The following is a 268,231-nucleotide window of genomic DNA, read 5'->3' on the forward strand; positions in this document are numbered from 1 at the left end:
TTTTAAAGGACATTTTGAACCATGTTGAACCTACGTTCTTCAGTTGCCTTCTTAGACCTAAGGTTTGTGATACACAACCTGCTCATGAGTCCCAGGGAATCATGCACCTTGTGGCTACCCAATATGACCCATTTGTGTGAAAATGAAAAGTAAGGATATAAGTTTCCTGATCTATAATACCCCAAATAAACTATAGTAAAAGTGGAAATTTTCTAAACTATTGTTACAATAAGCTGGGGCCATACCTGAGATTAAAACCTGCCTTGTGAACATCAGTGTAATCTTACTTCTATGAGAATAAACTGGGAATTAATTAAAGTCAGAAGTTTTACGTGAGTGGAAAGGAAAGCTTGTGCAAGAACATGCTCAGAGTACACAGGTTCATTATTAAAACACCAGCAAACAACCTGTGAAGAAGGTAATTTGGTCTCAAATTAGGCTTCATTTCTTTTTCAATAACCATTTTCAGGCTGCTTTCACCAGGACAGGAACCCAAAAGCAAGTCAAAAGCTTTTTTCTGTTAAAAAAATTGAGGTGCAACCCCAAATCACAAATTTAGCCAGAATTCAACCTCTTTGATCCCACTTGGTTCAACTTTCCTACTTGCAGGAATAAGTCCTCACTCCCAGGCTCCAGTAGGAATGACCTGTTCCTTGGCAGGGTAAGCTGTTATGTTTCCATCACAATACATAAGCTCTGCTTCAAGAGGGTGAGCAGGCAAGGGGCCAAAAGCCAAATACCTCTGCTTCTCAGGCATTTCTGAGCCAAGATATTATTTTTACTTTTCAAAAGCATGAGTGGTCAGAAAGCACTGCTTGGAAATTGAAACCATCCTCCATGCACCTCTGCTTCTCTCAAATGAAGCTTGAAAAGCATTGTGGATTACGTGACTCATGCAGCACGGGGACTGTGTTTTCCCCACCAAGGACAGTCTCAGTTTATATTTCTCATTTGCACCTCAATGTTTTTCCTGTCTTTATCACTGAAGTGAAGAGATGAGCCTGTGGATCCCTGCAAAGAGTCATAATCCGTGTCGGCGAGGAGCTCACCGGAAAGTACATCTTCATCTTCATCGCCCTGGGACATCTGGTCATGATCCATCTTCCCTCCCGTAGGGTCCTGTGCAACCACACTGGAAACTGTGAGGCAGTATTTGGAGTTTGTTGAACAGCCACAGTGTATCTTCCCGTGCAGCACACCGTGCCACACTTTGATTTGTCTGACAGTTATATAGCTATCCAGGGCTTGCTTTAATCTCAGTAGCAGCCTAAAGTATTTTTCAAGCTGTAGCATTTCTGTTTTATGACTGTCCAAATGCTGCAACGTTCTGTTGGTATTACTATAAAAATCCAGGGGAAAATAAACTTCAGCTGAATTAATTCCAGGCAGATTGTGATTCTCCAGGGGTTCACTCCAGCCCTAGCACTGACTCGATCACGTTTGTCCCCTTCTGCCTGCAGCCCCTGGGTTACAGCCCAGTGCCAAGTGCTCAGGGTGATGTCTGTCTGGGTGTTACACCAGTGGGTGTTTTGCCTGAGGAGGAATGCATCTCACTCTGCTTTTCAAACTCTCCAGTTAAACTTAGTTAAGTTAGTTAAAACTTACTGGGAGTTCATCATGCTCAGGAAAGATGCCAGTTGAACCAAGTCTGCACTACACTGCTGATTGCAACAACCACCTCAAGTTCTAATTTAGACAGTAGTGGGAAAATGTTATAGAGAATTAATAGTAACTGCTGGCAAGGGTTTGTTTTTTAGAATGAATTAGAAGTGGTCAATTGTGGTCATTGTGATCAATGGGACAGAATCTAGTTGGAGGTCAGTGACCAGTGGAGTCCCTCAGGGGTCAGTACTGGGACCAGTGCTGTTCAATGTTTTCATCAACTACCTGGATGAGGGAACAGAGTGTGCCCTCAGCAAGTTTGCTGATGACACGAAGCTGGGAGGAGTGGCTGCCACACCAGAAGGCTGTGCTGCCATTCAGTGTGACCTGGACAGGCTGGAGAGTTGGGTGGGGAGAAACTTGATGAAATCCAACAAGGGCAAGTGTAGAGTCTTGCATCTGGGGAAGAACAACCCCATGGACCCCCCAGGTTGGGGGCTGAGCTGCTGGAGAGCAGGGTAGGAGAAAGGGCCCTGGGGGTCCTGGTGGGCAGGAGGATGACCATGACCAGCAATGTGCCCTGGAGGCCAAGAAGGCCAATGGCCTCCTGGGGTGGGTTAGAAAGGGGGTGGTTAGTAGGTCAAGAGAGGTTCTCCTCCCCTTCTATTCTGCCTTGGTGAGGCCACATCTGGAATATTGTGTCCAGTTCTGGGCACCTCAGTTCCAGAAGGACAGGGAACTGTCAGCAGTTTTTCATCCTATGAGGGGCTTTTGGATTGTTCTTTTTGACTGCTTTTCTGATTAAACTTTTTTTTTAAGCAAACATAACACTGTGATTCAACAGGTACAAGAAGAGCTAATTATATCTGATGGCTTTGGTACGATGGATGAATGTTTAAACAGGAAAAATCATGACCTGACAACTCTTACCAACACCGTGGTTAGTTGGTGTCAATCACTAAACCGTGCTGCATTTCAAACTGATCTGTGCATTTCATAGTGATCTGTGTTTAATATTTTGAAAAGCAGTAACAAAGCTCAAGGCTGGGCAGGATATGAATGATGGGAACAACTGAGGACGTAAATAGCTTGTCCTTGTTTTCTGCTAGATGCTAAACAAACCAGGATGGTCTTTATATGCAGTAAGATTGTAAGTCAATGATCTTAAGCATGGCTTCCCATAGTCAATTATGTTATTTTTCTGATGCAAGTACAGAGTCCTTATGAAGAGGGTAATTATCCATCTACCATTTCCATCACTCAGCTCCCTGCACAGCTGGTAGGGCACCCAGCCACTCTCAGTCCTGGGTCACAACAATTCCCTGCCAGTGACTTAGACACTCAAAGGTGACCCAGCTTACCATGAGCTAAACACAAGCTCCTGTTAGAAATGCACAAGACATGCTTTTCTACATCTTAGCATCACAGCTTCTCCGTCAGAATTTGAGTTCCTACCTACCTCACCTTTTATCTCTCCACCAAAGAATGGCAGAAAAGTTTTTTTAAAAAAAAAGCAAAATAGACATACAAAAAAACCCATATAGACACAATGTTATGTGTTCCCAAAAAAAGCCTCTGTAATATCTACATCATGTCATTAAACAATTTTTTCATTGATCACAAGTATCCAGTTGGAAAATACATGCTTTGAGGGCACACAACACCACCACAGGACACCACCTTCTGAATTCTGAATAATTCCACACGTTTTGGGGAACTCTTACATTTTTCCAACAGCTAAAAGCTTGTTTTGATTTTAAATAAAAAATTATGGACAATTAATTTTCAAGGCCAACCCTTGTCCTTAAAATTCACCATCATGCGTGGCTATACCTTCCTTTAAGGTCACTTTATGGAATTAGAAAGATGTTCTGGTTGGTCAGGGTTCACTAACAGAAAATACCAGTTGAAATGGAGAGCAGTCTGCTCAGAAAATATCAAAGCACTATTCATTTCGCTCTAAATTACCAGCAAATCTGTGAAGACACAGCCAGTTGCTGGTGTAAGAGGGAAGCCCTCCTTCCCATCACCCACTTTCCCTGGCACAACTGCCAAGGATGTGCCCTTTGGGATGACGTTGCAGAGCAGCAGCTGCCCTCTGCCATTTCTGACGGGCTGTTGTGGGCTCTGTCCTCTCTCCACTCTTCCCCCTGTCCCTCCACGCTTACATGCAAGGCAGGAAGTTGATGTTGATACACATGATGTAAGTTTACTCGTTATCTAGACACATCTGTGAATATATTTTCTACTTTTAAGCCTCACTTAGCAGAAAGAGAGTTAAGTTACGCAGCAAAAGAAGCAAATGCTGCAGAGGATGAGAGACTGTGGCTGCTACAAGACCTGGTGTCCACCAGGTTATCAGAGATACCATCTGATAAATCACTGCAGTTAGCCTGGACTAACACAGGAGTTGGAATGAAGGTCAATCCCTCTTTTCCCTCACCTTTGAAGCTTTGATGTAGCTTTGCAAACAGCATATTAACCATCTTTCATGGGAGCACAGACTGCTGGGGCTGATGTCAAATCCTGACTCACCACGGGCACATCACCTGCCTTCCTGCAGCTCACAACAGCTGTGGTCTGGGGACATGATGCCAACAGATGGCACTGAAGAAGAACTACGTGATCATGGGACTGTTAGTACACAGTTTATATAGCACTAAACCACACTTTGTGCAATGCTGTGTCAGGTCTCAAGGCTCCAGGCACTGCACAAGAAGATAGATGCAAAATATCTTGACAAGCGGGTAGCATCAACATTGCCAGAGCCCTTACAACAAACTTTAGATGTTCACAAGAGCCAGCAGCTGCTTTCAAAGACCTTTCAGCTGCTTTCAAAGACCTTTCAGCCTTACACGCTGCCGCTAACGAAATAATCTGAGGTCAAACCAATATTTCTGTAGAACAAATCTGTTTATCTCCATACTTAGAGATAATACAACTATTTATCTTCCTTCAAACCATTTTAAACACAGTATTTTTACCAATTGGAGAGCTTTGTCGCAATGTTAAACAGTCACTTCCTGGAGTATCCTGCAACTTTCAGCACAGTTTGCCTCTGATTAGGGCTGAATAAATCATGAGAGCTGGTCTGGTTCCTTTCCGCAGCAGCACAAGCCCGGTTCCCGTCTGCCTCGAGACAGAATTTCTGCACATCTTGTACTGTTATTACCAAAGATGCCAAGTCCACAGACCTGCTTTGAATTTCAGTTTCTCCACTGCTGCCTTACAAAGGTTTCCACTGGAATGTCCCTCAGATTCCCAGGCTTTGATGATGTTTCAATAGCACAATGAAAGGCAGGTCTTCACCACAACAAAAGACAAAATACCCTGTTTGAATACATGGAATTCTTTGGCCCCACAGAACATGTGTCATTTGGGATGGTTTTTTTTCCACAGATTTAGATCTTTCTTGGCTTGGGTTACTGTTGCAGATCAGTGTTAGTATTTGCTCTCATGTGTGGGATCACTACTTGAACGGAGCTAAAAATTGCAGACTTAGTTACACAACTGAGATATAAACTTGGTAAACACAAAGCAGTAAACTCATGAGCAGCTACTACGACTGTTTGCCATCATTACTCACCCACACCACAGAACACACATCACATTTTCCAAAACCACTTCACTTCTTTTTTCAAGTGGGTGTGAGGTATTTGTAACGCAGCTCCCGTGAACACCCCTCGAGTATGAAATTAGAATTTTGAAAATACATACAGAATAAATGCAACCAGACTTCCTGTGAAAGCAGTTGTTTCAAACTGAGTAAAGCTGTTCCATGCAAGTAGGCAAATATTTTTTACATATGAATACTGTATAGAAAGTGTAGGTACACACACACATCCCTTCACACGGGTTGTTTTAGCCCACCCATGCAGAAATTATTCTGATGACAAAGTCACAGAGTGGGAGAAGTTTTCTCTAAAATGATTACAATCAATGGGAACAGCCACATTCAACAAAAGCATTATAATTTTCTTTCAGATCTCCTAGACTTCATAAGAAGATCTACCACCTATCAAAACTACCTAAGAGAGCTCCCTTTATGGGACCCTCTGAAGGTCTTCGCCATCCAAAATCTCCTCACCCACTCAACACCTCCAGCAGGGAGCCTGGCTCCTGCATCAGTCTGTGCCTTAGGAAGGAGGAAGTCCTCTGCACAGCTGGGGTGGCTTCCCTGGATTTTCATCAACAAAGCTCTGAGCTGGACCCTTCCTTAACAGTGTGACTGTCAGTCTCCTTTGGGAGGACACCCTGGCCCAGGGGACTTCTCACAGCAAGGCTAAAAAAAAATCTTATCAAAGAGTGGGAATGAAGTGTACAGATTGAAACGGAAAGTACCACTAGAAGACTCACCTCCTGGGTTCACCCTTGGTTCAGGGAGCAGGATAATGTGGCTAGGGATCTACCAACAGCATGGCACAGGCACAACTGGTACTGCAAACATTCTGGAGAGGGAGATTAGCATCTACTCCTTCCACCCAGGCTGTCCAAGGGCTTTTCACCCACTCTGTGCTGCAGCTGAGGTCCATTACCCAGACAAGATTTCTACTACCTAGCAGACCATCCCTCCATAAAGCAACATCAGCAGACTCCCTGAACAAGCTGAGCAGAGTCCCTGGGTATCACAACACACTGGCCAGCAGTTACTGATTCCAGCAGGAAGGACAGTGGGCAGACCTGTGGCACAGCCAAGGGCATGGGACCACCTGCACACTGAGCAGTTCAACAGCCACCAAGCCCTTGGTCTACCTGGGGAGTCCCCAGGTGATGTCCAGAGGGTCCATTACATGGCTGCCAAAAATAGATGGTTCAGCATCAAGACGTGAGCAGTGGTAGATACTAATCTACAGAGACAGAGCAGTATACAAGAACTGGAATGAGAACCACCAGTGACTGCAAGAGAAGAAGGGGTTGGACTATTTACCAATGTCAACTTGCATAAATATCTACGTACGTTTGATTGCTCAACCTGCTGCGTGTAGGGCTCATGTTTGAAACACCAGCTTGCACATTCCACAAAGGGTTTTGGGGTTTTTTTTCTGCCTTCTAGGCTGTCAGAAAGGATTTGGATGAGGTCAGTCTCTGAACACAGAACATTAAGTCTTAACTCAAGGAAGGACACAACAACTACATCTTCTGCTGTACAGCACGTTGCCATATTGTGCTGCTCAGTCTCATTTGTTTTATTATTAACAATTACCAGCTATAGCCAGGGAGACCTGGGGAACTAGTTTTCTGACACAGTCATTAGTCACAGTTCAATAGACATTGTGATATAGTAGGACTTGGGGTCCTGTAAAGTAAAGGGCAGCTATCAAACAGTTGAAAAACCATAGACTAAGCACAAGCAGCACTGTGGCTGCCAAAGGGGGAAGAAACCTCATGAAATCTGGAATGTGTTTCTACTTACTGTCCATCCTAGTAAAATAAAATGATCTCTCATTTGAGCATATGGTTCTGCTTAGACAAGAAACTGTATATATTGGTCTAAATCCAGAATAGCCTTTCTGACATATTACTCTGTATTAGAAAATCACTACAACCTGCATGCTCTGTAGCAATTCCTAATGCTAAGTGCAACAAATCTACAATGATCCTCCTTCTCCCCCTCTCCTCCCTAACTTTCTGTCCTGGACCCATTTCTTTCTTCTTTTCTGAACTTTATATCATTTTCTACAAGGTTAGTCACAAATGTCTTGCCCCTTTTTTTTTCCATGTTGCTTGCACCTTGCCAAGCACCTCTTCAGGAAGAGATTAGGACTTTTCCCTAGGAAAAAACATTCAGTGGGATCCTGGGGTTCCCACTTTGGTAACCTACCAGCTTCAGCTTTCAAAGGGCAAATGCCTCCTGGACAATCTGCACACACACATTGCACAGCATTTGTGCATTCTAACAGATCGTTGAGCTTTTACTCAGGCACAGTCAGAGGGACAGAGGAACCTCCAGACCTTTGAGGCTGCTCAGGTGACAGTGGAGATGGAGTCCTGGGTCTCCAGTGATCCTATCCTGCTCCCAAAGGAAGGCAATGGTGGCTGAAGGATTCCCAGTTCAGGCTCACATCCATGCAGCTGCCTGGATGGGGGTGAAAAGCCTGTTGCACAGCAACATCCACGTCCTCCTGGGAGTTCTCATCAAGTGTCAAGACACAGAAAAAGAAGTAAATTTATCTGAGAAAGAAGGAGGCTTTGCAGATCTTGGTCAATGAATGGGACCTCTCTGAAGAGAAGTGGGTTGATGTTTTTCTAACTGCATTTTCCAGTTGAGAATGTATTTTAGACATGATCCACATTTTCCAGGGGAACATGCTGATTTTCAGAAAGTGGCATTAGAAAGAAATATTGAACTAAAACATTTCAGTGAAATCAAAACATTTGAATGGGGAGCGTTCACTCCATAAGAATGGATATGGATGGGAAAGGAGACTGTGCCAGAAAACCATTCAGCCAACTGGGCCTGGGTTGGATCCAGATATGTCAAAGCTGGATTCATTACTGCTAGGCTCTTCTTCAGCCTACAGACCCACACAGCCATGGTGAGGACAGAGCAGTTCCAAGGCACCTGAGTCAAAGATGAAATGAGAGCCTGATCCCCCCAGCATGCCTGAGGTGTATCACAGAATCATGGAATAGTTTGGGTTGGAAGGAACCTTCAAGATCATCAAGTTCCAACCCCTCTGCATGGGCAGGGACACCTCCCACCAGCCCAGGTTCCTCCAAGCCCCATCCAACCTGCTCTTCAACACTGCCAGGGATGGGGCAGCCACAGCTTCCCTGGGCAATCTGTTCCAGTGTCTCATCACCCTCACAGGAATGAGTTTCTTCCTGATGTCTAACCTAAAACTCTTCTTTCCCAGTTTAAATCTATTACCTTTGTTATATCAGTCCTGCTATAAAGTTTCTCCCTAGCTTTCCTGTAGCCCCTTCAGGTACTGGAAGGTGCTTCTCAGAGCCTTTTCCTCTCCAGGCTCAACAACCCCAACTCTCTTAGCAGCACTTATCTGTGCAGCACAACCACTGCCTTACTGGGATGAGCTTGGAGAGAACTGGGACCACCATGGCACAAAGCAGAGCAGAGAGCTGTACACCAATCAGTATGGTGTGAAAACCTCACCTACAGCAAAGTGATGAAGACCCACAGAGAAGTTGTCAGCAGCAAGGGGCTGCAGCAGCACAGCCCACCACTCTGCTAGTGAGTTCCTGCTTCCACTAGTTGAGACTGCATTGAAAAGCAGTCTTAACTAAGCTTCTCAGCCAGGCAAGTTAATACACACACTGAGCAACAGGCAAACACAACTGTACATTTTTATTTTTATTTTTTTAAACACAGTTCTTCAGCAAACCTTGAAGAGAACAGCAAAGACCCTCCCACTACTCATAAGGAAATTATTCCTTCGGGACTACGTTAATTTCTGTGGACTATAAAGTTATTTCCTGACATTCAACCTAGCTGCTAGTTCCTATGTAATTTCCCAGCCATGAATTTCAGGCAGGTTGTCTGAAGAAATGAACGATATCATCCTCACCAGAAAGCTGTCCATTTTAAGACACAGAGAACAGAGAAGGGGTGACCTGTTTCAGTGAAGAAGATACCTTCATGCCATGAAGCAAGCATCCCTTCTGAACACTAGAGAACTCAGTCTGTGCAGAATCTTTCTGCATATAAAAGGCCCCTGTGGACCTTAGCCAAGATAAGGATTTGTGCCAGGGTGGAGGGAACCTCACTTACTTGTATAATCATTCTACAGCAGCTTCAATTACTTGACAAGGCTTACACATGGGCTGAGGTTAGAGCAAGTAGCTTCATAACCTCTTGAATGGGATGAAAAAAAAGTATATTATGTAAAGAAGATACCTTCGTCTAACTAGTGCTGAAATAGAAACCTTCTTACAGGGAGAACTGCCCCTCAGCTGCAGTGATGCACCCAGCTGGGATCAGGTACCTGCATCACCTCAGCTTCTGACTGAGAGGTCAGAACCTTTCTCCCTCTGAGCTAAGCATCTCTCTAAGGGATTAAAGAAGTATTTGTGTGGACAGTCCCATGACAATGAGGCTGATAAAACAGTGTAATTGCAGACATAAATATAGGGACATAAAAAATTATTGTCATACATGAAGACAACCAAAATCTTTCAGAGGAGTAGGTTGCATCTCACATGAGGGGCAGGAAGAGTTTCCTTAGAAGAAGCCCTCCCCCCCCCCCAGAGACACACACACACACAAAAAATCCACCCACAAACTTGACCCATGACCTCAAACCAGCTTTTCTCTGGCACTTCTGTGCTCAAACCAACAAGAGACCATTCCATTCTACTTATCAAAAGGTCTTTCTAGAAATGCTGGGATACAGATCTGTGCGGACAGTGAAGAGAGGCAGAGAAAAGATAAGGTGACTTGCCTGGCAGCAGGTCAACAAGAGAGCAAGAAAAAAGTCTTGTCTGCAACATACCCACCCATTCCTCACTGCTCATGAGACCCAGGACACCAGTAACCCCAAATAAAACCCCAGCTGACCTGCACTGTACTGAGCCTATAAGGCTGGCTTTGCATCTGTAACTTAAATTCATTTTGTCTTTCTGCTTCCTAGGCAAACCCTACTATAAAGATGAAGACAATATGCAAACTATGGGTGGAGTAAGTATGTAGCCAAATTAGCACAAATTCTTTCAATATGAGACAAAAAACATATGTGAGAGCATACTGCATGAATTCGAAGCACAGAGATCTTCATTTCTATGCCAAAATGCTAGAAAGTAAATTTTTACCATATTTTAGAATTTCCTGTTACATAACAAGAAACTTAAGCCGTGTGGGAAGCTCCAGGATGCCACCCCAACCAGCAGGCACCTCAGTCCTTATCCCTTGGCTTTATGTAAGGAAAGACAAATGCCAAGAAACAAGATTTAAAAGCAAGAAGATCCTAAATCGTTGGAAATCACCAGGCCTGGTCCTACAAATCAGGGTCTGATGTAGCATCTCTCATCTCCAGCAACCAGACACAATGAAGAGCAGGAGAGGGGTTAATTCACAGGTCTGGAACAGAAACACTGATGCATGAAGAGCATCGAGAGAAATTCAGTCTAGAGTTCCAGTCTAGTTCAGACACTACTGAAAGCCCTTGCCAGTAAAAGTCTCACTACTCACCAGAATGCATCAAGACTATGTTTCATATATGATTTTTCTTTTTTAAATTAAGCAATGTGTCTGGCATTAAAAAAAAATACATAAAATAAAAAAAACCTCCACAAAAAACCAACCCACAAACCACAAGTTACTCTTGTTTGAAGCAAATAAAAACCAAAACAAAACAGGAGAAAAATCACTTTGAAATGAATTCATATTCAACATTTCTAAATTATTTTGCTTTTAGCAAAATGCTACTTTTTGCATTCACATGGCTCAAAAATATAAACACAAAATGCTATCTGCTAACCAGCTACCTGCCCAGCAAGAACTATTCACTGAAACTATCTGTGAGCACCAAAAGCCGTTCAGAATCTCTTCACTGTTCCAATCATAGAAAAGAGGTAAAAATGCAATTAAAAAAAAATAATAATAATCTGTCAGCTGAATTATTCAGACTTTATTAACAAGAATACTGCACTGGACTAAGCTCTGAACTGATCTCAGAGTGATGCTGCATAGCCAGCCTAAACAATACGACTGAAATTGTGTTTATTCCCTTTCGCCGTTGCCCCCTCTCCCAGCTGGGCTCTGGACACTGCAGCAGGAGGAGAAAGACACCCACAGTTCTGGCTTACACAGCTCTTCTTTGGGAAACTTTCACAAATGCATAAATCAGAGAGCACTTACAGCTGAGCAAATAAGCTAGAGTCAAGGGGGGGTCCAAAAACATTAACTTCTGTAACCTGCAAAGACAAGCTCATGCTTGATGATGCACATGAGAGCATCATGACTGCTGAGCACGTGTCTCAGCAACCACCACAGAGCAGAAAACTAGAAAGAGACTTCATAAATATACATATTGTGTTAACTCCTTTGATTTTTATTATTCCTGTTATTTCCATAGTATTTTCACCTCTCCAGTGCCTGTTTTTCAATCAAGTCTATCACAGCCAAAGGAAGCGTTTCCTTATCCAGCCCAGTGATTGCAGAAACAGCATTTACATCTTTGCCCATCCTCACAGCCTGCACCAAGCTGGGACATCTCACCCACAGCATGGTCAGTTCTTTGCCTTTCAGGCTGTTTCCTTCTGAGTTTAGCAACATGCCCTGTGGGCTGCACAGCAGCAGCTGGGCTAAAGCTGCATCCCTCAACCCTCCAGGGCAGCCTCTCTCAAACTATATGAGAAGTTACTGCAGGTGGAATTTGGTTTCTGTTTTTCTAAGACCACCTCTTCAGCTGATGGGAAAGTCTGGGTGCTGTTGGATGTGCAATAAGCCTTCCAGACTTGACTCCAGCAGTGATTTCATGCTGGTTTTTTTTTACTGCTCTTGAAGCTGTCCAACGGTTCCTTCTGGATAGGGATAATCAAGCACAATCTAGGCATTTTTTTACCCTCAATACAGGCTTTCAAAAATCATGACAGCTTTCTGTGGGGTGGGTTGTGAGAATGAATGACTTCTACAGAAGTTAAAAGCTTAATTAAAAAAAAAACAAACAACTGTTATCCTGTCCCCTCAGAAGCAATTCCACCAGGTACAATCACCTCTCTCCCAGTTGCCTCTACCTGCTGCTGAGGGCCAGGGCACTGCTCCACAAGCAGATGGTGGAAGTGCTGCCCCACCACCCACCAAAGAAGCTTTAACTCAAGCAGCAGCACCAAGGAATGGCCAAAGCAAAAGCTCCCACAAAGAGACAGAAACTTTGCACCATCCTGCTGTGCCTGCAATGCAAACATCCAGGCTGACCAAAGAAGGAGTCAAGAGGGTGAATGAGTCAAAGCAGTTGGCCAAGTAAAGACCACATGCATTTCCCAGCTGGACATGCCCTTGGAGTTGAGTAGTATCACACAGTCACTGGCAAAGAACCTGCTGAATACCCATGAGAAGAAAGCTACACATTGAAAAATTATCCAAAGTTGTGTTTCATTTCACCTTTCCATTTAAATCAGTTTGAAAGAGCCTCTGAAGTAGAAATGACATAACTGTAACACTCTTCCTACACATTTGGACATTCATGGTACGTACCAATCCCACTAAACTCCCACCAATTTCTACACCACTTGAACGTGGCAAGCAAGAGGTAGCAAAAGCAGCTCTCCCAGTGAGCCAGCTGGGCTCTGTGAGACAAGAGTGGGAATGAGGTGACACACAGGCATTTTAAACAGTAATTTATTCTCATCTCTTTTTTTACAGATTCAAACAACTTTGTTTCCTCTTCCCTACCAGCACCCTCCTCCTGCTCTAACTGCACTAACAACAGGACCTCTCACACTCAGTGACATGGACAGAGGAGCAACTGTTCTCAACTTAGATATAGTTCTGAAGCTTGTTGATCTAGATAAAACCTTGCATGCCTCAAGTTAGTTTTTTTTTCCACTGCTACTCTGATTAAATCCATTGCCTTCATTTATTTATGCATTCTCTTTATTCATGTTTATCAACAGGTCTTGAGGATCCCAGGGGAAAGAAACACATAACATTCTTCCTTATTTCTGCTAACATGAGGTCAGTGACATTATTGATATATTCATGTGTTTTTCTGTTTGAATGTCACTTTAAGAGTCTCAAACACAGGCTCAGTACTGAAACAGTTGGTTTGCAAGTACTGTAGAAGACATCCACGATGTGGTCATTCAGTGTCTGTCACTGGGAATTTTGAACACAGCAGCTTTTCCATTGTGTCCTTTGCAAGGCTGATTTTGCAAAGCCTAGTTTAGGGTCAAAACCAGAACTGTTTGTATACATAAGTCATGTGACAAACTGGAGCCCAGACCTAACAGTTAAACTCCTTTACAGGATTTCACACTCGGAGGTCTCTGCCTTTGTGATTTCATTCTTCCCACATGACAGCCAAGAGACAATCCATGCCACAGAATTTCTCTCTGCTTGCTATATATCCAGCTTCATTAATAGGTTTTTGTATGGCAGGAAATCTACTGTTTGCTGAGAGCCAAGAATACAATATCTGTTCAATTCCCTTTATGTGCTAAAGGAGTCATTAATTACACTGAAGGCAGCTGTTACATCTGTTCAGCACAAGCTAGTTTTTAACAAACTATGCTCCCTCAAATGCAAGTATCACCTCATACATCAGAGCAACCAGCAGCACTCCCAACACATCTCTAGCCACAGGAGCACTTCCTATGCCGGAGCCACTTGCTTATCATAACATCTTGTTTTCTCTTCTTACACAGTTTCTACAGCATTTTTCCAAAAATTTTCCTTTTTTTTAAATCCCCAGTCACGGGGTTTCTCCACCTTTCATAAAAAGACCAGAAAATCTGCACCAACAAAACTACATGGAACTTAAAATGAAGAAGCCTGTGTACTCTCATGATTAGATTCATTAATTTGCTTCATCTTAAGGAGACACTGAAGTTTTCTTTCTTATCCCAGTCAAATTCTTAAAATACTTTGAAGAAACAGGGTCTGTGAGCTCAGCTAAAAGCTGGTATAAAACCTTTGTCATAAAATATCCTAGGTGTCCCTAAGGAGAGAAGCAAACACTTTCCATGTTCCAAGATGTTCAAGATCCCGGTCGGCCGCAAAGAGTGAGCAGACAGAAAGCCTGTAGTTCAGTGGCGAAGAATGTGTTTCTCAGCCACAGGAAGCCCAGCCAGGACACATCAGTCCTTATTTAAATCATCTCCCTCCAAATTATTTCTAACCAAAGGATTAAAAAAAAAAAAAAAAAAGTCAATGAATCCACACACAAAAATAATGTTTAAATCAACCACGGTCCAAACAAAGGAACCGACTGACACGGAGAAAGGAAGAGCTGGCCAAAACCACAGCTTCAAAACTGTACTGAACTTTCTTGAGGGTTCACAAGGATCTGAGTAATACCTCCCAGCAGTGCTGTCCTGAGTCACAAGCCTCCTGCCCAGCTACCTTTGCAGCAGACACTGACACAAAGCCCAGCACAGATTCCTCCACCAGGATGGGTGACGTTTGTTGCACCAGATGCTGCTTCAAACACCCTGTGCCCTGGAGTTCATGATGGTTCATTATAAGAACCCACAACACAGTCACTGTGCAGCAAAGTGAGGTTGCAAAGTATTTCACTGTGTCTTTGTGGGACTGGTACAAGCACATCTAACTGTGGCTTCATTTCTCTAGAAAGTGGGATTAACCTGAGACTACTCCTGCTCTTTAAAGCCCAGGAAAATGTGTTTAGCTCTGCCAGTAGACTGATGTTAGACTGCTACTTAGTAACTGATGGTGAATTTATTCCAGATTTACCACCGTGTTCCAAAGGGTGTAAAAAACCAACAACAAACCAGGATCTGTTTCCATCACCATTCATTTACCTATAATGATATTTGCCCAGGCATTGTTTCTCCTATGATTTAAAGCAGGCTTGAGCTCAGAATCATTTTTCTTCTCCCTTCTAGACTAAAAGCCATAATGACAGTATTTAAATGATGCCATTTAAAAGCCTGGAAGCTCAAGAACATGTTTCTGAGTAAAATGAAGGATGTCCCTTCTTGCTACTGTCTAACTACAAGAAGCAAGACAATGTGCCAAGTACCAGCACATGCAACATAGACCACCACAGCTTTCAGCATCTGAGTAGACAGATGACGACCACCATTCCCTAATTTTTCAAGGGTAATTTTTTCTGTAATTTATCAACACCTCTTGCATCTGAGGATACCAGTTTGGAACTTCTCTGAGCAGTAACTGTGCAGCTGAGAGCATGAGCTTGGCCAAAAGTAGAGCTAAAGAACAAAGTTGATTGGTGAAGATGAATAAATACTGGCACATCTGATCCTTTCTGTCTCATGAAGGGATGGGAGTTTTTAAAACTCCTAGGCAGACCTGGAAGGCCTCATGTATTCTCCTACTCAGCAAAACCACCCCAGCCCAAGAGAACTCCAACTTAAAGCTGGGCTACCTGCTACCTACATACCCCATCTTTCCTTGAAACAAACAAAACCTTTAGGGAGAGAACTTAAAAGATAAACATCCTGTCATATAAATACCATACTATATGCATTATATTAACCTGTTTCTCAATCAACATTACTATATAGTTATAGCACACAGTATTTAATCATACACATTACCTTGTAGTAGTTAAATTTTATTACATATTGATATAATTACTAGTAATAACAATAGCCATAATAGGTAATCAAACACAGGCACTTTACAATTCCCTGTAAGAGTTGCACCACTTAAAGGTACAGCATTAAATGGAACTAAATCCCTGGGGGGGGTTTGAGCAAAAAGCCAGCATCCCAGGAGCAGTCCCTCAGGTTCACCTAATGTCCTTATTCACCAGAGCACTTTTTAGCTTAATGGCCTGAACTGCTTGCTCTCCATTTTGCCCTTCAGATCCTCCATTTGTAAAGCAGCTTTGCTCTTCTAAATCCCTCTGACAACCCCATACCCCGCTACTCCCTGCACGCTTTAGAGTTCTATTTCCACTCATAGTTAACTTTAACAACTTATCACTCATCCACATCGGTTTTAAAGTTTTATGTTTAGTTTTATGTAAAGATATATTCACTCCCCCCGAGTCAACTCCAGCACCTCTTTAAAGTTTAGCCAATTTTCCTTCATAGCCCATTTTGTAATAAACAGTGCCAGTCTATTTCACTTAATATGTTCCTCATTTTATCTGACTGGAACCTTTTGAAGCTTAATTCACCTGGTTTTATATCAAACCTCCTACCATAGCTGAAACTTGAAACACCAGTCCTTCTCTACCTTGCATAGGTTACACATCATCCTTCCAATGAAGGAAATGCAAACAATATCCTCTGTATCTTTCCTGTTGCTTCCAAGATCACAGTCCTAGCAAATCTTGACATGCAAAATAAAGGTAATAAGCAACATACTAGGAAGTTATACAGAAATGCAATTCAAACTGTGTAAAGATGACAACCTCATCAAGCCACCGCTTTGTAGTCTTATAGTCTACCACAAATCTTGTCCCATAAAAAACTGTCCTTGCAACATATTTTCTAAATACCACAGCAACTTCACTTTAAACAATGACATTCCCAGACAGCAACACACCATCAGCAGTGAATTCTGCTTTTATTTCCACCACTATAGTTTCTACAAGGTTTAGGCAAGATTTGTTGAGCATCAATCCTCTCCTGGACCACAGCCCCTGTCGTGCCCTTCTGTCCCACCCCCTGTGCTGCAGAGAGAAGTCATAGAATCCCAGACTGGTTTGGGTTAGAAGAGACCTTAAAAACCATCTAGTTTCAACCTCCCTGCATGGGCAGGAACACCTCCCACTACATCACATTGCTCAGAGCTGCATCCAACCTCATCTTAAACACTTCCAGGGATGGTGTAGCCACAACTTCCTTGAGCAACCTGTGCCAGTGTCTCACCACCTTCACAATGAATAATTTCTTCCTAATATCTAACCTAAACTTCCCCTCTTTCAGCTTGAAACTGTTCACCCTCATGCTATCCCTTCATGCCCTTGTAAAAAGTCCCTGCCCAGCTTTCCTGTAGCCCCTTCAGGCACTGGAAGTTGATGGGGCACAGAAGAGCAGAGTAGCTGAGGTGTGAGGACCACAGCCCCAGGAGCATGGCACATCTCAGCAGAGGATGCCAGATGTTTATGCAGGGGAGTCACTGGGCTGCACATGAGCAGGTGGGGTTTTTGGTGCACCCAGCAGGGATACTGAAGTCTGTTTCCTTCAGTAGGGAAAAGAACTTGTCTCAGGAAAGCACACAAAGGGAAATTCAAAGATGTTTCAGTTTTCCTTCCTCTGGGCAGGAGAGGGAGATAAAACCTACTTTGCAAGAGGAGCAGCAAGAATGGGGGCTCTGCATCATCTGCTACAGATATAGAGAACCATGGGGTTATTTATTATGCTTTGGGTTCAGTTGTGCTTCACTTCTGAGATGTGTATGAGCTCATACACTCTGCTGTCAGCAGGAAAGATCTTTCTGCTTATGCAAAACATTCTTTCTTCTTGGCATAACAATCTGCAAGGGAGACAGGGTGGAGAGAGCAGCAAGGAAACGGGATATCAGCTTTTTACAAGACTCCACTACCAGCCTTGCCTTGGATAATGCACTTAAATACACACAGAGCAAAATCCTGCAGTATGAGCAAAGCTTTAATGCACACGTTTGACCTGAAATCCCCAGCAGCCCAACCAAACATCTCATTCTCTTTAACCTGTGTACATGACTGCTCTGGTGGGTTGAGATCTTCACTTTTCACTGTCACCGTGGCTGCAAGCTCTCTCCCTGTGGGCACCCATCTGCTCCAAAAGGGTGACACTGCTGCCCAGGGGGACCACGGATGGCTTCTCCAGTGGCTGTGCCCATGCCAGCAGACTGGCTGGCATTTACTCATCCTGATTATTGCACCTAAGGGATGCACCAACTGCCAAAACACTTTCATAATAGGACTGAACACGTAAACCAGCTCAGTATCTAAGCAGCCAGAAGAGTTTAGTAAATAAATTGCCTAGACTTACCAACCAAGAGTTCTCCAACTTGTAAAATGAAATCACTAGTAAGGTTGGGACTTGGGAATAAAAACCATCAAATCCTGCAGTGCCTGCTTTTAAGACCAGCATGTTCTGGATCTATCTGTAATAAGGGGAAAAGGTTTGCTCCCATATGAGGACATGGGATCCAGCTCTCCTGTCCATAGTGCAGGTGTGACCCTGCCTGGGCCTGCAACCAGTAATACAAGACTGGAAAGGAGGGTGTCAGCTGGGAGTGGGAGGTATTGGAGGGGGCTGTGGAGTGACAGGTTGATGGCACAAGCCAGCTCACTGTTCCCTGACCACATGCCCTGAGTGTGTGCTTCAGTTCCACAGCCTCACAAATGACCAACTGAGCAGTTTAATCCAGGTGAAGATTTACATCATCTTTTTTGCATACTTGCCCAAAAAAACTTGAGGGCCATTAACATGTGACTCAAAGATAGTTAGAGAATATTAGACGGTCACTTAATCATTCCAAGTAAGTGTTATTCTTAATTGTTTCAGGGAAGCTAGCCCAGACTGAGAGCCAAAATACTGACTGCCTATAAACCCAGAAGAGCTGGAGAGGAGCATCTTACACTTTCCAGCAGCATCCACTTCATACATTCTAAGGATGGGCAATGAAACTGTCACAGTCAGGCCCTTTAGCTGGTGGATGGGAGGTGTCAAGTGGGACTGTTGTAACAGTACCATTCACCAGGGCATACAGGAATTTTCTTCCCCTCCACTATGAAAATTTTCCTTTTTTTTGTTGTTGTTGTTTTTAATATAAAATTATCTCCTGGAAAGATCACATCGTTGTAAGTCAGTGTCAACATAATCTGTCTGCTAAACCCAGCCCAGAGAAGAGAACAGGAACATGAGCTATCCCAGCTTCAAACCTGGAGAAGAGCAGCTACAATGGTATTAGAAGCTCATATTTCTGTACACAAGTTTTGACATATCAGTTTTTATTTTACCAAAGCTTGATGAGCAATGAGAATAGGTTGCCCTGTACAAAGCAAAAGTTCATCACTTGCCTCCTTGCAATGCAATTAAATCCCAACACAGCATTAAAAGGAGCTCAGTTATACAACTATTGCTATTAGATCCATAATCTGTAATGCAATAGACAGGATGGATTCTTTATAAAGAGTTATAATGATAGCTCACTTAGAACGACCACATTCCATGTCAGCCTGAAACCCTGGCCAAGGATTGCTCTTTTATAGCACCATGGAGAATCAGAGAGGGAACGCACAGCTCCTTAAGAGGATTCAGAAATGATCAGGCGTGTGTCAAAATCACTAATCCTTCAGTGGTCTCCCAGTGCACCTGCTTTCTCAGCACGTGTTGAGGCTGAACTGCACTTCACCAGCTCTTCTCAGGGACGTGGGGAAGGAAGATCCTACTTAAAGTCAGCAACCAACATTTCCAGTAAAAACCAGCATTGTCTTGGATGCAGGTCAAGTGGAGAAAGAAAGATGCAGGGCATGGGGTAGGGGGAACAGGCTACCAGGGAACAGGTAAGAAAAGGAGGAGAGCTGAATCATGACATGTTGATGAAAACTTGAGAAAAACACAAAATAGGATGGAGACTTGGGGGAAAAAAACCCCAAAACTCCCAAATGTGTAATGTATAGTACCTGGCCATGATATTTTTACAGTCATCTCACCAAGACTGGGATTCTCCATTCCCTAGTTTTCTGATTGATCTTCCATCAGTGGAAAGAAAATGTTTTCAAGGACTGATTTGCCTCAGGAGTTTTCTGTACTACATCTGATCATCATTTCTCCCTTCCACCTACAAGTGTGGGCAAAGGGGACTAGACAAGATGTAGACATCTGATGTTTGGGAAAATAAATCCTATTTTTAGTATCTGCTTTACAAGACCAATAATATTTAAGACATGTGAACCCTATGGAGAGGCACTTTAAGAGGAACCAAGCCCTCAGTCAGCAAATGTACCTGCACACCTTGAAGCCAATCCTATTTAATGTTCCAGTTAGGAGCAATAAATATTTGTGTATCATTTTCTTCTGGAAAACATTTAAAGGCTTCAAGAAAAGTCAGCAAAATGCTGTATTTACTCCCCTAACAACTTCTGAGACAGCAAGACACTTATATTGGCAACATGGAGAGGAGAACACTGGTTCACTGTCCCCTCTGCCTTCAGGCATGAGTGCTCTAATTGCCAGTAATACAAACTGGAAAAGGAATTTTCTGGTTTTCCCCTGTGGAAAACCTTCCCCTAGGCAATATAAAAGCCCAAAATGGATTTGGGAATGGAAAAAGCAACCTTAGCCCTAAAATTATAGTTTGTGAAGGAAGCAAATAAAAATCTTATGGTAAGTTTCTGTAAGATAAACCCCTACCCATGCTTCAAATACACAGAGAGAAAAGGACCTCAGCCCACTGTTTGTGTGATAACCAAGGGAGTCATTCCAGTCTGGTAGATAAGGTTTCTCTAAAATAGCCTTTAAAAGATGGCTGTGACACACACCTTGCATGGCCCATCTGGCTGCCTGAAGCAGCTCAGCACCTACTGCAGTCACCTTCTGGGTGAGCCTGGGCAGGGCTCCCAGCCCAAGGAGAGGTGTGATGTCCATTAGAAGCCACTCAGCTTTCTGACACAATAGGATTTGGCACTGATGTGTGAGGATATGTTGTAAAATCCTGCATGAATCACATTATGATGCAAAGAGGGACTCATTAAATTAGGAATAGGATCTCTCACAGGAGCCAATAAGCATCAGGCAGAGCTGTGGAAAGAGTTCATTACATTAGAATATAAAAAGGTGGGCTGTGACATTGCAATTTGTTAGAAAAGCCAGAAGGCATCACATGAAAAGGGCCTATCATCAGGTTACAAGGTGCAGAAAAAGCCAATATAAATTGTGTTATGATTTTAATAGGGCAGTCATTGAGTTACAACATGTAATTGAAGCCAGTAGGTCTTACATAAGGCTGTGAAGCAGGATTTGTTATCTTCCTTATGACATGACCAACCACGAGACACTGCACGATGATAGGAAATGGGGCTTCTTGACACCAAAGGAGAAGAGGATTTTTCACCCTTATGTTATGTCACACAATAGAAGCCAACAGAAAATTGAATTATGATGTGTGGAAAGGGACACTTCCTAACCATATGCAACAGCTACGAAATAAAAATTCCTCCTAAGTGGGACAGGATGGATGTAAAATTAGCAGCACTACAAAATCAGGCGTAGTAGTACAATAAGGAGGGGGATTCACTTGGGCTGTTTGCTTGTCTGAAGCCAACATGCACGACAGTGTGAGGCAGTGTTCAAGCCACAGTGATGTTTATTTTGAGGACAAGTTACTATAGGAGCTTCTGAAGATGTTTTTTTGTAAAAACAAAGCGTATTTTCCAGAGCAAATGGAAAAGAAACACTACATTACCCAGCAGAGGAAATCCTAGAGCAGGTGTAAATGCTGGCAGACTCATTATTTTATCAGTGATATTCCAACTGCATCTGATGATACTGCTAATTTGACAGTACTCCCTGTCCTTACACCTACACCGTCCCCGGGAACCTGGGGCAGGGAGCAGGCAGGTGCCAGATGTGCTCCTTGACATGCCATCCATTAGAGACACAACTTGTACTCCCCTTTACTGGCTCAGATTCCACAGTCCTTGCAAGCACTTGCACTGCTGAAGACTCATGGATTACCTCTCACCCTGACATCTAGTTTTAGTGACCCTGATGGTAAGGAGCAAGAGCAGCAGGTTGGGTGGAAACTTGTGATATTTTGTTGACAAATAACAACTCTAATGTTGCAGACAGCAACACAGCAGTGAGAAGCAGACTGGGATGGTCACACTGTGCCCATCCCATCATAGTATAAGCTGGTACAGAGCTACAATATCCAGTTTTCCCCTCCACTCTTCCCAACCTTGACCTCAAGCCTGTCAGCATCACCAGTGGTCATCATCTGCCCTCCCAGCAAAGGTCTAACTCCATTCGGATTTCTTCCCCCTGAAAAATCTTCTTCCCTGTGGATCCACTTGTAGTCTTAAACGTGGACCAGGCAGGAACCCACAAAACTGGCATGGACCAAGCCTACACCCAATGGTAGCACCTAAACTCTACGAGAGTCCTAGAGGAGGACGTAAACTGCCAAGCAAATTCCTAAGTGATGTGGATTACTAGCTGGCACGAGGACTGAAGCTGTCACACCGAAAACTGAAAGTCTAGGAAGAGATTTTGGACAGAAGGAACAGGTCTCTCCCCAGCACAGTGCAGGGGGGTCTGGCAATGCAGCAGCTGGTTTCTCTTCTCCCCTCTCCAAAGGTCCTGTATTTGTTCCCCAGCTTGCAAGCCCTGATAGCTGGGGCTCCACCACGCCCAGGAGGACAACTCTGGTATCTACTGCAGCGAGTGGAGCATGTAGCAATCTAACAACTATTTAAATCAATTAGCCAGCTACATTTCCATTCAGACATCTAGCAATGTCAGGCACTTTCGAAGAGTCTGCTTCTTCTCATGGTCTTTCTCCCCCAGCATATTTTTAATTACAGCCGATGCTAATTTTAACGAGTTGTCTGCCTTCAGTTCCGCATGACTATAATGTTCTCCAGCTGATTAAAAAATAAAAAAGAATCAGAAGGTTTTAACTTTTCAAGCTGCCTTTTCAACAAAAACAGCCGACTGTTAGATGGCTTGGCAGCCTGCCATGCTCTGCAAGCTGCACCTCACTGCATTCCAGGCAGCCCTGATCCCTCTGCATCCCAGGATGGAGCCATGCACCAATTGCAGAAAACCCTCTGGTGCGTGTTAACCCCTCCTCTGCTGGGCTACACCAACACAAACACACCTCAGCTTCAGGGAGCTGAATTTTTCACCTGCTTTTTCTTACTCAGATTCATTAAGCTTGGCAATATTTTCAAGCTATAGGAAACACTAATAGATTGTAAAGCCAACGAGGAAAACTTCTGCCCATCTAGCTAACAGCTCACACAACACAGCAGAAAGGATTTCACATATGATCCCCATGTCAGGCCAAATCTTTTTGGTTCAGGTAAGATATTTTTTGGAAAAAAAAAAAATCAGTCTTGATTTGAATCATCTGACTTATTGAGAAATGGCTGAGCAACTTGTCAGCAAGTTATCTGCAGTTCTAATCAAACACAGAAATTAAATGGGGTAACTCCATCTCTTCCAAGAGGAGAGGAAGGTGCTTACCTCAGAATTAATTCTGCATAGAAAAGACAGGTTTGAGAAGAGTAAAGAGCCTTCTACATGCAGGTGTGCTCGTAGGTGAGGTTAGGGGCTGACACGAGGGGTTACTTGCAGCCTCCCACCATGCCTGTGCCACAGAGGTGTTAAATACAAGGTGTTTCAGTGCTGAGTACACCCCTGCAATATTCCCTGAGCATTTGGCTTCTGGCCTGAGACCTTCACCTGAAGGTCACATTGCAATTCAAGAGCACTCAGGAATCAAACTGTGCAACCCTGACTCTCTGTTGTTATCACCTGGCCAGAACTGCCTATTTCTAAGATCATTAGTGTGTGCAATCTTCTCCCAGCATGGCATGGTAGCTCTCCCACTGATGGAAACTCACTGCCTCCTTTGCTTTGTTGTTCTGTTTTTTTTTTCTTTTAATTGCATCAATTATGTATTTAAGGAAACACGAAAGGGAAAATTGTGTTAACTTCCTTAACACAAAACTCAAGGTATACAAGGTTCATTTTTCACTACAAAAAGAACATGTTCTCCTGACCTCTTTGAATCTATACACCTGCTCTAAATCTGTATTTTGTCTTTGCTTGTGCTGTCCACCTGAACCTTTTTTTTTCCCCACAACATAAAGTAAAATTTAATTTTTCAGAGGCAAATTACATTTTCAAACTTTGCAGGCCTGCAGGACTTTTATAGCTCGTTTCAACAGTTCTGAAAAACCTCTGGTTTTGAAAAATACCCATGTTTTTTTGCAACAAAACCAATAGAAAGTCAACTATTACTGCACACAGAAATAAAAATGTACATACAAGAACACTAACCCAACAGAACATACGAAGTTGTGATTGAATGGAGCTGTTGGCTGAAAGGAACATCTTCAGATTTAACTATGCCCTTGCTAATTAAGAATTCAGCCAATTCTATATTGAGTAGAACCTTGAAAATATGTCTTTCCCAAAAAAGACATCTTTTTGGCCCTCAAACGTAGATCATCTACCTTCACCCTGCACTAGCAATACAGAATAACAATCAGATGATTTTGACTATTGTATTACAATGAATAGTGTCACTTTCTCTGACCTACAGCATAATCTCTCTTGGACCCATTTTGTTTTGCATTTAAATATGAGTTGATATTTTATTTCTCTCCAGGCACACTGCAATTTTGTAGCAAAGTTAGTGTTTTCATTCCTTCTTGCAAGCTGAAGGCTAGTTCACACTGTCATGAAACTGTGCAGCTCACCATGCACACTCTGTCAATGTGCTGATATTCTAAGAAAGTCCTTAAGTCATAAGAAGCAGGAAATGGGAAAAACAAAGTTTTCAACCATGTCACAGCTATTTTAGAGTGGAGAAGAAATATGCAACTGAAGAGGCTTAATCATTATTTTCTTATTTTGTAGCACACAAGTCAATTATATTTATTCCAGTGATGCTTTGGATGCAGTTATGAACCTTAGTTGGCCATGGCATCCTGGTGGACTTGGCAGTGCTGCTTTTGATGATTTTAAAGGTCCTTCCCAACCAAAATGATTCGATGTTCTTCATAAACCAAGGCCTTCTTTTGAAAGCAGGAGCCCTGGTGCCACCGTAATGGTGGTTCTACAGAGCTACATCATCCTTACAAAGGGAAGAGAGCAAAGGAGCCTGGATCAAAGCCTGCTCAACTGGCAGTGCCACTGAATGTGTTCAGAGTTGGAACAGTCCCTGTGCCTGCAGCCTCATGTGCCTGCATATAAAGGCAGTACAGCCACTAAAGTGTCCTTTCCGTGCCATCATTGTCACAGACACCACAAGAGGAAGCATCTCCCATTACAAAATCATGAATGATTTATATGCTTGTCATTATTCATGGCTACAAAACATTATAATGCTCTAAATAAGTAAAAACATTTTTGCAGCTGCTGCAAGTGTTTCGTTCCTAGCTGTAAGCTTGGCTCAAAGCACAGGGATCTCTGCCTAAGTGCCAAATTCACAGTGAAATAATTAGCACGTTGAAAAAAATATATATTTACCTAATTCAGTATGTTTTAGCCAAGGTTTTAACATGACCAGTACTGATAGCTAACCACAAATACAAATGTTTCCCAGGCTGCTCCCTTCCAGACAGGTAACTCTATCCCTCATCCCAAAGGTGTGGAAGAGCAAGGATGAAGTGTTACAGAATTGGAATGACGTTCCACATTACAGATGTGTAAAACAGCTGGGCAAATGATGTCATTAAAACTACTTTGCCACCTCTGCTACTTGCTCTTGTTATTAAAAGCAGACATTAACTTTCTTTACCTAATCGCACTGTGTAAACCTGTTGTGTCAAATCCTCAAGTTCTTTCTGTTCCTAATTAGCAAAGACAGCCCCCAGCTGCTTCCCATAAACTTCTCCAACTGGCTTTGAACTTGCCGTGCTGCAACACAGATGTGTTTTGCTTCTGAAATGCACATTTTTATCCAGATAACAAAGTCTTCTTCTGAAGAACCCACACGTGCTCTACTCCAAAACAAAGGCCGGTGCACCGTGCATGGACCACAACAGAAAATGAAATGGAAAGAGAGTCATAAAGCTTTTTGTCCATCTTTCTATCACAAACAAAGGCAACACTTTAAGTTAAGTCTGCAGACTAGCTCCACTTCTCATACTTCAGTCAACCAAACACCTACAGAGCTCCTTGGAACACCAAAGGCAGTTCCAAATTCCAAATTGGGGCCTACAAGAAAGCTGGGGAGGGACTGTTTACAAGGGTGTGTAGTTAAAGAACAAAGTGTAATGGTCTTAAACTAGAGCAGGGTAGATTTAGACTGGGTATCTGGAAGAAGACCTTTAGAATGAGGGTGGTGAAACACTGGAGCAGGTTGCCCAGAGAGGTGGTGGAGGCTCCATCCCTGAAGACATTCAAGGTCAGGCTTGATGGGGCTCTGAGCAACCTGATCTAGTTAAAAAGGTCCCTGCTCACTGCAGGGGGGCTGGACTAGAGGACCTTTAAAGGTCCCTTCCAACTCCACACATTCTATGATTCTATGAAATTCTCCTAAAATCAGTAAGAATATTTCAGTGGCTTTCAATGGTGCCAAAATACAGCTTCTATTAATAAAGAGGAAACACAGTATGTGCTTCAGAAAACAGGAGCTTTAAATATCAATGTTGTTCTTGGTTCTGACAGTGTCAGCTTTCCAGTGCATCAAACCTCACCACACCAAGCTTCCATGGCTTCTGTACTAATTGCAGATAGAGCTTTCAGATGATCTCAAGGTGGTTCAGCTCTGCTCTCGCTGACATCCCTGCTCATAGACCTTTAACAAGAGCAGAGGCTGTGCTGAGAATCGAGTCCCATCCCACAGACAGGTTTATTTGTCCTTGTTTAATGTTGTTCTGATAGTAGTCCAAGATACCTGTATTACTGATCATGATTACTTGTTTACCTAATGTACCCTCAGTAACAGCCTGTGTGATCATCCTAACAGGCTAACATCCTAACAGGATCCCTGCTCTGGCCTGTATCTATATCCCAAGTCTTTTCTTTCTAAGAACAGCATAGCACTCCTGGATTGTTGCTCAAGAGGAAGAAATTTGGCTACACATTAGTAAACGTGGATAAAAGTAGGCTGTTTGATAATCAATAGGTTTTAAGTAACTCCAGCTAAGAACATTACAGCTGTTCTACTCCAGTGTGCAGCAGGATACCAGGCCTCACAGTGTCTCTTTATAATTTGACTGGAAGTAGCCCCAAAAAACACACTATTAAGAAAAAAATGTAAAAGTCTTATTACCCTGCATCAGGACTGCTAAACAATAACCCAATAGAGATGACAATGGGAAACATAAATAGGTATATTCACATTGCCCAGAGGAGCTGTGGCTGCCCCATCCCTGGAAGTGTTCAAGGGCAGGTTGGATGGGGCTTGGAGCAGCCTGGTCTGGTGGGAGGTGTCCCTGGCTGTGGCAGATGATCTTCAAGGTCCTTTCCAACCCAGATTGTTCTGTGATTCTACACTATTCACTCTGCTTTAATATGACAGTGAGACCTTCAAAAATTCTTCTGGGTATGAGAGCTCATGGCTTCCTACAATGCATTCTCCCAGCACAGGCTTGCAGCTCCTGCTGACAAACCTCCACCTAAGCTGGAAGACAACACCTGCACCACCAAGATGTAAACAAGATGCCCTTTTTCTCCCCAGGCAGGGGCATGCAGCAAGGGACGCTCCATAATGAACGTGGAGCACTGACATAGCCCATTAATAAACATGGACTTGTGAGGGTTATCAGGCCAGCAGAACCAACCACTCCTCCCATGTGTTTTATAAGGATGCTGTGTCATAGACATCAGAAAACTCTAGTTAAGCATTTAACTCAGACAGATCTTGAAGAAACACTGAGGTATGCAGCACACAGTGAGTGATTGCAGCATCAGACCCTGTTTCAAGCTATCACTAGTCAAACATTGCAGAGGTGCAGCAGAAGACAACTTGACTGGCCTGAATTTGGCCTCAGCCTAGATTTTCACTTGCTGGGATCCTTTGGAGTTCAGGAGCATCACTCTGCACTTACCCTGATGTAACTGATATCACACATTGTGAACTCAGTGCATATTAACTGCTACAAACACTTTCTTCTTTTGATAGAACAGCTACTCAGAATTCCAGCACATACTCAGAATTATCTTCTCCATTTCACCTTTTTCCAGTGCCTTTATATCTATCTCCCAGCAGATTCATTAAGAAATGCAGGTGCATTCCTTTTTTCTTTTCACTAAAAAAACCCAAACAAAAGGTAATTAAGTTATATCATTATTCTTACACTCTTCTTTCTTTTGGAAAAGTTTCACATGTGCAGCTCATTCCCCTAAAAGGCTGTTGCAAACAAATGTTCTTTTTCCTATCATGCTCAAACTGAAAACAGAAATACAGCTAAAATAGTGTGAATGGTCCTTTTGTAAGACGACTTCTTTCAGAGGGGAGCTTTTTTTTAATCCCTCAGTCTGTCAAGCAACTCTGCTGGCTCTTTTCAGGAATATGATTTTTTAACACACCAACTGTGAGGCTGGCTGGACAGCAGGATCCTTTGGTTATGAGGAAGTAAGTTATCAAGGTTGGTAGATGGGAGCTGCTGATAAGCAACCAAATACAGGAACCTCCTCCTCAGTGAGAGCACAGCTCAGGAGGCTGCACTCCTACATTGAATAAGCAGTGAAAGTCTACTGGTCTGGTTTGGATAACCTCTGAAACATTCAGATGCTTTTCCAAATCCCCTTGGCTTGGAAACCAGGCTGGCAAACTATCCCTAGCAGTCTGAATTTTTTATTTTTTTTTTTTCCTTTGGCACTTTTTCCAATGCTTCCTGGTTTTGGCTGGGATGGCAAGACCACAAGAATGGTCTTCCTCGCCCATTCCAGAAGTTTCACTTCCAGTCCCACCTCAAGCTAGGGCGTGCCGAAGCATGCGGAAAAGGCAAAACCTGAAACACTGCTTGATGGCAGAGTGGTCTGGAATTCCTCACTGGATACACTGCAGAGAACAGCTCGCCTGCCTCTCACAACAAACTACTCTGCAACCATCAAAAACCAACAGCATTATACAGCTATACAGCTTAATGTTCTCATTAGTAAGGTTCTGAGACCTGGTACATCAACAGAAATTAGCTGGGTTTTGTTTGGTTGGGGGCTTCATCCTTTTTTTCCTCTCTTCCCTTCAGTAAAAGTCCCACTATAATACTCAAGACACAGAGATGTTCTGCAGGAGTTCGGTAGTATTTACACCCAGAACCTACAGAATTGAACACAGTCAATAACAAACCTGGGACGGGACCAAGCTCCCTTTAATGAGCTTCATTTAGGGATCAACTCCAGACATCCAAGTTTTTAATATTGCATCCAACACTGCAAACACTGCAAGCAGGGTCCCATTTACAAACAGAGCAAACCTAGCAGCTGTTACATACAGGTGCTCCCAGCATGAGTGCCTCACAAGTTAATCTCTATGAAAGCAAATCAGTGCAGAGCACCTGGAAGCACCAAAGGCAGCTCTTTGCCATGCACAGGAGCACCCCAAGCAGGTGGCACAGCCAGTCCCTGGGTTTCCTGTACCAGACACTGCAGATTGACTGGTGCTACAACACACCAAGGCAGAATGACATCTGAGCACTTCACTGAAAGGAGGGGGGAACAAAAAATCCCAATATATTTCTCCATTCAAATTAGCTTGTGCTCCCCATACTGTTCTGCTGTTTCAAAATCTGGATTCAAAAGCTCTTCACCATGGAACATAAATGTGTCAGAGCACTTTATATGTCCCTTCTTTGCATGTTTTTATTTTTATTTTTTCAGGCAGTAGAGATCATCGTCTGCTGTTCACTAAGTCTGGCTATCTAATGTGTTATCATATTTACATTTATTCTTTGAGTGCCAGAGCAAATGCATTCCTCCCACTAACAACAAAAAAACCCAAACCCAGACCATGTGTTTCCTCTTCTTACTGCCTTCAGTAGCAGAAGAGAACTTGTTAAAGAAGAACTGTCATCATTAGGGACTGCTATTACAGAAGTGATAAGGAGTTCTTCAAATTCCTTCTCCATATTTTTCAAATCTGGGGAATCTGGCAAGGCCCAGAAACTGTTCTCAACACTTCACAGGTTTCCTAACTGACTCCAACAGTTGTCTTTTATCTTTCTGAACAGAACCTGAAGTTTCTGTAAAGTCATAATTCATAAAGTGATAATAAAAATTATATAATCTGATAAATGAATAAAGCAGCCTGGGCAAATGAGCAGTACTTAGAGTCCCATTGATCTCAGGGTAGCTGGAGACTGAACATTTGACATCACATTTACAAATACTTTATTTCTCCTTACTGTTTAGCTTTGAATATAACACTAAAAGATCAAGCAGGAAGAAAACGCACATTGTTACAGAAGCACGGGACAGCAATTTAACAAGCCCTTCAACATGTGCCTTTAACTTTGAACATGTGTTTCAAAGCCACTGATGTCTTTGGGACTGAAGTACATGCTTAAGAGCTTTGCAGAGCAGGGAATAGTTACAGGATTACACATCCATTTAGAGTTGATGTATGTGCTTCAGTGCTTTCCAGCACAGACAGTAGATAAAGAGTCAGATAACTCAAACAATCAAAGCGCTTAAGTTTTGTGTTCAGAAATATTTTCCATAGTACCTGGCATTACAGAGAGGATGTAGGTCTTAATCTGTTCTCATTTCTCATCTGTTGCTTCTTGGACCTACAGCTTTTGAAAGAGACCGACAAATTAAGACAATTCCTGTCTAATTAACATTAAGGCTTTCAGCCTTATCTGAGGCTTTTCACTGCTGTTAGCACACCAAAGACATTCCACTAGCTAAATAAGCTGTGTTCCCAGCCACTGCTGTGTCCTCTGAACATTCATTTTAGACTTTGAAAAGCAGAAAAAAATAAGACAACACTTTCAGAGCCAGGCTGAGCTTCTGTGAGAACACTGGTCATGCCATGGCAGAGTAGGGATGGTTTGTTGGCTTAGCTGTGAGTTGTTAGGGCTCTTTTGTGTTTCTTTGGGTGTTTATGTTTTTTCATTTTCTAGAAAGCAAAGCAGGACAACGTAAAAGACTTTGGTAGACACTCAGTGGGCTCTAAAAGCAGGAGTGGACCCGTTCTACTCAGGTAACTCAGCAAGTAAAAGACTATCTGTGACCAAAGCTGTGGGCAGAGGACTAGCTCTCTCTTCATTTCCCTCTGGCAACAGTCATTACCTCAAAACAGCCATCCCTCTCTGTTGGAGCAGTTCAGAGAATTTACTGTCCCAATTACCTCCCTGCATGAAGCTGCTTTACAAAGCAACTAGCCAAGGAAAAAGAGGAAACCTCACTCAGTCACAGGAAGTCATTGCTGAGATGTCCCAGGCACATTATGTTGGAACTATGAACAGGGATGAGTGTCCCTTGACCGTTGCCATTGTAAATGGAGCTAAATCAGGTGAATGCACCAAGCTAAGGAAGCCATTTCATGAACAACCTTAGGATCTCGTGGGGCTCACCATGGACTTGTGTTTTAGAGATACTGTGGGATTGCAGATGCAAGGGTGTGAAGGCTGCACTGCAGAACCACAGAATCCTTCTAGTTGGAAAAATCCTTTAAGAGCATCCAGTCCAACCATTAATCCAACTCTCACAACCACTAACCTAAGTCTACCAGATCCAGTGCTTAAACCATGTTCCTCAGCACCACATCTATGTCTTTTGAATGCCTCCAGGGCCAGTGAACGAACCACCTCCCTCGGCAGCCTGTTCAGTGTTTAATTACCTTCTCAGTGAAAAAGTTTCTCCTAATATCCCATCTAAAACTCCCCTGGTGCAACCTGAGAACATTTCCTCTTGTCCTGAACCCAGGTTTCCCCTGGCACACTGTGAATACCCCAGCTCTGCAAGTCCACAGCATGGAGAGACAGTTTCTAATTAAAAGGGACAGGTATTTGCATACCAAGAAGCCTCCAATTCTCACATGGCTAGCAGAGATCTAGAGCAATTCTAACTTGCTTCAGAAGCTGGACTAGTCCCAAGATCAAGCAATCAAAAACAGCTCTAAGTAACATTTGTTTCACATCCCTGGTCTTGACTCAAACACAGCTTGACCACAGCAGAAACCCCAGACCATAGACTTCTTCCTAAACAGCATCTGCTCAAGATCCCGGGGAGGGAATAGCTTTTTTGGCATTTTCTATGAAATTCTGAGTTTCTGATAAATGAGAAAGAAGTAGTGAGCATGATAAGGAGGACACGCATGTTTCAAAGGGAAAGCATAGACTCCAGTCCTGCCATGGAAAAGGGCAGCCCTGGGCAATGGTGAAAGCCTTAGAATCACTGAATCACAGAATAAGAGCATCATCAAGATTATCAAGTCCAACCATCAACCCAACACCACCATGCCCACTAAACCATGTCCCAAGTGCCACCTTTGCATGTTTTTTGCATGCCTCCAGGGATGGTGACTCCACTACTTCCCTGGACAGCCTCTTCCAATACTTGACTGCTCTTTGAGTAAATAAATTGTTCCTAATATGCAATCTAAACCTCCCTTGCTGCAACTTGAGGGCATTTCCTCTCATCCTATCACTGGCTACCTGGGAGAAGAGACCAAGCCCTGTTAGGACTGCAGTATCTGCCCAGTAACTGTATGAAGTCACAGCATAAATCATCACAAGACCTTCCCAGGCCTGGTTAATGTTCTCATTAACATACTTCAGATCCAGCAGTTCCTGGTGGGGTGGGCAGTGTCCTGCTACTCAATAACAGCTCACCTTGCAGTCATGGGCACTCATGTGTGTTTGTTTATTGCAGAGAAACAGCACTAGGTACTAGATCATCTCCCCTTGCCTGGACAAATCTGTTCTGGAAAAGCCTGTTTTACTACTAATGATAATATAAATGGGGGGAAAAAGCATTTTCTGCCCAACTGAGAAACACAGCTTATGCTACTAAGATGAACAACACAGCTTCTCTTTCAACACTTGTTATCTAGCCAGTGCTACTCTTCATTCCCCTTTTCATCATGAAATAATATCCTCTGACACAGAGTAGGGACAGACAGAATGAAGTCCTCACACATAGAGCTGCCCTTTTACTGCACTCACAGACAAGTGTTAGAAGAAAACATTTGCACAGAGCCTCAGCTGGCTCTTACAAACAACAATGAATCAATCTGCCTCTCAGTTTCTCCACAGTATTTTATTGGCAGGAACATTTAAGGAGTTTAAAAAGCAGGAACACTGCAGGGTGGCCCTAGGAAGAGAATTCTGCATTTCCAATAGTGTTTGTGTCATAAATTTGATTATGTGCTCATTAACAAACCAGACTCATTCCATCAGTTACGCATTTTGAATAACTAAAATAAAGCAATGCCTAAGAACTGATAATCTAAAAAATTATTACACAAGTCTGTGAGAGTTATGTGGAACAACTAAACCTTCCTGATGGATACAGCAGAAAAATAACAACAAGAACAAAAAATAATAAATTGGTTTTCACTTGAAGAACAACAAATATTGCACTGAAAAGCCTAACAGCAAAATTTTCAAAAGCACCTTCATGACACTGGAAACAATCCTCTGATTTTTCAAGTGAAATTAGACTTTCCACATCTACGTTAACTGAAAAATAAGATATTTTTAAGCAATTTTAAAGTTATTTAATGTGCCCTGAAGCCTCTTTAAAAAGTCACAATAAAACAAAAGTTAAAATGTATCAAATGCTTTTCACAGTATAAAAATTATCATTAAATGCAAAGCAACACGATCTGGATTTGTTTGTCTTCACTGCCAGTTGAGAAGGGGTAGCCCCCAAAAAGTGAGCTGGACTGCAAACCTGGAGCCTGTGCTGCCCCACTGGGTCACAACAGAACAGCCCCCAGCTATGTGCTAGACAACCTGGCCAGAGCAGCATGACCTGGCACAGCTCAGCATTTGGTTGAGTCATATCCTGAAAAAAAGTTAAGAGATTTCATCTTTCTATTGATAATACATAAAAATGTTTTAAAAGACTAATTTCCTCTTGTTATGTCTCTGCTCAGATTTCTGCCTGTTGCTGCCAGCTTTGGTCACCCTGCATTAAAAGAGAAATTGTAGAAAGAAAAACAGAAGTTGTTGGAGGGTCTGACATGTATTAAAGTTACTTTAGTTAATTCATGGAGCAGTAGAATATGATAGATTTGCTTAAGTAACAAAGGGGAAATGTAATCTAAAGGAGAGTCAAAGCTGTTCCATTTGGAAGTGCCATAAACCTCAGAAGGTGGATTTAATACAGCAAATATTGGGAGAAGATTCCTAGCAGAGACACAAAATTACAAGTGTTGACAAGCAAGGTCAGCAAAGGGTAAATGTTGTGCAGGAAACTACCTAAGGCTTCAAAAACAAACTACCCACTGTGGTTTGTTATTGTTAGTGCAGGGATAGTAACAATTTGTCAGCAATATTGAGAAAGTCAGTTTACAAAGACAGTCCCGAGTTTTCAAAGAGTACTTAGGAGTGTTGGTTTTGTTGATGCTGTGCTCTGAGTGGCTTTGGTCATCCAGGTAGGGAAAAAGAATAGAGTTAAATGTGCAAGAAATACTGAGTGTTTTTTTGTTTTGTTTTGTTTTATTTTTTTCAAAGAGTGAACTCAGCCACCAATGTGATCTAGCATTTATTATTGAAACTGTGGTAAACTGAAATATCTCAAGTTGAGACCTCACTAAACAACACTAATGACCACCAAATTTATAATAAAAATATGTAAGAAACATACAAGGTGAAGGGATTTATAAGAAACAGAATGAGAGCTAAGCATGGTTCCCTGGTTATATTCATTCCACACTAGCAATAAGTGAAGAGCAGGACCAAAAGGGAAGAAGCACACCTCTGGGTATACCCTGAACATCCACCCTCCCCCTGCAGCTCCCACCTGTCAGCAGCACCTCCCTGCACCTCACACACACCACTTCCTGCTCCTAACACTTGTGCAAATTAGCAAAAATAAGCTAGCAGGACAGTGATGTACCTGCATTTCTCATCTGTGTACACTGAAGCACAGCACAGATTGCAGGGCTTGACAACATGGGCTGGGTGCTGTCCAAAGCAAAGAGCCAGAAGCCACCAGACCTCTGTCAGTGGAAAAGAGGCACAAAGGAATTTGAATCCTGATGCCTGCTCAAACCAGACATGTCACGCAGTATCTTTTATTAATTGCTATGGAGATACACAAGGAGCAAACTGAGACATCCCCATGGTTGAGGAAGACTCAACATCCCAAAGAGCAGCCTGTCCTAAGACCCAGCTGAAGCTGAAACACTCATGAGCTGGAGCTCATCACCCACAGGGTAAGTACACTACTGACCAAGCCAATGCCTGGGCCAGGAGTGTGCCACTGGATAGACAGCAGTAAAACTCTCCTGTGCTGAGCCTGTCACTGCTATTCGAGAAGGCAGAACCTCCCAAGAACTCATCTCCGATTACTGATTCATTTTAGACAACTAAAATTGCCGTTTCCGTTCTCCTCTCTCCTGCTAACAAGAACCCACAACCAACACACACCAAATGGCTCTTTACCTTTTCTCTTTCTGTGCTTTTCCTTGGCACATGAAGAATCACAAGCCACTTTCCCATCAGCTGCTCTGTACCTACAAATCCTACCTAGTGGAAGCAAGTGGGTGCACACCTGGTGCCGTGGTCTGGCATGGGGTCTCTCACCTTCATAAAACTCTCTGGTGCTCTCAAGTGCAGGGGCTGCTGCTGGTCTTCTGCTTATTGCACTTCACTACAGAACAATATTCACCTACTACTGAGGCTCACACATGCCCCCTTTTAGCCACCTGCTCTCCCCAAAATAGGAAGACTGAGAAAAGTACATTGCTTCTTAGACAGTTTTACTCCCATAGCCACTTCTCCCACATTATTTCTCCACACTAATTTAAAGCAGACAAGCTAAAAAATGCACTTAGAGATTGTAAAAAAACCAACAAAAACCAAACAAACAAAAAAACCAAAACAAAAACAAACCACCAATAAAAACCAAACCAGTTACCCTCTTGAGCAAACGGCCCTGCAGGATCAAATTCTCCTGCTACCTGCTTCTAAGTAGAGGCAAGCTGGAAGGTGACCTGTCCCCATCTTACAATTCCCACAAGGAGAAACAAAACCAGGTCTTGTGACACAGGCACGTTGCAGTAAGACTACCAAACAAGCTCCTGAGGAGGAGAAAAAAAACAAAACAGCACAGGTTTTTTTCTATCCAAGCTTTTGCACTAATGATTTCCAGTGAAGGGTATTTTCTGACCCTACTGAACTGCATAGTCATGAGCAGTCACCTTGCAATGTATTTACTATGAGAAAAGAACTGTTGAGCAGCAACCTCAGCTCTTAACTGCAAATTATATATCTGGATACTCACTGGTAAGAAAATAATGTAATTAATACTCCCCTTCATTTCAAGATTATGTGTTCAAGGACTCTGGCAAGGGCTACCTCTGTACTTAAATACAATGTGGATCTGCGTTTTACTCTGCATCTTTTTTCCAAAGCTCCCAATGTCCCTCTAATTGTATAACCTTTCACTAAGTAGAAATGGTATGAAACACTAATTCCAGAAGATCCATAAGTAATGGGTGTAACTTCTTCATATGCAGATGTAGCTTCTACCACACACTCAATTAGCTTTGACTAATAACAAAACAAGTACATTTTACCCTTTGCAAAACACACACCAAGTATGTTCTAGATCCTGAGCAATTAGGAGCAGACACACAGCTCTGAGCTATTACCTCCACATCATGTTTATGCTTTTTATTTTCATCAGTAGTCACTACATTTGTCAAGGTTTCGCAGCAGTAACGCAATATTTCATAAACCTCTGGCAGGCTCCTTAAAGGCTCTGGGTCTTTTACATGAGATAATGTAAGCTTTCTTTCTACTTGCTTGGAGCAGGTCGTTTTGGGAAGCAACCCAAACTCACTTCAAAATATTTCCTCCCTGTGCCAGAAGTTGCTTTTGAAGTCCTGTGCCCAAGCCACAGGCACTGGGCTGCCAGGATGCTCCAGAGCAGGACCCAGCAGCCCATAACAGGAAGCGTGTCAGCACTATCTGCTCAAAAGGAGGGTGGAGAAGAGACAAGGGAGGGGTGCAGACACTCCGTGAGTGGAAAATCAGCTCACATGTCCTAGGTCAGATCACGGATGGGTCAAATGACATCCGTACAAGTCTCAAGATCAAACAAGGCTTTCTTCTTTCAGACTTTTGGCCCCCGCAGGAGCGAGCATGTTGTAATATCATGTTTTTTAAAGTGCAATACACAGGAAATCACATTTGAAGGGGCTGGCATGTATGGTATTTTTGCTAAGTTCACTTTCCCCTTTTGCTTTTCATCTGTTTTCTACATTTTTTCCAGCACGCTTTTCCTTCTGATTTACTGTTTTATTATTCTATTTTTAAAATCAGAAATACTTCAGCTTAAGAGTTTTTAATGTAACGCATATGAAAATTAGCAATGGACAAACCTCAAGCTCTTTAGAGGTCTGATCTGGCTAGGAGAAGCACCCAGAAGTTCAGAGGCTTATCCAAAGCTAATCTGAAAATTTCCAAACCTCTTTGGTCTAGACAGAGGCACAGAAACCCACTGGCTCAGGACTCCCACCACTGACTGGGCTTGCCTCTCACTTGGCTGCTTCCTCACAGAACATCCAGGAGCAATTTTTAATAAGTCCTTGCTGAAAAGCATGCAAGATATATTATATACCCTTTTCTCTAGGCAAAAACTGGGCTCTTGGGATACTATTCCACAAAAAACCCACCAAAACAAAACAACAACCAACAAACAGATGCTTGAGTCCCATTAGAAACAGTGAGACTTAAAGCATATGCCCAAGGGTTTTGCTTGGCAGAAATGCTTTGCCAAATTTAAGCTCCACAGTATGATTAAAATTCATCCACCCCCTCATCTGCCATCATCATGCTTTGAAGGAAACATTGAATGCCTTAACACTCATCTGCACATGCAGTATCTATTCCAAACACACAGGAATGAACTTCCTAGCAGCATATGCCACACAGGTCAGAGGGGCAGACACCAACAGGGAACTTTTCGATGACAACTTCCTACCAACCTTACCCTGCAAACCATGATGTCACCTAGAACTCATGCCATCCCAGGTTTTGAGGAATTGGACCCCTTCATTCTACAAAAAACCACCATGTCTCATCCTGAAATCTGATCTACCTGATACAATCACACTGACAAGGCTCCTTCTGCAATTTTTGGTGTTTCCTGATATTTTCTAAGAACATGCAAAGTACTGAATACTGACAGGTTTCTCAATGTGACAGTTCTGCTTTTCCAGCTTCAGCCAGCAGGACTGAACTCAAGGCAGTGCAAATGATGATTTTATCGAAGTTGATCAAGATGAAGAAGCTGATCCAAGCTCCTTGTCAGTCTCAGCATGTTGAAAGGAAAGAAGACTGAAAAAACCTCCATTAAGCTGATACATGACAGCAAAGCAGAAAGAAGAAAGGACACAGACTGATACTACAGAACAATGGCCTTTAATGGAGACACTGATTGTTGTGCAGATGAACAAAACAGAAGTGAAAGGCAATTGCAGGGAGAGGTCTAAGAAGATTATTTCTCTAGATGACTACAATGCCCCCCATCAATAAAAGAGACAATACCTACAAACACAAGGAAGGCACCAACTTGAACGTTTTTTTCAAGGGCCCTGGGATCCTGGGGCAAACTGAGGACTGGAGAGAACACCTTGGCAGTAGAGAACAGACACAGTAGGGAGGTCCCACAGAGAAACCAAGAAGTGGTAGGATCTCTGCTCAGGTTGAAAATGCTGTTCGTAGTAGAAGTTTTATAGTGAGACCTTCTCTTGGTGAGGGCTTCATATGCAACAGGCACATACTCAGCAAATGACATAACTCATAGCTCAAATTCCAACATGATTATGAGGTTTTACTTAAATATTCTCTGCTAGGCAACACAACTGCTTCAAAACCCACTGAGTTGATGCCAATCGATAAATCAATACACCTCAGTGAGCTCAACAGCTGACGATTTTTTAAAATAAGGAATCATTATGCCTCAAACAACACACAATTAACCTAGAGAATTTAATCCAGCAGGCAGTCCCGTGGCTGAATTCTAAAATGGGAGTGGAGTATTTTTATGGGTATTAGCAACATTCCTGGTTGCACTTTAAAACTCTAAGACCTTTTACTACCTGGATTCAGACTAGTTGGACTAGGGAAGAGGAAAGGCTGAAATGAACGTGGTTTTTCTGAGGGATTTCCGTTTGAGGGATTCCATTTATCAAAGGGATTTACTCAAGCTTTCCTGGGAAAAGAACCCAACCTCTAAAAGTATTTTGGTTGCATTTAGGGAACTTTACCTTAAGAATTTGACACGCAATGCATTTTAAAAAAATGAGATACTTAGGCAGATTCAGATGTTTTGTCCACAGGAAGACAAGCAGATGCCGGACATGGGAAAACGGACTCCAATTTCATATTGCTGCTGTTTTACTCTGATTATTTTCAAACAAACCACCAAAGTCCACTATTCTTCATATTTTCTGTTTCCTTATAAACCTTATTTTTTTTTTTTTTGGCCATGACCTGTTATAAAACCTAATCAGTATATCAGTTTTCCAAGACAGCTTCAGTACCAACACCAAGTCATGTTGTGAGTTCTATGACACTGCTGGTTTGTTCCCTCTCCCAGGAGCTATGAACTGCCTGTACAGGTCTAATTGTACACTGTGGTATAACAAGGTGAGGTTTAGAAACCGCAAAGTTTTCCAGTCTCTCCATCTGCAGGTGGTGCCTGATGCCATGCACAGAATAACAAGTGTGCTGCACAGTTCCCAGGATCGTGTTGTGATTCATCCATACTCAGAAGTTCTGGGAGAGAAGCACACAAGGCTTCCTAGAAGCCAAGTGGAATCACTATTTACTGAGGGCTTCTTTTTCCCCCCCCCCAAAAAAATATATATTTTAAACGTTTTTCATTTTTCCAAGTATCAATTCAGCTTTCTCCCTCCTTTTAGTAAAGCTTTTCCTCTGAAGTGGGTAACAACACATCTGACCCTAGAATTCCAAACAAAATTAATTATATACCTGATGACATGAGCTTCCCAGAACAATAATTGGAAGAGCATTTAGCCTTCTTAAAAAGAGGTGATCTGGATGTCTAGGTACATCTCAGAGCACGTAGGGTAAGCAGTCCCATGAGACCTGCCCGCCATGCAGCAAAGCCCCTGCTTGATCACACCCTTTCTTTTTTCACAGCTCACTATTCTGAAATCCCAACCTTGTCCATGAGGGAGTTTCTGCTGGGAATGGAAGCCTCCGAAGGCTGGTGGGTTGGAACAGACCAAGCCCCAGCAAGAGCCCCAGCCCTGTCCCACCAGCTCTGGGGAGAGCTGACACTCAGGCAGGGTGTCTGCCTAGAGCCAGCTCTGCTAGTACATCCCAGCCCCACAGGGGAGGGTGAGAACCACCCAGTTCCCACATCTTCTTCTTGAAAAGACACACAGTCCCTGTCTAGGACAATCAAGAAAAAGCAGCTTCCCTTGTGCTTGGACAACTCCTCTTCCAAGCTTTAGTAGTGAAACCGTGAGTCCAAATGCTGTGAAAAATGAGGATGAAACATCCTCCAGTAATTCTCAGGCAAACTGCAGAGATATAATAAAACCACTGATAAAGCCATTGATAAAACACTCCTCCTCTCTTTCAGCTGTTTTATTTCACCTACATCCTCTTCTGAGATTGCATTATTAGAAGTAAATGCAAGACTTCTCAAGCATTAGGAAGCATAGACCAGGGATGTGGTAAACTAAAGGAGAATGCTCTGTATCTGCTTCTCAAGCTCATCACAATAAACAGTTACTGATTTTTGTCCAGCATGTCCATTCTCTAACAAAGGAAACAATATTTGCATATCTTGCTTCCAGATCAGCAAATCCTTGTCTTGCTCCCTGTGCCCATGGTGTTGCACATACAGCTTTGGAGTCTTTTTGCTGTTGTGGGGCAGGAGGTTTGTGGGGGGTTTGGGGTTTTTTGGCAGGAGATGCCTTCTGTCTAGCCCCAGCTTGCAACATTGGTTATTACGAAGAATTTCTACACTGAAAGAGTGGTCAGGCACTGGCACAGGCTGCCCAGGGAGGTGGTTGAGTCACCATCCCTGGAGGTAGTCTCTAATATAAAGAAAAAAAGCCAAAGCTGCACTACTGAGATGAGGGCAACAGTGCTGTGACCTCCGGCTGTGTACAAGGCAGCGTGTTGCTTCACCCCAGCAGCAGCTCAAACAGCAGGATGAACACAGGTCATGTTTTGCTTGCTTGCCTCCACTTTGCTCCAGGAACACAGGAAGCTTCCCTGGCCCTCTGTACCTGCCAGGCCCTCCCAGTGCCTGTCACTGAGCTGCAGTGTCAAACATGGCAAACAGAGCACAGAGCATCAGTCCGCTGTTTAGTTTAGCTCAGCCTTAAAGCCTGACAGTCTCTCCTTCTAGCTCTTCCCTCACAGAATTTCATAAAATCTTTAAGGTTGGAAAAGACATCTGAAGTCACCAAGTCCAACCATCAACACAACACCACTATGACCACTAAACCATGTCCTGAATTCCCATGTCTACACATTTCTTGAGCACCTCCAGGGATGGTAACTCCACCACTTCCCTAGGCAGCCTGTTCCAATGCTTGAACACTCTTATCCCCATTGTGAAGTCATTGGTTTGTTCCCACAGTTCCCAATCACAGACGAAATTAAAAATCAATCAGAAGTCCCAACTTGCCATTCCTTAAAGGCTACAACAAGTTAACTGCCACGACTGCACTGCTCATGGCTCTACCTCCCCAGGAAGCCCACCCCAGAGCTACTGCTCAAGCTGGATTCCTGCTGAAACCATCCTAACTGGCATCAAATGGAAAAACTGCTCATTTTACACAGGGCTGGTAGGAGATTATGTGGATTTGGCATAAGGGCCAAACATTTCACAAAGAATTCAGATACACTCAAATGTGTGGCACATCTTCAAGCTCATTACCATCCAAGAAAGGCCACCCAGCCCTGGGGGGACTGCAAAGAAAAACAGGATAATCCAGCTAAAAGTACAGGATTGTCTCAAAGAAATATTCAACTTCATTTAAGTGTCAGGTATCTAACAGACTATTATTTTTCACTTAATATTCCATGAAAAATACCCCCCCTTTCCAACAAGCTCCAGTAGCCTATCTTTTAACACCGTGGGGGCCTGCAGTATGTTGTTATTCCACTAGATGCCTCTGTGTGTTACACAGAATTACTGGTAGGAAGATGTTCTTGACAGAGATGATTAATCTGAGACTGCTGCATGGAAACCCATCTACAGGACTTTAGTAAACATTTGTGTTGTTTATTAGCATAAGAAAATCACAAGTCCACATTTCAAGCTCCTATTCCCACCAGTGAGAGCTCTCCTGCAGCTGACACACCCTTAATCCTCCAGGAATATGAGGTAAAGCCTCAAGAAGAGGAGGTAAACTTGGCCACCCAGTGCCTCGAGGGTCTTTTAACTCATTTTCAGAAAGTTCAGTAGCTGGAGGGGGCTTCTTTCATTTCTCCATGGAATCTCCAGCTTTACACTGTACAGCTTTTCTACCTGCCAATACCTTGGTGAGGATAACCCTTAGCTTATCCTGACAGTTTATATATAAGAGAAGCATCATCATGTAGATATTATATTAATTAGTACTGGGCCTCTTAGCTCTTAACCCAAAGGGCATTATGCGTTGTTTAAATATAATTTGATTTTAATACAGAAAAACTTATCCCACAATCTATACCATGCTGTTACACTAGATTCAATTGCCTGAAGTGGATCCATGTGCCAGGGGAACATGATCCATGAGATTATCTTCAAGTAAGAGTGTCTCAATTAAAAAAGCATAATCACTAAGCACCTCAGTGAAGCTGTGCTGTTTCTGCTGTCTTCCGTGGGACTAATCCAATGCAGTTCCTGGAAAACCAGGACACACGTTCTGTAAATAATAGTCTATACTTACAAGCCTCCCAGTAGCTTTCTGTCTGAAGTAACAAATAACAAAGTCTCTGTTAACATGGAAGCAAAGTCTTGGGACCAGACTTCTGCAACAGTGAACCTGCTTCTTAGCTCAACTTCTAACAGCAGTTACATCAAAGTGTGGAAACACTGTCCATACAAACTGCCTCTAAATTGACAAATCCCAGAAAAGAGCTGAACACCAGGCTATGAGGTGTTTTGAAGAATTAGAAGCCCAAATTAAGTATGGTGGGCTTAGAGTTAAGGGACAGGTATTCAAATAATTTCAAGGCGCTGTGTGCTGAGGCCTTTGAGAACACACAGGCAAATTCATGGCAGTGAGAGCTGTAAGTCCCAGGAGAGCTGGATGCTGACAAAACAGAATCACCTGGTTTTTTGCTGATCCCTAGGGCTGTACCTTTCAGATCAGAACTGCAGTTTCCGTGCACAGTTCTACGGCTTGTGCCTTTTCCTTGCCTTGTGCAGCATTACATGTAATTTCTCCCATATCTACTGCAAAAACATTAAAACTGACAGAAAAACCACTTGCCTAAAGAAAACCAATGAGATTAGATAAATTAACACCACAGGGGATGTACACAACCCTAACAGGTACAAAATACCCTCATACACTCTGTCCATTGTCTTTAATAGCTAAACTGATACCTGTATTGATTTACCCCAGCTGGAAAAAAAAAAAACACAGTAATCTACATCTGGTACAAGTATGTTCCACCAAATATTAATGAGGAAGAGTTTTTCCTCTGACTGGTGTGCACAATGAAAGTGTAATTATAAGCCAGGAAACAGGGTACATCCAAGAGAACATATGTTCAGCTTGTGAGGAATCGTCTGTGACACTAATCCCTGAATACAGCCATCGGACTATTGACTAATTATTGTAACATAATAGAAAATGAAACCAGGAGAACCTATCTGCTAAAGTGAAATCATGGGCTTTTCACATAATCTTGCAATTTGCTACTTTCTCATATTCTCCCCACTTACTTGCCAAGACAAATCTCTTAACATCAACAGAACCTGAGTAGTGTAGCATCGATCTGGTGTGCTCTTCCTAAACATAAAATTTGTTGAATCTGTTGGGGGTTTTTATATATACTAACTCTTGAGAACTACGAAGCAGATTATTTCCAAACTGGAACTCATTAGTGCACATCTGAAGTCTAATCCAGCTCCCCAGAAAGGTGCAGGCTGTGTGGTTGTTCTCCATGAAGACAGAAACATAGCACCGTGTCATGTATTAAAAAAAACCCTGAATCACACGGACACAAAATATGAGGTTTGAGGAATTATTTTCGAAACAGACTTTAATCCATCCATCTCTGTCCTATCCTGGTATTTTAAATTCAGCTCCTCTCTGATTTACTCTGTCTCAAAAACTTTGTAGCAGATCATCAGCTCTCTACCTTTTCTGGCCCAGCTGTTTGTTCCATGCAACGTTATTCCAGTGACCTCAGTCAATTCATCATCATCTCCAGCCTCACACCACAGCTACCCTCTTTGCTATTTTTCACAACCCCCTCAAATTACTCCAGGAATCTTTAAGAAATGCAAATGACAGTACATTTGGAGGAATCCTGAAGGTAGTCTCCCCACCAGATGAAACATCTGTAATTATCATCAAAACTCATGCGGATATTCATAACAATACAGAGGAAAAACAACTCTCCTGCCTGCAAAATCAACATCCCCAGTTTGATGTATCTTTCTGCACTGGTGCCACTACCAACAGGCTTAATGTTTCCTAGCAAATAATTCTGCTTGACCAGAGAGTTCAGTAAGCAATATGACTCCTGAAACCTGTGAATTCTATTAATTTTATTTCGGAATATGAATTTATTTTCTGAATTTCTAACAAAAAACCCCACCAAAACAAACAAACAAGCAAGCAAGCAAGCAGGCAGTCGGACCTGAGTCAAACGGTGACAAACCCCAAACCCCTAACAAAAACCAGAGGCAGACTATTTCTGTAACTATGTTATTGCAGTTGAGAGGTTCTAATTTCCTTAGGCATAGTAACTATTTCACAGTAGGTCAAATATTTCCTTGAGAATAAATGATCCATGCCATGCCTCAAACATGGCAAACACCACTTCTGAGCAGGTCAGGTACTGTGTGAAAAAAAGTGTCCCCAGTGTCTTTCCACCCCTGATTTGCAATACAGTGTTGGGCAGAGTTAAACAGCTCTGAGCGTGGAGCCCAGAATTTAATTTGAACTCTAATGAAAATCTGGGACAGTTTCTGATGCTCACCCAGTCTGAAAACCAGGCCAGCCAGTGAGCTACACGTGAACTATAACTTAATGGATGCCTGCAGGAAAATCAATGCATCAAAATGAATACAAAACCCACACTCTCTATAAATAATGGTCTACACTTATGACAAGCCTCCCAGTAGCTTTCTGTCTGAAGTAGCAAATAAAAAAGTCACTATTAACATGGAAGCAAAGAGAATAATTGAAGGAAATTTTTATATGTGAGTTTATTTTCTTTCAGCTGAAAGAAGAAGGTCAGTTAAACCCTGAGAGATGTTCCTGACAGACTTCCAAACAAATGCAAGGGTAACAAAGATAAACATATTTCCTGTGAAAACTGGGCAACTCACATCATCCACGTGCAAAGAAATCTGGGTTTGCTTTTGTTAGCATCCTCTTCTGAAATGTGATCCAGAGAGGCAGTGATGACAAAAGGTGTGAGTGACACAACATGTCAACACAACGTCAGTCTACACCGAGCCATGGAATAATCACCCTGCTCCTCCCATCAGAGAAACCTGATCAAGGTTTTCTCAGTATAACGAAGTATAATTTTTCAAGCATGTTGATTGAAAAATACTGGGTTTCTTCTGTTACCTCAGAACTACAGCAGTGTTTCTCATACTGCAAAAAGCCACCCCTCATGGCTTGGTACCGTATGGTGTTAGAGGAAGGAATCCAAACCTGCCTGCAGCCTTAGGACCAGTTCATGGTTAGCACTTACAGCTGGAACAATCCCAAAGGACTTCCCCAGCATACTCATAACAGTTAATTTTTCTAGATTTAGGCTCAAGTCTAAAGTCTTGTCTGGATATGAACACTGCACACCCCATAACTTGAAGCGCTTGGATCCCAGGCTTGGGCTTCAGCCAGGTCCTGTTCATGGGCCACCACTACTCTAAGCTCAGCACATATGAGTCCACGTGCTGAGTGTACATTACACTGGACACTCTCTACCCCATACCTCACCCTGCTGTGACACCACCTTTGAGTTACTCCTCAGAGGTAGGCACACCTCAACAACAACTTTTGGACAGGGTTTCTTCCTGTGATTGCCTTCCATAAATACCTCAAAGCACATCAAGCGTTTTGTCCAAGTCCCAGACTGTCGGGTTTAAAACAAAACCACCACCAGCCCCACCAAAACCTGCAACTCAAGACTCAGTCACCCACCATGTAGAAGGCCAGCTGCCCTTGTTCCTAGAAAGCAAAGGCTTTTGTCCCTAAGAACCTCCATTTTGGAGATAACCTCTTCATTTTCCTCTTGCTATGACTGAGGACACACTCTGGGCTCTCTTTGCTTCCATGGGCTCCACTCTGCACACAAGACAAAGCTCTATCAATGCTGACCTTTCCTTGGAGGAAAGGCACATTTTTTTGGAAATGCCCATTTTGGAAAGGCCCATTCTGGGGGGAAAATCCACGTTTTTCCAGCTTTACTGTTTTCATAGAGATACAGTTAACTAAGGTATCTGAATTCTAAACTGATCCATGAAACAAGGGCAAGTAGATATGTCCATGGCCTATGTGGAAACCAAATTTATTGCCTCCACAAATGATGAAGCCACATGCAGAAGCTCAGTAATGGAAAAAGATGATAAGAGGGTGTTTTTCACTGCAGAAAACTGTAAAAATACCTACCTTCTTCAATACTGAGGAAAAGAATAATACTAGAAGAGTTGTTTTATATAATATCTCTACCATGTAGTTAGATTTATAGATTCATTTATTTAATTTTTAAGTGGGCATTAGTAGCATGCTTCCTGGGGAGAGGCTTACCAACTCTTTCCCACTTCATCAAGCACCAGATAGTTTCTGCTATGTCTGTACAGAGAAGTTTAATCCCATCCCCACAGGGACTGAAAGCACCTTCCCAGCTGGGTAATTGCCAGAACCAATGGGAACTAGATTTCCTGTCCCACAAATTAGTAAGATGACAAAGCAGTTTCTATGCTGAGCATTGGTACATAAAAATGAGTTAAAAAAAAAAAACACAGACAAACTACTTTGCTAAATAATAATCAGGAGACAACTTATTTCAGATCATAAGAATAATTTCTCAGGAATAATTTCAAATTGCTTGAAATTATATTTATTCTAAAAATTTCAAAACTACAATTTTTTTAAGAAGCCTTCTAAAATAATTTTGAAATTATCAAATTGTTCAATTGTGGAAGTATCTGTAGCACTTCTGAAGTCTTTCTGGAACCAACTTTAAATTAAATGAAGTGTTTTGTCAAAAGCTTTGCTCTCATAACCTGGATTTTTTTTTTATTTTTATTAAACACCAAATATTTTCTTAAAAGTTTCTAGCTCAAACAATAAGACACCTAAAAATATAGATAGTAAGATAACTGACACAGGCCAAAAGCTGACACCTCAGATCTCACCCATGTGGGGAGCAATTTGACCAACAGAAGAGGAAGTGACTATCTTCCCCATGCCATAGCAAGCTCCATAGCCAGCAGAGCTTCAAGCAGCACCTACTGACTCCCCCAGGGGTGTTTTGGCTGGATGGCCACAGCAGTGGAAGATGCTTATGGTCCCCACCACCCATCCTGCACCTGTTGACAGTACAATCAGTAAAAATAACAAAGCAAACTGACTCAGTATTTACAGGCAAGAAAGGGAAGGCATTAGAGCCCTTCTCAGCTGGGGATATTTTTATTTTCCCTCTGCATCTCCCCTGAGAAGCCTCATCTGCTGCAGAGGCCAAAGGGGCAGTTTGCCCAGAGCCCTCTGCACCTGAATCTTTAGGAAATGGGGATGAAGTTCAACCCAAAGCAAATCTCTCTCTACCCCTGTGACTGAGAATTCAAACACATACCTTCCAGTTCTGACATCTCTCCCTGGGCTTTAAGGCTAATATAACAAAGTTTATGTTGCTGTGGTTTTTCAGGTTGCCATAGAAACCTTTAAAAAAAGTCACTCTGACCTCTTTACAGAAAGGACCTGATCCAGAGCCCCTAGAAATCCGTGGGAAGGCTGCCACAGTATGCCCTTGGCTTTCAACCAGGCTTATTTTCTAAGAATGTGGTGTAGGAACTAAACCCCACCAGAAAGGGCTGGGAAGCCCACACGGAAGCACCCGTTGGCTCAGCAGAAGAGAGAACAAGCCCTGGTGCTCTCCCTCCTTTGCTCCATCCTCTCTGATGCTGTAGCAAAGCAGACATTTTGCATTGAATTCTACTTTTCTTTTTAAAACTACAAAGCATACCAGAGCACTGGTGAAGCACATCCGTTTATATTTGAACTAAAGCATACTGGCTCTCTCCTGTATTTTTTGGGGTGGAAAGGGAAACTCAGTGGGTCATAGCAGGGTAATCTCTTTTTAATGTAGTGTTCTGTGCAAAATCCACACAAAGCCAGCCAAAGGAAGACAGATACTAATGATATTATCTTGCCCACATAAAAAAAATAAAACATCTACAGTAATATTCATCTGCCTTGATGGCTTTCTCAACACTGAAATATTCCAAATTACCAGGTCTGTTAAAAGGGACAGAAAGAGTACTGCTAGAAATAAAATGCATTTTCCAATCCTGGTGTGTGTTTGTCTTAGATATTTATAGGGTCTACACTACCTTGGTACCAGGAGTTGGTACATTTTTAACATAATTTCTCCATGTGGTAAGAAAACATTTGTCCCCCTTTTGCAGATGGGGAATTTAAAGAAAGAGCAACTCATCTAGCAATGGCAACCAGAAGTACTTAATTAACATCAGGTTTCAAAACATCAAAAATTGCCTTCAGTCACGAGTTTCAGAAAAACAATAACTGGACTTTCTGCACTTGTCCTTTGTTTGCTGAACCCTCAGATGCCTCTTGGCTTCTGTTCTCAGGCATCTTTGGGGGATAAAACTGAATTTTAAGCCAAACAAGGGCCCATAGGCATGTGATTTCTCTATACAGGCTCTTCAAAGAACAGAAGAAAACTGTGAAACTCATGGAGGTCAACAAGGACCTGTCTTCTTTCCAGCAGAGCCCTGGAAAACCAGGCTGATTATTGCTTCAGCAGAAAATAAGGACAAAAAAATCTTCAACCTTATGCCAACAGCAGCAAATCCCCTGGTGTCACTAGGGACCATCTCACTGCTCGTAAAATGGTGTTTCCATAATCAGAATGCAAGATCAGTCAACATGGCAACATGCCTTCAAGTCACAAAACAGTGAAGTATCAATATAAAGTCAAAGTCCTAAAGTACTGTGGTAAGGATGGTTTTGAGTCCAAGTTGCTTTGCCTAGCAATTTGGCCAGAAACCCATCGAGTTCTTTGCCATCAACCTAAAATAAAGTCTACTAATGCTCTAAAGTTTGGAATTTTTTTCTTTGTGAGGATAAATCCTAGTTTTTTCCCCCTTGCTCCATCACTATTTGGAATTTTTCAGTGTATTTGTCAACACCCAGAAGACTCCCCCTCACTCTGTACTATAATACAGAGCTGGATTGCAAGTATCTCAAGAATTCATTCCTCCTGAACTTGAAGCAGCCACCAAGGTGGACTTGGAGAGGAGATCCTCCCTCTGGGTGGAACAAGCAAGCCCTGGGGTGGCATATTTCCTCATGTCAGCTGGTGAGACTGCAGCAGGGATTTTCCTCTGTCTCTTGGATGACAAAACATGTATTTACATATGTAAGGACATGATTGCACTTGCACGTATGGTTTGTTGTTTCTTTAAACAACATTGTTTTCCACTGTGATATAAAACACCTACAAAAACATCAGAGCTGTTACACAGAAACCACTTGAGCTTCCATGCACTCACACAACAGCTCTGATGACCAGAAGAAGCGATTCAACTCCTGCATCACCTACATGACTGCCAGCCCCAAGTGTTCAGAGTATGTTTAGGACTTTATCTCATTGCTTTTTTTGCTTTCTAGACTCTACTGCTATTCTCATATCACATTTCTCTGCAGCAAATGACAGGAGATACTTTTTGTCTTAATGGAAGTTAAAGATTCCAACCAAATTCCTTGCTTTAGAAGCAGTGACATGGAGTGACATGAAGGATACCTAGAAGGGGGCCTACACGAAAGCTGGGGAAGAGCTTTTCACCAGAGAGCAGAATGATAGGACAAGAAGTAATGGTTTTAAACTGAAAGAGGGGAGATTTAGGTTTGACATCAGGAAGAAATTCTTCAGCATGAGGGTAGGAAGATGCTGGAATAGGTTGCCTGGGGAGGCTCTGGAAGCTCCCTCCCTGAAGGTGATCAAGGCCAGGTTGGATGAACAGCCTGGTCTAGCAGGAGGTGTCCCTGCTCATAGCAGGGAAGTTGGAACCTGATGACCTTTAAGGTCCTCTCCAACCTTAACCATTCTATGATTCTATGATTTGCAGGAGAGAGCTGCCACCACTGAGGCACATACCTTAATGCAGTAAGTTGCAGTAATCCCTTGTCACCATATCTAAGAGAGATAATGTCACAAAAGGCAGCCCTTTGCTATACCACTGCACCTTGAAAATAGGGGGGGAGAGGTTTGGAGCTGCCTATACAAAATTATTGAGGGGATGAATATGGACACAGAGAAGGGAGGGAAGGATGAGAACAGAGGATTTTTGTAGATCTTCCCACCCCAAAGATCCAGCAAATCAGCATTAACTCCCCTAGAAATGCTCCCTCTGCTATGACTGTTAGGGCTGGCATCTCCCATCCCACTGCACACGTGCTCAGCCTTACACATTCAGCACCAGAGTCTGAGCCCACAGGCCCTTTGGATGCCAATTTTATATCTGCAATCTTGTTCTTTCATGCCATGGATTTTATGGTATCATCTTTATGCCTTTAATACTGCTGACTCTCTCTAGGGGCAACTGGCAGGACTTATTAAATCATCTACTACAGACTTTGCCAAAACAAAGAATACTGGCCAGCAGTTCATGCTCTCCAGCTTTGTATGTTCCCAGGAACCACACTTTGAATTCTGCTTTTAGCTATCACAGTCCCTGTTCTAGCTGAATCTAAACTAGAGAGCAGCTTTAGTTCTGCTTTACAACTGAAGCCATGAGATTACATTTCTAAACAGGACACTAAGGCTGCCATGCAATCACCAAGCCCAGATGAGGCCAAATTCACATCACTTGAACCACACAGGAATATTTTCCTTGATGTTATGGTGGGTTTGATTGAACGACTGGAAAGATAACACTTCAGATGGCTCGGAATGAACCTGAGTTTCAAGAACTGTTGAACAGCTGAAATTTCAGGCTGGATCACAAACAGCAACTCAAGCTTTTCATCTATCGCTCATCATTTCTCAAAGTATGTTGTAGAGAGAAACCTTTCACTAAGAAGGTCTACAGCATTTACCAAGAGGAGGAACTTCATTTTACTGAGCAATAGCCAGCATTTTCTAAGCATATGGTATCCAAATGCCCATTTGGAAACAGCATGCACTCTCCTGGGGCAGACACACACATACACCTCATAAAAACAGATTTACAAGTCAAAATCAGCTATGGTTTGGAATGCAGGTCCTTTTCCGTGGATACTGCAGAGCATGAGGTGCTCCCCAGATGTGCCTGTTGTAATAAAATGCACACTTGCAGGAACAGCCACCAGCTAATTCATTATGGCTTCCCACTTAAGTGATCATATTATAAGAGCATAAAATCATTACGGCTCATTCCAGGGGAATGCAACTGGGCACTGCATGCTGTTAACTATTTATTCCACCTAATTAGCACTGCTATGGCAATCCTGGGGCATGCACACATGGTTCACAGGGACTATGGTCAAATGGAAACAGTTGTTAACACACCTCACAGTGGCACTGAAACACAAAGCAAGTGTGGACTCCTACTGTAACCTTTGAACTCCCCATTGAATTAATGAATGGGACAGAAATGTCCTTTATTTGGGCACACTCAGAGCTGGAAGACCTATTATTTGAGAAATATTAGCTATTCATCCTTCCCTATGTATCACGTTTGCAAATTATTCTTCACAAACTTGCAAACTTTTCTTCACAAAGTGAAATTAATTTGTTATTATTTTTTCTTTACAAAGGCTTTTCTTCGTCCCCCACTGTCGACTTGGTCAGACTTGTTTCAGTCTGCAGGTCAGTCCTTATGTTCTACCTTCAGGTGGAAAATGTTCACAACTGGTGACTGCTCCAGTCACTGGTTTCGCCTCTAACACCCTGAGGAAAACAATGAGTTACCACCAACTTTTTTGTAAGCACAAGATACTTGCACCAAGAGCAGCCACCCCTGAAATACTAGCACAAAGCAAACACACTCGTATAAATTACTTCCATTGGTCAAGGAGGAAGAGACAAGAATTGTCAAAACATGAGTGAGTTGTAGGAGATTTGCTCAGTTTTTCTGCTCTTTTACTAACTCTGCCCTTAACTTAGATGGGGATATTTTTGGAAAGTCTTATAAAATCCATTCAGCTCTTTCTGAGGGAGATGAATGTGGAAAAAAAAAAAAAACCCTACCTCACAGCTGTCAACTTTGTTTTTCAGATATTTTTTTTTTTTTTGGTGCTTGGCTTTGATTTAAAACTCCAGACTTGGCAAGGCAAATGGTGGCCCTGACTGAAAAAGGAGAGCTGTGTTCTGAAATGACCACCTTATGGATGTTTAAACCTGACTAGTAAGCCTGACACAATATTGATGAGAAGTGCTCTGAACCCCAGCAGGTGCAAAGGCAGGAGTCAAATAGGTTGTACTAGCATTTGTACATTTGAACTTGGAGTCATTCAAAGCAACATGAGCAATGAGATAAAATAAAGGTCCATTTAAAAAAAAAAAATAAATCTACTGAAAACTGCTATCCCTGCTAAGTCCCACAACTAAGTATCACACAAAACAGCATCTCCTTGAAAAGGCACACAGTATTTTGTTCAACTTTTTATCTCTACTAAAATTATTTACATGCCAACAAAGTTAAGTAATACACTAAACCAACTGGGAATACATTTTCCCCAGTACAATGAAGCAGCACCTGTAAACCTATGGCTGCAAGAGCTGGGTATTATTGGTTTTCACTTTGTTTTTTTCCAGCTTAAATAGGTTTGTGTGCTGCTACTACCATGGCATTGTGTGTTGAATATCACCATCAAGCTATCATCACAGATGGCTTTCTCAAAAAGTACAATCTTTGGTCAAGGACAACTGCTTAACTCCAGAATTCAGATGATGAACTCTGGCATCCTGAGATTGTTTTTCTGAGACAAACCCAGTTTAATTCATGAACTTACGCTGGGGGAAAGTAAATTAAAGCAGCACTTTGGTAAAACAGAGGGCTTTCAGTGACCTCCATTCAGTAGCCAAGAATTAGCAAGGAAAACACCATTTCCCATTTTTTAATTGATGCTTATGCCAAAATGCCTCAGGTATGTAGAATCCTAAACAAAAGTCTTTGGGGAATTTCAGCCTCAGGAAACACACTCTCCTGGGCAAAATGTGGTTTCCTGGAGTCAGTAGTTCTATTGCAGAACACTGGATGTTAACTTTGTTAATAAGAAAACATTTTTCAAATGAAAAATTACTTGTTAAACCACTTTTATGTCACTTTTTCAGTAACACATGAAAGTAAACAAACCTAAGATGTTAAGTAAAATAAAAAACCCACTACACCTGCAGAGTTTTACCAGCTCACATTACAAAGTCCTCTCTGAAGTGGTTGGTGAACTATTTCCATTACAAACAGCAAGTGTTCTTGAAAGTAATTCAAAGAGTCAAATTAGGCAGATTACATCAGAGTATATTTCCCTGCAGCATAAGGACTTTTGAAACACCTGCCTGACATATTTCAACCACTGCAGAGAAACATGGCACTGACTGGCTTCAGGAACTGCTAGAGCCTTGAAAGAAAGGTAATTTTACATTTAATTCTACAAAACAACGTTTAATTAGCAAAACCATTTTATTTGCTATTTTTACTTCTGTTTTTAAACACAAAACAACAATAATGTGCAGCAACTTGAGGTCAAAAGCTGCACTAGCTAAAATTACAGTAACTTTTGTACACTTCACATTAAACACTAAATGCCTTCAATTAGTCCCAGCATTTTACTGGAGACTTTGTTGTCTGGAACACTTTTTAGCTAATTAGATGTATATAAGCCACAAAACCCAAGTGACAAGTTCAAGAAAGAAGTAATGGGAACGTTGGACAAGCCAGCATCAAAGAGGTACAATTTCACATTAGCCTTGGGAAAGAAGAGTGAGAGGGTTTATAAATGGATCCATTGTTGGAGCCACCCTGCCCCAGACACATGGCATCACAGGGCACTTAGCATCTCAGCAGCTCAGAGACTGCTGCAATTGCCTTTTCACTTAACTTCAGTTCTTGGAAAAATGTTGGAACAAATCATTACACAAACATTTGAAGCAAGAGACAGAGATGACTGATAGCCAACATGGGTTTCACAAGAGCAAATCACAGCAAAGCAGCTTATTTCCTTCAAGAGCAGACAGGTTACGTAGAGTGGGGAAAGCAGCAGATGTAGCTCATGCCCTAAATCATCCAAAGCAGTAGGCAGGGTGACAAGGACAGAAGCAGGAGTATCTTGATGTAATAATGTTTAGATGCTGCCTTTCAGGACATTTCTTCATCTCAATGTATGTTCAAAGCTGGGTGGAAAAAAAGAAAAATCAAAGTGGCCAAGTTGGTGTTGCTGTTCCCTGCACTAAGCCAGGCTCTGCTGAGTTCTGTCCCAGCTGCAGTTTATTTAGTATTTTCCTTAATAACTGAAATGATGGAATAGGTAGGATGCTGCTCAAACACACAGCTAATGTTAGGCCAGGCAGAGCTGCAAAGGGAGTTGAGAGGATTACTGTGCAAAATGGAGAGACGAATTGTACAGGTGGTTTGGGAAAGAAAAAAAAAGGGGGCTGGGGGGCTTCCACTCAATATGGACAAATGCAAGATTTAACCTGAGTTAAAAATAATCAGTTGCACAAATCAGAAGATGGGAATTCCTTGTGTCTGATACCAAACATACAAATATGGGAGTTATAATCAAAGAATTTGAACACCAGGCAGCAACACCACAGTGCAGAAAAAAATAATAAATACAAAAGAAAAGTAGTGAGAGAGAGGAACTGAATTAAGCATCAGATGGAACTCAGCTCAGATACTGTACCCTGTTTTGAAATCTCCTCCTTAAAAATACGTATCTGCAGGACTACCCAAGCGAACAAATGAACAGGCACATCAGAAACAATGTCAGAAGAAACACCAGGAAAACTGAAAGTTGTTCAGAACATAAAAAGACTGAGAGACACGGGTTCAGTCTTCAAGCACTTCTGGGATAAAATGAAGTAGCATGCAGACTGTGGAAATACAGCAGAATCACAGCAGTCAGAGCCACAATATTTGTCTGAGGTATGGTAAAGGCAGTTTCATTAAGACATATTGCTGGCTCCTAAATGAGGGTGGCACTTCCAGTGCAGTTTTCCTTAAATTGACAAGGCAAGGCTACTGAGAATCACAAAGATGGAAACATTAGAAAACGCCTTCCAGCTGCAAAGACAGTTATGCACCAGATTGGACTGTATTGCAATGCAAGGGATTCCCATCAGCAGAAAAGCCAAAGCTCTAAGCAGAGGTGATGCACCCACTTGCTCTGGAAGCCTGTCTTGCTCCCCCAGCCTCATCACCAGACTCATCATCATCATTCCCCACACTCTGCAGAGGAAGAGGTAACCACAGCATGGGACCTCCTCCCTGTCTGAGGGGGGCAAGAGGAGTTACCATTGTTGAAAACACTCCAGGATCTAAGTAAGCTGCTGCTTGGATCTAGATGAAGTAATGGGAGCAGCAGTTTCAACAAGGAGCACCTCCAAGTAAACATGAAAGGAAGGACCTTTTGCATCATTTCATGTTAAATGTCTGCTTTAAGTTAAGAACATGACATCTCAAGTGGAGCTGAGAAGTATTTCCTAGCAGAGATTTCTCACTCTTACAAAATAGCCCTTTTTAGTCTGCATTTTTATCATGCTATGATCCCCTCAGCCTTTTTTGTTTAAATATATTTTTTTAATCCTTTTCTAAATCTAAAGTTCAACATCAGTTTTCCAGTTTAAGCTCCTTTATAATGGACAAAATATCCTTATGTCAACATTGTGAGCCAGTGTAATCTATTTCTAGGATTCTTTTAAAAGCCTGTGATTCAACAGAAGTTAAGGCTATTCCTCATGGTAGCAGCCCCAGGGCTCTGTCAGCATGACTGTATCCTCAATCTATCAAGTCCAGGTACTAGTTCTGCTTTTTTAGAAGCTAATTTTCAACCACCACTGCAATGTGATGGCCTCTGAAGAGCACAGCTGCCATTTTGCACCCCTCTGACACAGTTAAAGTAATTAGTTAAGCCTGATACAGTCCATTAGCAGTGCTGCTGAATCTTCCCAGGGAACAGCAGAAGCAAAGCTAGTAGGGAGAGATAAGCATCTTTTATTATGACCTTATACATCATTATTGATGTCTCCCTGGAACTGACCTGCATTCAGAGAAGAGTCTCAATTGCTTCAGCTTCAGTTCTACCAGTGATGGAATATGTTACAGGAACACAGGCAGATTTTTGGTTGCAGAACTACACCAGACCTCAGTTACAGTCAGGAGTAACCAACAGGGATGGGGATGAAAGGGGAGAAAACAAAGCTGAGATGGGAAAAAGAGTGAACATAAGCATGTGATGGGGCTTCAGAGGCTCCAGTGAGGTTTTTCAGCTCACTGTGGCCACACCACAGTTGCACAGGTGAAGATGAGCAGAACAAGGATCAAAGCACCAGTGTTCACCACCCATCTGCAGGCCTGATAATTTCATGCAAATAGAACATAGTCCTGAGCACCCTGATGCTCCCTCATCTTTTTCCCACTCATGTCAGCTCATAGACAATTACTAATATGTTTTCAGTGTCCCAGGTATCTTCTCTACCTGCTAGCATCCTCTTTTGTCATTAAGCAGCAGCTCAGGGAGCAGCCTGTGCTCCAGCCATGCTAACTGGCTGTGTCCCTAGGCTAGCTCTGGGGAGATCATTTAAAGTCGTGCAAAGATAGAGCAGCATTTCCACTTAATCTCAAAGTCCCTTGGAGGCTGATTCCTGAAAGACACATTTCCTAAGCAGGGGTTAGGGCTGAAACACACTTCCAGGGAACAGCTCAAAGCAGGGGCAACACAAGGAAAAGAAATCATTCCAGCCAGCATGAGAAGTAGAAACAACAGCTAAGCTGCTTTGTGACAGCAAGAGGGTTCATTCCTCCTTGTTTGAGGAGTCTGGAGCCAACAGGACAAACCTGCACTATTGTACATGCAATAATGGTGGCTGATATCTCACCTCTGCTCTCCATTTGATCTGCATCTAGAAGAACAATCTGTTTATGAAGCACTTTCCCTATTACAATTCCTCTTTCCTTCCCATTTCATTAAGTCCAAGCTTTGGGATTTTCCTTTGACTTCTTTCTCTGGAGGAGAAAGAGACTTAGGGAACAGCAAGCCAAATTTTGGCTAGTAGAAGTAATCAGAGATCCAACTAAAATTAACTTTCTGGATGGTTTCAGTATCTGGGGACACACAGGGCAGTGCAGAAGACAACTCCAAACAGCTAAAGATCAAACCTGCTACTGAAATAGATTTGAGAGATATCAGGGTGTATTCCAACAACTCAGATCAAAATGCCCTGCAACCTCTAACTCAGCCTGGCAGCAAACTGTGGAGGAGGAGAGCATTACCATCCTTCATCTCTGAAAACTGAAGTAAAACTTATAATGAAGTAAGAGTTAGTCAGGTCCCTTATGAAAGATGGGCCTGTTGAAATCAGGCCTCAAGCAGTTTGCCCAAGGATAAACAATAAATCAGTGCAATTAAATTATTTACAGTTTTCACAGCGAGCTAAAAGTTCTCTGGCTATCCAAATATCTTCATGTAGGTATTATTTTATAAACTTTCCTTTTCTGAAGGAAACGTGAACTTACATACACAAAAACATGAAGGCTACAGACCCAAGCACTCAAAACTTAGGAAATGCCAGAATTAAGTTTGCATGGGCAAAAGAAAATATTTTTCTCTTAATTTCATTCCCAGAAATGGTGAAACCATTTTTTGTTGAAGTTTTCCAAACAATTCATCTGAGGCAGGCATTCAGCATGGAAAGTTTCAGCCCAAACAGTTAAAATTTGGCAAAGCTATATGCCACTGAAAACAGGGTCTTATAATGGGAAATGTGAGGCAAGCTTAATTACAGGCAGCACTTCGAATGTATTTAGGACTAAAATTTCATACTGCCTTTGCTAGGTCTGTTTTTCTAGGAATACTGCACAAAAGTATTTGAACCTCCTTATATACATTCAGATTTCAGACTGTGTTTGTAAGTTTGGGGTCTTAAACAAACTTGACCAAAACTACAACATAGTTATTTCCATTAACCATCAGACAATGAAATAATCACTTTAGAAAATAAAATTAAAATCTCATTTGTATGATATGAGGTAGAAGCAAGCACAGGCTGTCCGAGGATTTCAACAGTCACAAAAGTTTCAAGCTTTAACATGGGATATTTTTTTTTAAGTTTGCATATTTCCATCAACTCTAGAGCTGGTCAAATTGTGATGCTTTTTTGTGAGAAGCTGGCTACAAGATAAAAATCAAATAATGCAATCTTTTCAGCAGATCTGCTCAATAATTAGTACCTGGAATTTCAAAAGGAAAGGAAATCAATTCAAAGGAGCTGGCTGGCATCACTGCAGTGCTCAATTCTCCATGTCCCAGCTTTCTCCACAGGCTTCTGCAGCACCTATTCTTGATAGAATCTACAGACTGCAACATTAGAAAGTAGCACGTACCCTGTATCAAAGAATTCTCAAGGTCCAAACACACAGCTGGGATTACAAAGAAACACTGAGGACAGCACCAGACCATATAATACTTCTTGGTTTGGGAGTGGTTTATGGGAAGGCAGCATCATTACTATATGCAATTAGCTTCCTGGCTAATGCTGAACTGCTCACCACAGTTATGGAGTTAGAGTTATACAGATTTTTTTTTTTTTGGTGGATATAAGTAGAAATTCAGCAGGGCCTTCAATCTGAAGAAGGTGGTATGCTTACCACCTCATTTCTACTGACTACCAACTCAAAGATGGATTTACAGGAACTCCAAAATGGAATATGGTTGTGAAGGAACTGAAGAAACGTTATGCAATAGTACTGAAAGTAAATTCTGGTTTATTCAATGCCTAAAAAGAGTGAAAATGTAAACATCAAGTTCTGTTTTGTTCTACAGGAAAAATGCATTTATCAAGAAGGAGAAGCAGCTTTTGGTCATAGCCTTGCCTGAGGTGCAGATCTGCTTCCAGTTCTCTCCCTGACTACAAGCTTTCTGTTTAACTTTAGCTGATTTGTTTACCACTTCCAGGCCTCAGCTTCCTATTTTTAAAGTGTAAATACCACCCTCTCCCATTCTCCTGCTCTTTTCCAGTTAGATTGCAGGTTCTTCCAGGCACGCACTGCTTCACCTTGTGCAGTGCATATACCACCCGTGAAACAGATCCTGGGGGAATATCAAAACACTACTACAATAGGAATAAATCCTAGTTGTCCATGCTGTCAGTTGATTAAATTCATTATTTCCAGCAAATTTTACACCCCTGTTAATTTTAATTAAACATATTTTATTTGGTCCTTCTTCAATTTGCCTCTTTTGAAGCACACCTCCCAAAACTCCATCTAATATTCTACTCAGCTGAACATACAGTGACTTCTTTATACACTTCAATAATACAGTGACATAAAGGAAGCCTGTGAGGCAAGGCATCTATGGTAGGAAAAATAAAGGTGACCTGTACAGTCCTTCTCCAACTTTCCTAAAGACTTCATCTTTGTAATTTATTAATCACGGAGGTTTGTTCCACGGTGACCTTGCCAATTAGGCTACATTGCAACGAACATCTTTAAGAGCTCCTGGTGACACAATGGCTTCTTGATTGAGTGTATTTGCACAAAATTTCCTACATCAATCTCACAGCACTGATGGAGGTGATGTAAGAAAGCTGGGAAACAACCACCAACTGTAAAAAAGCTAAGGTTGCCCTCAGCAGCTGAGCACTGCAGTGACTTTTTTCAAACCTGATGCTGAGGTTTTAAGCTTTGTGTGCCATGTCATCCATCATGAAAACAAGTGTGGAAGACCTGGATGATCTTTCAGGTCCCTTCCAATCCAAAGCATTCTGTGATTCTTTCTACTGTTGCAGTTTGCATATTTATGTACAAGATCAGCACAGATAGATCTTTCCTTGGTTGAGGCATATACCCATTTGCCCTGTCTCCTAAAAATCTGCACTATTAATGCAGTTCATATTGCTCTTACTGAAGAACCCCAGCACATTTTTTGCTCAAGGCACTCCTCTGAAAATTCAAATGGTGATAATTTCTTTCTACCTCTCTCCCAGGGAAAGTTTCTAAAGGAATGAGACTCGACCCAGATTTGACATGCCTGTGTCTGAGGAAGCTGCAAACTAAGCAAGAGAGCTTCCACAGCTTGGCCACAGAACACTGTTTCACTAGAGAAATCATGCTGGTTTAGGGTACTTTCACCAACTGCCTTAGAAATGAATTAGCAGGACTTCTATATTGAAACCATACAAACCCAGCCTGACAAGAATGCCTTCATCCTCAAAACTAGACTTGTGAAGCAGTTTTACTTCTATTTTCCCTGTGCTCCCTGGGAGTTCAGGTTCAGTTTGAGGTCTCACATATTAAAGAATTGGAAGATACTTTTTTTGTCCAGGGATACAGGCTATTTAGTATCATTGTGAGCAGATCAGGACAGCATTAAGCTACCTTACCCCATAGACCTAGTCCTGCTTTGCAGTGCTAATACTCTGTTCTGCAGTTCTGCTCCTGTCAAGAGCTGTAAGACTCAGGAAGAATGAAGGATGGCAGGAAAGATGTTGGAGCAGTTTTAGACAAGCAAAACCTATAGCATTGAATTTTGTCCAGATGTTCAGAGGGCTCTAATAGTGTTCAACTCAAATAAAACATTTTTTAAAAATACTTATCCTAGGTGTATAAAAGCACACAGATTTCCTCATACTTCTCCTTTATCATATACATTGTGAAGAAACAATGTCTTTACTCAAGCCGATACATCAGATCTCTTTCCATGTAGTGTTTTAGTGAAAATAAAGAGATTTTCTTACAGCCACATTTTAACTTAAGACACAACATCACTGAAAAGGAAAGGGTTTGTGGAACAACAGAATGACAGGCTGTGAACTGTATTGTCATCCTGAACTACCAAAAAATGCACAAGCATAGCATCTAGCATAAACCAGACTAATGTCTGGAAGATCAAGTCCTAGAAAAACTTTCAAAGCTGCATTTTTCCATAAGAAACACCTAGGCTGGCTGCCAGGACTGTGAAGCATTCGAGGTTCTGCAGCACTGGCCTTTTGAGGGACAAGAAGTCTGCATTCGTGTTACAGAGGTGCAGCCTTCACCAAACTAGAGGCTTGTGCTGCAGCATGACTTCAGGGCAACTCTGTAAATGGTGAGCAACTGGGGAAGGCTAACCTAAAACTCACATCTGCCAGCAATTATGCTCACTCACTGAAGCACAAAAGAATTCTGCTTATTTGTGTTAAGCTGTAAATGCAACATGGCATTGGCTTCCAACTCCAGAGATAAGTCTGTCATTGCCCAGGCTGAACACTGCACATGATCAAACCAGAGAGGTGTGTCAGTAATCATGTTCTTATTACCAAACTTTAATCTGGTTGCATATAAATCAGCAGTGTTTGTTATCCCTTAAGATTTATTAGTGCAGTAAAAAATATCCACTCTCAAACATGCCTTCTCATAACTTCATTTTTACACACATAACACCTGGGAGTTCTCCCAAGTCTAACAGGCAGAGTCCCCAGGTTCAAAGCCAGCAACTGCTAAAGGACAAAGAGAGAATGTTAATTACGTAAGAAAATAAATACATCCTATCAGGTACATCCAATGTGCTGCTATCAATCAGCTTTAATGGGACAACATTTCACAGCAGACTTCCTTGTAACTCTGAAGAAAGCTGGGGTAGCTGCCACATTAATCTATACTGGAGGCTACAGAAATGTGTGTTATTAATTTGCAAAATGTATTAATAATGTGTTATTGGTCATGAAGAATACACTGATCAGCTGTCAAGTACTGACCCAACCTGCTTTGTGGCCTTCATGGTCAGGTCCTGTACCCCCTGAGTTACTCTTCTCAAGTTCTAGCTCATGAAGACTAGAGTGACCTCAAGAAAGCTGCTACTCACGACTTGAGCTGTCACACCAGCTGTGATAGGTATTTGGTCTCTGCTCTCAGAAGTCAAAAGAGGCTTCCAGAGTCAGGGTCATTCCTGAGGCTGTGAAAGATGGGCAGTGTGGCTGTGTGAATGAAACCTGACCTCCACACCAGCCAGAGCAGCAGTGCTGGCCAGAAATACCAGCCAGGATGCCACAGCCAAAGAGCTGGTGGTTAGAGAAGCAGCTTTTAAATGGTTTTGAGAGACATGGAAAATGCCACAATTAGGGGACTACAGATTCCTTACGCAAATATTTTTCAGATGTACTCCCACACCAGGAGGCATTTGATTTTAGGCTTGTTTTCTTAGGGAAATAAGGCTTAAGCAACCACAAAGACTGTTTGCTCCACCCAGCAACCTGTGCCATTCATTACTACATCTCTGTCAAATGTATTTGAAACTGGTTGTCCTGCAAAAATAATGAAAACACAGGGCCAGATAGGAGAGAGAGACTATTTCATGACTGATAGGGACAAACTTGCCCTGCAGCCTTTATTACACACCATTTGCAGTTCACTCTTGCATACCAGAGATCCCAGCTGTTGGAAATCCTTAAATCTGGTTTCAGCAACTCACTACAGGTGGAACAACTTGCATTAACAACAAGGGCAAGAGAGGCAGCCCCACCTTTTGCACTGTCCTCCCCCTTATCAAAAAGCAGCCATGCAGCATGGCCTTCTGCTTTGTAGCAACCAACTGCTGCAAACTGTAGATGGTAACACTCAAAGCAAGGGCAGAAGTCAGCATTGAAATACGACCTTTAAGTCAGGATTACATTTTTGTACCCAAACAAGGCAGCTTGATCCCATCATTACCGACATTCTTTTGCTAATGACCTTCACTGGGGAAAACAATTTGCCATACAACCCGCGGGGAAGCAGGTAACAGAGGGAGGGTACCTTCCTACTTCCCCTTCCATGCAGCAGAAAAGGAAGGATTGAACCACAGAGCAAGGCTCCGAGTTGGTACCTGACATTACAGGGAATGAGGAGCCCATGTGCTACTGCAGAGGTGTATGCTCCTGGCATGCTCAGACCAGAGTAAAGCATGACACAGGCTAGGATGTTACATCACAAAGGTGTCAGATTCACAGAGGGAATGAAGGCAACAAAGCAGAAATAGGCAGCAAGATGGGGAAAAGAAACATTAGATCAGAAAATAGTTTAGAAAACAGGGTGTTTTTCACAGCCCAGAAGCCACTTGGGCTAAATAAAGAAGGTTAAAAAAAAATAATACAAAATTGGGTGTTGAAAGTGGCTGGAGCACCTGAAGGCCAGACAGGACACTGTGTCACATGTACAGCAGGCACAGACTTTTGTGAGCACACAAACATCAGGAAGCAGGCTAAATACAAAGGAGTGCTGTGAGGCCAAGGATCCATTAGCAGCCGGACAAGAAAATAGCACCTGGGATAAGATAAAACAGGCAAGGGCTTCTGAGAGGAAGCAGAAAGGTATGTGCCATTTCTGTATTATACAGAATGTGTATTGGGTCTATCCAGGCAGATGTTACTACCCTTAGGTTGGGTAACGATGCTAAATTTGCACACAATAATACTAATCTGCTATTAATAAGTACAAGATAACACAGCTTTACAACCTACACCACATACAGAGAACAGCAACTTTTGGTGTTCCACACACTTAAGCAAATGTAATCAGAAAGAATTTCAGCTCAAGACCTCGTTGAGAAAATTATATGCATATAAAAATGTACAGCCCCAAATTTATTAGGACTACACACAGCACATGTTTTTTCTTTTCGTTAAGAGGGATGAGTTTGTATGTTTACAAAGATCTGAGTTGCCAGCTTTGTGCTCCAGGGACACAACTAAAAACAATCAAGCCCTGAATGTGTTCACTTGTGTCATGTCTCTCTCCTACCCAATTTGTCATCTCTCTTCCTCAATTACTTTTCTAAGTACTTCTTCCCTAAAAACCCAACATCATAAATATTGTCAGTGAAAAATAAAAGGCATCAGCAACTCTGAACTTTCATACAGGCTTGAAAACAGCAAAGTATTTTGATTGCTTTTAAGTTTATTCATTTAGATGGTGCTTCTCCTCCAGCAGGAACCATATTCATGGGGAGAGTTCATACCTTCACTTCCTCATTTAATGTCCCACAAAAACTGTTTATGGCCTTACACAGCTTTCTGCTACATTTTTCTCTTACACCAAGCACTACAGGAGATCCTTGGTGTTTCTTTCTGCCAGAAAACACTATTTTGACATATCCCAAGACTCGTGACACGTAACAGCATTACGAATCAGTTGTTTTTCTACTACTGCATGTCAACCTCCTGTTATTACTGTCATGCTATGTCATGAATTTTCTTCATTGTTGAATTACTTCCCCAGGCACTTTATTGGTCTTCAGCTAAAAACACCACCACTGAAGTCTGCTCTCCCATGAACACTGGTTTCTCACTCTAATCAGACTAGACAGGCAAATCATTTTACCATTATGCAGTGACACCAGTTCCTGATCTGACAGTTCCTCACTGCACTGAACCATTGTTTCAAAAGCACAGGGAGATATGCTAATTTGCTTTCAGAAACCCAGACCTAGGTAAGAAGCCATTCTGAAGGACTATGGCAATGGTGACAACCCAAGAGCCAGAAGAGCAAAACATGAGCAAGTAAACTGACCAGAATCTTTAATAATTATTTCCATGTGTAGTAAAATAAGAAGAATTAGAGCTCATTAGCACCTGAACATTTTTTTCTCCAAAATCAAGAGATAAAATTGAGGAGGAGGTGGTGTTAGGAAAACACAAGCAGCAAGCAAATGTCTAGAGGAGAAAAACTCTATCTTGTGTCTTTTTCACTAAAAAAAAAAAAGTAGACAAGCTGCACACACACACACCTTTTTGGTTTTTTTGTGGGTTTTGTTTGTTTGTTTGTTTTAAATAAACATCATATTAAACTGTCCTCTGACCTGATCAGTTTTCCAGCTGTGACCTTCAAATCCTGGCAACAGCCATAGAAACTACTCATCACCCCCTCCAGCACCCTGTCTCACAAGGATGACTACCTAGAGAGCCACTGCTGGGACATGGAAATGACAGTCCCTATGCAAGATGGGCCTTTGGAACTGTGTTGCCCAGAAATGAGGCCCCACAGGCTAACATATGAAGAACCAAGGATCTGGGAAAAAAAACCTAATCAAAGCCCAAAACACATGGAAGCACCTCTCCACCTGCTAAAAGACCACTTACTCCCACCTGAGAACAAAATTCAGCCCATATGTCATTGCAAGATCTGGCTTAAGTCAGTAGCCTGACCATAACCAGAGTGATCCATGTGATCTTTTCTAAACTCTAATCAACATTTCCTCCCACCTAAGCAAGGCATTTTTCCTCTATACTCAAACACCCTTGTCTCAGCACTTCACTTGGTTCTCCAGCATATGAGGGGGGAGAAACATCTGAGTCATTTGTTCCAAGCAACCAGACAGTGCAAGAAAGTACCCAGAGAAGCCATCACAGCACACAGCAAGTCATGCTCTGTAATGAACTTCCTACCAAAAACCACAGAAAATGTTCTTGTGGTACAGGACATGAGCAGACTACTAGCAAGCCAGCTTTTTGGAGGACTCCATTCCCTGACTGACAGTTGATAATACAAACAAATATCAAAATCTGTCCCCTCATAACTTTCCCAGTGCTGAAGATGTGTCTACATACTGCAGATACACACAAAGGCATTCAGTATTGTTTATAAATGAGATCTTACCTTTTTAGTGCTTGAATGTATCCCTTGGAGGTAATTTTAGCAATTCTGCTGGCACCTGTTTACACTGTCAAAAGAAAAAAAAAAAAAAGAGTAGTGTCAGGAAGGAAAAGAGTAAATTGAAAGACAAAGTTGCTTGTTCACAAGTAAAAATGATTCCTAAATTATTATCTATATTCTCCAAAGCAAACTAACTATCCCTATAAAAGTCTCCCATGAATTAAGTAAAACTTAACCCTGTAGAACTGCACAGTGCACTGTGGTACCACCAAGCCTACAAGCACTGGGGACAAGCAACTTCCTCCACATCCAGGGCAAGTGCCACCTACCCCGAGCAGGGAGGCTGGCATGGGGCAGAGGCTGGACTTGGGGAGATTCAGGTGCAAGGTACCTTTGTACTGCAATGTGTGTTAATGCCAAGCCTGAGGCTGGATGTGCAACAACTTCTCCCATGCAACAACAGGACCCTAATTCAAGTCTTACAATATCCCATCATTCATTAATAACTCTAAACCAATTTTAAAACAACAACAATGAAGAAAAACAACAACAACAACAAACACTGAAGGAAGACCTTCTGACACAGCCTCAAGTCCAGGTTACTCAGTCCTCCACTCAGAGGATCCTTTAAACAGCTTCAGTCTCTGAAGGAACAGAGGAGACCCTGCCGAGCTCAGCAGTCAGCTGGTGATCTGACACTGAAATGCAGCTCTTGGCCAAGTTCTTGGCTTGCATCCTCTGCATAATTTCAAGGTGTATGGGGGAAAGTGACTTGCCTTAATCTCTCTGGGACTGTGAAAGGGTGCCCACCCCTGGGAAGTGCAAGGAAGAGAAAGCTGACACATGCTGACTCAGGTAATAGTCCTGTTGCTTATGCTGAATCTCACATTGATACCTCTTACTCTAGCTGGCTCAACACACACTCTTGCACATGTGGAGCAATCCTTAAGGATCCATTATTCTGCTGCTCCAAAAAGCACCTGAACTCACAACATAAGCGTTTTTCCAGACCTCAGAAAAAACCTTTTTAAGTTCATCTACTGTGTACAAGCCAACCTTGAAACACTAAACCACAGGTGAAGCTTAAAAAAACAAAAACCAAAACAAAACAACCAAACAATTCAAAACCACAAGCAAGCAAAAAACTCCTCACAAACTTTGATGTCATGTGGCTTATTTTAATTCTGAAAAACAGCCTAATTAATCTACTTTAGAAATCAGTTCAGACCAATTCTCCTTAATGCCTAGTCCCAGGCAGTGTTATCAGAAGTGTTATTTTTGTGCCTCATTAGAATTTTTTCCACAGATTGTAAACAATGCCTACAAGTGCCTATGAATTCTATAGAAAAAAATGGATCCAAAAGAATGGGAAATATTATAAATTGTAATTTAATATCTTCCCATAGCAGTAAGTTCCAGGAGGAATGTGCAGTTTGTGGTGCTGCGTTTCACAAACCAGATGCAATTACATCTGAAACAAAAATACTGGGAGACAGTGCAATCTAATTCTGTTACATTGTTCCCCTTTAAACAAAATAGTATCAGATACAGTGTAACCTTGCTCTGTTACAGTGTTTGTTTTAGCAGCAATAACACCGGATACTATGTAATCTAGTCCTGTTGTGTTGTTTCCTTTCTAACAACCATAACATTGGGATAAAATGTAACCTAGTCCTGTTGCAGGGTTTCCTTTTTAAGGCCAACATTGAGCACTAATGTCTCCCTATTCCCTTCACTCCAGACCCCTCCTGTCTGCAACCACAGCCAAACAGCAACACCAGGCAACTGACCCAGAGCCCCTCAGGTTTCCACTCCTCACACCGCTGGCCTGGCGGAACTAGCAGAGCGGCCAGAGGTGAACGCTGGGTGGAAAAAGCTGAAGCAGCGGCCTGAAGCGAAGCCCTGAGAGCACGGGCTGAGGGAGCCAGCCCGTGGCACCGGGCGAGGGGCTGCGGGAGGTCACAGAGCACCTGCCTCACCCGCAGGGGCGGCGCAGCCCTTACCAGACTGGGGTGCCCAGGAGGGGTCCTCAAGAGGTGTCTTCAAGAGGTGTCTCCAAGAGGGATCCTCAAGAGGTGTTCCCAGGAGGAATCTCCAAGAGGTGTTCCCGGGAGGGGTCCCCAGGAAGGGTCTCCAAGAGGTGTTCCCAAGAGGCATCCTCAGGAGGAATCTCCAAGAGGTGTTCCCTGGAGGGGTCCCCAGGAGGTGTTCCCGAGAGGGGTCTCCAGGAGGGGTCCCCAAGAGGAATCTCCAAGAGGGGTCCCCAGGAAGGGTCCCTAAGAGGTGTTCCCAAGAGGTGTTCCCAAGAGGGGGTCTCCAGGAGGTGTTTTCACAAGGGGTTCCCAAGAAGGGTCCCTAAGAGGGGTCCCCAGGAGGGGTTCCCAGGAGGTGTCTCCAAGAGGTGTTCCCAGGAGGGGTCCCTAAGAGATGTTCCCAGGAGGGGTCCCCAGGAGGTGTCCCCAAGAGGGGCCCCAGCAGGCATCCCCAGGAGGGGTCCCCAAGAGGTGTCCCCAGGAGGGCTCCCCGGCCCCGCCGCCCCCACGGCCGCGCTGCCCACGCGGGCGGCACGCGCAGCTTCCAGAAGGTTCCCGCAGCCTCCCGCTGTGCCCGCCCCGCCGGAAGGCACCATCCGCTGCGGGGCGGGGGGGGGAGCAGGGAAGGGACGGGTAGGGAAGGACGGAGGAGATGGCTCTACAGAAACGCCCTCTCCAAAGCGCTCCCGCTGGCGTTCACTCCGAAATCCCGAGGGCTCGAGCAGCGCAGTCGCTGAGCGCAGCGGCTTCGGCGGGAGCAGCCACCCCGTGCCCCGCGGCCCCTTCCCGAGCCGTGGTTCGTCCCGTCCCCTCAGCCGGCGCGGAACGCGTTGCCCGGGGGGGGTTTCACCCGCCTGCTCCTCGCTTCGAGCTGATCGTGGGGCAGATGCGGCTCGGAGCCAAGCGAAGGGGCGAGAGGAGGAGAAGGTTCCCCTGAGGAGGAGAAGGCTCCCCTCAGGAGGAGGCTGGCTCCCCTCAGGAGGAGGCTGGCTCCCCTCAGGAGGAGAAGGTTCCCCTCAGGAGGAGGAGGTTCCCCCTCAGAAGGAGGAGGTTCCCCTCAGGAGGAGGAGGTTCCCCTCAGGAGGAGGCTGGCTCCCCTCAGGAGGAGAAGGTTCCCCTCAGGAGGAGAAGGTTCCCCTCAGGAGGAGGTTCCCCTCAGAGCGAGGACAGGCTGCGCGGACGCTGCTTGACGCGGTAAAGCAACCGAAATCGCGCCCTGCCCCTCACAGAAACCGTGCCCCGGTGCGTGATGAAGGGTGATAGAAACGGCCTGAAGTGCTCCCGTCTGGGGCTGTCCTGGTTGCTCCCCAGGCAGGGGGAGCCGGGGGGTGACAGCGGTGTCTGCACCTGCTCTGCTGGCAGGTGATGGCTGCTGGCTGCTCCCACCTGCCCGGCTGCCCAGGTGCGGAAAAAAACACAACAGGCGTTTTGCAAAACCGATTTGTATCCTGCCCTTTGACGTTTCAACTTCCCTCCTGGTTTGTTTCCCCTCTAGTTTGATAGCCTGCTAGCAGCACTCCCAGGAGCTCTCGCTGGAACAAAGTAAAGATCTTGGTTTGGCACGAGGCGCTGCTGGATGGCACAGGACTGTTAGCTGACCCCAGAATTCACAGCTGCGTAATTATCCTCAATCTTCCGCCAACATTTTGCCTTCGTACTTCTGTTCTCCTTAAGCCTTTGTCCCTGAACAGGTAAGGCTACCCCTTTTTTTTCCTGCAGCCCCTCCTGGCTTTGCTGCTGAGAGGAACGTCCAGCAGAATGACCTGTTGTTCAAAGAGCAGCAAAGATATTTTGTCATCCATAAGATAGGTTTCTTTTCCTCTTGTCCCCCTCTCCTATCTCTCAACTCCTTCGGGTTCCCCAGGGGAAGGACAGAGCATTGCCTGCTCTCCTCAGCACCCATCTATTTTGCTAGAAGTGGGAAAGGAATCCAACACAAACAGGGTTTTTCTCCCAGACAAGCAAGAACAGGGTGGCAACTGACATGCTTCACCTTCCAGCCCTAGCAGATCTATGATCAAACTGTAAAAACTGGCAAAACTGGAAGGAGTTAGTATCATAGAAGATCTTACAGTCAGAGGAGTTTTGGATGAGTTACTCAGAGGGATAAGTACCAGGACCCTCACCAAAAGATAAGTTCATCTCTGTTGTACAATGCCATTGCTGCTGTGAACGGAGAGTAATTTTCAGTGGGCAGTACCTGAAACTTGAAGTACATCTGGTTTACCCTGGTGTAATGTGAGACTGAACCTTGAATTTTTATGAACACAGAGAAACAGCTGCTGAAGTCAAAACTCACAATAATCCCCCTCAGTATTTTGCCCCAAAAGGAGTATATCACCATCTCCTCTGATGAAATGCTATTTAGTCTGCTTCTCAACACACACAGTGCAATAGCACATTCAGCCACATATGTAACATTAGATTTCACAAAAGTATAAAACTTGCAAGTATTTCAGACATTCACATCACTCCCATCTGAAACAGCTGGTGGCCCTTCAAAGCACCTGCAGTTTATTTGTCATCAAGATAACCTAGGGAGTCCAAAACAACAAATCAGGGTAGCATTGTAGCATAAAATCAATGAGAAGAGAAATAGACCTCACCCACAAAAAAGTACTTTGCTGCCAGTCTTAACATTCACAGTCACAGTTGTACTTTTTAGGCTGTCAGTGAGCCCTGCAGACAGGTCCCAGGCTGTCAGAGGCCAGGAGGAGACAGCCTCAGCAGCACAAGCTAATAGGATAACCTTTTCTGAAGCTATGAAGAAGCTGAGAGGATGATACAAACTTGAACGTATCCTCCTTAGTGCTATGATATTAACTACTGCCAGTGATGTCATTGTCTCTTGGCTCAATAAAAAAAGTACATTTTCTGGATCAGAGTCTGGGCCTAAAGAGCAAAAAAATGTGTTTGAAAGGAGGAAGTGCAGAGGTCTTGATTTGCAGCCTGCCTCATACTTTCAGGTCCTACATGCTGAAAGCTGTTACTTTCCTTGTATGGTCCAATGCTGGCAATCCTTAATTACACTGAGCAACACTTCATTACTTGAATTAAACCACGGGGTTCAGCAAGTCTGTTTGTGTGAAGTGCTGTTCAGACTGAGAGTGGCAGTTTGGCTTCAGTGCTAATTGCTTCTCCTATATCTTCATCTAACATGAGAGCTCCTAAATGCTTTTCCAAGGAAGCCAGAAAGAACACTGAGTGTCTGTTCCTTTTTTCATTTAAGAGAAATGCATCGCTGCCCTTTATGGTCATTATCAAATTTTCTATTGAAGCCTTGAGAGTGGCACAGTCATTCTTACTGTTTAATGTATTTTGGGATACTTTCAGTTCTGTCTAAGGTATTATCTTGCAGTGTCTGGTTTCTTCTGGCCTCTCCTTCCATGATACATGGACATGATTCTGTGATACATACTGTGCAGCAGAGCCAGTCACAGAATCTTTTACTGAATACTTGTTTTGAGGAGCTGGATTTTCAAGTGTTGGAATAAAAAAAGAAAAAAAGGAAAAAAAAAAAAAAAAAGCAGCTCCAGAGGGCAAATTTACTAGGTCAGAGCTCCAAGAAGTGTTACATAGACCTCCTGACACAATAACAGTTTTAGGCAGTTGGGAACAGGCTTAATTTGAGCAATTGAGTTTGACATGGCTGTGACTGAACATGACTGAACTCCACTTTAGAACCCCTAGAACAAGAAGATAAGTCAAATCTACCACTTGAGAATTATTTCTTTCATATCTGTTCTTGGCAATACTGTGAACTCCTGGTTAATGGTGTGGCAGCTGCAAAATGTCCCAGTCACACCTGCAATTTGGGAAAACAAGCAGAAGTTTAATTTATTACCCAAATAACCTGAGACTGGGAGATGTTGCTCCCTTTGTCTGCATGTTCCTGCCATCAGGAATTCTCTTACAGCATGATGTAAGAACTGGCACTTCTGGAGGTGGTTACTAGTGCAAGGGTAGCTGTGCTACATGATAGTTCAGGATGGGAAATGAGACAAATTGCTTTCAACCAGCACAGCAAGCTCCAGCAGGACTGCAAAGGGACATGGTTCAAGGCACCCAAGAGGAGCTGGGTATCACACTCTTATTGAAAGACCACAAGTATTTAAGTAATGAACTCCTCCTTTGCACTTTGGAGGAGCAGAAAGGAACACAAATCGTGCTTAAATGAACACCAGCCTGCTTTCAAAGTCATCGAGGGGAGCTCTAAATCCTGGCCAGTCACTTGAAAATATTCACAGCAGCAGACAAAAGCCCTTAAAGTCTTGTCTTCACAGTCAGAGAGAAAAGCTTTACTCAGAGGGCATTCTTGATGGACAGTTACCCAGCCCAGTTCCAGCTCTGTGTGAAGCTGTCTCCTGCAAGACTCACTAAAGTGTTTCAGCAGTCATGAGACCAGGCTGCAGGAAGTGAAACCTTGTCATCACCTTGGTGACTCACCTTACAGTTTCAATTGGACAAATTACTCCTCACATCTCCTTTGCAGAAAAATAAACCACTGTGTTGAGTTGTTAGAGTAGAATGGCTGCCACGTTCCAGCCTGGGCAAATGGATTATAGCAGTGAGTCATCATATTGAATGTACAGGCACGATAGCTAAGATTTGCAAGGAACCCTAAGCCTTATTTCTTTCACTGGAGTTAAATATCTAAACCATTTACATACTGCTAAAACCCCTCAGCAGTGTACCTATGATAGTGGTAGCTGTGTGTTATCTGCTGCAGGAACTTCAGTTTTACAAGAAATTGATAGCTGAGTAATAACGCCAACGTAGTTAGGGAGAAGGGAAGAATCATTACAGATGCAAGATGTTGAATTGGTCTCAAAACAAACAATGACAATGTTCAGGCCAAATGTGAATAAATACAAGTTTCATTCTTTTAATTTCAGTGTCATTAAAAACTGCTTCCTCAAAGTCTCTGACCCATAAAACAATCTGGGACAGAGACAACTTCTGATGCTGATAGTTTTGTTTGTTGACAAACCAGAAACTTAAGGGGGAGAAAAGGGAGAGGGAAGTAATTATTTTGAACCATAGCCACACAAGTTTTCTTCTTATTTTCAACTGAGATATTTGTATAAATAAATACCTTCATATGAATATTTATACAAATATCCTAGAGTATGTAACCTAAGCAGCGGTAGAGCTGAGATGCAAATTGTCTTTCGTGATGAAGACCAGATTATGTGCTATTGTATTTTTAATATCTTCTGCCTTACCTTCAGCATTCTCAATTATTTATTGAGTTATGGTCTCTAAGCAGTGTAATGAGCAAGGACCTGAACACATTACATCAAAAGATACTGACATGATAACGAAAGGAAATATGCAGATGAGAAAAGTGAGCAGCTGGCAAAATAAATAAGGAAATTAACTCTCAGTGTAGAAAAAACCTCTCATTTTGGCATCAGAATTGAAAATCACAACATGTCAGACACACCAAGAGAAACCTTTATAATACAGGTGGCAGTGTCTCGCTTACTGGTCATCTCCTTGCCAAAGTCACCATTTGTCCATATAAAACATGAACATTACAAAATGGACATAAAATTAATTACCATTAATTACCAGCAGAACACACCCCTCTCTGCTGCAGCCCTGGTGACTAGGTAAGGTAACAGGAACACAATTTAGGAATATTTTTTGGTTTTAATCCAGTAGTAAGTAGTAAGTTTGGGAGTAAGATCCCAAACCCACACAGACTACCTAATTAATTGGTAAGAAGGTGTTGTTACCGTATCCGCATTTGAGATTGTAACACACTGATGTTAAAACTCAAGAAGATTTCAGTTTATCTAATACCAAAAGATACTCTGTGGGACATTGCAAGTATTTTATTTATTTACTTATTTCTTCTTTTTGCAAGGAAACTAGAGATTTAATTGTATTTCATCAGGGCAAGATCTGTCCTCACCCTCTGAAGGTGCATGGATTCACTGCATCACAGATCTCCAAAATCCTGGAAGTTCACAAACAGCTCCATCACCAGTCTATTTAGTTATGAATTGTCTTCACTTACACCAAAAATCTATCCTGAATTGGATGAGGACTGTACCCTCTTCTCAAGGAGCATTGGTCTCCTCTTCATCTCCTCCAGAACCCTGAGTGAAACAAGATGTTTGAATTACCTTCTGTAGCCCTACTGCAGTGGTTTTAGAAGCAGAACAGTCAACTGATTCGGTGTGGAAAGAAGGGCACAATCAGATTCATCACTAGCTTCATTGCATGCAACCCTGAACCTTGGGGCACACCTTTATTGCCCAGTGTAAAGGGCTATCACTCTATATGTGAAAGGAGGGCAGGCAGATTTATTAAAAAACAAATTACAGCTTGAGTGAGCAGGCTTTTACTCTGCTGCATCAGAAAAGCAGACTTCAAGTTCCTTCGTATAATATTCTATATGAGCTGATGGACATCTGGTAGATACAGAGAAAGGAGAAGAATGGGTCTGTTTTATCATTGTGATACTGAAATACTTTTTCCATACAATTTCCATACAGTAAAAACTGTATGGATAATTAACTGGTTTAATTGACTTCTCATTCTAAGCAAGGAAATGTGATTTAAAGATGATAAGAACACTGCAAGCCAGCAAGCCTGAGAGCCTCCTGCTGAGACTAAACTTCAGCTAAGGAAACTACTCACCAGAAGAAAGCTGAACCCATTCCATCATGCTCTGTCAATGGCACCATTCCATTCCTTAAGCTCCAAAAAGGAAATCTACCCTCAGTGCTGGAGGATGGCACAGAGTGTCTGCAGCAGCTGAAAGCACGGTGACCTTATCAGTAGATAAACTGCTGATTATATTAAAATCAACCTCCTCCCAGACTTTCTTTGTGCCCACATCAGGGACTAACAAGATACAATCCCATGCTATTTGTTTAATATTAAAGGATTTTAATTTTACAGCTCTACCTGCCCAAACGCATACTTTGAGATTTTTTTTAAATTGAGGGGGGCACATGTGGAAACTTAACACCACACTGGGATGAGAAGCAAATACAAAACAACCAAAAACCAAGGCAGATGTTAAGTTGAATGGAAAAGAGTCTGCTTGAGTTTATATGACTTGTTTCCTTTTCCAGTTGACCATATCTCTCTAGGGCTGCCTTTCCAAATCTGAATCTGGAAGGGGCATCTTGCATACAAACAAAAGCAGAAAGAACGTGGGAAAGTGACTGATATAAAAAATCTGGATGAAACATTCAACCCATGGACCAAGCCTGAAAGGTGAACAAAGGACGATGTCCATTTGAAGAGAACAAACAGAAATGAAAAGGTGGGACATAGAAGCATGAAGGAGGTGTAGGAGGAAGCAGGAAGGACTAAGTGTGGTTGAGTGGGACTTGAAAGAAGCAGAAATAAGGGGCTGGATCCTCAGCCTGTTTAAATTGGCATTGCTGCTTTGACTCAACAGAGCAGTACAATTTACACCAGCTGACAATCTGGCCAGATAGCTGCAAGTTTGAGGATAGACCATATTCATCATAAGGCTGTAAACCTTCCCCACCCTAGGAAAACAAGAAGCGTAATCTGGTTCCTGAGCTTGCTGGAGCCAAGTGGAAAGGTGCCAAACACCTGAATATCCCATATGTGAGGCTCTTTATTTGGGGGAGGAAAAAAAAAAAGACAATAAAAACAATTTTACTGCCAAATAAAAGTGTCCCTGATGCTTTCCTATAGAGAAACAATGACATCCAGTGGTGAGTTACATTAATCACAGGGACTTTACATTAACCCCACCTCAAGAAATCTCAGCTCATAGCTGCCCCAGGGAAAGGATAAGTTGTTGTACTTGACACCAATGTGCAGTGCTATTCCAGCCCCTGGAGACTTTAAAACTGTCCTTGTTCCTTTCTTCTCTGATAAGCCAAGTGCCTCTGCTTTTTTCTGTCAGCTGCAATTTTGAAGTCTGTTCTGGGTCCTCAAAGGCTGATAGGGCTAGTGAGAGAAACATCTCCAGGTGTTAGCAGTACTCATGAGAACAATTGCTCACGAGCAACTGAAGGCTTCTCAGCAGGGTAGGCAAAATAGAGTTTGCAGTGCCAGTAGTGCCTGGCACTGTCCTCTTCATGCCAGTGGTGACTACCTGTGCCCTGCCTCACCAGGGTCACAGACTGACAAGCAGCTCCAGGCTGGAAGATAAGAACAAAGTGCCAGGCTGTAGGCATCACAAACCTGCTGGTTCTCACCACTTTGCTTTGCCCACCACCCCAGTGGAGACATATGACCTCTGGTTTATTGTTTTTATGCTGATTCAGCTTGTTTCCCACCGCTGCCTCTGGGATTAACTCCTCAGACCCACTCCATTCACTTTGATTTGTTTTCAGCTCCTTTTTATATTTGTACTACATATTGCAATCTATGTTTTACATTTAAAAAAAAATCACATTAAGTTGATCCCTTCCTGTGATTTAAGTGCATCATTCTTTCTAAAGAGAACAGGACCTGGACTTGGAAAATCCACAGGTAATGCACTCAGCAGCAAGGTACTCTATCCAGAAATGTTCTTGGAGTAAACTGTCACACCACCACTAATATGAAGAGCTGCTCTCCAGAGCTGGCACCATTTCATCCCTAAGTTTGTCCAGAATACAACCCTCCTAACCTTTATTTCTTTTCCACTATGCAGGCACTCCACAGATGGAAGTTTCTACCACCACAAGGTACCCTAAAGAGGAGGTGGCACAGCTATGCCTGTTTTTTCATTACTGGGAGGCACAGTGGAAGATGACTGGAATTTTTTATAAGTTCTTGGGATGAAAACATCTACCTGGCAGACTTTTTAAAAGCAGCTGGATACTGGATTCCTAACAGGATTTTGTCATGCAGGTACTTTCAAAAATTCCATTAGATACTTAGTGTTATAGTTGAGTGCCTAAACAATTCCAAGACTGCCCCAACTGTTCTGATCAAAACTACACAAAAACCTGTGGTAGATCAGCAGCTGAGGAAAAGCTTAAAGTCCATCACCAGGACTGAAGCCCTGTTGGGTGAACTGCTTTAAAAGCACACAGTCAGGACTGATTCTCCACTCTTAATTCATTTATAACCTTCACAGGCAAAACAGAGGAGACAGGGAGGTGTATAGAGGAGAGACAACTTTGCTTTAGGAGCACACAGCAAAGTCTAAAAGTCAGTGCCATTTCTGCTAAATCATGCTGTTTGTACCAATTGCTTGTCTTCAGCTTTTGGGGATCAGGTCTTCTAAATAGTCTCATTATATGGTCAATGCTAAAATATTTTCCCTGTTTCATTTTTGCTAACTGACCTGTCGCTCTCATATTAGGGAGCAATGTTAATTTGAGGAGTGGATTAGTTTTCATGGTATGTTTCTTAAACACCTCACTCACATACTCTCCAACCCTTTCTTCTTCCAAGCCAAACAATTCTCACTTTTGCACTCTATCCTCAGACATAAACCCCACCCAGCCTTCTAACCATCTCATGACATGCTTTTGGTGGACTTCCAAACCAAAGAGGTTTCCAAACTGAACCTCCAAAATGTTTGAGGTTTCCCCATCTCTGTATAGTATTTTCCAAGAGCACACTCCCATTGATTCTGGAGGCAGCCTTGAATCAAAACTAACCATAATGCAGTCAGGACCAAGTCTGGCTACTTTTTAATGAGGAAATATGCTCTTGGGAAGTATCATGCAGTGATGGGCAAACCTCAAACACATTGGAGGTTCTGCTCATAAACCTCTTTGATGTCAAAGTCTCACCCCTATGGCAAAAAGAATTGATGTTCATACATGCACAGAAGTATGCCAGCCATGCCATGAGAGAGCTGTTCTCATGGTGGGCAGGCAGTGCAGTCCTCACTGCATGCTGCTGACTGGAGCAGTCCTAAGCTTTAGCAAGAACACTTCATTACCAATAATGAAAGAAAAAATAACCTGGGAACATGCAAGTCAAGTCAACAATCACCCCTCCCCACCCCATAAACTCCCACTGCAGCCCCATCTAGTAGAGCCAGTTCTAAGGTTGCTCTTAGATCTGCAGCTGCAGAGAGCCCTGGCCAAGCCAGGTTCAGATGCTAATGGAACTTTAACTGCTTATTGTTCCACAGTGACAGAGAAATCCTGCTCTGCTGGGATGCACCACCCTTTTTTATTATTATTATTATTATTAATCTAAACTAAAATACTTGAATCTGGAAGAACAAATTTTACTTTTGGTCACAGTTCTTAACATGTCATTACAATCATAGCTTCAAGGCTGGCTTTTTATTTCAAGCTGCAGAGCCTTATGCTTTCTACATCAAAGACCTGTCGTGTTAGGTAGGAGGTAACCACTGCTAGAGAAACAAAACTCTGAAACCAAGGTAGAGCCAGAACACAAACAAGGCACCAAGTCCTCTGGGGGTGTGTGCCTGCCCATCTGTCTGCATTTTCTCAAAATCCTGCATGTGAGGTCAGAGGTGGTTTTCATTCACGCAGAGAACTTTTTCATTGTGCTGCTAGGAATTAGGGAACAGTCAGCCTTTTTGGAGATAGCAAAAATATTAAACTTCAGGACTTAGTCTTCTGCAAGTTGCTAACTTGTTTGTTACACCACTCCACAGGACACCAGTCTCTGCTGACTGGTTTCCCCCAGGCTCCTTGTGCCCTGTCTTTCCATCCCTGCCCGCAAACAGATATAAGTAATAGACTCAACTACCTGAGAGGTTCAGTGCATCATCAAGCACTATTAAAAGGCTAAGTAAAGAAGAAACTGCCTCTTGTTTCTTACAAAGTCCAAGAGAACAAGGCATTGCTGTTCATAGTTACAGACTCTGCACTGTGCAGCAGCCACATTAGAAGACAGTTGTGGCAGGTCAAAATAGGGTTATGTATCTGTAGCCTCCAGAAAGAAGGGGCGTTAGTCCTAAACCTGTTAGAATGATTCCAAGCAAGTGTGAGCTCCTGCTATTATTGTGATGTCTAACTGAGTAGTATCTTATTTCTAATTTTAACATTCAGGAGGAACTTTTTGTTTGGGCTGGCTCGGCCAAAGAGCCATTGGCAGTTGCCTATGGCTCAAATGCTAATATGTCAGGAATTCGGGCTGGCATCCTGAGTCTCCCGGCACACTGATGAGGATGTGTTGTTCCTCAGTGAACTCTCACTTCCCGTCTGCTTCACTGTCGGCCTGTAGAAAAGCCACCAAACAGCAGACTAGCAGGTCATGTGGCTCAGTTCCCATCCACTGTAGGCTCTTGAAAACTTTCAACTGTATATCTCTGGCTCCTACTCAGGTGAAACAGAGGTCACAACCAACCAGAAAACTTCTCAAGTGTTCACATTTTTATTTTTTGACTGATACCCAGTTTAATGCAGAAAGCTGCACAAATAGGCTGGAGAAAATAAAACATGAACCAAAGTGAACCTTTCACTGTGAGGTCTGAAAAGATTCCATTAACTTTTTGTTATCAATAATATGTAGCTTTAGATTGTCTTTTCATCTCTGATATCTAGCCAGAGGGGGTGCAGTGCCAAAACAGAAGAAAGACTGTGCTCACATTTGTAACTGTACATTACAGTTTCACCTTGGTTAACTAAATGCAATAACCATAACTCAGTGTCAGCAGTAGCCCTGAGGGTGTATCTCGTAGGTGCCCAAGACTGGAAGGACTGGTAAAGAAAGGAGGTTGTACCCTCAGTTTAAAACTTCTTAGTAACTAGCAAGCTTTCCTGTTATCTACCCCAATTAAAATGTTTAAAACCCCAAAGCACATTAGTGAGATGAGTTTGGATCAGATGAGAAAGTTCGGAGATGAGAAAGACTGACCTCATTTTTCCTTTCTTAGGCTTTTTTTTCCCATTCCTGCCCAAAGTTACTCAAGCTGTTTAGTCTGGTATTTCCTAGAACTTTCATCTATTTATTTTACATAAAATGAAAGGATGGGGTACCTAGTATGAGTCCTCTCTTGCTAGTCAACATAAAATTTGATTTCCTCTCACCGTTCAGATCCCATCTCATGTATCCCACTGTGTGGTTCCTCTTCCCACTGAGGGTTTTCATGTATTTGAACTCCATCACCCTTCCTGATGCCATCACTTAAACTCTCAATACTCGCTTTCTTTTTAATTATTTCCCCAAAACTTTTTTGTGTCCCTCACCTGATTATATACATGGCTACTTAATCCCCATCAACTCGCTCACATCTTCCATGCAATTGGAACACACACAACTGAACACAATATCCCAAAACCCAGTGCCATCTCAGAAAAAAAGTATAATTATCTATTTAATGGCTGATTTGCTGTCTCCTTATAACTCACAGCTCCAATAATACTGCTTCCCAAATCTGTCTGATCAAGTACTTGCAGTTTCCTTAAGACGTATTAGTTACATTTTTCTAAACTGAATCATGTTTGGTTTCTTCTTATTATAGTACTAATCTCTTGAGGCTTCTTTTGTACAAGTGGATGGAAAGAGTTTTTTCCCCTTATTATTGCACAAGAGGGTTTTATGGCTTTGGATGTGTCACAGTAAAATGGTTTTGGTAGCAGGAAACCTAATTCCTGTTGTTATTAAACTATAACACACTTCAAGACAACTTAGTCATTGTGGAATAACACTGTCTTGTGAGTACCACATACACCTTGCAAGTGCTGAAGTAAGAGGAAGTGGGCTAGAGATAAACAAAGAGGGAGGACTTACAGGCTGAGTGAGAAATTAAATTCAGCTACTCTTAATGAGATTGTTTTTTTTTAAAAAAAAAAAAGAAGCACTAATCACTAACAGATGAATTTTTATGTTACTCAGGATTTTGCAGTGACCCCTCTTTTCACATAATTGAAGAACAGTAAAAAGCATGGTGGGAAAAACTTGGTTCTTAATTGCATCTGTATTTTTTATTTTAAAAAATATAATCCAAACTTTGGCTCAGCTGGGGGGCAGTGAACCTCCTACAGCAACTGTCAGGGTACTTGGTCTATAAAGAGGCTGCTCTCCTCTTGACTTATGTACAGTCAGTGTATTTCACTTGTAAAGAAGGGCACTGAAGGATATACAGCCAGTCACGGACCATTTTGGAAAGGTACTTCACATTCAAAGCTGGCCTTTCTTCCCAGCCACTCAGTCTTCCTGCCATTTCAAAGAACTGCTTGCCAAACAAAAGCTCATTGTAGTGGGACTGGAGCACTTCTTTTTGGGAGGGCAGGGCAGCTCTCATGCATGCATGCCAGTTGTCTCAGGCTGCATAGTTGTCTGGGGGTTAAAACTGTGCTTATCTGAAGACAGACAGAGAGATCTAATCGATCTCACTAGGCTGGCTCTGACCACCTTGTAATACTGCTAGGTTTCTGTAGTGGCTGGTCTACTATACATCTACCTTCTTTGACCTAGAGAGTCTGAACTTCAGGTTTGGTTAGAATGTAAACTGGTCAGCAAGAAGACAGCCTGACAATACTGAAGGGTGAGGTCCCCACAAGGTGTTTTCAGGACTAGAAGGTTATGCTGCTAGAGTTTGTTACAGATCCAGTACCATCTGACAAAGATGAAAGATCTACCAGAATGAAAATTCACATGTTAAGAAGCATTTTGGTGGTGGGTTAGCCTAGACACATGACATCTGTTTCATTTAAGAGCCCTGGTCATATCCTTGACTCGTGTAAAACTAACACAACTCCGCTGCAGAAGCTGACAATGTACTACTTTATATCACTTAGCAAGTTTATATTTATGAATTTACACAATCCTGTGGCAGCGGCATGTATTGATGCACCAGCTGGATGCATTTATGCACAGAGCCTAGTTTAAAAAGGCACCTTCCAGAAAATCACTCTTGAGGGTTACATCCCTTTAAAAGAATAATGACGTGTGACAGCAGATGCAATTCAGCTGAGAGAACATCACACTCCAGTGTCATTCTGCTTCCTTGCCTTGCACTTTGGGAATGTTCCACCATTTATACTGCTCTGGGAAAAGACTAACTTGGGAGCCAGCTGAAGCAGACAGGAGCTGGCATACTGAGGGGGAGCTCAGTGGCACACTGACACCAGCACTGCCTGCTACCACTGTCAGCCTGGCAAAATGTAGGCCAGTCCCCACCACCCGGACAGCTGAGAGGTGTGGAAGTGGCAGCTGAAGAGCAGGGATGAGAAGCAAGTAGAAGTAATAGTGGGAGGAACTAAATGATTCCGGAGAAGTTAAGTGGATCAGGAGCAAACACTGAAATCAACAGACAGATGGAGGAAACAAAGAAGAGAGAGACAAAAATCCTCACTTAACAATTTAGAGCAACAAGTCCTAGGGGAACTCTCTGAGTCTGCATCCCTTGGAAACAAAGCCATCAATAATGCACTCCTGGAAAAGCATTCCCACTCCAAGTCTTGAACAGTATGGATCCAGGAAATATTAAATCCATCTGCTGTGGAGAAATTGTTTTATCAACAACGAAAAACCCATTTGATTTATTCTCTAGACACTGGGCCCAGACTCAGTCACTAAGCTGTGCTATCTAATGTGGTTAGACAACTTCTAGGGAACTAACCTCTTGTTGCTATTACTCACAGTATTTGCTTTTCCCCTATTGCTTTACTCATCTGATTCCTCCCTTCTTATTATGACTCTGGTTGAGTTGATAGGTCATAATTTATCCTACAAGCTGAGGCTTTCATGCCTTTGTCGGTAACTTGAGCCAGGGAAGTGAGTTATTCTTGCCTTTGCCTTGTTTCTCCATCTCATTCCTTCCCTGTCTGGGAGTTTACCTAGACCTAGAACATACAAATGCTACAGTACTAGCCATCAGGAGAGAGGGCAATTATCTTTCCCTCCAGTTTTAGTTACAGTGTGACTTTGTGAGTGTCTTTGGGTTAGTTTATTGCTGGATACCAGGTATTTAACCGAAACTTACAGTGATACAGCCCCTTTAGTCCAGAAGTGCTTTCCAAACCATAATTATCCACCTAAGTTATCTTAATTAACATTAAAACAGAGGCATCACTCAAGAGGTGCAGGCACACAGTATGCACTTTCCCTGCAAAGCTGTTCTGCAGTGAGCTTTTTCTGAACTAGATAATCTTTAAGGTTCCTTCCAATCCAAACCATTCTATGATGATTCTATGATGCTTTGACAACAAGATCAAGAATGAGGGGAGACAGGATCCTGCACTGCCAAAAATGGTTGCCTCCTTATTATGTGTTTTCACATCCATACCAAAATGCTGGTTATCAAACTGCACGAAGATGTGCAGACCACTTACAGGTAGACAAAAGGCAAAATATTCACATGGGGTGAAAATATCCCTCCCATCCCATCTCAGAAGTACCTTGCATTCTTCATCTTCAAAAAAACAGCTTCCCCAGATAGAGAAGGAAAGCTCAGCTGAGCGTTTTCTTATTAGTATTTAGGACATTCTCTGCATCTTCCACCATCAAGAGTTCAGTATGTTTGTTATCTGTGGCAGTTTCGGTCAGATCTGGCTGATTCTTGGCTGGGTAACATCAAAAGTGCAAGGTTAGGATTCAGTCAGGTGACAGGTATCATCTGGTGGCCACTTGAGACACGTTACATTTCTTCCCAGGAAGGGTTAAAAAGTTGAGCTCACCTGCCAGGTTTTCACCAGACAAACAAAACAAAGCCAAAACATCCTTCCCCTGCAGCAGGGAGAAGCGGATGAGAGAACTTGAATTATCCCCAGCAACGCAGACAAAGGCAGAGCTGGCCCATTAAAAGACACTTTACCTGCTTCGAAAATGCCCTCATGATCTTCTGAGCTGGAGCAACGATTCCTAATGTGCTGTTTGACAGCTGCCATGGCCTTGCCAAGGGTGGTTCCTGCTCAGTGGTGAGTGAAGTGATTATGGTATCTGCAGTCAGCTAGGCACTGCAGCATGGAAACCTGGGAGATAAAAGGCACCATATAAATATACAGTATTATTACTGCTATTACTATTATTTCACTGGCCTTTTGCCTCCCTTTCTGGTTGAGGAAGAGAATGTGAGTATTCCTGAATGTCCCCAACCCTGCATTTAGTCAAGCCTCCTCTTTAGCACTGTAGACCTTCAGATACAATTTTTTCCCATCATCTCAGTTCACAGAGCCACAGACCATGTTTCTTTACTTGGTATTAACTTCAAAGTATTTTTTTTTCCTTTAAAATACAAGTCAATGTTATTTGTTAAATGACTGTTTTGAACTTCGATCCAATATTTTTAGTTTAAAAAAAAAAGAAAAAGAAAAAAGTTTTGTTTTGTTTTTTAACTGGAAGGAATCCAAACTATCCACAGCTTTTATAACCCAACTTCCTTATGAGTCAGGACATTTATTGCCAGAAAAATATTATTTTAACTTTATTAGTGCAATATAGTAGTGACAGCTAGTGGCTTTCATCAGCGTCATGATGAGCGAGGGAGAGGCACAACTGGCAGGACCTGTGGGAACAGATCCAGCTCAGGGTTTTATTATGCCATTGTTCAGAGTCAGTGGAAGTTGAATGAGCTCTTCTGTAGAGTTTATCAACATCAGAAAATTCTAAAAATACAATGAAAATAAACTCTAAGATAGGAAACTCTAATAGCATAATTTTATAGAACCATAGAATCGTGGAATCATAGGGGTTGGAAAGGACCTCTGAAGATCAAGTCCAACCCCCCTGCTGCATACCCATGTGTGGTTTCTATAGCACACATTTATAACAAGTTAGATAGAATCTGTGACTTCCTTCATCCCAGCTGAAACCTCTTCTTGCTTGCACTAGACAGCTCCTTCACCTCGAGCTAAAAAAGCAATATTCTCAAATTTCTAAATCATTGTTTACCCCGAGGCAGTTTACAGACCATGTAGCCTGAATGCCATGGACACAGCCCAGCTCCTTTGGAAAGAAGCAGTTGTTGTGCCACAGCTTCCATAAAGCAAGATTGTGTCTTCAGCATATATATTTTTTTTTTCATCAAAGCTGAAGCTCCTTCTTAGACTTTCAGGCTGGACACATTTACATGCAGACTTGATTTTACACTCAGGAACACCATAAAGCTCAAAATTTCACCTTTTCATGAAAGGATTGAGGCAGTGCACTCACCAGACTGGCAGAAGCAGGGAACACTTACAGGGCTCCTGAAGGAAGACTGACACAAGAGTTTGCTAGAAATGTAACACTTCTAGTGCTGGCATGAAAGTTTATCATCAGCTTTGTAGCTGGAAATATTTTTTATTAGCTGTGGAACAGCAATAATGCTACAACCAACTGGTGGGTTCTCTTTCTTCCTTTTGAACTTGCCTGCATAGTTCATTTGGGCACAAAAAGTCAATTACACTTGTCTGACAATCCTCAACTGGCTATGAAGCTTCAGGCTCTTAAACATTACTGTGCTTTCAAATTCTTTGCAGCTTCAGGCTACTAATTACTGTGCTTTCAAATTCTACTTTAGATTTTATCCTTTTTTCTGTCCCTTTGGCTCAAACCCTCTTTATTACTTGGTGAAACTTTCCACGTAAAAAGAGTCATTTAATAAAAACAGGCGATAACTGAGATAAAGCTCCTAATAATTGTTTTTAAGTATGGATGCTCTGGTACATAATGTAAAGAAGATGAAACGTTGGAAAACTCATCTTGTATAAGCATATTATGCTGTGTTGCCTGGCTTGGAGGAACTGCAGGATGGTTCTATAACTGACAGAGATCTTACATGAGCTTTGCTGAGAACGCCTGCATTAAGCAACTGCTGGATTATGGCTCTGCAGGTGTGTGCCTGGGAGCATGTGCGTGTGTGTGTATAAGTGTGTGCATGTGTTTTATGATGACAGGATTTACTTTTCCATGTGTGGCAGTGACAGCACTCCAGAGGAAGTCATAGCCAGGAAGTATCTAATGTAATACTTGCAGTGCGTGGCAGGGTTGTTGCTCTGCTCTCCCTCCTCGGGATTATTAGGGGGTTTGTAACATTAAATATAATAACTGTCTTTGAAGTTTAGGCTTAAGAACTGAGACAGTTTTTCCATGTTGGCAGTTAAGTTGCAGCCTTCTTCCATGGATGGCAGGCCAAGGAAACTAACAGTCAGCTCCACATCTGCCTGAGGCACCTCACAGCATCAACCTACTGCTTCTACCCTGGATGAAGCTTCCATCTCAGCCTTCTCTTGCTGCTTGGCCCCATCTCTTGTCATGCTTCTACAGCAAGGAAAAGGTCAGGTCTAGAGGTGTTGCCCAGGGTTCTTGGGGCAATGCAGCCCTGGTCCCAGGGCTGTGGCCAACATTGTCTCCAGGATCTGGGCTGCTGCTGCCCACAAGGCAGCATTCCCCACATGTTGGAAAGCCATGAGTCAGAGCAGCAGCCTGAGGGAGACTTCAAATACTCCAGCAGGTCTGGCAGAAATATTTATACACCTGCATTTTCAAATATGCTCTACTTTCTCACTTTATAAATACATGGGATCCAGTTGAACACTTGGCCTAGCAGAGCCAAGCATGCCCCTTTTTATTTGATGAACCAGCTGTTTTTCTGGCCTGTTCATATAAACATATTTGTGTGTGTTGATTTTGCAGTTCATTTGGAAAAAGAAACAGATGACAGGTCATGTGTGCATTTTTGTTATGTATAGAAGTGCCACATAGAAAATTCCCTTCAGTCCATTTACTTGTTTACTTTGCATGAAGGGAAGCAGCACATAGAACACTTGGAGAAGGCACAGGAGGTGGACTGCTAGTGCCTTTTTAACCAGACATGCAAAATCAGTACATACAGGTGAGATGTTGCAGTGGGTCTGTTTACAGATCACCATGGGCTGCACTATCATGTGATATGAGTCCACACATGAGACAAATGTAGCCTGGACAGCGAGCTCCTGCTCACACATTCATTGCTTTGGTTTTGGCTTCCACACCCACGTTTCTATGTGTGAACTGGCACTGACATTCAAGATTCAGACCAGGATTTTCAAAGCATCTGAGGCAGCCCCTCGTGGCACTAAAGTGTGACACCAGTTGGACACTTTGTAGGTTGCTTCAATCATCTCCTTCCACATAGAGAGATGAGTCAAAAACCTACCCACTTACCTCTGGCATTGTGTGTAGGTGGAGAGCAGGCACAGGGTTGTGCTCCTCCCTGCATGGAGGTGTGTCAGGAGCTAATGCAACACAATAATCTCAACCAGCTCATAAAATTATAACGGGATGTCAAGGAATTTATTGCCAAGTCTGAAAAAGAAAAACATTTCAATATCCTCTTACGGCCTCTCCCCAGCCCTATAACCTGCTGAGAACTAGGCTTTAAAATGCTGCACTAGCCAATCCCTCTGAACTTTGACTTCTATTTGGAGGCATTGTTTTTTATTCAGCTATAAATAAGCTGGATTATGGGCTTTTTCAAGGGGAACGTGCATCTGGAACATTACATGGAAAACCTCAGGTTAATGCTCTGACAGTTTGTCCAGGCAGTAAAAGGTAATTGCATGTAACAGCACAAAAGTTGTGCAATCCCCAATATAAGGAGCTTTGCTTCACTCAAATCACTGGAAATAGACAAGGGATAGGATACACATCCTGGAGGTGCCAGATTTCTTCTTTCCAGTTTTATTATTTATACTTATCTTAAGATCCATTTATCATTTTCTATTTTGCTCCATTTCTGGTTGTCTTTGGGGCCAAACCAGAGAAACTAAAGCACTATAAAATGATTCATCCTGGTAAACATTCACATCTCACCAGCTGCTTGAAATAGTTACAGTATATTTTCACAACACTCTGCCCCTTCCATTTCATCAGCACTATCACTGAACTCCTTATTTTGGGCAGCAAATGAAATTTTCAAGATCTTATTTTTGTGTGTGTTTTTAATCATATGATTTCACAGCCAAACCAAAAGGGAGAAGACAAGTTACCAGATAAAGCCCATTTCCCAAAAGAAAGGCTTCTGTTCTTCATGGTATCAGATGTAACAACTGCAATGGATGTGCACAAGCCAACATGGAGCAGGACTCACCCAAAAGATGACAGTAAGCTCTGAAGTTTTATTTAATTTCAAAGAAAATGTAATATTTTCTGCTTCCTTTGGAATTTTACATGACTTTGCAGTTCCCTGTAGAATTTGGAAAGCTGCTTTATTTGAAAGTTCCCAAGGGAGTGTGCTACAGGGACAGGACATTTGTGTAATGTCCCTGCACTCAGCTGCTCTTCAGAAGTGAGTGAAGAGCTTTCCTGGGAAGAGGGGAGGTGTGCCAGGTCTGCCTAAACACTAGCCATTCCTTTTAAGTGTGATAAGCAAATAGGGACCCCCTCCACTCATTTTGTCAGCAAGACAACCCCAGTTGGACTGGCCTCAAAACTAAGTGAGGAGAACAACCTACTTAATGTAACAGCTGAGCCAGGTGGCTGAATATATGGGAGAGAAATCCTTTCCAAGTTGCGTGCCAAGCTCATGTTCTCTGCAGTGGGGCCCCATTTTGTGCTGGGGAAGAGTCAGGACTCTGAATCGCAGTGTCATGGGATGCTTTGGGCAGAGAATTGACTGCTGTTGGCTGGAGGTGCTGAGAGACAGTGCTGATATTGCTCTAGCTCTGAAAATAGATCTGCACCTGCTGTTAGCATCAACTTTGCCATCAAAATCCTGTCCAAGTGTGTAAATAACTTCTGAATACGAGAGGCTTGGAAAATAGACTCCACTCTTCCTCCCTATCAAGGAAGTAACCCAGACAAGTAGTCCAAATCTTTCTGACCCCTCAAAAGTCAAGACAGAGCATCATACATGTGAGAAAGAAGTGTAAAACAAACCCCCACACAATCAACAACTGTGCAATGAAAGCATACAACAAACCAACCCGGACTGAAAATATGGTCAAAGGTTGAGGTAGGAATTGACTAGAACTTACCTGAAGAACTATCAGCACCATTAAATGAAAACCTGAGCGTGCCAGGTTGTCTGCACCTTTTCTGACTCTCTCTGCCTTGCATGTGGGTTCTGGGCTTGGCAAAGCACTGACTGTCTCTCTCTCCTGTTTTGTACCTGCTGCCTCTGCTGCCTGGAATCACAGTTGAATGTGGGTCTTATTCTGTGAATGAAAGTATAAGAAGGTAATAGAAAACATCACAAGTCAACATTTCAAAAGCAACTGATAACTTTAAACATTTTTATTCTGGGGTATGACATGAGCTGTTTGAAATTCTATACCTTGGTTGCAAATTCATTCAACAATTCCTCTAAATTAATCTTTGACTACTGAAATTTCCAAAATCTTATTATAGTTTTCCAAACCTTTGTCTATGTGTTTAAAATTAGGACAAAACAGTCCCTGTCGATTCCAGGAGGCAGGGAATCTTTATCCCTAGGCAAAGTTGGAGCATAAGATTGTGTGCTTCTCTGAGATATACATTTGAAAGAGGTTCTTTTTGAAGATGCTTACAAACTATTTATAAGCAATAGGCTCTGAGATGCTGCTAAGAAGGAGCTAGGTAATGAACAGATATGCACATAAGTAATAAAAAACAATTATCCAGGGAACATACACCCAAAGAGAGCAGCAGCAGCTTCAGCTGTATGTGTCTGCTGGTTTTACCCATCTGTGTGCCTGAGGTCACTGCACCACATGCTTGAAATCACTAGTTTTCATACTGTATGCACAAGTAATATTTCAGTCCCAACTAGTGCCCACATTTTTCTGTCTGTCAAGCCACTTTGCTTATTCCAAACTCAGCCAAAGCAGAGCAGGCACCAGCCCGTGTGTGGCTGGGACAAGCAGAGGGCCTGAGCTGAGCAGAGTTCTCATTCTGTTAGCCCTCACATCCACTTCCTCACCAATGTCATCCTGCTCCCACTAGGGAATTTATTATTGGGAATCAGGCTGGATTTGTGCTGAACTCTCCCCTAAACATGGAGAATTAAAGCCACAGGTTTGGCACAGGTGACCTGGAACTATTCTCAAAATAAGCTAAAACAAAACTTACCTTAGTGCTGCGCCCCTCCTTTACCTTGAACTCTGAGGCCCCTGTTGTTCACACAAATACTGGTGCTCCTCTCACACCACAGCAGTGGCTGAGCAAAAAAGGACACATAACCAGTCCATGAAGTTCCTGTACAAAAATATATTTCTTTTCCTCAAAGAGAAATATCATCTGGATGTCTGTTCTCTCACTGCAGTAACCGAGAAGGCCCATGGCCCAGCATATTTGGATTGTGTCACATGGGACAAGTTAAAAGCTCAGCAATGGGCTCAGGAATGGCCAAAATGCCATAGAGGTAGTGGAAGAAGTAAAAGTCTCGCCAGCCCTCACATGAATGTGTGTTGGCTCTAGCATTCATGCTGGAAGTCTTTATGTGGCAACTTGAATTTCCTCATTTCACTCCTCTTGTTTCAGTTATCCGGCCATGGAGTGAAAAAGCAAAACAAAACAAGAGCACCTAAGGTGCATGATTAATCACTCCCTCTGCAGCACTCCCAGTAAATAGCCAAGGGGTAGTCACGGCAAATAATTCACCAGCACTCTGCAGGCTGAAATACATTTGGATGGAGAGCTCAGGCAGTTCTGACCAGCAGACTCTCAGAAATGGGTATTTGCAGGAAATTTATCAACAGAACAAAAATATGGTATTTGTTACTGGCATCTTTGACAGTTCTACTTTTTGTCTAATAAGGCAAAACATGGAGAGGATGAAGCAGAAGGTACAAAAACAAACCACAACAGGCTCACCAGAAACCAGCTGGGTACAAAGGTCCCAATACCACCTGGAAGGACACTTGACTTTTTTTGCCATGCAGGATTCAGACCTCCCAGCAACCACAAGTAGGGGCACAGTTTTCAAAAGCTTTGCTTAAACTCAGCTGCAAACATAGTGCAGATTTTCAAAAGCATGTGATACCAGACATGCAGAGCCCTTCTGAAAACCCAGCCACCCAACTCGGTCCCTAACTGAGGGCTGAACTCTGTTGGAACTAACCATTCAATGCTAATAACCTGGCATCAGGCTTGCTATTGTCTCACAGTGGTCATCAGATGCTGGAGAAAAATGAAACCTTGAGGGCCAAAGATCTTATCCAAGATCACCAGTAGAAATGTGTTGTGCTGCAAACTTGTTTTCTAAATGGGCTTCCCTCCCTCTGTACCCCAAGTGGCACATGGCCTGAAACACAGATGGATCAGCACCAGCACATATACAGCTGGAAACAGATCATATATAATGGTGTTTCATTTTGTATTCCCAGCTTGCCAACAGATATTAGCCCATGCGTCTGGTCGTGAGAGAGAGAACTTAACTCTGGAACAATAGCTACAAAATTTTCCTCTGTATTTGTTTGTGGAATAAGGGCCCCTAAGCAAGGTCAAGCTCCTACTGTAGCTGGGTGAAATGATCCATCTAAAGCCATGAAGAAGGAGATGAGTGTCTGAGCCCACATCTCCAAAGGAGGGGAGGCTCCCACTGGCCCACGCTCACTGCTCACAAACTTGACCCCAGCTCCAGCTTGTTCTTGTGGCTGGGATATTGAACCCCACCACTTTGGCTGCTGGGCTGAAATGGACTCATGGCAGAGTTTATACCCAGGAAATACTCTGAAAAAGCCAGACTTGGTAAAAGGCTTTCACCTACCAAAGCACAAGGAGAACTCAAACCCACTAGTACTGACACGTTTACATTTCAGATTAACAAGTGGGAAATAAGCAAAATACAACACAGAAAAGTGTGAGGAAATTCTGCTCCAAGCCTGCTCTGACACAGTTCCCAAGTTCCCAAGAAATCAGGCTGTTCTAAGGCTCATTAGCCAAATACAGTATCTTTGTTGGCTTTACCTCTTGCATTCATGCCAAATAACTGTGCACTCTACAAGACCCACAGGGGAAAAAAACAACAAACCAACCAACCAAACTGCAGAGGCTGGGCTTCCTTGCACTTGTCTGATGATAGTGCTGGTCATTGCAACAAAACTTCACTGAGCAGCTTAGGGCAATTTGTCCACACTTCCTTTACATCCTGCAGTTGTGTTCAACAAGGACCCCATCACATCTAAAATGCAATATTTCTAGTGCAAATGCCTGCAGGCTGGATGTTTTCCCCAAGGATTACACAAAGTAAAAAGACCCCAGATATGTAAATACTCAGAATGGGTGGTACAGAAATGACTAGTGCAGCACCAGGAAGAAACCAGTTCATATATGCAAACTCAGAACTGCAAATATCCATGTTTGGGGCCTGCATGCATCCCAGCAAACACACTGACAGAGACACTCATGAGGGCATCACGTCCATTTTCTTGTTCAGCAACAAGACCAAGAATATTCCTCTTACAGAAACAGAACAGGATGCATATTTCCTCTGCTCTGGAAGGCCCACGTGCTGCTCACCAAGATCTGCCAAAGCAACACCAAAGCAGCAGGTGCCATGTGGAGGGTTCATGAGATGACAGCAGTATCGTGATAGTCATGGTGTGCAAATTGGCTCAAGCACCTGCCAAAGCCCCACCTGCTGCAGCCCAGCTCTGCAGAGAACCAGGCCCCATAAATGTGGCTTTGAGGGAGAAGTTAATTCACTCTGCAGCATCACTACAGGCCTTGCTGGTCATGCAGGGCTGACGCTGGGATTGCTTTCATTGCTGCTCTTGCCCTGAATAGGTGGTTTTTCTACCTCTGTTCCAATTTTCTTTCCAAGCCCTGCCAAGGCAACCAGTGCAGGCATTTGTGGCCTTTCCCTTTGCTGCAATGTGATCTTGAGGAAAGCAAAGTTTGACCTCTCTTGCCTTTCAGGCCAGTACAGCTTTAAGGCAGCTCTAGCAGTGGATTCACAGCAGCTTTTTCACAGAGCAGCAAGGGTGCTGCTGAAGGAAAAGACTACATTTCTGCAAGGTGAGCAACACAAAGTCACACACACCCAAACCTGTGCCTTTGTCGTATTTCCAGAGGGACTGTGAATGTGACATGAAATCAGAGCTAGGAGGACATGAGGACCAGTGCACGTCCAGCAAGCAGGAGGTTTGAACTGCAGCACAGGCTCTCCTATGCATCTTTTCTTTTTAATTTTCTTTTTAACAAACAAATATGCAGACACCTCAGCAGCAGGATCCAGCTTGGCACTCTGCTTAACCACATACTTGCCTAAAAAACCAAAGACCTCCCACAGGAGCACAATCACTTCCACACTAATCCTGTTTCAAGTCCTGCTTATACTTAAACTCTCTGGTGGAGCACCACCACCTTCTAACATCCTTTCCCAGCTTCCTAGTCCAGCAGCTGCCCCATAAATGTGGCAAAAGTATGTGATGAGGAAGCTAACCAACCCAGGTAATTGGCAGCTACCTCTTTGAGCTGGTCCCTATTTCCACCCAGCCTTTCCAATGCTTGAGCTCCATGGCTGTTGCAGACCTAAGGAGCACATTACTCAGCCCTCTTTGCTTATCTCTTCTCTCCCAGAGCCAGGTAGTTTGTCATCCCTCAGCATTACTAGAAAATGTAAAAGCTTGTGCTGTGTCTGGGATCAGGCAGCACATCTGCATGCCCAGCATGCCTGCCCAGCCTCTCCCCTCCCATTTCACTTGCTTCTGGGCCTTTCATTTGTGAATATTCTCATTTTTGCCAGTTTTTGACACCAGCAGCATGAAGACAAAACCAGAGAACACACCAGCTTGCCTGTAAATGTACAGCTGAAACACCCAGTAACTCCAGCCCAGGGTGGTCCTGCCCAAAGGAAAGCCTTGCTGCAGGCAGCCTTGGCCCAAAGGTTAATGCAACTCACTGATCCAGCCCAAACTTCATCCACAACATAAAATGTTTTGTGCTGCAGCTCTTTACCAACGGACAGGGGCAGCATCTTCTTCCTCCCACCCTTTTTTGGCCTTATCTGTTCAGAAAAACCTGGTCACTCAGGTACACACACCTTTTTAACCCTATTGCCACAGCACAGATAGACTCAGCATTTGCTCCACTATCAAGGTAACATATAATTTTTTCAAAGGGAAAATATTTAGAGTCCACAGCTTTGCTGAGATAGATCAGAAAGAACCAAGCTAAACCCAGGCTGGAATGAACTCACCAGCTGAAGCCACGTAAACCAACATGTCAAGACAGCAGGAAGTCTTGGGAGGGTGGTAAAATGAATTTTTTCCCAAGCAAAACATTCTTATTAATTTGATAACCACCAGCATTTCACTTTGACACTAGCTAAGATTCCAGCCTAGATAATGGGAAACGGCAGCTTTCTGTGCAAAGCTGAGGGATTTCTTCTATTTTGGGGTTTTTTTACAACATTCAAATAGCTCAGAAGCATCAGAGCTCCATTTCTGAAGGAGAATTTCGCCTATAAGCAGCGTACACTGGTATGTGTTTTAAAAAATATTTCCATATGCTAAAGGAATGCAAATGGTTGCCAAAGAAAGTGGCTGTTACAGCAGCAGGCTGGGGCTGTTTTTAAAGGAAAAACTGCTGCAGAAACAAGGTATCCACAGAGGTGCACTAAAGCAACACTAACTGCAGTGACCTTGAGATGACCTAGACCTCCTCATATTACAAAAATGAAAAGGGAGTTAGAAAATCTGAGGCCAATTAGGTGCTTTTCTTTCTTTTTGGTGCTTTTTTTTTTTTTCCTGGAGACATGATGAAATTTCCTGAAACAAAAACTTTAGCAAATTCTATAAAATACTTCTAGCTTTGGTGGAAAAATAAATTATTGCCTTTTTATCTCCTCATTCCTGAGGCACAGAACTGGCCCACTTCTGTTTGTGCAGATGGATTGGAGGGAAAACACCCAAAGAAGGGCCAAGTGGTGAGATTCTTGGCACAAGCAATTAAGTGTGAAGTTATTCTCAGGGCTGCCTATTTGTTATTGCAGCAGGAATCATTAAGATTATATGGAAAGATATTGTCTGGGAAAAAGTGTGAAGTAAGGATTATATGTCCTGAAATGCGATTAGTGAGCAAAGCATCGTCTGTCCCCAGCAGGGTCTCTCTGGAGTGACAACATGGAGGTGGCTGCACTCAGGTGGCTCCCAGGACACTTAGCTTCTGGTCTGAATGTCACTTCTGAAGCACAACCAACAGCCAGGCACAGAGGCAGGAGACACCACTGGAGAGAAGGTTGTCACCTCGCTGCCCCCCAGTGCTTCGTAGCTGTTTGTATCTACCCCAGTGGATGCTCCTGGCACTGTGCAGTTTCCAGTGGGCTCAAGGTGCTGTGGAGCATCACTCTTGTCAGGTGCAGGCAGGAGCCAATCCTGGAGGAGGGTTTGGTGTTCAACAGCTTCCCATCATCACAGCCAATTGGAGGTAGGTGTGACAGCTCAACCTCCCATGGAACATGTCCCACATTGGCCCTGTTGGGGGGAGGCACAGCTTTGCCTGGCCTGCATAGGCTGCTGCCAGCAGTGTCAGGACATCCCAGGTCTCTACAGCCACCACAGCACAGGGGCAGTCCATGTTGGACCCCTATTGTATCCCTGCCTTGGATGCCCTGGGACCACTGGATGAGTGCCCCACAAATTAAACTTGGCTCACAAGATGAACAGTTGCCCATTGCCTTCCTCATCCAGGAGGTGCTGAGCAAGATCCATTTTGGTTTCTCCAAGAAATGGGTGCAACCAGGACAGACAAGGCATCTGTGCAAGGCAAACGTTCCCTGTCACCACTGCTTGGGGCAGACCACAGGGCTGCCCCTCACCCTACCACTGTGCTGCTCCCCCACCCTCATGGCCCTCCATACCCCTGTTTGGTCTGCAGGCCAGGATCAGACAGAGAGGGGCTGCAAAGAGGGATGGAGTTCCATGCCAAGGAGCAGCAGGATGAGGATTAGGGAGCATGAAGGGTCCTCAGCAGATCTCAGCCAGACCGTGCACCAAGCCTACCCACCTGTCTACACCTATGTGCCTCTCTAGAACCAAGGCTCCACATGCCAAAGCAATAAGCCATTTTCTCTCTCCCCCAAGGGAGAGCAGAGGGTTGGGGCTGCACCTCCCTGGCCACTTCCCTGCACCTCACTCAGCACACTCCCTGTTCAGGAGGGAAACGCTTACTTTTCAATCCAAATGCTGGTGGTTTGGACTTCTCCTTTCCCAGCTTGAGTCTCATGGCATCTGCTGTACAGCGTGACAAGGGTTTGTGAGGGAGCCAGGAGCATGTGCTGAGGCAAACAGATGCCTAATGGGAGCTGGGGAGGAGCTGGTGGGATGTCTTTGCCCATCACTTGCCAAACCAGCCCTGGGGATTTGGAGTCAATGCTGCCTGTGTCAAGTACTCCAAGAACCTTTTCCCATTTGATTCCCCTCCACGCCACCTCCGAGGAGCTGTCCCAGTGCAGAGTGCAGAGCACAGCCACATGCAGAACTCATCAGAGACGTCGTGTTTAGACAGGAAAGACCTGCAAGATCATCGAGTTCATCTGCTGGCAAAAAGGTTGATGGTTGTGCTGATACCAGAAACCCAGCCAAGAAGAACCTGCATTCCTCTGACATGGCTGGATTACCCGACTACGAGGCTGCTCCAGGTTTACAGCCACCATCAGACAGGAGGAAAGATGATACCAGGAGAGAGGGTGGTCAAACTCCAAACCTTTCCAGATGCAGCCGTGACTAAATGCTGTTCCCACAGTGCTGATGATGCTCAGACAAGGCAGTGGAGCAGCAGCACTTGGTCATTATCAGAGAGAGGTAGTTTCTAACACCTAATTGGATACACCCAATTATGTTGTGCAGAAATACATAAACCATCTTGAAAATTCAGTGGACTCTCCCTCTGGTTCAGCTGTAATTTTGACTTCTTAAATTACTATTTATAATAGTAAAAAAATATCTGAATTCTAAAATGAATGGAGTATCTTCTAAGGATAAATCTTAACTACTTCAGGCAGAGCAAACAGCTTTCAGTGGGCACACAACCTCATCTTTACAGTGGAAACACCCAGGAAGACAGAGAGCTCAGACAACTAAATCAAGAGAGGTTGAGATTCAAGTAAGTGCTTCATTCTTCTACAGTACCTGGACTCAGCTCTGACTAGTTCTTCAAAGAGGATGTTAGCCAGAGATGGGTAAATACTGCTGATTTTTGTCATCTTATGTCCTGAATTTCAGCTTCTGGTCAATGAAAAACCATTCCTGGAAAATCAAGAGTGTTTCTGCAGAAGGCACACAGCACTGCCATGAAGACACTGCCTCTCATAGAAGTATTTTTTCCTGGTATGTAAGTGATTAACCACTGACTCGTGTCCTGTTTCAGTACCACAGAACATAGTGCAAAAGCTTTTAAAGTATCCAGGGAAAAGCTGGAGCTTGGAAAGTCAGGGATTGCTCCAGCCCACCCCACTCCAGAGCAGTGGCACCGTGAGGCTGCAGGCACACGGGGTGTGACACAACACAGGGCAGCTGTAAAACCTGCCACTGACACAGGGCACAGCCATTTGCTCCACAGGCTGGGCCTGGATTACAGGAAAAAACCCATCAAGCCACCACAGAGCAACCAAACTGCAATTTTAGCATCCCCATGGGTGGATTTTAAACCATCCTGATGATCACAGGCTGTTTCAACAGTGCTCTAAGCAATGCAGCTTGTGTCTGGTACATGGTGCTTTCTCTCCACCACTGTCAGTGCAGCAGCATGTCCTAGGGAGGGCTGCACTCCTGTAGGTTCAGTCTGACCTGGGAATTTTTTAGGATAAGCACTGCAGGGGTTGGAAAGGAAAAGAGGATCTTTCCTGAACATATTTTTTGCATAATTTCCATGCTATTTCTTTAGGAGAAGTTGGCCCTGAGGCTCCTGGGGCACTCAGAAAGGGTGGAGCAGTGTCCACAACACCCCTCTGCTCCTGACCATCCCCCAGGCTCCCAGGGCAGCACAGAGGAAGGTCTATGTCCTGCATGGATGTGCTCAACCCAACTGCACTGCCAGGGATGCTGTGTTGTTGAGTTCAGGTTGGAAGCTTTTGGCTGTCAGAAATCCACAGCCCAGACTGTTACACACCTTGAAAATAAGGGCTGAGGCCTTGATCTTGATCCAATGGGATATTGTGGTTGCTGCTATAAAAATACAGATGCTGAGGGCATGGATCTGGACTCAGTTGGAAAAGCACTGAGGACTCAGTCCTGTAATTCACTTTCCACATCAACCACGTGGCTCCAGTGGGAAGCAGCCTGTCTCAGGACTAGGTGCAGCAGTTGCAGGAAGGCACTGGCTCCACCTATGCCAGGACTTCTTTCCAGCTGACAAATTCTGACATTTTCTACATCTTTGGCTTGTATTTTGTTTGCTTGGGTTTGGGGTTGGTTTTTTTTACAAAATACATGAGGACTTCACCAACCATATTAGAGAAACATGTTTCCTGCAAGCTAGCTTCCATAGCAACAGATTAATATCAGTATAGCTATTAAAAAACCATAAGAAAAAACCCCCAGAAGATCTAATTTTGAATCCTTTTGTGACCTTTTGTCCCTATTACTCCTCACCTGCAGAAAACAAGTGAGCACTGCACAGGAGGGGCCAGGCAACAACTGGAGGAGCATCTTCCCTTGGACGCAGGTAAGATGAGGCCCAGGCCAACAGACCAGCTTGTCCCTCCCTGAAAAACTAGCAGCCCTGTGGAACTTCTTAAACATACAAGTCTGTCATAAGAATACAAAGCACGAGTGCTCAGAGCAGCTTCTGTCCCCCTCTTGTGAATATCAGCTCCCTCATTTGAAAAATAAACAAGTCCATCTGCTCCTAAAACCCTCAGAGACTGAACTGCTCCTGAGACCCTAAAAGACTGAATTACCCTAGCTTTTTTTCTTGTTGTTGTTGCTTTGTTTGCCTGTTCATTGTGTTTTGCTTTTTGATAAGGAACACACTAATCCTTCAAACACTTTCCCATTTGCAAGTTTTGATGAACTGGCCCAATGGACTGCTCCCCAATTCCCAAGTTAGAGCAGGCAGGCCCTGTCACTGCCAGCTTGGAGAAGCTGGCAGCCAGCCCCATGTGAGACCTGCAAAGCTCCTATTAAAGGAGCTGCTGTCCAGAGCTTTCCAAACCCTTGAGTCTGAGGAGGCTCCATCAGACCTAGGACCAACCACCACCTTGTCTGTAGCAGGGAAAAACCCAGGGCACTTGGCTGAGTTCTGTGTGTCCCCCTAACAAGAAACCCAAGGACTCAAGGTGAAGAACCACACTCAGTTGAACATAACAAAGGGAAATCTGATGGCAGAAGGAGAGAGAACCCTGAAAAACACACCAGAGCTGAGCACAATGCTCCTCTTTTTTGTTTGCAACTCTTTGTTCCAGCAAGGCTTCAGGGTTATCTCCAGATCAGGTGAGGATCTGGAGGGATGGACCAGCTCATGAGGAGCAGCCTTTGGTACCAAGGTGGCTCCATGGGCACCCCATGATCTCTTCCAGCCACCACCTGGGTCACCATCACCTCCTTGCCCATGGCCCTCCTGGCTCACCCAGCAAAGCCCCCTGGCCCTGGCTTACTTGCTCCAATATAGAAGTACCAGCCCATCTTGGTGGAAGACTTACAGGAAAATAAGCAAACTTTTCTTCTGGGCATGATGTGTTCAGAAATTAAAAATAAAACCTTCAAAGGGCTCCTTCAAAGGAAGAGGGGGGAAAAAAAAAAAAAAAGGAAGAAAAGAAAAATATCAAATTTTTGACTGTGGAAAAAAGGGTCAAGAGATACAAATGCATCTCACTTTGTTTGCACTGGCCTGTGCCAAGGAAAAGATGAAAATGTGAGTCTTTAAATCATTCAGATGAGGAAAGCTGTTCCTACTTCAGCCCAAGACCTGTCTCCAGATAGAGCAGGGGCCACCCAGCCAGGGGCTGCCTCCTGCCTGGCCCAGGGCAGCCCAGCCCCATCCACTGAGACACAGGGAGCCCTTCCTGCACCAACACGTCCTGTGCTGGGCCCAGCAGCTCCTGCCTGTGCCCTGGATCCATAAACACACAGCAGGAACATTTCACAGCTGGTTCACCACATCCAGAGGGGAAAGGTCTCCCTGGAGCAGGCACTCGCCCCATCCATCTTCTCCCCTTGGCACACGTGGCCACTGCTGTTCATGGAGCCTTTCCAGCAAGTACCAAGAATAAACCTCCAAAAATACACACCCCTCACACATCTCCGGAAGGGAAAGCTCCTTTTTCTGACTCTTCTGAAGGCTTCTGACTTTGGACAGCAGCTGCACGGGGCATCTGAGCAGCTCAGTGAAGGGGAGAGCAGCATCTGTCTCCTGTGGGCAGGGATGCAGGCAGGGCTGGCAGCACCCACCCCTTGGGTGTAGGGGAGGCATTGGGTGCCAAACACAGAGACCCATATGTGTGAAGGCAGCAAGTTCTGTTCCAGAAACACGTGTTGCTCTCCCTCCAGCTTCCAGGAGTCATTGGAAAGGCTTTGGGACAGGCCTGTTCTCTTCACACCTGATTAAAACTCCCAGCTCCAGCCTAGCCTGTGCTAGGCAGCCTCTGCAGCCCCACTAGGCAAGAGCAACCACCCCAAACCCTCATTCCCTGCAGCTGCTGCCCTCCCCAACAGGTCTGGCACAATCAGCCACAAACACAACCAGACTCATGCAAGACAGGAAAGCAATGTGTTCCTCCACATCCAGGTGCTCCCTGCACATGCTAGTCCCTGCCAGTTATCCTGTTTCTGCAAGTATCTCCACTGGGCTCTCCCTGCTCCTTCCCACAGCCCTGGCAGTCCTGCTCTCAATCCCTACCCAGGTCTTCTTCCTCTCACAGCTGCTCAGAAAGATGAAGCAGGGTGAGAAGCAGAGGTAGAGAGCAGGCAGCTGAAGACAAGACACATGGCACAGACAGATGTTCAGCAACGTCAAGCAAAACCTCAGCTCTGGACTACAGCACCAAGCAGAAAGCTCCAGGGTGGACAGTTTGTAGTATCAGGCCTAAACATCTCCTGCTCAGCCCACAAACACTCCTCCTGCTGCTCTCCCTCCCACCCCCTCCTTCAATCACTCTTCCCATGAATTAAGGAAGTGCACTTGTACCCAACGAAGCTCATCAACAAGGCTCTCACCTCCACAGCCAGCCCAGGCTGAGCTGCATCCAACCCAAGACGAGCCTTTCTGCAGGCAGCAGCTCTGCTGAAGCTGTCACCTCACAATGCTGACACTGTGGAAAAGCCAGGAGTGACACCCCTGCACGCACAGACACACCCGTGACCAAGCCCAGCAGTGACAGCTGGAAAGCCACCTCCTTCAGGTGACACGAGGCTGGAGAACCGCGCTCTGGTGGGGAAAACGGAGCCAGGAGTCACCAGCACCAAACCTTCTTGCCAGAGAGCCCCAGGTCCAACAGCCCAGCCCACTGCAGTGTAGCTTCAGATGGGAGTTCTAAAAGGATCTCACAAAAGTAACTGGTAGTTCTCTGTGAGCACTTTGCCCCTCTCATCCTCCTGACAGACGACGCCCACGGCTGTGGCAAAGCGACCAAACCCGCTGCTGTGCAGAAGACACAGACACAGCCCAAAGCAGGACAGGAACCCAGCTGGCTTTAAAACCATCACTCCTCCCAACACAGGGCACCGAGAGACCTCAGGCACCCCCTTCCCCTCATTTCCAAGCACAGCCCCTCTGCCTTCACCTGGTTCCCCAAAGCAACCAGCTGCTTCATGCCTTGCAGCCTGAGAACACCCCATGGCCTCTCCTTAACCAGGGCCAGCAGGTCCCCAGAGCTGTCCCCTCCTTGCCCCAAGCTCCCAGGGCCTTTCACAGCAGCATTTACCTGCACCCAGGACAGGGCATCACTCCCAACCTTTGGTGAGAGGGAAGAGTTCAAAGGGGCCCCAGGCCACGCCAGGATGGGTGGGAGCACCCGGCAGAGCTGCCTCCACTGCTTCACCATGAAGGGCTCTGCTGGGAATGAACAGATGGCTGTTAAACAGGCTACAAACGTGAGGCAAAACCCAACAAAACAACCAAACCCAAAGGCCACCCAGGTAAGATGGAATTTTACAGTCTGACCTCAAAGTTTATACTCCAGATTTAAGCAGCTAGATCACAGAGCTTTTATGGCTTACTTGGAGAAGGACGTCCAGCAGGACATTCCCAGCCCCCTCCAGGAGCTCAGCAAAGGCTTCCCTTTTCACACTGCACTTCTAGCAGAAAATACACCAGATTTTACTTGTTTTCCTCTCACTGAAGTGCAGCCACAATCTGAGCAGCATCAAAGGTGCTTTAAAAATCATTACCCAGTGTCAGAGCAGGCCAAGTAGAATATGAAGCGCATTAGAGAGACATTTTAAAGAATAAATTTTCCCAGTATTGAGCCAGAACTTTGTTCATATTCTTAGCAGTTTATAGCACCTTTAAAAACATTTCAGGTTAGTGCTTCCAACACACACCTTAACAAAACCAACAGGTTTAAGATGGGTGCTGAGTTCCACGGTCAGCACCACAGAGGCTGGAGCACCAGGATTTAACAAGACTTTTCCACCCTCAGGCCCAAACCCTGACAAGGCAGAGAGGTCCTGGCCAGCCCTGTGCCAAGGGTGGGAGGCAGCAGCAGAGAACCTGCACCAGCTGTGACTGCTGATCTTCAGAAAGGAGCTGCAACACCATCACCACAGAGCAGCAGCCAGTTCTCAAGTAGTTTAAAAGCAAAAGGAACTCAGCAATGAAACTACTGACAGAAGACCAGGAGGGAGGGGAAAGGTAAGAACTTTGAGTCACTTACTCTCACTAGTCATTGCCTTTCAGCTACAGAAAACCCAAGGAAAAGTTTTTCTTGAGACAGAGCTGGCACTGGAAGAGTCTTTCTCTGCCCAGAGCTCAGGGTATGAACACAGATACTGCAGCAGCCAAGGCAATGGTAATACTGTAAAAATTCTATCTGCATTCTTGATAAGAATAAATTTTCCTGGTGATGTTTCTGCTGCCCAGTGACACTCTGAGCTACAGCAAAGCAGGAGCTCAGTGCCCCAGAGTGAAACCCCACCAGCCAGGCAGATGATGCCACTTACCCATTCATTTGACAAATTAAAGTTCAAACTTTTTTTTTTTATTAAGCACATTCCACAGTACAAAGCTTTAGATCATGAACAATATCTGTACAATTTAACAGTTTCCAGAAGCTGTTCATACACCAACTTTCCAAACAGATAATTGGCAAACATAATTACAAGTTAGAATTAGACTATCCCAGTGCTTTGAAACATTAATCTAGCAGTAATGTACAGTTGCTCAGTTATGGTTAGCAAAACAAAGTCCAGAGTGCAGCCAGGATCACTACCATTAATCCCAGGAGTCAAGTTCCTTGGGTGCCAATCACAAATGTCCACTGCTATGTTATACACAAAGCACAAAAGTTCAAATACCATTATCTCCCCAGGAAAAACAGGAATTTAAACCTTACACATGCATTTAAAAAAAAGGACTCTGTTCTTCAGAAACAAATACCTTTGTCTTCAGGGCTGCAATAGATTTGTCTTTTTTAACAGTTTCATATTAAAGCTGTTAGATGAGAAGGGTAAAGTAAGACACTTTCACAAACTACTGTCAAGCTTACCAGAAATGGTCTCAGGAGCCTGGTTTTAATCTTCTGTACTTCATCACATTTGGGGCATCTCGAAGAAATAAATATTGTTGTAGTAACAGGTAAAGGGGAGTTTCAACTTAAAACACCGATCCAAACACCTCTCTCCATGTGAAGGGTGAAGAGGAGAAAACCTTCAGTGGTGTTTCTGCAGCAGGTTGGTACCACCTGGATGTTCTCTGAGTTGCCTGGACACGGAAACGCTGTGTCCGAGCACGGCCGTCCCACCGGGAACGCCGGAGCGACCCCTCGGCCACCTCCTGCCCTTCCTGGGTGTAAAAGGAGAGAACACAGACCCAGGGAAGTGCTGCCAGAGGACAAAAACCACACACAATGTACAAAGGATCAAAGGGATGACCACACGTTCCTGTGCCAGGACACCTCTTCCTGGGAAAACGGGCGGGTTTCCCGCTGAGCTTGACTGAAGCAGGAGAGAAAAGCCACCGAGGGGACAGTCCCACCTGGCTAGTGCAGATCAAACCTTCACCTCTGCATTTAGCCATGTCATCCTGACATCAGGAAAATGCAGAAGCTTTCACGTGACCACATGAACTAGAGGGGAGATCATGACAATGCAAGAAGAAACTAAATGAGACTTCCTAATAAAAACACACTAAGGAAGAGGAACCATGAGCAGGACACGGCACCACGGCCACGGCTCACAGGTCCAACCAGCGTGGTAATGAGGATGGCAATCAAAGCATTGACTTGAAGGGACCTCCACTCCACCATAAGGAAGTGTTACAAATCAAACATAAATAATTTAACTTTGGCCCATGGTGTCTTCTCCGTTAAGCAGCCAAACTATTGCTACCATAGGACATCAGCAGGCACTTGGGAGGACCCACTGGTGTTCAAGGAAAGACATCTGTCAATACTGCGGCACAAAAATATAAGATACAGAACATAAATTAAACACCTTTTAATCTTTAAAAAAAAAAGTTTAGAAATTACATTTTAAAATATGTAGTTCCCATTAGAAAAAAAAAAAAGGATAATCCTAATGAATACTGGAAACCTCCTTTTGCAAAGAAAATGTCTCAGGGACTCATCTGAAACCCTCCAGTGCCAGTAGTTAGAACCTCCTGCTGCCAAGTGCTACCACGTGCTGTGTTAGTGTGAAGGGTCAGGAAATCCTGACTCCAGCACCTGGAGGTTCCACTGTTATGTACATTATATCTATATGCTTATACAGTATTGGGAATGAGGCAAGCACACATGGAAAGGTTTTCCTATACCAAACATCAGGAAGCGTGGGACGGCCGGAGTACAGAGCACAGTTCAAAGGAAAAGACAGTGCTATACAACTAGTCCAGATAACCTAGCCTGAATTACAGGTAATCTTTAATTTAAAAGAAATTATTGGTGCAGAAACAAGTCAACTGTCATCCGAAAAATATTACTGAGCAATTCAGAAATGTTTCTGAGAGTCCAACGTACACTCCTGTCAACCGAAACGGGCTCTGAAATCTGTCATGAGAGCAAAGTCTAAAGGACACGGTGACTTGGAAAAGCAAAGCTCTGTACATTCTGGGTATGTGTTTGGCACCCAAATTTCATTGGAGAATGGTTTGTTTCTTTTCTTTAAAGTCAGACAAAAGTGCAAAGCAATATAAATTAGGCCAAGTCCTTTCTTGACTTCCGATTTATTTCTGAAAAATAAGCCATCAGAGTTCAGTTTCTACGGACAATTTACATGTGAAGCTTTGGATTTCTCATGGCAGGGAAGGACAGGCTTCTGAAATTCATCTACTCCAAGTCAGTGAATCTGTAGTAAATTCAAAGACGACCACTGAGAGCAGGAAACGTTAGGAAATTTAGAGATAGAATTGTGCTGCTTTGCATCTACACAGCATCTAGAACCAATTCTGACTTTAGCTGTCAATCAACATCTTCAGGCATGTAGTAGCCAAAAATCCAGTAGTTCAAGACTGTGAAACCCTGAAAAAGACAAAAGAGAAGCTGAACTGACAGAAGACACAAACCCAAAAGCAACAGTTGGAGACATCTGGAGGAGGTCAGTCCCACACCATCTTCTACACTCCAGGCTGAGGCTAAAAGGGCAAATTACCTGTGAGGAGGGTAATACTTGTGTGACACAAAGGGAGTGCTCCTGCTACACACTTCCCTCTGTGCTGTGAGTCCTCCCTTCCAGGAGAGATGTGTCTCCACAGGACTGTTCCTTGCAGAACATGCTCTGAATTCAGCTGGGAGCAAGATTCTCAATGGGGGGGTCCCTGGGAGGTCACCTATAGCTTGGCAGTTTTCTTACATGCAGTACGAACCCAAAACCCTCCTGGGGACCAACACTGAAGCACCCAGCAACCTCACCAAATGCTGAATGTTATTGACTGCAACAGGGACCTACAGGCAGCTGTGAGAACATCTTTCCTTTCCTCCCCAGAGGAGGAGAAGCACCTTGTGCACAGGATCCAAGCTTAGTTGCTTTAATACATCAGCTTTGAAGAAAACAGACCAAAACTTCTAAGCCATTCTTTACCTTGGTTACCTTTTCCAGCCACAGGACTCCATGATTAGCTTGAAGCCAGTGCCCGTTTTTAGTGTAATTAAATCTCAGCTGGGATTTCACCTGCGACTTCCCAAAATTATGGACTATGGAGAACTACCCTCTCTGATCCAAGATTCCCATGAAAGGTTAAAACATCTTCAGGCACTTCCCCTTCCCCCAGCCCAAGGCTTAGTACTTAATATATGAATATTAGACTATCATATGGTAACAATTTTTATCATGTTACAATAAACAACAGGAATTCCACAGCAAGCAATAAAACTCTCACAGCCAACTGCCAGGACTGTCAAAAATGATCCTCTTTGAAGAGGCACAACTCTGCAAGCCTTGTAAAAAAAAGTGTACAGGGCTGCCTCAAAACTCAGAAAACTCGGAATGTTTGAAAGCATTTAAAACTGTTTCATTAAATGTCATAATGAAATATTAGCTGCTTGACCATAATTTTCTGTAGATTTATGGGGTTTTGGATTCTGAAGTCAGACAAACCTGTCAAAAAGTGACATCACAGCATCTCTCCTGGGTAGGAGATGGTTATTAAGGGACTGTCATTCCCAACAACTCCCAGGATGTGGAGGTCTGTGTGGTTTCAGCTGTGAGTCAGAGATCAGCTGTGCAAACTGCCGAGTGTGCAGAACTGGAGGGGAAGAACCTGTTGCCAAAGGCTTTTCAGAGCTCACAGACACATCACACAGAGGATCTGAAGGGCCACACATGGCAGGAGAGGCAACTCAGACACCAGCATCTTGCTGGACAAGTGAGCTTTTTTTATCCCATTTATCCCATTTTATCTAACTCCTAATTTCTCTTGTGCTGAAGACACACGATCTATAGCTCAATCTCAAATTATCTTTTTAAGTTAACAGAGGAAAGCACTGGTGTATCAACTGGAAGACACATGGAGATGGTTCCTAAAACTACTGTCATCTTCTCATGCAGCCTATTCTATCTGCCAGAAAAGACAAGGAAAAAAAAAATATTCAGAAAGGGGGCAAAAAAGTTTTCCACAGAGAGGGAACATCACCATCTTCAACAAGCCTCAGAGTTTCCACAGCTGAAGTTCCCTTAGGTATGGACCCAGGTGGCACAGGAGCCAGGACAAAGTTCCTGGGGATGTGACAGCCCCAAGCTCTCCACAACAGGGAGAGCAAATGTGTCATCCCAGATCAAACAAAACTAATTTGAAGCAGGAATCCCAGGTGAGCAGCACTGGAGGACCTGGCTCTTTGGGTAGTTTCAGGATTTCTCTCTTTAATCATGGGCCTAATTTTCTATGAAGTAATGACAGGGAGGCAGCTCAGTCGAGCAAGGGCCAGCTCCTTGCTTTGACCCTCTGTGAAACCTGACAGGCCAACAGATCCAAGGGTCATTCCAGAGAGGATGTTATCTTGGTTCGTTTTAGAATGAGGATGAGTTCAGTTAGTAGGAAAGGCAGCCAACCCTTCCCTGAGGAATGCTTCCAGGTGAAAGAAAACTAGTTTTTAATCAGCATCTCAAAGAAGCAACATGTGTCTTCAGGAAAACCCTGAGCACCTGATTGCTACAGCAGGGATATAAACAAATACAAAGGGATAATGAAAATCTGTGCTTGCATGAAGACAGGGAAAGCTTTTCCCACCTTAATTAAGAAAATTATTAACGATCTACTTCAAATGAAGTAAATCCTTCCTGCTGGGCAATGATACTAACTCCTCTCACTGCAGTGTCTCCACTTCCCTGGAAGCATCCAGCCTCAGCAGGGGCAGAGACTGCAGGAAGGGGCTCTGCTGTGCTAAGGTGATTTTTGCATTCCCAAGTCCCAGCAATCCCAGCTATTTATAGTGTGAAGGGCAATTGTTGGCACCAAAAAAGATGACATAAGGAAAAGAATCCACTTTCCCAACAAACAGATCTACAGCAGAGCTTCTACCCACCAGGTTTTGAGAACTAAATGAAGCTGACTTGCAGAAAAATGGAAACCAAGCAGGCAAAGTTCATGTTTCTGAGAGCTCAGAGCTGTCATATTGCCCAACATGATGTCATTTTTAGTTCAGAAAGCTCTCCCTGGTATTTGGGGCTATCACAGAACTGCTCATTTCTGATGAGCCCAGAGATCACACAAACAGCTGGTTTACCAGAGATGCATTCCAGTGCTCCTTACAAAGCTTCACACAGTGAGCAGACAGATCAACAACTCGAAAAGATCCTGATCTCACAGTGTAGCTGGAATACCTGTGCAATACACCAAGTCCCCTCAGCTTCCAAGAATGTTGTGAATATGTAATAACTTTCCATCAAACACCTGAGGTGCCCAGTTATAACCAGGAGGGATTACAGAAGGGGGCAAGACAACCTGGCAAGTTTTCCACACTGAAGCATGACCATACAAAGACCAGATAGTGAAAGACGTGGCATAAATAGGCTTTATTTTCTTAAGGAAAACATCAGCTTCTTGTTCTGACTAAGCCAACCTGCAGGCAGAGGGATAATTCCAGATATTTCTAGTACATCCAATAAAAAGAGGGAGACTCACCTCCTGAGGGCAGTAAAGTGCAGACTGCTATCTGGAGATGTAGGTGTATGTTCTAGATGGAGAGCGGGTCTCGTTCTGGGCACTGGGTGGCACGTTTAAGAAATCCCAAATCAGAATTGTATCGTCATGGGAACTACTAATGATCTGAAACTCATCAAACTGGAGTCTAAAGACACGTCCTGAATGTTCCTGTGAGAAAAAAAGAAATGAGTTAGCAAGGCAAGAGGGTAACACTTCTGTGCCTGAGCACAAAATGGTTTATTCCAACTCGGGGGGCTGGTTAACAAACCCTTGGCTATAATTACACTCAAGTTACAGAAAAGCTGATTTTCTATGCAGGCTTTTTCCAGCACAACACAGAGCTTCCAAACCCAGTGCCTGCAAACCCTGAGCCATCCCTGGCAGGGCTGGAGGTGGAGGCTGAGATGATTAAAGACAAAAGCAGCCCCTTCAGTCAAGCAGCAGCGATTGAGAGGAGGGGCTGCCACTGAGAGCCTGCCAGGGCTCCTCCCAGAGCAGCTGCAGCCAGAACTGCTCCCCTGCCCCTCTGCACTGAGCCCACCAGCCCACCCTGCTCCAGGGACCAGCCAAGACCACTGTGCTCTAACAAGACAAAGAGCTGCAGGGGTACCTGCTCCATCAGCTCTTTCCAGAAATCCCAACATGGCACCAAGTGGCCCAGAAAAGGTTCTGCTCTTTGCCCCACTTTAACCATTTTTAATAAACTTTCTCTACCTTTAGTAGAGCACTAACTGAAGCTGTCAGCCTGATCTCCAAACCATAACCAGTGTGCCACAGAGGGGAAAGAGGCAACCTTTGCAGTAACATGATTACACCACATTCATATGGAATAAACAAACAATTAAATCTCATCTCTGTGCAAAGACCACTGAAGAGAAGCCTTCCTGGCTGTGGAAGCACTTCAAGAAGTGTTGGAAAGGCCAAGCACATGCTGGATAAGCCAGTTACCATCACACATAGTCAATAACTTTGGGCTGCTACTTGCTTGTCAAACCGAGTCCTGAAGTAAATTTTCATGCACATTTCAATGAAAAGAACAAGGAACTCGATCCCTCAATCTATTTCTAATTATGTCTTCTGTCATAAACCCAAATCTTCATAACAAAAAAACAACTTAGGCAACAGCCTTAAATCTGATAGTCCTCTGAAGTGAGCAGAGCTCCTGTGGTGACCCCTCTGACTCAGCCTCCCTTCCCACTTCACATCTCTTCCTTCCCAACTGAAGGGTCAGGAGAAAGGTTTGGGCAAGACTGACACGATTCCTCCCTCTTTTTTAATAAAAAGAAGTTTACAGCCAGCCCTATAATATTAGGGAAACACATTAATAACTAGAATTATTTGATACAGTGTCACACTGATTCATTTCTTTTCAGAGTATCTGAGAATCTCTAACTAGAAAAACTTCCTCTTTTTTTTTCAGCTCAGATCCAAAGCATTCAGGATATAACAATACATACATTTTTCTTTACTCTTAAAGAGTAAAAAGCAGCTTTATAAAACATCCTCAGTTTCTCACCTATCCCACTACAGTGGAATAAAATGCCTTTCCCTTACAAAGGAAAGATTTCACTGTACATACCACTAAGGTACGCAAGCACAAGGTACTTGCTGGGGCACGAGGGTCAAGAGCAGCTTGCAAGTCCCAAACTTTAATTTTGCTGTAAAAGGAAAGAAGAAGGTCATTATGAGAGCATTGTTTCAGGTATCAGTAACACCTAAAGCAATGGGAAGCATGCCAGATCTTCCCTCCATATTAGAATCCATCTTCACTAAAATACTAACTCTACATCTTGTGAAACAGGTTTTGTATTTCTTTTTAGCAGCTGATGTGATGGAGCAAGTGGGTGGGTAACATGAAAGACTAAATGACTCTATGAACAAGCCGGTTTGGAAGCTCTGGGAAGCTCACAGCCCTACTGATGAGGTGCAAAGTTCCAGTGGGAATTAAGCTGGGACTGCCAACCTCAGTGAGACACTGAACCCAAACAAAAGGCTAGAGACAAACAGTTCAGGAATTTATTTCAGTCACTCTGCTGTTCACTAGAAGTATACATCAGGCAGAGAGAGGAATGCAGAGTTTGGACATGGATGGAAACTTTTGTGAATCCACTACACACTGAACACACTGAGCAGGTCAGAAACACTAACAGTGGGGCTCCTGCATCCAACCCAACAGTAATGGTCACTGAAGACTTATGAAAGCCCCACAAGATTAATTTACACTCACAATTAACATTTTCAGTGCTGCTGTCATAAAAATAGAAAGCCTGAACTAGTCTAAGCACACAGGACCTGGCAATGAGCAATTCCCAAGGGGAGAAAAATAGGAATGTCACTTCAGCCAAACAAAGTTTACTTTCTAAGGAAACTCCAACTTGAGTGATACACAATTTAGGAGTGTGCTAAAGGTCCCCAGAAAAGCAGTTGCTTGGCTATGTAAAGCAGCAGCCTGCTGCTTCGAGGTGCTTTACGCAAAACCCACTCAGTTAAATACTGATCCATTAGTCAAATGAGAAGAGAATCCTCACAGCAGGGTTCAGTGGATCTCAGAAGACGCTTTGCTAAGAAAGGCAAAATGTTTCGAAACTGCTTTCAAAAACGTACCCGTCGTAGGCTCCACTAACAATCCTCTTATTGTCGAACCTGATGCACCGAACCAGTTCTTCGTGGCCTTCTAGTACCCTTAAACAGGCACCACATTCAATGTCCCATAACCTTGAGAGAAGAGAGGAGAAAGTCCTTGAGTACTTCAGGTCCAGCACTGTCCCTCAGCCCACAGGCAGGGGTTCAGGTGTGCTGCTGGATGGCTCTCTGTGACTCACAGCACATCATTTGCTCAAAAAGGCATGAGGTTCAGAGATCAGTCTGCAGCTGCAGTACATAAACATGGAGGAATTCCAAGTGACACACTGGAAAAGCGTGGGCACTTGTTATCTTGGGAAGTTCACAGACACTTCTTTCTATTTTGCATAAGCCACTGATCAGAGGTTCAGGAAGTAATGAAGACAACCAGTGACCAGCATCTTCCTCAGCTCTCCAAGCAGAAGACACAAGGTGAGAAACCACAGCAACATATGAGCAGCTTTGTTTACTTCTGACACAAACCCCAGCGTCCCACTTTTCCACAGGGACGTGGCACGTTCACTCTCACGCTCAGCACATCGCCTGCTCCAACAGCAGGACACACCAAGGACATTCATTTGGCACGTGCAGGACAGCACCAAGGGGGAGGGGAAACCCTCCTTCCACAGGTTACACACCCACAGCTGCTCCTGGGCACCCACCTAATGGTGTTGTCTGAGGACCCACTGACCACCAGCCGATCCCTGTACTGCAGGCAGGCAATGCCGCGCTTGTGCCCGTTGAGAGTGCGAACAAACTCGCATGTACTCGTACTCCAGACCTGAGAAACAAGGGAAACACTCCTGAGAATCACACACAAACAAGGTGTTTTGAATTGCAACAGAACCCGTGATGAATGCATCAAGAGAGGAGGTCTGAGGCTGACCTTTGCTAGGGAATGAAAACTCTCACAGTATTTGATGTTCAGCCCAGAGAAGAGAAGGCTCCAGGGAGACCTTAGAGCCTGAAGAGCCTCCAGGAAAGCTGGGGAAGAACTGTTTACAAGAGGTTGCAGTGAGAGGACAAGAGGTAACTCTTTTAAACTGGAAGGGGAAAGATTTGGGTGAGACATGAGGAGGAAATTCTTTGCTGTGAGGGTGGTGAGAGCCTGGCCCAGGTTGCCCAGGGAAGCTGTGGCTGCCCCATCCCTGGCAGTGTTGAAGGGCAGGTTGGATGGGGCTCGGAGCAACCTGGGCTGGTGGGAGGTGTCCCTGCCCATGCAGGGGGTTGGATCTGGATGATCTTGAAGGTCCCTTCCAACCCAAGCCATTCCTTCATTCAATTGTATTTCTCTGGGCAAAGATTAGGTACCTGACTGAGTGTCAGACTGGAGCGATGGGGACCTGCAGTGACACCAGCACTGCTACTGCACGTCCATGAGAACAGATTGGGGGGGATTTGTACAAAAGCGTTTTCAGGTGGTAGAGACTGCCCCAAACACTTTCAAAAACTTCAAGACACTTGAACCTTGGTAAGTTAATTTCTGAAAGTGGAAGTTACCACACAGAAAAAGACCCCACAATTTTTACCACAGAAATGGTGAGCAGCCCACGGGTAAGAGAAGGCCAAAACCCTGACCTGTAAAAGTTTAGTTGAGTGCTTCTTTCTTAACATTAAAAGATTCTATCAACTTTGCCCATTTTTAATCAACTGTAATTGAAGTTGGAAAGTAGAGCATCCAGTGGCTCATTTTCCAGCACAGAGTGCAGCAGGATCTCTGGCAGATATTTGGACATTAAACTGCCAAGAGCTTTTTGGCAGAGTCTGAGGTAGCTCTGGTTCTAGAGAGGGAAGGTGGAAACGCCTTTGTTACATTAATACACTCTGGGTAACTCAAATCTTCTGGTATGTAGCAGCCTTCAAACACAGCCCCTTCATTCCTCAAACATGGCAAAGTCTGGCTGAGCTGGGAAGGTGTGGTGAGGAAAGGCAAGTGCTGATCAAGTTCTTGTCTGGAACAGGACTGGCAATTGAAACAAAACGTACCTCCTGGAAAAGGGCACAGCATGAAAAGGGCACAAAACGTGCTGCATTTAACAAAGAAACTGACCTCGAGGCTGGAGTTCAAGCAGCCCCTGGGCTTTCCTTTTTTTTTTTTTTTGCAATTGTACAAAAGAAGCCACAAAAATGTTACGAGCCTCCTTAGGCACGTAAAGACATTAACAGCCAGCAGGAGGAAGCAGCTCGCCGAGTGGCGGAGGAAAAGGCACAGAAGTGCTGGGAACACCTTGGAACAAGGCTCAGAAGCTGCTCTGGCCTGGTGGGCAGGCAGGCACTGGAGCAGAGCTCTGCCAACTTACTTTAATGGTCCTGTCCCCTGAGGCTGACACGATGTACTTGTCATCGAAGTCGACCACGTTGACGGCAGCGCGGTGACCCACCAAGACCCGGCGCAGGGTGATGTCGGTGGGAGAGGCCATGTCCCAGACTGCAATGGACCTGTCCTTGGAGCACGTCACCATCAGGCCGTTGCTGAACCGCAAATGAAGCACTGCCTCGTTGTGATGGATCAACGTGTTGAGAACTTCACCTGTATTTACATCCCAAACTCTGCAAAAGAGGAGTTCGTTCCAAATGAAGGCTCTGCATGGTGTAAAGCATAAACCAGTCTGCTGCTGGCTGTAATGAGGAGCTCTCTGGCTGCTGAACACCTCCTAGGGCCTGGGAAAGGAGGGAAGATGGGGCCTGGGGAAGCACCCTAATCCACAAGCAATAACTGACAGCAGAGAACAGCAGGAAAATGCCTCAGCTGAGACCACTGCTGCTTAACAATGACCACAATTCTGTAGCTCTTCCAGGATGACTAAAACCTGTGTGACGTGTAAACCGATGGAACAGGCCAACACAAATATCACCCACTATGATTTCTTCAGTTTTACACCACTCCATTCAGATGGAGCATGTCAGTGGCATCGGGGATGTCGCTCCTCCCAGGGCTACTGCCACCTCACACAGAGTAAAAAATCACTACTTGTTTTATACCACCTGAAGGGTGTATTGATCAGTTCTTCATTTTTTAGACGTTTTATAAAGATTGACACTGACATACCCATGCAGAACACCAGGAGACAAGACCCTTCCACTGAACTGTATCTGAGCATCTTGGTTGGACATCTACTGACCACAGAACTTGTACAAGAATTTATAAACTCAGCATGATCAGAACTGCAGTAGGCCAAGTGCTCCACATATGCCAAATACCCTTTCATTAACAGGCATCATTAAGAGATGTCAGAAGGCAGTACAAGAAATTCTAAATGAAGGCATCACTGTATGGTTGGCCATCAGCCATCCTACAGCTTCAGGATATGCCCTGAATCACTCAGATCATATTCCTTCAAAATTCTTTACACTACAAAAAAGACAGATTTGGAAAAAAAAAAAAAAGGATTGACTGTAATGCTTTGCTAAGTATGGGTATCTTGGGTTTGGAATAAGAGTATCCCATTAGTATTAGGAATGTTTTCTGATATTTAGAGATTACTGTAAATACTCCCAGCCCTGATACTCAAATGATACTTGTGCAAAAAGTCAACACTCACCTCACTGTAGAATCTGAAGATCCAGTTACAATGACTCTCTCATCATACTGCAGACAAAGAACCGAGCCAGTATGTCCTGTTAATACTTTCAAACATTCCAAGCTTGTTTTGTCCCAAATCTGTTAAAAACAAGAAGCATAAATGACTTATCAAGGACTTGGATCCAAGACTTGAATATTGCCACAAGAGAGAAGAAAGGAAGAAAACTAGAGATAGCAGAAAGAATCCATGGGTGATCTGCCTGTCCTCCCTCTTGGCTTCAGGAATTCTCTTTGATGCACATTTTATAAGGGTTGTAGCCATAGGACAAGGTGTAACTGTTTTAAACTGGAAGAGGGGAGATTTAGGTGAGACTTAATTAAGAAATTCTTTTCTGTGAGGGTGGTGAGACCCTGGCCCAGGTTGCCCAGAGAAGCTGTGGCTGCCCCATCCCTGGCAGTGTTGAAGGGCAGGTTGGATGGGGCTTGGAGCAGCCTGGGCTGGTGGGAGGTGTCCCTGCCCATGGATAGGGGAGGTTGGGACTGGATAACCTTTAAGGTCTCTTCCAACCCAAACCATTCTGTGATTCTATGATAAGTGAACAGTGAAATAACCAACAATCACAAAAAGAGAAAAGCCTTTTTTTGTGAAAGGAAATGCAAAGTGCAGGTGAGGACTTTGCCAGGCTACAGAAGACATCCCATCCTCACAAACCCTGCGCAGACACATGCTGTCCCACAAAGAGACACACTGAGGAAGCACAAGCAGCAAGCTTTCTGAGGCAGAACTACCCCCTCATCCCTAGGGAAAAGCCTTTAGGAAGTGTTACCTTAATGGAGTTATCTCTCAGGCCACTGATGATCTTCTCATCATCATACTGCAAGCAGTAGACACCTTTGCTGTTCTCGGAGCGGCACTGGATCCTCTGCAGGTTGTGCCGCCCGCAGCGCCAGTTGGATTCTATGGTCTGACAGGAGGGGAGACAAGCAGGAGTCAGGCACAGGCTGCACCCTGGACACCCACGCCCAACACCCACAGCAGCCTTTCCCCTTTCACACCTCTCACCCTTACATCTGAAGCAGACAGAACTTCCATGTACTTTTTCTCCACCCTGAAATTTTACGACACACACAACACCCGATTTCAAAACACACACGCTTGTAAAATACACATTTCTTAAATAGATGTATTTTTAAATACATATTTTTAAAATACAGAAAACTATTAATTAGAATTAGGACTTTTTAATAAAATTTTTCCTGTTTAGTGGTGAGAATTACGGCCAACTAACCTTAATGAGAATTTCTGATGGAGCCAGAAGAGAGAGGCTCTTCGTAACAATTCGGTTCCCCCCATATTTACACAAGGACTAAGTAGCAAAGATTAAACCAGGAGCTCATCTGGTGCCACATTCAGACTCTCCTGAGTAACTAACACCACAGAACTGCTAAGTCCAGCAGGGAAGTTATGGGGAGTTCTTGGACCTCTCCTTCCCCTACCCTGACGTTTCACAGGATTTTGAGACACAAAAGCCTCTTCTAAGCAACTTAAAGCCTGATGAAAATACACTCGAATAGGGACTGTAAGATTTCAAATAATCCAAACTTATCTCTTCCCCCCCCTTAAAATCTATGGAAGTCTAATTCTAAACATTTTCTTTCTGAGAGACATTTTTAAGGAAAGAGATCTGACACAGCTTAGAAAGTCACAAATTGTTTCCCAGGAGAACCAGCATGACTTCCCAGGATGACTTCCATGTTTTGATCGGCTTTATTACTTGTAAGACAATCAACACCCATTTCAGAGAAATGCAGGAATTTGTACAGGAAGCTCAGAACTGTAATCACAAGAGAATCCATGCACAAAAGTGCAGGCCAACCCCTGCAGTACCTAGTCAGGCTGGGATGCTTTCCACCTTCAAGAACAAGCATCAGAACAGGCCATTTATTTAGCTGTTTCCCTGAAATCCTCTGCAAATACTGCATGGAAACCTGGGCAGAAGCTCATTGACTTGCCAGTTTGTTTGGAAAAGTGTAGTTCTAACCAAATCCCAACTTTCAAAGCAATAGCAGGCACCTCTGCAGCACCTCCAAGACTGGAAAACAATGGAAATGCTCTTTATAGATAGTAATATGATGTCCTAATTCTAGGAGAACTCAACTGCTCCAAGGGAAAACTAACCTAGCACTACTTGCTCTTTCACTGTGCAATCTGGAGAGAATGAGACACAATCATCATACCCTGATGGGCCACAGGAATATATCTAAATCAGAAGTTCTAAGAGATGTTCTAGAGGAGCATGCTGACAAGTTATTCATCCCCTCCCATTCTCTTCCTATTTGGTGGGCAAGTTAATGAAGTTAAGATAGCAAGTCATCTGTCAGTTTGGGATCAGTTTTTCTGGCCAACTAGTGAACTGGTGGTTGTCAAACTGGGAACTGGGCTTAAAAGGTTCAAATCTGGCTCTGTGCTGGTTTAGCCCTGGACTCCTGTCTTGGAGGTAGCAGCCTGCTCAGCATGGGGTGGAGGTTTTGAGGAGGAGGCAGGACAGGCAATTCTCAAGCTTTATCTGAAAAGGTATCATCTGTGCTAGGAGGGCAGAACTGCAACTCATTAATTCCTGTGCTGCTACAGAGGTGACCCTGGGGAACAGGAGAGAGTTGTAGACATTAATAGCAAGACCCAACATAATTGCAGATCTGAAGGCAAGATATTTAGAAGTGCAGCACTGACACTGAAGACACAGGAGACAAAGCATCACAGATCAGAGTTAGCCAATTTAAACAGTTCCAGAAACCATATACCTTCAGATATCCAATTCTAAGTCTTAAGGGAGAGTTTCCTCAAAGCAAGGTTCTTGGAAAGGTCTGAACAAGCAGCTGCACAGAACACGTGCTGGACTGTTCTAGCTGCCCAGTGCTCAGGCACCATCTGAGTGCTTTTACCCTGCAGCTTCCTGCACCAGGGAACACATTCAGAACACAACACATCAGCAAGGTTGCTCGTCACAGTTTCCCAAACAGAACAGTTAGTACAAGTATGTGCACCAGACGTTTGGGACACTAACTGGCTGATTTCGTACACATTCACAATAGGAAGCTACTGAATAAGCTCCCTCTAAGAAAGTGCTGGCTTCAAAGAAAAGAAACTCAAGCATGAGGAGGATCTATGGGAAGGCACCTCAGAGCAGCAAGTCACATGCAGGTGCACATTGTAGTTCTGTGAATAGATGTCATGTAGACATCACACGGTGTGGCTACTGTGGGAAAATACTTGATGTTTCTTGAGAACTTGTAAAATCCCCTTACACTGAGTAAATTTTCTAGATGCTGGGAAAGTAGCCACCATACACAGAGAATATACAGCAGCATTTCCATTGGCAATAGAGTGAAAACAGATGTGGATGTAGAGAGAAATAACATTATTTTAGATGACAAAATACGGCTGAGTGGGTGGGCAACCTGGAGGACCCTCTGCAGAGGAACATGTTAATACAATACTGGCAACCACATCAAAGCTCCTGCCTCTAGGACCTTTCTGGTTGTTACTGGATAGTGCAGTTAGTAGAAGTCTTCATCTGCAACCTCTGTTCAGGAGACATCTCAATAACCTGTGTCTAGGCCAAGCAGGTAGGCATGCAGGTACCTGCTGTGTTTCATGGACAGTTACAGAATCACAGAATCACTTAGGGTGGAAAAGACCTTCAAGATCATCGAGTCCAACCATTAACCCTGCACTCCCAAGTCCAGCACTGAGCCATGCTCCCAAGTGCCACATCCAGACAACTTCTGAACACATCCAGGGATGGTGACTCAACCACCTCCCTGGGCAGCCTGTTCCAATGTCTGACAACCCTTTCAGTGAAGAAGTTCTTCCTAATGTCTAGTCTAAACCTCCCCTGGCACAGCTTGAGGCCATTCCCTCTTGTTCTATCACCAGTTACTCATGAGAAGAGACCAGCACCCACCTCTTTACAACGTCCTTTCAGGTAGCTGTAGAGGGCAATGAGGTCTTCCCTCAGCCTTCTTTTCTTCAGACTAAACATTTCCAGTTCCCTCAGCTGCTCCTCAAATGACTTGTTCTCAAGGCCCTTCACCAGCTTCATTGCCCTTCTTTGGACATGCTTCAGCACCTCAATGTCCTTCTTGTTGTGAGGTGCCCCAAACTGGACACAGTATTTGAGGTGGGGGCTCACCAATGCTGAATTCAGAGGGATGATACCTCCCTGGTCCTGCTGGCCACGCCATTTCTAATACAAGCCAGGATGCCACTGGCCTTCTTGGCCACCTGGGCACACTGCTGGCTCAATCAGAACCCCCAGGTCCGTTTCCGCTGGACAGCTTTCTAGCCCCTTTTCCCCCAGCCCAAGGGCAGGACAAGTGCACTTGGCCTTATTGAACTTCATACAGCTGACCCTGGCCCATGGATCCAGCCTGTCCAAGCCTCTCTCTAGAGCCTCCCTCCCCTCAGGCAGCTCAACACTCCCACCAAATGTTGATTTGCATACTTATGGTACCAAACTTAACACCAATATCTGCCTCTAAACCTGGGGTTCACAATTAAAAGGTATTACAAAGAGGATGGTGAGATACTGGCCCAGGTTGCCCGGAGTGGTGGTAGGTGCCCCATCCCTAGAAACATCCAAGGTCAGGTTGGACCAGGCTCAGAGCAACATGACCTCGTTGGAGATGTCCCTGCTCACTGCAGGGAGGTGGGACTAGATGGCCTTTCAAGGCTCCTTCCAACTCAAACCATTCTGTGATTCTGTGTTGCACAACACCATCTCCTTAGTTCACACACACAGAAAAAAATGTTCTCACACTTTCCTTAAAGCAAGTAGCTGACAAGTGCTGTATAACCAACAAAATCTGGACGGACAAGGGATAACGACCAAGCACGAAGCCAAAGCATCTGCCTCAGCAGGAGAGCCATTTGGCAGCTGAAGAAATGTAGAAAAGGCTAAAAAAGGCATTTAGAGAGAGAAGTACACAGAGAATAGTCCAAGATGTAGAGGTATAGCCAAGCCCTGACCATGCCAGAACATGTTCACTAGTAGAAAGATGCACAGTAAAAGAGATGCAATTCATCTGGATGAACAGCTGGAACACTAACTGTACATTGGACATGTTAAGGATAATCTACTAGGAACAGGGTTTTTTCCCATTTGATAATGTACACTGTGTTCAGCTCCTTGGCTAAAAATTGCATTTTTATCCTTGTGAATGTTATTGCAGAGTAAGTGGGTTTATCTTAATCCCATAAACCCAGGAGTTCCTGTTCCCTCTGAACACACAATTCTCCTGCAGGACAAACGGGGCAGAGAAAAAGGAACATTCACATTTGTGACATCTGTAGGGATTTCTCCTGAAGCATCAGGCATTTACACCACAGGCAGTTAAAGCCCAAACCCTTGTTTCACACGTGCTTTCTTCAAAGAGAAAAAAGAAAATCCCTCCCTACTGCGAGAGAGGAAAGGTAGAAGCAAATAGACTCATGTCACCAGGGTAGAGAGAGCTTAATGTTCTGTTCATTATGAAGTTCAGAGGGTTTGATAAGCAAAGTGACAGCCTGGCCTGGGCACCAGGCTCCCTGCAGCATCTCTGAAGATGCTTGGCAGAATTTGAGACCTAAAAATTAAGTTCCTAACTTTTACAGCTGCTCAGAAAAGATCCAAATGTTGACAATATAAATTGATGAAGTGCTGCCTCTTTCTGCCTCTTCTGATCCAATATGTATGAAGCTGCTCAAAGGCCCACCAAGCAGAACTATTCCTGAGTCTCACCACAGCTCTGCTGAACCCTTTTTAAAGCCACATTCGACAAGAACAGATCAACCTTTATGATGCTGAGCAAGACGAATCTGGAGAGTGGAAATTGTTCATGTCTTGCAGAGGGAGAGGAGATGCAGAAACTGCATGAAAGGTCACAGACATACCAGGAACGTGGGAAATCACTGTGGGAGAAAGCTGACAGTGTAACACTGATCCTTTCATCATGCATGAAGAGAAGATGGCATGTTCTCCAAGTATCAAAATGGTGTTAAACACCAGAGAGAGCTTAGGCAACCTAAAAAAGGCCACCTAAAGTGATGTTTCAGACCTAAACAGCAGTAGTTCAGCATCAGGGCTATCTCACTGCCTAGGACAGTGGCACAGCCTGGCATGCTGAGGAACAGCACATCCCAAAGAGGTGGGACACAGGAGACTCTGATGACTCCCATCGAGCTGCATCATGTCCCACGCTCTGCCCCACACCAGGGTTACTGGATGCTGTGTCAGCCAACCTTTGCTCTGAGCAGTACAGTTCTGCTTTCCCAGGGAGGGAGTAAAGAATCCTCTCAACTCCTACTCAGGAGAATGCAGATAAACCAAGCAGCTGCTCCTCCTTGAAAGGTCTGTCTTCTCTATCAAGCACCACCCACAAAGCAGGAGAGCCCAAAAGGGATTCAAGGGCAGCATCTGATTTAACCAGGTAGTGATCAGCCTCTATCACTGCAGCACTCTACCAGACACAATAAATCCCTCTTCCAAATCTGCAGAAGAAAAACAGCAGTCTTAATTTGCCCATTTGTGGAAAAAAAGTAGATGTGATGTGGGCAAAGGCAACAACAAAAGCCAAGCCAGGCATCTGCCCCATGCTGGGGCATCTGAAAGGAGCCTTCTGCCCCACTCAGCTGTGAGAGCTGAAATCTGTGCCAGGCACCACCAGCCTCTCAAGTGCCTCTTCCTTTCCTTGGCAGTTTCATTTTTAAGAAATGCCTTTTGGAAAATGCCTGTGGAGTAGAGATTTCAAAGGCTGGATTAAAAAAACTTCCAGGCATATAATGCTGACCAGATTCTCCCCACACACATACACATTAAAGGTTGGACTGGAAGATCTTACAGGTCTTTTCCAACCTGAATGATTCTATGATTCTACAGAATTTCTCCAGCATCATAATTAGAACAGTACTAAACAATCCCATTTCCCTCAGGAATTATATGCTGCAATTTTCAGAAACAAAGATCTCCCAGTGTTGGCAGTGACTTTGGGTGAGAATTGACTTTTCAGATTTTCCCAAGGCTTTAAAATTTCAGTTCCAATATAAGTCCCAAAATCTGAACTTTTCCAAAATTCAGAAGAACACATGGTGTTTATCTGCTGGCCTGATGCCATGTTTTCCTAAAGTCTTCAGCAAAAAATCACATTTTTATTCTCATCTTAATTAGGTGGGCCCTAAGTCTCCATGGAAACAAGGATGAGGGCACTTGCCATGTGCTTAAAGATAAGGGGAACATTTATGAAGTAAGTCTTCTCAACTCATCACAAAAAAACAGATACTTGTGCTAATCTGGAGGGGCATTGGGGAAAGCAGGATAGTTGGCCAAGCTTCACAAATAATATGGAAAAAATCCAGGGACTTGGGGTTCTGGACTTGGCAATATTAAACTTCCCATCCTGGCAATCTGTCAATTAACACAGTTCCATTCAAAGAGCTGCCCCTCCCCTCCAGGCTTTGGGGCTGCCCCTGGGCACAGGGTAACCCCCCCACACACCAACCAACAGCACCTCCATAAACAAGGTCTTTTGCACATCCAGGTTTGCTTTGCTACAATAAGTCACAAATCAGCTTTTCCCTTTTAAAAAAGCTCCTCAGGAACTTTGGCAATTCAACATCTGACTTGGAGACATGTAAAATTACTGGACCACCTCTTGTGAAATGAAATCTAATTAAATATTTGGCTTCACAGTGGAGGTGGAGAGTTAACTACCCCTTTCCAAGAACTTAGCTTCAGGTCTCTAAATGTCCTCTTCTTTTCAAATCCAATGATTTCAGAAGTGACATTATGTTCCTAAAAATGTGTTTGGCATGAAATAAACACATCCTGGTGCTAATAAATTTCCAGAGAGGCAAGGGAACCTCCCTGTGCCATATCTTTGCCTGTATTACCTTGGAGCTCACAACACTGTGCTTGCATGGACTTTTGACCCAAAATGCAAATACAGCCCAAGGGAAAGAGATCAAATTTGCTATTTATCATTCCTCATTTTTCCTTCCAATTGTTAATTCAGGTTTTAGATTACTTTTCAAATTCTGCCAGTCAGTCCAAAAGAAAGAGCACATTTTCCTTTGAGCTCATCTCTGCCCACAGACCCATTCAGTAAAAAACTAACTGTAATCATTAGAAACAGTCCAGCAGAACTTGGTTAATCCTCAATGACAAGATTTCCGTGTTACATCAAATATACTTCTCTGTATTAAAAAAAATCAAGTCCTTTGGACACAAGATAAATGTCTGAGAAAAATATCACTCTATCAATGCTAATATGGTAGCCTTTGGCTCATCACTAGCTCCCCAAACTCTGGCCTTCTGACAGAAACAGGAAGATCTTATTAAAGGTCCAGGCAAATATTTGAAGAAAAAACATTTTGGTATTCAGAGACACAAAAGATGAAAGTCTTATTGAAGAGCTTCTGCACATTGCTTTGAAAAAATAAAGGAATGGGAAAAGTAGGAAATTAAGGTAGAGCATGACTCTAGGCTTAAAAACAGAATAAGGGGAAGAAAAAGTGGAGAAGTGCTTCTAATCTTATAGCTGAGTGTTGTTGTTACTCACCATCTCCCTTTTCAAAGTGTTAAAAGCTTCTTTCCTTTAGGGAAGCAACTAGTGAAAAGTGATTTATTAGAAAAATTATAAGAGACTTTCAGAAGTGGAAAAATGATTGGATCCTTAACTATCAGCAGGAACACTAAAACCCCACTCCAGGCTGGAAAGCTGGAAAATAGCAGGATTTTGAAGGCCTGAAGGAAATATGTAAATAGGGAAAAACCTGACATGGCACAATACCCCTGTCCTTCTTCCTTCTCCCTCCAGGTCAGCAATGTTGGAGAAGCAGGAAAGGCCGTGACTTTATGAACTGAGCAGTGAGGATGCTGGAAGTATCTGCTACTTACCAAAGAGAGAATTCACCACTTCAGAAGAGTGGACAAATACATTTGTTTCCTGAATCTGGGCACTTACTTTGCTAAAGTGAAGTTCAGAGGCAAGAGCCTACAGCTCCTTTCAGCTTTACTGCTCCACCAAAGGATCCACGGGCAGCATTAAGGTTTGTTGACAAAACCTTCAATTCTACCCCCAAGAGACAACCAACCACTAGTGACCAAACACAGCTGACAGACACAAGCATGGGATGGAAAGCACAGAACTGCAGGAGATCTTGCCTGAAGGGCCCTAATTCTCCTTCTGTGATTCCTTCTCCACTGTTGCCTCCCTTTGAGATCCCCACATGCCCCACTGAAGTTTAACATCGTTAAGGACGTAAGCATTAGATAGACATTATGGAAATCATATGTAAAACAACTGGATTGCCAGGCAGTTTAGAATGGGCAGAAACCATGGCAACAGCTTACATTTTACTCTTGGTACCCCACAGAAGAGACGCCTCCTTTCCCACACTCATTACTCACAGCACTATTTCTAAGCACTAGTGGCACATGTTTGACACACAGCTCTGCTGCTCCAGCTCCACCTCCACTCCAGCTCCACTGCCAAAGCTTGACACCAGGTAACCCCTTACTCTGCACACTCTACAATTATCACCTTATCCACCTGAGCATTATGTAATCAAAAAATAAAAATGTATGAGTTGAAACTCTGAAAGAAAGTTAGGGTTCAAAAAGTATTATTAAACTGTATTTCCTGACTTTCCTGGCTGATGCCTTTTCCATCCACACTCAACACACCAGCTCTTTCTTTTTAGGCAGTGCAGTTCCAATCCTTCACCTCATTTGAGGCTTTAATACATTCACTGTTACCCCAAGGAAATGTAGTTTTTCAAGAAACATGCTCAGTACTATGACATATTTTCAGTGGCATGCTTCTTACCCACTCCCTGATATTCAGAGACTCAACATTTTTACATTTAACATATTAGCAACAAGCAAAGCTTGAGGGTTTGGAGTTTTTTCCCTGCTTGTTTCATACGAGCAAAAGTTGTCCAATCCAGGGGCTTCCTTACTGTGCAAGGTGGCACATGTACAGCAACCAAAGGATGAAACAGCAGATTGTGGCCATCCAAAGCCTGGATGGCCTCAGAGCATTCCCACTTCTACTAACAAGAATTCCTATACAAACGTTCCACTAATACTTAAAGAAATGAGTTTCAGAAAAATAACTTCAAAAATCTGAGTTTTAATAATGCTGAACTCCTTCAGTGTTCTATATCATCTCAAAGGTCATCTTTTCAGACTGCTTTTCACCCACTTTTGTTACTGAGCAGTGCCAAAATGTTACAGAAAGCAAGAAAATGTGACATTAAGAGTCCTCATTAGTCCCATGGGCTTCTTATCACTGCAATGTCATTGTCATTCCTTACATGGAGCAGACACCTCCCTTCAAATAATACAACGTGCAGCATTCAGCTCACAAGAAAATATCAAGTTTGATCTTATTTTACCTAGGCAACACTTCAGGTTTGGTTCTTTATCTTTAAATGTTCCTAAATCATGTAGCAAAGGTTATAAAAAAATACTGGAACACTGGATTTTCCAGCAGATACATTTGACAGGTGGGTGAAGAGTTCTGAATAATTTGGTTTCCTGAGCGGCAAGTGACACAATCTCACATGTGCCACAGCAGTGATTCCATGAGTTTGCATCTGTCTTAAACATCACAACATGTGTTTCCCCACTAATGAATTTCAGACCCATCATTTCACATCCATCACGTGGTTCCAAAAAATCCATGACAGCCTGTGGCATAACTTCAGAGTGTTGTGGTGGGTACACAGCAAACTGAGCAAGGCAGATTTTCTGCTGCTGGGCAGAATACCAAGATGGTCCTGGTTTATCAGAAACATTTTAAAACAAGTGAGCAAGCTCAGCTTTTTAACTCTTGAACAAGAAAAGCAAAACTTTATATCAAAGAAAAGAACAGTTATTTCTGCAGTCTTTTTACCACCAACACCCCTTCTGTGTTTATCACTGTAAGACTGATCATTCTCACCAAACCAAAAGAAACCCACACCCTGAATTAAGTTGCTTTTCCAACACTGACTGCCTTAGAAGTAGTAAGCTGCTAAATGAGCAACAATTCAATGATGAGTGTTTAAGGCACTAACCCCCAGATTGCTCTCTAAGTGAGTGTCACCAACAGATCAGAACATACAGTAACATGTAGACCTGTCTCGGAGTAGTAAGTTCCCTAAAACAGTTATTCATTGCCCCAGAAAAGGTCCAAAAATCTTTAAAGGCAAAAAAGATGGTGTTAACACCAGAAGTTAACATGTTACTGCAGCAGTAAGTTCCTGAGGGTGTTTTAAACATTGTCTGAAGAGCCAGAGCTCACCAAGTAGCAGTGATAAGGACACATACAACAGGCTTCATTGCTCCAACAGGCACCATCTTTCAAGCACCAACAACATGCAACATCATCTCTCCTGCAGGTATTATTCATCAGAACACCTACCTCTATATCCTGGATTATCTTTGGGTATAAGGACCTGTAAAACGAATTTGGGGGGCCATCTGTTGGTCTGTTTTTAAACAGGTACTGATCCCTAGAAAGAACCAGAAACATTTTTAAATTTACCACAAAGAATCCAAACTTTAGAGGGATCCCAAATCTATGCAGAACAAAAGCCTGTAACACATTCTAACAGAACACTTGTCTTTTCAGCATTGCTGCTGTAACCCCTTCTGACTACAGAATTAGACAGTTGGATTTAAAATGTCCAAGACTGAAAAGATAACAGGTTTTTCCTTCTGGTCTTCCAAATTAGGATTCACTGCTTCCTAAGGCTTTTAGCCAGCAGGGTGTTCTCTTGCTCTTTCAGTGTGCCTTGCATTTTCTTAGGCACACCACTAGAGAGCACAGAAGGTTTCCAAAGCAGAACACACCTCTTCAGATACCCGTGAAGGACTGAAAAACCCCTTGGCCACAAACATAAATGGTTTCTCTTCGAGAGAGGCTTCTTGCAACCTGCAACCCGACCGGCTATTTTACGTTTTAACAACAGAAAAAAATAACGTTTAATTGGAAATTCTTCCCTCAAGAAAAAGCCCTACAGAAGATGCTGTTGCTGGCTTCTGTCAGCTGATTCTACATGTTAAATTACAACTTTGCTGACAGATTTACTGCAAGAAAGCAAGTGCTAAAAGACACTGGTGTACAAAGGACAGGGGACAAAGCTGAAGTAGAAAGGGAGCTGACAGCTTTCCCTAAAACATTCCATGGCAGAGAAAAGGATCTCAGGGACAGCCATTTACTATCAACTTACTTTTTGGCAGAGCTCAGGATTAGGGAAATCTGTGAAGGAGAACACTGTAAAAAGGTGGATTTGGTGATGCTCAAGGTACTTACCAACCCCTTCTCTCTGACAGGCCCTTCCACAGCGGATCTGTGCGTACCATTCTCTCAATCAGTTTTTTCCACAGCATCCCCTCAGAGATGACTCTCTGCCATTCCTTACACACCAGCTCTGCTGCACAGAGTGATCTGGCATCAAGATAGGAAAGGATGTTTTCTGCTATGTGATCTAAGCCTTGCTCTACAAAGAAATAAAGGCAATCAAAACGTCAATCACTTCACAATAAACTACTGAACAAGTTTTGCAACACATGCAGAGAAAGCCAACACAGCTTTAAGGCACTGGAGCAACATGATAATTAAATGAACATACATACAAGCACCAGTTACAAGTTAACCCAAAAAGGTACAACCAAATATCTGTAACTCTTCACTGCTTTTCTAGTCCAGTCTCCCTACCAGACTGACCCATTTCCACAGAGGGAGAAGGAGCACAACCCAAAATTCAGCAGGAAGCATTTTGCTGCTTCTGGGCACAGAATCCTGGACACTTGGAGCACACAAAGGACTGGGCTGCATGATCCAAAAAGCAGATCATCCTCAAGCTGATGTTTTACTAAGCAGCAGTAATGAAAACTTAAAATATTGATCATTTTACATATAACAATAGATAACTCAACTCAGGAAGACAGGACTCCACAGACATACCCAGAAGAAGCATGAACAAAGCTTCTGCAAGAACTTTCTTGAATCAAATGCAAGGACATCTTTCCTATTTAAGCTCTTTCTATAACCTGCATGTGACAAGACCATTCCTGAATGTTGCTCAGGACTCTTAAAGCATGTGACATGGACACCTAAGAAGGGGAAATCCATGAGGGGCAGTTTGACAGTAATTTGTTAATTGCAAGTGGCAATTATAAGGCAGCTATCCCCATTCAGGGTTCACCATCACTAGCCTCCACACTTACAGAAAGTATTACTGAATCACTTTTACCAGAAGCTGGGGGTTTTGAGGCTTCTCTTCAGCTAGAGACAAAAAAACAAAACAAATCAAGAGGGACAAGTTTTCTGAAACAACTTCAAGCTGAGTAATTCAGCCTGTAACATTCAATACAGCCTTTATTTCTGGGCCAATGGATGCACTTGTTTCTAGTGTGAGAATCAGCTAAGAAACCTCAGGATCAGCAGGAGTCAAGTAACTCTCAAATAATGAGAGGTGGCAGCTCAGCTCCTGCACTGTGACTTCCAGTGCAAAGTCAACTGAGTTGAGCTGCACCAAGATTTGGCTTGCTGTGCATCATGGCTGCTATGTATTTAGAGCAGCCATATGATATCTGGGCCACGAGAAAACTTCCAAGGAAAATAACCTGTCTCCAAATGAAAGCCCCTCTGGCAGTGCTGAGACATCCCAGAAACAACACCCAGCTGGGCAGCTCTCATGCACGTGCAGCCTAAGGCATGCTGGCCAGCAAGCCCTAGTTAGCAGTGGACTGGAGAAAGGCTGACCTTCCTGGGGAAGATCTCAACTACCAGAAGCAGCTTCTTCACCCTGTGATCCCTTTTCCATCATGGTAGACTGATGTACTGAATGCACTCAGCTCACCAGCAGAAGTTCCATATACCAGAACTGGAGCCCTGCCCACTGCCCAAGGGCTGTGTAAGGCAATGTGCTGTGATGTATTATTTCATAAATGTCTTATCCAAAAGCACCAGGTACTTATGCTGAAGCTGACATGAAGAATAAGCAGATCCATAAATATGATTAACTGAGTAAGCTGCCACCTTATATCTAACAGGACATAAACCAGAAGGAACACTGCATGCATTTGCTCATGGCCTTTACCTAGATCTTCTCTCCTGCTGAGGGTGTTAAGTCTTAAAAAACTTGATGGTAGTTGAGTAAGGGTAAAAACACAGAAACCACTTGAGAAAATACACTTGCACTAAATTTAAAAGAGCAAACAATTTTTTCTTGTTCATATTCCAACTACAGTGTCATTGGTCCCACCAAAAAAAAAATATACAAAAAAAATCACTGGTAAGTCTGTTAGTTATTTCAAAGGACCTGCAATTTTGTTCTCCCAAAGGCTCAATCAGAAGTCTAGAATAACTTCATTTTTGGGAAGAGCATATGCCAGTTGGCCAAGCATGAACAACATCTTTCAAACTAGGAGATGACAACCTTTTAAATTTTCCACTTAAATTTCCAATTTAATTCCATTTTTAATTTCCTACGTTAGGCTGCAAATAGTCCTGAAAAATCCAAGCACTGTTGGTTTTTTAAAGAATTACGAGCCTGAGTGAATACAGTCCTCCACTGCATGCTTTATTTTCATGACCTTCATAAAAATGAACAGCAATAAGAGAAACAAATACACGACGTTGAAGAGCATTTGCCCATTTCTTCTACTTAATTTAGAGAACTATTAAAAGGCTTTAAAGAATGGTAAAAGCTCTTCCAGAGCTAGAGGGATGCTGTCCTGTCCCTTCTGTGTGTCAGGCTTTTTTAATCAGCAGTGGCATGGCAGAGGAGCAGAGGCACACATCAAACTAACCTTTTCAGATAACCCTCGTTTCTCTTTGGTAGAAGAAAACCAGACTCCAGCTATCTCTGGGTTCCAAAAAAGCCAGCAGCACACATCAGCCAGGCTGATGAAAGGCAAGTCCTTCACTTTTAAGGTGTAAAATTCTTTACTCAAGACCTGAAAGGTTGCAGGTGAATGAGTAAATACATGATGCAAAATTCATCAAATAATGGCCAAAGGCTGACCTGAGCAGGCACATTTTGGTGAAAAAAACTAATATTTACCTCTACTAGTCTTAAAGAGGGGATGGCAGGATCCAGTGGGTGCTCTGCTTATTCCAAAGTTGAGAAGTGTAATTCTGCATCATCCACACAACAACCACCATATGCGTAAACCACCCTTCTGAGAAGGGGAAACTCATTACTTCTTGACTAAAAGCATTTCAGCAAACCACAAGTCTGCACTTATTTCAACCTTAAGCTGAAAGAAAGGTCACTGGACAAAGCAGCCATGGTGGCACTTGAATATGTTGTTGACAACTTGCTTGCAGCTTGGAGCAATTTTTGAAATGTAAAGAGCATGAACATGTCAGATGTAAAATGAATTTCCAAGGGGAAAAGTGACAGACAAATAGATGTTCAAGGGGTGGCCATGCACAAAATAATTCTTGAAGAGTTTATCTGTTGCTGCCATTTCCTGGCAACAAACTAATAATTATTCTCCACCCAAAGAGGAAAGAATTCTTGAGGAGCTCTAAAGTTAGGAATAACCAACTCAATAAAAAGGCTACACTGCAAAGCACCCTTGGAACTCAGCAACTCCGTGGTTCTGTGAGGCTTGCTTCTTGTTGGTTTTGGTGTTTTACCCCTACTCCAATAAACCTGTGTCATCTTTCAGAAGACACTGAACAGGTCAGCTTGAAAGCGGAACTTGAAATGCCTTTTAGAGTTAGAACTACCACTTCACTTCTTTTTGATGGCAGGCAAGTGTTTCTGAACTGAGTACAAATGCTTTAGGATTTGCTAAGCAGCACACAGCTTTTCCCATCAGTGGGAATCCTCACGTTGTGTTTGAAATCCTTCATGGGAGCAAGAACGTAGCTGTCACTTCAGTACTTTGAGAGAATTTTATTTAGATTTTGAGACTACTAAGAAGTCCCTAAAGCACAGTCAAGATGGTAGACAGCACAACCCAGGGCTTGGTTTCTATCCTAGCACCTTCTAGTATGAAGCAACCACAGGAGCACTGAAGTCCATGGTTTTATCATTTCCTATTTAGAAACAGACGTGATGTCTCAGTAATACAATGTGTGTCCTCATCAACTTCAGTCCAATTTGTTTTAGTTTTCTTTTCCTTGTGAAATACTCTTCAAAGAGATAGTTCTTCAGCTTAAATGCAATTGCAGAGAACCGATTCAGAAAAATCATACACGACGAAGCAGGAACATCTTGCAATTCTGTCTTTCACACAACTGAATGGATAGAGCACTAACAACCCCCTGGAAACAGTTTGAAAAAATCTGGATCCAAAGCCACCACGCTTCAAGTCTGGACATGCAGCCTGAGTGACCAAGGAACCACCAGCAACTGCTCCAAAAGCTAAGCCTTTCCTTGAGAGATCAGCTGCTGTTTCTGGCTGGAATTATCGCTATGGCTGGAGAGACAAAAACCAAGTGACAAGTGCCCAGCTTGGTTTTATTCCCTCCACTAACCCAAGGCTTTTTCAGACTCTTACTTGTGGTGTAATCCTAGTACCGAATGCTCGTTAATGTTTAATTGAACTAAACCCAGGTTTTCAATAAAAACAAACTGCAATCAGTTACCACAACCTCACAAAGCAGGAACACACACATGTGCACATCAGTCTGGGCCTGAACACTTTGAACACATGCAGCCTGCTTGTTAGCAAGCCAGACCTTCACTGAGTTGGAAGGATCAACTGCAAACCCCTTCATTAATATGCATATTTTTCACTACTCTGTGTAACACTGGTCACAGTTCAAAACAAGTCTGTAAAAAGACAGGAACTCAAGTGTTTTCTGATACTAAGATACAGCAATCTCCTCTCCTAGGGGTAGATTAGCATTGGAAATTGCTTACTGAGCACAAATACACAAATGCTTTGCCACTGATTCTGTTCTTAAGGTCTCACTGCTTGCAGAAGTGCACAGATCTAACCTGCTTGCATTAAAAAGAAGACATCAAGTAAAATATTTACCCTGATTAAGAACAGGTCCAAAGCACAGATACTTAGGCAGACTCAGTACAGTTATTTCAGACATCATGCAGGACTAAGTTTAAGACATATAAGGCCTGAAATAGCTGCATGTACCCACTTTACATTAAAAGATAGCAAGCATTTAGTTTTATAAGCTTTTATAAGCAGTTTCTGAAATAGGTACTAAAACTTACCAGCTTTGTTCAGTAAAATGCACCTAGCATTTATTGATACACTTTACAAAGAAAAACATGACTCCCAACTCTTATGCCTCTACAACAGCTTTTACAGTTTTATAGAAAATGGTGAAGCATTCCAGCTGTTGTAGATTATAGGTACCAGATGAAGGGCTGGTTGAATTTCAATAAAAAAATAAAACAATTAAAATCCACAGGGATTTCAGAGCTCCATGTGTAAATATCACTTTGTATGAGAATGAAACCCAAATGTGGGATGTCAATTCTACAAAACTGACTAACATTAGATATGAAACAGTCACTCAGATCATGCAACTGCACAGGCTTTTACTATTTGAGAAACAAATTTCAAAAGAAGCCTGGCAGGGTTTTACTTGCCTGACTCAGTGTATGGTTCTCTCAGTGTTAACACACAGAACAGAGAGGAAAGGGACTTTCCTAATCAAGAGTGATGAAGTAGTGCTGAAGGGTCAGAGCTGTAATTCATTTAAGGGAAGGGCACAATTTGGATGAGCCTATGCAAAGAATATTAACATCTTAAAGATGATTGAGAGAATCAAAAGCACAGAGGTGACCTATGTTATTTTTGCTAAGTTATTATTCTATCCCTTATAGACCACTGTCTTTTCAGGGTTGTTTTTGACATGCTAGAGAAAACTCTTGGCAGATGTGGAAACAAAGTGAGTAGAGGCTGCTGGATCAGTGGGACCTGCAGTGGAGTGACAGCTGGTACAGCTGGTCAGACACCACCAGGGTGATTTGTACTACAGCAAGAGCCCAACCACAGCCCAGCTTGTCAGAACAGGCACTGCAGACTAAACACTCTGTCACCACTTACAGCAGGACACCAGAATTATCTGCTTCCCACTGAAGCCAAGTGAAGCCAGATACAGACTTATTCCCTCCTTCTTGCACTCTCACAGTGTAAAATCAGAAAGGACAGTAGCAACCAAAAACTATTTCAGTTGAAAACAAAGGAATTTTACTTTAAGACAAGTGAAACTATCTTTTAAAAGGTAGCAGTACGTTGCTGTTACCTTTAAATGTGATGTTAGTCCAACTCAATTGATTTCCATCAACTTAGATGAAGCTCTTGAGACATTTTTCAAGCACATTACCTTTAAAAGTCTGAGTATGGGAACAGTTCCCAGTATTTACATCTTCAAAAGTAACAACACTTGTAAATATAAAGATTTATTTATATATATAAGATGGTTTAAGTGTCAGCTTATGCAGCTCCCAAAAATTTCTTAGGAATAAATATATAATATCAAAGGACTGTTTATCTCCATGGTATCAGCCCTGAGGCATGAAATAAAAGCAAATTAAATTATAACTGATGCTCACACTTGCACATGATGACCATGATTGTCCATTTCACTTTATTTTTTAGTTAATACCAGACACTCCCCCTGGAGAAATCAAAATTCAACATCTTAGATCCAAGCTGGAGGGAACACCCACACTCCCTACAGAAGACAGTTCTCCAGTCCAAAGGAGGAGCACATTTCTGTGTTTGGCCACACAAGCAAAGTCTTCTACAAAATAACTTCTGTGAAACAGAGGTGTGGGGGAAAGGCCACTCACTCTCACAGCCCTCTTTCACATTTTTAAGCCTGTTTCTTAAGAAAATAGAGCACACACAATAATTTGTATCATTTCTTGTGTCATACCCCATGCTCTTCATTCCCCTCCAACTCCTAAGAAAGAAGTTCGTTCCAACCATGCTGGACAAGTGGGCCAAAATCCCCCCCCTTCACCTCTAAAAGCTGAATTCCTCCAGGTTTTGTGAAAATATTGCAGCACTACAGAGAACAGAAACCCACAGCACACAAGCAGCTTCTGTCCCAGATACCAGGAAAGCCCATCCATGTGCTCAGGACCACCTAAGCACACCAACAACTACAAAAGCTTCAGAGCTTGTAGAGCCACAAAACTTTAAAGGGCCTTGAGTTCAGCAGTCCCTGTGCTTACCCATTTGTACCAGCTCCACATCCACCCTCAGCACTCACTGGCATGGCTTGGAATTCCTGGGATAACACCCACAGACTCCTCACTCACTGCAGGTGTAAATCTCTGCTATTAGACTGCCAGGGGCAAACTGAACATTTTGGCCACTCTATTTCATGCTTATTTCTGGAAACAATGTCCACATATTTACCTTTCAAAGAATCTAATTAATCACTCCCCAGCAGCAAAAATCCAGGGATACAATTCCTTCCAGAAAATACTGGAAAAATACATACAACTTCCCAGGAGAATGAAAGCTAAAGATGATACCTACTCATTATTGCTCCTTTATTTTTTCTATTAATTTTTTAAGAAATGCATATAACAAGTGTAAGAACAGTTTTATATTCAAACTCATATTCATATTGATACATGTTTACACTGATTGGTAGCAGAAGAGGTTCTGAACCAATGGAGGAAGGCATCAAGCCTGGACTACACCATAAAAATCCACAAGTGCTTCTGCTTTTGAGTCAGCAACAAGACCAGATAAATTAGATTCACTCATCTAAGCAGGCAGCTTTTTATTTAAGTTTGGGGAAACTTGGAACAAAACTAAAACATAATAAAGACTTCACAAATGACAACACCTCTCTAGTATTTTCTGCACCTCCGGGGTTTGGATAAAAAAGGAATTTAGACCAGAGCTTGCAGAGATACAACTCGTGGGACAACTCAGTTCCAATTTAAACACATACTATTCTTCAGGATGTTAGTCACAACTACTTTTACATGGAACAACACTGGCATCCAGTGGCCAACTCAATTAATCACAGAAGTGAATGACTCCAGAGACTGTTTACTCAATTTGCCTAGGAGGCATCACTCGATTTGTACCAGATAATCTAAACCAGGAGGTTGTTCTGAAAAGCTTGCACACACCCCAAGAAAGAAACACAGTATTTATAAATGCACCTCTTGCCAAACCAAAACTCATGTACCTGGTAGCGCAGTGATGAAGTCCCGTTGTAACATGGGCTTCAAGTAAGAGTTAATATGTCCATGCTGATAGTGACACATTCGTGAAATAAGGTGTTCCACAAATTCAACTTGATCTGATTCAGACCACTGGTCAAAATATTTAATACACAAGTCTTTTTCCTTTTCGTAGTTTCCTTCCGATGGTCTTTTTCTTGAGACAATCACAGATGAAGTTCCATTACTTATCTGTTTTTAGAAAAAGAATGTCAGTATTTAAATAGAAATAAGAGTAGGAACAGCTGTAGAAGAACTCTCTGAAGGAAGAAAATATGGAAGATGCAAATAAATAATCAGCAGAATTTAATTTTAATATATATTCTTAAAGGTGTGAGTTATACCACACAAATTTCACCTTTCATAGATAGAGATGAATGAAAGGTCCTTGCTCACTATTTCACATTTCTTCTTACACTGAAAGACTCCAATTCCCTTCCACCTCTCACCATTTAAAGAGTAAGGAACCTAATTCTTCTAAGAAAAGACTCTTCCAGATTCAGCCAGTGGTTTCTGCTGCATATTGCAGTTTGCCCCTCCTGCATGCTGCAGTCTGTCCCCACGAGTGATGTACACAGCAGTTAAAATCATGCACTTCTAGAGATGTGTCCAAGCTGGGCATGAATGCTCCCACTGACACAAAAATTCAAGACCCTCATATGTCAGTGTTGGGCTGCTTGTCCCCAGATTTAAACTGAGAATTACAGGATATTAAGGGCTTGTTTGGTCTTTGAAAATCAACTCATGTCAATGTTTGTGAGAGCCACATAAAAACATCATTAAAATCCTGAAAGCCTTAGCTACAAGTAAGGATGCTACAAGAACAACACCCCATGACTTACTGCTAATTAGTAAACAGAATCAAAGATTGATGCCAGGCTCTTCTGAGCCCTTCAGGAGACCAAGAAGGCTGCTGGGGAACAACTGCCAACTCTCTGAAATATTCCCAAGCTCCTTAAAGCAAATTGCTTGCAACTCCTTGCCGTGTGCAGGCTTGGAATTTTTCCTTGTAAATGACAGTGTCATGCACAGAAAGGTTGAACTGTTATTCCCACATAACCTTTGATGCAGAATTGTCCTTTCCAGGTCAGCATAAACTACAAAATCTGAGAAGATCTAGTAATTTCTTAAGTATTATTCATCAGTGTTATCCTTCACTTGAAGGCTGAGCCGATTTTAGGGTGTTACAGTTAACTACATATAAGGATGATTATGCAGATGCAAGATTTGGAAGTTTCTCAAAGGCAGGAACACATAAAAACATGGCAGGTCTTTCTATATGAATGTCATTCCTACCTGCCATAGGGTATTTTTCTTTGGAGACTCATCTTCATTCTGATCCTCCATTACTGACGTGTTCTAGGAAAAGAAAAAAAGAGTCATGACTTCAAATTTTTATTCCATGGCAATTCCTTGCTCTACAAGCATTACGAAAAGGCAAATCAACTGAACAGATAAAATTCATTTTCCCAGTGAACAGAATCATCAAAAATTTCTGGCCACAAAACCTGGGTATTATAAATAAATTCCCCTTTTAACTGACATGTTTATCAATTCCATTTACTGTAAAGATAACTCCCCAACCCCTCTTCAATTTCCTTTGACAGGTTTTCATGCAGCCTTTCAACGCTTTTCTCACTGGGAAATAAATTCATTTTCATCCCACTCAAGCCAAAGTAATTAAACCTGTCAAAGTAATCAACTAGCACTTTCTGCCAAAGTTAAATTGCATATGTCTAGTCAGGAAAAAAAAAAAAAAAAAGAAAGAAAAAATCACTATATGCTACTTACATGCAACAGAATATGAATTTTTTCCAGCTCTAGCTTACCACAAGGAGGGACTTTCTCTGCAGAACATTTCTGTAACTCACTGCCACAGCCTGTGTCCTATAACCCTTGGCAGCCACCAACTTTCTTCACCCTGACTTAATTACAGTGCTCTCCCCTCAACATAACTGCTCCTCCCTACTGTGTTCTTCCCTATTGTTCAAGAGTGAGCTGTAAGAATTGCCATAAACGTTCAGCTGCAAATGTTCCTTTCAAAGTTGACCTCTTTTTCAACATCTTTCACTCATTTCTTCCCTTTTTATTTTTTATTTATCTGCTCCTTTTTTGTTGTCTATACCCCAGTTACCCTCTCTTTCTACCTATTCACTGGTACCCAACACCTAGGCCATCCCTGCTCACTTAGCCTGCCACCAAGCCTGTCCTCCCCATTATTCCCACCCAGGAGACACATGCTGACTGGCAGAGGCTGTCATCAAAAACTCAAGGTCTTAAAACACAGTCTGTATTTATTTCAGCCTTCTTCCCCTCTATCAGCTGTCTCAGCAGAAAGAGGAACAGCACATTGAAGTAAAACACATGATGGAATAAATCACACAATCCCTTTACTCTCGCCATCACAGATTACGGATTAACCCCTTAACAACTACATCCAACCCCCATTCAAACACAATCCCACCTCCAAAGCATTCACTGCTTCACCACCTCCTCTGGCATAAGGTTTGTACTGCACCACCACCAAAACACTTGACAAATTAACAGCATTACCCCTACCAGCAAGCCTTTCTTCCCTGCCTGACTCCAGTGCTTTGTCTCAACTTCACCTTGAATCCTTTCCTGCCTTGCATGTAGGTATGAGAAAGCAGGCAAGGCACAGACAAAAGATTACATGGTGTAAACTATGTCCACTGGGTGATGGGAAAACTCCAGTCTGTCTGGTTATGACACATGTAACAATGACAAATTCAAGCCCAGGAGATGACTACTGAGGAATCCAAGAATGGACAAGGGCAGTAAAGGTTTTGTGTTATTTAAATACATATATATACACACATATACACACACATATATATATTAGTGTCTCTGGACATACATCAAACAGTAACACTGGAAAAATAAACCACCCTTTCCACATTTTCAAAATTATAATCTCCTGAGGATCATTCCAGTTATTCAGAACTACACTACTCATAACTAGCACCCACGTGCAAACGATGCTCTCCCACCACAGGGTGCCACAAGAGGGAGCACAAATTCACTCTGCTTCTGTCTTAAAACTGTTTCGGGAGTGATTCCCCAGATCACACAAATGGTAACTCAAGACATCAATGTGTCTCTAAATCACGTAGCCTATTAACTGAAGAGTAAAAGATGAGTGGGTGGATCCTGTCCTGTTGACTGGAAGAAGCAATTAGACAACTCTAATCTGTCCTGTACATCGACAGCACTGGGCAAAAGAAGAATTTCAGAATTCCTACCAGCTGCTGTCACTTGGCCTGGTTGGGGAAGGCCAGCTCTTGTGCAAGAAGGAAGATTAGCATCTACAAGCTCAACTCTCCCCTTCATCATGCTGCTCCCTTCTCTCAACCTGCACCTTGTTGTTCACCCCACCCACCCTTCCACAGAAACCTGCCTCAGTTTTCCCGAACAGCTTTAAAGGGGATGCAACACAGAGCCCACTCCAGCTCTCTGCAGCTTTGCTGCTGGACAGCTTCAAGACCTGATGATGCAGGTGATGAGCTCCCCTACAGTTACTCCAGCAAGGCAGTGACTGACCTGCACTTGCAGATTCTCTCAGAATCACAGAGTGGTCAGGGTTGGAAGAGACCTCTGAAGATCATCTAGTCCAACCCCCTGCAGAGCAGAACCACCTACAGTAGAGCCCACAGGAAGACTGCCAGACAGGTTTGGAATGTCTTCTCTGGAGACAACTCTAAAACCTCTCTGGGCAGCCTGTCCCAGGGCTCCGCCACCCTCACAGTAAAGAAGTTTTTCCTTATGTTTAGCTTAAATCTCCTGTGTTCCAGTTTGTAACCACTGTTCCTTGTCCTGTCACCGGGCACCACTGAGAAGAGTCTGGTCCCATCCTCCTGACATCCCCTGCAGATATTGACCAGCACTGATGAGATCCCCCCTCAGCCTCCTCCTCTCCAGCTGAACAGCCCCAGCTTTCTCAGCCTTCCTCATATGGTCGATGCTCCAGTCCCCTCAGCATCTCAAGCCACTGCAAGACCAGGCTTGACTTTTTACCCCCACAACCACAAGAGCCTAACAGCTTCTCACAGTGGAAGAACAGCTTCTAAATATTGTCAATTGACCCTGTTTGGAAGTTCATTATTTCCAGAAATTCTTGTTCAGTTGCTCACAGCTCTTACGAAAGTAGAATGCTATTTCCAACCAGCTGTCATTCCTTAATCAGTCAGCCTGGAATAAGTTCTCTCCATCCCCTACTGGGAATGGCAGCAGCAGCAAAGTGGTAACAATGGATCTAAGAGTAGATGTTTTCTGTTGCCTTATAGTTGTTACAACCCAACGGAATGAAGTTACACTGAGAAAAGTCTTTATTGTCACTAACAGTAAAACCAGCCATGGCAGGAAAACTTACGAATTGCTCTACAAGCTGCAGATAATAAAAGCTCGTTCCCTGAACGTTTGCATCCCATAATCCTCACCTAGTTCTGCAGTAACTTCAAGCTTTCTTTAGTCTTTCTGCTCCACGATACCTCAACTTTTTGGGATTTCTATGAGTTGCAGATGAACATGACAACTTCAAAAATTACTTGAGGAAAGAGAAGTACTGGCAAAGATAATTATAGACAGCTCATTTCCTTGGGAGGTTATGAAAAGCTTCCAAAATAAAAACAACCATGAATGACCCCCAAAGGCAAACAGTTTTGTAGACATTATAGAACATCATAAATCACAGTTTCAATTAAGATCCTTAGATACCTGGTAGCAACTAAAACTGGTGTCTCAAGCAATAACAGTCCCACATATGCATGAGGTTTTATCACGCTAGGTGCAAAAGTACTTTGGTTTGTCTGCAGATAAAGAGAACTCAGCCCACAAGGCTCATCTGCCTCATGAGATATATAGAAAAAAGCTGCATCTTTTCTAGCAGAAATCTATGCAACCTCTACAGGCCAACCAGATTCCTGTTAGCTGCAGGCAGGCAATGCTTGGCTTTGCACCCTGCTTCAGGACTTGGGAGCACTGTTAGTCACTTAATTGACTCTGAAGAGAGCCAGCGTGGTGCAGCCTTGTTCTGTAAACTAGTTTGAGTTCCAGTATCAGAAGAGCAATTTCAGAAGTGACAGCACTAATCCTGGGAACTGGGACAGACACACAAGTAGCAGTACCCAGCAAGGCAAACACTGCCAAGTTTCTTCCATGAGAAACTTCTCCCCACCAAAGAATGGATTCACAAGACACAAAGGATGGATGGATAAAACTAGACAATAGCTGTGCTACCTTGAAAAAAAAAAAGAACAGCAGTCTTCAATTATTATATTTTTGGCTATAATCAAAGGGAAAGTGATAGAAAATAAGAACCTCTATTCCCCAGTACCCCTGAGACTACATCAGTAATTCTGATCTCAGTTATAGACCAAGGTAAGTATTTTTAAATTTATTTTTTGACAAAATTCCCACTCACTGGAAAGATACCAGGAAATTTCAGTTAAAATTACAAAGTAAGCAAAACTAATCAGAACAGCTCAGCTAAACAGGCTCTGATTTCCATTAACAACTCACGTCTACATCTGACTTGAGAGAAGCTGAAGAAATGATAAAAACTAATGCATACTTGGGTATCTTGAAGTCAAGCACAGCAGATTAATCTCAAGCTCTGTACACTCAAATTGCCTTCTGAAACCAGTTCTGCCAGCACAAGGACTGCTGAAGGTATTAATTACACATTTACCCAGAGGAGGAGAGGAATCCACCATCCTATGTGACAACTGGACCACATCAGTAAGGAAGCAAGCTGGGTAACCATCTTTACTCTCTTGCCTTCCTGCTTTTAATTTAGCCAGAAAACCCTGAACGGTTTCAAGCACTTCAAGATGAATGCAAACCTCTCCTTAGGATGTAATGATCACCATTTTCTAACCCAGGAATCAGTTAAACAGTGTTTATTAACATCATCTTGAGGGGGATTTGCTTCTTTTAACTACTCAGAGATTCTTAATAAAAACACACTGTAGCACAATCACTAAAAGAAGTTGGAGAACCACTAACTTAAGCTGCACAAGATGTGAAGTGGCTCTTCTCACAGCAAGGAGCAAATCCTTCACATATCACATCCCTCAAAATCTGTATATACCAGTCTGCAAAGAAAGGCAGAAGTACTACAGTGCTTCCAAATGCCAGGTCAGAAATAGGTGGTCACTGACAAAGTGTTCTTATCCTAACCACTGCACAGATTAATCACTTAAAAAAAGGACTTCAGAAGCATAGCCATGGGCTAGATACAGAGGAATGACATAAAAGATGCTCATTCCTTTGATCCAGGAATAAAAAGGTATGGACAGCTATTCAAATCTGGGCAATAAAGCTGTTTGGCTTCACAAAGAGCACACCAGCAACAGCACACCTCCAGCTACAGGTTTAACCTCACTCACTTTGCCTGTGGAAAGCAGTTCCTTCCAATATTTCTCCATTAATTATATAACAAGACAAATTATGCTTCTTTTTTTTTTTTTAATTTAATGAGATAAGCCTACCTTTTTGCAGCAGGAAAGAAAAATAAATCCCTTGAGAAAAGCAGAAAATGGAGCCCACTGCCAAATGATTTTCCAAATAAAGAGTTTCTGAAGATGTTTGATGATACATAAATATATTCTACTGTACACAGTCACTAAAAAGCACTTCAAAAACAAAGCTTTAAGGTTCATGAAGGTAAATTTGATTTAGTTTTAGATAGTCCTGTGAGGAGCAGGGAGTTGGACACAATCATCCTTATGGTTCCTTGTCAGCTGGAGATATTCTATGATTCTAACTTGAAAGTTAACTCTGCTGACCATGGACATGTTTATATTTGGCATCTGTGTTAGTAACTGCTTGCTTCAGCTTAAATTAAACTATTTATGTAAGCACTACAGGCCTGCACAAATTAAGCTCAACATGCTTCATTTCTTACCTAGCTAGCTATTCTCCCAGTTGCCAGGTTTTATTTTAGGGGAGTTATTGCTGGAAATTCAAACTAAAATATACTTGAAATACTAAAAACAGTCTACCCAGATCCAACAGCTGAAGGTAAAATTAGAAAAAAAAGCCCACACTGAAAAAAAAGGCATCATTTTTATTTGGCCTGTGACTAACTACCAAGAAGTTTAGAGGAAGACAGGGTAAATTCAGTACCAGTAGCTATCCAGTCTGTGCCTCAAGTCCCAGCAGACACACACCACAGTACGACCACAAGTTCTAATTATGATGTTTTTAAAAGGCAACTAATACACTTACATGCTCAGTTTGACACCTCTTAAGGAAGTTTTGCCCGGATCAGTAAATCCCCAAAAAACCAACAGTTGCCTGCTTTTGTCTCTCTGCTCAGAGGCAGAAAATCTCAAGTCATTCTTTATCTAAATGTTCCAGAATAGTTACTTTTGCAGGTTCAAAAGAATACAAGCAGGCAATCTTGTCCAGTCACTAATGCTTTGATGACTGGCAACTGCGGTACCACTACATTAACTTTGTTTCTAAAGTCTCAGCCTTCATCTTCCCTTCACTACAAAATTAGTTTGCTGATCTCCTGTAAATAGATAACTGCCTCTCTTAGTATTCAGTACATCTGACTTAAGCATGAAGCGAATCTCAGAAGTCAGATCAGGGTGGGCTGTGTCCACAGAAGACTAAACCACATAACTTGTTTTTTAAATTAAATGATGTACAAAATTATCAGCAGTTCAGAGTTATTGTTCTGATCCAATTCCACAAAACACTAAGCAAGGGCTCCAGCTCCACCAGAGAGCTGTTGGTGATGGTACCTCCTTTGAGCAGGCAGCTGTAAGCACAGACTGAAACCACCCAGCAGAGAAGTTAATGTGGAAATTCACACCCCAGCCTGCACAGCACAACTGCCAGTGATGTAAGAACTCTGACAGCAACATCACCCTGCTGGCTTCTGGAGCTTCCGGAATAGTGAAGTACAGATTCTCATAAAGATTAGTATTAAAAAGAAAAAGAAAAAAGATCACTGATTAAACGAGCAGTCAATTTAGGATGTAATAAGAAACAAACAAAAAAGTGCTACTTCTGTCCAAGTCACCAGCTGTTCTCCAGCACACCTGTACTTCCATTCAGCAAACTGACGCCACTGGAAAAAAAATAAACCAACACCAATCACTTCAGTCCCAAGAGACATTCAGTGTTTTCAGCAGCAGGGACAGCTTCTAAAATTAGATGGGAAAGATGCTTTTGATCCATCAGCCAATTCCAGACCTCCTGGACTGAGGCTTTTTTTTGTTAATATGTAACAGCTTATTACTTCTTTACCTCAACAGGTACTGCAGGATCCTGTCTAACAAACTCCTGGACTAACTGTTCCAAACACACCCCAACTCTCATTTAATATTTGGAGTGTCTGAAGTCAAGAGTCAGTAATCGAAACCTGCTTGTATCCATCCTCTATGAATATGTTGTATTTACACAGACAATGAGGACTGAATTGTGTAATTGTAGCAATTTGATGACTCATCCCTGCACCATTCCACACACCTAAGCACAAAGCCTTGCAAAACTTGCACATCAAACTATTTTGAATAGAAAGACATTGAGCCCCAAATATATACGTATATATTTATATTTTTCAATAAATTTCTCTACGCCTGCCCCTCAAAACTGAAAGTGTCAGTTTTATGCTGAATCAGCTCACTAAAAAAAAAAAAAAGGCAAATGCAGCTTTAAATTCAGCAAGGCAATGTTTGGGACTACATCAAGCCTGGTTGGAACATTTTCCACAGTGTCTACTTGCTCAAGCTGGTAGTTGATAAAATTAGAATCAATAATACTGATAATGAAAAAAATCTGAGGTTGTGAAAGAGCATCCAGCAGTAAGGGGAGCCAGCAAGTCAGCAATGCTCCACCTGAGGCTGTTTTACTTTAGATGAAAACTGCCTTTATTTTCTAACCAGCTGGACTCTGCAGACCTTTCCCAGCCTAATTGGAGGTTTAATTATACCTTCAGCTTACAAGTGCTGCTTGTTTTCCAGCTGTCTCAGTCCATGCCTTTAACCATAAGGTCACCCAGCCCTCCCTGGCAGACACTGGCTGTGTGCAGTACAACAGCAACGCACGTTCTTGCCCAGAGCAGAAAAATCTCAACACTTAAATAGTATATTAAAGCAGTCATCAGGCTTATCATTGGTATCACTGGAAAGGGTTGCAATCACTTTCCTAAAACATCTTTGAATTAACTTTCACAACACTAGAGTATAAATACCCCAGAAGAGAAGTACTTTCTGCCTGCAAATAAGAACTGTAACTATAAAATGCTGACATCAGAAACATGGTTATGACAAACTGGCTGTAGAAATGTACACAGACAGTAGGAGCAAAGTACTTTTTTTTTAATTAAAAGAAGTTACCTCAAGTTCTCAGCTACAATTACTGTTTTCGCATTATCAATATTTCTTTTTGGTATAATGGAAACATTAATAGTATTTACTACCTTATAAACTGTCTCAATACCTATTAAAGAGCCTCTTCGGCTTCTATTTCCCTTATTAAAAAAAAATCACAAATAAAAACTTGAGGGGAAAATATTGGCTCAAGATTACAAGCACTCAGAGCAGATGCCAGGAAACCTCCTCCCATTTACTTATTTATAGCACTTATTTACTTAATGTATAGGACTTGTAAAAGGAAAACAAACTATCTAAAAAGTTGCTTTTCACTGCTGACTGCTCAACTCAGCACATCTATCAGAGCCACTTTAACCCAGGAACTCAAGCACACAACCAGCTGCTGACTTCAAGGACTCCATAAGCAGTTAGAGCTGGTGCACCCCTCAAGCACACTGTTCCTACTGCAGCACTCAGCTGTCAAAGCCCTGAACCAGCAGCATCCAAAAGCCTTTTGTACTGGGTGGCCACCCCGAGTTAGATGCAAGGCAAAATGCTAATTACTGTGTACAAAAACTGGAAGTTGTACAGTTTTCTCTGCTCATGGGCAATCAAGGCAGAAAACACAGCACTCTCCCCTACACAATTCATAAGCCCCTTCACAGTATTTCAGATTAAAAGTAGGGTAACACCTCAGTAGCGAATTTCAGGCTGAGCTAGTAATTAGATGACTTCAGATTCATCAAAAATAAATTAGCCTGTGTTAGGATTAACTACATTTACAACTTGGCTGCCTGGGGCAAAGTTAAAATTCCTGGAGGGAATTAGGTCCAGATCTCTGCTGCTGGCTCCATGTGAAACCAGCTCCCTCCAAATGTAGCGACCTCAAGGTGCCAGCCAGAAGAGAGGCACAACCCTCAACACAATGGTGTCTAAAAAGCTGTAGGAAGGAACCAGAAATACAGACACTGCGGCCAGTTAAAGATCCAGACCATTAAGCAATTTTTTTCAAAACCTAAGAATTTTTTTTTACATCCACTACCACTTAAACACATGCACTGGTGCTTATTACCTTTGTCTCACCCCAAGATCTAGAAAACATCTGCAGCCCTTTAACCCTCAAACAGAACAATAAAATGGAACAGGAGGAGGAGCAGCAGACATGTGCTTCCAGCTTGAGAAAAGTGGCTGAGCAACAAACACAAATGCCACATAGCAAAGCACACAAAACTGAAAAACAATTTCAAAATAAGCAACTCCAAACATCTACAAGCCCACAGCTACAAATTCCCTGGCATTAAATACTAATGCACTAGGACTGCAGAAATCAAAAGAAGTTCTAAGCTTCAATTAAATGTTCAACACCTTCATCAAGCATGCCTGTGTATTTTCTCTAATGTTTTTAAGAGTAGATCATGGAACTCTTGTCTACATCCCTCCTTGCTTTCCCTGGCCACCAGAACTCCATCAAAGTTGCTTCTCATTCCTTGGGTTCTGCTCTGCACCAATGATCAGCAAAACCTCAACCACATTTTGAAGACGTTTCTATACAAACCTTTTCTGTAAAAGTAATGAAAAGGTTACTCAAAAATGCTGAGGAGCCTGAAAGAATAAAATTGGAGTAACCCTCAATCACTTGTCTTTTGCAAAATAATATTTACACACAGAAGAAACAGAAAAAGTAGCCATCACAATGAAACAGTCAATAAAACTGAAGCTTAAAACCAGACAGCTACTCCAAGAAAGAATCCCATGCTGCTCTAAGTCCAGTTCTTCCCTCCAAAGATGTGTGGCAACGTATTTCAGACCTGGCAGCTCATGAAATTGTATCAACTCATTATAAGTATGCAGGAAATCCTAATCACTCACTAATTGTCTGAAACACAACCTTCTGCTTACACACGATTTCAATGTGGTTTTGTAGTTGCTGATACCCAAGCAATCAAAAACCTGGAGAAAACCTTATTTCAAAAAAGGCTGCAGACTAACTTCAGCTCAAGGAAAAAGCCTCCAGTAATACAAGATGTAAAAAAAGTTGGTTTTTTTCAAATATCCACTCAGCCTTGCCTGGGGTTAGCCAGACACTCTGCATTTGAGTGCTGATTTTATCTAGGTATTAAAAGGAATGTGCAATTGCATAATTTAGATTTCACATGATTTATATAAAGGATGTCTAAATGCTCTTGACCTGTAAAGGCCAGCACCACTTCTCCCCCTACAACTTCAAGATACAGATGATTAATACAGAAGGCACATCCGACTCTACAGAAAAGGATTTGAGAACTGGAGGAACAGTTGCCCAATGTTTGAGGTTCCTCTTTTCAGAAGATTATTTTTAATCTGTATCACATCAGTGACTTACTTTACATTACAGGAAAAGAACGTGGTAAGCAGGCGACAGCCGAAACCAGCACGTTGTGCAACCAGGCCCTGAAACCAGAGCTGTGACCACCACAGCATGCCAGCCATCAGCTCCTCACTTTCTCAAGACAGCTGGGTTTGATGACACTTCAATATGAAAAATGTTTCTTCCCCTTCTGAACAAAAGGACGGCACTAAACAAAGTGCCAGCTACGGTTTCTGTGGCCTGGAATCTATGAGGGCTTTTGCTTCCGACAGGCGACACTGAAGGCTAACTTGGAAATTCACAGGGCTCAGAAAGCATTTAATAGCTACTGCAGGACAACATAAACATCCCTACATTAGAATGATGACAATCACTGAGCAGCAGGCACCCTGCTTTTTCAGTGTTCAGGCACCGAATTCAAACACATCTGGCCTTTTTGCCCAAAACACGTATGAACATATAAGCTTGACACTTTCAGATTACATTTGCTCTAACAACCTGAGCTTACGAGTACAAAACTATACTTAGATTCCTCTAACATTAGGTTTTTTGCATTATATGCCTTGAATAAATTCTCTAGGTCAAATACCTTTAAAAGCAGACAAAAATACTCCGACCTTCAAAGCTAAGTTTGTAGAAGGACACTCCATCTCTCAAGACACCTGCCTCACTTTCCCTCTATGGTTCTATTGCTTTTGTCTCCCTCCCAGTGTTGCAGCCCCAGGCCTGGAGTGGAAAGATTTCCATGGGAAAGGAAAAGGCCTAGCAAACTCTCAGCTGGTAACAACCTTGAAAGGTACAAGCAGAAGCCAAGCTGATGTCTATACCACCAGCTGCCCTCTGGTGTTGAAGAACGTGGAGACCAGCCCAGCTATAATCAGGCCTGAAATGGAGATAAAACAAGAACAGAGACACAGAAGAGTTGGCTTGGTGAGAACAGGGTCTTTGTGGGTTTTCCACTGTTTCCCTTTTACTCTCCAATGAGGGATACTGGAGGTACAGCTAAGTACTTCCATGACAGCAGACAATCCACTTCATTCTATCAAAGCCTGGTCCCACCTTTGGTGGGCAGGCTTCCCATGCACCTTCCCAGGAGGTTGCTGGACCTTCCCTTCTCCAGCAGGGACACCTACCAGGGAGAACAGTTCTTGAAAATTAAAACCCAACCAGGGACACCCAGCTGGGGCTGAGCAAGGGTGAGAGACATTAACTCTCTGTTTGTCTTTACTGGTGCACTTAATATTTTCCATTATTAAGTTTTAAGATTCAAGAATCCTTTTAAATTTGATCATGTTCTAGGCCTAGTATAAAACTTAGTCATAAGTCGCCAACATTTTTAATGGTTAACCTTTATTGTTTGATCTAATTACTAGTAGTATATTTTATTGTTAAGATACCTTTTGCATTCTAACCTTGCCTTCTGTTCCAGTCTTCCAATTTCCCTACAATTTGTCTGTGCTTGTGCCTTCTAAGGGGTTGATCTTAGTCAACATTAAAACTTCTGAAAGATCTGTAAAATCCACTTGTCCAAAGCACTGGAAGCCCGTCCTGTGCCACAAAGTAATTCTTTTCCACAGCTGGGCTTTGCAACACGACTGTTTTGCTACAGAAATATTATGAAAATTAATAAATGGGCTTGGTTACAGTTTCTCCTTTCTCTGCTGTACCACTTCTTCCATACTTGACCATGGGTATTCGTAAAATCTGCTCAGTCCTGCTGTTGGCTTTGCAGACAGCTGTCCTGTCCTCAAGTCTGATGCCTCTTTTGATGTTATTTTGGAGCCTACTACGATTTCAGAGGACCACAAAAACCAAACTACATATGTGGAGACTTCCACAGCCATGAAGACCTACAGAACAACTCAGTGGATGAAAATAAAGGAGGTCCAGGGAAACCTGGCAATGATCTGCCTGCTAAGCACCAGGGGAACTTCACAATGAAAGAATAAAATGTCCTTACAATGATGACTCTTAGACTGGAATTATTAATATCTCAGCAAAATCATGACTAACACTGGTATCAAGACTGCTGCTTAATTCCCCAGAAGCGAGAGATCTGATCCTCCTGCCACTGACCTTTCTGAGAAGTCATCTACCAGTGCTGTGTGAAGGTACTCCACAACACAATTAGTGGGAAATACTCATTATATTTTTCTCTTTCCTTCAGAGTTCTTTCCTGGGAAATAGACCAAACCCCTGCAAGGAAGAGGACTGTATGAGAAAGCAGAAACAGGTGTGGCTAACAACCTCTCTCCACTCAAAGCCATAGTCTCCTGCAGATCATAACAGATATAGGGAGCAGCAGCTCCTGCCCACTACTTGTGAAATACATTAAGCAGAGCGTGATTGTGTTATCTATTCTGAGGAACAAATTTATGTTTTAGATGATGCTCATCTGTTGCAGTTACAAGCAACGGCTCCAGATTTACTGAGGCAAGATCTGGTACCTTGTGTTGATACATGAATCCATCTCCAAAAAATACACTTGTCTCCTTAGGGACATATCCTTCCCAGTCTGAGACACAGTAGATTGTGATCTCTAACACTAGTAAAAGGCTGGCTAGCAAGTCACCCGAAGGAGCAAGAACCAGATGTCAAAGCTCACATTACTTTTTCTATGTTCAGCAGCCTCTTTTGCAGCTTAGTGAAACTTCTCAAGAGGGATCATATCACCACTTCCTCCTAATCTCTACCATAAAGATTATTGATTAAGTACATTACTGTCTTTTGAATACTGACAGCTTCTGAAGAAAGAATAAAGGTGAGAGAACTGCCCACCAACTAACAGCACAAGATAACTTTTCAAGATACCTTGAAAAGCTGTTTAGAAAGAGAAGCAGGCCCCTGAATGGAGTCACTCTTCTGTCCAAGTCAATCTTCTGTCCCTCTGCTAGGGAAACTACCGAGGAACAGCTCTGGTTTGTAGCTCGCTGGCTGAAATGTAGTAAGTAACCACTCTCTTCTCTTAAAAATAAGCAACTGACCCAATGAAGAAAAGGTCTCTCGTTTTGCCCTTAAGCAGGAACTGGCTCAGTTAATCATTACAGTCATAAAACTGAAAGCACTCAGATGCACAAAGGATGACTGGAAAAACTGCTTATCATCACACTTTCCTTCAGATAATAAATCATGCTTAGATAAAAAACAATCCCTGCCATTTACAGTTGCTTATCATGCTGGTGTCTAGACCCAGCAACAAGCTGTGGCCACAGCAGCAGGAAGCAGCACAGCAAGCTGCTGTCACCCCTGCAGCCACTGCCCTGCATCTGGAATACATGCTGGGCTCTCCACTCCCAAGGAACTCACTGGGATACTGGAATGTGCTCTGGCAGAGATCACAGGGATGTCTTTGCACTGAAGCACAAAGAGAGGGGGGGGAGGTGAAAAAAAGGTAAAATGAAGGGGTTTTTTCCTTTGCAAAATACCTGCTATAATATACATCACTATCACCAAAGTGAGCTGTGAGATCAGTTCTCCAAGTCTGCAACACACATACTAAGAACTAAAAAAAAGATACTATGAGAAATTGCTGAGAACACCCAAACTGCTACTAATTTTGAGAGGAGACCCTAGATTCAGCCAGAAGAAACAACAATACTTGGAAGCACTGCTGCTGGTTAACAGAGAGAAAACTGGACACTTTTACATCTACAAATGGAGGAATTTGGGCCATCTCACTGCACAAAAAGGCAATAGGTCTACTGCAGGGGTATCTTTAATTGCTTCTACAATACTGTGGTTAGTTCTAAAGCTTCCTGTCTCAGAAAGAAGCCTGTTTAAAACACAGAGACAAGCACAAATATTTCAGATATTGGAGAGAACATTTTGTTCCTTTAAAAAAAAAAAAAGGAACCAATTATGCATTTCTTTTTAATGGACCTGTTGGATTGTTGGTTACTTTTAAAAAAGTAATGCTAACAGTTCAACTGTTTTGAGGCAAAACACCAGAAAACATGTCAAAGAGGTATTTGTAAATTACTTCAAACCTAACAGAAGAAGCAAAGCAATTGTCTGGCTATGACAAGTCATTTTAACAGCTGCACAGAAGAGTAAGATTTTCAAAAGGATGCAGAGTACCCAGCGACAGGCTATTCATCATCTTCCGATTCGTGATTCCATGCACCACAGGAAAAGGTTTTAGCAAAATGCATCTACTGCACTCATTGCCATTTGAAGAATACTGCATCATGTCCCATGCCTGAATTTGTACTGTGAAAAGGATGATGAAGTTTTCATGTAAATAAATTGGAATTCTTTGTTCTCCGAGTACAATTTTTTCCAACTATAGTTTCTGTTGTTGTACTTCCTTCTGGTATCTGAACAGAAACATCAGCCAAGAGAAGCTCAAATAGAAAAGAATAACAAATAGAAGCCTAAGCAAGTCAATGCTAAATTGGTCTTACCAATAAACAGAATAATTTCCTTCTTTGTGGCTGTCTTCAGCTGTGATAGCACTAAGTGATACCACTTAGTGATAGCACTAAGACTCCTTATTGCTAACAAATAAATTCCTTTGCAGGGAATGCTACTGTAAGGAATAAATATTAAACCCCTAACACTCCCAAACTCCACTTGCCACTGGCAAATAGTAAATTCTACAGAACAGTAATAAATTATGAATTGGCCAATTCAAAAGGCTTTTAAAACGACGTATTTGTGAAGACAGCTTCCAGTTATGGAGAGTAAATCAATACACCCGTCTTTATAAACAGGAATGACAGTGGCAAGAATGAAGTCAATGTCACCTTCCTACTGTTTGTCCATCACCGGGACACATGGTGTAAGAGTGAAAATGGAGATCAAGGAAAACTTTGATCTGAGCTGGACGGTGCAGCAGCCAAGGATAAAGGACAGGTAAAGAGAAAGGCACTGTCACAAGCCTCTGGACCACTGAGCAACAGGAGCAGGAGGAGTCAGGGTAGCTTCAAGCCTGTAAAGGCCACTACAGGAATGGTAAATCCTGACCTCTGGAGAAGCAAGGTGACTTCTCACACTGGAAGCTCTGGCAGTGAGAAGTTTATTCTTCCTGAAGTAAATCAGTGCTCTGCGAAACCTTCCAAGCTACCTACCCCACTTGTGAACATAAAAGGAAGAGCAGGACACACCATACAATCAGGATGAAAACATTAAGGACAATAAATGGAAAGGCATAGGAAAAAAACGAACATGTTGGGGGGATCTAAATAAGCAAGAAAAAACTAAGCAGAGTTGTTTTGGAAGAGAGACACAATGATGTCTTAAAAAAAAGTCAAGGATAAGCATAATTGAATACAACAAAGAGTTGGTTGAGCAGTATTTGGTTACTAGGTTAATTTCACTACAACTATCTAATAATTTATTCCCAAGTATTATCTCATCATGTCCCACATTATACAATAATTCAAAGGGTACTTATCTTCTGCTGCTTAATGATTAGTCTTCAATTCACACTGGTGATGTTTACTTACAGAGCCAACAACACTGGACATTTCTCTCTGTGTGACAGAGCTGTTGAAGCTGTTTCTCAAATCAGAGTGACAGAGTATGTTCAAGACCACTGCAATGATCCATGGGGATGAAGCTATGGAAGACAGTATCCATAGTTGCCTTACATAACTGGTAATAGAACCATTTCCACTAAACACCTAAATAAGAGATCAGTATGCTTTGAATCTTGCAGTCAAATACATATCAAAGAGAGGATGAAAACAGCAGCTATTGGAATCCAAATGTGTTCATAATGCTAAGCTCCCTGGTACAAAAACACTATTAAAGATAATTACATAGTTAAAAACAAGGCCTCAGAACATATAACAGCTTCAAGTATTATGAACTGCATTTAATATATGATTTTCAATAGAACAATAGCAAGTGATAATAACTGGAGAGGACTTTATTTTCAAATTAATTACACTGAAAATCAGAATAGATGAGGGCAAACTTCAAGTACCACAAATGGGAACAATTATTTTTTTAATAAACTATCTCTCTCTTGTCCATTTACTAACAGCTCACAGAATGCAGAAAGGAAATATTTCTCCAGTAAACTCCAGCAACTATAAAGGTATTTTTCTGCAGTAGAGAAAGGAAACACCAAAAACCTACTGGCATCACAAGATACTAGCTTAAATGTTACAGCTTGATTTTAGAAAAGCCTTGTTAGGTTTTATGGTTGTTAACAGCATTATGGAAAGGCACAAACAAACGTAATCTCTGCCTTCTTCTTTAGACTGATGACAGATTATTCCTTGAAGCCTCAATGTTTGAAAAACCACTAAGACTGAAAAAGAGCTTCCTGAAGAAATTCTACAAAGCTCCAGATTTAAGATTAGGGTTTTTTTCCTCCTCTTTCTAGTCCATTCTCTAATTACTCTACATATCCACACAATAACAGATAAAACCCCCAGGTAACCTCTGTGAATCACTGAAGGGCTTCTGTATTTCCCTCTTAGTACTTCCTATTAATCACAATTATGCTAATTGAGTGTGTGCTCCTGGTATATCTGCCCTACCTGTTCTTACATGTGGGCTTATAGCTCAGGAAACAATCAAGGGCAGGTCATGGTACCAAAATTAAAAATGGGGAAAACCAACTGGTGCCACTTTCATTTCCAAGTTCCCCTTTGGGCATCACCGAGTCACATGCCTGAAAGGAGAAGCTTTTTTTTAAAAAATATCTCCCACAGATGCTTCCAAAAGATTTAAAAAAATTTACTCCTAATTGCAGTTCTTAGGAAGAAAAAAAAAAAAAATTAGAACAACAAATGCCTTCATTTTGGAACAAAATTCAAATTAAAAGAGCTCTCTCTACATCTTACCAAGCAGCATCCCCCATAGGTACCTGCTTAGGACAGTTATCCCTCTTGTTTTCTAAACAACCCCCCAGGAAAGCATATGTCCTGCAACAGGCAGAGGGGTGAAACACCTTACTGAAACCCCTCCTCAGTAACTCCTGAAGTGCAACAGGCTGGACACACAAAATGGTTTCTTTCCACACAATGAGCTCTCAACAGCTTCAGAGCAACCCACCAGCTTGAACAATGTGGTTGTCCTTGCAGTGAGGGACTTCATTACTGAAATTTGTTAACTCTCTTAGCTGTAGTTGAAAAATGTTCTGGGATTGTTAAACTCCTACAGGCACAGGGAGCAAAAAGCCTACACAAATTAACTGGAACTTCAAATGTGGTTTTCATGAAAGCTGACAGACCTCTAACAATTCCTGAAAACAGTCCATTTTTAAGAAATTTTTCAGAGTGAAACATCCTGACTTAACAGCCACATTAGCCATGGTTTTTAATTATGTATGACACCACATCTGTGTGATAACAAGCTTCCAACACCCTTGTGTATAAAGCAGTATGCTCATGAACAGACTGGTATGTATTTTATCTGGTATTATCAACAGAAGGTTGTAATACAATGTATTCTGCATTAATTAATCTACTGCCCAGCCTGGTCTGAGCTTTCACCTCTTTAATTTACAGTTAACTACCATGTACATACTGAGAGACACTGTAACAGAAAGGAAAAAAAAGTGCTCATAATAAATAGGTTTACTATTATTTCAATTGAATATATGGAGTTTTTTTCTGTTTGCTAATAAAAAGTTTAGTGGGGAGAAAAAAAAAAAAACAGTTAATTTGTCCTGATGTGCTAAGAGAAATTTCCAGAGAGGTGATTTGTAAGAACCTGGGGCAGCCATTAAGTTCTCAGATTCATCATTAAGGTGTCCTTGAAATTCCCAAACCAGGTGTTTGCAGAGATTTCTTTTTAAAATTCCCTGTGTGGGGGTCCTGCAGCTAGCCCTCCCCAAGGCTTGTAGTCCATGAAACCAAGATCAACATCCAGCATTTAGAAGATAACTATTGGCAGCAAAACTTTTCCTATCCTGAAACTCAAGTTTGCTGGAACTCAAATGGCACATTCTGCAGGCAAGAGGAGAGGTTTTAAATAAATGTGGAAGGCAAGACACTCATGTTACCCAGAGTCTGAACTCGGCCTGACTGACTGCAAACAAAACTGAATGTTTAAGTTTTCATTCACAAAAACCAGTTTCTTCTAAGTTTTTGTTTTGTACACATGAAAGACTGAGCCACTGAATAGCCCTACTGTGTTATTAAAAATGCTAATAGTTATGTTCTGCTAAAAATGTTACATTCAGAAACACATCAGGAACTGCCACACAATTACTACACATGTTCTGCATTTTCTTTCCAAACTAAATATCCCCAGAGTTCTAAATTGTTAACTGGTATCAAAAATGTTCCTTTTTATCATTTTCCATCCCTCCCAAACCAGCAAAGAAACAGCAGCAATTCCCCCATCTATAAGTCACACAGGCTCAGCTTCAACAGCTCACTAAAAGAAAAGGAACAGAGAACTTGAGACATAGTGCTCTTCTGTGCAGAGCTAACTCCCTTGCTCTTCACTTTTTTAAAGTTAAGAAGCTAAATTAACAGAGGAACTTGGAGAGCTCCAGGATTCCATCCTAATGATCCTGCATTCAAACATAACCAACCCCTGTAATGAAAGGCTATAACCAGGATTACCCTTTGGAGAAAATAAAAAGCTTAACCTTGCTAAATGAAATCACACAAATATCACAGGCTAGTCAGTTCATTGCAGTTTCAGAGAAATGGCAAAGCTCATTATGTTTTGGCTTGTTTTGTTTTTTTTTTAAATTAAATGAGAAAGCAAAACGTGGCAGGCAACATGCACAACTATGCTACTTATATCACAACTTCAGTAAGCAGGCAATAAAACACACAAGCTCACCATCCCCCCCAGGAGCCTACACAGCACAGAAAGCCCTCTTAAGGTTCGCTCCTACAAATGGCAGTTTAAGTAGAAGATTTCAGAAAAGGATGCACAACAAACATTTAGCAGACTTAACAATTTGATTAAACAGAGTCCTGAGAGTTTAACAAATGTTCAACAGCATACGCATAACATTTACAACAAGAAAGAAGAAAGGCACCTGGAGACATCTGACACTGGGCATGCTCTGCAGGCATCTCAGTGCGCACATGCTCTCTACCAGGTTGGAGCAGCCTAGCCACAAAGACCTTGGCACAGAACACTGCAGGGTGACAAAAAGGAAGGAAGAGAAGAAGCAGTTAGATGCCACAACAAATCACTCAAGGCAGGCAACTCATTAGTATCTTAACGTGGGTACTTATCTATGTTATTTCCACATTAATCACAAGGTTAGCAGCCAAGGGTAAAATAACAACTGAAGGATCCTTTTCAGAGAAGAAGCCATCCCTCTGTCCTGTCAAGGGTAACGAGCTGATTTGCCTCATTTGCAGCTGCTTGGCTTTAGTGCCCAGCCGAAATTTGTAACCTGCTCCCAGTAGTATCAGAGTTTTTACAGTCTGGGCCCATGGACAAGAGCAGTTCTGCTGCGGGGGGTGATGCCGTGCCCAGCAAACTGGCCTGGCCAGAATGGCTTGCAGGGCTTTTACCTCTGGCATCACCCTGGGAAACAGAAGTGCAGGAGCTTTCCACTAGGGGGGAAGTCTTTAGATCACAACCTGGAGGAATTTCAGTCATTAGAGGTTTGGCACCCCGCACTGTCTCAACTTTCTGAAACATTTTGTGCTTATTTATTCTGACAGCAAAACCTACATGAACTTCTGAGGTTACAGTCTATGGGACACTGGCATAACCCAAAAATTCAGTATTTTTAAAGAGGAACACCACTTCGGCTCAGTTCAAGTTGCAAGACCAAGTTCTGCTTAGTCAAGATGCAGAGTATCCAGATTAAATGGCTTATGGGGGAAAAAAAGTTTGCATTACCAATTGAAGGTACCCTACAGCCAATTTACACCCTAACTACATTCATTATTTGTACCACCACCCAAGCCAGAAAGAACCAAGCTTAACTACCAGACTCCACATTGCTGACAATAAGTTAGGAAAAGTCTGGAAATCCCTCTTGTTTCTTTTCTAAAGCTGAAGAGCTTTGATGAGACAGACTCCCCCAATCTTTTATAGCCACACAATATTGTTTCACAGTTCCTTTTAAGGACAGAACAGCACAGACACTACGCAACCATCAGATAAAGTTAGGGAAGAGGATTCAATTACTCACTATCAAGCAGTGCACAAACCCAGCTCTGAAATTTGGCACAGACTTCGCTTTCAATATTTTCCATGCAGGCTCAAAATTTAGTTACAACAAACACCAAATCTTTAGAAGAAAAATCCCACACAGATCAAAGTTGAACATGGAATAACCAGAGGTGAAGACTCAGAGAAAGCAGTTCTTGAACCAGTAAGGAGGGGAAGGAGGGAGGTTAAAAATGTCCTTTGTATCTTATGAATAAAACAAAAAAAAAGCCTAATATTTTCATCTCCATGCTAGGGAGAGAAACTAAAGCAAAACCAGGAGAAGAATGACCCTAGGAGCACCAAAACACAGTGAAATTCTCTCTCCTCTTTTCCAGCAGGAAAGTTGAAATTCCATACGGATGTTCTGTACTGTGCACTTGTCAGGTGATGAGTGGGTGCATGTACCTTAGATAGAGGTTAAAATAAACAGATTTATGCTATATTGTACTAGTCTTCCTTCAATACATATAAAAAACAAACAAACCACAGTTTTATGTATGTTCCTTGTTTCAATTTTACAGAAATGTGGGTTTTCATTAGCTATCAAGTGATTAATCCCATATATTTGTAACTACTTTGCAATAATTTACTTTCACATGTCCTCACACTAGCAATTCCCAGAATTGTACTGAAATAGCCCAGACACCAGAAAAGCTTTCTGTATTTTTAAAGAAAGGTATGATGTACTGTTTAACCTCCTCATCATGAAACTGAAGATGCACGATCTTATGCAGACCAAACCTTCACAGCTCTGCATCAGAACAGGTGTGTATAATTCAAGAAACTTCCTTTCTAATCTGTTTCCTTATTTAATTCTATTTGGCACAATACCTGAATGGTGTGTTCACAACACTGAACAATCTAAATTCAGTGCCTCACTGCAGGTATTCATTAAAGCCCAAATAAATGTTTGCATTTTTCAAGATACAGGCCCAGTAAAAATATTAATTCTGCTCATATCACTTAGTAAAAGTCATTGATTGAGAATTCTTTCCCAAGACTTCCAGGTAAGAGGTACAAAACTGTGTATAATGTGCATAATTCATCTACACCTGCAGGAGTTCACAAATTATAAGTTAAAAATCACTGGTTTAATTTACTAGACTGTGTTTCCTTCTAGAAACTACTCACCTAAATAAACTAAACTTTAAGAGCACAGAAGAAATATGGGTAACTTATGAACAATTTTAAAATTTGTTTCAAAATACACTGGACACAGAGGCCATTTCCATGCCACACAGAAACCTCTCTACAGTACCATGAAACCTGAATAAAAGGATTTATAAAAAAAAATCACTAGACACTGAGCTGTAGCAACAATATTGCACAATGCTACTAATTAAATATTGCATTCTACTTCACACTGTAACAGGAACATGCAAATATTTGTGCTTCACTGACATGTTAGTACTTGACCCTGCATGCCCAGGAACTGTCGTTAAAAAAACCTCACACTAGTGCACTTAAGATTTCATTTGTGCATAACAAAAGCCTGAAGTTAGGACTTCACTTTCCACTTGCCTTCTGTCAGGATCCCAGGGAGCTGCAGCACTATTTAATAAAGTTTGAGAAAAGGAAAACCCTGGCCAACGGACACACTCCTAAATGCACAGGTAAGCCAGTGTCCAGCCCACTGGCAGTGAACAGAACCATGCAGGTTAAGATTAAGGCCAACCAAAACTCACAATTTTAAGGAACCAACTAAATGAATAAAGACCAAAAGAGAAACCTTCATTCTGATCTTTTAGATGCCCCATATAATTGGTTGTCAGTCTACACACAAAGAACTGCATTGGTGGTGCAGCCTCAGGAATTACATTTCAAGATTTAGGTTGAAATCTTAAATCTCAAATTTAAGAACCTACACAAGTGCTTGCATTTGTATTGGAAACTCAATTCTCAGGAGTATCAGTAAGAAAGGAATATGCTTCAATATATTTAAACGTCAGATGTTAAGAGCTTCAAATATTAATAGTCAAGCACACAGCAGTCATCTTCCAATAAATAGCTTTGTAGGTGGTAACTTTTAGGCCAGAGGCTCCAAAAATACCTCAACCTATCAGCCCTGAACAATCCAGAGTTTATATTCACCTTGTACTTCCTCTAGGTGCACAGCACTGCTAGTTTGTTACAGCACTGTAAAACATCCAGAAACCTTTCATTTCAGTGCACTTGAAATTAAGAGTTATGTCCAAACAGAAAACCTCACACTTACTTACTCCTTAACAAGAAAAAAAAGAAAGATTCACCCATTTATCCAATAAAGCTCACTAAATTGCTCAAGAAATGAATACAGACTATCTAGGCTGTGTTCCTGATGGAACTAATACACTTTGGATATCCAGTGATGGAAATACTGCAATGCCATAATTAAGAATGAAAGCATTTACATAGCCAAGCCTTGTTGCTGGAAGTTTTATAAAGTATTTCTAAAACTTGGAATTTTTCACCACATTAATATTATTTCTACAAGATAATTTAAGGCATCAAAATTTGTTGGTGTGTTTACAGCTTGGGAAGTTCTGGGCTTAAGTCCAAAATACCCTTGCTTTTGTAAATCAGTTTCTAGACCAAAAAAGATTGGTGAGGGGAGGTATCTTGGAATTTCAAAGAAAAACACAGCAAAACAGATGAAGGCTCTAATTCACTCCATTTCATTAAGAAGCATCACTAATTAAAATGAATTAATTCCTCCTGCAACAACTTCTTTCTTACGTAGTTTGTTACAAAATGAACATAAGAACCTAACAAACCATTCGAGGTCACAAAGACTGAAGTCTGAAACGCTTTTCCCAACTTCCCCGTGACAACAAACCAGCTCCTCAGTGAGGTTTCTTCATGCTCTGGATGTCCACAGGGCTACACACTGATATTTGGACTGGCCAAAAAGGTACAACCACAAAACTTCAACCTTCATTCTCAGATCTCTTCAGGTTGTTGGCTGTAAGAAACCTGCATACTATTCAACATTAGTAATTCAATGTTTAGTTGACTTTGATGTAGGCCCAGACCAACAGAACTGATACTTCTTTATTTCCACTAGCCCTAAATATTGATAAATTTACGAGGTAAATGCTGTTCTGCATATCACCCTCTATGGCTAGGAACAACAGGCTCATCTCCCAGCTCAGATTCAATGCTGAAAAAGGGGTACTCTGAAAAGCAAAATTAGACCCAAGGGCAGTACAACTGTTTATGGAAGGTATACAAAGTCAAATTAGTCTCAACCTCAGACCTTAGTTTCTCAAAAATCAGCATTAGCCACAATAAGACTGAAAAAAAAAAACATAATGAGTAACACTGTTGAAGGGCCTTCAGCATTATTTTACACTCAGCAGTGGATAGTTGCCAACTACTCAGCAAACTCCATCCCCTTTTTGCTAGGTGGAATCCCATCCAGCTCTTACCTGGTTCATTCAAAATAGCAACAAGCAGAACAGTGTGAAACCAACTAGACATCAGAACGAGTAGCCTGAATACTTGCAAGAGGTGGACAAGTAAAAATGTCAAGGTGTGCTCTTAGGTGTGAATATGTAATTGGAAATAAAGTGTGGGGACATGCACGTGACACAAATAGGTGTGTTCCACAAGTGACAGCCTGGCTTGCACTAGGACACCACATTCACTGTGCTGCACTTTTTGGCACAACATTCAGTATTGTTGCTGAGGTACTCGAAAACAAGGCAGCATTTTACATCAGACCAACAGCAGTACTTTGTACTCTTCCTGTGCTCATTTCAAAACCAAGTTGTCCCTTGAGAGGTGCAGTGTATTCACATGCTCCATACAAGTTTGCTGGGATCAGTGCTGTCACACTACTACCTTTTCCACATCCAAAATGCAACCCCACGTCCAGTCTTGAGTGGCTGATTTGGAAGGCTGTTTCAGTACCATTCAGTCAATGCATTTCCAAAATCCATGGAGTTTTACACATGCATTGCAGTGTTCTGCTTCAATTTTATAACAGCTACATTCTCAGGCCAAGAAAGCTCTCTTAGATGTAATTTACTCTTGCATTTTTCTCCTTTGACGAACTATAAACGCAAAAGTCAATTGCTCAAAAATAAGTATCCAGAGTAGCAAGCTTGTTTTAACTTGTGAAATGTTTTTTACTATTGCTTTATTGTTATCAGATCAAAAAAAAGTAAGTAACCAATAGCTGAGCAAGACTTTCAGCAGAATAATCCATTTAGCTAAATGATTGCCATTCAAAGTAAGAATCTCCCAATGTTACAGCCTTCCAATAGTCATTCAAGATCTGCACGTAAGCTTCTTGCATTTGGGGAAAAATACTTAAGTGAGGAACCAGGGAATTTAAAGCAAGGCAAAGGGTAAAGAACTTATCAGATAAATTCTCCTCATTACCACACGGCTCTTCTAGAGGACACTGAATTCATAGGAGGCTGATGGATAATGCAGTCCCACTCTGCTCCTGGAGATCAAAGTATGCGTTTGCTATGACAAAATGAATGCTACAAAAGGAATATGGGTTGAGTAGAGAAAAGGTTAAATTCTGTCTTTGAACAGAACAACAATCTAACTCCATTATAATGTATTCATCAGGATAAGACTCGTGAGGTTCATACATTTACAGAAGTCCCTCTGAATGTTACCTGAAATCACCTAGATTTTCCAAAACAGAGTGTTTAGATTAATCATTGCTTCCTTCATGTACAGTCATCCCAATTCCAGCAGTTTCATATCTCCAGAAGTGTGATATTCCTTTCTGCATTAACATATCCTAGGTTATATTAAAAAGGCCCCTTTAAAAGCAAAATGGCTTTCCCATGCTCTGGCACAGCAGGAACAGAGGTGTTATAGACATCTACAGACAGCAGCACACCTGCTCACAGTAAATCATAGCTGGGACAAAAAAGAGAAACACTAAAAAGAGACCTAGCACTGCCAACTGACATAGGACAAACTTTGAGTAAGATAAACCACATAGAAAAATGTGGCTGAAACTTGTTTAAGATGTTCAAAGTTGTCTTTGACTCTTTTCTGTATTAGCTTTTTCAGAATGTGACCTAAAACAATAAAAAAATAGTATCCACCCCATCTAAAAGTCTAGTGTAGCCAAGGCAGCATGCATGCTAACTTGAAGACTTTAAATGCCTATAAAGTCTGGGCTCAGTATGGAATAAAATAGCAGCTTCACACTCAGGGTTTGCACATCCAGTGCTCCAGAGGAGTATATCCATAGTCCCTGACAGCTGACTTACAGCTTACTCACTGAAACACAAGACTTAAAACCTGGACAAGAACTAAGACTCCAACCTGCATACACTAGCACTCAATTTCAACTTAGCTTTTGTGCTTTGATAGGACTGGTTTATGTTTCAAAAATTTAAGCAATATTAGATATCATAACACTGAGGATCTTAATCAGCAGGAGCACACGTTTATGCTTCCCCTTTTTCTCCCCCCCTCAGTGCATTTAAATTATTTCCTCCTTTCAGTTTTCATTATTTACTTCTGCCTTCCCATTCTGTCATTTTAGAAAAAAGACACACCCTGAAACAGTGATTGTTCCATGGGAAGATGTTATGCTGCAGTGTTAACTCCCAGGTGGGTCTGATTGGTGTGTGGAACAAATGCAATCTGATATTAGACAAGACTGCAAGAAATGTGTCAGACTGAGATTAGTATTTCCCTTAGATTTTCTTTTAAAGAATTATACTAACAAAGCATGCCCAAGACTTCTCCACCCTACCCAAATAAAATTCAAGTACTCAAAAAAATCAGACCAGGAAACAGCAGTACCCTGTGCACAAATAACTCATTATATATGTATTAATCAATTAAATTCAAGTATAATTTTTTACACAAAATACCACGCCAGCAAAACAAACACAGAGCTAAAACAATACATGAGGATCAACAGCACCTGCAAATTTCTTCTGCAGTAGATTAAATATTGAGGCCTTAACATTTGCTTTAATAGCTGTCTAGAGAAGAGAACACTCAAGCAGCTTAGTGTTATTGCTATTAATATCAAAAGGAACTGAGGCATAGTGCTTCCTACTAACTTCAGAAATAAGTTGTCGAGCTCATTAAAGCACTAAGGTACAGAAAGCTGGGCATTAGGAGAGGTGCAGGTCTTCTTTTCACACCAGATACTTCACTCACACAACTTGATCTTCCTACCAGCCAGGGACACAGCTCTCCTTCAGAACGCACACAAACACCTCCTGAACTTGTCTTTAAGAGAATGTGTACTCTCAAAATCTCAGATGAATGTGATTTAAAACACAACCATACTCCCCTACTCTGAAATAAAGCCGCTATGACTCCAAAGCTCCTCTAGAAAATGATGCCTCACAACCAGCTCAGCTTAGCTTTGAAAACAACAAGGAACAGAATTTCACATTGAAATCTCATGAAGGATTGAGAAGGCTGACACCCCTCCCCAGTGCTGCCCACAACTGAACTTCAAATGGTATTTCAGCAGGATAAAGCTACTGGAATTTGTACTATGAACAACTAGACGAGTTCTCTAAATTTCTGGTGAGCTCACCAGACAGCATGGCTAGAAACCAGAGCAGACAGCTATTACTTTTCTGAACTCAACAGAAAAGTTCAACCAAGTCACTGTTGAGGCTGCTTTGCCCTTTGAGAAGCAGGATCTCTGAGCCATCTGCTCAGTGCCCCTGTACCTGTAGATACAGTTTTCCAGCTGTGCAGAAGACAAGCCTGCCTGATGTTCCCAGGTCTGTTTTCACAGTAGAGCTGCAAACTGCATGTGTATTTACTGAATATGCCTTTTCTTACCCTAAGCTCAGCAGCTAACTTGGTGTGTTCTAACCCTTCAGGGACATTAAACAGGTAAAGCAAGATACTGAATTTGCAGACAAACTCATCTAAGCAGAAGCAGCAAGATATAGTACAGGGTGACTTCTTACCTGAAACTTTGTTTCTGGGCTTCAGATCCACCAATCCAGAATGAAAGGGGATTCGAATGGGTTTTCCTTCTCAGACTTGTCTGTTAAAAGAGAGCAGCCAATCATCTTCAGCTTGGTGCACCTACTTCTTTCTTGAATGAAATCCCAGTTATGTACTCCTAGTGCTGTTAGAGCCAAGGCAGCCTGGGCACCCTACCAGTCTGGTCACAACTACCTTAGCAGGGTCATCGGATTGGTGGATCTAAGACAAAGAAACGGATTTACGGACAAGAAATTGCTCTTTCTCCTGCCCTGAATCACTCAATGCACAAGTGCTTTGGGGCAACTTGGCAAAGATTAAAGAAGATGAGAAGAAACTACAATGCGACCAAGCAAATGCTAAAGCTTCAACCTCCAGCTTACACCTCCCAAGCCTGCTCCAGGAACTGCCAGGACACCACACAGGTCTTCCAAACAGTCCCATAGACGACTTTTCATCTGCCATATACATGCTCCAAAGCATTTTACTGCAATGATTAGCTCCCTGTTTCCAGCCTCAAAATTATCTGACTTGCCTTACACATCTGCAGCACATGGATGGAGTCTTCAAGACACAAGCTAAATGACAGCCCTGAACTAAACTGACAGTATTGCTGTGTCTCTGGAAACCAACCTACAAGAACAGAGCAAGCCAAGGCATGCTACTCCTGAGACAAGAAAAACACACCTCTTCCTCAGAAAGATGATATAAGGCCTTCATCCAGTACTTTCAGAAGCACACTTTTACTCTAAGTAACTAATTTAAAGCAGCTTAAACACTAACACCTGAGAAAAGATGGACCTTGCAGAGAGCCCACACTGTGTGTGTAACAGAAAGTGTGTATCCTAGAGAGACTGGACTGTGCACCTTCATCTTCAAGAAGGTTGAGATATGGCTACACATCTTCCCCTAACAGCAGCCAGAAGCAACAGCAACATTTTCCAGAACATGAGGCTGCAACATCCACAGCGGAACATACCCCTGTTGTCTCTCACCCATTCCTCTGCTCTCCAGCCCCTCCAGAGAGCTGAGACAAGTGATCTTCAGCCTTCAACTGTGCTTCACATCTCAAAGCACTTTGGGGAATGGTGGGAGAAACCACCACTGTTCTCAGCTGTGCCAAGAAACTGCCTCTCTGCAGACAGTCATGTCCCTGGCTGCCCAGAGCTACCCCAAGACAGGAGTATCTTCATCACAGGGTGATTTTCTGCTTTTCTATCCCTGGGAATACAACAAACAACCAAAGGTTGACATTTCAAGGACAAAGCAGCACTGTAAACCTGGTATCGTGTCCAATCTAGGATTTTTAAGCCTGCCAAGTAAAGTGATAAGATGTCAAGGCATATGACTCAGAATTTTAAGAGTACAATATAGCTCAGAAAGAAGCCAGCTATGAAAATTATATAAATGTACTCATTTGCTAAGTCACAACAGTCAGCAGGGTGCTGCAGAAGGCATCTCACCAGGAAGACATTCCTGAACAGCATTCGTGAGTGCTACAGCACAGGTCTTTTTGTCTCAAGAAGTACTGGTGTGATGGAGACAGCCTAAGTATCAAGTTTCTCTGGCTAATCCTTTGCTGCCCCAGTAGAATTGTCTGGAAGATTCTCTATCAAATACAAGCTGTAACTGTAACAAGCTTTGCAAGCAGAGTCTGAGTATGGATTTTCAAAAAGCTGTATGCATTTTGGTCTGAGAGGTTTAAATTGGTCTGACTGAAAAGAAGATTTGAACACAGCATGATCATGCAAAACCATCCTGAAATACAAACACACATCCCACAAAAAGGCAAAGAACACAAGTTCCCACAATTGCTTTTGTATCAAAACTCCATATTCAAGAACTCCTCAGCAGAACAAGACTCAGCATGAAGCCTCACAGCTCAGAACACTGAATAAAGTTGTGTTTTCGCTCCAAGTCAAGGAACAAAACAAAATCTTATCGTGTTGCCACAGCTACAAGTTGACCCAAAAAAGCTTTTTTCACCTATTTACACAGAAAGCACATCAGAACCTGTTCCTAACAAGTAGGTACTTACCTACATCTTACAAATTTCTGCCTGTATTCATATAAAATCAGGCCCAGGATGATTAACTACTTTGATCCCCAGGAAAAGCATTAATTTCTTGGGGCAGAAGTACAAGGATGCAACTCCTGAGGGGACTTAGATTAAGAAAGCAATGAAGAAACAACATGCCTTCAAATGCTCCCACTGATAATTCAGCCTGCATGAGGAGCTAATTAAGTTTCCAGAAAGAGGTAGTGCTTTTTTTGCTGTTAAAATCCAAATGGTATTGCATTATTTTTGCATTATCTGGTCTCGTGTGTGCACTGTTCCTACTGGGAAATGTGTGGAAGCAGTGGAGGCAAACGGAGTAGGTCTCAGATGTCACGCCACTGACCTCATAAATACACCAATAAACTGGGGAAGGAAGGGATTTTCCAGAAAAAAAGTGGATTTTCTGTGAATAATGAGGTACTACCAGTATTATGGAAATCAAACCAAGAAGTCAGATTATAGAACAATGTAAAGAGTGGCATTAGTATATAAGAAAGACATCACCAGAGAAAAAAAGCTGGAACATAAGCATTGTTATTAATCAGCATTACTTAAACAACTCAGTAAACATTCTCCCCTTCAATTTATTTTCTCCCTCCTCCCAACATAAAAGCTCTTCCTCGCAGAGCAGCCCTCTTGTAACGATGGTCTCTCACCCTCTCCCACACATCATTCTCCTCACACTGGCACGTTTGCTGCACCATCCATTTCATTTCCCAGCCATCAGCACTCTCACTCTGCAGGCTGCTGCTCCAGCACTCGAGGCAGCACAGGAAGATGAAACTGAAAATGCCAAAGCGACAGTGACCTCTAAACTCCACGGCAGTGAGACGTAACGCATCAAAAGACACACCAAGGTGATTTACCACGGAGAGAAGGTGTTTTAGACAACGTTCCTGAAATGACCAGGTACACCCATCCTTCAGAGAACAGTGCCAAGTGTCTCTGAGGGCACAGCCTGTAGCAAGGCAGTTTGTTTTGCCGAGATGCTGCTGCAACGCTCCTCGGTGACCCAAATTTTTAGCAGTATTCAACAACTCTGCCTAAGGGACAGAGTCAGCACAGTCTGAAATGCAGGAATGGCACACGTGCTTCACAGCTTTTCAAAGGAGCAACCCAAGAGCACTTCTGAGGAGGTAGCTGGCACACATACCAGCCTGTCTGCCAAGACAGGATCTCATTCCACACCTGGACACGGGAGTTACGAGCTCAACCCAGGACCTGCTGGAACCCCCCAGAGGTGCTCAACACACAGGAAGCTGCACAGGTGGTTCAGGCAGCAAGGGAACCTCCTCTGCTGTGTTTTACTTGCTCAGTGTTGTTCCTAAGGTTGAAAAATCTCGTAATGTTAGAAAATTTAGCTTCATTGTGAGGCAAAAATGTCTCCAAATCTCAAATGAGATTTAAAAAAGCCTTTGGTGAAACACCAGCCATGTTTAGTTTACCCAGGAAACAAACTTATTTCTATTAAGACCTAGAAGCAACTTAGTTTCAAAATTTTCCCTACAAATGGAGCATCTGCAGTTTTCCTTCCCCTGTGTAAACTGACAGTCCTGCCATAATGAGCACAAACTTCAGACAACTTTTTTCTTTATCTCTTCCCAAAGAGATACAGCTCTCCACACTTCTTTGTCCACTTCCCTCATCTCACCATCACTCTGCTGGCTCTAAATGCACTTGCCTTGCTCTAATTCATTTTCTTAAGCTCTTCCTTCCCATTTTCTGCATGGCTGCCAAAGTCACAGCCATCTATTCTCTTTATATGTGCATCCTTCCTCTTCCAGGCACAGAGCTGTGACTGTGACAGCCTGTGCAGCAGCACAGAGCTTGCAGCTCCTGCCCCAAGGGCCTGTCTGTGCCTCCCTAGGAGCCCTCAAAACACCACTGCCTCTTCAGAAATCTGCTCTGGCAATTTTTTCCCCATGTATGCAACTAGCCAGCACACTACTGACTGCACACTTTAATGCCTGACACGCAGCTCTCAGCTCTGCTCATTTAGTGCTGAAGATTAAAGATAACTGCAAAGCAAATAGATTATTATCCCACTGAAGAAAACAAAACTAGTTTACTCCCAGGTTTACAAATGCCATGCTAACTCTCCATCTGCCAGCTTCTGATGACAAACCAAGTCACATTTTAGCTAGAACAGCACCTCCTTTGTTCTAGGTGCAAAGATAATCCTTGTCTAGCCCACCTGTACCTCTAGCACTACAAAAGTAAACTCTTTGAAGGATTCCTCTAAGACGACATGGAAAAATATTCACAAAAATGTAACTGCCTGCTTGGCCTGCAATGATTGAGACAGGGAAGAAAAAAGCCAGAACATTACAACCCTACTGAGATACATCCAGCAGCTCTATTTCAGTTTCCAAACAGAATGCTAAGATTTATTTTGCATGTAAAGCTTTAAATAGTTTGGGAGCACAGCCACCTCCAGCTGCAGTGAGCTGAGGAACTTCAGGTACTGCTGGCAACATTTACAGCAGGAGTTGCTGCTGTCAAGGCAAGCCTATCTGAAATACTGCATTCTGAGATTGTTACCTTTTGAACTGGAAGACCTTCAGTTCACATCATAGTTCCTCCAGGAGAAACTGAAAGACTTGTGGCAAGATATTCAATTATAATTCTTCATTTATTATTTACAGAGGCACTTAAACACCAGACATTTTTATGAGAGACAGAGAGAGATGTCCTAGACAACAAAGATATCATCTCAGGACAAATGTTTTCCATATCCATAACTTTAGGATACAAATATTAAGTTGATATAAACAAGTGCTTGTTGGTTTTATTCCTAGGCATGGTCTTTCCATAACCCTTCCATGCTCCTGCCACAGAGCAGTGCTACGTTCAATTTAAACTGCCAACTCTGCAGCAGGGGGATCTGTGTTTGAAGAACTGCATCAAAGAAACACTGGAAAGAGAGATGATAAAGAGCTCAGTAAGTGTGAGAATTTACACACAGTTGGTTTCCTGCTTCACTAACCATGTCCCATAGGTGTCTGGTGGGTACAAGAGCCTGGGAGCAATGGGATTTTTTTTTTTTATACTACCCACATCTTATGCTGGACACAGTTCCCCCATAAATGCGTAACTTGTTAATCTGTATTAAAAATGTATTTGCAGTACTTACATACTCTTTTATAACCACTTTAATACAAACTAAGCAGCTAATTACCCCCTACTTTGAAAGTCTGCCGGTAAAACAAAAGCATGGTTCAGGGAAGCTTCCTGAGAAAATGAAAACCCCCCAGGCTTTGAGCAAGTACTGAAGATAAACACATGCAACAGGTCTGATGGGACTGAACAGCACACATCTTACACACAACTCAGAATCTGCAGGTGAAAAACCTACTCCACAAAGCACTGCTGCCGGGGCTTCACCTCAAGCAAGAAACAAGTTTGGTCCTTTAAAAGAGCAAAAAGGTTACAGTTATCTGATTTCACAGAGAACATCAAAGCCAGGGAAGAAAGAGCCCTTTCAATCATTCTGGCTAGCCCTCCATCTGGTCTGGATTACTTCCTTACTACTCATTTTCTAACAGTTTGCCCACTCAGCATTTAACTGAGACAATACTGAGTTACAAAGGTATCTGAACTAAAACCAACCCCAGGAGATGCACCATCAGCCTTCACCAGTTGCACACTTTGCAGCCTCTTGAAATCACCTCTCCAGGCACCTGGTATCTTGCCTGCAGAGGTAGATACAATCTCCAAATGAAAGCCATGAGATGTCATCACTAAATCAATTGCTCATCACCATTCCAATGGCTGGATGACTTGTTTTGCACATGTAGAACAAGACATGTAGAGCCCTGAGCAGTCCTACAAGATACAGGGACTTCAGAACACTGGCTAGAGCTTTGCACAGCAAATGGAAGTTGTCACTCTGAAACTTCAACATATTTCTCTTAGATTCCAGCTTTAAAAATAGAACAGCACTATTTCCATGACTGTTTTTTCTTTAAATAAATGCAAATGATCTATCTAGTGAAGGCACAGTTGAGGGCTAGAACAGAGTGTTCTGCAGCTCCTGTGCAATTAAGATGTTGACACGTTATCTCTTGTTTATCAGCCGCTCACAATTATATCGTGTTTGCTCCTCAGAAATTCTGCATTACACTTTTGCTCCTGTATTTACTACAGATTCATCCTTGGCAGTGGAGAGAAGTGATTTGAGTACCCAAAACGCACCAAAACCAATCTCCTGTATCAAAGAAAGGCATAAAACATCTTGCTTTTAGGAAACAATGACATTCTTAACAAGAAAAGCACCCCGCTAGGGGTGGTCCCTGGGCTGGGGACATTTGCCACCAGCATCAACAACCCATACCAGTTTGCATTTCATACTGAAATTACTGACCAAAAAACCTGGGTCAGTGCAGCTTCTACTTTTGCTTTGTGGAGTGAAACAAATCTTCTGGAGAATGTTCTACAACACACAAGAAGGCGAAACCTCTGAGCCGTGGCTTCATTTAGGAATGACTTCCAAGGATCCCAGGGCAACATTTCCACTCCAACACAAGTGTTTCTAAGCAAGTCTCCACTACGGTTGAAATGACATTCAGCTACACTTTCCAGCACCATTTTCTACTGGAAAATACAGAATTATTTGTCTTATTAACGTTTTAATATACGTATTAATTTCTTGCGAGAGGAAAACCCGCTTCTTCTGTCTCCTACCATGTCATTCAAAATCTGAATAACCCCACTGATTTTTGCATCCATTAGCATATTCCCCAGGTCCAACTGTAGAACAGAGGGTGCCAGAGTTAATCAGCAAACATCACATTTCCTTCTGCCTGCTGACAATTCAGCCCCGAGGAGAAGCACCTTCTTAAAAAGCCCGAGCGTTTACAAAAGGCCAAGCAGGCAAAACACACCTCCCAGCCTCAAACGCTGTTTTAGCACCAGGCTGAGGAGTATTAGTAACCCCCTGGAAAAAAAAAAAATAAAAATGTAAGACTCCAACTCACTTCACACCTCGGAAATTTAGCAGACAGCTTTTCTGTGGGCGACTCCTCCGGTATCAGATCCCGGCAGAGCTGCCCTCAGCCTTTCATCCCCGCGGCCACTAAACGGAAACGGTTCTGATGTGTGTGTGTCCCCCCCAGGGCGGGGAGGGGGGGAAGTGCCAGATCATCCAATCCACAGGGATGGGGACAGGAGGCTCGCCCAGAACTGCTTTTTAAGCTCCCAACCTCAGCGAGCAAAAAAAAATATAATAAAAAATCCCAAATGAAAGGATTTTTTTTTTTTTTTGGGGGGTTGCCTCTTTTTTTCCCCCCCCTCTTGAATTTCTGCTCCCTGACATCAGGCACCAGGAAGTTTGTCTTTCCCAAAGCAGGGAGTTTAGCAAGAACTCTGCTGGCTAAAAAAAAAAACAAAACACAACACAACAAACCCCATTTCATGTCTCCATGCTCCCCTTCAGAGGGGCCTTCAAAGCAAAACGTTCGCATTTGACCACCCCATTCTGCACCACGGCGTGGAATTTTGTCGCTGAAAGCAAACGATGCTCCCAACAAGCAAATAAGGAGGTTATTTAGTGGCAGCTGCTCTCCCTGCATTCCTAACTTAATGTTATTCATCCCTAAAGGGAATAAAATTAGGGCCCCTCTAATATTTGGCTACAGGAAGGTAAGATTCGCTCCTATTTAGAAACAAAACCCCCTCCTCTTGCTTCCTCCTGGCCGTCTCCCCACTCACCCCAATTTAGCGGCGTGAAGCGTTAATTAGGGGCTATAACACATACACACCAATTAGGTCTCGTGAAGAGAGATTCCGTGCTGGCTGGACCGGAGCTCCAGCACCGCTGCGGCCCCGGGAGCAGCCCCAGAGCCTGGGGATGCGGGGGGTTCATCCCCGCAACCCCCCCCCACGGGGTTGGGGGGGGGCTCACAAGGGGCTACCGGGCTGTGCTGCGGGGAGGCCCCGGGAGGCGGCAGAGCCGGGCGGGCAGCTCGGCCCGAGCCCGCCGAGCTGCTCCGGGACAACTGGCTTTCGTTTGGTTGGTTGGTTTTGCCCAACGTGCCCGCATCCCGCCCCCCCCCCCAGCGCGGCTCTGCCTTGGCGTGGGGGGGGTGTCGGTTATTCTTTTTAATTCAGCTCTTTTTAATGAAAGCAAAGCGCCTGCTCGCGCCCCGGCCTGCCCCGGGAAACCGGGGGGGAGGAAGGATGGGGGGGGTGGTGGGAAGGGGGGTGCGGATCCCCCCGGAGGGGCTGCGGGGTGGAACGAGGCGAGGAGCGGGCCCAGGGCTGCGGGTGGGCCCGGGCCGGGCCTCACCGGCGGGGCGGCAGCGCCGGAACCCCCCGCAAGGCCCGGGGGTGGCGGGGCTTGGGCGGTGAGGGGAAAAGAGGGCGAGGCGGGGGTGTGGGGGGGTGTGCGCGGGAGGCGGGGAGCACTCACCATCAGCTCGATGGTCTTGTCCTCGATCACCGAGTCGGGCTCCATGGCGGCGGCCGCCCCGCCCGCCCCGCAGGCCCCGCCGCGCGCTCACCCGCCCCGCCCCGCGCACGCACGCACGCACGCGCGCGCGTACGCTGCGTGCCTCTCCCCCCCGTGACGTCACCGCGCCCGGAAGAAAGGGAGGCGGCACCGGCCGCCGGGGACGCGGGATCGAATCCCGCCCGGTCCCCGCACCGGGGGCACCGCTTCCCCGCGGCTTTGTGGCGGCGGCTGGGGGGGCTCACCGGCCCACGGGGGGGTATGTGTGTGTGTGTGTGTGTGTCCCGCCCACCCCCGGCAGCCGCTCCCACCGGGGCCCTGCCGTTCCCGGTACCGCCCGGTGCTGGTCGCTGGCGGGGACACCGGGGAGGGCTGCTCAGCCCCGGGCCGTGCCTGGCGGCGCGGGGAGCAGGCAGGGCCCCTCGGGGCAGGATCCCGGGGAGCCCGAGGGCCCCTCGGGGCAGGATCCCGGGGAGCAGGATCCCGGGGAGCAGGCAGGGATGCTCGGGGCAGGATCCCGGGGAGCAGGATCCCGGGGAGCCCGAGGGCCCCTCGGGGCAGGATCCCGGGGAGCAGGATCCCGGGGAGCAGGCAGGGATGCTCGGGGCAGGATCCCGGGGAGCAGGCAGGGCCGCTCGGGGCAGGATCCCGGGGAGCAGGATCCCGGGGAGCAGGCAGGGCTGCTCGGGGCAGGATCCCGGGGAGCAGGCAGGGATGCTCGGGGCAGGATCCCGGGGAGCCCGAGGGCACCGGTGGGACCCGCTCCCCTCTCCCCATCCCGGGGGAAGAGCCCGCCCCTCCCCAGGGCCCTCCGCCAGGCCCGGGGCTGCCGCTGCCCTTCTCTGACAAACTTGAGGGCTTTGTTTGTACCTTTTCCCGCACAGAACAGCGCCCAGGCGGCCCCGCGTTTGTGGGGTGGTTTTTAGAACGACCGGACGAGTCCGGATCTGCGGCTGCTCCCTCCCTGCAGGGGCTCGAGGCCAGGTTTGTGCAGCCTGCTCTGGGGGGACGTGTCCCTGCCCAGGCAGGGGAGCTGGAATCTCATCACCTTTAAGGTCCATTCTCTCGTTCTAATTTACTCCCAGGGTTTGTTTTGGTTTTTTTTTTTTTCCCTTTAAGTAGCATTAAGAAATGAAAACAGGACCCATGAAAAATAACAGCTGCTGCCAACTGCACAAAGGGAAGCACGACAGCCCCCAGCACCTGCACTGACTCTGCAGCGTGGGTTTAACGAATGGTTTCATTTGACAAGCACCATTTTGCCCAGTCCTGTGCCCCTGTGCCTTGCTGGCACCATCCTGTCTGTGCTTTTAATCATGGAATCGCAGAGTGGTTTGGGTTGGAAGAACCTTGGATCATCTAGATCCAACACTTCCCACCAGAGCAGGCTGCTCAGAGCCCCATCCAACCTGCCTGTTGTTCCTGCTGCTCCAGCTGCTCCACAGGCAAGCCTGGTGCCATGCAGAGGTCCAGCCCACCATGGATATCCCAAGTGCTGGACTGCCAGTGGGCACAGCAGTTGGAAAACAAACAGATGGTCCTTGCCAGAGGAGACTTTCAGCCTGGGGTAGGTGAAGAAAAGGGCTGAACACAAACCCTTGGAAGCAGGAGAGGTGCAGTGTTGTGTGGAAACCCTTGGAAAAGGGGGTGGCATTTCCATCTAGCTCATCACAACCCTTCACAAGGAGCAGCTTTTTTCAGCCTTTGGGGTCTGTGTCCTGCTGCTTCCTGCCATCCTCCACCAAGACTGAGAGACCCCAAGCACCTGCAGGCTCTGGCTGCTGGAGGGAGCTCAAGTGGGGTGACAGGATGGGTGACACTGAGAGCTGAGGTGCTGGAGGTGCCCAAGGGCACAGGGGCTGCCATCTGATGGCACAGCAGGGACCCAGGGCACTCGTGGGCATTGGGAACTGGAAGCAAAAGTGTGGTGAGCAGCACTCTGGGGTGGCAGGACAGCACGAGGGGCTCTGCTTGCCATGGAAATGGGCCCAGCAGCTTCGTGCTCAGCAGCTTTTTTTCCTTTACCTGTTTAAATCTCTGCCAAATGGTCAAGAAATGGAGTGTGAACCAATGGAAATGGTGCCAAGACCCTTCTTACTGACAACACACCTGCTTCACGGGACATTTAAGTCAGCAGAAATATATTTTGTTCATTCCAAAATCCTTAAAAGAAATACTTCTCATGAGGCCTAAACTCCTTCCATAGCACTTAAAAACAAACTACAAGCAGCAGGTCTCCCTCCCCATCCAACAACTGCTGAGGCTGGGGGTGAAAGTCTGAAGTGCCCCAGGAGCTGCCCCATTTACCTTCTGCTGGACTAAGCAAATACCCAACATGGGCTTGCCCAGAAGTCCTTCTAACTGGGGTGATGAAGCCCAAACTCACACACTGGTGTTGACATCAGCTTGGGCTGGGCAAGCACCCGCTAACCCTAACAGAAATGTGAGATAGCACCCAAGGGCTTTTCCTGTCAGAGCTGGGCAGCTGGGCTGGATTCACAGACTCACTGAATTGTTCTGGCTGGAAAAGACCTCTAAGAGCACCCAGTCCAACCATGAACCCAACTCCACCGACTCCAGAGCTACACCGTGTCCCTCAGCACCACATCTGCACAGCTTTTAAACACCTCCAGGGATGGTGACTCCTCCACCTCCCTGGGCAGCCTGTGCCAGTGTTTAATGACCCTTTCAGTGAAGAAGTTTCTTCTCATACTCAATCTAAACCTCCCCTGGTGCAAGTTGAGGCCATTTCCTCTCGTCCTGTTGCTTGTTCCTTGAGAGAAGAAACCGATCCCTCCCTCACTCCAACCTCCTCTCAGGCAGTTGTGGAGAGGGAGAAGGTCTCCCCTCAGCCTCCTTTCCTCCAGACTGAACAACCTGAGTTCCCTCAGCTGCTCCTCAGCTTCCACCTTCACATCATGACATAGAACAAAGGACTTGCCAGGCAAATTACACCCCGACCTTCACCTCCTGTGGCACCACCTGGGTGAGCTCACCCAAGTGTCACTGGGAACAAGGTGGGACAACATCCAACTGGCTTTTTGCTCTCCCTCTAATCCACTCTGGAGATCAAAACGAGGCAGCAGATCTTTGTTTGTGACACCAAAGTAAAAAATCAGCATGTCTCTGGCTAAATATAGGCAGGGCAGAGATTTGCTGACCAGGACAACGCTGGTTCATGTAGCACTTTCCAAAGTACAGCTGGAGTATCAGGAGAGTTTGACTGTGGAAAGGATTGCCCTGGACAAAGATTAAAAAAGAGGGGGGGAAAAAAAAGGCAAAAATCCTCCATTTCTTTGAAGAAAGAGTAAATCCATGGTCTCAGAGCAGATGCTCCAGGAGCAGGAATGGGGCTTTGACACCGTGACATGAGCTGGCAGATGGAACCTGAGTCCCTGCAGTCTGCTTCTGATTCACTGGAAAAGACCATTTCTGTGATAGGAAAGAAAGGAGAACATTGAAAAGAACTGAGGAAAGCACTAGAAAAAAATCAAGAGGTTTTGGCTTTAGTGCAGAACACCAAGAAAAGGAGCAGGGCCATGGATCCTTGTAGCTGGGGAGCGGAGTCAAATTGTCTCTGAGCAACTCGTGGCTTAAAGAGCTCGTCAGGACTGAGCAAGGTGTCCAAGGCAAGGTCTGACGAGTGAAAAATCAGCTTTTGGGTGGATTTATACTGAGACACAAGCCCTTCAGGTGCTGATGAAGCCAAGCCCTGTATTCCCACGACTACGTGGCCCACACAACTGGGATGATTTGAGGAGCACGTCCCTGGGCGCGCTGGGAACCCTCCCTGTGCGCGGCGGATGAGGAGAGACCTGTGTCACCCATCCCTCCCCAGCACAGCAGGGACAAAGCTGGTCATTAAGCTCCAAGGATGACCTTTCCCAGGTGGAAGCACACCTGGGCTGTGGGGTGGCTTCAGCCCAAGAGGACTTGCCCTGCCAGTTTCCCTGCAGGGATGAGGATGAGGGGGAAGAGGGAAAGCCCCGGCACCAACCAACCAGAGCTACCTCCACGTTGTGCAAAGGGGCAGGAATTAATTGAGGTTGATGTTGTCCTCACCATATCAAAGCAAAAGTAACTATGTGTTTAAAAAAAAACCCCAACAAAACAAAAAAAACACCAAACAAAACCAGGGAAGTCTGAATGGTGGGTCCCACAGCAGGCACTGCCCCAGAGCTGTGGGCATCCAAGTTACTGTGTCCACCCAGTGAGGGGGTGAGAACCTGCCCTGAGGAGCTGGGAATGCTATGGGATGCAGCCCCAACCCCAACAACCAGCCCCAGGACCTCAACCACAACACAGCAATCCTCTCAAGTCCAGAGTCTCCATACCTTCATTGCATGATGTACTGTAGGACATCTCTCAATGCACCTGCCTCACTTTCCCTCTATGGTTCTGTTGCTTTTGTCTCCCACTTTTGCAGCCCCAGGCCTGGAGTGGAAAGATTTCCATGGGAAAGGAAAAGGCCTAGCAAACTCTCAGCTGGTAACAACCTTGAAAGGTACAAGCAGAAGCCAAGCTGATGTCCATAACACCAGCTGCCCTCTGGTGTTGAAGAACGTGGAGACCAGCCCAGCTATAATCAGGCCTGAAATGGAGATAAAACAAGAACAGAGACACAGAAGAGTTGGCTTGGTGAGAACAGGGTCTTTGTGGGTTTTCCACTGTTTCCCTTTTACTCTCCAATGAGGGATACTGGAGGTACAGCTAAATACTTCCATGACAGCAGACAATCCACTTCATTCTATCAAAGCCTGGTCCCACCTTTGGTGGGCAGGCTTCCCATGCACCTTTCCTGGAGGTTGCTGGACCTTCCCTTCTCAGCAGGGACACCTACCAGGGAGAACAGTTCTTGAAAACTAAAACCCAACCAGGGACACCCAGCTGGGGCTGAGCAAGGGTGAGAGACATTAACTCCTTGTTTGTCTTTATTGGTGCACTTAACATTAAGTCATTTCCATTATTAAGTTTTATTATAGAATCCTTTAAAATTGATGATTGTGTTCTAGGCCTAGTACAAAACTTAGTAATAAGTACATTGCCAACATTTTACTGATTAATCTTTACTGTCTGATCTAATTACAAAGAGTAACTTTTATTGTTAAGATACCTTTTGCATTCATGCTGCCAGGGACCAGCACCCCAAGGTGCCTGGGAGAGGATTTTAGGACTGACACAGGAGAGGAATATTTCCCAGTTAGAACATGATTTGATTTTGTTCTCCCCAGATCTTTTCTCTGTAATGAAGTGAATTATTTCTAAGCCTGTTTCCATTTTCTGCAGTCTTTTTAGCCCTCAAATGCCAGCTCAGATGGCAATCATCCTGCCAGCCTGGCACGTTTTTTAGGGATCCCTCTTGATGTTAAACACCCATGGGATGAGGATAAGAGCAGGACATTCCCAGCAGGATCCCCCAGGCAGGGACATTCTGCCCCAGCCCCACTGCAGACCCAGGGAGGCTGCAGAGAGGTGAAGAGACAAAAAATAGGAATACAGGAGACAAGCCAAACAACCCAATCCCTGGGACTGGCTATGGAGCTGGGGGGAGCCAGCTGCTCACAGCCTGCAGCAGCTCCACGGGTATCCATGTCCCAAAGCTTGGGATGCCTTCCCAAAATCCTCAGCCTAGTCTGCTCATTCAAATCCTCACCTTAGGATCCTAGAATGGTTTATTTGGCTGTTTGGGTAGATCAGAGGTTACTCAATGGCCAGTAATGAGTCATGGCCACAAGAAAAGCCAGGGCAGGCATTTCAAATGCTCCTGCTGGAAGAATCATGATCCAACTTACAGCTGGTAGGAGCAAGATGTAAATAAACATTCTCGTTGGGGCAGAGACAACTGCACTTGAAGTATGAAAATGGCTATTCTTCCTTCAAAGAAGTATTTAGTAGCCAAAATGGGGTGACACTGGGTTTGATGGGGTGTTTTTTTTATAGATCTGGAAAAAAAACGAGCAGACTCGTAACAATTCTGACCCCTGCCCGACACCAAATGCTCAAGCTCTGCTGCTTGCCAAAGAAAGCAGCAGCCAATCCTTACCCAGCCCTGCTACAGCACCCAAAAAATATGAGGTTAGGAGCAAGGGGGGCTTAAAATACCATTATTTATAAATAAAGAAAGGAAAAAAAGCATGCAGTAACATCTCACCCTCTGCACCCCTCGGGATCACTGTTCTCCTTCATGTTATTCCACCTTGTCCTCTGCTCATCCAGGCCAGACAAGTCACACTGCTCCTCAGGTCTCCCAGACAACCCACAAGCAACTTCTCAAGTGTGAGAAAAGAGCACCTACTTGCTCTTTTCATACACAGGCAGGTAAAGCTGGTAACATAAACCGTCCCAGGATGGTGGGAGTTGGTTTTGTACATGGAATACAATTTTCTGACACCTGAAAACTACAACAACAAAATAAAAGTCAGCTCATCCAGAAGGACATCTGCAAACTGGGAATGGTTTAGAGAGTGGCAGCTTTGGATAATTAAGAAAACAAGCCCAAATTACCATAAACTGTATTGGAGACCTGTAGAGGTTCATCCGAGCCTCCTGGCCCCAGGACCATCCCACCCCACAACACCCCCTTTAGCTGAGTTTCCCAACACCACTTCACTTGGATCAAGCACTGGCACTTCCAGGGGTGAGAACTGCTCCGTCCTGGCTGCCACCTCTGGGGCTGGAGACACCACAGCCCCTTGTGTGAGCCCAGCCCAGGGAACCCAGCAGCTCAGCACCCCACTGCACACATCCTGCCCTGCCAGAAACCCAGAGGCCCCAGGGCAGGACATCCCCTGGGTGACAGACCCCCCTGGGTGACAGACCCCCCTGGGTGACACCCTGAGATGACAAAATAGCTGCTTTGAAGCCCCAGTATAAAAACAAACCCCAAAGCCCAGGCACACTAAGATCTATCCCCTGCCTTGGACAACGTCTGCAATGTTCCTGCTCTCACTGGCACTTTTTCTCTGTACAAGCACTGCCAGGTTATTCCAGCAGTGCCTTTGTTTTCTCTTGATGCCTTCAGCCTGTTTTGGATGCCTAATAAATTAAAATGGATTTTCACCTTGTGCTGGATGGAGGGAACAGAAACCAGCACTGAAATCCCTGCTCCAGCCTCTGACCCAGCCTTGCTCTGCAGCCTCCCCAGGGCTCTCACCCATGTGTCCAGGTGGGATGAAAGGGTTCTCTTCTGCTGCCACTTCAACATTTTTAAACTGAACCAAACCTGTGTTACTGCAGCTCAGCCCAGGGTGTCAAGCAGTAGTACAGTAAACACAGCAGTGCCACCACTATCAGCCAACCACAGACCCCAAGGACTTCTCTTGCCCTCAGCTTGATCTCAACCATATTCCCCACCAGGGCAATGGATTCTCCTCCCTGGACAAACAGGTGAGCAGGAGCTCCCTGCACTCCCAGCTTCACAGAATCACAGAACTACCTTGGTTGGAAAAGACCTTCAAGATCACCAAGTCCAACCATTGACCCAACACTGACAAGTCCTTCACTAAACCATATCCCTCAGTCCTATGTCCATGCAACTCCTAAATCCCTCCAGGGATGGTGACTCCACCACTGCCCTGGGCAGCCTGTCCCAATGCCTGGCAACCCTTTCGGGTAAGGAATTATTCCCAACATCCCATCTAAGCCTCCCCTGGCACAACTTGAGGCCATTCCCTCTTGTCCTGTCACTTGTAACTTCATTGAACAGCCCGATCCCCACCTCTTTACAAGGTGTGCAGTCACGTGGTGGCTGCCCTCAAGAACCTGATCATACACAGTGAATATGCTGCAAAGCTCAGTCCTCAGCACTTAATTAAACTTGCAGACCCATCAGCAGGACAGAAGAGCTGACAAGGGCCTGCTTGGCAAGGAGACAACTTACCCAGAACCGGCTGTAGGAAGAGGACAGGAGCTCCCAGGGGTGGAAATGGGCAGTGCTGGCTCTTCATCCAGCATGGAGGAGAGGACATCTGGGCAGCTGGGGTCCTGCCAGCTGTAAGACAACCTCATGAAGCCAACGATCAATTGGGAGAGGACACTAAAGCTCTGAGCAGACCTGCTTTGCCATGCAGCACCCTTCAGGCACATCCACCTCCCTCAGCAAAGCAGGCTGCGAGCAGAACGACCCCAGCAGGAAGAAGGTGGGAACAGAAGCAATTCCCACACATGGTCCTTATTCCCAGCACCAAGGGATTAAACCACCCATTGGCTCCACAAGTGAAAGCCCCCAGCCCTTTAGTTGGACTTCAGTGGAATTTCTTTCCAGGTTTATTTTTACCACGGATGAAACTGTGCAGCCTTAGGGAAGGTTTAGTGCCCTGGGGTTCCCCTTGGCCCCCCCAGGCTCCCAGCAGAGCAGGTTTCTGCCTGCCCAGGAGCCCCCCCAAGCTGCTCACTAAGCAAACCACTTTGGAAACCTTTCTTTCAACAGACCATCCCTAAGTAAACTTTTCCACTCTTACTTGCTGACCCAAGTGGCTCCAATCCCTCAGTGTCCACCAAAGCCTCAGGGACCTCGATGTCCTGCAGAACCAGGAGGTGCTGGGGGTGGTGGAGAGACCTGCAGAGCGTGCCCCCCCCCCCTCCAGGACAGCCCATCTGCAGGGGCTCCAGATCTAGGGAGCAACATTTCAAAGCTCACACAGTAGGTGCTGATATCCACAAGTGTGTCTGGCTCAGAGGGGGGGTGCTGGAAAGTGCTGGTGTCCTTGGGTTTGGGTCAAATGGGCCAAATGAGAAAAATATCCTCTACATTTTCCATTTTCCTTGCTAGGAAAATAGGGGGTTTGGACACTTTTTAGACTTCAGGCAAGTTGCCTGCCTGCATCCCCTCCTGCTCTCAGAGAATACAAAGTCCTCTGCTATTTTGGGTCAGGCAGGAGTGCCCTGCTGGGGGTGACCCCAAGGTCTCACTCTGCACATCCTTCCCACACACCAGCCCATCAAGTCAGTGTCCTCCTGCACAATCCCACCCATCCCAAAGCCTCCTGTGGCTCTGAGCAGCAAGCCAGGAGCAGTCAGGAGCTTTTCTGCTGAACAACAGCAACCTGGGCTGAAAGCAGCTCCTAAGAAGCCAGCTAGAGAAAAGCAGAGGGATTTTGTGAGCCTGGGTAAAGCTGGGGCTTGCAGCCCACCAGTGTGGACACTTGGTGGCCAAACAGGTGAAGCAGCTTCCCAGAAAATTGGCATTAAAAAGAAACACCTGTGGGTTAGAAGCTGGTTTTGCCTCGCAGCTACAGGGGTGGTTGGAGTTGATGGGAATATTTGTAACAGCTTAATATCCAGCCAGCTGGACTCACACCCAGGGTCCTTCAGGAGCTCCTGCCTCCAGGTCCTGGCTTTGGAAGAGCTGCCCTGTTCAGGGTGGCCACCAGAGAGGTTCTGTGGAGAGCAGACCCACACCCAGGGCACCCACCAAGGAGCTGCACAGGAAAAGACAGGGAGAAATGGGGGGAAGGGATCCTGGAAGGGGCACAGGGAGAACAGCAAGGAGCCAGCCCAGCAGTGGCCATGGAGCACGTGCATAAAGTGGGACAGGCTGGTGGCTGTGGTGCAGTGAGGTCCCACCACCCCCATAGCTCCATAGCCCCTATAGCTCCATCAGCTCCACAGCCCCATCACCCCCACAGCTCCCACCACCCCCATAACTCCCATCACCCCCGCAGCCCCATCACCTCCATAGCTCCCATCACCCCCATAACCTCATCACCCCCACAGCTCCCACCACCCCCACAGCTCCCACCACCCCCACAGCTCCATCACCCCCATAGCTCCCATCACCCCCACAGCCCCACAACCCCCATCACCCCCATAGCCCCATCACCCCTATAGCTTCCATCACCCCACCACCCCCATCACCCCCATAGCTCCCATCACCCCCACAACCCCATCACCCCCACAGCTCCCACCACCCCCCCAGCCCCCTCCCCTCCTGCACAGCCCAGTGACCAGCAGGCAGAGCTGGGGCTCCCCCCTCCAACCCCACTTCACCTTTTCACCAGCTCAGCCTCCGCAGCCTGAGGTCACCTCCTCGTCCTGCTCATCGGCGCCAAGTCTGGGTTTGCCCTTTGATTGATTTCAGCACTGACAAAGACTCCAAAGTGTTGGAAGTGCAATTTTTTTTTTCCCACCACTGACTAAAAATAGCCGAGTGAAATTCCAGAGCTGCCTTCCAGCGCCGCCGGCCGCGCTCGGCTTCCCGGGACAATGGCATTTGTAGCCCACAAGCAACAACAACAGGGCAGGCTGGGCTCCAGCTCCCGAAATAACAAGTTAGAAAGGGCAAATCCTGTCTTTAATTACAGCTGCACAAAAATCAGCCTTTAAAAAAAAAAGAGCATTAGCAGAGTATCTGGGCACACAGCATCGACTTCACCAAAGCAGGGAAAGCAGCAAGAGCGGGATGGATGGACCAGATGTGCAACAGAAGTTCAGCAGGTGTGACTGAGGGTGTGAGGCACACGTGGCTGAAGCACTTTTGAAGAGCCAAAGCTCTTTTGAGACAAGAAAAGAATCCATTCAGACAGCAGGCAGAAGCTGATCATCTGCTGCAAGGACTCACGCGAGGCTCCTGCAACAGCCATTCCCAGCTCTGGTGGGGAACAGCACCAGAACGGGACCCTCAGGGAGTGAGTGAAACCTCCCTGAGCCACAGAGACACAGCTCGATGTGTCAGACTGGGAACAGCTCGTTATTCATCCTCTGGATTCCAGCTAATCACCCTCGGACCCCTTCCAAGGAAGCAACTCTGTAAGAGCCCAGCGTGAGCAGGGGGCAGCGAGCTGTCCTGCCCTGCTCCCAAACACCAACCTCTGGCCTCTCATCCCTGGTGCCTGACAAGAGCACAAACCTGGCCTCAGTGACTCCACCAAACTCCACCTTGCAGCAACCCCTCGTGCCCCCTCTCCCCGGGGAGAAGCTGCAAGTGATGAGTGTGTTTGCACACCCGGCAGGACCCCCCTGGCCTGGCAGCACAGGGCTCTGCTGGGGCAGAACCAAGTGACTGGGAATCATGAGGGACAACCTGGAAGGCCAACAGGGGCCCTGCAAGCAGGGCAAAAGCAAGCCTGCCACAGGAACTGCCTTCTGAAGGGCTAAAGGGACCCAGGGAGCTTTCTTCCAGCAGGTCTAAGGAGGAAAAGTTTCACCACATGCCTCAGTGGCCTCACCTTTGAGTGCACAGTGCCCCAGGGCAGTTGGGGCACCTTTGTGGGCAGGTGTGGGTAAGAGGACCCCAGCACAGGGCTCCTGTGGCTGCTCTAAGCACTGGCACACTTGTGTTTTCTCACCAAAACACGAAAGGGAAGAGATGTGAGAACCTGCTAAGATCAGTGCACGAGGGAGCAGCAGCTTCCAGGCAGGGCTGGCACGGGGCACGCGTGGCACTGGAGCACGTGTGGCACTGGACTGGGCAGCTCTGGACACCCCCCACAGCAGCCAGGCTGTGCTGCTCCTCCTCTGCCTTCAGGCTGCAAAACTGAAAAGCAGAAACCAGGTTTGCTGCTGCTGCCAGTGAAGGGTTAACAAAAATACTGTGGGTTGTTTTTCTTAAGGTACAACCAGATGCCCAGTTACACCAAGTGGTGAGACTGGGTGGGTAGTTCTCTGCAAGAGCTTCTCCTGTGACATGCACTGACTGAGGGGTTTTTTATTATTATTTTGTGCTGATCTCAGCTCGATGCTTTTATCTGCACCACCAGCTGAATGGTGAGCAGGTTTCTGTATCGAGGTCATGGAGCACATGAGGTGCATGCAGCAAAGTGGTTTTCTGCATCAATTTTATTTCTGCTCCAGCAGAAACATCAGATCTCCAGGACCTCAGCCCTCCTGAGCCCTGAGGATGGGGAGCTGTGCTCTCTGCTCCACCTGCAGATGGAGGACAGTGTGAGGCAGGGAATACAAAGCTGGAGCTCACCTGAGCTGGCAGGAAGAACCTTGACTTCATGGAACAGCAACAGTGGCACAGATCCTGCTCTGCTCCTGTGGCACCTGGGGCTGGGTGCTCAGCTTCAGCCAGAGAATCACTGCCAGGCCAAGTGGTCACAGCATTCCTTAAAATTCCTGCTATTAATGGAATATCCCCCTTTTACATATCCCCTTCCCAGCTAGGGAGAGAGGAAAGGTCCCTCTCTGGGAAAGCAACTCTGGCTCAGACACAGAAGCTGGAGGTGCAGGAACATGTCTGATCTGGGCTGGCTCTGCACTGGGAGGACAGGGAGCAAAGGCTGCTGAAAAACAAGAACCACACAGGCCTTCTGTGGCTGGAACATGAAGGACAGGTTTCTGCAGCTACGGGGTATTTTTCAGCTGCCTCAGCTGCCCAGAAGCCCAGCTCAGGTAACACCTGCAGCACAACTCTGTGAACTTGAGTTGTTGGGTTTTCCCCTTCTAAAGCTGGATTTCTGCTACAGCTTAAAAGAACAACTCAGCATGATCATTGGAACAAGGAAGGGTTTGGGTTGGAAGAGACCTCAAAGATCATCTAGTCCAACCCCCCTGCATGCAAAGAATTTCCTCCTCATGTCTTTTATACATCTCCCATCTTCCAGCTTAAAACCATTCCCCCTCATCCCATCCCTCCCTGCCCTTGTCCCAAGCCCCTCCCCAGCTTTCCTGGAGCCCCTTCAGGCACTGGAAGCTGCTCTAAGGTCTCCCTGGAGCCTTCTTTTCTCCAGGCTGAACACCCCAACTCTCCCAGCCTGTCTCCAGAGCAGAGGTGATGAAGAAACAGGATGTTTTCAAGCCCAACTACAAACCAGCTGCCTCAAACCTCAGATACTGACCTGGAGCTGGCACCAAGCTGAGAGCAAAGCAGGTGTTTCCTAAAGGAAATGAAATCAGGAGGCCGGACTATATTCTTAAATATGGTTTAATACTCTTCTCCATTTCTGTACATCACAACACCAAGATATCACTGCTTGGGATCTCTCTGCAGAGGCTATTAGAGTATGCAAAGGCTAGGATTTTTCACCCCCCTTTAACGTGTTTGTATGTGTAAGTGTAATACATATCAGTATATATTGATATACACATCAATATATAATGCAATATATATCACTGAAGAGAACACATTGATTAAAGAAATACAAAAATTTGGCATCATTTCCAAACTTAAATAGTAAAAATAAAAACTACAAAAAGGAGCTGCAGACCCTAATGTATCATGTGAAACAACAAGCAGTATATTCAAAAAAAAATATGTAAATTTACATCCAATTTTTGTTTTTATTTTTTTTCTTCTGGTCTTGTCATGTCACATTAGACCCATTTACAATGGCAGAATCCAGAACACAGCACTGGGACAGCCAGAGATGTGCTCAAACCTGGGTTTGTGCAAATCTGTGGCAGACCCAGGCACACCTTCCGTGAGAGATGCCAGCTTTGATGTGAAAAGGACAGCAAAGCCACCTGCCAGGTGGGACACCAGGGTTCCCAATCGTATTGCTCACAAGGACAGTAGTTTTGGACCTCCAAGAACAGCGTGGCAGAAGTTTTAAGACAAGCCCCCCCCCCCCCCCCCCTCCATTCAAGTGAAACAGGATTATTGGAAAAATAGGCAGGTATGCAGCTTGGAAAAGAAGCTGCTTTTGATTGGTGCACCCAGTGACAGAGCCACCAGGCAGTGCCATGTCAGAGACCCCAGGAACCCCCAGAAAGAAGCAAGACTTGTGGATGACCTCGGCCCAGCCTTCGCCTCACCCTCTGCCTGCAAGACCGTGTGAAAAACCCTTTGTCACTTCTAGCTGACACACACTCTGCACAGCAGGCCTGACAAAAAGCTTTCTGGAGTCCTGATGCAGCCAGAAGCCTGAACCCATGAAGGGCCCAGGTGAAAGAGCTCAGCATCAGACGTGCAGGACATTTGTGAGCCAATCCACCAGACTGCCTCAGTGCTGGGAGATGGAGGATATCCCCAGTGGGCTGTGCCAATGTTCAACCTATTAGTATCAAGAGCTCCAAATGCACCAGTACTAAGGTTTCCATCAAGGACTCCCCTTGCTAATTATTCCTGTAAAATACCAGCTTCCATTAGAGAACAGGGGGTTCAAATTCACATCATCAAGGAAACCTTACGCAGTCCTAAAGCAAAAAAAGAAATCAAAAAAGAAAACCTTACTGAGGAACAAAACAAAGCAGTGTACCTTCACTGAAATCATGTTTCTTTCTGTCAAGACTGGGGGGAGAAAAAAAAAAAAATAAAAAGAATCCTGAAGGCTGCACTGTTCACACCTAAATGAAGTCCAAGACATCAGCAGCATTTTCATTGCAATCAATGAAGTGCATTTCCTAGTTTGTAAGAGCAGAGCTTCTGCAAATAGATTAAAGCACGTTTGGCTGGTAAGCCTCCCCAAAACCATCTTGAATTTGCAAGCCACACATTATAAGCCAGCACTCGAGGTTAAGTGCCTTCTCATTCTTTTGAAGGGAATGAATGGCTTCCATTCCATTCCATTTCTTCTGCAGTCTGAGCTGAGAGTGCCATGTAAATGGGTCACGGTGCTGCAAAACGCAGCGATTGATTTCTCCAAAGTAAAAAGAAACAAACCAGTAGGATCTTACTTCTATTAATTTTGGAAGGAAGAGGTTTACAGCAGTTAATGTATCATGAAGGTTAAAAAAATCATTTTCATAAAATACAAGAGCAACCAATTTCACCATTGAGTAAAAGTAAAAACTGGGATTCTTTTTAAATTAGTCCAAAGTGGCATTATAGGAACTTAGTAGTTTGCTGCTGTACTGACACTATGACAAATCAAAGTGTAGGGTTTTGCTTTTTTATATTAAATCCAATGCTCGTGGATCAAGTTCTGGAAATGTTCCAATTCTAAGGCAGGGATCTGTTGTGTTTTTCCACCATGAGTTTGCTCCTTGGGTTGGATGCTGGAGGGGCGAGGCACGTGTTGCCGGACCCAGGTCGACTACCTAGTAGTCATCAAGGTCAAAAAATTCATCGTCTCCTCCTTGGTATTCCATGCCCTGGAAGTCCACTCGGTACCTCAAGATACCTGGGTAAAGACAACAGGCTTTAGCTTCTTCAACATTCCAAGAGCCAGAAAGGCATTTTAAGCAGTTTACTGAGCCCTGTCTGCACCTCAAAAAGCTTCTCCGTTCCACGTTCAGCAGCTGAACCTGCACCTGCTGACAGGTGGACAGTCCACCCTACAGAATCCACTGCCTGAAGGAAGAAACACCTACCTGCCCAGCACAGACCAGCTTGCTTCTGGAAAAGCTCAGCCTGCTCTAGGAGGACTGTCTCCCAAAAAAAGACCAGTACCAGATCTTGTGTCCTAATCTAACTGCTCAGATGAAGATGTACCAGGTGAGGCCAGAAAGCAGCTGGCACTGAAGGAACTTCTACAGAGGAGTCAAAGCAGCATCTAGTGGCTGTCTTCCAGGACTTCCTACCCAAAACACCAACTTGGCTTTCTGGGAAGCTTTTAGCCTGGAAACATTTACTTAGGTGAAGGGTATTCAAGGAATATTTCCTTTCAAGACTACTGGTTTGGAGCATGGTAGCCAAGAGTATCCCACCACACAAAGAGGCTGGATGTGGCTGACAGAAAGGACTTAGAATCCCAGACTGGTTTGGGTTGGAAGGGACCTTAAAGATCAGGTCGTTCCAAACCCCCCCTGCATATAGGCAGGGACACCTCCCACTAGATGAGGTTGCTCAGAGTCCCATCCAACCTTGACGTGAACACTTCCCAGGGATTACAAACCTTGGAAACCTGTTGCTCCTTATGTAGCCAAACAATTCAAGCTTGTTTCCTTACAGCTGGTGTTGTCTGACCCCCAGAAATCCCTCTTTGCAATACACTCATCTGTTTTATACCCACCAACCTAAACACAGTAAATGGCAACAGCTGCTTTATCAGCAAATAAGCAACAGCTTTATCCTGGGATCCCTCCTCTGGGGAGAACAAGGTGCATGGCAGGTGGTTTTGCTCTACCCTGCTAATGATTTTTGCCAGACTGAAGCTACTTGTCCTTCTGCCAGACTTGGCTGAAACTGGTCAGTGAGCCCAAGAGAAGGACTGATGGATTTCAGAAGCCTCATTTCTTCATTAAGTTGGGTTAAAAATACTTTTATTTTGAAAAGCAGCAGAAGACAGAGGACCAAAATACAAGGAAGTTGTGAGAGATGAGTAACAGCTCCCCAAGTGCTTCAGCAGCCAGGCTGGTGTTTGTCACACACCACTTGTGCACAGCAGGGCTCAAAACAACCACTGTGCAGAGACAGAGCAAAGCACTTCACAGGCCTGCTGAAATGCAGCAGCTGGAAAGAAGGACCCTTCTCTGGACACGACAAAGGGGTCTGAGGAACACAGCCTGAAGGGACAGCTGCCTAACATGCAGCCTCATCTTGCTGAACAGGGAATGAATTCACCTGGAGACCCTGATGAACATGATAGTTTCTTAAACTGGCATCGTGACTAAGAGGAGTAAGACTGATGTGCTTAACTTGTGTTGGCACCAGATGATCAAATCAATCATTACAAATAAAAAGGAACATCTTTTCATTTGCAGTTTACCTCCAATTCCTCCAAATCCTTTCACAAATTGGGATCCTTCCTGTGATTTGTCTGTAACAATTTCCAATGTTGCTCCAAATTTCTTGTAGTTGTTTGCAAACCACTCCAGGAGGGGCATACTTTCTATCAGTTCATGTTCCTGGCCAGTCTATGTAGACATTTGAGGGGAAAATAAAATGATTAAACAAATGTGACAATCACTGCATGTTAAGTATTGAGAAAATTCATACCAAGAATTGTCTTTAGCTTAAATATCACCACTGCCTTTTCAGTCTCAAGACACCAGCCTTCATGCTTGGCAGGCTGGAGCAGGTCCTGATGGTGGGCATTCCTGACACATCTGTATCAGACAAGCCCTGGCACAAGCAGAAGGCTCCTGGTGCTGAGAAATTAAATATTGACAGGCCTTGCTTTGGGCCTCATACTACAGAATTTAGTGCAGAAGCAGGAGAGAAAACATCTTGTTTATTTGTCTGCTCAGTTGCCACCCTATGCTACACTCTTAATTGTCACTATTCCTTTAGATTTGTTTTCTACCCCACAGACTGCCCATCACACTCAACCAACCAGGCACTGCTCACTTTAGGACATGCTGATCCAGGCAAACACAGAGGCAAAAAGCAGAGCTTTTAAGCAGCAGGTCAAATGATTATTGGCACAGAAACACCACGTCCCTGCAGGGAACACTCTGAAGCTCCAGTGCACAGAAAGAATGAGCAATTACCCCACCAGGTGGGAAAGCAGCTGGAAATGGCTTCCCTGGCAGCCCTAGTAGGAGACAGATGACCACCCTGCTGCAAGGGACAGACATTTTGCCCAGCTTACTCCACAAAGTGCCACTGAACCCCACCCCATCAGGGCTGTTTGACCTGTGCAGGCAAGAAACTTGCAGTGAATGGCAGATCCACCTTTCAAACACACTGAGGAGCAAACACTCCCCTGCACTTACACCCATGTGACAGTTTCTGGCCTCACAGTTGTTTTCTAAAAACCAAAACCAGTGCACAATAAGCAGGGAGTAATGGTTTGGGACCGTGTTGTATGGTGGCTGCCAAACTCTTCAAGTAGATGGTTTGATGGTGGTCAAAGACCCCATATTGTCTGTCACTTCAACTCACTTACACAGCCTTGGAATTGGCAGCAGGCAAGACTGGAGAAAAGCAAGTCTAGAAGCCAGGGGTTGCATTGAAGGTGAAAAGGAAGAGCCACAGGCTTCCCTCTGGGTCTCCTGTGAGTGCCAGAAAGGCCATGGTGCTCCCACTGTGACACACTAAGCTGAAATATTCAGAATGTTGCACCAGTGCACAGAGAATAAACCTACAAGCCCCAAAGCTGAAATACCTCTTTATCTGTGAAGTGGGATTTATCCTTCTCTTGCTCTGGTGTCAAATACAGGATCTTCTCCTCTGAGAAGGGAGAGGAGAAAAAAATATTAGGTTGGACAAGACTACCAGATGTAGGTTAACACAGCAAGACACTGACAACAGCCAGCAATTACAACACAGAGGGTCTGGTCACCGAATCGTTCTGGTTGGAAAAGACCTTTAAGATCATTGAGCCCAACCACTAACCCAACTACATCGACTTCAGAGCTAACCCCATGTCCCTCAGCACCACATCTAAACAGCTTTTAAACACCTCCAAGGGATGGTGATTCAACCAGCCCCCTGGGCAGCCTGTGCCAGTGTTTAATGACCCTTTCAGTGAAGAAGTTTCCTTTAATATACAATCTAAGCTTCCTCTAGTGCAACTTGCGGCTATTTCCTCTTGTCCTATCAGCTGTTCCTTGGGAGAAGAGACCCAACTCCCCCAGCTCCAACCTCCTCTCAGGCAGCTGCAGAGCCAGCAGGTCTCCCCTCAGCCTCTTTGTCTCCAGGCTGGGCACCCCCAGCTCCCTCAGCTGCTCCTCAGACTTGTGCTCCAGCCCCTTCCCCAGCTCCACTGCCCCTCTCTGGACACACTCCAGCCCCTCCATGTCCTTCTTGTCCTGAAGGGCCCAGAACTGACTCCAGGATTGGAGGTGCACCCTCACCAGTGCCAGCACAGGATTATGCTCCCTGCCCTGGTCCTGCTGGCCACACTGGTCCTGATACAAGCCAGGATGCTGTTGGCCTTCTTCTGTGCACACTGCTGGCTCATGGTCAGCTAGTCAGTGACATGCCCCTTCTGTCTAGCTGAAGCTTTATAGGAAACCAAACAGGGCACACCAGTAGAGACAACTGTAGTGCCAACACCAGAAGTCATGCTGGAAGCATATGGCTTGTCTCTAGGCAGCAAGAGCTGTGCTTCTGCCCTTAAGGCTCCTCCTATCACCTGTACTTACACAACTGAACAGCAGGTTTCATTTCATGCTAGCACTGGGACAGACTGCGACCCCAGCTCTGCAGTTCTTCCCCCACAGTGGGCACTTGCTAGTTTCAGACTTTTTCCCCAGAGCAGTGGGAAGCTATAGTTAGTGACCAGCTCACACAACAACCCCTTGATCAAGTCCTTAAAGATCTACTATGGGAGTTCCTCCAGTGTGATCCACCCGAGTCAGACAGCTTAGGTGCTGAACCCCCCCCAGACCAAGTCCCACAGCACCTACCCTCCGTGCCTTGGCAGTGCAGAACATATCTCATTATATCCAGATTTTCATAGACTATCAGTATCTCTACTGCTCCCATTTCCAAAGCTTTTAGTGTATCTTCAACACCAAAACAGTACTTCCCCGTGTCCTGACTGATTTCATCGAAGTATCGTCCTGCAGCCAGGAGGGAAAGACATTGTCATCAACTCTGACCAGGCCGTGGGGATTTTTAACAAGCCTGACTGGAATGCAGGAAGAAACTGGAAAAGGAGACTGCAATGCTGGTGAAGGAAGCAAAGGGTATGGAAACAACTCCAAGTGTATGGGTTAGAACGTTCAGCAGCAGGAAGTTAACTCCATCAGATGCTGCTCTGTCAGGAATCTCACTCCATGGAAAGGTTCACCCAATGAGACTAACCCACCAGCAGGCACTAATTAACTTCACTCTTTCCCATGTAAGACTTTGTTGCTGTTGCCCTCTTGTGTTTTCAAATCAGCAATGTGTGTCTGCAGACAGTCAAACCAGGCATCATTCCTACTGCCATCTTAAAATTAAATGTATCTTAACTCTCATCTTGCTGAAGATTTAAACAACCTGAGGTGATATCCTTTCCCCTTCCACCCAAATGTCCCCAGAAGGCCTGAAACTGAGGGGATCACCCATGAAAGGATAAACAGAGAACATCTGAGAAGCTGGGGGGCAACAAACAACAAAGAAAAAAACCCCAACAATACAACCCAAACAAACAAAAAACCCCACAACAAAACCCCCACTCCTTAAGGTCTGATTAAGTCCTGCAACATTTGAGTCCAGGTCATGGGAAGAACCACAAGTCATGTTCTGCCCAAGCTGGAAAGCTCTGCAGGGCTGCAGCAGCACACAAAGGCCTTACCAGGAGGTCTAAAACAAGATCAGCACATTCAGTCAAGTGTATTTGAACATGTAGCCACATACCTATTAGTTTCTTCTCCTGAATGAATTTCACATTGGAGAGGACCTCAGTTGACAGCTCAATTGCTTGATTGAATCCATTTTCTCCTCCATATGAAATGTCAACTAGTTTGAGCACTTTGGATTGCAACCTCTACACAAGAAAAAGGAGACATGAATAAGAGTGTTGCAAAGCCCTGCCATGAGGCTACTTCATAAAGCCACTAGAATAAGTACCTGGCAAGAGTGACAGCACTAATCTATTTTGCTTCACTTGCAAGCACAAGTCCTGAGTCAGAGGGACCTCAATGCTTAATATTGAAGCACAATTTTCAGGCAACAGAGACACAGAGATTAGGTTTACTGGAGTCTAATTCCAATAAAGCTTCTGCTTTAGATTTGGGCACATGAAGAATGCAAATGTCAGTTCCAAACCAGGCAGGAAAGGATTCTTATTAGCACTGTTACTAAAAAAAGGAGCTCTTCCCTCCTTGCAGGAGGTATTAGGAAAGAGAGAGCTCTTAAGCATACATCAGATTTTTACTTTTGATCACATCACTTAAGACACCAACATCACATTTCTCCCCAAATGCATTTTATACAAGAGCTACTCCTATGGGAAAGTTGGGGAGGGACTTTTGACAAGGGCTTGGAGTGAGAGGACAAAAGGTAATGGATCAAAACTGGAAGAAGGGAGATTCAGGTGAGACATTAGGAGGAAATTCTTCAGTGTGAAGGTGGTGAGAGCCTGGAACAGGTTGCCCAGAGAAGCTGTGGCTGCCCCATCCCTGGCAGTGTTGAAGGGCAGGTTGGATGGGGCTTGGAGCAGCCTGGGCTGGTGGGAGGTGTCCCTGCCCATGCAGGGGGATTGGAACTGGATGATTTTTAAGGTCCCTTCCAACCCAAACCAGTCTGGGATTCAATGTTACTACTGACAAGCTTAAACATTTAGGCTTTACTCGGAAAGGTCACTCACCTGATCAAACATGTCAGATTGACTTAATTCAGTTTTGAAGTCAGCTGATCCAGCTAAAACGAGACCAGCCACGTTCACCTTGTCTCCAGAGATGAAGAGCTGCACAGCTGTCTCTGCCACCTTCCTCACATAGTTGTGTCGTTTCTCCATCCTCAAGCGAGCGAAACGCAAGGCAGACTGACCTCCTCTACCTTTGGGGAGAACAGATGGGAGGCACCAGTTGGGAAGTCATTCATTGCAGGAAGGTTATTAGAACATGGTCCCAACTGGGCCCTGAGTAACTGAAGCCAAGGGCAGGCGGAGCCTTCAGAAGGAGTTTGCCACCAGCAGAGCCAGGGCCACTCACTGACACAGCCAGTGAAGACAGAGGGTTTGCTGGCAGGAAGGGATTTTTCTCAACACATCAGGGTTTTCTTTCTTTTTATACAAACTTGCAACTCTCTATACTAATTTTTAACATCTGTGCACATTTTTGTGTCCTGTACCTTCATTAGAAGTAATTTCTTTCATTACACTGTGATACTTTTGTCACACTGATGTAATGCATGCCAGCAGTCTCAGCTGAAACTACCTACAAGAGAGGTTTCTATTTCATTTTGTCCCATCCAGCTCCACAGAGAAGGGCAAACAGACAATTTGCTGACTTCTTGAGGGGCTCACTACAGCACAGCATCATTTCATGGACCTAGGATTTTACTTGCTCCATTAGGTTTCTGTGCTTCTTGCAAGGAACAGCCTCCTGCTTTTCACTGTGGTTTGCATGGGACACCATCAGATGCAAGATTCCAAGACACTACCAAGTGGTATTACTACTTGTGCTAGTCATGTTTAGTTCAGGCTGTCCCAAAAAAAAAAACCACACCACATAAAGGGTCATGGACCTGTTGGAACAAGTCCAGAGGAGGCAACAAAGATGATCCAAGGGCTGAAGGAGCTCTCCTAGGCTGGGAGAGTTGGGGTGTTCAGCCTGGAGAAGAGAAAGCTCCAGAGAGACCTTAGAGCACCTTCCAGTGCCTGAAGGGGCTCCAGGAGAGCTGGGGAGGGGCTTGGGACAAGGAGCAATGGCCTTAAACTAGCACAGGATAGATTTATGTATTTAGCTTAGACATTAGGAAGAAGTTTTTTACAATTAAGGTGGTGAGATACTGGAACAGGTTGCCCAAGGAAGCTGCGGCTGCCCCATCCCTAGAGATATTCAAGGTCAGGCTTGACAGGGCTCTGAGTGACCTGATCTAGTCAAAAAGGTCCCTGCTCACTGCAGGGGGCCTGGGCTGGATGACCTTTAAAGGTCCCCTCCAACCCCACAAATTCTATGAATCTAAATGCACCAAGAAAGCAGCCAGATTGCAAGGGAGCAAAGAACTGAGTAGGGGTAACCACCTACAGCCCAAACTCCTCGCTTCTTCCCTCACATCTCACCCCACAATATCCTCCTGCAAACATTCTGGGAGAGACTAGTGCATTACCATGCTTCTTTGGAAGATCCACAGTGAATTTGTGCAGGACTTCTCTTGTGTTTCCTTGCAGAGTCCCAAAGAGGGCCCCACTACCATCTATTACGATAAAGCCAAACTTGCTGTCGTCGGAAAGCAGCGCTGTCAGGGCCTGCAACAGGAAACCAGGTCAGCAGCAAGCCCCAGCTTAGGGACCAGAAAGCCTACCAGAACAGCACACCTCAAGACATTTTAGTTCCATCACTGCTCATTGTTCTTTTTACAAATGAAGTAGAGGAAGACGAGCAGGTTCAGGAGCTGAGATGAGCCCCGATTACCACACACGGCTGCCAAAGAAAACTAGTGTCCAAGGTTGGTAACTATTTTCACAGCCTTACCAGCTCATCACATGGTGTCACAAGCAGGTGTAACAGCAACACCCTACAAATCAGCTCTGGAAAGTGTTAAGTGACACCTCTCCAATGCTGCACCACCTCTCCAGTTTTGCCAGCCAGAGGAGTCCTCTTCCTAGCACTCCAGCCAGGACAGCAGAGCTTGCTTAGCTCACTGATCAGGCAGTTTTACACCAATACAGACCAGCTTTCAACTGGCCAACTACCACAAATACCAGTTTGCTGCACCTGCTGACTTCAACATACCCAAAGGGAGAATGATGAAATCTACAGTGGCTGTGACAAATTCAGCCTCAGAAAGCAGAAGTAACAGCAGCAATAATTGTCCTGTGTGTAACTGGCTACAGAGAAGACATCCATAATATTTGCTGGAAAATGAAGTTATCCTTCAGTTTTCTTCCCTTTAAACACAGTTAAATTAATGCTGTAAGGTCATTGAAGTTGACTTAAGAACTAAAGCACTGATTAGTATCAAGGCTTTTGAGTTACTTTTGTCCCCAGCCCTGGTTCTGGTGGTGTGGGACACAAACACTCCTTTCCCCAGGGAATCTGTCAGCTACTGCTCCCCCAGGGGCAGCCCAAGGGCTCTGTACATTCAACACTCACACACTCCCGTTCACTTACACATGCCCAACAAAAGTAACAGCAAGAATTCCCTTTCTGGCAGGCTGGAGAGCTTGTCACATTCCAGATTGCTTTAAGTCACCAGTTTAATAGTGCAAGAGTGATGGTGTTGGTCTGCTGCACAGGACCTCTGACTGCCTGCATGCCTGCCAGCTTGATTATTGGGCTGAATGGAAAGGATAAAAACCATCAGGCATCTTTATCCAAAATCCACACAACCAAGTCTCCAGCTTTCAAGCTTAAAAAGAAACAGACACTAAGGTTTAATGGATTCTACTGGCCAAAATAAATATGCTGCATTAATTCCTCAGCAGTGGGATGAATGAGAGGTGGAAGTGGGATATTACATTGCAATCTATTTAACTGGGACAGAGCCAAGCAAATCGTGTGACTGGAATGAATGCTCCAGCCAAGGTATCAAAATAAGTCATTGTAAATCCTACCCTTCAGACACACATCAGGGCTCATACCCCTCTTGGGAAGTCACTTCAGTTTCACAGAGGCAATAAAATATCTAGAGGAAATCTTATCAAGATTCTCTTGCCAAGCAGCAGATGACTACAGCTCTGATGTTCTTGATTCCCTCGTATTTTAATAAAGTATCCAATGATCAGCAATTCCTTCAGTTGCCCCTTCATTCATGCTATGTCAGCAATCCCACTCTTTGACCTATCCAGCACAAAAAAGGGACTACTGCTTTTATTCTGTTCCTTCAGCTTGGGCTGAGATTTTTCTTTGCAACTTCAGCCTAAAGGTGGAGATCAGCTCCTCCTCCTGCTCCTCCACATGTCCCTGCTTTCACAGGAAATCTGTTGATGGGCTGAGGCAGATGCTCTAGTTGTTGCGTTCTTGTAGCACGTTGGGGGGGAACCACTGGGTTACAAGCATGGTTCCACAACCAAGAGGGATGGACAAATCAAGATTTCAGTGCTGATATCAGCTCATTGCTTAAGATAATACACAATAGGTTTTTACACCTAGATCTGATTCTGCAGAGCAGACAATACCAGGTAAAATAATCCCGTCCTCAAAAGACACAGGAGAGCAAACAGCCCATGGAGAAAGGTGCCATCAGCAATCACATCAGCAGTAGTAGCAATTACCACCAACTCCTCTCAGGTTATTGCCACTCTCCTGGTGAGCAATGCTACACAGCAGCACCAGTGTATTTACAGCTGCCTCCTGGGAATTGCCCACTGGGCAGCAGCTGCTTTTTTGGTATTGAATCAGTGCCCTGAAGCAGTAGCTGCAGCAAAGACCAAATTCATTCCTTTCCTGATAGGACAGGAGGCATCCCACCACCATCCACTCACTGCAGGGACAAATATCTCACTTGGCTTTGCACCTCTGGCTCTCTCCTGAATTCCCTATTTACCTCTTACTTTCAATTGCCTGCAGCCCTGTGGGCTCAGCAGAGCTCAAGGGCTGAACCTGTGCCCAGCTTTGTTATTCCTGGTAGGTTAAAGGTGTGTTGGAATGTCATCCTTTGTGGGAAGACAGAATTAATAGGGATGGGCCTCACCTATGCAACACAAACACCTTTTCCTTCCTGTACTCCTTCCAACCTTAAAACTCCATCATGGATCAAATCTCCAAAAACCCAAGCAAACAAGCAGAGGTTCATCACCAAAGGGCCTGTCATACCTGTGTCACACAGGTTTGATGACAAGAATGAAGTCTCAGTCCACACATTTCTTGTGGTGAACACCATGGACATGAAAGGCAGGCAGTCACCTACTACAAACACTGAGACCTCTCCAAGTGCCAACAGAGCCAGAACAGGCTTGGATGCAATAAACTGACTTTGTGCAGCCGAGTACAAACCACGTTCATTTAATTAAGCTTCAAGCCATTCATTTAACTAAGAGAAGCTGATGTTGGATAAAACCAATCCCACTTTACCCCAGAGAGATTAGGCACATGCCAGCTCTCCATCAAGGGTCTCAGTTAACACATCTGATATCAAGACTGGTAACGCTAATATTACCTTGGCATTACTTTAAGGCCTGGCTTGGAACAAGATCTCTGGGCCTCTGAAGTTAAGGGGAAAAAAACCTGCCTCCAGTTAGAGAGAAAAGCTTCTGTCTGTGGGTTACACACACTCAGCAGTTACTAGCTGGGTCATAAAGTCAGCTGCAGTAGGAGCTGGGCAGTATCTGAACTGCTTTCAGCAAATATCACACATTTCTGAATACCAGCCAGTCAGAACCCATCCAGTGGCTTCATTAGCAGGATGTCTTAATTCAAGCCTGCTGTTCCACATACTGTGGACTCTAGAACACCAAGGATTGTTACAGTGGGTCTAGCAAAGCAGTCTGACTTGGACTACTGCAAGACCAGCAGACAAAAGGAGACCTCTTACCTCTGTGTGGAATTTGTTGTCACACAAATACAACGACGTGTTGATTGGTTTGAAAGGTTCGAAGTCAATGTTGACTTTCTTCTCTTTTCCTTCCTCTGTCACAATTGTTCCACAGTAAACAACCAGACCATTTGGAGGTACTATAAAAGGACACAATGCAATTTTAAATCATGAAGAAATACTGAAAACTGTACATATCAAAAAACTAACTTCTAGGCCTAGAGACTTAAGGCAGGTTTGAAACTGAAGTCCCCAAGCTTTTTACTTTCCATTTCCCCCACCTCATTCCCTCTCAGACTTCTGCTATGGAAAACAAACTAAATTAGTGCATCTCTACTGAACAGCTTGGAGCAGGAAGCTAAAGGTAACACTGATGGAAAGACCTGCAGAAAAGCTGCAAGAAAAAATACCTGTCTCTTAAACCCATGAGTTTGCAAGCTCCTGAAATCCAGAGAAATGCTGAAGTCTCCAAAAAGCTTTCCTAGTCCTTATACAGCATTTTATAGAGCCATCATCTCCATGAAGGCCCCTTGCCAGTGTGAAGAGAGTAGGGAAGAACTATTTTCCAGTACTCATTTTAGATGGCCTGGGTCTATTTCCTCCCACAACTATGGTAGCTGCCCAAAGAACACCTAAGTCTGCCTGATGGAAAACTGCTTGTTTAATGAAAATTAACTACTGTGGAAGAGCTCCTAAGGCTGTTTAGAAGGCCAACTCGGCTCTTAAGGCCAAGTTTAGAAGAGTCAGCACTGCTAAGGACACAATCAGGAGCTTGTTCATTAAAGACAAGGACTACCTCACTATTCTAGCCCCAATGACCACCCCTGAAGTAGTCATCCATGGGCAACATACCTGGAACATCAGTGCAGAACAGCAGCACAGGCCAACAAATTTGATTAGCAGAAAACTGCACAGTGCAGAAACTTAAGGCTGCTTCTGAGTAAGGGAAGTTTGCCAGCATCCATACAAGCTAGAAGTTACCTTTGTTATAGAGTTTCAGTCTTTGCTGTACAGATGTGATGGCTCCCAGTACTGAAAGGCGGTTCACTCGAGACTTGATGTTGGAGGCGGTGCCGAACTCATCCGCTAACATTTTTGCCACTCGTGAAATCTGGTCTTTGGGGGGAATGATCAAGGATATCATGCTGGTACCATTGCTGAGAAAGGAAAAAAAAAAAAAAAAAGAGGGGTTGTGAGCAGCCACCAGCCAAAGCAAGAAGTGTATTCATACCATGTCCCATGCATGCAGCTGTCTCTGCCCACCCCTGCCCTGCCCCACGGATGCTTCATGTCACTGTTGTCCCTGCAATTCCCCTTCAGCTGGGCAATAATGGGGAAGAAAAGGAAACAAAACCAGCTCTTGGACTCCATAACTAAGTATTCAGGTTAGCCACTACCAAGCATGCCCTCCAAAAGCTGCTCATTTAACCTGGGATACTGCTCTGGAAAAGAAGAACACGTACAGGCTGGGGGCTGCAAGCTAAAGGCATGTAAGCAGTCCCCAGCTTTAAAACAATGCAGCCACATACTGCATGGACATTTTTAAGCCCATTCCATTTCTTCTCTGACAGCTGGAGCATTAGCCAGGCCAAGTGCTGTATTAATACACTGTTTTCCTCAGATTTAGACAGAAAACTCATCTGGAGGATCCTTTTGGAGCAGACAGTCTTTTCTCCTTTCCCACCAGCTCCGGCAGCTGCTTTATTTAAAGTGTGCTGAAGTACACGCCTGAGTTCAGAAGTGCCAACCCCAAGGATGGAATCAGGAGATAAGAGCCCACAAATCACTGAGTGAAGTTAAATTTTAAAAAAAAAAAGTTTGATATTTGTTTTCCCTACAGCTTTGGGGTGGATCCTGCAGAGGTCTTAATCCCCAGAGCAGCTTCATGGCTCAAATCCATCTAAAGCCAAACCAAAAATCAGAGGATCCTGTCCACCTTCCAGCAGGTACCTCCCATTTGCCACTGAAGAATCCCAGATGTCTAAAGTGCTGCTTCTGCCTTGTCTCAAGTTCAACCCAGATCTCATACTTCACATTACAATAATGGCATAAAAATCAAATAACTCACCAGGTCCTCCAGCCCTCTCAAGGGCAAACCAGCTAAGCCCTGTGAAAAATCCTCTACTCAGGATTCTGAGTCAGGGCAACAACCAAGTGCTTTTCAGCCATTAAAAAAAAGGGGGGGTGCTTTTTTACATTTCTTACAGTAAGACAAGACTAACGTAGCACCTGCCTGCTGCTTTTTCAGCTTGTCATGCACTAGTGTCCTGCTTGAAGTGTTCGGGTTACAGGGACAGCAGGGAAGTGCTTTAAAAAGCATCACTTCATTAGCCTCTTTACAGGAGTTGTACAGCCCCCATCCAAAGATCTTCCATTCAGGCCAAGTTGAAACGCATGCTGGTAGGTCAAAGAAGTCCCTGACCTTAAAGACAAGTAATTGGATTTAATATCCAAGATCCCCACACACTGATCAAGAAAGTGGCACAGAGACGCTTCCACACATTATTCCCAGAAGGAGCTTTGAGCCATGCTGACAGCTATCAGACTTCCAGGTCACACCAGCCAAGAATACTCCATGTACCACTCAATTAAAGCAGTTCCCTACCCCAGTGAATGGCACAAGCTTTAGGGGATATAAAATGCCCTATCATTCCCAGCAGGCTCCTCTGAGTGCGAGGCTGATCTGAATGAAAGCAGCTCTTCCCAACTTTTTGGATCCTAGCACTCGAGGGAAGCTCACACTGCTCGTGTCTTCCTCTGAAAGAAGAGATTCTCAGCCTTCCCAGAGGTGAGAAAGCTCTGCACATCACACCTAACCTGCTGCACGAATTTGGGACACCCCGATGGGCCAGGAGGGACTGTTCTGCCCCTCAGGCACTCCACTGATTTCCTGCTAGGACATGCCATGTAGACATGAAGCTCCTGCAGAGAGTCCAGAGGAGGCTACAAGGATGATCAGAGGCTGGAGCAGCTCTGCTCTGGAGACAGGCTGGGAGAGCTGGGATGTTCAGCCTGGAGAAGAGAAGGCTCCAGGGAGACCTGAGAGCACCTTCCAGTGCCTGAAGGGGCTCCAGGAAAGCTGGGGAGGGGCTTGGGACAAGGGCAGGGAGGGATAGGATGAGGGGGATGGATGAAAACTGGGAGAGGGAGATGGAGGTGAGACTTTAGGAAGAAATTATTCACTGTGGAGGTGGTGAGAGCCTGGCCCAGGTTGCCCAGGGAAGCTGTGGCTGCCCCATCCCTGGCAGTGTTGAAGGGCAGGTTGGATGGGGCTTGGAGCAACCTGGGCTGGTGGGAGGTGTCCCTGCCCATGCAGGGGGTTGGATCTAGAGAATCTTTGAGGTCCCTTCCAACCCAAACCATTCTGGGATTCTAACTTTTCCTCTGCTGAGGTTAGAGGGGAAGAAGCAGGCAGCAAGCTAGGGGAGGAAGGGGCAATAGCAAGGAGGAAGAGCGGATGTGCCCTGCCCAATTCTTCAGGAAAACAGCACTTGTAAAGGTATCTTTAGTTTTTAATGCAAACGCCCTCTCAAATCCCAGCCCTTGGCCTCGTGTTACGTTCCACTGCCCCAGAAACACCAACCAGATGGACATGGGATCAGCACAGCCACTGGCCAGGGTCCAGCTCCACGTACTGTGACTGTACCAGACCCACACCTCGAAAGGGCCACCCCAACTGGTGATTATTTATATTACACACAGCTTCTTATCTAGAACAGTCACATGTGCCAATCAAATCACTGTTCTTAGCAGCACCCTGCCCAAGGGAACACCGTGGACTTCACAAGGCCTCCTGATTCATTACTGCTAGCAAGTAAATTCAAAGGATATCCTAGATGACACATTTTCCCTAATTGAAGCCTCAAACTAGTTTAACTCAGCACAGTACTGTGCTTGGTTCAACTCTTCAGCAAATTCCAGCCTGGATTTATATCCAAAAGCACCTTCCATGACCAACATTAAGTGCATTTCTCAGGTTTGACGTGCTTTCTCCACTATTTACTCAGCCAAAGCTATTTCAGGCACCAACCAATTCCTACAGAAGCCAGCAGAACAGCAGGGGTGAAGTTTGCCATGGGAGCACCTCCCAGCATCCCAGGCTGCTGGAGCCTGGAGCACAAGGAGCCAGCCAGCTTGTCACCCCATGTCCCCAGGCACACAGCACCCCAAGGGGAGCAGCCCTTGCTGCTGCCACCACCTGCTGGGCACAGCTAATCCACCCAGCCAAGCAGTTCATTAGGCAGCTGCTAATTGAAGGTAGCAGTCAGCAGTCTCTGCTCCCTGCTCATCTCCCTCTTCCTTAAATGAGCACACAGTCAGGATCACTAAATTAGATCATGTCCCAGAGAGGTTGTGACCAGCAAGACACCAACTGAAGCAGATCTGCATACAAGCCACCAGGAACTCCCTCACTCACCACCAGGACCTTGTTCTCCTACTGCAGAAGAGCAGTTTTCCTCCTCAAAGCAAGTTTGCATCCGTAAGTGACCCTACTGCAGGACAAAGTCCCTGCCCACGGCTGAGGGGTTGGAAGTAGATCATCTTAAAGGTCCCTTCCAACCCAAACCATTCTGTGATTCTATGAAAATGAAGCAAAGAGTTTCTAAGAAAAGTGCAGCTCAAGAACACTCAGGGAAAACACTGGTTACCCTGCAAAGCATCCAGGCTTCCTACGCATCTCTGCAGCCACTGCACCTGAACAGGGCAACAAGAACTCCTGCAAAATCCCAAGTCTCCTCCTCCTCCACTGCCAGAGGAGCTGTGTGCTGGGTTCTGGAGTACTTTGGTAATCCCCGATGGGACGTTATGCTGATTACAACTTCCTGAAAGGGGTCTTTCCAAACAGTGGACCTCTAAAACCAACAGGCTCTGCTGTGCCTGGGACACTGCCTGCCTGGCAGGCTGTTGCCAACAAGGAAAATCCCCCAGCGAGCACAACAGCCAGACAGAACTTGTTACAGTGAACAAGTAAGTAACCAATCTAGATTAAGGGCAGTGGTTGCACTGGCAGCTCAGGATCGACCATGCAATGAGCTGGTTCTTCCCTGTATCATCTCCAGCCCCAGGAAGGCTGGACCAGGACACCCTAGATGATGTTCTGCTCAGCAGGACCCCCATTTCTAACTGAAGCAAGATGTTCTCCTCTCTGGTTTTAGTGCACCCAAGAGATCAGCTAGATCAGCTGGAGCTAACGCTTTCCTGAACTGAGCCAGAAGTTTTAAGCAGCCAGAGCCAGTTGCTGTCCCTATCCTGGGCTGAGGAGCACCTGCACAGCAGCAAAACAGCTGCCACTTGTAACCAAGGTCGTGTATCATGACCAGAAATGCTCCAAGGGTTTTGCTTGGTGAGAAACCAGCAACCCACACCTCAGCACAACCCCCATCACTGCTCCAGAGACTGGAGAAAACAATTAAAAGCATGAAGTCCACACACTACAGAGAAAGGGAGCAATTAAGTGCCAACTTCTGGAAAGGTAGAAGCCCTTTGCTGTCTGGGTACTATGGTTACTGCTCACTGTGCAGCCCAGTCAGTAATTGGCAATTAACTCAAATTTAGCATGGCCTGGAAGGTACCAGCATTGGGTGTCTCTAGAATAAAAGATGATGATCAGAGCTCCAACTTTGATCCCCAGCCACAGGTGGGCTCCAAGCTTGCTCCTACAACCTGCCAGAGAGCTATTTGGGGGAGGAGGGGAAGGGAAAACAAGCATGTTTTGCTCTCTCAAGACAGCAAGTTCTTAGGAAAATTGAGGTTTGTGGACAGGACAGCCTGTTCTGTCATTAAAATGTTGATGTTACCACAGGTTGAACTTCAGATAACTGTACCACCAAACAGCCTTACCAGCCAGACACCTCTAAGAGGAAACGTCAGCAAGTTGTCACAGCAAGTGACAGTGTGTGCAGTGCCCAACCATCGCTAACACAGCCCCGAAAAGCTGAGAAGTCTTGCCACTATTCCTGCAAACAGGAATAGTGTCCCCTTCCTGGAAGTGTTGAAGGCCTGGTTGGACAGAGCTTTGAGCAACCTGGTCTAATGGGAAGTGTCCCTGCTCATGCAGGGAGTTGGAACTAGATGATCTTGAAGGTCCCTTCCAACCCAAACCATTCTATGAAGCAGGTACTATGGCATCCAAGGAGCTCATTTTCCTGTAATGATCTTCCTGCTCTGCCTAAAGGAATCATCCAACAGCATCTCACCATGCCTGCTGGCAGCTGTGACATTGCAGACCAAGGAGAACTGCTGGGTTCCTGTCAGAAGAGCAGGGATTTCAGAGAGGACACTCGCACCACCCGGATTGCTGTGCCAAGCCCCAAGTCCTGTCTGGCATCAGGGGTGATGTCCCTGTGCCCATGTTTTATGGTTCAACACGAGGAAGCCACCACAAGAGGGCAAGTTCACAGAGCAAGCAGTGCATTGTGCTTGAAACAAACTGCCAAGTAAATCACAAGGAGGGTTTTCATTGCAGCAGGCAGCCGAGCCTCCTGTTCTGGGTGGCCACCTCCACAGAATTATAAAAATCACAGAATGGTTTGGGTTGGAAAGGACCTTCAAGATCATCCAGATCCAACCCCCTGCATGGGCAGGGACACCTCCCACCAGCCCAGGTTGTTCCAAGCCCCATCCAACCTGCCCTTCAACACTGCCAGGGATGGGGCAGCCACAGCTTCCCTGGGCAACCTGGGCCAGGCTCTCACCACCTCCACAGTGAATAATTTCTTCCCAAGATCTCATCTCCATCTCCCCTCTTCCAGCTTAAAACCATTCCCCCTCATCCCATCCCTCCCTGCCCTTGTCCCAAGCCCCTCCCCAGATTTCCTGGAGCCCCTTCAGGCACTGGAAGGTGCTCTAAGGTCTCCCTGGAGCCTTCTCTTCTCCAGGCTGAACATCCCAACTCTCCCAGCCTGGCTCCAGAGCAGAGCTGCTCCAGCCCTCTAGATTTTCATCTAAGGGATTTGGTTTCTACTCTTTTGCCTGTCAGAAGGAACTGCTGAGCAGATCCTTGGACCTTCACCTTTCAGCAGAAACTAGACACTGGTGAAGTGGTTTTCTAGAAGATTCCCACCATGTTACCCAATGTTATGTCAGTAAAATGGCCACCTGCATGGCCGCTCTCCGCACCAAGTACCAAATGCAGCAAGCATGGGCTGGAGCTACCCTCAACTGGGCAGACGAGCAATCCCAACCAGAAGTCTGAGGAGGAACAGCCAGTCAACCTGTCTCCTGGATTTTGGGATATGCAAGGATTTGGGATCTGGCAAGGGCAAGCATTGCTTTAGCAGACATGCTATATAAATAGCAGTCACTGGCCTACCCTGTGGTATCAGAGGAGACCTGACAAACAGCAGCTGAGCTGTAGTTGTTCCACAGTGAAACACTTTACACTAACAGCCCACTGTGGAACACAAAGACAGAGGCAAGGAAGGTCAGTCATTCCCTGTGACTCAAAATTAGCTTATTTTTACAGGGCACTAGCTTCATGAGCATCTTGCTTTCCCCAGGAGCCCAGGGCAGCAGAAGGCCTCTGTGACTGCCAAAGGCTGGCAGGAGCATGGAGCAAACAGCTTTCAGATAATCTGATCTTAGCCACGTTCCATAGCTAGGAAGCTTTCTATGAAATAACTGTTGCCACATACTGCTTCAAGCCATGTTGCCTTCCCAAGATACCATCTGCTGATCTCCATCCAAGAGGGGTAATGGGGACAAGTTACTCCTGGGGAGATTCTGATTGGACACCTGAGGAAAATTTCTCACCATGAGGACAATCAAACATTGGAACAGTCTCCCAGGGGAAGTGGTGGATTCCCCCACGCTGGACAGTTCCAAGTCTCAGCTTGACGGGGTGGTGAGGTCTCATATAAACTATAGTAGTACCTAGAAAGGTTGGACCAGATGATCCTTGAGGTCCCTTCCAACCTGGCATTCTATGATCCTATGATCCAAGAGGACTGGGCAGGCCCCACATGTACTGAGGAGCTGCCTGGACAGACAAGACTACTAAAGCTATACGATGGCCAGACAGGTTCCATCACTGAGTAAAGAATATTTGAGGGTTTTTTTATCCTGCATCTGAGCAGAGATGTTGAATAAAGTGCTGAGAAAGCAAGTGTCCTTATGGCAAGCAGAAAATTGCTGGTTTGGGTTCTCTTATAAAACACAGGCCATTAGACACTCCCCATTCGTGTAAGCCCTGCATGCAACAGTGCTGACCTGCCCTGGGGAAGTTCTGCACACACTCCTCCAACTTATGTGCTTCACAGCCATAATTCATAAGCTGGTCAGAGCCGTGCCCTTTAAAGGCTTCATGCCTTTTAATAAGACAAAGCCTTCATCAAATGGGAAGAAGCTCAAGTTCACTTCAGATGCCAGCTCTAGAGACAACAGCAGATGCAAAAGCCATGTAACTTTTCCTGGAAATCCCACCCAGGAGGGAAGAGCAGAGGCAATCTTAAGAGCCTAGGATCCCTCCAGTGCTTCAGAGGCAACATCATCTGGAGGTTTACCCAAAAACTCTGCCTGTGAGAACATGGGCTGAATGCTTTGTCACAAACACAGCCAACACGCCTCAATCTAATTGCTGCTTGAGAACCAACAGCTTTGTGTGAGGTCTCCACCAGCAACAGATGAAATCCCACACCCTGTTCAGATGATGGGCTCAAAGCACAGCTTGAGCAGGAGACAAGTGCTGCACTGATACCCAGGCAGAGCACACAGCACAGGCTGGCTGACAATGGGACCTACTGTTAGTTCTTTTGAAGTTTAATGTGAAGTTGAGATGAAAGCCGTGCTGTTGGCAATACTTTTTACAGCACCACTTTAGCAAGAAGCTCACAACCCCCAACTCAGAGGTATTCTGCATTTCACCACAGCATCCACCAAAACTCTGTACCATCTCCTGAAGGGTGACACAAACAGAAGTTGTTCCTCAAAGGTTTCTAGGTCATCTAAAGAAGGGTAATGAAGACCAGGAGGAGACCAGTTCCCAGGCAAAATTAAGTCAGAAATGACCTCCCTGGATCCAGTGCCACCTCAGAAGCACAGAAACAAAACACAAGATGGGGGCAGGGCGGATATGAAGGGAGGATCATGGACCCAAGAGACCAAGTAATTCTTTCCTCAAGACTACTTTTCAGCATAAACATTAATTGGAGAAAGCAAGCCCCCCTCCTGAGTCAAAGAAACACTCCAGATAGCTAATTCCCCCTTCAATCTTTGAATGCCACCTCTACCCTAGACAAAGGAAAATCACTTAGCTGCACAGCATGAGGCCATGCAGCTATTGCCACCATGGCTCACACAATGCCAAGCTCTCTGCTGTCCTTCTGTCCCAGAGTCCTAGGCTGGAATCTTCAATCTCAACTGCCAGCATTACAGGAAGATGATATACAAAGAGCACTCCGTGTAACCAGAAACAGCTGGAACACTGTCATTAACACTGTCCTAAGAAGGTACTCTGCTCTCTTACCCTAACCCACTGACCTTCTCAAAGAGGAAAAGCCCCCAGATGCCAAGCAAGCTTACAGAGTACAAGCAAGAGAGCAAAGCAGCCAGCCAGAACCCACCCTGGAAGAGGGAAGTGAGCCAGCTCTCCCCAGTGCAGCCCCTGCTCCGGCAGCAAGGGAGAGCTTCCCACAGGGAGGCAGCAGATGGCTGCTTCAGCACAGGCACAGGGGCAAGACTGGCTAGAGCCTCACCAAGGGTCAGGCAAGGTAGTGCTTTCCCCCCTCAGCAGCCACTGGCCCACTGCCAGGATCTGCCTCCCGAGCTCAGCATGCATCACTCCCCAGGGACAGAAAGGATGTGAAGGCAGAATCATGTCACATACCTCTATTTCTCCACATAGCAGAGAATCTGGCCAGGTATCCCATGTCCTGAGGCTGCTGAGAGGCAGCAGGTGACAGCCAGCCCTCGCCCAGTGGTCAAGCACACACTACCTGCCCAGAGGTCAACCTAAGCAGCTCCATGCCCCAAGCTTCCTCCTGTCCCCAACTGGGGCCAGCTCTGACACCATGGTGGCTGCTCAGGCAACCACCAGCATCCAGATCCTGCACCAGTTCTGCAGCTCCAGGGGCAGATCCTGACCTCACCCTGTATTGCCACAGAACACTGAATCGGCACCAGTGGCCACTGCACACCCCACAGGGAAAGTGAATCAATACCACTCTGAAATCCTTGGATCAAAGGCAACACATCACCAAACATAACTGCATAGGCATGTTCTGAATAGGCCTTATTGGCTACATCTGACCTCATGCAGAAAGCCCGGATGCCCAATCACTGGTAAGTGGAACAGACATTTCTGCACTTCAGACATTTGTGACTCACTGGGAGGCTCAGTTCTGCCACAGCTCCCCTGCTCTCCCTCCTCCCTCTCCAATTATTAATGCTCCAAGTTTAAAAGACTTGTTGCATTATGCTAATGGGCGAGTTGGGTACAAGATGTACACTGAGGGACTGAAGCAACAAATCCAGATTTGCTTGTTAAGATGTTAATACCTCAGAGCTACGAGGAAATAGGGAGCTAACACAGGGGGGGAAAAAACTCCAGTAGCCACCAAGCCAAAAAAACTCTGTCCTCTTTGGAGGTGCTCATTCCCATCCCCTCCCAAGTCATTCCCCCTCAGCAGTCAGGGCTCATTCATTAGCTCTGTGTGAATGATGATCTGTGTATGAATCACACTGCTCACTAATGATTCAGGCAGTTGTAAAGCAGGGTATCAGGCTGCTGAACCACCAAAGGCTATAAAACACTTTCTGGAGTTCTCGTCTGACACGTAACCATTCTCCCAGATCAGGTTGTTTTCTGCCACTTTGCTAGTGTGTGCTCTCAAAACAACACTTCCTAATTGTTGCTGTAATTCAAAAGAAACAGGTAGAGCAGGCAGATGAGAAAGCCCAGGAAACGTTTTACAACAATTAGACAGAAGCCAACAACAGGGTATCAACAACCCTTGGGACACTCTCCCTGGCTCCTGCTGCCTTCTCACCTGGCACAGAGTGGCTTTCTCAGACCACCCACCCTTGACACCACAAGCTTTTCAGAGACATTGCCTCAGTCCTGTGGGGTCTGATCAGCCCCACTCCCATCAAATCCATATTCAGCTCCTAACTCCAGCACTTTGGAGACTGACAGGCTGCAAAGGCTCAATCCAAGCAGGGCAACAACGTGGAAGCAGCTGCAGCACATCCTGTGACCAGAGCCCTCAGGTATCACTTCTGTCCTGCACTACTTCTAGTCTAGCTTTTCTGCAAATGTCTCCTCCTCCCCACACTACCAGAAGCAGGACAGTATTAGTATCATGGCCTTTACCTCTACAACAGAAACGTGACCTCCTTTAGCAACCACCCTGAAGACAAGTGGGCTAAGAAAGCAGCACTCTGAGGAAGCAGTTCAGCTTAGGTACAGACTTAAACCATAACCTCTTCCCTAAACAGTCCTGACTTTAATGACTGATCATAAATCCAAAGCAGAAAGTCCCCTGCCAGTTCAGAGAAATGACACATGCCACCCCACAGATGCTACACTTCCAGTCCCTGCCCCACTCCTGTGTCTCAGCTTCCCCACAGAGCCAAGGACAGCCATTTACCCCCAGACTGGCCCAGCCCAGATTCCAGCAGAAGCAGAAGACTTTTAGCAAAAGCAGGCCCACTGGAGACACAGCTTGCTGTGCAGAGATCCCCAAGGCTATCCCATGACTGACACTATCATGACATACCAGCACTGCAACCTAATTAACACAGCAGAGGCTGGAAAGCCAAGTAGTACCTTCCCACAGCACTGCCCTTCACAGATCAACCTGGCCTGGCTCATGGTCTCCATCACATTCCACATGCTAAGATGAAAGCTTCAGTTCTGCAGAAACAGATCCCATATCAAAGGTAAACTCTCCCAGAGCCCAGACCTGAGGCACAGCCATGCCAAAGAGATCCCAGTTGAGAAGATGATGGAAAGAGATCTGCTGCCAGCCTGGGAGCAGGGGAGGGAACCTCTGAACTGACATCTCTGGCAGAGCAGCCAGAAAGCAGGCACAGCAGTGAAAGACCACACCAAATCCTCCTCCTGATGGAAGCCATCCCTGAAAGACAAGATAGTTACACTGCTACTTGCCTAGACATGGTGGTGTTGGGACACTCACATAAGACACACTATATATGGTGTGATGGATCTTCTGTGCCTGTAAGGTGCAGTAGAGGAGTTCACAGTGGAATTCAAGATCAACTTTTCCAGCACATTCAACTGTTAGTCCAGCAGTTGCACCTTCAGTGCAAGAAGCTGTACAGCCCCAGCTATCAGCAGAGCAGCCCCACAGCCAAGTGCTGCAGGTGCTCCCAGGAGTGACCAAGTACTGCCAAACTCATGAGAGAAACACAGCTCACCAGTGCAGCACAGTATAACCCCAGCACCACCAGTTTCCCAGAGCTTTGTTCAAAAGAAATCAGGAACAAGGCAAACCTCTACAAGACATTTACTTCCAGTTGACCCCAGTTATTTCCTAGATGCATCCCAGCAGCTAGTGCTGCTGCAACACTCACTGGTCATTTTGGAAAGACCCACCATGCTAACAGAACAAACCAAGACTATCTTGTTCTCCAGAACCACCAGGTCATCCAAAGAGGTCTCAGTCTTGCCAACTTGTCTGCTCACAGAAGTAGCAGCATCCTAGGACACCCCAGAAATGAGCAGCCTGCCACCCACCTTCACCCAAGCAGCCTCCTGTCCCTGTTGCACAAAGCTGGGAAACAGCAGCAGCTTGAGGCTAATTGCAAGGCTGGGCCCTTCCACCAGGACCAGCAAGGCTGGTCCACCTGCCTGGACTGCCAGGCAGCAAGGCAAGTAAATTACTCTTTCTGCAACAGAAGCTGGGAAAATAATTTATGTCTAAGCAACAGGTCAGCTCTCCCACCCTCAGCCCAACTAGTGTATGTTTCACTTCGCAGGAATTCCCACACATTTCAGGGCCTCTGTCCTTCCCAGTGACACTGTCTCATGTTTGGTTTGCCCCATATCACAGGTGGAAGCCTCACAGCCTTGGCAGAACCCAAACCCTGGCTGGAAACTGCATCACTTTGCTTTCCCATGGCTCTGGAGACACCATGACTTCTTCTCTTACTATTTCTCCATTCTCCTGCCTTGAGACATTTCTTCCAGCTACAACCAGAGTAATTTGTTCAGACTCAGTTACTGGACTTCCTCAGAAGCCTGCACATGCCACCCCCAATCATCACACCTTCCAAAATACTTTATTTGGAAAAATCTTCAACATACTCTGACAACCTCAGCTGTGCTTGCAGGCAGAGCCTTCCAAGACACCATCCTCTTTGCCTCCTCTTTCCCTGTTCCAGAACACAACTGGGAAGGGCTACTGGTCTGAACAGAAGTCTAGCCTTTAAGCTCTAGGCAGGAGAGATGTCTCAAGGGAGCAGATTCCTGAAGGTTTTCCCATCATAATGCAGCTCCACAGCCTGCATCAGCACCTGCTGTGCTCTCACTCAGGGTCACAATGCCCACCTGCCCAGCAGAGGGGTTAGCAAACCCCTTCTTCTCCCCTTGCAGGAAGGAAGCCCTCATTTCCAAGACTCTGAGGAGTGATCCAAATGTGGCTCAGATGGGACATCTCAGGCCTTGGCTTGCAAGGAGACTGCTGGTTGCTGCTGACACTTGTTTTGCCAAGCATTTACAGCTTAGATTAGCAGAAAAAACTGAGCATAGCTCTGCTCACTATTCAGAACTGCAAAGACCAAAGGAACAAAGAGTGATTGTCAGTTTAACACTGACACTGGAAAACTGCATGAAGCAACAGCAGAAAGGCCCTGAAAAAGGAAAAGAGAAAAACAGTGGCTGACACTGCTTCTTGGCTTGACCTGCTGCAACACCCTCATGCAGAGACATGGCTGCAGCTTCTAGGGGGGCACAGCCTCCCTCCAAGACATTGTTTTACAGACACTAACTTCTCCCTTTGCAGGGGGGAGCAGAGATGCTTGATGCAAGTCTGAGCACTCCGAGCTCCCAGAGGTGAATGAAAAGGCTAGAGACTTCACACAAGGGCTTACCTTGCCCATCACCAGCCTTGTCCCCTCATCTTCTGGCTAGAAAGGTTAACTGCCTGTAGCACAGAAAGCAGCCCCATTTGCTCTCACATACTTTTCAGACACCAGCTACCCTCCCTTCTCACCAAATCAGAAAGATCAACACATTCACTTTAGTACTGTTTGCAACTCAACTTTGGAAGAGCTAAGAGGAGATAAGAGACACTTGTGTTTTAGGAAGCAAGATACAGACAAAAGCTCCTTTTAACTTCCTGCCAGCAGAGATAGGGTTTTGGGGGAGGTTTGGCAGCTTTAAAAATTATTCTTCTTTGGTTTGATTTGCCAGAGACCAGTGAGGCAGCCAGCTTCCCTACACAGGGCTGGGAAAACAACACAGGACTTTCATGCTAGGATGTTACCTAGTTTGAGAAGCAGCCTCACCCTCACTAGCCTGAACAGCTACTGCTAAAGCTGAACCTCTACTCTTCTGCCTTGGGCTTTCTGACCAAATATTGCCATTTATCTCATCTACCCCAGACATGACCAAAAGCACTGCCTTGCTCTTCTGCTCACTTAACATTTGGGTAGCATTCTGCAGGCTTCCCTGAGATTTTACCAAAATAGCTGGCTAAGAGCAGAGGTGCCCCAACCAACATGCAAATTGAGAGTCCAGCTCCAGCTTCCTCCACCTCCAGTCCCTTTGATCCACTGCAGGAACAACCAGCACATGAAACTGGGACACTGCTGCTGGGTGACTATGAGGAGGACATGAGTAAGGGAAGGTGGAGATGCCAGGGAGTCCCTGGCCCTCCACATCACCCTATTTACAGGCTTTGCCCCCTAACCCACCCCAGAACAGGTCTTCCTTCTTGGCAGGAAGAGGAAGTGACTCTCCCAAAGGCCGGAAAAGCCTGTTTCACTGCCCCTTGTGCCTAACGCTGCTGCTGGCAAAAGCTCCAGCATCTCTTCCCCTCAGTGGACCCAAACAGACCTGGATAACTTCAGCCACAACTCCCTGGAAAGCATGATGTGCATTTCCACATAACCAGCACAACCTTGCTCCTAGGGAGGGCTACTGGGCTTCCTCCCATCAAGGCACAGCGGTTATCGGGACATCTGGGGCCCCAGAGAGCTCAGCCAAACCCCCTGCACACGTTTCACAGCACCTGCAGCATCTTTACCATGAAGTAGAGATGTGGTGAGGATCAGTGATGGGGAAGAGGAAACAGCCACCCTCTCCAGCTCTCCAAGCCCACCCTTCAGCAGCACCTCTCCAAGGCCAGTTTCCATCCTGCTCTCTGCAACACTCCCTTATCCCAAACAGCAGGAGAGCTGTGGCTAAAGGCAGACATGCTCCTGCTGCCCCATTCTGGATCAGGGAGAGCCAAAATGCTCACTGTCCACTTCCAAAGCACCCCCAGCCTCCTCAGGGCTGACACAGGGTCCCCCATAGCTGGTCTCACAGCCTGCCACAGATGCCTCCAGCTCCCCAAGCCCTTCCAGCCTCAGGGCAGAAGTCACTCACACATTCCATGCTTGCTGGGACCTCCCCAGGAGTACAACACATGCTGCCAGCACCATGTGAAGGCACAGCTGAACCATCAGCTTCACCAGCCAAAGTCCACTCTGCTGCAGGGAGGGAAGACCAGCTCCACACCCCCTTTTCCCACCCCTTGCACAGCTACACCATAAATCAGATTTTAAAAACGCAGGGACACTTGTGGCTTGGGTTCTGCTTTGCTTTCTCCTCCTGCCTGGCTTAGTTTTCAGCTGAACCATTTCCCCGGCCTACTCTGCACACAAGAACAAACACAGCAATAAGGAAAGAACAAGACAGGGGCTCAGCTTACACGAGCTGTCTGGAGGCAGGCTGCCTTTGGGGTGGCACAGACCAATGCCCCCAGTGCCCCAGTGGGAGGAACACGGGCTCAGATGAGCCTGAGGAAACCAGAGCCACAAGGGCAGTTCAAGAGTCACCTTTCATTTTTATTTTATTGCCTTGCACACCGAGACACACACTTTCTTTGCTATTTTACAGCTCCAGTATCTACAGCTACTCGAGCCCAAGTGGCTTCCTGACCCACACAACAAGCCCCTGCTGAGTTACCCAGGGGAACAGGCAACGTGTCACCTCTGGCAGGGGACAGGCTGCAAGAACACCCAGCAGTTTTACTTCTGGTGGGGAAAAAAAAATAAAATAAATCAAAGCACAAAGTGGGATTCAAGACTCTAAATGCCATGCCACCCAAACCCTGGAAGAGCTTGCTTTGGGGGGAAACAGAGCTCAGCACTTCCCCTGGGAGGTGAAAGGGTGAGGAAGATCAAGTAAGGGCCAGACACAGAATAAAGTCACGGCTGCCTGTGCCTCCCTGCCCTCAGCCCTGCCCGTCCCGAGCCAGCTGGGCCCTGGGGAGGAGCCCAGGCCCGCACGGGGCCCGGAGGAGCCGGAATCCGCCGCTCCCGGTGCCAGCTGGCACAGGGCGGCCAGAGGGAAGGCAGGACGCGGAGCTCCGCAGCCAGCCCGCTCCCCCCCGCCCCGGGAAGTGCCGGGGGAGGCCGGCGGGGAGCAGCGCGGCCCTTCCCGAGCGGGAAACACGGGGACGCTTCCCCCCCCCCCCCCCCCCCAAACCCCTCTCAGCCTCCCCCGGTGTCCCGGGGAGCACATGGCTCTCCGGGCCCCAAACCCCGCGTCCCCTCTGGCAGCCCGAGCTCCCCTGCGGCCGTTCCAGCAGGCGGCGAGACAAAAGGGGCCACCGGAGGCCGGGAAGGGGCTGCCGGGGGCTGCACCTCGCCCACCCCCGCCGCGGCAGCCCCGGGCCGGGCGGCAGCCCCTCGCCCCCCGCTCCCCGCCGGGGCTCCCGCTCCTCCAACCCCCCCCCCCCCCCCCCCCCGCCCCAGCCCCCGCCGCCCGGGCACCGCCGAGCCCCTCCCGCTCACCCGCGGGCCGCTTCCAGGCTTTTGATGAGCTTCTTGATCTTCCAGATCTCCACGTTGCGGTCGGCAGCGCTGGGATCGTCCGCCATCTTCTCCCTCCTCCTCCTCCTGCTGCGGCGGCTGCGGCCTAGCGGCGGGCGGGCGCAGGCACCGCGCTCAGACCCCGGCCCGGCCCGGCCCGCCGCTCCTCGGGCCCGGTGCCCCCGCCTCAGGCCCCCCGGTGCCCCCCTCCCCTCAGGCCCAGTGCCCTCGGTCCCCCTGCCTCGGCCCGGTGGCCCCCCCCTCGTGCCCCCCGGTACCCCCCTCAGGCCCGGTGTCCCCACTTCAGGCCCGGTACTGCCCCCCCCCCCCCCCCCCGCCTCAGGCCCGGTGCCCCCCCCCCTCGGGCCCGGTACCCCCCGGAACCCCCCCCCCGGGCCCTGTGTCCCCCGGTACCCCACCTCAGGCCCGGTACCCCCCGATACCCCCCCCTCAGGCCCGGTACCCCACCTCAGGCCCGGTACCCCCCGATACCCCCCCTCGGGCCCGGTGCCCCCGGCGCCCCCCCTCGGGCCCGGTACCCCCGGTACCCCCGGTGCCCCCCCTCAGGCCCGGTACCCCCCGGCGCCCCCCCTCGGGCCCGGTGCCCCCCGGCGCCCCACCTCGGGCCCGGTGCCCCCCGGCGCCCCACCTCGGGCCCGGTGCCCCCCGGTACCCCCGGCGCCCCACCTCAGGCCCGCTGCCCCCCGGTACCCCCGGCGCCCCCCCTCGGGCCCGGTGCCCCCCGGTACCCCCGGTGCCCCACCTCGGGCCCGGTGCCCCCCGGCGCCCCACCTCGGGCCCGGTGCCCCCCGGTACCCCCGGCGCCCCCCCTCAGGCCCGGTGCCCCCCGGTATCCCCGGCGCCCCCCCTCAGGCCCGGTGCCCCCCGGCACCCCCGGTGCCCCACCTCAGGCCCGGTGCCCCCCGGCGGCTGGCGGCGCTGACGTCGGCGCCCGGCTGCTCGCGCTCCCCCTCGCCGCGCACCATGTGTTGCAATCGCCTCACGTGGGCCTGTGACATCACTTCCGGGAGGGGGGTGAGCCTCCCGCCCCGCCCGGGCGGGAGCGAAACGCTTCGCTATTGGCTGCCATCCCGCCGGGCACCGCCCCCTTCCCGCGCTGCCATTGGCTGCTGCCCCGCGCGGGGTGCGATGGGAGCTGTAGTCCGTGAGCGGCTCCAGGCCGGGGGGCCGGGCCGGGCAGCGGCGGGACCGACCGGGCCCCACCGGGGGGGGATCCCGACCCCGCAGCCGGATTTATGGCCGAGAGCAGCCCCAGCGCAGCCCCTGCCGTCCTGCTCCCGGGGCAGGAGGCCACCCGCGGGCACCGGCCCCGGCGGTGGCGGGGCAGGCAGCCGAGGGGGCAGGGAAAGGCCCGAATCCCCCCGGGAAAGGTACCGAGGAACCCGCGGGAATGGAGGGGGGGGGCGTGGGGGGAGCGGGCAGGGCCGTGGGGAGCGTGGGAGGGATGGGCTGCGAGCCCTGGAGCGCCCGGCCAGGGGGGAGCGGGGAACGGGCACCGTTCTGCCCCTGGTCCCTCCTTGGCGGGGTCTCAACGCTTGGAGGAAGAGGAGGAATGAGGGGGGGGGTGGGGGGGAGGGAAGGACGTGGTTTTATGGAGCCGCAGGATTATCTCGGTTCTCCTTTCCCTGGAATGTGATGGCCCCGGAGGTCCAGGCCCAGCTCCGGGCACTGCTGGAGGCACCGGTGGGGTTGGGAATGTCTGGAGAAGGGCAAGAGGAGCCAGAGGTTGAGGAGAGGGTGGGGAAACAGCACCCCGAGGGTGGAGGTGGCTGGCTGGGATGGTGCCCTCACGGCCCTGTTCTGGAAGGGGAAGATAAGCACAGGGCTGCAGAACCCCCTGGGCCTTGGAGGGGCTGGGGGGCTCAGGACAGCCTGTCCCCAGGGCAGCAGGGTGGCCCCAGGGCAGCAGGGCTCCTCACATGCCCCTGGACATTCATGGAGGTGACCTGACCTGGCAGTCCATGGCTCTCAGAAAGCAGTGACAGGCAACAAACCCCTCCCTTGTGCTCAGAGGACAGGAGAGCTGTGGGCAGCCCACCCACCTCTGCCAGGAACTCCGAGTGCACCCATAGCCTTGGTGTCCAGGTCTGCAACCCCACAACCTGCCTTTTTTCACCCCAAGGATGCCAGGCATGAGGGTTTGGGAGTGCCAGAGCCTGAGGAGCACCTGGTGGGACAGGCTGGAACAAGGCCAGCGAGACTGGCAGGGGTGAAGCAACATTGAAGCTATTTTACTTGCTTACTCAGTGGTAGCAGGGAGGCTGAGTAGGCCCCAAGAGCTGGATGCTGGAGGGTTCACAGCCATTTATAATCCTCCTTGGAACAGTAAGACAGTGGATTATGCCTGGCTTTAGGAGATGATGTGCTGAGATGGAAGTTTCTGTGGCTGATACGACAGGCAGAGCGTACACAGGTGGACAACAACTTACCCCACGGGCTCCCTGTCAACCCTGCCCTGCCACTTCCATCCAGGGACTCTCTACTCCAGAAGAGCACCCCAGCCCCATGCACCCACTTGGCAAGAGCAGCCACAGGGGCAGAGCCACTGAGCCAGAGTGGAGTGTTCTCCTGCTGCACTCTTCAGATGTTCTAAAGAGCAGCTCTGCCTTCCCAGCACACTGCCAGCCCCTGTCTGGCAGAGAAGGGGGAGAGACTCCATCACGTGCCAACTTTTTCTTAATTGCTATCATGCACAGTCATTTCTCCCAGAGGTGCAGCCCTGCTGGAGCTACAGGCTTCCCAAGATGAGACAGGGGGCAGTGAACCCCCAACAGCCTCTCCTTGTACTGACAGAAACACCTGCCCAGCAGAGGGATGGCAGCAGTTAACTCCCCAGGACAGGGGTTTTTATAAAAAGACACCTTTTAATAAGTGGTGACACCTCAGTTGCTGCCTCTCCTACCTTCCTGGTAGTTTTTTCATGGCAAGGAACTGTTCTCAGCAGGACACATCTCACCCGACTTCACTTTTCCCTCCCCAAATCAATAATTTAGCTTATAAAGGAGGAGCCAAAACCAGCGCATGAAAAAATAAAGAACATCTAGAAAAGATGGCTTTAACCTGTGACAGGGAAAATCATTCATTCAAGAAGGAAAGGCCAGTCCTGATCAATGATTCAGGACCCCAGGGGCCACGGGATGATGATCCCATTGCCTTTCCTGACAGCTCAACCAGCCCGGAGCAGCAGCAGGGCTGTCCTGGGCTGCCCCTGGCTCTGCTGCAGGAACATCTGGCTGCAGGTCCAGGGAGGCAGCAAGGAAAGCTTCCAAGGAGGATGGTTTTTAACCTCTTTCACTTAAGGATGTCTCCCTTCAGCAGCTGAAATACGCAGAGAGTTCCTCCTTTTTCAGACTAGTTTTGTACAGGGGATCCCTTTAGACAGCAGAGGCTGCAGAGGGCAATTCAGGACAGAAGCTACAGTCAAGTTTTGTCAAGGAGATTGTTCTCAAGAGATGCAGAGGCAAGTGCTGCCCACCACTTCCAAACCCACATACAGGACAGGAGCAGGGGATACTGTGACAGACCCAAGATACACGTTTGCACACCTGGATGACACACACACCCTGGGGGAGCAGCAGTTGCTGTGACCATCTGTGTCCTCAGAACTCCCTGGGAGCCGTGCTGGTCACACCACCTCAGCTTGCCATTACCTGCCTGGGACAGACACAGCCCTGCCACTTAACCCCCAACAAAACAGGACCTGGACCCACACCTGATGGATTTGTCACCACTTGTGGCAGCCCTCCAGCCAGCCTAGCACAAGCCCTGCAGCCCAGCCTGCTGCACCCAGCTTCATCCTCCCTCTCAGCAGCTGCAGCAGGGAGGATGGCCAGCCCTGCTCACCCCTCTGCTGAAAGCAAAACGCTGGGTTTTGGGTTGGAAATGCCCAGCTCAGCCCCCCTAGAAATGCCCCAGGCACTGCCTCCCTCCTCCTCCTCTGCCAGCACCAAGACCCTTCCTTACCTCCCCTGCTGCCCAGGCCAAAATGCCTCCAGGTCCCTCTCACTTCACAGGTAGATCACTTCCTACTCTTTAGTTTTCCCCCCATCACTGGGCCAGACTGATTCCCTCTGAAGGGGAACTCTTTGCTGGGACTGGTGGGGAGCTCAGTGGCTGAAGCAGTCTTGGTCCCTTCCAGTCCACAACTTCAAGGATTAGGTTCAAAGAATCAGGACTTGTACCCTTCCCTAATACCTTTTCCAATTTAGGAAACTGCCTAGAGTGACAGAAGAGCCCCCTCCTCCCTCCTAAATATCTGAGCTGTCAGGACAAAAGTCACTGTGAACTTTGCATTTCCTTTCCAGTGGATGACACACAGAGTGACAGAGGAGGAGGAGAGAAACAGATAAACATCCTGTGGCAAAGAGACTGCACCTCCTTGCAAGAGCTGGGTCAACAGCTGCTCTGGGTCTACAGCCTTTTCCACAAAGCACCTGAAGGTGAAGTCCCACTGTTACTGCAGATCCCAGCAAGACTTCCAGACACCTTGGGAATGCAGCAGTGACACTCCCAGAAGGGATGGACCCTCATCCCACACCAGATTCCTTCCTTTTGCATGTGAACAAAGCACAAATTCCAGACAGCTGCTGCCACTACAGCTGACTGGCTGCTCCCCACCAGGAGCTCCTGAAGGCAGTTAACATGCTCCCACTCTCCACCAAAGGCCAGGATACCAAAACTCCATGTTGGACACTTTTCTGCTTTTATTTTAAAAAAATCCAGAATGGATCCAGTAACAGTTTTATTATCAAGGAAATTGTTTTACCATAAGCAGAGAACAGACACAGGATGGAGCAGAAGGCTCAGACAAGCAAAGTATTTAACTTCCATGGAGCCTCTTTTGGAAGAAATAATGTTACAGCTAAATTTGAAGTAATCCCTCTCCTTCAGAACAAGGCTACTAACCTGGCTGCAGATCTGAATGTCCTCCAGCAACGTAACCAGCCTTGGCACTGCTGCTCACAGGCCTCACTACCTGCTCCCCAAGTGCTCAGACCCACAGAGAGGCTCCATACAGATGTCATTCTCCTCCTAGTGCCAGCAGAACTTCCATCTCTACCCTTCAATTTAGTGACATGGTTTTGAGATCAGATTTAGTACACCATTGTGCCAACTATCAGAAAGAAATGATCAGCGAGTCCCCAGGTGCCTCGGCTGAATACCACGGGGCCAAACACCTAACTTCATCTGGCATGAATTAACTTTCATCAAGTGACAATTTATCTAGCAGACACATCACTAAAAGTTTATACATTAAAGAATTTTATATATAGAATACTGCAAAAACACAGTAAGTCTGAATTCTGCCCATTGCTGCTCAGGAAGGTCCCTTCTCTCCCAAGCCTCAAGAAAAACCGACCTCTTCCTCATACTCAGTCAAGGCAAGACAGGAGACTTCTTATTGCTTCTCTTCCTTCTCTTCCTTCTGATCTCCTGAACTTCCAGAACCCTCTCGTTCAGAGGCCATCTGCAAAAGAGTTGGCTTTTTAGTTGTACTAACAATATGCTTCTCCCAGGCATTTTTTTCCTAGCTAGCTGCTTAGGTTAGTTCTAGGCTGAAGAAACCCTTCCTTCAGCGACCAGGGTGATAGTTCACTGGAGAATGGAAACCACCCTCAGCTCTGCACGACTGCTACTGAGAGGGAGGAAACTGTCTTCCCATTATTTATGCCTTCCCAGTGGATGTAACAAGCTTTGACTGCAGCACTGAATGTTTTCAGTTTGACATCAAAAAAGAAGCAGAGCTCAGCACCACCAAGGTCACCCAGAGTGTGCTACTTCCATCCTGGAGACTCCCCTGCACAGGGGGAGGACATCTGCCAGGACTTGAATGGGTGGGCCTCCCACTGGGAGGCAGAGGGAGAAGACATTCCTGATGGCCTTTCTACTGTCATTTTAGACAGACTGAACTCAAAAGTCTGGACATCACTTCTTTAGGACTCTTACACACCCAAGGCAAAGCCTTGCTCTTCTTAAAGAGATTCTGCAATTCTGAAGTTCCTTATGAAGAGCTTCCAGCACTTTTCCCTACAGCACTGTCCAGAAACACACACCACCTGGAACGTGGGCTCCCAGCAGCAGGATGGCCAAGACTTCAGGCCTTCAACTCTTGCCTGGTTTTCTACAGCCCGTGTCACACCAAGGGAGCTGCACTGAGACTCTGCCTCTCCAGGCACAGCTCTTACCTGAATGTCTGGTGTCCCCACTCACCCCTGCCCATCTTGGGGCTATAAAATGGAGATGACCATGAACTTACCTTCTTATATGCCATTTCAAAGAGTTTCAGGGAAGCCTGCTGTAGGCTGGTTGCTGCCTGCCTGATGTTTTCTCCTGTTTCAGTATCTTTACGTGCCAGAAGTTCCCTCATTTTAGCGATTTCTTCCTTCAATTTGTTGCACTGCAAGTCAGTCACAAAGAAATATGATTCAATCCTGCACTTCACTGAAAATCCCACTCCCGGGCATTTCCCCCACCTACTGGCCACAGCAAAACCACTGCTTTTTGGGTTTTTTTGCCAGGAGCCATTAAGTGAGCTCTGAAACGGAGCCATATGGTCTGCAGGGCCTAGGACTGTGCTCAGGCCCCAGCAGGAACCTGCCCACTTGACTAAACGTGCCACAGTTGGCAGTAATCAGCCCCTTGTCTGCAGCCTCAGCAGAGGTGCCAGGGACAGAAAGCCCTGTAGAGACTGAGCAGCCTGCCAAGGATGAGCTGCTCTCCCTGGCAAACCTCACCAGTGAGCCAGTCCCCCCGGGAGCCAGGATAAAGGGAAAAGAAAGCTGGGTTTCATCCATGTTTAAGGCACATGGGAAAGCCAACGAGGTAGGTTGTTCACCACCCTGTTTCATCCCTTTGCTGCACGTGGGAGCAGGAGCAGAGGCAAACCAAAGCACCACGGTCTCAGCCCAGCCCCTGTAGCCATCTGTCAGACCCTCCCAGTCTGGCATTCCTGTGTCAGACTGGCAGGCAGGGGGAGCAGGACAGCAGTGCTCACACTCCAAATGTGGGCAGAGCTCTGATTCAGATCCACGGGAAGGGGAGGGCAATCCACACCTCCTCTGTCAGGCCACCACCTCCACCCAGACCATGTAGGCCTCTGCTTTTAAGCTCTACTTCCCACTTTCCCTTGGTATTCCCCAAAAGACATTACAGGGAACAACCATCCTTGTGAGGAACAAGAATTTGGTCAAAACTGGGGAGAGACTTTGGACAAGGGCAGGGAGAGGACAAGGAAAAATGGATCAAAACTGGGAGAGGGAAGATTTAGGTCAGACATGAGGAGGAAATTCTTTAGTGTGGTGAGACCCTGGAACAGGTTGCCCAGGGAAGCTGTGGCTGCCCCATCCCTGGCAGTGCTGAAGGGCAGGTTGGATGGGGCTTGGAGCAACCTGGGCTGGTGGGAGGTGTCCCTGCCCATGGCAGGGGCTTGGAACTGGGTGATCTTTAAGGTCCCTTTACACCCAACCCAGTCTGGGATTCTATGAACAAGGATTTAGAGAAAACTCCAGTGATCATAACCCCAAACACAAAGTCAGCCAATATCCATCCCAGAGAGAGAAGAGCTGGGCTGAAAACCAGCAGTTAATAGACTGATCAGAGGCTGCTTAGCAAGGACTATCATCTTGTTCCCTCCAATCCCTTGCAGAGGCCCTTGGAGCCTTTTATTCTGCTTCTGGAAGTTGCTCACTTGAAGATTGCACAATGTGTTTTAAACTTGGCTTTTGAAATTCATAATACAGAAATTAAGCTGTCACTCAGAATGGTATGAAAAGCACTCCTTTGATACTAAATATCCACTCCAAAGATGGAAGAAAAAACTGGAGTTAAGTGGATACAGTAATTGCCTCCAAGCTCCTGGGTGCTGTGTTTGGACTCTGGAGGCTCCTGAGACTGCAGAGCAGCTTTTCCTTTGTCCCTCTGCCCATACCCTGGTAGCACTGTTTGTCATCTCCAGCTTTTGAGCAAAACTCTCCTCTCTCAGAAGCCACAGCACAGTTCTTATCAAATCACCACAAGGCCAAGCCAAGGACATAATTCATGCAGAATCCTTTCATTAACAGCTTTGCAGGCTCTTAGATCTTCAGTGACACTGAACTTGCACTTTGAAGTAGGATATTTGCTAGTATCCAAGCCACATTCTTCCAAGTGTGTCCTTTCATCCTCCCAAGTGTGTCCTTACATCCTCCCATCAGCCACAATCATCCCACTCATCAAGTGCCAACACCAGCAGAGTGGGTGACTGTGCCACCTTTCCACAGCATGGAAACACAGACAGAGTAGATGTCCCTGGCCAGAGCCAGCTGTGAGTGAAGTGAGAATCTGAGCAAGGATATAGTAAGGAATCTTTCCTGTGAGGGGATCAGAAACCACCTACCTCATCTGCAGGCAGCTGATCCTTGAACTCCTCCATCTTGGACTCTGTGTCATGGATGATGCCTTCAGCCATGTTCACAGCTTCCACACGTTCCTGGGCAAGAGAGCTCGTAAGGACCTACTGCACACACACCAGTGTGTGCCCAGCAGCTGGCAGCTCACACTTCTTCCCCCAGACTGCCCAATTCCATTCCAGCTCCCACCCAAGGGTCCTTCTTAATGGCAAGGGGGAGAAGAAGAAATAGAAGCAAACAATTTCTAGAGGCATTCTGGCATGAGAAAGCCCCAGCAGGTAGTCCTCATGCCTCCACACTCAAACTCCCTTCTCCTGGAAGTAGATGGAACTAGTACTGCTCTACTGCTGGGACACTGGAAGAGCCAGCAACTGCAGAGGCAGCACAGCTTCCTCTGACCTGCTCCTCTGGAGAGCCTCTCTTCAGCTTCTTCAGCAGCAAGGGCACCAGAGACAACTAAAATGCTGGGCTTACTCGTGTCCCTTATTACAAACACTTGTAGCATCTCACCAGTGGAAACCCTCCCTGTGCTAGGTCAGAAATCCCAGTTCCTGATGTTCTGCTGCAAAGACAGCCAAGAGGGGACAGGGCAGGCTGCAAGTACACAGGACCAGTGCTCCTGCCCAGACAGAACTCAGTCCCAGTGTCAGCATGAGCTTCACCAGCAACAGCCTCTGGCACACCCAGCCCTCTCCATCTGTCAACAGTCTACCTGAACAAGGGTGGGATAATAATGTTCTCAGGAGATGAACCACTTAGAGGGAAAGCTGAGGAAAAATATTGTCATTTCTACTGGATGTGCTCACTCTCTGTGGGATCTCAAGTTCACAGCAGGATGCTGAGTCCAGCAGAGGGATAACTCTGTTTATGCATTCATGACACTTCCATGGCAGTAGAACCATGACCAGAGAGGTGCACCAAGGGAATTCAGACAGTTACAGTTATGCAAGCCAAGTGAAGACAAATGTTAGATAATAAAGCAACCTAATCACCTTTCTCTGATAGGTCACTGGACAAAGACAAATCTCACTCCAGGACTACAACAGGCAACAACTTTATCAGGGATTTAAGGCACAAAGTCAAAGTAAGGCACCAGGAAGAACTTGCCAGGGCAGCCACCACCTGTGCCTCAAGGCAACGACCTGGTTATCGAAACAGTGGGACTTTCAGATCCAAGTCTCTCAAGGTTCTCCCTCTAACCTACAAATGCCAAAAAGCCAATGCTTCCTGGCTTTAGAGCTCCTGAGGCATGGAGATGCTGCTTCACATGAAGTTATTCCATGCATTCTCTCCTTTAGTCCTCTCCTGATCCCTTCAGTACCAAGGGTGAGATTTACAGCACTGCCTGAACACCTGAGACAGGTGAACAAGGGAGAGAATCCAGCCCTGTCAGCTTCAGCAACCACTGACTATCCACTGGTGCCATGCCCCAGAGCAGGCCTCCACTGTGTCTGCCTAAAAATCAATGCTCTATACTTAGTAGCATCATTCATTAGTACTACCCTCATTGAGCCAATTAGTTCCAACCATTAATCCTACATATGTATATCACAGGTTCAGTCACTCAACCATGACAAGTGCCAGGCTTTCCCTGACAGGATGTGAGGCCTTCAGACACCTCCTGATGGTTTCCCCTGCCTCGAGGGCAAACACTGTGCTCAGGTGAATACAGCAGCCAAGATGCCACAGTGAGATTTTAAGCACTATGGAAAGCAACCTCCCACCTAGGAAGGAAGAGGCAGAGGTGCAGCTTTGCTTGGCAGGTTCTATAAATTAAGCTTCAAAATAAATTCAGAGAAAGTAGCTTAAGTACCTCTGTTTTGCTTCCATTTAAATGGAGCATCCCTGTGAGAACCCAGCTGCAGTGGACCAGCTTTAAATAAACAGCCAAGGTAAACAGGCAGCTGGACAGTAAAGAGCATTGATGTCAAAAAGCATAACTAGAGCTGTAGAGCTCTTCACTCCTGAGTAACAGGCAGGTGACTTTGCCTACTGCTGCCTCCATGTCCCAGTAATTCCTCAGGGAGCAATGGAAATGCTAATCCCACAGGGCAAGTTACCCAACCCAAACGCAGGATCCAAGGCCTCTGCAGCCACCTTCTTGCAACTTTGCATTGGGAAGTGAATGTAAGGAAGCAAGCAGGTATTTCATAACTGCAGAAGCAAACTGCTCAAGACTGAACAGACCAGAACCTGCAGCTCCTTCAAAGGTGGACACAGTTACCAGCACAGCTGGCAGGAACTGACAGGTACAGCACTACCTAGAAGATACCAGCGTGGTCACATTACCTTCCTTCTCCTGTCCTCCTCTGCATACTTCTCTGCATTCTTCACCATGTTCTCAATTTCATCTTTGCTAAGGCCACCAGAAGACTGGATAACAACTGCATTAGAGAAGAAGCATTAACAAAGAACGTGCTCTCACCTTTGAGGAGAGGATTATTTCCCAGCCCCCCTCAATGGCAGGAGCCTTGCTCAGGACTCTGCACCTCTGAAGGCCCCATGGGCAGCACAAAGCCAGCCAGGCTCTGAAGAGGCACTGATGCTGCTGGCAAGAGAAAAGACTGGTCTGCAAGTCACAGAATTGTCACTTGGACCACTCTGACCATTCTTGTTACTCCTGCTGGAAAGCCAACGTGCAGCCCCTAAACTAAAGGGGCAACTCTTAACTTGTTAAAAAGCACAAAACTAAAAAAATAGCAAAAAAACCAACTAACAAAAAAACCAAAACCCAACCCAAAGAGAAGGAATCATTTTACCAGTGCAGGGACATTCCTTTCACTGCTGGAAAGCAGCCCAGGCTGGTAGCAGGATAAGACAACATTCCCCACCCAGCTCCTCCTGCTGCCCTTAAGTGAACACAGGGTGATTCAAGGGGAAAGTTCTTAAAAGTTCCCCCCCTCCTTTTTTATTTTCTCCATTGGTACCAAAAAGTATAGTCTAGACTTCAGATAATTTCTGCAGTAAAGCATAATTTCAAGGGGAAAGAGAGAACCAAGACCCAGGATATTGAAAAGCCTAAAAAAGGATATAATAAGATCCTCATTAGAAGTTTTTTACTTCTTATTTGTCAAGGGTAGGAAACTCTGAACAGAGACACACACACGTGTACTTTGGATGCAGATGTGGGATGAGCAGTCAGTTCAATTTTATAATTTGGACCACATTTGCATGCAAATAGGCAGCTAAAAAAATTCTGGTTCCCTATGCTCAGGAAATGGCTACTCAGAGGTAGAAGGCTGCCACACATCAAAAATCTGCAAGGCAACCAAAGTGGGTTTGGTAACAAATTCCTGCCAAAAGCCAAGCAGCATGATTAGAGGAGTATATACCTTCAAAGTTGCCAATATACTATTTTTCTTAACCAGAATCATGATTTGATTGCTCAACTGGTTGTCTCTGAGAAATAACCAAAGGGCAGTGTGGAGGCTTCCCACTTAGAGGCACAAAAGAGATCAATTTTGTATCAAGGGAATCTACAAATGCTCCAAATTACTTTTCTGAGCCCACAACAGAGCTTTAGAAAATGTCAACTGTGTTGTTAATTAGCCCAGAACAGAGGGCCTAGCATTTCATTGCATGACAGGGCAAAACATACTGACATCTTGGTGTCCCCCAGACTCCTGCCAGTTAGAGACTTTTCCAGCCTAAATGCTGGAAATTAAGTGCTTATGCAAAATACCTGATGCTTCACAACACTTGAATTTCAAGACCTTTGTCATGAAGGAATTAGAAACAAAACAGGGTCCTGGCACAGGGCTGATCTGTTTAGCTGTACTTGACACGCCTTGGACTCAAAAGAGATCTTCCTAATTTGATTTCTCTGTTCCAAGCTGGCAGCTCCAGGCAGCAGCCTCAGACAGCCAGTGATCTGTTAGCAGAGGGCACTTCCAAAGCAGCAGCATGCCCAGGAGCACAGCTCAAGAACAACCTGTACAAGGAGCTGGATTCCCAGACCCCAATTTCTGTCCCTTCAGAGTACCACAGGGCTGAATGTCCCTGCCCCAAGCTCCCCAGGGACACAGGACAGCCCTGCAAGCAGCAGGAGCACTGCTCCACAAGCACCTGTGAGCCCTGTTGCCCACCTGTATGCCCAGCACCTCTCTGGGGCTGGAGCACAGCTGACACACAGGAAACCTCAGGGAACACTTGCATTCTGCTCCAACATTGCTATAGCATGACAGCAAGAGCATAAAAGGACTGTCACACAGTGCAAAGTGACTTGGAATGAGTAAAACCCTGCCAGTGAGGGCTTCTTTGGCCTTGGTACAGGCAGATGCTTCACCTCTGCCTCAGGTGCAAGGAAAGCATGCACTGGTGGCATGTGCCAGCAGCCTGGCAGAGGGCACAGAGCACTGCCTGTTGGCAGAGCCTTTGCTTCCTAAAAATGAAGTTTCAGGTGGGTTGTCACTTCTCCCTTTCCCTACCTCATTCTGCAGTCACCCTCTGCCCCCCTTTCCACCAGAGGCACTTGGGCTAAGGTGACATCAGCTGCAGCTGCACTGCCAAGAGGTTCCCTGGCTCATCCTGACTCCTCCTCAAGGAAGGTGTCTCCATCCCTGGACTGTGGGATGCCCATCAGGGCAGCACTCCACTACCTCTGGAGTTACCCTGAGTGCCCAGTGTGCCACAGCACCTCCCCTGCTCCAGACCTTTCCCCCTCCTCCCTGGGCAGCATCCCAGAGCACTCACTCTGCTGTTCCCGCCCGGTGCCTTTGTCCTTGGCTGACACGTGCACGATCCCGTTGGCATCAATATCAAATGTCACCTCGATCTGGGGCACTCCCCGTGGTGCTGGAGGAATCCCAACCTGAGGACAAGAGGTGCTTGGCCATTAGCAAGACACATCATCTTGGTGATCAACTGTTAAGGAACCCCCAAAGCAGAGCCCTCTAAATGCCCGGTGGCAACGTGTGTGAATGACCAGTACCCAGTCCAAACAGGACACAGATTTCTACAAGTGCACAGAAACCACAAGAGATGGGTCCTCAAACTGGGTTTGGAGGTGACACAGGTTCTGCTGTACTGCTAAGGAAGCCACCCTTCCCTTTCAGGACAGGGCAGGATGCTGTTTCCTCAGTTCTGGACATAACTAAAGCTGGGGAGGGACTTTGGACAAGGGCAGGGAGTGAGAGGACAAGGGGTAATGGATTAAAACTGGGAGAGGGGAGATTTAGGTGAGACATGAGGAGGAAATTCTTTAGTGTGAGGGTGGTGAGACCCTGGAACAGGTTGCCCAGAGAAGCTGTGGCTGCCCCATCCCTGGCAGTGTTGAAGGGCAGGTTGGATGAGGCTTGGAGCAGCCTGGGCTGGTGGGAGGTGTCCCTGCCCATGCAGAGGGGTTGGGACTGGATGATCTTTAAGGTCCCTTCTCACCCACACCATTCTGGGATTCTATGATTATTAAGACTGCTCAGAAACTCTTGAGCTCCACCCAAACAGCAGTTGCCACTCAAAAGGCTGTCCCAGAATGAGGCTGTGCCTTCAGAGGCTGCTTTTTGACTACCAACAGGGTCAGATGTCTTCTGTAAGATGACTCCCTGCCAACACCACCTCCAGGGGTCAACTGAAATGGAGAAGGCTTTGAACTTCTCAAGGAAGGTCAAGCCTAAGGTCATGAATACTGAGTAGCCAACGTACCAATGTGAACTGGCCAAGCAGTTTGTTGTCACTGGCCATCTCTCTCTCCCCCTGGCATACTTTAATCTCCACTTGAGTCTGCCCATCAGCAGCTGTAGAAAATACCTGTGGAAAAGGAACAGCAAATAATTACTGGATAGTTAGTAAATTGCCACACACAAACAGATGCAGTTACAAGCTGACTTAACAAGGGAAGGAATAAAGAGAAGCTACTTTGAAAAGAATCATTAAATGCTTGTCATGCCTCTGTTCCTCTCACAGAACACCAAGGCACCAAGACAGCAACAGCCAAGCTCACTAGCATGTTGTCCTGTGAGCAGATGGAAGTGGCAATGCCACACCAGCAGCAGGCTCCAGTGGCCACCAGCCACACGACCAGAACATTTCCTCCTAGAGCAGCAGAGCTCCTGCCCCAACCCCACACCCCAGGGAGAACAAGTCTTATCAGTAAGAGCACACACCAGCAGAGCAGACAGGGCACAGGGAAAGGAAGGATCACACCCAAATTATCACGGCCTTAAAACACAGGGAAAAAAAAAAAATTGCCCCTTCTAAGGTATATGCCACCCAAGAAAGGTGGGTTCAGGTGAGGGTGGTGCTCAGTCACAGAAGGTCTCCACACAATTCTTCTTCAGAATGATGTGTTGACAGTTACATCATGGCACACACTGCAGTCGTGACCAGGTCACAAAGGTTCTGGGGTATCTCAGCACACTGTAACAGAACTCACCTCCCCTCCTGGGCACACTTAGAATCAGAGATACTCAGGGGGCTGCCATTAAATTTGGTTTCTATGCTGCTTCTCTGTGCCAGATGAGGAGACAAGACTAACTACTGGGATGCTGCAGGTAGCCTGCACTGGGTGTTTGGGACAACCACAGAAGACCCACCAAACTGGAGTTAATTTGTACCTGGCTCTTCTTAGTCGGTATGGTAGTATTCCTGTTGATGAGCTTTGTGAAGACACCTCCCAGTGTCTCAATCCCCAAGGAGAGGGGAGTGACATCCAGCAGCAGGACATCAGTCACATCACCAGCCAACACACCACCTTGAATGGCTGCACCAATGGCAACGGCTTCGTCAGGGTTAACTGCTTTGCTGGGAGCACGGCCAAACAAATCCTGCACAGTCTGCTGCACCTGAATGGAGAGAAAGCACAGCTGGGATGCAGACTGAGCCCTTTCCACCCACTGCTGTGCCCACAGGAACATGCCAGCCCTGGCTAAAGGTCTGGATCTTCATGCTCCTGCTGCCACGTAACCCCGTGGCATGACAGAAACATTAAGGTGCAGGTTTGGGATTGCTCCTTAATTCCCCTTCTTCCATGTACCCTGTGAAACACACCAGTTTCACTCTAGATAACTAGAGACTTTCTTGCCAGGTGTAAGTTAACCTCCACCAGTCCTTCCAGGTGGCCCAGAAGTATCCAGCAGGGATCACCCCACACTTATCAAGGACTGCTCCCCGGGAGCTTGTGCAAGCCAACCCTGGGCAGAACAGCTGCCAAGGATAACCCAGCCAGGGGAGGGGAAAAAAATACAGAGCAGAAGGACAGCTCATCTTGTTTGTGTGTAATAAAAGGGAAAACAAGGGAGCTGGATGGAGGATAGTATTTTCAAACACTTTCTTTACTGGGCTGCTTCACCAGAGAAGATCTCCTGTGCCAGCAAACAGCCCAAGCTGTGATGTTAGTTTTTCCCTGTGCTGTCCTTGCCAAAGGATGTGCTCATGGGTGCCACACATTTACTGCTGGAGGATCCAGATGGGAAGGCAGTGAGGTGTCTGCACCACAGCACAGCTCCCTGCTCCACTCCTGTGCCTCACAAGAGAAGGATGTGGGACTGTGTTCTCATTCCCAGCTTCCTTTCTTCCCAAGTACACCCCTTAGAGACACACCAACACAGGGATGTGCCTGGAAAACTGCCATAAGCAAGTGCCCAACTCCTCTGCACTAAACAAGCATCTGCTGGGTGGATTCACTAGAGGAAAACACTATGTCCCAGCATGTAATTAGCTGCAAGTCTTCCCTCTGGAGGTATATTTTACAGTACAAAAGAAACATCACTTCCACCCACCCACTGTAGGTTTCCTGGAACCATGTGAGTGCCCCAAAACAAGGCAGGTTCCCTCCCAGCAGGGTGGAATGAACACAGCAGCCCATGCAAGGGAAGGCTCTGGGCTGTGGGCAACATTCAGGCACTGGTCCTGGAGTCAGCTGGAACTACAGGCACTCAGGAGTGCACTATGGAAGCTCAAAGCCCAGGTGAGGGGTGTTAAAAAATAGGGCATAAAAAAAGTAAAAGTAATAATAAAAAATATAAAATATTTAAGCAGTGTCTCCCACCCCCAAAGGATACACAATGCTTCAGAAAGGGCTTCCCCACTTCTGGAAGAGTTTTTCACCAGGTGATATGTAACTAACCACACCATTTTTCCTTTATCCAGCTGGAAGAGCAGGGACTTTGGGAAGGTATAGCACAGCGACTCCACTTCAGCTTGGGCCAGAGCAGCAGCTTCTGCTTATCTTGTTGCTCTGGTTCCCCATCTGCGTGACCTTCTGCACACACCAGTATCACTCCCAGCCACCAGGCTCATTTAACAGTTAGGGGAGAAAAAAACCCCACCACTAAACCCCAAATCAATCCCAAGCAGGACCATGTACACTCCTGGAAAACACCTGAAAATCCCAAATCTTAACAGCAAACAAACAATCTAAGTCTGATTGATTACTAGAGAATGATATTTTGCTGCTCTCTGGAGAGGAGGACAAGCTGCAGCCCTGAGGAGAGCAATGTCCATACATGTTCAGCTCTGAGCTCAGGGGAGCTGAGCAGCAGCCTGCATTGCCATGAGCAAGAACACTAAACCACCAGGCAGTGCCTCACCTGCAGGACTCTGCATGTCAGCAGAGCAGGCTTCTCAGCTGCCTGTTGGAGTTTATCACCACAGAACACAAGGGCCAGGTATTGGCCCTGTTAAATATGCCTGACATCACCCAGGCTCCAACAGGCAGCTGAACACACGCAGCAGGTCACAGCCATCCTGCCTGGGCAGTTTCTTTACATGTGCTCTACACAGGGGAAGAAACTCCCTGGCAGGCAAAGATTACTGAGAGGTTCCTGTCATTGAAGTGTTCCTTATCACACACTGACATCCACAAAAAGCAGCCTTGCTCAGAGAGGGTGTTTTCTGCTTACGTTCAGGCCACATCAGAAAGTCAAGCTGAATTTTCAACTCCTAATTTTCAACCTCCCACTTGTCTTTGCAGAGTGAACTTGTCTCCAGCCCCTAGATCCAAGCTGAGCTAATTACATGAATGAAGGCAGTAGTAAGGGACTCTCTCATGGGACCATTTCACATCTGCTCTGCTTCTGCAGGCCTTCAGCTGCTGGAGCACTGCAGGTCCCAGGCTCCCAGCTTCTCCGTTACAGCTCACCCCAAAGAGCCAGCACAGCTCACTGCCCCTAACAGGGACACATCTCATACCTTTGGCATTCTGGTCATGCCACCAACCAGGATGACTTCACCAATGTCACTCTTGCTGACTTCAGCATCCTGCATGGCCTTTTGGCAGGGAGCTATTGTCCTCTTGATCAGATCGGCCACGATGCCCTCGAACTGCGAGCGGCTCAGCTTCATGTTCAGGTGCTTTGGGCCAGAGGCATCCATCGTGAGGTATGGCAGGTTAATGTCAGTCTGCAGCACAGGGAAGGGCAGGGAGAAACAGGAATGGGAAACAAGGCAGGTTTTAGATCAAGCTCCAGGCTCTGCCTGTACTAAAAGATCTCCACGCCCATTCAGCACCCCAGTCTAAGTGGCAGCAGGAATTCTTCTGTTTGACATTTCAGCCAAGAGACAGGAAAATGGCTTTGTTACACATCTCATGGTTACAACTCTTCAGTTCCAATTGTAATATTGTGTTATTTTGAGGTCTTTCATTGCTAAGAAAAATAAATACATCAGTTTCTATCACAGCCAGGAGGAAAGAGCTGAAACATTAGAAGCAAACCCTTTAATCAGCTTCCTTCAGCACAACACGGAGCCCATCTTTGGAGTTCTGGAAGATTTTGCCAAATAAAAGGCAAGCTTTGCTTTCACCTAAGGCAAGCCACCTGAAGGAAGTCACTCAGGACTGTTTTCCAAATGCCAACAACTCCTGCTTGGCAGCCTGCCCACTGCCATCTGACATGAAGTTCATCCATGCCAGGAACCACAATCCCCACTTTTCGTGGCTAGTTGTGAAGGATCTTACAAATCCCCGTGTGGGATTTTTAAAGGAAACCTTCTACTGAAACCATCTTGTTGAAGTGCTGAGTCATGCTGACATCAAAAGAGACTACAAATCAAAGCAATTAGAAGTATGAAAGCTTGAAGCTCTCGAGATAAAGTTCACACAACAAGAACTAAACCCCCTGACGAGGTGTGCACTCACTGTAGGAACAGCACAGTGAAAAAGATGAGGGGAAAACAAGGCCCAAAGCAAGGTTTTTTTTTTCCCTTCACTGCTCAAGAGTTAAGGAATTCAGTGTTTCCTGGTATGAACAGCCTGTACTTGCCAACTCCTGAGCCAGTAAAACAGAGCCTGCTATGTCTCTGGCAGCACCATGCTCTCCATTGTGACTGGTCTCAACTCCTTGCGAGGAGCTCCACACTGGCCAACAAACACCATCATAAAAAAGATTATGTTTACTCAGAACCTAGAAATTGGCAGAGACCCCATTTCAATTACTATATAATTGACCTTCATTTCACTTAGGCAAGACTACTACATCCCCAACTTGCTGCTTCTCCAGATTCTTACTCAGTAGTGAATAAAGAACATGCTTGAATGCATTAATATACAAAGCAGGTGGAAAAAATAAAAAGAGGGGTTTTATGTTGCTCATGGTCCAGACAACTCTCCCATAGGCAAATAAGTAAAGATTAATTATGGAAATTATTCCTTGTTATTAGACAAATTAGCTGTTTCAGTGGAATCAGAAGGACCAAGGTTTTGGAAATGCTTGCACAGAGCACAAACCCAGCAGCACAAGCTCCTAGATCATAACACACAACTTGGAGACATTCCCTGCAGGATGAGGAGAGAAAGTGCCAGAGGAAAGGCAGATCCCAGCACCCACTAACATCCTGAGCTTCCAACAACTCATTTTGCTCCTAAACAGCTTCACTGCAGAAGGACCTGGTTACAGTGATGTCAGCTGCTTATACAGAAGCTTCTTCTGCCACCACAAGAAAAAAAGGAGCAATTTCATAGAGCTTTGTGGACAAAAACAATGCAAAACTCAAGAGTTCTCAGAATGTTTTACTGGAGAAGAGGAGGCTCCAGGGAGACCTTAGAGCACCTTCCAGTACTTGAAGGGGCTCCAGGAAAGCTGGGGAGGGACTTGGGACAAAGGCAGGGAGGGATGAGATGAGGGGGAATGGATTAAAACTGCAGGAGGGGAGACTGAGGTGAGATCTTAGGAGGAAATTCTTCACTGTCAGGGTGGTGAGAGCCTGGCACAGGTTGCCCAGGGAAGCTGTGGCTGCCCCATCCCTGGCAGTGTTGAAGGGCAGGTTGGATGGGGCTTGGAGCAGCCTGGGCTGGTGGGAGGTGTCCCTGCCCATGCAGGGGCTTGGAACTGGGTTATCTTTAAGGTCCCTTCCAACCCAAGCCAGGCACCTACCTGCACCGAGGACGACAGCTCACACTTTGCTTTCTCTGATGCTTCTCTCACCCTCTGAAGGGCCATGTTGTCTTTAGTCAGGTCAACACCCATCTAGGCAACAAACACCACAGGTTAACAGACTCTCAGCTTCTGCACAGGAATTGTGGAAAGCCTTTTTTTAATTCCAGCTCACCTTCCTACCACTCTGGACTGTGAAGATGTCTGGAGAACACCAACCTGATCCCTGCACTCCTGCTGATCTCTCTGACTCTAACAAAGGTATTTAGCATTTCTGAAGCATCTGCTAGCCCTCTCTGCTCAGAGAGTGATTATACAGGTCAAAGCTTGGAAAAGCTGCTCCATATAAAGGCTAAGGAGCTGGAATGACACTGCAGCCTCCTGCAGCCAACCCTGTGCTGTATGTGTCTGTGCTGTGCAATCAGACCACAGGGTTTTATTACTAAACAAGCAGACTAGGTACAGGACAGTCCTGCCACACTGAAGGAGAAAAGGCTGAAGTCCTGCTATGCTGGGCCTTCTAGCAGAGAAACACTCTGCCTCAAGAAAACAAGTGTAAAAACTGAAAGCCAGGCTAACAGTGTCTTACCACTCTTAAATTTCAACTGTGCCACAGATAACAAACCAAGTTCTAACAATTGAAGACATTTCCTGTTCCTCTACAGAAGTTAAGCAAGTTAAGAAGTGTAACACAGGATGGAATTCTGAGGAGATTCTTACCTCTCTCTTGAACTCTTTAACAATATACTGTAACAAAGCCTGGTCAAAATCTTCTCCACCTAAGAAAGTGTCACCATTGGTGGATTTCACCTCAAAGACTCCCTTCTGGATTTCCAAGATGGAGATATCAAAAGTGCCACCACCCAAATCGTAGACTGCAATACTAGAAGAACAGATGCAGAAACAACATTACTTTCTAGACTTAAGTTGTGTGGCTCAAAAAAATTACTCTCCTCAGGAGAAAGTGTGAAGAACTGATGTTGTTGTCTACAAAGTGAAAAGCCTCTCTAGAAGCTGCAGTCAACAGCCTTGGCATTCCTTGAGCACTCTGAGTCCACCTGGAAGCCTTCTGAAAGGTGTGCTGCATGATGCTTAACCTTGCCTGTTACTTCAGAGAGAGGGCAGTTTCTTCTTCAAAAAAGGACATGCTCACATCCAGTGACAAAAGCAGAGCCACCAGAGCCACTATGAAACATGTTTTTCAAAAGGTGAGGCTTTCACAGCACTTCAATCTACAGTAGAAATACAAAAACTGTAACAAAACCCCTGCATTTCTGTAACCATCCTTGACAGTGACAGAGGCTTGAAGACAGCCAGGAAAGAAGATGGAAGTTGTGGATCCCAGGCACCAAACCTCAGCCTTAACTCTTCAGCATCACTTCAGCTCCTTTGGTGCAAGAGTTAAGGCTGAGGTTTGGTGTCTGGGATCCACAGTTTCCACTTGAGCCACCCCCATCACTGCTACTGGTAGGTAATTAAACTGACACTCAGTTTGATGATTCATTTGTAGCTGCAAGTTATCAACTCCCTTTCTTGAACAAGCAGGGTTGGCACAGCAGAGGTGACGTTCCACAGCCCTGACTCAAGGCTGGGAGTCTCCTTTGGCAGAATTCCAACCAATGGTTTTAACAAACAGGAAGCAGAAGCAGCATTTTACAGAGAAAAATCACAGTGTGCTGATGGAAGAGAAGGTTTTAGGAACAGGCACTCACACTTTGTCTTCAGACTTGTCCAGCCCATAGGCAAGTGCAGCTGCTGTAGGTTCATTAATCACCCTCAGAACATTCAAGCCAGCAATCTGCCCAGCATCTTTGGTAGCCTGAGGAAAAACAGAGCATGAAGTACCAAGAGAAACTCAACACCATCTGTAAGCCTGAGAATCTTCCAGCTTGGTGAAATACCTGTCTCTGAGAATCATTGAAGTAAGCAGGGACTGTGATCACAGCATTCTTTGCTGAATGTCCCAGGTAATTTTCTGGAGGAAAAAGGAGACAAAATCAAGTTATCTTTAGCAGATATGAAAAACAACAGCATTATTAGCACGGACTTGGAAATTATTTTCCTGAACTAAGAACAGAAGACAGCAGCTTTTTCTGCCACCACAAGAAAAAAAGGAGCAATTTCGTAAAGCTTTGTGGACAAAAACAATGCAAAACTCAGAGTTCTCAGAATGTTTTACTGGAGGAGAACAGGCTCTGGGGAGACCTTAGAGCACCTTCCAGAGCTTGAAGGGGCTCCAGGAAAGCTGGGGAGGGACTTGGGACAAGGGCAGGGAGGGATGGGATGAGGGGGAATGGATTAAAACTGCAGGAGGGGAGATTGAGGTGAGACATGAGGAGGAAATTCTTGGGTGTGAGGGTGGTGAGAGCCTGGCCCAGGTTGCCCAGGGAAGCTGTGGCTGCCCCATCCCTGGCAGTGTTGAAGGGCAGGTTGGATGGGGCTTGGAGCAGCCTGGGCTGGTGGGAGGTGTCCCTGCCCATGCAGGGGGGTTGGAACTGGATGATCTTTAAGGTCCCTTTCAACCCAAACCATGCTATGAGTCTATGATTCCGTGCTGCTTGCAAAGCCCAATCATTCCATAGTTGGAATTCATGTAGCATCCAGGCCAAAAGCCAAGAGAGCCACAGGAAGCAAATTCCTGCTTCAGGCAGAGGAACACCATCCTCTGGGTCAGTCACATCCATCACATCTAGGTGCTCACACACCATATACTCTTATTTTACTCTTGGGTGAAGCTTCAGCAAGTGACCAGGACCTAAAACCATGAAAAGTGATGAAGTTTCAGAACAACCTTCAGTCCTGCCCTCCAAGCACTTATCACTGGATGCACAATGTTTACCAGATGAGGCTCTGGGAGGCACCTACTGACTACTCTCTCCATGTTTTATACTCAATTTTCTCTAGAAACTACATGAGGAATTGGAAAGAAGGAAAAAAAGGAAAACAAATTCTCCAGGCCAACAGCTGTTTTCCCTTAGTGAAGATTCCAAGTCCCCACTGGCCAAGCAGCCACTCACTCAGCCCAACAGTCAAGTCCCTGGAACGCTCCCTTTCTTGCTACCTATCTTGTAGTTGGGCAAGGAGGCCACTCCAAGCCCTGTGCTCAGCTGCAGCTTGGGCAGGCACAAGGACTGCAGCTTGGAAGGAAACGGAGCTCCCCCTTCTGCAGAAATCTGCATCCAGCTCAGCTGGAACTGACTATCAGCTCAACCAGGATTCAATTCTGATAAGAACAGGTTTCAAGCACTTGCCAAAGCTCCCAGCCTGAGGCAGGAACTGGTCTTGAGGCTTCCTAAGAGCCCATCACTGCACCCTCTCAGGATCAGCCCCACGTAAGAGCCTCCTCCACCAGGATTCCTGCACCAGAGCAGCCCCTCTGCGGCTGCTGCACTTTCATTTGCCACAGCCCAGCACCAAGGTCACACCTTTGCCTGCACGTGGCAAAGACCAGACTGTACCAACCTGCAGTTTCCTTCATCTTCATGAGCACAAAGGCACCAATCTGGCTTGGGGAATAGAGTTTTCCATGAGCCTCCACCCAGGCGTCGCCGTTGGATGCACGGACAATTTTAAATGGAACGTTCTTACTGAAAACCAGAAGAATTCCACATTTAATTTCTGTATCAGCACAAACCCCTAAAATTACTACCAGCAGACGAGCACGTGCAAGTTCTAGACAAAGAACAGGGGACATGCCAACAGGACCCAGCTTCCAGGGAGTCTCAGAAGCCCCAACATCCTACGGCTCATCAGCTCCAACATTTAACCCCAAGGTATGATCACACAGCTTTGACTGTAAATGCACTCAAGGGTGAGTCTGGTAGATGCTGACCATTCTGCACAGCAACATCGAGGCTGTAAGGGAAGGGAGACTAAATGCTGGACCTTGGACTTCTTCTCTAAACACCTTAAGATAACCATCAACTGTGGAACAAAACACAGCTTGGCCCTCACAACGTAGGCAATAAACTTGAGACGAGGGCATCATCAGTTCACCCGAAAGGTGGTTCTCTCTTCAAACCTATCCTTCCTGTGCTCTGCAGCCCTCCTGCTGGTGGTGGGCCTGCTCTCCACCCTCACTTACATGTCCTTCTTCACCTCAGAGTCATCGTAGCGCCGGCCGATGAGGCGCTTGGTGGCGTAGAAGGTGTTGTGGGGGTTGGTGACCGCCTGCCGCTTGGCCGGCATCCCCACCAGCCGCTCGCCCTCCGACGTGAAGGCCACCACCGAGGGGGTGGTCCTGGCACCTTCAGAGTTCTCCAGCACCTGTGGGAAAAGGCAAGAGGATGCCATCAAAAACACTGCCCCCTTGACAGCCCTTATTTAGGCATTCAACTTCTCATGGAATCATGGGATGGTTTGGGTTGGGAGGGAACTTCAAGATCCTCCAGTCCCACCCCCCTGCATGGGCAGGGACACCTCCCACCAGCCCAGGTTGCTCCAAGCCCCATCCAACCTGCCCTTCAACACTGCCAGGGATGGGGCAGCCACAGCTTCCCTGGGCAACCTGGGCCAGGCTCTCACCACCCTCACAGTGAAGAATTTCCTCCTCATGTCCAACCTCCATCTCCCTCCTCCAGTTTTAATCCCTTCCCCCTCATCCCATCCCTCCCTGCCCTTGTCCCAAGCCCCTCCACAGCTTTCCTGGAGCCCCTTCAGGCACTGGAAGGTGCTCTAAGGTCCCCCTGGAGCCTTCTCTTCTCCAGGCTGAACACCCCAACTCTCCCAGCCTGGCTCCAGCCCCCAGATCACCTTCCCTGGCCCCCCCTGCAGCCCCTCCTGAAACACTGCCCCAGGGATGTGCTGTTCATTCCTCACTCACCTTTGCCTGCTTCCCTTCCATCACGGCCACACAGGAGTTGGTTGTACCCAAATCAATTCCAATAACAGCACCTTTGATTGCTTCAGAGCTGTGGAGCAGAATATGTGAAAACCAGAATCACTATTAAAGGAAAAGAACTATCCAGACAGTCAAAAAGCTTTCTGTCCTGGAGACAGGACAAGGTGCTTTTTTCCACCAGATGTTGAAGCAAACATTAATTCTGACTTGACGTGCTCTCTGATTCTTACAGAGGAATTTAACTTCCTGCCTCTGCAGTCACTTAGATTTAAGATCTGGCTTTCTCAGATCTAACCAGAGCTTCTTTATTTCAACATACAAAACACTATTACCCACCAGAATAACCTGCACTACATGAGTTGTCCATGTCTCTTAACATCCTGACATAAAACGAACTGAGAACTAATCCTGACTCCACACACTTGACATTTCCTGGACTTGCCTTGGGGTTCCAACATGTTTGAAAACATCCATCTGGAGTCAAAGTGCTAATCATCCATTGTATTAATCTACCACAGCTTGGCACAAAGAGATGACCATACAAAGAACACAAGTCACTCCCCCCACGTGCAGGGATCTCTGAGCCAGAGACAACCATGTGGTTGATCCTGAGGAGCAACAATAATTTAATTCTGAAAAACCAGAGTGGTTCTTACATGAGATCCATGTAAATCTTCTCCTTCTTTCTAGGTTTTGCAAGGGTAACTTGCAGACCACTGAATCAGTCTGGCCTTACAAACAAAGCCATGTCCTGGGATGAAGGAAGAAGCATCCTGAGGGCAGAGCAGGGCCCTGTTTCTGACCAGGCCATCACCTTCTCCCTCCCCAGGACACTAAATGGCTCCAACTCCAGCTCAAATAACATCATCTTGGCAACGTGGCTCAGGGCCTTTGTGCTAAGCAGAGCAGGGCAGTTTCCCCAACACAAACATCTCCCACCCTGTGCCTGAATCAGCAGCAGCCACAAAACACCTCACACAGTCACACAATTCACTGCTGCTCTTCCCTCATGCCATGCCACAGAAAAACAAGGGATTAAAATGCATGAGCTGTTTGGAATAAACTTCATCTGCAGGGAAACAGAGCCATGCACCATTCCTGCTTCATGCCACTGTGAAACTACGTGTTCCACCAATTGTGAAACTGCCTTTTTGTTTGTTTTTTCCCCATCAAGCAGATCCCAGCAATCCACATTTTGTGGATGCTGCTGATGGCAGGAGAATGGGGGAAGAACAATTCTTCAAGTTCCACTGGAAATAAAAACCAAGAGAGGAAGACAGAGCCTTAAGAAACTGACACACAAAGGTACTAGGTTTATTTTGCTCCATCTCTGACTCCAATAATTAATCCTGGTATCAAGGAGGGGAGTAAATATCAATATCAAAACAGTCAAACCTGGAAAAACAAGGAAATACTCACGCATATTTCCTGCTGGATGCTGCTCTGAGAACATTCTGACTAAGGCCATTCCAAAATGTCTATAAACAAACAAACAAACAAAAAGACAAGCCAATGAAAACACAGATGTACACACTTAAGATCTCCAAACCACAGCCTGCAAAGTCTGATGTGCCATTTTCCTGCTACAAAGTTGTCTTTTTTTTAAACCCTTAAGTGTAAACTCAGGTGGAATTCAAGTGAGATCCCTGTTGCTGGAGAAAACCAACTGCTCCTCTCACTCATAACCCTGGATGGCCAGAAAGGAGCTATTCCCCTGGTGCTCCCAGGCAAGAGACACCTCAGCAAATTAACTCTGAATCTCCAGCAGCAGATAAACATTAACCCCACCTCTCCAAGCTTCATGCCTGGTCAGCAACAAATGCTCCACTACACCCTGCAGGGCCCTGCAGCCCAGATTTGGGTGTTTTCTTGCCATAACTTTGCAAATCAGCACCTGGGAGAACTCTGGATATTTAATCCTTTTGTGTTTTGTTTTCTGCTTTGAGAACGAGGGTGTAAACAACCCATCGGGACCACCCCAAGGGGGGAATATTTTGCTAATCCCTCAAGACACTTTCCCAGATCCTCTCTTATCGTTTTCACGCAGGGAATTGAACCGTTTCTCTGGAAAACTCCCCAACAAAAACCAGCCCCAGGCGCGTGGGAGGCGCTCCCCTCTCCTCCCCCACCGACCTGCTCCTCCACCCTCCACTGCAATTAACGGCTTTCTTCATGAACTCTGCTAATTACTTGAGACAAACCAACGGGCCAAGCGGTCGCGACCCGCACACCCACAGCGGCCCCCGCAGAGCCCCCTCCTTGCCTTCCCGCCCGCCAAAACCACCACGTCCACCCCGGGGCCTTCCCGCCCCCCAAGGCCTGCTCCACCTCCCAACCCCGCCGATGCCCCGGGCCTCCCTCCTTCCCTCGGGCTTTCCCCTCAGCCCCCCCTCCCCCAGGGCCTGCCTGTTCCCTCAGCCCCACCGAGCCCCCCTCAGCCCCACCAACCCCACCCCCCGGGCCTGCCTGCTCCCTCAGCCCCATCGACCCCCTCAGCCCCACCGAACCCCCCCTCCCCCAGGGCCTGCCTGCTCCCTCAGCCCCACCGACTGCCCCTCAGCCCTCCCGACCCCTCAGCCCCACCGACCTCCCCCCAAGGGCCTGCTTGTTCCCTCAGCCCCACCAACCCCACCCCCCGGGCCTGCCTGCTCCCTCAGCCCCCCCCCGATCCCCCCTCAGCCCCACCGACACCTTCACCCCCACCGACACCCCCCCTCCCCCAGGGCCTGCCTGCTCCCTCAGCCCCCCTGACCCCCTCAGCCCCACCGACCCCCCCCCCCCGGGCCTGCCTGCTCCCTCAGCCCCCCAGACCCCCCCACCCCAAGGCCTGCCTGCTCCCTCAGCCCCCCCCGACCCCCCCCCCCCAAGGCCTGCCTGCTCCCTCAGCCCCCCCGAGCCCCCCTCAGTCCCACCGACCCCCCAAGGCCTGCCTGCTCCCTCAGCCCCCCAGACCCCCCCTCCCCAAGGCCTGCCTGCTCCCTCAGCCCCCCCGAGCCCCCCTCAGTCCCACCGACCCCCCAAGGCCTGCCTGCTCCCTCAGCCCCCCCCCGACCCCCCCACCCCAAGGCCTACCTGCTCCCTCAGCCCCCCCGAGCCCCCCTCAGCCCGCCCCCAGCCCCACCGACCCCCCCCCCCCGCCCCCCCAAGGCCTGCCTGCTCCCTCAGCCCCCCCCGACCCGACCCCCCCCACAACCTGTGCCGGGCCGGGGGGCGCGCGGGCGGCGCGCGGCAGGAGCAGCGGGAGGCGCGCGGCGGCGCGGCTGGCACCGAGCATGGCGGGCGGAGCGGGGCTGCGGGCCGGGGCCGGGGTTGCGGGGCGGGTTGCGGGGCCGGGGTTGCGGGCCGGGCCGCGGCTCTTCTGGAAACCTCCACCCACGTGGGCCGCGGGGGGGGGGGGGGTGCGCGGGGGCCGGCGCGCGGCAGGACCCCCGCCGCAGGCTGTCCCCGCAGGGAGCCCGATCGCCCGGCTCAATGTCAAGGCTCGGCTCGGGACCGGCGCCAGGCGGGCGGCTGCGCGCTGCCTTCCCGGGGGCGCGGGAGAGCCGGCGGGCTGGCGCGGCGCGCTGTGCGGCGAGGCACGGGCTCCCTAGGGGTGCCGCGCACACCGGCGCGGCGCGGGCAGCCCGGGTCCTGCGGGCGGCCGCGCGCTCAAGGTCGGGCAGGATAAAGCGCAGCGCGATTGCAGCCGCCTTGCGTCAGGGGGGCGCTGCGCATGCGCGGACCGGGCTGCTCCCCCCCCCCCCCCCCCCCCCCCCCCCGGCGCGCTCGCTCGGGGCGCGGGCGCGTGCCTGCGCATGCGCGTGAGCGCGCGGGGGCGCCCGTGGGGACCCGGGTTCGGGTCTGGGTTCGGGTTCGGGTTCGGGTCTGGGCTGGGGTCTGGGCTCGGGTCCGGCAGGTGCCGGGTTCGAGTCTGGGCTCGGGTCTGGGCTCGGGTCCGGCAGGTGCCGGGTTCGAGTCTGGGCTCGGGTCTGGGCTCGGGTCCGGCAGGTCTCGGGTTCGAGTCTGGGCTCGGGTCCGGCCGGTCCCGGTCTCGGGTTTTCCAGAGCAGCCCATCCCCGCTCCCAGCAGCGGGAGCTCCCGAGGCCGCAGCGGGGGCCGTGCCGGCCCCTCCGAGCCGGGCTCCCCGGGGCCGGGCTCCCCGCACCCCCGCACCCAACCGGGCTGATTCCCCCGCGTCCCGCCCGCCCGGTGCCGCTGCCCGCCCGGTCGCCAGCGAGGGGCAGCAGCCAGCCGTGCCAGCCGTGCCGTGCCATGCCAGCCGTGCCAGCGCTGCTCCCGGGCAGCCGGGGAGGGTGACCGCTTCCTTCGCCTCCCCGGCAGCTGCCCCGGCTCGGCGGGGCTGCAGGGAAACAGCAGCGGCTCCCCGGGCTGGAGCCCCTCGGGCAGCTGCTGGCAAAGCAACAGGCAGGTCTGCTGCGGCAGTGTCTGCCCAGGTGGTAAAACCAAGAGGAAACCCCTCCTGAAGGTCATCAAATCCTCCCCCGGCTCCGGCTGTCCGTGAGGAAACGGCGTGACCTGCAGCGGCCTCGGGGTCCAGCTGATTCCGGGTGTTCCCCTCCAGGCACAGCAGGCTGGGCAGCGAGGACCCTCGGGAACCCCTGGGAAAAACCCGGCAGATGAATCCAGCCTCTGCTCCTGAGCTGCCAGGTGCTCGCCTTCTGCTCCCCCAGGGACGCAGCTTTGGGCTGCAAATTGCCCTCGGCTGCAGCACCTTCCGCTCCCCACACACCGGCTGGTCCCTCGGGAGGGCTCTGCCCCTCGGTGCTCCCCTCGCCGTGCTCTGCAGCCCCTGGTGCTGCACCCCGGGGGGCTCGGGCTGAGCTGCTGAGCATCACCTCCAAGGGATCCAGGGCTTCCAGCAGGCTGGCTTCCCGTGAGCCAGAGGATGCTCTGCACCCGGCAGGATTGGCCCCTCAGCCTGAGCTTCCCTGCCCCGGAGCCTTCCTGGGGGAAGGGGAAACCTATGAGGGGCTGATGGGGGGGGGGGGGTGGACACTGCAGGGCAAGGGGACAAGATTCCTCTTGGACAACCTGCAGGGAGGGCCAGGCACCAGCAGCCTGCCACACGGAAGCAGTGGGAAGGAGCTGCCCTTTGGGTCCCCAGTTAATTTTCCCCCCTGCTAACTGTTGCCAGACGTGAGGCTGCTCTGAAGAGCAGCAGGGGCTGGTCTTGCAGCGGGGCAGCCCTGTGGCAGCTGCAAGCACAGGGCTCCCTGTGGATGTCCCGTTCCTGCTCCCACAGAGATCAGCAGCAGAGCATTTGTTTGACTCCCGTGGGAAGCGGGGCAAGGCAGAGTGGCTTCTTTCCTGCAAAGCCTTGAGCCACCTGGCTCTGTCTGTCAGCTCATCTGTCTCGGGTGTCACTGGAAATGACAAAAATGCAAGGAGTGTTCAGTGGAAGAAGCATGTTGGAGGCATCTGCCAGTGCTGAGACAGGCCAGGCCTGCCAGCAGCATGGCAGGCTCTGGGAGGAGCTCTGCATTAGCTTCTCCACCTTCATTATTTCCCAGCAGCAGGGATTTGAGGGCAGCTCCTGCTCTCTGGCTCCTAATGGCAGTGGAGTCACCCTGAGCAGTGACCACACGGCTTCAGGTGACCTGGCATGAAGAGGCTCATTGAGGCAGCTCCAGAACAGCAGCATTTCAGTCTCTCTCCTGCTCCCAGAAATGAAGGCTGACAGGAAAGGCAGTGACAGCTCAGACACAGCGTGGCACCAGTCTGCACCCTGGGCCAGGGGGAGTCACAACTCCACCACACCCCGAGTGCAGGAGAAGAACAGCATGTTTGAATTCAGAGCTATAATTTGGGAAGGGAAAAGTGGGCTGCAGCCCCTGGGAGCAGTGAGAAGGGGGCAGCAGGAAACCCTCCCAGTTGCAGGGCTGGAAGGGATGCAGGCCTTTTCTCTTTGCTTTGAGTGTTTAATGGCTCATATGCACTACCAGACCACCAGCCAGATCTTGGCTAGGTAACCATCTCCAGGGGACTGCAGCAGGCACATGAGGGTTTGGGGTGGACACTCACAGAGACCCCACAGGATCCTTCCAGGCTTCACTGGTTTCACCCCCAGCAGCCTGTAGAGCATCACAGAGTAAGAAAAGAAGGGAGAAGCAGCAAACCAGCAAGAAGACAGTTGTGAGGGCTGCCTGCATGTCTGCCAGCAGCTCACCAGACCTTCTCCCCACAGTGCACGTGGCAGAGCCCTGTCACTCAGCTGAGGATGCAACCAGAGGGAGCAGCAAACTGTATCTCACCCCCACACAACTGCAGCTGCTGTAATAAGGATCTGAGGTGCCTCCAGGAGCCATAATAATGAGGGCAATTAATGTGTTACAAATGAAAACTTCCAAATGCTGTCCTCTGCAGATTCTTTTTTTTTTTTTTTTTTTACCCTGAAGCAGGTGAGGTACAAAGAGAGAAGGGTTTTGGAAAGGATGCTGCAGCTCTGAAGGCTGGTTGAGAGGACAGGCTGGCTTGAAGGTCACCTGTATCTGAGCTGCTCCACAGTGGGAAGGCTGAAAGGGCCCAACCAGCCACCCTTGCAGGTAGGGGAAGCCCCTGGGAACCTTTCCATGAAGGGTTCACATTGTAAGTGCATTGGCACAAGGGATACGTTTCCCCATTTCTGCATCCCTAATTTCTCCCTCATTAAATGGCCTTGGAAGGACCAGTTCCCTGCAGAACACACGTCTCTCTCCCTTGCTGCTAGCCTCCTGGCCTCCCCAGCCTCTCTGCTCTTTATGCCCTCTCTGATACTTGCAGAGCCACCAGAACTAGAGCTGTGAGCACTCAGGGGGCTCTGTGCTCCACCGTGAGGGGGTGTGACCACACTCTTCCCTCCAGCCTGGTTCCTCTCAGCACCCATCCCACTGTTCTTCTACCCGTGGTGGTTTAAGCTGCCCCGTGGGTTTGTACCCACCAGCTGCCAATCCTCACTTCCCATTCCCACTGCAGCTCAGAGGACACAAAGCTCCCCAGCCACCACGTGAGTCCCGAGGTAGCACCTTAGCCTTTCAAGAAACAGTAGAGCTTTTTATTCTGAAACCAACATAATTCACCCCACGGATACATACCTGCCTTTTCTGGTGCTCTTTCCTAAACACTCTGCCCCTCGTGCAGCTCCTCTGACCAACAGGCTCTGCTTTGTGCTGTCTGTCTGAAAACAGAGCCAGGAGAGAAGGACCCTTCCCTGCCTGGCAGGAGCTGGGCCAGGAAGCTCCTGCTGGATCAGCCTCTGCCAACACACCCAGCCCAGGCAGAGCCTGCAGTTTGTTTCATTCATACAGTTACAACAATTTCATTTTGAAATCAGCCTGGTGAGACAGGCATGAAACAAAAGGGTAACGTTTGGAGGAGATGAAAAAGAGAATCCTGATTTGTGCCTGGGCAGAAGAAATGCTCCTTCTCTGCTGCCTTGGCAAGAAGAAAATGAAGGGGGACAACAAAGTAATTCACATCCCTCCTTTCCAGTAGCACCAGCATAGATTCTGAAGAGCTTCAATGCAGCTTTTGCTGCAGAAAATGCAGTGAATTGTCATCCCCCCCCAAGCAGGAGAGCATATCCCAACTGCCTCCAGCCCCAGCTCCTCACCTCCTGCTGAGCCTTCCCACTCAGCCAGACCTCCCTGTCACTCGTGGGTACAGATGTGTTTGGCACAAGCCAACCCCTTCACTGCTGAAGGACACATCCAAGACCTCCATGTCTTGACCTCCAGAGGCTCCCACAGTCCCTGCTTACCTGGGGGCAGGGGTTGCTCAGCTGGTGGGCACCCAGGGTACCACAGGGCTCTCAGCCCCTTCACCTTTTGCCAGGCTGGCTTTTCCAGCCAGTTCCCTGCACTCAGGGAGGGCAGGAGCAGCCAGGAAGTGGTTTAAATTGATGGAAGTCACACTGCAGCCAATTACCAACCCAAAGCCTTCACACACCTTTCTCTCCTGCAGGAGAAGCCCACACCCCTGGGTGTAATTAGCAACATGCTGCACAGCTGAGGGGGCAGCTCAGACACTGTGCTCTGAACTGCTGCTCTTGGGTCACGTCCCTTCCTGCCTTCAAGAGGAGATGGCTCAAGGAGGACACAGGGGAGGTGCTGCCTGGTGGGGTCAAACACCTGCACGCTGCTGCAGAGCGGGAGGGACAGATGAGCTTGGTGTCCCTCTGGCACCCTGAGTCCTGCCTGCTGGCCTTGAGGTCAGGGAGCATCACACCCTGGCCCCCAGCAGAACATCCCAGCCCTGTTGTCCCCATGGGTGCCCCAGCCCTGCTGCAGTCTGCTTGGTTGGTTGGTTTGTTGTTTAAGCAACCGAGGAAAAAAGACACACAGACCACGATTCGCTCCAACTCGCATGGTAGACCAGGGATAAATTCTGACCTGGGGTGCTGGCTTCTTGGATCATGCCTCTCATTTTTCAGTCCATCAGCCCTGCCTGTTTCAAAGCCTCTCAAATGCTCCCCTGACCCAGAGTGAGGGAAACCAGCTGTACCCAGACACCTGGGCTTTCTGCTTCTGGGCAATGCGAGCTCCACACCCAACTGATGCCACCCTTTGGTCTCCTCCAGACCAGAACTCTTCACTCCTTGAAGCTAGGAACCCATGTCCTTGGGTGAGAAAGATCAGAAAAGGACAGAGCGGGGAAAAATATGAGCCATGAGCTCAACACCAAGTGTGTTATTTCCGTGGAGGCATCTCAGATGCTTCCTATCCCGGTGTGTTTTGGAGGGAGGGCATAATTTAGCACATTGATTCAAACGACCTACACCATTAATCTTTGCAGGCAATTTTAGCCACAGCATCATTCTGGGTGAGGGAGAGGGACGTGGGCAGCTTTGAAGATACCCGACTCAAAGATCTAGTTATTCTCCCTGTTTTTCCCTCACCAACTTCAGCAGCAAGAGCACATAAATTGTGTGTCATAGCTGCCTTTTCATCTGTCCCAGGAGTTATAGACTGCACACATAAGACAATTCATGTTCCTCTGCATAATGAGGTGAGTTTTATAAATCATAAATCTTCACTTAATATGCAGGTGGTGTTTGCTGCCAGGTTTAGGAAAACTGATGCAGTTGCCAAGTTCATGAATGTCATAAATCATTCATGCTGAGGTAGTCTGCAATTGCTCAGTCCTTTGAGACAGACCAATTTCAAGGTGGTTGTTCAACACACAAATGTGATCTTCATTGATTGTTTATACAAATATATATTTTCATTAAGTTTTTCCCTCTCCATTTTTTCCCCCCCTCCCTTCTTTAGGTGCCAAGAGCAATGCCCTGAAGAGTCCCTGCGAGTGGCTTCTTTCCAGTTTCCTAATTCCATCAGAAATCCATTACCAAAGGCATAAAAATCCATGGATTTGTAATAGAAAGAGCCTCCTAAAGCTCAGAAAACACGGCCTGGATGTCTCAATAAATCCTGATGCATGTGATTAAAAATCCAGAGCGAGCCACTCTGCCTCAATTCTTCACAGGGTTGTTTTGGACACACAGTATTTTCTGCCAAATTGCCATTAATTAAAGGTGCACTGATCCCAGCAGGGCTTCCATCTCTGCTCGAATGGCAGCTGCTGTGTGCAGAAGAGCAGGTAATGCACCCCTCAAGGGAATACCTTGTGTCCTTCGGAATTTAACTTAGCCTGCACACACCAGAGCTTGCTGGGTGCTCTGCAGCCCCCCGGGGTGGGTGAGATGCCATGGGAAGTCTCATGGGAAAGCAGGTTTCTGGTGAGAGCTGCAGTTTTCAGTGGGATGGAAAATGAGAGCTGTGTACATCCTGCAAGTACCTGGGAAGAGACCCCCCCCCAAGTGCCAGTCCCGAGGAGCTGAGCATGCCCAAGCCTGCTCAGGGATTTGGTTCACCACACTCAGCCCTGATGGCAGATGCTTCTCTTGTCCTCACATCTCTCAACCCCAAATGTCCCCAGAATCTCTCAGCTCATGGTCTTTGTGCCTCGTCTTCCTCTCCCACCACCTCCTGGACTTTGCAGTTTGCTTTCTGGTTTTCTATAACCATGATTTTCTTGGCTGGTCTTACAACTTGAAAGCTCTGTCCCATCTCGAGGTGTTTAGGGTCACCTAGGGAGGGCTGTCACCTCCCCTGCAGAAGCAGGACCTTGGTTATCAAAGCCTTTCACTTCCCACCTGATTTACGTCTTGGAGAGATAAAAATAAACACATAAATAAGGGCCAGTACTACTGGACAGAGTGCTAAATCAAAAATATTTAGGCTCAGAGTCACCTGGCACTTGGGAGTGTTGAACACCACATTAATTTGGAGTGGAACTAAGAAAACTGCGTGGGTGGGAAAAGGCAGCAAATGTTGCTGTTCCCATCTTCCATCATCCTTTGCCGGCATCATTAACTCATCACAAATAATTCAGGCACCCAGTTCTCTCTCTCCTTTTCCCCTGTGACCAGCCAACAAGTGCTGAAGTTTCTCAAGTTCATCCCTTGTTCCAAACTACTCACCCAAGTGTTTTTGCTAATAGCCCCCCAGCTGCAGATGGATCCTCAGTACCTCATGGTGCTGAGCTGGGGAACTGAGCAGGGCTGGCTACTCTTGGTCAGCCCTGGAGATCTCCTCCTTTGATTTAAGGAGCATGAAAAGGATTTTAGGGAGAAGATGACTTAAAATTTGACTTGCTGCAGATCTGGCAATGGACTTGTCTCCCAGCCTGCCTGGAGATTTCTGTAGTTTCAGTGCTGTTTGTGATGATCCTCCACCGATCTCGTGCTCCTCGGTACAGGATCAGATTGAGGAAATGTCCCCTTTTTATTAACACTCCTGCCTGCCAACCAATTTGCTGGGATATTAACAAAAACAGCCCCAGACACAGTGGCTGCCAAGGGGAGCACACCTCTCTGTTTCAGCAGCTCCAAGGTTTCCACCTCCTCACCTCGAGGTGCCCTTCAGAGGAGCATCTTTCTCAGCAGAATGGCAGCTGACCCTTCCCACTAATTTGGAGCAGAGACAGGTGAACCTCAAGAGCTACAGGACCTTCATGGCCATAACTCTCTCCTCCAGGAGGATTTATCTTCCCAGGACTGATTAATCTGGGGTTGAGCCATGCCTTGCATTCCTCAATGAGCTTTCCATCCATGCTGGCTTTGTGCTCTGCGTGTGAGTGAGCACAGGGCTGGTGAAGTCCTGGTATGCTCAAAACCAGAGAAATTCAACCCTGCTGATGGTATCCTAAAAAATAAAATATTGACTGCTTCCTGGGAGCTCTGAGTCCATGGTCAAGAGCCATCCAAACCGTGTTCTGGGAAGGACAATGTCTCCTAGGAGTGGTAATCAGGGATCCAGGATGTCAGAGAGCAAGCACCAAGAGCCCATCAGGAATTACTAGTGGTGAAACCTTGCCAGCAAACATTTGAGCTCACCAAACCCCAGCCATGGCAAAATACAGAATGATCTGAGTTCTCCCCACCCCGAACTGTGAAGGGAAGGAGCTTTGGGGGTGGTTTGTCTCAGGATGTAGAGGGGGGGGAATTCCCACCTCCCTGGAGCTGTTCCTCCAGGTCCCAAACTGCAGACGTTCATTCCTGCTGCTGGATCCCCTGGCTCAGAGCGAGCCCCCGAGGACAGGAGGGGGGAACGGGGGCAAGGAAAACCAGGCAGCTGGAAATATACAAGGGAGAAAAAGGTGGAAAGAGGAGAAGAGACAAAGTCAGCTGGAAATGGGGACGAGCAGGGCAGTGGGGCTGCAGTCCTGCTCCCTCGGGTCCCGGCTGCCGAGGCAGGATGGGGACGGGCAGCACAACCAGCCTGGGCCCCAGAGGAAACTGTGCTTTTCCTCAGCATTTTGGCTTAAATAGCACGAACTGGGGAGTCTCACAGCCTCGGTGGGGCCAGCAGGGCTGCTGTGTGTGCTGCCTGAGCCCGGAGCTGCTCCCGGCTGCGGGGCCAGGGGGAGCAGGTCCCATGATGGGGAGCAGGTTGCAGTGGGGAGCCAGCACTCAGCAGGGTTTTCTCCCTTCCCCCTCATTCCTTTTGTGCTTGCCCTACTTCTTCAAAGCTCCTGACCAGCCCAGCTAGCTTCTTTTCTCCCTCTCCTTTCTCCCCAAAGTGTGCCATTATCACCATCTGTAAAACTTTCCAACCAGCCACTCGCCTCTGCGTTTCCCCGCGGGGCTGCTCTTCAATTAAAAGCTTTTCTTGACGTTTTAACTTTCACCTCTCTTAATTGAGGTTCTTTTTTTTTTTTCTCTGCTCTCCTCCTCCTTTTTAATGAGAGGCTGTGATGCTGGGTAATGGAGCTCACCAACGGGCAGCCACCACGGGTGTGAAGCCCAGAAGCACGTTTCGAGGCAAAGCCAAGTGTCACGGAGCCTGGGAGCAAAAGCCAAAGGAAAAATACAGGATCCAGGACACTTATAAATTGATCCTTCCCTCAGCACATGACCCTGAGCTCCACCGGTCAGCTAATGACACAGTGAAGCTCCTCCAGTCCCTGATACAAATGCAGCTCAGGGATCCAAGTGATGCCACCGAGGTGGGTTGGGAACAGACAGGTTTGCTCCTCGGCCAGTCCCAGCCTCGTGTCTGGCACCCAAATCCTCCCCTCCTGCAGCACCACTGCAGCACTACCACCCCTAAATATTTTAAAAGCATGAGCCAGGTTAAACACAATGAGAGAGGGGAAAAAAAAAAAAAAAAAGCCTATATATCCTCTTTAATTTGCCTGCTGATTTATGAACAGGTAGAGCCTGTCCCCTGCCAAGCTGTTCTTCACAAAAATAAAAAAAGAGGGTTAGAAACACTTCATAAAAATATTGAGCACTCCACAAATTTTGCAAGTCCTTCTTGTGCAGGGACAGGGATAATTTTCTGTGGATTACTCATTTTTTAAAAATACAGTATGTGTGCAAGCAAAGCAACCAGGCACCTTTATTTTATGTCCAACCTTGGCTAAGTTCAGAAGCCTCTGATTATGTACACTGAGAGGTTTTTTAAAAGCTGCTCATTTGTGAAAAGCAATCTTCTTCTGAAAGAATGAATTGGCAGCTCCCGTGGGAATTAACCATGTGCTGCTGGGAGCGGGTTCACAGAGGGTAAAGGAGTCAGCACTGAGGTCTGCAGAGCGGGTCCCTCCCTGCAGCCCTGGGAGGCTGGAGAGGTCCCAGCTACATACTTCAGACTGGGATGAATGGGAATTTTTGGGGTTGATGACAAGGGGTTTGGCTGATCCCTCAGTGCATCCCCGTGCTGCAGCAGGTCCCTGGCTCCTCTGCAGGGCTGCTGCTCTTGCTGAGCTGCTCAGGTCCAGGTGGTGCCAGATGTCCTTGAAACACTGCTAAGGGGACACATGTCTGCAAGATCCTCATCTCTTGCTGCCTCAACCATTTTATTTCTTCCTTCGTACAGCGAACCTCGTAGCTTGTAGAGGTTTAAACCAGCCTTGCCAACTCCCAGGCAGTTTTTTAACCCAAAACGCTGCATTGAAGAACTTCCAAGGACAGAAATAAAACCTACACCTGAAGCCGTGGAGCAACTTAAGGATTCCTGATGTTACGTGCTTTGGTCATCTCTAAAAATCATTCCCACAACTGCCTTGCAAAGTCCTGGTGGGGGATTTGGGAGGGGAGGGCAGGAGCTGGAGCAGAAGGGCTGGAGGGAGCCTGGGAAGCGCTTCCCAAAGCCCCGTCAGGAGGGGAGAGCAGCACCAGTGCTGGGCTGGGGGCAAATGGAGGGAGGGCAGCAGGAGCAGGGGGAGAGCACAGGAGCAGAGCTGGGTTTCCCAGCCTGGAGGCTGCCTGCAAGGAGCTGGCACACAGTGCTGGGCACACGGGACCATCCATGTGGCAGGGCAAAGCCCTGGGCAAGCAGCCGGAGGAGACTTGCAGGCAGCAGCGGGCTCAGCCACAGGACCAGGGTTATAAATCCACAGCTAAAGCTTCGGGATAAATTCGGAAGGAGGCATATGTATATTTTTGTAGATCATCATTTTGAGTAACAGACAGAAAATCAGTTTTATAGGGGCTTTTAGGAGGAACTTTTGCCAGCATGAATAAACAACGAGCGCTCTCGCCTGGCTCTGAGGACAGGCTGGGAACGGGGCTGTGGGGCAGAGCGAGCACCAAGGGGCCCAACACGTGCCCAAGACCCCGTGTCCACCACCTCCTGCTCTGGGGTGGCTCAAAGCTCAGCCAGCAACAGATCCACCCCAAAAAACCCCCATCATGTTTCAGCCTTTACAGATCATTTAACTCTCTAATGAGACTCCTTAAAAACACAAACGAGCCACCCGATCGGGTGGGATGAAAGCCTGTCTCCATGGCAGTGATTTTCCTGAAGATGCTTTTTATCTCTGGCTGCTGGAAGCTTCGACGTAAAAATTTATCGCGCGCCCTCCCCTAATAAAATGTGATGGGTTTACTGTAGTTTTTATATAAATGTACATTTAGTTTTGAATTATACCAAGAGGCAGGCGCTAGCTTTGGTCGAGTCCGCGACACGCAGCATAAATCACGGCTCCCTCATCACAGTTTCCCAGGACCACAGCCCTCTGCCTAAGGGTGCAAGTAACTTCTGTTGACCCCAGTGAAAGTTTCTAGGATCCTGCAACGAGGCAACGGGTCCCCAGAGACTCATTTGCTGCTGATTTAAAGCAAGAGACTAATTGCAGCGGGCACCCTGGTGCCGCCGAGTGCTGCGCCTCTTCCTGCCCGCCCCCGGAGCATCACCTCAAAGCTCAACCCTGCTGCTCCTGGGAGCCCCAAACCTCTCCAGAAAGCATCTTGTTTGACCTCAAAACTACTTGTTTCAGCTGTTACGCTCCAAACAGCACCCAGTGTCACCCGGTGCTGCCATGCTGGGCTGGTCACTATATAGGTCCACCACCCATGCTCACCCAGCCCCTGCCTCCTGGGGACATCCCACCCCACCAACTGACTTCCAGAAGCTCCTGGGATTCCCTACAGCCACAGCCCAGCTCAGTTCAGCAGGGCATGAAGAGATGTGGCAAGGGTTTAGGGGCCAGCAGCTCCCATTGCCCACAGCCAGGAGCACCAGCCTGGCTGTTGGTCTCTTAGCCAGCGTGTCCTGTCCAGAGCCCCCTGAGCACGTGGCTGGTGGATCAGAGCAGCCTCCTCTGCTCTGATGGAGTGTGAGGAGCAGGGCCAGGCCTCAGGAGATGCACCATCAGCACGATCAGCCGTGTTCTCCAGGGAAAGGGGTCAGCCAGAGGGATGGGAATATGACTGGTGATGGAGGAGTAGCAGATGGTCTCTCTCAAGGAGAACGCGGGGATGGTAATTACAAGAGACAAGAGGAGACCTGCTGGCTCACTCACAAGGATTTGTCCAGGCAATCATGGGAAGCACCAGCCTCCCCCGGGAGCAGGGAAAGAAATACAGTGGGGGATGAGGACTTTTGCCCACAGGCTCCCAGGGCTGTGGCCAGAGCCCACCCACCTCTCCAAGGAGGCACAGGCTTTGCTCCATGACCATGACTCCCTCTGCACCCCGAGATATCCGTGGCTTGAGATGCTTTAAGCCTGGCTTTGCTTTTGCCTGCTCCACGTTGTCCAAAGGGCACCCCAGCCACCACGCTGCTGGTCCCAGCCACTTCCCAACAGGTCAGAGACAAAGCCACGACTTGGGCTCTTGCTTCTTGTATGGAACAAGCTGTGCCAGGAGGGACGGGCTGGCTGGGACCCGAGAGCATCACTTCCCAGAGCTGCTCAGGGAAGGAAAAAACAAAGAGCAAAGCTTCACAGCTTGCAAGTGTTTCCCATCCTCTTCTGCCTAGCTGTGATTTTACGCCTTATTGCCCCTCTACCCCGTGTCCTCATTTTCCTACTCTGCCATGACTCTCTCTTCCCCCTGGAGTAGCTCCCTGCCAGGCAAAGCTCAGCAGAGGTTAGAGGAGAGTTTAATTAGTGCTCATCTTCCTCACTGCCTGCTCCCCTGTGCCAGCTGGTGTCCCTGAAGGAAGGGACATGGGAACAGGGAGGTGAGGAGGGCTGTGCTGGCCCAGGGTGCTGCTACTGGGGGGATCCCCCACCCCTATGTACCCCTTGATGTTTTAGCTCTGCAATGCAGCTTCAGCAGTAGCTGAGACCTGCAGGTAACGAGGAAATCAGGGCTAATTAGAGCCACTAATTAGATCTCTGCTGAAACACTGCTCTGAGATGGGTCCCTCCTGCTTCAAGGGGTCCCTCTGCCCCTGCCACCCCATCAGCAGCAGCACATGTGCTGCACACACATCAGCCAAACAGAATCATGATTAAAAAAATAAATCAAAAAATCACTTTTGACAAGACCAGAGTATTGCACATCAACTCCCACTGGCTGGGGCAGAGCTGCAGACCCGGCTCTGAGCCAGGACCATCCAAGGAAGAGCTGCTGCTCTTCCCACTTATCCAGCTCAGCCTGCAGGGGTGAAGCTGTGGGTGGCTGGGAGGGCTCCATGCTCCTTGAGTGAGCCCAGCCATAACCAAAACAGGGACAGGAGCACCAGGGGCACCCACCTGCTGGACACCCACCTGCTGGACACCCCGGCCTCGGGATTCTGCAGGAAGCAGAGCCAGGGTTTTACTCCTGCAAGCTTTGCTGAGGGGCTCTGCAGCACATCTGCCCAGCTTCAGCACTGAAATCCTTCCTGGAGAGCCCAGTCCCAGACCAGCTGTGCCCAGCACAGAGACCTCACAGGAGACCCTGGGGACAGCCAGCTCCTGGCCCTAGGCAGCCAGCAGTGCCAGCTGGAGCATTTGTGCTCAAGCTTTCCCATCCCCTTCCTGGCAGCAACAAACCAAACCCTTAGGTCAAGCTCAGCTGCTTCTGGAAGGGCTCTCAGCTCAAGCATCCATCACCTCCAGGAGGGAGGGAACAACCTCCTCCTCCTCCCTAGAGCAGGGATATGAAATTAAAAGCCCTCCAGGACTGCAAAGTGCAGAGCCATGGCCAGGAGCAACACTGGCCCCTCTGGGTTCCCTGCTGGTTCCTGGAGAGGGGGGCTGTGCCATGAGGGAGCAGAGCCAGGGGGACAGTTTGGTTTCCTTGCTGCCACCATCACCATCAAGCTTTGTCTCACAGGAGGCAACACTGACCAAGGCAAAGGGACCCTTGGGTCAATACCAGTTGCTATTTATATCAGCAGCCCTGATTGGGAGTGCCAGGTTAGGCTGCAAGGCCCTGATTTACTGGAGCACTTAAGGCTGTGCCTAACTTTAAGTACACGAGTAGATCCATTGACTCCAGCACTTTGAGGTTCAACATTTGCAAGTAAGTTGCTGAACAAGGACCTACATTATTCATCCAAAGCCCTGGGTAATGCATTCCTAGGAAATAACTGTAGCAAACTCTACAAATCCCTGCTAAAAGGACATCCTAAAGCCCTGGCTAGATAGAGAGATTAGCTGGGATTGCTTTGTAAACACTGCCCATACGTGTATGTATATATTTCTGTGTATTTAAAGCAGGCAGTGCAAGGTTCAGGCTTGCAGAGATCCCAGCTCTGCCTCCAGGCAGGATCCCAGGAGGCAGGACATGGAAGTGCAGCAAAGCAGCCGAGCACAGACCAGCCTCCCCCATAATGCAGCCACGGAGGGGATGAGGCAAATAAGCAAATTTAGGTGCAAACAGAGGTGCTCATACTACAGGTAAACAACATCAGCCATAACTGCAGCTCCTGCTCTGGTGGGACCAAGGTGATCTAAAGCCACACGGAGTTAAGACACAGCCACAAAAAGCCCCAAGAAGAGCCCCCAAAGTAGCAGAACCCACCCCTCAGGCACAAACCCCTCGTACCTGAGGAAGGTGAGCAGAGCCAGCCCACCAGTGGCACCAGCCACCATGATGGAGCAGAGCTAAGGACCAGCTGGAGCCCTGCCCACAGAGCAGGGCTGGGGAAGCACCCACCAAAGACCCCCCAGAGCTGCAGCAATTAAATACATCTCCCAAGCCCAGGGGGAGGTTCCCAATGAGGCTGCTCCCACCTGGCCCAGCAGCAGGAGCTCCAGGCACAGCAGGAGTGATTTCCTCCAGGTGAGATCTGGGATTGCCAGGAGGGAGAGCAGTGACAGCGCAGGCAGGATGTGTCCTGGTAGCCACCCCACTCTGTTTCTAGGGGATCAGAGCGGGGAACCCCATTTGCCAGGGACACAGAGAGGCAGGGAGCAGGCTCAGCCCTTGCCAGTGCAGTGTGTTAGTGTAGCTGCAGTTATCCCAGCAGGTCTTGGGGAACATCCCAAGTGGCATTAGCTGGGAAAGCACGGCGCATGCCTTGCTGCTGGCAGCCAGAGGACAGCTGCCAAAACGAGCTGAAACGAGGTGGTTTTGAGCCATTTCATCAAATGTAACACAGAATTATATCCACGCTGTGCAATTCCACCAGAGAGTTGGAAAAAAAAAACATAACAACTACAAAACAGCCCTCCAGAAATCTGTTGGAAGGGTCTCATCCTGCAGGCAGCTTGAGGAGCAGCAGGAGGAATCCTGGCCACGTCGAGAGGGGCTGTCACCCCTAGAGCTGTCCCTGACACCTCTGCACATGGGCCAGCCCCTATAGGTGGAGGGGGGTGGGGGTGTCTGTGCACCAGAGAGGCCCACGTGCCTGGTCCCTGAGCTGCTCCCTGTGCCAGGAGGTGGGAAGAAGAAGGCCCACCACCCTCATCATCCTCGCTCTGCCATTGCTGGTGAGATTCGAGCAGAAGGAAGTGGGAAGAGCCAAGTGTTATGGATCTCTCAACCACAGTTATTTGTCCCCGTGTGCATAGCTGGTATTTTGCATTAAAATATATGTTGTTAAATTTATGCCTTAATATATATATGTGTGTAATACTGCTGAGTTACGGTTGCTGTGGGAACTATAACTTTCTTTATTCCAAGAGGCTGTTATAGGTCTTATTATGTTGTATCATCTGGAGATTGGCTGGATACAAGATTGCTGCTGTTAATCCTTTGGCATGGAAGGCTGATGAGACCCTGCCAGCCCCTCGGCAGGTCTGTCACTGCAGGTGGGGTTGGAAGTGTCTGCACCCAGGCAACCCAGCCACCACGGGCTCTGCTGACACTGCTCCCGAGGGACAGGGGCCTGGGAACCACCAGCATCAGGGTGGGCTGGGTTTGACTGGCTTGCCTCTGCTCTGCTGGGACGTGGGCATGTGGCTGGGGACAAGGCCAGCACTGCTTAGGATCAGCCCCTCTGCTGCTCCCACCTCTCCCCTCCTGGCTGGAGAAGATAAAGAGGGTCAGGGTCCTGCTTCCCCCCACGGGGGCTGGGGCAGGATTTGGGCTTAGTCCCCTCCCTGCTGGCCTTGCTCTCCAGGTGGGAGCTGGGAACCAGGAGAAGGGCAGATCCAAGCCCCTGTAGGATGCAGCCCCATGAAACTGCCTCTCCTGTCTGATCTCCAGCACTCCCAGGTGCCATCAGTGGGACATGCTCAAGCCCCACGTCACAGGGCTTGGCCCCCGGGCTTGAAGCCTGTCCCCAGCCCCTTGCACACGTGGTCCCAGCACAGCTCTGCAGAGGACAGTACTTGAAGGGTGACTACCAAGGAGACTGAGATTCCCTTCTCACAAGGAGTCGCTTGGAAAAGATGAAGGTTACTCCTGCAGAGATCCTGGTTGGACACCAGAAGAAGATTTGTCACGGTGAGAACAGACATTGGAATAATCCCTCCAGGGTGGTGGATTCCCCAGCTTTGGGTCCCACCTTGATCCAGTGTCCCCACTGGACATTTTGAAGACTCAACTTGACAAGCTGAGGCCACCTCATCTAAACCATGTTCCTGCCTAGAAAGGCTGGCCCAGGTGACCCGTGAGGTCCCTTCCTACCTGGCATTCCATGATTCTCTGATCCTATGACATGCCCTCCTGCTTTGCTTTTTTATTTGGGGGGAGGAGCATCTTCAGCCCTGCATACAGAGATGAGGCAGCACCCAGAGGCAGCGGGACGCTGCCGGGATGCCCATGACACTAAACTCCTGCTGGAAGCAGGATTCATTCCCAAAAGCTGCTCATGGGGTCCTCCTCACGCCTTGGCAGGGTGTGCTGGTGTTTGGCTGCTGCTCTGGCTGCTGAAAGGCTCGGATGGCCTGGGGAGCAGGTTGGCTTTCTGGGAGGCTGCTGGGAAGAGCTGGGAAGGCTTCGTGGTGCCTCGTCCAGGGGAGGGATGAACAGAGGAGGGATTTTGCTAGCACACGTCCACTCACCTCGTCAGGAAACACCAACTGCTCACCAAGAAACAGGGATGTAGATATTTGTGAGCGGCTGAACGGGCTTCTCACCCTTTACACATTTAGTCCTTTTCTCAGGCTTGCTTGTTTGTTTGTTCCCTTTCATTTGCAGAAGGCCCTGCTGTGTAAAAGCCCCAGTGCACAAGGTTTAAAGGGAAAGGGATCTCTAGGTGCTCAGTCCTGCCCCCCCAGCCCCTCCCTGGCTGGGGTAACAGCTCCATCTCAGCCCAGGCGTCCTCAGGAGCATCGTGTCCTCCCCTGCTGGGGACAGTTTCTGCCAGATATAAATAATCCTCCAACTGAGGCTGCAGGAAGGAGGTATTTGCAGAGGAGGGATGAATCCCGCGGCAGGGTGATGTTCCCTGCATGACTAATGGCCTTGGGAGCACTATCTGAGTCTGTCCCCAGTGGGAGGAGGTCGAGAGGCAGGGGATGGGGACGAGGAGGGGTTGGAGGGTCCTTGACCCTCAGCCCCCAGGGCTGGGCTGAGGAGAGCTCAGGCAGGAGAGGCTTCCCTTGGGCTTTGTGCCCAGCGGTTCAGATCCCTCCCAGGTGACTCCCCAGCTCTCACACTGTCACTCAGCCTTCAAGAGCCAAGATTTCCTGGTGGAAAAAAAAAATATATTATCTTTGCTGTTTCAAGCCAGGGCCTAATTAAAGCCTCAGCTCCCTCTCAGCAGTGGGGTGAGGGTTTCTCCCTGCTGCAGAGTGACAGGGCAACGTTAACCCAGCACAGACCCACACACAGGTCTGGTGAAGCTGGAAGATGAAGCCATGTCCTCCTCCTTGCCTAGTTGCAGAAAAAAAACCAGCTTGGCCTTAGCTGTGCAAGCCCAGCCTTGTTCCTGCCTGCACATCCCTCCTGCCTGCACATCCCTCCTGCCTGCACATCCCTCCCTGCCTGCACACCCCTCCCTGGCCAGCCAGGAAACCCGGGGCAGGCAGCATGCAGGGGTGATGGAAAAGTACTGCAGAGAAGTGGCAGAGATTTCCCTTCCACAGTGCTGGTATTTTAAGTTATGTGCTAAACGTTCCAGGGTTGCTCTTGTCTCTGCAGCTCCAGTTAGTGCAGGGCAGGCAGCACAAGTTTTCCCGTGGAGGGTTTTGTGCTGGGGAGGGTCCCAGGGGTGGGAAGGGGTGGTTGGAGCCAGCTCCAGCACCCACACTGCCCTTCCCACCTGCCCAGGGCTGCCTGACCTCAGGCCAGGCACTCACTGGGGGTTTCATCAGGGCACACACACAGAAATCAAGCTTTGCTCTATAATTGGCTTTTCAGCTGCAGCAAAAGCCCAACGGAGGGTTGAAAAGCAGCAGGTGGCAGGGGTGGGCATTAGGGCTGCATCTGGGTGATGCTCCCACTCCTGTGCTGGCCCTGGGATGACAGCAGGGTTGGGGGAACACCCCGGAGGGCACCCTGAGGTGCTGCCTGCCTTCCCACGACTCCTTTTCCCCTCCTGCAGGGCATGGGGCTGAGCTCCCTCGGGCAGCTGCAGTGACCACGGGTGCAGTGCTGGGCAGCCCCGTGGCAAAGGCACCTCCAGCCCTGTCCTGGGAGCCACCACACCCAGAGCTGGCCCTGTCCCCAGTGCTCATCCCAGCTCTGCTTCCTTCCATCTGCCTCCAACAGCCAGGAGCCCTGGCAGGACATCCCTCCGCTTCACAGCTTACCTCCTGCTCTTCAGGCAAGTTTGTTCCTGCCCTTGGCTTGTTGGGTGCTCTGCAAGTCCCCCCCCCAAGCCTGGGGTGCCTCAACACTGCCCTGGCTCTGCCTCACATCCTTCCTCATCTCCTCCAGGATTTTTCCCTGGCAACTGGCTGGGGGATTGGTACCACCTGCTTTGGTGCCACTCACTTCTGGCCGTCACCTGCATTTTCTTCCATGATATTGCTCCTTTTCTTCTTCCTTCTCCCCCACCCCCACCTCCCTTAGGTTATTTGTTGCAATTTGGCTCCCTGATGTCCTGTTGGGCTTTATTTTTCTTGGCATCACATCTTCAGGGATTTCACTCACATCGTTTCAGCCCAGATTTGCATTGACATCATTCTATTTCTTCTCCTCATCCTGCCCACTTTTTCTCAGGAGCCAGCACTGTTTTTCCTGACAGGGCTTGAGGACGGGGCTCTCTGGCCTTATCCCAGAGAGTTGCCTCCCACCATCACATGCTTGGCCTCAGGCAAGCACAAGCAAAGCCTGTTGGAGGGTTTGGGCTGGGGAAACATTCCAGAGTCTGTACCAGGAGCATCTGTGAGGACCATGGCCCTGCTGGGAGCAAGAAAACTGCTCAGAGCAGGAGGGAAAGGATCATGATTGTTATTGAAGTCCACTGCCACGAGGCAGGAATGATTTCTGTCATCACACAGAGTGATCCAGACTCCCCCATGACACTTCTCTGGCTTCAAGCAGAGTTGGTTGGGTTGCCCCATGTGGGTGGGGGTCACTGGTGTGTTCCCCTGCCCCACGTGTGGCCCACGTGCCATCATTGTCCAGCTGCTCACCTCCCTGGGGTACTGGGAATGGTGAGATGAGGAGGGGTGGGCAGGGATGACCCCCAAGGCTCCAGGTTGTCTCTCCTGGTCCTCACCTGCTCTGTGCACTCAGGCAGCCCCATGAGCTCCCTGGTGTCAAGTGTCTCCTCCCTAATGTGAATATCCAACCCTGGAAAAACACCATCATTAAACAGAGCACAAATTGTCTGGGTAGGAACAGGCAAGGATGTGACAAACCAGGGTAGGAGCAGCAGCTGTGCAGGTGTCAGGTCAGTGTCCAAGCAGGGAAAAGCACCCAGCTTCCCCAGATCCCTGGGATGCCACCAGCTGGGTGCAGGCTGAGCCTTGGCATCCTGCTGGAGGTGCTGCTGTGCCCAGGGGGGGAGGCTCCATCACCACACTGTGTCATCCCAGCCTGCCAAACAGAGCTGGAGCTGTGTCCCACCCCACATCCCAGCACTTCTGTGCTGGAGGTGCCAGATTTTCCCTCAACAACAGAAAAAAAAAAAAGGAGATGGAGGATGCACGGAGGGAAAAAACAGGAAAAACAGGATGAGACATCCTAAATTACAGGAAAAACTGCAGCAGAGCATGTCTGAGCAGAGCAGTGTGGCTGCCAGCAGCCCAGGCACTTCAGCTCCAGCTGAGGAGCAGAGGGAGCTCAGCACAGGGGCTAACAGGGAGCTGCACATCCCAGCTCCACCACCTACACCTGAGACCCATGTTTAGACACTCTGGAAACTGGCAGCTGGAAGGGAGAGAGCAGAGGTTTCCCATTTGCAGGGCTTTGGGGAAAAATCAACCTCTTTAGAGTCCTGGGGAAACCACAATCCAGTGGCTTCACATGTTTATTGTCCTCCTGCACACCAGATTCCCAGATCCTGGGGTATGTTCCCCCAGGCAGGCAGTTGGTTTAGATGCTTAAGCCCCAGAGGAGTCTGTGCAGGTACTGATGGAAAACAATCCTTCATATGATTGTGATTTGCAGGGGGAAAAAACAACAACTCTGGAATGTTTTTGAATTTTAGAAGGAAAACCACCAGAATTAATTCTTGTGACTACAGAGCATTCATGTCCTTCATGCTCTGGGCTGGGGATGGACAAGGAACAAGGAAAGCCCACGTCTCAGCCAGCTGTGCCCACCAGGACCAGCAACAGAAATACCTGCCTGAGACCATCTCCTGGTGCTTCTGTGGTGTTGGATGACTCTACTGGGGAACCTGGCAGGCAGAGATAACACTTGTCCTGCTGTGTAGCTAATGACAACCCCATCTCAGAGGCTTTAAAGTGGCCAGAGTGAGCACTAGGAGCCTTTGGGGTCCCTCATTTTTTTCTCTTAAGCACAACAGCAGGTACCACCTATTTTTTCCCCCTTTTGAAGAGGCATCTCCCTGCCTGCTTCAGGGAGAGCCCTTCTCCACATCCTAACAATTCAACAAGACATGGAAAAGAAAACTTGCTGAGCTGCTGGAGCTCTGCCCATCCCCAAAACCACCTCACCCATCACTCCCCTCTCCCTTGGCTCCTGCTGTCCCCAGCAGCATCCTCCTTTTAAAGCTGAAACCCACCCAGGTTAAACCCCACTTTGGCAAAGCAGGCAGGAGCAGGAGGGATGGGGACAAGCTGTTGTTGCAGGGATCTCACCTGGATGAGACAAGAGGAATTGCCCCTTGTGCTGGTAGGCACACGATGCTTCCAGCCACATCCACAGGGATTTCCCGGGCACATCTAGGAATTTGGGGAGGGAGCAGAGACCCAGGCTCCAGAGGACTTGCTGTGCTGTAGGGCCAGGACCCAGGGCTGTGCATCCCAGCACCCTGTGAGCAAAGGTGGAACAAACCTGGTCCCAAGGCCCCACAGCCTGAGAACCAGGGAAAAAAAAAAAAATACACCAGGCTTACCAAAGAGCAATTAGGGACAACCCTAGCTCCTCTCTCATCAATAAAGTTTTGTTATTAAACTGTTAGCACTGCTAGATTTTACCCGAGGAGATTTCCTGGTAAGGAGCAGCTTAATTAAAGCAGGTAGCAAGTCCTTGTAGGTCTCCCTATTCCCATGGCAGCATCCCAGGCAGCTGGGCTACAAACATCCTGCCTTCCAGACCTGAAAATGGGCTGGAGGAGAGAGAAAAGGGCTGGAGGAGAGCCCAGGGGCTCAGCTTCCCTGCAGGAGCAGGGAAATGGTTCCTTCATGCAGCACCAGCACCCCCAGAGCAGCATCCCACACCCCAGCCCTACCCTCCCCAGAAAAGCCCCTCCAGCCAGCCCTCGACCACCCAGATCCCTCCTCTCTTTAACTGCTTCTTCCCTTCCCATGGATATTTTAAGCACCTGCTGCAGCTGGAAGGAGGATTGCTGCAAAGCTCCAGGTGGGATGCATGAATTCAGGGGGTGCATTTTGCTTCAGTGAAACAAATACATCACCTGAGGCACTTTCCCCTCAGATGTCTGAAACGGATCCTAACACAAATGATCCCTGTGACAGGAGCAACACGGTCTGGAGGCTACAGGAAGCAGTGAAGAGGTTCCCAGGCCACAAGTGGGTGCTCAGTCCTTGTGCCAAGTGAGATGCTGAGGACAGAGCTAGACAAAAGCATCAATTAATCCATGGGTGTGGAAAAAGGAATTCTTCAAACTCGCTGCCCAGACTGAAGAGCAGGAAGGGAGCTCTTCTTTGTGGGGCCTCAAAATCCACCATCCAACAAGCACTCCCCTCTTAAAAAGAGCCAGAAATAATTTATCCAGCTCCAACCTGTGGCACAAACCCCATGGTTTTGGTGTTTGCTTTCCCCTTTGCTTGCACAGAGGGGCCTTCCCAGCAAACCTGCTCAGTGCAATCAAGTTAATTCCCTAGGATTTACACTCCTGAATGCAACAAATGCAGGCAGCTTGGGTTGGTGTCTGAACTGCTCATTGCAGTGGCAGCCAGATAAGGCTGGGAGAGGTGCAAGAGCCCTGCTAAGGGTGCTCAAATAGTTCCTTTGGGATCAGGATCCAGGAGGACAGGAGTGCAGCTAATCCTCCCCTGCACTTGCTGCTTCTGCAAGGAAGGGACTGGCCCTGGTGAGAGCAGGATTTCTTACAGCAGTGTTGGGTCTTGCCAGGAACTACTCAGAAAATACAGTTTCCTAAGCTGATACGGGGGCTTGGAGAGACTTGAAAATGCAAAATAATTGCTGGAAAGGAATCTGAAAATGATAGCTCCTCTGTCTGCATAGTGTTACACTTCACTTCTCCTGATGGAGAGTTCAAGAGCCAGCTCTCTTTCCTCTTCTCATTAACTCCTCTGACTACATCCATTTGAGCAAAGCTTCCATTAGTCACAGTTGCTTTCCTACTCATCCTTCTTGCCTTTCAGCTACAAGCCCAGGCTAACTGGTACCCGGATAAAATAGATTTGATGATGACAAGTATTCCCCCAAGTCCAGCTATGATCTGAACGTTGTTATGCCTGTGTAGTGTTACCTCTTTCTGAGAAGTCACCATTAGAGCAAATGCAGACAATAATGATTTGGGACAGATACCTCCTATCAAACAAACCCTTGCTCTGACTCCTACCATCTCCAGTTGCCAGGCAAGAGCATCAGGCCATGATTGAGCCCTGTCAGCAAGGTGATCCCTCCCAATTATTGGGAAATTAAAAGGTCTAGGAAAAAGGGTATCTGTGCACTGGGAAACTTGTCTCCCCCTGAAGAGTATCTACCACCTCTGCCACCCCTTCTGAAGGGGGGGGATTTAGGTGAGACATTAAGTTTAAGCTCCTCACTGTGAGGGTGGTGAGACCCTGGCCCAGGTTGCCCAGGGAAGCTGTGGCTGCCCCATCCCTGGCAGTGTTGAAGGGCAGGTTGGATGGGGCTTGGAGCAGCCTGGGCTGGTGGGAGGTGTCCCTGCCCATGCAGGGGCTTGGAACTAGATGATCCCTCCCAACCCAAACCAGTCTGGGATTCCATGACCTCCAAGCTGCCCCAGCCATGGGCACTGGCTGCTCCAGGCACCACGACCCTGACAGCTTTCCCATCAAGACATTTGAAAGGCAGTGTTTTCCATACTTGCTTCCTGGTGAAGACCACAATTTAGTGCAAAGCCTATATGAGGTGCAACAAATCCATCTGCTGTGACCACGGGGGCTCCCTTTCCCCTTTCCCAGGTGAGAAAAACTCGTGGTGAAAGCGAATACCTGGAATGGGCAGCACAGCAGTTGGAAACAAGGGAGGAAAAGCTCTGGGAACATCTGACAAGCCAGCTTTTGGGAAAAAAACTGCCCAAGAAGCTCCACTCCAACGAGCTGCCATTTGCCTTTGGTCTGCAAAGCAAATGACATCTTTTTCTCTTCCCACCTCCCCTCCCCTGTGCAGGGGTGGTGGGGATCAGGGGGCAGAGCAGCAGCGGTGCCCGCCGGCTGCTCCTGCTGCTCCCCTGGCTCCTGCAGGAGGAAGGATGTGTTGGCTGCTGCTCTCCCTGCCTGCCCAGCTGGCACCTCTGCCCTGCTCTGCCTGGCCACCCCGGTGGGCACGGGGCCACCCCAGCAGATGGGCCAGGACTGATGTTGCAGGGGTGTTAAAACAGCAGCTCACACAGTGCCCTGACCCCTCTGGTGAAGAGGCTGAGATGCTGGACACTTGGCTACAAAGCCACTGCCAGGTCCCAGTGCCAGCACAAGGGTTTGGGGCCACGGTGGGGACTGGGAGCCAACTGGGAGCCCAGGTATTGCCACGCATCTCGACACTCCTGGCTCTCTGCTAGGGAAGTCACTGCAGGAAGCCTCTCACCTCTGGAAGCAGCCACAGGCATTCCCACTGCTTCCACATAAAGGGACCATGAGCATCCTCCTCTGCTCCAGCAGAGCTTCTCATAGATGGCTTCAAGCCCCCCGAAGCCGTGCAGAACGTGCCCAGCATTGGCCTCTTCACTTACTGCTGCTGTGAGAGCTGGGGGTGAGGAGTGACTTCAAAATAACAACGAGGACACACTGGGAAATTCCTCCATGAAACAACAATAAAAAGGATCTTTATTGCTGTTACTAAAAGTACTAACAGCAGCACTTTGTTCAAGCTGAGTTTTAAGGCCAAGGTTTTAAAGCATGCCCAGGGGGATACGTGCCAGCAGGGGATGGCAGAGCAGCTCCAGGAAGCTCCTCCCAAAAATACCAGCCCCCAAAATCTCAGGAACTGCTCAGGGTTTTTATCTCCTTCTGCTTTATTTACGTGGCTTGTGGTGTGCCCGTGAATTACTCCTGCAGATGCAGGACCACTGCATGCCAGCAAAAAAAGGGGCAGGTGGATATTGAGACTTCACAAGCAAAGGAATCTGGCCACGTCACCTTGGAAGTGCTTCTGGTCGTCACTCTCTGCTCACACTGCTGGTTTGGGTGTGTTAGTAGGGACATGGCCTGCCCAGCAAGTTAAGACAGACCCACAGAACCAGACTGGGTTGGAAGGGACCTTGAAGATCACCTAGTTCCAACCCCCCTGCAGGGGCAGGGACAAAGGCAGGATGACAAGGCAGCCTGGGTTCCCATGCTGGCTGAGCCATGAGAGCAGAGCCCCCCAGCAGGGACGAGGAGCACACAGGCTTGGCTGAGCACTCCTGCAGCAGATGGGAACCCTTCCAGGTACCCCACAGACAGGCTGTCCTTGCCATTGCACTGCAAAGTCCACGTGGACGTGTCTCTGCTGCAGTTGCTTCCTTGCAAGATAGTTTTCATCCCCAGGAGCAGAGCTGCGGGTCACTCTGCCCTGAGCAGAGCAATGATCCACTGTGGAGATGTCCCCTGTCCCACCAGCTTTATGTGCCACTGCTCCTGCCTAGGGATTTCTGGAAACACCAATGTCCATCCACTGTCCTGTGCAGTTTTTGCTGGAGAAAAATGTCTTCCCTTCCCTGAGGGACTGTGGCCA

The 268,231-nt window shown here is 46.2% G+C and overlaps 3 protein-coding genes and 1 non-coding gene across 10 annotated transcripts; all 4 read right to left on the reverse strand.

Moving 5' to 3' along the window:
• Positions 1–103,121: 103,121 nt before the first annotated feature.
• Positions 103,122–243,063, reverse strand: HSPA9 (heat shock protein family A (Hsp70) member 9). 2 transcript variants are annotated; one of them, XM_051631436.1, is made up of 17 exons: positions 242,873–243,060; positions 241,099–241,157; positions 239,662–239,749; positions 238,924–239,105; positions 238,302–238,426; positions 236,741–236,814; positions 236,552–236,658; positions 235,560–235,722; positions 234,840–234,932; positions 232,660–232,869; positions 230,085–230,312; positions 229,174–229,278; positions 228,226–228,343; positions 225,823–225,917; positions 223,521–223,613; positions 221,403–221,543; positions 219,832–220,613 (listed from the first exon to the last, which is right to left on the reverse strand). In XM_051631436.1, exons 1-17 carry the CDS (start codon positions 242,951–242,953, stop codon positions 220,545–220,547), a joined length of 2,031 nt encoding a protein of 676 aa, XP_051487396.1. In that variant the 5' UTR covers positions 242,954–243,060; the 3' UTR covers positions 219,832–220,544. The 2 variants fall into 2 exon arrangements, with proteins under 2 accessions (XP_051487397.1, XP_051487396.1); XM_051631437.1 differs by lacking the exons at positions 219,832–220,613; positions 221,403–221,543; positions 223,521–223,613 and adding an exon at positions 103,122–104,044 and having other exon boundaries at positions 242,873–243,063.
• Positions 104,585–172,355, reverse strand: FBXW11 (F-box and WD repeat domain containing 11). Of its 4 annotated transcripts, XM_051631439.1 has the most exons (15): positions 172,270–172,353; positions 163,783–163,862; positions 155,745–155,846; positions 136,391–136,453; positions 135,061–135,286; positions 127,222–127,408; positions 126,328–126,418; positions 115,710–115,847; positions 114,902–115,020; positions 113,660–113,909; positions 112,022–112,140; positions 111,342–111,452; positions 110,317–110,395; positions 108,717–108,905; positions 104,585–105,618 (listed from the first exon to the last, which is right to left on the reverse strand). In XM_051631439.1, the coding sequence occupies exons 3-14, from the start codon at positions 155,793–155,795 to the stop codon at positions 108,744–108,746; spliced, it is 1,596 nt and encodes a 531-aa protein (XP_051487399.1). In that variant the 5' UTR covers positions 155,796–155,846; positions 163,783–163,862; positions 172,270–172,353; the 3' UTR covers positions 104,585–105,618; positions 108,717–108,743. The 4 variants fall into 4 exon arrangements, with proteins under 4 accessions (XP_051487399.1, XP_051487401.1, XP_051487398.1 ...); XM_051631441.1 differs by lacking the exon at positions 155,745–155,846; XM_051631438.1 differs by lacking the exon at positions 163,783–163,862 and having other exon boundaries at positions 172,270–172,342.
• On the reverse strand, positions 185,156–216,125 carry ETF1 (eukaryotic translation termination factor 1). 3 transcript variants are annotated; one of them, XM_051631442.1, is made up of 11 exons: positions 216,032–216,125; positions 215,108–215,231; positions 199,127–199,302; positions 198,146–198,285; positions 194,780–194,918; positions 193,314–193,504; positions 192,362–192,491; positions 191,425–191,580; positions 190,179–190,243; positions 188,838–188,985; positions 185,156–187,310 (listed from the first exon to the last, which is right to left on the reverse strand). In XM_051631442.1, the coding sequence occupies exons 2-11, from the start codon at positions 215,191–215,193 to the stop codon at positions 187,228–187,230; spliced, it is 1,314 nt and encodes a 437-aa protein (XP_051487402.1). In that variant the 5' UTR covers positions 215,194–215,231; positions 216,032–216,125; the 3' UTR covers positions 185,156–187,227. The 3 variants fall into 3 exon arrangements, with proteins under 3 accessions (XP_051487402.1, XP_051487405.1, XP_051487403.1); XM_051631445.1 differs by lacking the exon at positions 216,032–216,125 and adding an exon at positions 215,594–215,604; XM_051631443.1 differs by lacking the exon at positions 216,032–216,125 and adding an exon at positions 215,545–215,555.
• On the reverse strand, positions 229,768–229,838 carry LOC127390294 (small nucleolar RNA SNORD63). Its single transcript, XR_007890837.1, has one exon. It is a non-coding gene; the product is annotated as a small nucleolar RNA SNORD63 (small nucleolar RNA).
• Positions 243,064–268,231: the final 25,168 nt, after the last annotated feature.

Source organism: Apus apus, chromosome 13 (assembly GCF_020740795.1).
Source record: "Apus apus isolate bApuApu2 chromosome 13, bApuApu2.pri.cur, whole genome shotgun sequence".
Lineage (NCBI taxonomy): Eukaryota > Metazoa > Chordata > Aves > Apodiformes > Apodidae > Apus > Apus apus.

Bases quoted from the DNA above. Each gene is read 5' to 3' on its own strand.
- FBXW11 (XM_051631438.1), bottom strand. From the start codon at position 172,314: ATGGAGCCCGACTCGGTGATCGAGGACAAGACCATCGAGCTGATG. The intron at 136,454-155,744 runs GTGCCTTTCTTC...TTCTTTTCCTAG, and splicing joins CCAGTGTCAGATGTCTCCAG to AACACGTCAGTAATGGAGGA. The intron at 115,848-126,327 runs GTAGGTGTTCTG...CCCTCCTGTCAG, and splicing joins AGATAATCCAGGATATAGAG to ACCATAGAATCCAACTGGCG.
- ETF1 (XM_051631442.1), bottom strand. From the start codon at position 215,193: ATGGCGGACGATCCCAGCGCTGCCGACCGCAACGTGGAGATCTGGAAG. The intron at 194,919-198,145 runs GTAAGAGGTCTC...TTCCTGTTGCAG, and splicing joins ACAACAAATTCCACACAGAG to GCCCTGACAGCGCTGCTTTC. The intron at 191,581-192,361 runs GTATGTGGCTAC...TCCTGGCTGCAG, and splicing joins TCAGGAGAAGAAACTAATAG to GACGATACTTCGATGAAATC.
- HSPA9 (XM_051631436.1), bottom strand. From the start codon at position 242,953: ATGCTCGGTGCCAGCCGCGCCGCCGCGCGCCTCCCGCTGCTCCTGCCG. The intron at 230,313-232,659 runs GTATGAGATGTG...CTCTCCATTCAG, and splicing joins GCATGACCAGAATGCCAAAG to GTGCAGCAGACTGTGCAGGA. The intron at 229,279-230,084 runs GTACAAATTAAC...CCTTTTCCACAG, and splicing joins TACCGACTAAGAAGAGCCAG to GTATTTTCTACAGCTGCTGA.